The sequence below is a fragment of the Ischnura elegans genome, chromosome 2 (genome assembly GCF_921293095.1).
Source record: "Ischnura elegans chromosome 2, ioIscEleg1.1, whole genome shotgun sequence".
Taxonomy (NCBI): Eukaryota; Metazoa; Arthropoda; class Insecta; order Odonata; family Coenagrionidae; genus Ischnura; species Ischnura elegans.
The window spans coordinates 89,933,395-90,221,752 of NC_060247.1; the positions used below are offsets into that span (position 1 = coordinate 89,933,395).

Genomic DNA, 288,358 nt, shown 5'->3' on the forward strand with positions numbered 1-288,358 from the left:
TCTTGTAAACTGATGTGGCACTATGATGATAAAAGACATGTAATATTTTGAAACATTGGTTTGTTGGATAACCATTATATTAATAGTTGGTCATTTCAGCTTCTTTTCTACTTGAAGAAAATTGATTATGCTACTTGATTAATATCCCATGGATTTTGGGGAGAAAATGTTGATAGCTATGGTAACTTCTGCGGAATGTGCATATCGATTTTTCATACCAGGAAATTCTCATCGTAAACAAAGAACGCTCGCTATCCGCATTCACGATTTGTCGAAAGCAAGGGGACTCCATTACAGGAGTCTCCAGAAGGGCCAATGGGTAGCCTTTCACCTGTTGCCGTTTGGCGCGCATTTTATTCGATCGCCAACATTGGCCGTAGAGCGGCGCCACTAGGCATTGATATCTGTGTCAGAGTAATTTTCCCCATTAAGCTTAATGGAAGTGGGGCGACGCGCTCCGTCTTTAATCGGATTTTTGCAGTAATTTTTGTAGTGAGAGTCGTAGATTCAGTTTTATTCGGCTTTAGCAATGAGGCCTGACCGGCGTTGCTGTGTCCCTGGGTGGAAAGGAGGCTACTATTGCCAAAAGAGACGTAGTAAGGAGCTGGGCGTACGCAACGAAAGCCTCTTCCAAGCAAGGGTAAGTAAATCACCTATTTTTGGTAGATTTTGATGAAATTATTAAAAATTGAAACTATTATTTATTACCGGACTCAAGGTTAATTCCATGAGCCCAACAAGTGATTGTGCCGTGAAGCTTTGGATAGAAATGCAATGTAGCGGCGTGTCTTGGTCGCTGTGTGTGGATGCCGGCATGATTACAATGTTCCTTTATGAATATGCTTTCAAAGACCAGGAGAATGCAAAGAAATTGGTTTTATCTTTTAAAAAAGCTGTGATTATAGTATAATACTGCTCATTATTTGGAATTATCATGTAGAAACTCACGTGGTCTAGATTCTGGCATTCGTAATATGCTAATGGCGTCGTTGGTCGTCTTGCGTTGTGGCAGGATTACTATTAATTTGCGCGTGAGCTTTGGAGTTATGTACTTGTGTTATTTAATCGGGGCTGTTATTGGATGAATTTTTTTCAGAATGTTGCCCAAATGCAGAAATGGTGGCGGGTGATACCGCGTGAACAGGGAGTTATCAGAACGAGATGTTGGCTTTTAGGACCACTTTCCAGAGGGATCAAATGAGCGGTGTACCGACATTAAACTTTTAGACGGTTCCATCGTCAAGTGGCCGGGGTCCAGTGCGAAAAAACAGTGGTGATAAATAAAAGCAGCGCTCTCCTAAAAGTTAAGGTGAAGTCCTCGTTTGTCGCTGATTTGTGGTTTTCCGCCTATGAAGTGTGCTTAATGCAATATATACATGTAGTGTCTGTGCAATCGCAAGCTGTGCTTTGAGTCAATATATTTTTATGGGATTTTTCAGGTGTTATTCTATGGAAGAGAGATGTCTATTCCTGAACTCAAAATTCTTAACCTCGCTGTTTCTCGTCTCATTGATGATGTGAATGAGTAACAGATATGTGCTGGTCTGTCTGTTCAAGCCGTCAATGGTGAAAGGTAATCATATTACTGTATTTGTTTACTGTAGTGTAGTAATTAAGTGAGCAGTTTCAAAAATACTCTTTCACTTTTGATGAATTTAATGCTGTTGGAGTGTCCTAATTCTGGTCTACATTTGTTATGCTACACCCACTGATTCTTCTGGTGTACCATGCAGTCGACGTTGGATTTACTAATGCGGCGTCATTTGTCCTATTCCTTTCTTGCCTCTTATATCCTTTTAAATCATGTTAGTAAATGTTCATGAAGTAATGGAGCTGGTGAATAAATTAATTTCGTATTGTAATAGAAGAAATATAATCTATTGTAGATTATGTTTCTTCCCTTCTAATGTCAAATTTACTTTTACGTGGGAGGATGAAGGCAATACTCAGTAGCCTGTTGATGGGTGGGGCGAAATTACTTGATTTTGTTTGCCTTAAGTGCGTGAAATGCGATGCACATGATATGGTAATTGGCTTTATAATATTTCACGAATTTTTCCCAACATTTCCAACAAATTTCAGCAATCAATATCATGACTTAGGCCTGGTCTACATTGGGGTATAAGCTGTTAGTCATTTTTGTCTCCATTCACAGACTTAACCATAAGAGGGAAACAGTTAAAATTTGAGTGCCTGTATTATGTCTGACTCTGAATGCTTGTGTTTTCATAGTGCTTTTTTTCATGATACAGAAGTTTGCAGAGTTACTTTTTGTGAATGTAAGTATTCCACTCTATTAATGCTCTTATTATATTACTTATACTTACATACCAACTATTAGTTTCAATGCTTTTCACTTTAAGTGGCATGGTACAAGTATTTTCAGTGTTATCTACTCAGGATGATGATATTTTTTCCTTCTTATGTGTTAATTTCATTAAAATTCATTAAGTTATGAAATATTGCCCTCCCTGAAGGCTGAACATATATTCCCTTGGACGCTTATTTTTTATGCATTTCATATACTCTACGCCTTCACCTTTTTCTCAGTGTTTATTATGTAGACATAAGGCTACAGTTAACTGAAATTCTTACCACCTGCGTTCAGTTAGGTGTGGTACTGCATTGATCACATTGGTTTCCAGCATGTGCTCTTATTGGCTAACTGTATGCCATAAAGATGAACATTGTCCATCTTTTTTATGGCTGAAGTCCATCGTGGAATTCTATTTTGGCTCCTTATGGCTTATGTCCTTTGACTTATGTCTCACTGAACCAGCTCATTCACAGTGAATGCAAGTGTTGTCTGTGAAGGCCATGGTAATGTGTGTAGAAATTAGAATTTTCATGCCATCATATAATATATGATACTACATTTAAGCTATGACATGTTAGGGTTGATGATATGTGCGGATTCTTTGTTTTGGTGTTCCTAATATCTTGTCATTCATTCAGTTCCGTCTAGTATCTATTTCTTTTTATTTCAGGTTTATCTCTTTCATTTGGCACGAAGTGGAGTCATGTGGTACATCTACTACTTATTTGAAAGCATCAGCTATTGCCCCTCATAGTTGTTTCAATTGATAATGGATTATGCCGTTCCTTCTCTTTTGCATTTAAGCTATTGGATGTCAGGGTTGATGGTATGTGTGCATTCTTTGTTTTGGTGCTCTAAATATCTTGTCATTCCATCTTATATCTATTTCTCTTTATTTCAGGTGTGTTTCTTTCATTTGGTATGAAGCATATTCATGAAACGCTACTCCGAAACATTTCAAAGGACAAAGATTCACCATCTATGCTGGTGTTGTTCAGGTACGTGGAGATGTGAGGTCAAGGCAGGTTATGGTAGCAACTAAGAAATATGTTCAATGAAAAAATGAGCAGTGAAATTTTTAATAAAACCACTCTTCAAGCAAATATTGCTCTGCTAAAGCTGCCTCATCAATTGCACTTTGATTGTAAGTTGAAATTTTGTTGAGACTTATACTTTTGATTTTTAAAATTGATTATGATCAAACCAAGTCTATAGCGCTACAGTAAAACCTCTATGTAGTGAACCTCTTTACATCATAAACCTTCATACCAAGGATACACCCCCGAGACGGCCTAACTATCTCCGCAAATCATACGGAGACAACTAGAGACTATTAATGCAGCCACGATTATGTATATGGATATTAGAAAAAATAATTTGGCTTGATTCACATATTGCCTCAGGTCAAAAATTGATGTTTTATAGCACCATGTTTTTGACGAAAAATTTTCTAAATTTTAGTGAAACATAACAGTTTAGAGAGTTTTTCAATATCACTTAGCATAACTTTCAATAAGTATTTGGAATCCTCATGACTTCTACAGTAGACGTGCAAATTTTCATAAGAATTTGATGAAAAGTATGGCTGAGACAAATTATTTCCCACTGGAAGTACAAGTGCCTCTGGAGACCGCATTCATTGATAAACTGTAGTTTCACCCAGACTTCAAATGTCGTGAAAAAAAACGAGTAGACATAGGCAAGAAATATTTTACACTGTTTCATTCCTACGTGGAAGAATGAAAATTGCCAACTTTCATCAAACTGCGAGTCGGTGGTACTGGTTTTTCATTGGAGGCCATTGTTATGGTTCTTACAGACTTGGGCCATGGTTACGTAAAATGGACAATAGAGGGGAAATTTCTCACCATTGACGTGTTGAGAAAGTATTGGTTTTGCCTTTATTCATAAGTTTTCATTAGTAAGTAGAGTTTTTCAAATTTTTGAGTCTTTAATTTTCTGTTGGTGGCGGTGGTTATTGGTGCCGCTGTCCCTTCAGTCATATGTGAAAATAAAACTTTTCCTGAGCATTCAAGTGGTGATTAACACTCATATACCCTTTTGTGAAGTGGTAGCATATCAGACAGGGGCAGATCCAGGATTTTGTTCTGGGGGGCACAAGGATACCTCGTAATACAAAACGAATGTAATGATAATGGGCAACAATATTAACGCAATTAAAACTTTTGCATATTATTTAAGGGTCTGGGGGGGCACGTGCCCCCCCTGGATCCACCTATGACATCAGATTGTTACTTGATAGATTCCTGTGATAATTATGTAAAGTATGCATCTTTGGTAGTTATGTTTTCCGTGCTTTTCCTCCTTGATGGTTTTAATCATTGCTATTCAACTTTGCAACCTACCTCGTATTACCTTGAGTGAACTAACTCCTGCTTTGCATTGCTTAAAATTGCTGTTCATTATATGCATGCCCATGGTGTACACATTCTTATTTGCATTTTCAATATTACAGATCAATGTTACTAGCACCCGTTGGCATTGTGAGACTCCTGCACCTTTCTTGAGCATATCTGTGGCTGTGGTGAACTGAGCTGAATCACATCCCACCCACTTCTGGTTTGGCAAGAGGCTACACAAGCAGCAGTTGCTCTAAGATATGCTTTGATTGGCCAAACATCGTCTATAAGAAAGAACATTGACTATTTTTCTTACAACTTATGCCCATTGTGGAATAGTATTTTGGATCCCTTCTGGAATATATATCATTGTAGTTCTACCATGAAAGTGTACATTAATTACGGCTGACTTCAAAAATATGGAAATGGAAGGGCTATTGTATGAGATAATGCTGGGGCGAGAAGAACCTTGATTGTGTCCGTGGAGTCAAAATTTTTGTGCTACATTTTTGTGAACTGTCTTTTGCACCACCTTTTATTATGTCAAATAAATATTGAGCATGATCTTCTATTTGACTTTATCTTTTGCTGCTCTTCTGTATGAGTTAACTTTTTTCAGCAACTTATTGTTGTAGAAGAATTTCACTTGAAGTGAAAGAACTATGGTTCGTTTATTTAAAAATTGTTCTGATAGGTTGCACTAATCTTCCGTAATTATTTCGCATTGCCATCAACTTCCTGCTACTCACTAATACTTCCTCCTTTTATGAATCAAGTTCTAAGGGTACTGTTTTTATATTAAATGGGTATCAATGTTCTGTGAAATCATAATTCGTATCCTTCCTAATAAGTGGATTACATCAAGTAATGTGATAGCTGTCTTTATTACATACCGTCTTGGTTGTTGTGCAGTCTTGAGGTGCTAGTATTGGAATTATTGGGAGGCATCACCTCTTTGTTGAGGAGAGTTGTTCATCTATGGCCATGGATCCATTGATCACAGTATAGGATATCAAAATATGTTATATTATATATATGTTTCCAGCTTAGGAATATTATTGATGCTTACGTGGGCGTAGCCAGGACTACCTGGAGGGGCAGGGGGTGGGAGAAGGATACCTTCCTCTGGGGAAAATGATAATATTTTATGCTATTTTGGGCCTTTTAAATTATGAAATTTGTGGGTTGTCATGAAGCTGTTTTGTGAACAATGGTTAAGTAGAATAATTTTTTTTACCTCTGTATGTTTTCCTTCAAAAAATAATTTGTTTGGGCAGGATGTGACACCGTGGCTTCTCCTTAGGAAGCTGAAATGCCCATGGTATGATGTAAAAGTTCTGGGCGTGATCAAGACGGTAGGGAGATAGCCAGTGCGTTAAATGTGGATGCGTCAAAAAATTGCTAATAATAGATTCCCCCTTGCTTGTCAGCTCTGATTTTTCATTTTGGTCAATGGTAGAAGTGGTCGGATTGTTTCATTTCAGTTGATAATGGCCTCACATGCTTTACTTGCGTGGTTAACATGATTTGCTGGCTCAGTTCAGGAATGCTGCCGTGTATGTGAATGCGTCAAAAAAAATGCTAATAACAGATTCCATCTTGCTTGTCAGCTCTGATTTTTCGTTTTGATCGATGGTAGAAGTGATCGGATTGTTTCATTTCAGTTGACAATTGCCTCACATACTTTACTTGTGTGGTTAATAGTATTTACTGGCTCAGTTACGTATTGCTGCCGTGTATGTGAATGCGTAAAAAATTGCTAATAACAGATTCCCCCTTGATTGTCAGCTCTGATTTTTCGTTTTGATCGATGGTAGAAGTGATCGGATTGTTTCATTTCAGTTGACAATTGCCTCACATGCTTGTGTGGTTAATATGATTTACTGGCTCGGTTACGTATTGCTGCCGTGTATGTGAATGCGTCAAAAAATTGCTAATAACAGATTCCCCCTTGATTGTCAGCTCTGATATTTCGTTTTGGTCGATGGTAGAAGTGGTCGGATTGTTTCATTTCAGTTGGCAAATGCCTCACATGCTTTACTAGTGTGGTTAATGTGATTTACTGGCTCAGTCCCCTATTGCTGCCGTGCATTTCGTCGTGAAAGGTAGATCTTAATGCCTAGTGGCGCCGCAGGTGGCGATATTTGAAAACTGAATATAATGCGCGCGGAGCGACAACAATTCTAGCGGCGGACTTGAGAATCCTCTATTGTAATATTCGTGGTCGAAAGTTTCGAAACGCGATATTCAAAAAACTTCAGGAACAACAAAATTAGTTGAAAATGATCCTAGTTAGTGAAAAATTATGTGGTAAATCTCTGAATATGTGATATTTAGAAATTGGTTACATGAGGATTATGGACTCTTTTTTTTCCTTGAAGTATAATATGATTTATTTATGATTTTGTAAGCTCTGTGACGTTTAGAAGTAACGTCCGCTGAAGATGTACTCCCGACCCAAGCCGGGAGAAAGTGAGGAAGATCTATTGAAACTTGAGTCAGAGTACTTAGGAAAGGTGATTAATCCGAATGTGAAATCGTCTGTGGTACAAGGTAAGCAACATTTAGTTACAAATGGTAACTGCCTCTTGTATCCTAGTACCATGCTGGTATGATTATTTTGCCTCTTAAATTTTGGTAAAAAAAGCACGTACATAAGTTAAATTTCTTGGGCGTTAGATTTTTTGATTGTTGGCTTAAGTGTTTAAGTCGTAAGAGTAGCTTTAGTGGATGTTCTATTGACATCAAAGTGAAATGGCTACTAAGTAATTGTACAAGGCGTTTTTGGAATTTAGGCTCCGTTAAGAAGAAATGTTACATATTATTGAATGGAATCCTTCTCGATGGTATAGAGTTGAAGTGGATAACATTGTAAGGCAGGTAGTCTTTGTCTTGTTGGGTGCCTTGTGAGAATTGGTTAACTAGTGAGTGCATACTGAAATGTACTGAAATCTTTGTTAGACAAAATGATTTTGGTATGTTTGGAAGCGAAAGAGCAGATTTCATGCTAAATTTGGAGAGAATTTGCTGTTTTTTCGCTGTTAATAAAGAAAAATATAATTTTCGCTCACTCTCTCACTCCTTGCCTTACCGTGGATTACCGCAGATAACAAAGAGGATGACGATTTATATTTAAAAATATGTATGTGCTTTGGTTTTATCGTTGTCATGATATTTGAGGTACAAAAAGTGCTAGCATGGCTACCATTCAAGAGTTATTAATAACCATTTAATAGCAGACAATAGTGGAGGTCGTAGAGATTGGTATTCATTTATTTAAATTATTTCTAAAATTGGGGAAATTTCTGGCACCTAACCTTGAGTAAGGCGAAGGGCTGTCATTTCTGAGGGTATTCATGTGAATATTTATATGAAAACATCAGGATCTTATGGTATTCCAATATAATTTTGTTTCTTCCACATTCCCACATGCTTAAGTCCATGTTGTGGATAAAGTTAAGACAGCCAGGAACATGTGACCCCTATGTGACCAGCTCTCAGAGATCATCTTCAAGCTCCGAAATGTTTTTCACTTGAAGGCTTATACTTATTTAAGGTCATTCCATGTCAGTTCACCCAGGCATGGCACCCACCGACTCGGATTTTAATGAAATTTTTGTCACTAGCTGCTATCACCTATTTAATGACTCGTGCAAAATAGTTCCTCTCTCACTCTCATAGTTTGCAAGATATGAGGAGTCGAAGTTTGAGATGTTTGCTCAGAAGTGGCGCTAGTGGGAGTCAAATTCCAGAGTGCAGGGCACAGGGTAAAAATTCATAACTCAGAAACCACTTAATATATTTGAATGAAATTTTGACCCCTTGTCTATCCAAGTACATAGCTTCCATAGTAATGTCTTTTATTCCCTTTGCGTTGTTATGTTAGCCAAAATGATGTCAACAGTTGTTAATTAACCGATTTTTTAAGCTCAAAAACATTACTTCATATTTTCAGAATTATCACCAAAAGGCAGAGCAGTTAACTCATCCAATTTTTTTTAAATTGAAGGTTAATATGTGCTCCAATAAACTGTGAAATAAAAATGGTGGTGTTTTGACTGCCACCATGAGTATTTCAGGTTTTACTTTTTTTTCTGCCCCCGTGAGAGGGATTTTGGACACGTACTGTAAGATAATAAGTATAAGTGTATCCATATCTTCATGAGGATATATTTGAAATATTGGTCAGTAAATCTAAGACCAAACATGTAGTCTAGTGAATGTGGCTCTTGTTCATACAATTGTTTTTAATAACAATACTTGGCTTGTGGCAGCTGAGGGGAAAAGAGTCCAAATGGCTCAGAAATGTGAAATGATGCTTTTTTTCCTGGAATTTACCCATTTTTCAAGTGTTTAGTTTATGGAAAAATTGGTATCAAAATACATTTGACTCTTACTGTGCATTAGAGGATAAATGGAAATACTAATTTAAATAAAATTATTTAAATAATACACTTCAATGTGTTTAAGGCATCTCCTGAACATCTCTGGAGGCTCTGACGGGCAACTAAAAGCTTTACAGTACCACCAATTCCATCACATGGGTATTTTCGATGGCTTGTAGCAAAGAATGTCCATGATGCCATTAAGGAGAAATCCTGGTAATGCTTGCAAATATTGAGAAATTGTTTGCAGTTCTTGTACCGCCCTGCACAACCATAACTAAAGTAACTCAATTTTTTGACTAAAGTAAATTTTTCCTTAACAAAGCACAATATTATTCTTTGGGTTTCATAAACAAAAGCTACATCATGCTCCAAATCATCTGACAAGATGCATAAACTGGAAATAATAAGCTGTTTAGTCAGGTGATCTCAAGTATAAATCACAACAGGGTGTACCGTACAACTATCACTTGTCCAGTGATACCCTTGTGCCTCATCCTGGATAACATATGAGTAGTTCTCACTGAAAAAGAACAAGAGAACAGTAGAGAACAGCTGCTACATGGGGTCCAAGATTTTCTTTCATTTGCTTAAGGTAGTTTGCCTGTACCTTCGTAATAAATGAATGGGGCACCAGTTTTTCCACTCTTTCAATTAAAGTTAATCGGTACTCATCAAATGTCGCAGTGAAGTTCACCAGTTGATATCTGTCCCTGGAAACCCACTGACTGTATGAAACTTCATCTCTGGGGTCACATTGTTCAAACTTTTTCAGCAGTAAGCTTTTCAATTTTTCACGTGAAGGACTCTTAGAGCAATGTCGCAGTATACAGTCCCTATTATTTCTAGAGCACACAAAATAACCAATTAGGTCCTGGCTTGTTTCCTCTATATTACAGGCATAGGTTATTATGAACTTGAACCTTTATTGTAAAATTTTGTATGCCAATAAGCAATGAATACCAGATTTTGAATTTTTCCTATGGTTTCATTAGTAATATGTACCGATGGCCTCATTCACCGATTTTTTATCGTTATCGATTGTGGTGGAGATTAAAAATATAGAAACATGTATTTTTCTGTTTTTATATTCATCACCTACGTTTTTAGCATTTTGCGTTGAAAAATCGATGTCCTTAACCCTTTCACATTTAAGTTGATGACATAAAAAACTAATGACTCGGCAAGAGTCCTCAGCCTTTTGCTTGGGCCTTGCATGATTTGTTGTTATATACCCTATGGTGAGTGTTTATTGTATATTGTGAGTATTCCATGAATTTATGAACTAGTTAGCAAATAACATCAAACACGTATGAAAATTGAGCGATAAAGTTTTGTTTTATTTTTTTAATTACATGGAAATGGCTGAATTGGGAATATTGAAATTTTTGTTTTAATTTGTCTTTCCCTTCCATCTTCTGAATTCTTTTAATGAATTTTAGTTTTGGAGCTGAGTGTACGAACCCATTGTAATTTTAAGGCTTTCCGATTGTGAATTTTTTAAAATGGATTCATTCGTGAAATATACTAATTGTGGACAAAATTATTCCTAGATGATGCAGTAAAACTTGAGTCACAAGCACACTCTGACAACATTATTCGAGATAGAATCGATTTTGGTGAGTAAGATGAAATCATAAGAAATGCAGTTTCATAATTTCTAGAATATGGTATTAAATTATCTGTATTAGTTATTTTGGTCTTGGTACAGCATTAAAAATTCATCAAGTGTGAAATTTAACTTGAGCCTAGAATTTAATTTGTGGTGAAATAAAAAGGCTAGAGAAATTTGCTCTCAATAATACACATTTTGTATTTTCAGTTAATCATTTCAATTCAATTACAGGTGGAATATCAGATGGCATTGTTATTCAAGAAAGAACAGTGGATGATTTTGCTTGTTCAACTTTTGCACTCCCTTCTCCCAGAGTAAAAGGGTTTCCTAAGGCCTTTGTTCGTGACAAAATGGTATGTATGCACATAAAATTATAAAAATCATGCAATATATTTTCTATTTAAATCTATAACGTGGAGTATCAAAATACACTGAGTGATTAAGGTTAAAAATAACTGGTCATGGTCAAGGGCTGGTATTCTCTACAAACTCAGCAGTTTCCTTGCTCACCATTTTACTGGATATTATATTTTTTTGGCTGTTTTTCAAACTTACTGCCATAGTAAAGGAAAGTAATAAGTATTTTACCTTTGCTGCTAACTTTTCAACATTTTGACAGTATATTTGTTTATCCAATGATGGGAGAGAGGATAGTCTTCTAGTACAATGGATTTTCATGAGTATCCCGGGAAAACATAATGCTATTCCCAGGAAGCTATTGCTTTACATACATTACATATATATGTTATAAAATATCAACCAGATTACATATGAAGTTGTGCATTTTAGTTTTGCCTCCAAAGGCTTAGCAGGGAAGGGAATTGTAAATTCATTCAATGATTTTTTTGTCAGTATTGTGTCTGATTTGTCAATTGAAAATTGAATAAATGCTTCTTTCTAGATAAAATCATCTCCTGGGGGAAGAAGTATATTTGCTAAACAGCTTCATTCCAAGAGAGGAAATGCAGTTGCTGAGGGGTCATCTGTTGATAAGCCAGCTCCTCAGAAGAAGCACAAATTTGGTAATGTCTAATTGTTCACTTTCTTGGCATCTTAGGCCTCTTTCAGATGCACAAAAGTTTCACAGAGAAAAAATCATTTGCCTTGATCCTGGGTCAAAGGACAGTGGCACAATGTGCACAAGGGTCAGTCTCCAAAATTATATATCTGCTATGGGCAAAATTTAAAATAATTTCATTTTGTTTACATAAGAACAAAAATTGTGTAATTACAGTTTGTCAATCATACAATCTAATGATGTAAGTGGCAGAGCTAGATCATTAGTAATATTTACTTTGATTTTTTTATTTTTACTTTTGTCCTGTCTATGGCTAAGATATACATAAATGTCTATGGACACAGCAGAAGAGGAATATTGTGTTCATGAGGAATATAGTACTCATGAGAAAAAGTTTGTTTTATTTGTCATTGGACATTCTGTAATTAGTCATAGTGTACCATCATGTCCGTTACCATCTGTCATTTCCATGGACTGTGGAACTCACGAACATGATGTCCATGGACATGACATCCACAGTTTGATCTGAGGTTTCCGCGGCGTTTCTTCATATGAGTCTTGGCTTCCGGGCATTCCTCCGCGTTTAGATGTCCATAAGTGACGACAGTTTCTCCAGCCATCCTGCTGGCGTCTTAAGGTCAAAAGTAGCGATGCATAAAATTTGGCCGTCTTATATAGGTACCTAGTCTTATGTAGGTACTAAATTTAATGCATCGCTACCAAATTTTATGCATCGCTACTTCTGACCTGAAGACGCCAGCTGGATGACTGGAGAAACTGTCGTCACTTATGGACACCTAAACGCGGAGGAACGCCCGGAAGCCAAGACTCATATGACATCCACAGACCTGATGTCCCCAGACATGACGATTTCCTCTAAATTAGGTTATAGTTGGGATTGACTATAAGTTAGGACTTTGTCCTTACTACGTTGAGTCCTATCTTCCATCCAACCCCTGGTTATACGTTAAATATTAGCTGAGGAATGCATAGTCAAGTTACTCTTAAAATTATGTGAAGTCAAATTAGTGCAAAAGAGACATAGTAGTATGTGAGGTAGTGGGTTTTGGGAGGGCAAAGGTGCTAAGCATGTTGGTTAAGGTGGGAAGGGGTGAGGCAAGGAATATATTGGTCACCTCTCTCACTTTTGAAAATTTATTCATCAATAATATGTATTTTTGTTTGTATTTTTAGGAGAGAGGAGTACAATAAAGGAAAACAAAGGCAATGAAGATATTTTGAAAGAAATACACGAGGAAAATATTAAAAGATTGGAGTCTATGTCAGAAAATGAGATAAAGGAGCAGCAGAGAGCATTGCTGAGCCAGCTCAACCCTCAGCTCATTGCAATGCTGAAAAGTAGGCATGGCCAGCCAAGGACTTGTGTTGGGTCCACCAGTGGTTTAACAGAAATCAAGGAGGGACTGGAGGAGTGTTCTGAACAGAGAGATGACCGTATGTCAATTGATGACCCAAACATTGCAGTGAAAGGTGCTGATGAGACTCTAAAATGTAGTAGTGGAGCCATCAAGTTTGAGCATGATGGTGGTGTTGAAAGTAGCAATGACTCTAATAGGCAGTTGCCACGTGACACCTCTGAGACTGAAAATTCTTTGAACACCCCTGAATTGGACCTTCCTCGAGACCTTGAAGAAGGGATTGATAAGCATCGTTGGTTACATATGGATGTAAAAGAATCTGAAAAATTATCTTGGATTGGGGAAATACCCAAGCCTATTCCTGTTCAGCCTGGCACTGGCCATGTTGCTCGCTTTGATTTCGAAGGTTGGTCTCTTTATTTCATACTCCTTACTTTTTTGTCTTCAATATCTGATTTTATATTTTTACCTTCAAGGTAACACTTTTGATTCATTCTTGAAATAAGATCAGACACTTATAGAATGTTCTGTTTGATTTTGGATTAATTTTTTTATACACTGCTTATGGTAACATTTTTCTTATTGATTTAGTATTAAATTGGTTTATGATAAATTTACATTATGAAGTATTAATTTCCTCTCTATATGATTGTCAGCCTTCCAAAATTTAGCTCTGTAGATAATTCCAACTTTCAATCTCATCACCTATTTTTTTTAAACCCACAATATAAATGTCTTCTTTTTTTGATTTAAAACGATGTGACATAATTCAATTAACCCTGCATAGATAGAAAATGTATCAATTGTTAAGTGAATTCTTTAGCCATCATCAACTGATTGTAATTTCAGGAATCATCCTCCCATATGATGCTGATCTACCTGTGACAAAGGCACTTCATCACCATGGATCTGAACCTGGCCGTCCTGGTTACACTTTAGATGAGCTGTTACTTCTTAGTCGCAGTGCAGTGGCCCAGCAAAGAACACTTGCCCTCACTACACTTGCGGCTATTCTTAAAACGGTTTGAGAAATGACAAAAACTTTTATCTACGTATTAAGTGTTTGTTCCCATTGGTATGGATCATTAGTATTTAATGCAGCCTTTATTTTAAGGCAACTGGAAAAATATGTATGTAAGTAAAAGAAAATCTGAGAAAATCCATAATACATAATCTTTTTTCCTAAACAATCTCATGCTGCTGAACATACGTTACAAATGGTTTACCTGCTAATGGTTGTTCATCACCACGTACAATAAAATCATTATTTTTTGAGGTTTTTTGCTCCGTGAGAACACTATTAATCTCTTTTTGCATATTTGCTCTTCTTCCATCTAGTCCTGCATTTTGTGTCATAGCTATTCCTTGTTCCAATTGGGAAAACATTGGCTATGTTGAAAGATATTATTAAAAAAAGCTTAATGTATTTAGATTAGGGGTTTCAATAAATTCATGCCATATAATAGCCAGAACTACCAGTGGAAGATGTCATTAATTTGGAATTGGAGGAAAATTCTTTATAATACCCTTTCCTTGGTCCATTGTTTTACAACTTGGTTTATTTTTTTTCAGGCAAAGCAAGGGTACTATGACTCCTGTTTGGATGAACCTCTGCTCCCCCTCCTTGTTGAGAGGGATATTCTCACTCTCTTTCGTTTCTCTTTGGATGAAAATTCTCACCTTAATCTTTTGCCTGCTGCTCTCGCAATCTCACAGCTCATTGTGGATGAACCTGATGAGGTAACTTTATTTTATTATTTTAGGCTATTGACTGAATGAATCGATGAAGCTCCATTTTAGTTGTAGGATGGAGTCGGGCTATCTAGACAACTGATTTGGGGGTAATATGAATGGTGTCAGTTGCGTAGTAGTTGATGTACATTTTGAACATCCATGCATTTTGGCCTTGACGTTTGACTGTATTTATTTAGATTATTAAGTATTTGAAGCACTAAATCATCAAAATGAACTAAATCAGATGAGCTGAATCATCAAAATGAACTGAAATCCCCAACTTTATGTTTCAAGGTGGCATTTTTTTGTGATTGAGTTGCTGTATGCATTTAAATCATTGAATCTCACTAAGTTTACAAAATCTTTTTTTCTTAGGTTTGCCTTGATCTCTTGCTTGGTCTACCTCGCAGCTTAGAGCAGCCCAGCCTTGCACCTAAGTCACCTCCTAAAAGTGACGATGAGACCAAAGATAACATTTTGGCTCGAGGAGATTTGGTGAAAGGTGCCTTACAAATGGACCTCTTACCAAGAATCAGGTAATTAAGTATATTCCATAGGGGAAAAGTATCATCGTAGTTTCCTTTCATGCAGCAAAGGCAAACTTCAATGAGGGAAATTCTAACATGTCATATTGTATTCCTCTATTAAACTATACGATGTGGGGACTTAGGTGCACTCAGCTTGCCTGCAATAATTTTTTAAAAACTTAATAAAATAAATTTAAACTAAAATAAAAACTTTAATAAAATTTAAAAACTACTGCAAGTAATTTGCAGTGTTTTTAAATTTTAAACTGTTTGCAAATATGAAGTAGGCTAAATTGACTTCATCTCTTTGCATTGCTGAATAAAATTTTATAAAGTTGTGCCATGTTGTATTAAGTTTAAAAATTTTTGTGCCATAGTATTATTACTCCATTTCAAAGAAATCATAGGTACACTCTGGCCATTTTCATTTCATTGTAAAATTTCGGTAGGTATCCATAGTGTATTTTTCTATTTTTTCATATGAATGATTAATAATTTTCAGGTACATTTTGGAAGTTCTAAGGCCTCCTCCAAAAGCAGTGATCTCACTCTTGGAACTTCTTACGAGAATTGCCAGGCATTCAAAGGAAGTAGCGGAAACTGTTGCTTCATTTCCAAGACTCATGGCAACAATATTTGCTGAATTTTTGCCATCTAAATGGCATACTTCTGGTGAGTTTTTTTTGGGTTTGTAAGGTTCGTTTTCTGGTGGTTGTGAAGATGATTTGTAAATATTTTAAATTGTTGCGTAATATTTCTTGTTTGATGTGTTATTGAAATATGTAATTGGTAATGAAATTAGTTGCCACCCTATAAAAATCCACTTTACTTATTAAGAGAAATACCATAGATCTCCTGATAGAAAATAAAGACATATTGAAGAAATGGGAGGAGTATCTGGAAGAGTAATGCATGGTAATCTTGCGCCACAAATAATTGAAGAGGGAAGTGAAGATGAAAAGGATGTCATGGGAGCTTCAGTGTTATGATCTGAATTTGGCACCATAATTAAGGATCTGAATAAAGCATTTTGAATCAAAACTATTCTGCTGAGCTTATTAAAAATACTAACTCAGCTGTTCAAAACTATCTCCAACATGCATACAACAGGAAACATGCTAATTTCATCTAACCAACCTCATCAATCCTATTCCCAAAAAGGATAGAATGGAGAAGTATGAAGACTTGAGGACCATTAGCTTATTTTTTATTTATCACATCCCCCGTAAACAGCACATGACGGCCTTTTACAACGAGGTTTTCCAATATTAACAAATTACAACACAAACATCCATGCCCTGGATAAGGATCACCTACCCAGGCGGGATTCGAACCCACGACCTACGGTTTGGCAGGCGAGGACTTTACCCCACCGCCACCGAGTTCTGCTACTTGGTTTGGTTTGTAGGATGACTATCGATGGACAAACCCATAAGGTAGTTGTTAGTAGGATAGCCCAAGCAAAGAGGCAATTTCGCTCATGGCCCGGCCGTTCAGACATGGCTGATAACAGCGGCAGGAAATCAAGGTTGGAAGCTTTTGAAATGTGTGATTGAAAAACGAAGATAGTGGATAGATCATGTCAGTGAGATAAGTCTTTTGAAAACCTTGGGTAGAAGAGGAATCGGGTACCCAGGGCGGGCTCGCATAGTTTACTCTCCTAAGGGCCAGAAACCAAGTCAGAGACTTATATGCCTGTCCTATCCCAAGAGGGGAAGGACTGATGAAGGAAAAAGGATAGCAGGTATCGCCGAGATGAGAGCTCGATGATACCTCCAAGGAAGGGATAGGTATGGAAGGGAAGGATAGGGAATATCCGCGCCGCTATGGAAACAATAGAGCCCACTACTAGCAAAACCATTACTTTCTGTTTCTACAGAAAAGAAAAAATTTCCTTTGAGGAAGGAAATTTCTATGATTTTTGGTAGATAGAGAAGATGGGACAATTTAATTTGCCATATCATGAGACGCGATGGTGTGATGTAAACTATTATGGAAATACAGGTGGAAGGGAAAAAAGGTAGAAGTAGGCCGTAGGCCTACGTAGAGCAGGTGGTGAGGGGTGTAAATCAAAAAATTTGTAGGTGTTAAAAGAATAGCCAGAAGGAGCATTAAATGGAAAACAGCAACTAAGCAATCCTAGGATTGATGACTGTTGATGATGATGATGGCATACATATTTCACACACCAGGAACACAGAGGGGCTTCAGTATGCAATACCTCAAATGAGCCATTCATCTTGGGTGAACGAAGAAGTCAGCTCTGGCATAGCATGGAGCCTGAGGACATGCGATGGATTTCGATAAATCCAGAATTATCTCTTAGGTGGAAATTTCAAACCCTGACTTATCTGTAAAGCCAGAAATGTAGAAATACAAACATAATTGCATTAGAGATGCTGACTTAAAGTTTAGTAGTACAGGAACAGGCTTGTACATGGAACCCAGCCACCGGCAAAATTTCTTCACATCCCCCTTCCAGTCCTAACCACCTCCCTCCTTCCACTTCTCCCACTTGAAATAATTGAAGGCAAATATCACCAGGAATTACCATTCCCATGAAAAAGTGACCAGTGCTGATTCAGGAAACATCCGGCTAAAAATCCTAGGTCATATCGTGGCATACATGTGCTTGTTTATTATATATTCATTCAGTTTTTGAGTTCTGGTATGTGATTTTAATGTGCAAGTAATTTTATCTCTTGTACTTTCAGCTAATACTGCAAAACCAATAGACATGCCCTCTGTGTATGGAGTACCATTGGCTAAGGCTGTGAAATTGATGAGAATACTTGCGTGCAGCAGTCCCAGCTTTGCATACACTGCTGTGAGCAAATTTGGGATAATGAAGTCCTTACTGGCATATGTATCCATTGATCCAAGGTAAATTCAGAGGCATCTTATTTTCTTGCGGTTTACACCTTTTAGTTTTACTCTTCTCCATCAGTTATTGTGTTTTATGTTCTTCATAAGTGTTGAATCTCAGATTGAATGTAAATTTCATCCATGTGTCTGTGAGGAATTTTGTTTTGGTTTGATTTTTGTCACTGTGGCAGTCAGTGTTTTATAGTTATGAAAAATCCATACATTTCAACTCATAAATTGACAGTAGACTACACATTGTATGATGTTCAATAAGCTACAAATGATGGAGGACCTATAAAACTTTTTGGAAATCCATCATTACAAATAAAACTTATTGACTTTTAGGAATCCAAATTTAAATTAAGAAATGGCATGAGTCAATGGTGTAGCAAGGGGGGTAGTCGGGGAGGCTGTACACCCCCCTCCTGAAATATAAAAACACAGTTACCTTGCTTCTTAAAAGAAATTGTGAAAAATCATGAATTTTCAAAAGATTTTTTAGACAAGTAAATTCGTTTTAAACAAGTAATTTATGAGTAGGCACTTAAATAGGGGCATTGTGTCAGCCACAATATTTTTACAGAACTCCTACTTCCCCTCGATTCCCACCGTAAGTTTTTAGGTGAACCCTTTCCCTCCAAAGTTGCACTATTATTAACGATTTTACACTTTCAATGGACCACAGTCGAAGCGCTGATTTTTTAGCTACTTATGCCGGCATAACTAGTTTTGTTGACAAATTTTTTGCGGTAGTTTGTACAAACGAATTCGTTACGAAGGTAATACCCATCCCACACTTACTAACCCCACCTTCTTTGAACATTTTGCGACTGTGGAGAAGGGCATGGTCCATCTCTACCGGCAACAGGGACATGTTTCTAAATGGAGAGGGGCTGGAGAAGTATTTTTCATTATTGGGGAAAATGAAGAGGCTTAGTTGTACACACTCATTTTTGTCTACATCTCGTGTTTTGTCATTTCTTGACATACTTTTTGGTCTGTCCTAGCTCCCATGAGATTAAGTACTTGGTAGATTAGCATCTCCTTCCAATCCGTTCACCCAAAGACACGGCTGGGCTACCTGCCTCAATAATCCTGTAATTGACCATAATCATTTTAGCCAAGTTAGGGAGCACGAGTCGCATTTTGGGAAAACTAAATGAAACACCAATTTTTTAAAATGAATTATTTTATCTCCATGGAATTAAAAAATTGGCAATATTCTTAATATTTGTAAAGATTGGGCAAAAACCTGATGTCAATCTGAAATTATTAGCTTATTTTTTAGTTTTATTAAACTACTATAAACACGATTAACAAAATTAAATTCCAGAAATATGTCGTGTTTTTGGCTCATTATTTTGTAAATGTTGCGTAGATTTGTAATGTTGAAATGTTGGCATACTTTTGTGAACTCTTGAAAATGATACCTTAATATGTCAGCCTTCATTAGTTTTCGGGTTTCATTCTTGACCGTATTTAAAAATGATGCTTTATAAAGTTGATATTGGGAAAAGATTTTTTAGTTTTAGTGTTAGAAATAGATGTGCCGTAAATGGAAATAAATACATATTTGCACGGAAGGAAGAAAAAACTAATTAATGATCGAATCAAATTCTTCTTGGGTTTCTGTCCGGGTAAGGTGTTTCATCTACCTCTCTGCCGGCATTTCAATTTGAAGACTGTACCATCCTAATCGAGGCCGTTGATACCTACCGGGTAAGTGGTGCTGCATTTACAAAATTGTCTCTCTTCTTCTCTGCAGGCTTGTCAGAATCAAAATTTGTTATTTGCTTCATCTTTTCTACGCTGCTATTTATTTATATTTATGGCACGACTAATTTTTAGTTCTAAAACTTAGAAAATCTTTTTTCTGTGTAAATGATACCTTGCGTAACTTTCAATACGATGGAGAAATAACAGGAAAACTAAATGACGTTAAGATACATGTTTTGGGGTTTCATTTTTGGGAATTCACGCAAGTGAACCAATACTTCACCTAAATATGTCGAGAAATGATAACATGTATGATTTAGGAAAAAATTGAATGTAGATACATACATAATAACGTTTCTCTCTTTATTTCCTCGATAATGGAAGATGCTTCTCCTGCCTTTCTCCAGTAGGAACCTTACTCCTGTCGGCATAAAAGAAGACAGACATACTATATGAATCTGGCACCTCACACTCAGAATGAATGGCCTTGATGATGAATAAAAAGTCTTCCATTTTAGCGCCGGCAAAGATGATAGAGCATGGCTCCCGGACAGAGAGCCCGAAAAGAATTTACTTCTAATATTTTCCATTAGAAAGTCATATCCTGGGTAATTTATGATTGTAACTGAATCATAATGAAAATGACTAATCAAAAAGATCATACATTCACCTGACAATATGGAAGGAACTGCAAATATTAACCTAAGAAGGTTATTTTAGAAACGAGCTAAGACCCTTGTTTTTTTCTTGTTACTGAGCGATAGAGGGCGACATAAATGGTGGTTAGGCTAACTGCTGTTAAAATTTCCTAGGTGTTGGAAACAAACATCTATCTTATGCATATATAATAGTTGCTTTTCACTACTGGCCACAAATTTCTAAGATGAAATTCGTGTAGAAAAATTTTCGATTCGTTATTTGAATACGTTTTTTAAAATGGACGGGAATTTCATTGGCACTGAGATTTTTGATATTTAACTTTAAAGAATGGGAAGTTGAGGGTCATATGATTTTTTAGCAATATTTCACAGCATGAAATCAATAACACAAAGCATTTTTAGAAATTCTATTGTAAATAACCACCGAAAGCGTTTAAAACTGGCCACTAAAAGCAAAAAAAGAAAGGTTGGAACAAAAGCAAACATTTTTTCCGGACTTATTAAAAAGGTTCAAAATTACCAAACTTGATATTACGAAGTGCCAATTTTCTGGTCCTGTGGATTTCGTATAATCGAGAGTTAACTTTAAGCTTAGTGTGCATATTAATGTATGTATATCTATTTGGGAATTTTGGGCTTTCAGTTACTATGGTAAAATGCAAAATAGAGAGTACCTAAGCTGCAGGTCATTATTTTGATATGGTTAGTCTAACAGTGTTCAATATTTTTTGTCTTCATCAGTGAATCTTCGCTGCCGAAAGGAGAAACATTAACTATTGCCTTGGAGGGATATTACTTATGGCAAATACTTCTTCGGTATGGACTGACAGCTGATAACTTTCTGTAAGTATTTGTACTTTTGGTGTTCTTTAGAATGTGTATTTCCAATCGGGTCATCCGATGCCACTGTTTACTTGAGTCAATCCTTGGCCTCTGAGATTTTGACAAAAATTGGCAAACATATTTGCCTCCGAAAATAAAAATACTAGCTGATAAATGAAACAAGTTGAAAAAGCCGCTAAGTAAGTATCAGGTATTTTGGAAATGGTGGTTTTCACAAGCATGAAATTTTTTAGTAACATTCACAATGTTCTCATACTTACATTTCCATAACATTATGAACATTATATGCTTAAGGTCTATCTTATTCACAGCTTATGAATTTGGAAGAGATATGCACAATCAAAGCTTAAAATAAACATTTTTTGAAATTTAAACCATTTTGAGTCAATAGCATGATGTTTAAAATTAAAGACCTGTACCATGGCTGCAGAACCAATACTCACCCACCAGGTATGCAGTAATGCTGTGTAGTATTCCAAAGATTTGCAGTTAGTTGGTCAAAGGAAAATGCCAGCATGTTGTAGTCACCATGGCAAAAATATATAAATTTGGCAATCCCATTCCTCTTAGTCTCCAGATTTAGCCCCCTGCAACTACTGAAATAATACATTTTTTTGCTGGGAAAACTCACGGACTTATTAAATCACCCACATAGTAACATCACCAAATTTTCTTTAACCATACCATTGTGTAGTTTTAAAGTGAAACTGTCAAAACTAAATCCATTTTCACGGATGTCTCAGTGTTTTAACCCTAGAATGATCGGGGGTGGTCAACTGGCTGTTCGCGTTTTTCTTTCTTACACCATTTAATTATTTTCCGATCAATAATGCGGAGGTTTTTTTTACTTTTAATATTTTCGAACAAATAACCTGAAAATGAAGTTTTTTGTGGGGTAAAAAATTCATGTCCAGAGAAATGTCAGCTTTTACCTAGAATGGCCGCAAGCGGTCAATTGACCGTCCCTATGTCAGTCTCATTGTCCCGTTGCACTTGACCTCTAAAAGATGTCTTACTAAGATGCTTAAGTTTAGTCTGAGACTCAGAGGATCGATAAAATGAAATGCATAATGACACGTTCCGAAAGCGTTCTTTTCTATGTCCTTGGTATTCAAATACGGATCTCTTTCCACATTTTCGGTCACTTTATCTTAGTGCTGTCTCTTTTATTGTATCTTAGTCTACCGTGGCGTTCCTGGTTCATAGATTTTGTGGGTTTTCACCGCGTTGTTTGTCATAAGGTGACAACAATTTCACCTGGATTCCTCTAGGCATCTTCAGAAGCACCAATATTGGCATTCTTCATCTTCTTTGCACCACGTTTCTGACCCAGAAAAATCCCAGGTTTTTTTTATTTACATGCACAAAAATCAATGCTTTTCGATTTTCCAGGAAAATTGTTTCATTTTAACGCTGATGTTTGTCTCTCAAATACATGTGTGAACGCTGTGAATGTAATCAGCAAATTTGCTGATGTGCTAAAAGAGTGAAGAAATATATACCTAGAGACCTAATATGTAGTAGTTCATTTCATTGCTGTCTTTTTTATTCTTTTTTCTCTGATATATGTTTTTAACGAAGAAAGCTACAGCAAATAACGTGTTTCGAAATGCTACTTGTGTTTCAAAACGCATGACATATTATTTTTTAACTATATTTTTTAACTAGGCACATTTTTATTTTAAAATAATTTGATTTGGTGTAATTAATATTTTTTGCAAAGTTAAATTATTTCCCTAACACTACATCTAAACTTTAAAGATAATAAGAACACTTCTATACTCCTTAGGTAAAAATATGGAGGGAAAACGAATGAAAGTGCGCAAGAAAAGGGCGAACAGTCAATTGACCGCTGGCGGTCATTATAGGAATGCAGCTTACCTCGGTTATTCTAGTGTTAATTCAAGAAACAAAAGTTACAATGACAAAAAAATGTATTTCCCAAATTAGCAGTTCTTATCTATCTCCTGTGGTAGTAATCTTATCTTGAGCTTTGGTTTGGCACAATATAGTAATTGTTTTCCATTAATTACGCTATCAATAGAAACTGGCTGATCACCTATTTTTTAGGACTGCATAATGATGACTGCTGAGTTGTGTAGTAAGTTTGTTTATTAGGAATAGAATTATGTTTAAAATTATGCTTAAAATACCCTCAGTAATGAATTATATCCTTGCAGGGGATTTTCTCCTTTGCTGATGAATCAACTTCGCTACCATGAGTGTGTCTCTATGGAAATTGAAGCAGCATCCAAATGCTTTGATCATGAGTTTGCAGCTGCTTTATTGGGGCTGCTAGAGTCTTCATTGACAGTATCGGATGATGGGTAAATTTTTTTCTTTTATTTAATTTTTTACCATGGATTCTTACAAAATTGCTTACTATTTACAGAGAACATTAGAAACTACAGAAAGAATAGATCAGTACCATATATATTGACCAAAATAATCATGCTGATATTCTCCTTGTTTGCTGATGAAAACTTTGCTTTTATTTACACAGGGTTATTCTGAATCCGTCATCAAATTGCCTTCCTGTTGGAGGTCAGATCATATCTGTTATCTTGAATCCGTTGCTGTTATGTATAAGAAAGTGGTTCACTGAGATTATTAGAATGAGTGAAGTACCTAAGGTATGATAAAAAATTTTTATCTTATAAGTACCTTTTGATTTTGTTTGGAACAGTTGTTTTATGAAGTATGTATTAACAGTCTTGTTCCAAGAAGAAAATGTTTGTTGGTATAATTTTTTTTTCAGTTCTCAGCCCTCAAGTTGTTAGGAGCAGCTCTCAGTTTCTTATCAACAGCCTTCTCTAGGCTTGGTAATGGTACAAAGTCAGGATTTGTGCTGGAGTTACATGACTGTGTCAATTGTGTGCTTGAAGAGTGCATTGTCAAGTTCATGGGAAGCAAGAATTTCCAAGTGCTCTTGCAGAGATTATGGTATGATGGTGTTGCTTACTTTAAAAAAAATAATAATGTATTAATTTATAATGAGAAATATTTATTAGCAAAACATTTTTCTGAGTCATGCCATGGCCATAATTCTGATGAATGAATTTAGAAGAGAAGACTGATCATTTTAATTATTTCATACTTAGGATCATGAAACTCTGGTGATTCAGCCCTTCACTTTTTGCTCAAACCCTAATTTCTCAGAAGTTTTGCTTGTATGCTTGCTTGATGTGACATTAAGGCATTGGTGTTATGATCTTTCAAAGTATTTTGTTTTTTCTTGCTGCATAGGGTAATGGGAATCAATGTTGACTGCATAATTGGGGAAAATCCTATATTGTATAATCCTATACATAAAAAAATAAAAACATATTGTGTAATTCATGGAATAGATCAAGGTTTGGACTGTTTGGAGATTCTGATACCTTACCTTGTGAGAAAATGATTCAGGCATCTGTTTGGCGATTGTTTATTCTGAAAAATGTAAAAAAAATCTCAACTGTTAGCAATGGATACTGATTCTTAGCTCTAATACCCTTTTGACACAAGCTGGCCAATGTGACTTGGTGAGTTAAGGTGCTTGGAGACTGATTGAAGGATACCATGTTCAAATCCTGGGTGAAGTCTTCTTACTCCCCCATAATAAAATCCTTGAAGTGTAAGGTGGCTGAAGGAAATAAGCTGCCCTCCTTCTGTGAATGATGATGACAACCCTCAGCATTGAACCAGGATATTTTAATGTACACCCTGGTAATGGACCAGCTGCTTGTGAGTTCCTAGACCACCTATTCAGCCCATTTGATTGTGCATTTGAAGACACTAATCTGGCGAATGGCTCAATAAGTGTAATATTTCCAGTGTAACTGAAGGAGAAGATGAAGACTGGCTGTTAGTGAGCTCACTACAATTGCTACTGTGAATTTGTGAAACTTATGCACCCATGGATTACTCTGGGTTGAGGTCTACCCTCACCTATCCAAACCAGTTTTTTGATCGAATCACTGAGAGTGTTTAATAAGCTGATTCATTCCAGGAGTCATTCATCTTTGCGACCAACTGAGTGGACGAGAGTGGTTAGAGATCCGCCAGCACTGCCATCGGCTGGAGGGGTGAGGTGGCGTGGGGAAATTACTCCCATTTTGCGGACCACGGGGCCTCTGCCTCTGCTGCTCCCTCTGGCAAACTTTCTCTTGTCCACCTTGGCTGTTAAATCTACACCTTCATCTCAGGTATGCTTAAAAGTGTTTCCACTTGATTTCTTCTTTGAGGCTCATTAAAAATTTTTACCTAATGATGCTCACATTTTGAAAGCAGTATTGGAATCACAATATTAGAGCCATCTATTGCGTATCGCATCTATTATCTAATGTCTGGCTACATATGTACCTCCAAATAGTTTTCTGTCATGCCTTTGGTTATTTATTATCTCCCTAAGGTTTAATTCCTATGATTGCTTCTATTAGAAAATATACCTTTGTACATGAAGTCCTCAACTTAAGAACACCTGACTTACGTACTTTCCGAGATACCAGCATTCATGCCCAGTGGAAAAATTCAAGAATGCCCAAAATTTCAACTTAAACACCTTTTAGGTTGGCTGTTGCGAATGGCAGTGTGAAGTAGAGGAACTTACACTTTGGGTACAATGCGTGTGATGAATTCTTTATCTTAAAAATGTATCTGATACAGTTATCTAAAAAAATCTTACCTTGTATCCCTAAGGCCAGTGATTGTGGGTTATTCAGTATTGGAGTTATCTTTTTGATTATCCAATTCTGAATTTACCCTAAGTAATTCAGATTAATTACTTATGTTCCTTTTGGGATATGGGAAGAAATTTTTGTTTCCCCATTTTTTGCCAATGTAAATTTTGGCCAGAAGACTTTTGGGCTTTGAAAGGGGCCAGGAACCCTTACCAAACTCTGTTCAACTTGTAGCCATCTTCCCAATTGAAATGATTCTACCTTTTTGCTATTGCATTGGTTTTATAGATTAAAACATGTAATACTCCTCTGTCTCAGCCCACACTCGGATATTACCAATCATGCTGCATGTTAATTTTGTAGCAATCATGAATTCTCTTCATTTTCACGCATAAAAGTTTGATGTATGTGTCCTTAGAGTGAATTATCTTTTTCTCTTCCTACATGCAGAGTTGGATCCAGGATTTTTTCTGGGGGAGCATAAGGGTGTGACAGGTCTTCTCATATTTGAGACTAAAAACAACATTCAGCAATTACTGTAGAAAATATTCTCTTTATTTTGATATGAAAGTTATTGATGTTAAGTGAAATGATTGAGGCTCCGTATTACACAAAATGAAACGAACGTAATGATAACCATATTAAAAGTCTTGCCCATGTTTTCAGCATCTGGGGGGGCATGTGCCCCAGTGTCTCCCCCCCTCTACCCCTAAATCTGCTTATGGCTTCGCTTCATTATATATTTTCTCATATTTCTTCTTTTGAATTTGCCATAGGATGTGAGTAATTACCTATAATTTCTTTTAATATTTTCAGATTTTGTCCTGTTTCTTACAAAATACCAGTCTATTAGACTACGTAAGCAATATTGCTAAGTCTAAAGAATTGAATTGTGATTGGTTTGGACGGTTTGAAATTCATTTCATATCTTCTGTGGTCCAACTGGCTGCCAGAAAGGTGAGTTAATTTTTAGCTGAATAAAGTTATTATTGTTTGAAGGCTTGGGTTGGTTTGGTTCTTCGGATCTTTGTTCTACCGGTTCTTGCGCTTAGAATCGGAGGGCCAGAAGTCTCAGAAGGAAAATATTTGGTCATTACCATGTCTGAAAAGATTACTTGAGCATAATTTGCATTTCATAGTGGTGAAATGAAAAGAACGTGTGGAATAACGTCATGTATTATTTTAAATAGTTTTCATTGCGCACTGGAGGCATCAATGATTTTGAAATGCATAAGTTTAAATTTTCATGAAAATCAAAGGTTATAGTGGGTGTTTTCTAGTGCCAGAATTTACTTAGGTACCTTCATACATTAAAAATTTTATGTGTCCATTGATATTAGGCCCTCTGCTGAGGCAAAGGATGTGCTATATTCCCAATTATAGGTCTAGATTTCGTGATATTTTGCGATATTACATCATGAAATTTTCACATTTACACTTGTAATTATTACGAATTATTACATCGCATATTATTGCAAGAAATTGAAATCATGACAATGATATTATGTCATCTACAACAGAGATCTCAAACTATCTCAAGAATAACTACATATAGGCTTGGTTTTCGAGATTTTCACAGCTCTATCAGAAATTATAGAGGTGACAAATATGTTAAGTTGCTGAGGGATATGGTGCTTCTTCTCTTTCCAAGACATTGCTAGCATTTTTGTTTGGATCTAATAGAGAAAAAAGTGAAATAACTTGTTTCTGAATATTGCATATACTGAGGTATTTGAGATATGTACTTTCTTCTGCTCCTAGGAGTACATTAAGGATGTGGAACAAGTGAAGTATCATTCAGTTGCCCTTGCTGTGGTTCCTCTGTTATCATCCGATGATGTACTGCTTAAAGCTAGGATATTTGATGAGGTCATCTTTGAGCCGTCTTTTTTTGGGTAAGTGTGTACTATTACCAGCTATGTAGTATCTCATACGCTATGTAGCAGTGGCCAAGTCAGGAGTATGTTAAGTTGTTGAAATCCCCCTTATTGGGCCAAAATTGGTTCTCATTCCACTGTATTAATGTGTAAGTTGGGGTTTAATCAAGAAAAAGTAATCAAGGTTCTTTTTATATTTTTACTAAAAATATGTTAACATTATTAAATATTTATTTTTGTCAAATTTCCTAGTTTTTATAAATAAGCTCTCTTAACCCATTTACGGCCAACGTTGCGAAAACGCAACATTATTGAGAAATGCAAAAAAATGTTTCAATTGAATTGTATTCATGTAGAAATCGCTTTTTTCGATAAAAATAAGTTTAAACTGATTTTTAGTGTGATTAAAATGACATTTAATAAGTATTTCGATATTTATAAAAATACTCAAAATGTGTCAATTTTCGAGTCTCCTGTTAAGCAAGATAAATAATTTTTCCTAAGAGTAACTATTCCCTTAATTAAGTTTTTTATTCGTCCATGTGTACGTAGAAATTTCAATTAATAGATATTAAAGCTTATATTTCGTCAGGGAGTCAACATTAAGCGAAAATCAGATCCGGAAAATAATGTTGCGTTTTCGCAACGTTGGCCGAATCCGATATCTATAGGCAGTTATGCAACCCGCATTATCACATATTTTCGTCTCGTAGGAATATGCCGTTTTTACTGTCAGATATAATCCTACACATTTTTATGCCTCGTATTAGATAGATATCGTCATATTTGATTATTAAAATTCTTATATATTATATTTCCAATGAGATGCTGCATTATTTTACCTAAATCCAATATAAAATTGAGATGCATTACGGCTTGAAAGAAATGAGTCAAAGTGAATATTTTTACAGAAGATAACGTATTTTCCAGTTTTTAATTGACATTTTTATCACAAAAGATTGAATTACAACAAATAATGACTATTTATGAATTACATGAAAGCGTTCCGGGTGCAATGGAACACAAAACTTTGTACTTTCAATCCGAATTAATCCTTCCTTACTTCACGATTCAGCGACTATCACCGACTTCCACAACAAGATATTGGGTGAATGAAGACGATAAGGCGTAGATTGGGTTCGGAAATGATTGAACCAAGACATATTTAGATTACTAAAAAATAATCTACACTTTTCAGACAATTCCTGTCTGGACAAAAATGACAGATTTGTAAATTATGACCTCAATTTGACGACTTGAATAAAAAATTATAACAATTCGGAATATTTGCGCATAAATTTTGAAATAATGTGCAAATGGTACCTTACTTTGGTCACTACAGTGCATAAATGTTCTTTTAAAACAAGCCATTAAGATTTTGCTTTTAACTTTGGTGCTTATGTTATTCAGACGGTTTTAGGGTTCAACCAGGCGATATAAAATTGCTTCTATCGAAATTTAGGCTTGGAAGCAAGTGTTATTCTGGAATTTGTCAAGGTTATCCCTGATCCCTCGAATCATCGTATGTTTTTCGATAACTTCTTTTCATCTTGGAGACTATTTATTGTTTTGAAAGAAAAAGGATTATTTGTCACTGGAGCCATCCATGAAAATACGAGTAAATACGTATAACGGAAGAGTGTCTGATAGAATATAATAAAACCATCGACGTAAAACCGAGAGGAACATGAAAACAAACATTTGATAAAGCCGAAGGTCTTAGTGCTGTTCGATGGAATGATAAATAGATTGTCCCTGTAGACAGCAATACAAGTTTTTCGCTTCCATTTGGCACAGGGAAAAGTTTCAGCAGAAATAAGAAAATACTATTTCACATACTATTCTATGTTAATAAAAGAAAATACTATTCGTGTTATTGGGGAATATAGTAAATACATGGGAGGTGTGGACCTACTTGATAATGCAAATGCAAATTACCGCACTAGAATTCAGGGGAAAAAAGGTCCTAGCTTATCAACTAACTGGACAGCGTTTGCACTAATGCCAGTAGATTGTACAGGTTATGCAACGGAAGTAAATTTCACTGGTAGACTTCAAATCGTATCTAGCAGGGACGCATCTAGAAAGTGAAGTGAATCAGTCAATAGATGACGTACCCCTATACAATTCGCGTCCATAAACATAGAAAAAGTTAGGCCATATAATTCATTGCAGATTCGTGAAGCATGAAGGGACGAATTTGGCCATAGAGTTAAAAAAAATTCAGTAGTTGCCGAAACACTGTAAAAACCAAACCATGTATGAATGTACGAAATTTTATGTTCCATTGCACCCAAAATGCTTGAGTATTTCATAATTAGCCATTAATTGTTGTAATTCAATCTGCAATGATAAAATTAAAGTCAATGAAAAAATGTGAAATACATGCTCTTCTGAGAAAATTTTCGCTTTGACTTATTTCTTTCAAACCGTAAAGCATGTCTATTTTATAGTGGATTTAGGTCAAATAACAACAACATCTCGTTGGAAACATAATATCTAAGGAATTTATTTATCCAATATGACGATATTTGTCATATGCGTGGCATAAAAAGGATTATATCCGACAGTAAAATCAGCATATTCCTATGAGACGGCAATGTATTGTAATGCGGGTTGCATAACTGCATACAGATATCGGATTCGGCCAACGTTGCGAAAACGCAACATTTTTTTTTTACCATAAGCAAATTTTTTTGAAGGCCCATATTTTCAATTTACCTTATTTAGCATGTTACTAGGTAAAATGAAGAGAAAAAATTATATATTTTCAAGTATTTCTTTACTCGGCCGGTAATGGGTTAATTAGTACAGGTATCATCAATAATTACAAAGAACTGTGATTTCACAAACCCTAAATGCTAAAGCCCTACCCTACCAGCTCTATTCGTCGTGACTGAATGAAGTGAAATAAATATTCTTATAGATAGCTGTACTCCAGCTAATATCATTTTCTGTACTTTCATTACCATCATATATTTAGCTATACATACTTTATCTTTGATGGAAAAGATCACAAATTGTAGGTCATACAGCTGATCACTCTATCTTCACTGCTGTTTCCCTGCTGTAAGACATGTATGAGATTAGGAAGTTATCTGGAAGGATATCTTCCATATCTTTTTACCACATAAAATAAACATTATTTTCCATGTAACACAGTCATTATTTAAGTATCAGCTGGCTGTATTTGTCTTCAGCTGAGAGTTAGAGTATAATGCCAGTAGCCTCACATGTTCGGTGGTGCTGCGGCCAGCAAAAGTATCATAACGAAGTTTGGAATCTGCCATCCTTAAATTTAAAATATTCTTGTTAACATGTTTGTATAAACAATTCTCATGGTCATTACTCATTTCATTGAATTTAGTCAAATGGAATTCAATTTTGTAACAAATAATTAAAATTGTGTTGAATTATAGGAATTCTTCTCAGTTATCTGCCATGATGGACTTCTTGTCACTTGATAATTTGAACAAACCATTGCCATCAGCCACTGGGCAAGTAATAGAACAACCAAGAGTTGTTTTACTTCAGGAGGCTCTTAAAAAGTAAGTAGAGTGGGCACTGTGCCAGTTGCAGCTAAAAGCTGGATTATCCTTTTTTTATTTTATGTTCAATATTAGATGCTTTTATGTATTTAGGCATTTTTTATCTTTTTTGTATCCATGTCACTTACGAATGTGTAATCCTCGATAGGTTTTTATTGCCGGTTCTTGAAATTAAGGGTGTAATTTGGTAGTAAGTGACTGTTGCAGGTAGGAATATGTTCATGAAACATTTCATGGATAAGTTGTGTTACTTTTAGCACTTTTGGTGTGCTGGACATTCGTTATGGTACCTATATGAAGAGATGAAGAATATTTAACCAGTTGATGAAATGATGAGTCATGTCTGGTATAAAAAATGTTGGCAACTCATTAGAGCACTTGCAAGCCCAATGCAGTGAGAGGCATCAAGTTGGGGTGCAAATGTATGGACATGTTAATGGCAAGAGAGACAACTATGGTTGTTGATAGAGCTGTGATGTTCCATGCGTTCCAAAGCAAGGATGAATCCTTAAATTTCTTTCATTCTCTTTCACATCTCATTCCCTCTTACTTAAGGCCGGTTTAATGCAAGAATTATGGTTTATGAACAGTGAATGCAAAAATTAAATTAAATACTTTGCAAAAAATTAACTTAATGGCACTATGGGTAATAGGAAAAAAATTAAGCTTTAATGGTGCCATCTATGTATTTTCTGAGATTTGACTGCAAACTGCTGCTTGCTCTTTATTAAAATTGAGTTGAGTTGCTCCTTAGCTGCTTTGATACTATTTCCAGGCCGTATTCCTCCATTTCATATTTACATCCATGTTATGTTTCATGGTAGTAAGGTATTTGGAGGAGGTGACCGACAGCTGAGGTCATTTGTGAAGGAATAGGATAGAAGGAAGGGTGGAGAGAAACCTGGCATTGGCATTAGCCTAATCTTAACAGCAAAAGGTACCAAGGGGACCACGGCTTAACGTCCTATCCAACAGATGTTGTGTTACGCTTGAAATGTCCTCCACACAGCATTCAAGCAGGGATCGGGCAGTCTCTGAAAATTCTATGCCACCGCTGGGATTTGAACTGAGCCCACGGGGTTGGAAGCCTACACTTTAGCCACCACATCAACCTGATCTCCTTATTTTTCATTCTGAGATTCCGTATTATGAGTTTGTAGTTTCAAAAACAGGAATAAAAAGCATATGAAAGAAATGACTGTGACAGTGGGCTCTCAACAATATTCATGCTTATCCAAAATGTACTTAATCCTTCCTTAATTTTCCTGTTAATTTAGCCAGTTTCCATGCTATTATTTTTCTATGAACAATTATCCTAAGCGTACAGAATCTATGTAAAGTTCTCCCTAAAGTTAATTTTTTGCTAATATTTCGTGTAAACTAGCATCTAATCATGCTAATAAAAATGTTTCATGCTCTTTCCTTTTTGACTTTGTAGGCTGCCAAACATTGCTAATGTGATGTTGAAACAGTTGGCTCTCAAGGACAAGAAACATGGACCTTTGAATTTGGCCCATGAGTTTCCATCTTTTCTATTTCAGACAGCAAGTAGTGGCCACTGTTTGGGTGTCAGTTGGTTTTACAAGATACTTGCTGATATATGTGGCACCCAAAGGGAGCGAAGGTGAGAAATGCAATGAAATACCGTAAAATTCTCAGAAATGTGATTAAATGCCATAAAGAGTGTCACTGGCAGAATAAGATAGCTGTTATTCCAAAATTTTATCTTTGTGGATGAGTTAGGTGTGTAATTTCTGCTTTCATAAAATTTCCGTTGATTTCTCCATGTAATAAATGAAACGGATTACTTATTGATAAACGTTTCTGGGATTACACTGATCACTATCATATGTATTCAGAGTTTATGGATGTTAAGATATATTGCTGTATTTAGTAGTATGTATTTTATTTTTCAAAATAACTGTAGGCATTTTTGTAATTTGAATCAAATGATAATTGGAGCATAACCTGTCTTGAATTGTAAACTCATGGCAAGTATTTTGAAGAAAGTGCATGATTGCATATGATTTGGATTAGGAATCATGATTAGATATTTGTCACTGTTTGGTTATTTCTTGGATTTACCCTTTTTCATTAATTCATGCAGAATGGATGTGTCTTAAAAATATTCATTGGAAATTAGAGGTGTTATGAAATAACTTTAACTAAACCTCTCCAAATACATATTACTCTTTCACAGAAGCTATTTTAGATTCTTTTCTTTTTATTTTCCACGAGAAGTTTTGCTGTAGTCAGTAATGTTTCCATGTTCAAACTGAACCCTTCTTAACTTCTAATCCTCATTGAGGTGCCCAAATCCAAAGGGCTTCAAGTTTATATTGAAGGACATTATGCTGTATATGTGACTAAAATTTTTTTAATAACGTTTGAATTTTAGCTCGAGGATTGAGAATAGTTCACCTGAAAAAGTTGAATTAGCTGAGGCTTGTCTCCAGTGGATTCTGCTGATGGAGTTTCTGCGTCCCACTTCTACAGCTTTGGTGTCTCCAACTCTTCGTTTCAGTTATTTATCATATGTATTTTTGACAGGTTTGTAATCCTCATCCACTTATGAGATCCAACGGGTTTGGGATTGAATATTGTTGATAGTGCATAGACAACACCTACTTATCTCTTATTTGCATGCAATTTAGTAAATGGCTGTTGTGCCAAATTTATATTTTACCTATGACATATCTTGTTATCAAACTTCCTTACCCATTAAGTATTTAAATTTAAAAGTTTCAGATATTTAAAGTGAGGAATGTCATTTGGAATGGATGTTTTTTATTTGGTAAGAAACAAGTGACTCTTCAGATTGTTTTACAAAGGGCACAAAATTGAATATCTTCAAGCTGCATCTTTGTGCCTTGAGCAAAATGACTCTCTTTGCTGTTACTACTGAAATATAAATGAATTATCAAGGCATTAACTGAGGAAAAATATCAAGAAGGGCACTTGTTGGTATTGGAGCATTTGGGGTTGGTCAATAGTTGGGCCTTATCCTTTCTTCATTGCTCATAATGGTTGTGCTTTTTTTAATTGCTGGAGAAGGGCAAGGGGTGATAACCTATGTTTTCTTCCCTCTTGCTTTTGTGTTTATTTGGCATGGGTTTGCTCCTTTGATCTTAGTTTAATTAATGTGCACAGCCATGCTCTTACTTTTGGTTCATGAAGCTATTTTGGTAGGCCATGGTACATATTTTTTTTTTAATTTCCTCATTTCTTTGGCTTGCCCGGCCTCGTAGATCACCCACCTCATACTTTGGGTCTACATATTTTGGGTCTTTCATTTCTTCTAAGTTTGTTCTTTTTAATAGAATTAGAAGCCTGAATTATCTAATGTTTAGGTGCTATCGCATATAATTATAGCATGGTTTAAAAATATTAATGATTATATTGAACCAATCACTATTGTGAGAACTTGATGCGCTATTTTTGATAGTTTTCAATATTGCCTAATTAAAATTATTTAAGGATTTTGAACTTAGGCAGTGAAAAGGGGGCTCTAGATGAAAGAACTGGAAACAATTAGTGACAAATTCATCCTTATATAAATAATTTCTCGTATCCTGTTGTTTGCCAAATAATGTCCAACCACCAAATTTGTAATTCCTGCTTTCAATTACCATATTTCTCCGAATATAGTCCCCCTCTGAATATAGTCCCCTCCCCCTAATTTTGAGGCTTCAGTTTCGGGAAAAGTTTAAAAAATGTGTTCGAATATTGTCCCCCCCCTTTACTTTTACCTTGGGCATTTTTGGAAAAAAAGGGGGGACTATATTCAGACATATACGGTAATTAATAATATTTCCGGTTGCATTTTCCATGTGGGCATGAAATTTTCCATGAGGGGATGAACTGTCTTTCCTTATATATCAGCTTAATTTGATTCATTCATGTTGAGTTTTTCCTTGAACATCAAATTCTTCATTGTTTTTAGGAAATGACCTTTTCCTGGAACCACAAGTTCATGTTCACCTCAGTGTGATTCTTAGGGAGGTGCTCAAACAGGGCCATGAAGAATTTGACTTTGATGAGCGGTTTCCAGGATTGCCACCCTTTAAAGATTTGTAAGTCATACTTTATCCTGAAAGCCATGCTTTCACCCCTAGAAATAAAGCCATAAACATACAACATACATTCAAAGTATACATATATTCATTTTCCGTGCTATCATACTTCTTTGTTGCTTTCTCCATCATCCTCCACATGGCTACTACTAACCCCTTTGTTGACGTAGTTCCCTTCCATTGCTACCTTGAATACTTCCAGAAACTGCCGTTTTCCCATGCTTTCCACCTTTTGACGTCTATTCTGCCAAAGTATGCCATAAATGAATCCCTGTCCCAAAAATAGTAAAAAAATAAGAGTAGAAGTAGAGCGCATTTTTGTACTGGAAATTCACCCATGTGCAGTGTAATTTTCCTAGTCAGGACAGGTTATGGGAAGAATGAGGCACGTGCATCACTCTTGTCATCTCCTGGCTGTGGCATAAACTGAATCAATATACTATGTGTTTTAATATAATTTCATAGCTATGAAGAGGGATCATCATGAATCAGTTCGTGCATTTCAGGTTAGATTCTTTTGCAATGCAACTATTACAAAGCTGGACATAAACAGCATCAGTGACAACTTGCTGTGGCATAAGTAAACTGTGCATTGCTGGTTGTATATTAATTTATTAGTTACCTAACTTACCCATGTTTTAGAGCTAGCCATCATCTATGATCAACATTTGGCTTAAAAGGTTAGGGATAGGCAACTCTTATAGTTGAAGACCCAAATACCTTGAGCGATGAAGTATTTTTGATGTACAATGATCGCAGAAGAAATAAAAATATGTAATGAAATGTTGAAATTTTGGCAGTTATTGACACTACAGGTTTTTCTAAAATCTATGCTCAGTTTTGATGATTTTTAAAACATATTTCCTCTTACATTTATTTAAAATTATTGACAGGGTTTAAGTTCATACTATTTTTATTAACAATCATGCAGTTGGAAGCTGTCGAGCAATAATAGAATTCTTTTTTTTTTATTTTTTCATTTTGTTAACATGCATATATTCACACATTATGCAGTACATCCCTTACCCTTGTAGTGTTGTTTAGGTGCAGTTATCTTGTAATCAAGGTGTTGAAGGTATTCTTTTATTTTATAAATAGTGAAAAGTTAGTACACCAATATTAAATGTATTAAATTTTTATTTAGTTGGTTTTGTTGACAGTCTTTTATTATTACAGTTGATTATTTTCAGCATTAAAAACTTCCCATTGAATGAATGTTGCCTTATACAGTATTTTGTTTCCAATTCCCTCCAAATTTTGACAAAGCATTGTCTGTTGTTCTGGGGAAGGAAAGAATAAAAAAATTACATTTATTAAGACACTAATTCATATTCTGTTACATCTGTAGGTGCTATTTCAATAGCAATTGCCATAAAATACACCAAGATGATAAAGTTAAATTTGACTGAAGAAGTTATTAATTTTCCTTTGAAATGTATTAATCTCTCTTTGTGGCTTAAAGAGTATTCTCTCTTTGAGTGATTGTAATGAAATAAATTTTTAATTCGTTAAAAATCCAGCCATCTACAAAAATGTGTTTTTAAATAATGAATGATTAGGCGACTACTTTCGGCAAACATTACTTTAAATGACACTCAAGAGAGCTTTGGATAGTGTTACTTTTCAACTGATAATACTGAAAACACAAAGCGATGACAAACTAATAATGTTGCTACATTGATCTTTTGAAGTTTTTTAAAAGGGCTATTACCCATGGAGTACATTATAAAGTATAATGAATATTTCTTGACCTTTTTATTAATATATGTCTTGAAGTTATTGGAGATTAGAACACCAGAAACTCTTATTATCTTCACCCAACTAATATTAGAACCAGTTCCAAAAAATTAGGACCAAAAGAAATTGGTATCAGAATGAATAAATGATTTTTAAACGTGTAAAATCTAACGATGTTTTCGAATCAAAATTTAAAAAAATTTCTTGTAAAAAAACTATTCTATTCAGGTAATTAGTACCTTAATGGTGATTGACATTATTTTCTCATGTCTTTCGTGCTTAATCCTTCTCTATCAATGTATGTATGTATATCTTGCAGTATAAATTTGATATTTCTCATGCAATGTATGTAAATTACTTATAATTTTGCAAATTTTATTTTTGCATCATCAAGGCTTGAGAATTTTTGTAAAGTAGCTCGTTACTAAAAATTTTCTAGTCCTCCTCCAAACTTGAACTCAATTAGAAGTTCAACTATTGTGGAGGATTAGAACTTTTTCATGCATGAGTTAGTTTATGAAAAATCTCACGCCATTATGATGCAGAATAAAATTTTCAAAATTTTGTGGAGGAAGAGTTCTCAGGTTTCCAGCCGGGTCCAAGGGTTTTTCAAAAATTTGGCTAGAAAATTGGTTGATTTTTAAGAAATACTGATGTCCAACTCTCTCTGATGACTGAAAGGCATATCTTATAAAGTATGGTGACTGAGTACTTATCTTGTCATTTGCCATACAGGCATTAGGCGGCAGCTGTAAAATTTAAATACTGTTAAGAATAATGTGAATAATATTGTAATATCAGCGCTATCTGGTATGTGCGCATGCGCATGCTAATTGTAGATGCTCTGTGGTGTGATCCAAGTGTGCAAGAGGCAGTCACTCACTAGCCAGTGTTCAGTTATGTTGGTGAAAGATCGGAGCAATCTCTTTGTATTGAACAATAGTTCTTTAGTTAATTAAAGCGGATCTTTAGCTTAACTGCTTATGTTATTTCTCGCAAACCATACCTTTCTCAACTAATACATTCTCACTTATTTGGCTTACTGTGTGCAGACACTTCCTCTTCATTTTCATATGTTTGTGCTTGCGTAAAATTTCACGTCTTTGGCCCTTTAGTTTTTGGAATTAGTTGATTTATTTTGTGTTTCTTTTATGGTTAAGTATGATTTTTTTCTGTGTTTTCCCCCAAGATATTACAAAACTTTATTGGCAAGCAAAAATAAAGTATTTGATTTGCTAATATGTAAGCACATTTAGATTTGTGGTAGCTTTAGTAGTACATTATTCTAGAAGTTAAACTTCTACCAGTCAGTAATGTACCTTTACACTACACTAGGGAGTGCACATTAAGTGTAAAAATTCCTTTGTGGAGGAATCATTTGCCTTGATCAGGATTTGAACCAGGATATCCTAAAATTCCAAAAATCTCCAATGACAAAAAAGATGCCTTGGCAATCTAAGTGGTGGAACACGTGGTATGAATTTATGAATTCCAGGTGTGATTCCTGATTAAGGGAAATGATTTTTCCTCCATGTAATCTTTGTACATAGTACATGCTACAGGTAACCTGCAAATATGGAAGTCAAATCACAATTGTCTGATACCTTAAGGCAGGGATGGAAAATCCGCTGCCCCCAGGCCACTTGAACATTTTCGGTCAGCGAGATTATTCATACTCATAATAAATATTTATTTTACAATGACTAAAGTAATGAAAATGCATGTTTAAAAATATTTGTGCCCTTATTCATTTGTGATTTTATATTCTATGCGGGCATTTATAATTTAATATGTGGTCCGCGGGGTTATGATGCTTTCCCAAAGTGGCTCTGAAGATCATTTTGGTTGGCCACCCCTATGGTATATCGGCGAATCTTGTCATTCTGCATAGTAAAATATATTTTGGCCTTGATTTGATTTAAAAAAATACTTTTTTGTCGCAAAGGCCAATCACAACTAACATGAACTGATACATTAATTCATAAATTTCTGATTTTTTGTATTGGTCTTGAGAAAAGTATTGATAGTTAAAATATTGATTTGCAACTTGAGGCTGTGTTTATGAAAGAATACATTAAATAACTTGGGTGATGTAAATTTTAGCATTGTATGATTCTGGAAATTCTTCTGTGAGTCTAAAGAAAAGGGAAAATCTTAACCTTTTTTTTCTTCATTTATTCTTAAAGGTATGTTCAATTGCTTTTGCAATTTGATGCTGTCTCCTATGGAGATGCCTTGTTTTCCCATGTTATATTGATGCCTTTGGCCCAGAGACATAACCTGAACTATAGATTACTGGTTTGGGGTGAGAGAGCTGATGTTTTACGAGCTTGCACAACAGCTGTTTCTCAGGTAAGGTTCATATTATTACTGAAATAGCCAATCGACAATGCCCAGAGAGCATATCTGGAAAATCAGCCATTCATGATTCATATATTTTTAATTAATTACAAGTTGGGAAGTTTTAAAACTTTCAGCTGCTTTGTCGAGAAGACAGTGTGTATGTCTTGATAATTTTCATGCCATCATATTTTATCAAATATATGAATTCCTAATGTATCTATCTAATATATGTTTAGTTATTGAATGGTAGATTTGTTTTTCACAAGAGCCAAAAGGTATGTCATTTTGCCATTGTAGAAGAAAGGTTTTTCATATGTATAACATATCTATCATGTCAGAGCAACATTACAGTCCCTCATTTAAAGTGCTATCGAGAGAAATCTTTTTATTTGTTTTATAGATTAGTTTTGTAGATCCAGTGGACTTCCTCATTATTTTATTTAACTAGTGCTTGCAGGCCGATCCTTTTTTGTGTGCATTTTGTAGCTTTTGTGACTGTTTGTCATTGCTTAAACATGCATCTAAGTATTAAGAGCACATGAGAAAATATTAGCTTCATATTAGGCTTTATATAAATTTTGAAGTTAAAACCTACAAATTCACAAAAAAAGCAATGGCATTCTTCGGTACGTATGCCAGGCTAAATGGAATGGCATGAAAAGGGTTAATGACCTGGCATGATATTTTCTATTTTGAATTATCTAGAGTTTAATCATTCCTCATAATTGTCAAAAAAATCTTGCTTTGCTTTATGTAAATATTATAGCTGGCCACGTTAAAAATTTAATATCCAGCCAAACAATTATCAATACTTTCTCGTGCAGTATACCTTGTAAAAGTATCCTGAAAAAGTTTGTTTCACTGCTAATGATCTGCATAAAATATCTTTTTCCTTTCTGATGGTATGCTATTCTTAGGCTGTAGTCAGATGAAGGTAATCTAAACACCTCACATTGTCTGTCTCTTGTTGCAGTTAAAGTCAGAGAAGGAAGGTTGCAGTTTTCTTGCCCCAAGCATAATTTGGGCTAGCTCCTTAATTATGTTGCATTAGATAATCAGTATTTAATTCCTTTGAAATGTTTTATTTAATTCTTAATAATGTGTACGCATTGTTTGCAGCAGTTTTTGTAGCTGTCAGCTTTTGCATGCGAAAGCTTTGCTCATCGATATGTTCTTTTTATTTCAGCTCATGGTGCCTCTAGAAATATTTTTGGAGCCCCCAGAGAGGGATCCAGTGCTTCTTGAATTATACCTTCGAGCTCTTGCTGTCGGTAAGCTGTTCATACCATGCAAGATAATCGAGTCATTTGTTGTGAAATGTAAATCCTTTCCCCAATTCAAAAATTAATTGTTTGCAAATAGGTATAGTGAGGGATGTTCGAAGCCCTGTTCCATACAAGATTGCTGTACATCACCTTGGTACAGCCCTTCAAGGAAAGTTAGATGCAGCAGAGGTTATTCCAGAGCCCGTCATTAAGTCCCTTAGATCTAAAGTTGAAAAGCTTCCTGACAAGGTATGTGTGCATGCTACATCTCAAGTTTTTTTAGAAAGTAGTATTATTTTGTACTGTAATGTACTATGTGTGTGCATGACTTTGATGACAATTTGGTTGTCTGGAAAAAAATGAATTTTCAAGGTAAAATAATGGATTACTTTTGAAAATTTAGTAATGAAAAGGAAAGTGTTAAGTATCAGAACTGAAAACAGATGCCAAGAACTGAGCTGGTATTAGAACTGACCCATCATGTCGATAAATTAATCTTATATATGTGGCTTCAAACTGTGCAAAGTCAAAATATATTTTTTAATTTTAACAGAATTTAATTAATGAGTTTATTTTCATACTTTTTATTATTATTTTTGTTAACTTCCAAAGAGTTATGAATTTTAAGTGTGCTGTGTTCTCATGAAAGAAATTCTTATGATAATCCAATTAAATCTTGACATTTGAAGATGATGTTCCCATTTCATTAGGATTGGTTAAATTTAGCTAGTGAATCCTAAATTCATGCCTCTATGCTGGTGCAATCAAATAGAAATGAAATTGTCATTGCCACTTGTTCGATGAGATAATTTAATATCTCTTTCAAAGAGTGAATTACAAAAACAATAGCCATTTTGTCTTTCTAAAATCATTTTGCAAGGATTATATGAAAGTATTAGTTTAATGCATAATTTGCTTTTGTTTGCAAAGGCTTCTATGGTAAACCACAACATACAATGCAGTGGAAGCCTGGAAAACGTGATTGTTATAATTTGTGGTAATCATTCCTGATAATGTGGGAAGAAGTCATTGAGGTCCAAAATTGCTGCGATAAAATTATGTTAAAATCTTGCATAGGATCTTCATGACATTGTCTTTGTGTATGTAATTCTGTAACTGAGAGGAAGTAGCTACCCAGTTGGACCTTAATGACTACCCAGTGCAGAAGACAGTTGTTGCATATAAAGTTACATATTTTTGTCATTATTTTCCATTCTCATTAATGTCCATGAATGTCGTGTACCAAGCAGACAGAATATGGCTCATTTCTAAGGCTCTTTTTGTGCTCTGTGTGCCAGTGCAGTAGGAATGCTCACCTACCCCAAGTGTAAGTTAGTCCTGACAGTCCTGGTGGATTAATTTTTAGACAAGCTGCATTCAGAAACGTTGTCTTACCTCATAGGCTGTGTTTGTTTATATATATTATCATTTTGCATCACAGCAACATTAAAAAAGATGTGATTATGGAAATTTTCATGTATGTATCATATTTTGCGGATATTTTTCAGTAAAATAAATGAGTACCTCATGGTAGTTTTCCTGCAAGCACACCTGTCAAGTCTTATTTTGCGTAGGCTGTCAGAGCTTTCCATAGTGTATGTAATGACATGATTTCAAAACTTTGTTTACTACTACTCAAGGCACTAAATACTATAACTAATTCATATAGAGAATCTAAACAAAGCTTACATTAGCTAGCAGTGAGTGCTGGCAAGGATTATTCTCACCACTTAATGAGGAAGATTTGGAACAGTTTATTTCTGTGTAAAATCTGAAATACAACTTTAAAAAATGTTACTTCTGAATGAGTACCTAAGAAATGAGTGTAAAAACTTAAGCATGGAATTTTTATGCCACAAATATTTTTTTTGCAGTCATTTTATAAAATGGTGCTAATACACCATTGCATGAAAGTTGGTTTCCATGAGGTCATTTAATTAATACTTTACAAAATATGTAATGAGCCAAAGCTTACTGCAGAAACACCAGAAACCAAGACTACCTTTCTTGCCATCTTGTTTCCTTCTGTCTTGTATTACTTATTTCCCTATGCATCATCTTCCCTTTCCCTTTATCTGAGTTCTTTCCTTTATCTTCTCTCCCTCATTTCCTAAAAAATTTCCTCCATTATCCATGGTTTCTTAATCCTTTTGCAGTCTGTGTATTCAGTTTAATTCTCTGTGGTTTAGACTTTTCCCATTTTAACCCTCTCCCTCACTTCATTGACGGTCTCTATATTATCACTCTCTCCATATTGTCTACTATTCTCCAATAGCTCTCAGTTTTCCCTTCTCTTGGTCTTCGTCATAGATTCTATGTTTCTTGCTGTGTCTCATTTCCTGCTTACTGCTAATGCTTTCGTACCCTGGTGGTTACACATTCCTTATCCTAATTTCCCAATTTATTTCTGCCCTTCCATCCCCTACTGGGGCATTCAAATTCCCATCACTTAGTGATTTTTCTTAACTATCATATCCCTAGTTACAGTTAATTCTCATGAACCATGTTGCTCCTCATGTAAGGTGCGCACCTTATTTTTGGGCAATAAATATAGAAAAATAACAATTTTGAATAAAACGACCCAAAATAATGTGTATTATCAAAAAGAAAAAGAGCAGGGTTTACATTATCATAACATAACGGAACTTCTTCATTATGCTTTTTCCGAAGAATCAACAAATTGGCCACCAACCTCAGCAGCTTGCTTGTGAGCCATGCACTCAAGATAATGTGAAAAAAATAGGTGCCTCTGATGCATGAGAAAATACAGTATTACATCTTTCTCTTCATATATCCCATTTACTTCCTCCTCCCTATGGTTACTAGTGTGCATGTTCCACCATGGGATTAATGAGCCAAAGTTCAATTTCCACTACCAGAATCCTATCATGTACATATTCAATACCTCCCACTCTTTTGTCCACTTCTCTATTTAAAACAGGTGCTACCTATTGTTGACTCTCCTTCCCATCAGTTTGTGTTACTGTGCACCTATATTGCCAATTGCCCCCATTTGGCCTCTGTGGAACCTCAGCCCCAGCATAGATGTATAGTCTCCATTTCTCTTTTGGTATTCTTTTATTAAACTACTCTATCCGGGTCCTCAAATGCCACGTGCCTACATTCATCACTGCTTTCATTGTCTCCATCTTCATCTTTTCTCTTGCATGTTGCTGATAAGTACTTGCTATGTAAATTTCCATGATAGAGACCTCGCTACCTTGAATAATAACTACCCTTAAAGACTGGGACTTATTATAAGAGTTTCAAAGGCTCATCTGTTTCAGCTCCATGTTTTTAGGGAAGTTGGAGCTGCTTTTAATGTATCAGATGGACTACTTATTGCCCTATTCCTACCCTGCGTCCTATTTAGCATGGCCTTCTGAGAGTAATTGAGAATTATGCACTCCCACCTGTGCAGCTCTAGATGTAATTGGATAGAGAAAACTTCCCCACAATCATAAGGTTGTAGCTTGAGGAACAAGATTTTTAAAGTAAAACCTGTGATTTAATTTGGGTTCGTGTTTAGTTATTAAAATCACCTTGAGTTGGCCTCTAAATTTTTTTCATTTCTAAATCGAGAGAAGAAATTGAAAAAAATTGTCAGAAAATGTGAAATGAGTTGTAACATGTATTTCATCAAAAACATGTTATTTTGGGTGAAAGCACGAATTAATGAAATAAAAAATTAAACTGAAATAACTTTGTGATAAGTAAACTAAGGTTTTGTATGCTTTTACACTTTCCTGGCAAATAATATGAATGAAGTTTTCTTTGGCTTGCACTATAAATTTGCATCAGTAGCTTGGAGAGTGGGTGATGAGTCAGGACTGGAAACATTGGCTGAATTTTCATATTCTTACCTGATGGCAAGCCTGAAAAAACTCATAAAATCAAGATTCATTGGGCACCCAGATGAGTCTACCCACTTGTCATTGGGTACCAATTAAATGAAATAATTGATCAGTCTATTTGTAGACATTCTATTAATGGCTGGAGATGAATATGTAGCTTTAGAAATAAGTTATAGTTATAGGGTAAAATTCTAAAATAACTATGAATGCTTATTTTGGTCTGCCAAGAAAAATGAACTATGTTGCTATCTGGAAGTGAAGATACAGTACTATTGATATGTATTAATATAGATACTTTGATACCAGTTTGAACTCTTATTTACAGTAGTTTCAAACTATAGTATGGTCTTCAATGCTCTATTCCAGTATCGCAGTGGATATTTTCTAAAGAAAAAAAGTTCTATGGCATCAAAGCTGATGTAATTATGAGCTATATTACTTAAATGAATCCACATAAGGGTAAAAAGCACCTATTGAATTTGGATATTACAGCCTGGAGGTTAGGATAGGTATTAGCATTAGCAAAAAATGGGAGTTAAAAGCAGTTAATTCAACATAGATTTAAGGCTATATTCTTTGGGCTGATATCCTGTGAAGGCACTTCATTTACTCTTTCCTTTGCCGATATTACCGGTGCTTTATAGTTTCATGCAGTGTTGAGTGATACAAGAAGGTTCTAACTTGTCACTGTAGGAAATATCTATATCATTTATTGAATTTTTCTCAGCTTTTGATGCTTTTTCAGTAATTTTCTTGAGGGGTCTGAAAGTAAGTCATGGTTGATTAATAGTATATTGTATAGGTAAAAAAAATAATTGGGTATGAAAACTATGTGTATGGACTTGAGAGTCATATATCATGCAAATAAAAAATAAGTTTGCTGAATAAATCACATTTTCATTCTATCCTCACAAATTTTTCCAGTACATACATATTTGCTGTGGTGAATGAGAGAATCCATTGCATTCAATCACTATGATTACTCTGTACTTATTCTTAAAAAACATCTGTTGATAAATTGTTTTCATTGTTTGTTCGTCTTACAGCATCTCTCCAATTTACTGCTGAAATATTCTGGGTGGAGTGCTGCTGATTGAACTTAATAATCCAGACCTCAGGACTTGTTGCAACTTGACCGTGTAAAGTGATGATGCTTAGGTAACTTGCTGAGCTTCTTTGGGTTTCTTTGAGTCTCCCATGCTTACATATTGTGTATAGGCACCTGTGAATTGACTGTGGACAATTGTGTGTCAGGTATGTTATATTTCAATTAAATAAAGACACATTTATACAGATTGCTTTATTAGCCAGTCATTTTACACTGTTTTATTATGTACTTTCATTTTCGTGCAGCAATTATTTGATTCTTGCTAGGTAACAATTTCTTAAAGGTCATGATACCTTAAGTAGCACATTTCTTCAAAATCAGTAAAAAAACAAATGATTCCCTGAGGATCTGTTTTTATTACAGAAAAAATTAATGAACAGCAGTAAATGGTACAAGTAAACCAATATTTAATTCCTCATGAAATTGATATGTGAATGTATGATGTGAGAAAGTTTTGAAAAGCAACACTGTGACAAACTGTTGATTACTTTTCCACCTGTTCAACTTTTGCGGACATGAGCGGAATCAATACTTCATCAGAGCATTATTTTCTGTTTATGCTTTTGAATATCTTTGAAAGTTGTGAATTATTACTACAATCACTTTTGGATAGAGTTCACATGAAGTGAGAAATGAATTGGTGTCCAAAACCATACCTTAAAGAAATGGTTTGTACATGTATTTTTATATGAAAAGCTTATGCAATCCCAAGTTCACCTTCCTGTTATTAATAAATGGTCTTTGAGGGCAGGTTGGACACAATGATTTAGATTATTCTCTGAGTGTATTGTAAATATTTCTTTAGTGTAAAAGCAAATCTAATCAACATAAAGGTGTTACAAGAAGTAATCACTGTTAAGTTTCGAACTCTTGCAGTGGTGAATGGTAATGGAAGTCTTCTTCTGCAGTTTCATGAATGACTTTGGTATCCAAATGAACAGGAATCACTAATTCATTGGTAAAGGGAAATTTTATGCTTGAAAATGCCCAAGCATTTGTATAATGTATCAATGGAAACATGAAATTAAGGTACTGAATGGTATACAAAAGAATTTACTCGTAACATGCATCTCTCTGTTAATGTGTGCGCTCACTGTTTTTTAAATAACTTTTCTTCAAAATTCAAGTTCTGTATTACTTGACCAATTTTAAAGTTTATGCAGTGATGCTATCAAGCTCACTGCTTCAACCGTTAGATAGCCTCAATGTATTGACACATTGCCTCTCCTACTTGCTTTTAGTTGCTCTAAGTGTCAACATGTGTATTGGATTCATATTTCTCATACAGTGTGTGCATTATTTTCTTAATAGCAATTCAAGATTTCTTGTGAATAACTTTAATTTATCCAAGCAAAAACATGGAGTTCATTTCTAAGCAAAATTTTGAAATCCCTGACAAAAATTTGCCTTCCAAAAAATGTATGTAGAAAGCGTTGGAATAAAAAAATGTAGTATGAGTTTGCTCAGCTGGTAGATATGCCATTGCAGCTTAAGCAGATTTGAATCATGATCACTACGTATTCTCTTTCATTCAGAATATTAGGATAGCTTGGTGCCCTTAAGATTTGTACTGAAGCCAAGAAGGGATGTAATGGGAAGTTTGAAAAATTTTCTTGCAACCTTTCGGAAATCTTGTCATACTTCATTAGATGTATTTTATGTATTTCTTGTCTCATTGAAGGTCCTTATTGACCAGGGTGTCTTGGATTTTTTTCAGGATAGAACATTTAATTCATTGCAAATGGTCGTCATTTAGGGCTTGAAGTCTGTTGATTGTTGTAGGTTTCCTCTGTGGTTGTCGTGAAATAGGCATATTTGAACTGATTGTACAAAAGAGGATAGTGATGTCCCATTTATTTTTTTATTTTATTTGATTTGAAATTGTAATGATAAGTATTGATACCCGTATATTATGTGAATATTTTACAGCCCTGATTACATTTATTCTCTGATGGGTGGGATGGATTGGATCAAAGCAAATTGTGTGGGTGAATCACCATAAATCTGACAGTATAAGAGTTACTATGTTGATTTTAATGAAATAAATATGAAACGGCTAAATGCATACCTTTCAATTTGAAAAATGTATGAAAAGGAGCATTATTTTTCTTTTTTTACAATGCATAAATTCACGGAGCGTAGAAATCGTTTGTAAATATCACACATGTATCATAAGCTCAGTGTTCAAAATTTATTAAATATTGTACATATTGGAAATGCTGAATGTTACAGTTTTTTTAGCAGATCTGTCGATTTGAAAAGTCACTAAGCAATAAAATATTTTTTGCCTACGATATCATATCATTGTTTAAGTAACTTAAACTTGACTCTTGATATGTTAGGCAAAGGTAGAATCAATAGAAGAATTCATTTAAACTTAAAGTAGAGATTTGTGCTCATAAGTGTTTAATTTCAATTATGAAATGTATGTATTCTAAGCAGTCAGAAAGCCATTTTTCTTTTGAAGCAGTTTGGTCAAAATTTAACTGCAAATGTGGAAAAGTTGTTTCAGTGTAAGGAAGGGTAATCAATGATTGGCAGAGTTGAGATTTTTTTTCGCAGGTAAAAAATGTCTTGTATCCCTCTGTGTGCGATGGAATCATTACATTCTCTCGTGTTCGTATTATAGTTGATGAAGTTTGCTTGGAAAGCGGAAATCCATTGTTTAATACCCTGTAAATATGTTAGGGAGAAGTTTAGCTATCATAATTGAAGCTTGGTTACATGATATATAATCATTAAATCATTATCTGCATTATACGGAGTTAAAATAGTTTGAAGGTACTCAAACGTACATGATATGTTATATTAAAATTTCCTGAACAATCCTCAGAAAAGTAAACCCATATGATATATATAATGCTACTGAAAATGACAAGATACGGAATAAGTACAAATACTTGCTGTTGACAGACATGAGTTTTGCTGTGTTTTATCCATTGCACACAAAAGTTTCAAGCTCTCAATATTGCAGTCCGTCTTTGCATCAAAAACTGTTATGTCAGACTTTAAAGCCATACAAATGTGGAAAAAGAAGCTAAGTCCTCGAGCGATGGAGTAGATGAAGCTGTCTGCCTTAAAGTTAAGAATTTTGGTGGCAGTTATCATGAGGGGGGGGACATCAAACTGTCCTTGCAACTTGATCCAGTTGCCACCAATGGGGTGTGACCATCTCCAAAGCGGTGATGACGGCACACAGTTGGTCTTCCCCAGTGGAAAAGCAGCTTTAGACCACGCACTCTCTTCTGGGCTGAACCTTATGCCTGCAGCTGCAGATTCCTGTAGCAGTTGCCAGGTTTAGGGGTAGAAAGAGGTATAGGGTTGGAGTTCGCCACGAGCAATGTGTTTGCAGGCATGGGTGGTGATCTGTACTGAGGATCTGGAGTTCTTGCGTTGCCTTTATTAGGTATGTCGACGGCACGGGGATCCAGATGTAGATATGTTATTCTCCTTCTCTGGAGTGTTGCATTTCAGTTGTGGGAGCCTTGAAACAGAGTATCAATGACTGATTGCTTAAAAATTTTTTACACACAATCCAGTTGAATTTCCTGTAATAGGAATCAAGAAGAGAAAGTCATTTCCCTTGAGTAAACCTTTGATTTTCCCTTCATATTTTTTTATCAGCGGTGAAAAGTTCGTGTTTATCTTAAAATATTGCGTTGGATCATTTACTTCTTAGTACTGTTTTGAAAAATTTAGTATTAATGAATTGTTTAGCTCATAAGCTCTTTTTAGTTAGTAATATATAACTGCTGATTGCATAATGAGAACTGGTGGATAAATGTGAACTGTTGTATTCAATGAATGATTTCAAATATAGTGAAAAATAATTAAGAGGCTTGAATGGTTGTAAATTTTGGAAGTGTCCATAATACTCATGTATCTTTCAAGCTCTAGAAATGATTCTGATGGCCATTTTGGCAGAATTTTTTGTTCAAGGCCACTGAATTAATGGAACTGAATGGAATTCTGGCATGAAGTTCACTTAATTCAACTAATCCCATTTGCTATAAATCACTAATTATCTAAATCAAAGCTAAATAGGCTATAAAATGATATACAAGCATGGTGATAATACTAAGTTAGAATTTTGGCTAGTAGTATTGGAGCCCATCATTACCAATTTGTGTATTTTGCCCCGTAAAATACAGATTTGTGACTTAGATGGGATTAAAGTTGGCTTTCCATACGCTTGAAAGGATTGGAGCATATTGTTAAAGATTTTTCCTAATTTAATTTTTACTTGTAAATTTTTGTAAGTTTTCTGTCCCTCTAAATTACATATATGGATTTTTACCCCCTTTAATATTTTCGGGAACATTTTGGGGCATTTAGTGCTACCGCAATTGTGCATAAATATTTCGTGAAAATAATAAGTGCACCCAAACACAATAATACCCTTCAAAAAATCAATAAAAATTAGAAGGTATGGCTCTTCACTTGTGATAATGCCTTTTGATAAATCTGTTTCTAATTAGTTGCTATAAGTTTTAAATAATGACATGCAAAAGTGTCTACATGGAAATTGTGAGCTGAAAAATTAGGATATTCTATGAAAGGGGAAGTTCAAGACAAAGCATGAGGCTGTTTCACCTGTTATTCCAGGGTAGAAGAAAGTGCTAGAGTAGAAATTGGCTGACATGGAAGTGCTTGACTGTAGATATTAAAAAAAATGAAATATTGGTTATTCTATGGAATTTTTTTTATATGGGAGGATAAATTGTGCTGCAGTGATGGTTAATGCTGTTGTGATGTCTACCGTTTCTAGCATAAGAGTCCCTTCACATGAGGTCACTTAGTGGTTATTTCAAGTTTTGTTGCACACAGTGTAATGATGCTAGAACAGGGTTGCTACAGGTCAGGGAAAAGGCAGGAAAATCCATCAATGGTATCAGGGAAAATGTAGTGTTACGGGCAAGGCAAAAGAACCTCCTTGCTGTCTTACGGTTTGCTTCTTCAGAAAAATACAGGAACTTCGCCTTAGGAAATAGGTCAATTTCATTTAAGCAATTTTTATTTATTTTTTTGAAAAATTAAGGTTCTGATAATGTTGTGTGGAATAGGGTACTTTATATTTAGTCTTCAAGTATGGATGATATTTTCTAACCTCAAACAAATACATACTTGTTGAAAATTCCTCTGCTACACAATTACCTAGTTTCGCCGTTTCTCTCTGAGGAAATTAGGCCAAAATGCAAGGTAGTTGGGATAACCTGTTGGAATTTTGTTTAACGTCTTAGTCTGAATTTGTCACCACATTCTTAATTTTATTTGACTGAAATGAATTTTATGAGTAAAAGTTTTTCAATGTTAAGAAATGCATTACTTTAAATAGTGAAAATGTATTTTGAAGAGAATATAGTATTTTATGCTTTTAAAAGAATTTTGCATTTTATTAACCCTCTATCTTCATATGTATAATGTAATAATGGAAAGGGAAGTGGAAAATTGAGGGTAAATGAAGATTTTTGAGAGGGAAAGGTCCGGGAAAAGTCAGAAAATTTCTTTTGGGAAATATTGTAACAACCCTGTAGAATTAGACACAATACAGATGCCCATCTGGGCATTGCCTTTGCCACCTCTCAATTGATAATACATACTGACACTGCACTTCCCAGTTGCCTCATGTGACCTCATGTTAAGTGATAGGAGATATAAAACAAGGTAGACCCAGTACTACTTTCTAGCTACTGGCTAACCTCAAACTATTTATCTGCAACCATTGTGAAAGTACCTAGAGGCAAATGGTATTTTATTTTAGTATAGCCATGCAATAAAAATGCTTGTAAGTAAATGCTTATATTCATGATCTAATATAGAAATAGCTCATGGTAATTACATCAAAGACATGAAAGTTGTGCGGCTTGTATGTATCCAATTAAATGATTAACCTCTAATTTGTTTTAGTCCTGATGAATTTTTAAGCTGATGAATGCCGTACAATTATTTTCCCCTGGATAAGGAAAACATTCATGCATAAGAAGGCATACGAGTCCTAGCATTTATTGCAATTTAAATTAATATGATCAACTCTTACAGTAAAGTTGGTTCAAGAAATAATTTAGGCACTGAGAGTCCCTGTATGTGTTTGCAAGCAAATCATTGCAAAGGTAGTGAATTTTGTGATGAATCATTCAAAGAAATGTAAAGATAAGTCATGTGGTTTATTTGCAACAAAAACAATAAACTGCGTCTTAAGATTTTTTCAATATAGGGATTCCTTTTTATTATTATGAATTAAATTAATTAGAATGAATGCAGTCCTACCAAGTCCATAGCTTTTCTTTCTGTAAAATGTGGAAAAAATGCAAATGAGAAACTTTAAGATGATCATTGGAATTATTAAAGTTGATGCAATGTTTTTGAGCACTCTTTCCAACAAATTTCTGTGTAGGTTGTAACTTTGGCTTTGTGATGTTTGAGCAATGAGCTATCAACACAATGTATCTTACCGTATATCTCCGAATATAGTCCCCCCCCGAATATAGTCCCCCCCCCCAATTTTGAGACCTCAGTTTTGGGAAAAATTTTAAAATGTAAAGGAAGGCAATTTTTCTGTGGTTAGCAAGTTAAGATTCTAGATTCGATAAAAACTATTATTTTCTGTGAAGATTAAGAACAAATCTGTTCACATATTTTCCATCACAACAAAATAACTATACCTAAAACATGTTGTGATCCATTGCATGTATCAGTAATTTATAGTTCCTTAACCAGATGTAATGAAGAAACGAGAAATTTTTTTAAGTATCCAAGGCTATTGTATTTTTTAAACCTTCACAAATTATTAATATTTTTGATTTCCAAATGACTACAGACAATGTCAATATATAAGCTTTAACTTAAAGCCCATAAACAGTATTGCATTTGGCCCTGAAACTTCCTTAGATCCAGTGTAACACACCCATCAAGTCATCACAAATCCAAGTGACCTGAAGAATTTAGGAAATCTAAATAAAATTGTGTTAAATAAAGTATAAATATTATAAAAATATTGCTATCAAATGCCTGCTAAGCAAAACAATTAAACTACAGGACTTACAAATATCAAAGTATTAAAATTAAGAAATAAACTTTTTCCAACAAACATTAAAACTGAAAAAAATTATATCAATTTTCAATGCCTCGTCGCGAATCATTGCATAAGTTACACAAAGAGCTTCTGCTCTGCATTTGCGCACAAATTCGACGATATTTTCCTCTAATTCTTTGAATCTGCCGCATCGAGACCCCCGAAATGACTTCCGCGATGTATTAGCGCTTTGCTAGCGCTGTAAATACTATGATTTACGGCGTATTCTGCAACGGCTATTTTTAAATTGGCATCGAAACTCCGTCTTTGAAGGCCTCTTATCTGCGGCAGGATTGATCCTCATCTTTCTACTTGATCCATCACCTCACTGTTGAACGTAAAATTATTTTTAATAAAGAAAATATCGCGGAAATAATTGCGAAACGTTATGCGACGTAATTTATCGATCCTATTTACCCTGACGAATTGAAGATATTCCTCAATAAATTGATTACACTTTCGATGCTGAGTCGCTGTATTTCGATCAAATGCAGTAATGCCGGCGCTTCTGGTTTAAAGTCGTCGATTATTGCGCCTTTTCAGAAACAAATGCATCACCTATTGCGCATTCTTGTCCTGCGAAGGCCGTAAAGGCAGTGGTTGTAAACACGAACCGCACGGGCACATGGACGTATAGTAGCTACGGACGCAATAAAATGCTAAATCGTCACGAAAGGTTCACTTTATCTGTTTATTTTTCGCAATTATTTAAATCGTGTAGTTATTAAATGAGCGACGGGTACATATACTATTGATTCAATTCTAGTGTTCGATTAATGTAATGATAGTGTGTGTTTAGTTTTCATTTTAATTATTTACTGTTTTGCGTCATTAAGTGATCAGTGTCGATTGAATTATTCTAACAATACTTTTCCAAGAAAAATTAGCGGCTACCCGATGGATTCCGTGAAAACGCATATTCGATATGCTATTTGAATCGGAATAATCGTATCTGTACAACATTTGTGGTAAAAATTGTCTTAATTTCCGGTAAAACGTGGCAGTATTTACTAATATCTCCGATTATAATCCTCATAAATATACTCAAATAGAAAGACTACGAGAACATTAGCCATTATGCCGTTATTTATTACTTTATGGTCACCTTTAGTATGCTAAATTGGATTACACTCGATTATAGTCCCCCCCCTTACTTTTCCGCGGCCATTTTTGGAAAAAAAGGGGGGACTATATTCGGAGATATACGGTATTTAAGATGTGTAACTTTCAGGGAATGTGAGGAGAAATCTGCATGACTTCTGGCCGTTATTAGGGATATAATTTGAGGTGTTTCCATAGCTCCTGTACATGGGTGTGGTATTTTAACATCCTCATGTTCATAAATATAGCCAAACTTGATAAATAATCGTAAGCACTTTAAGAAGTAAATAAATCATTGAGTAATTATTATTCCAAATATTTAAATCAGCATATTGCTATTGTGTGATAAAAAATTAGCTTCAATTTATGGACAATATACCGTCTCCACAAAGTTAGATTTTGTAAATTGCTTTGAAAAAGCACTTCATTGTGTTTTTAGTTGTTGAATTAATTTCAAGTAGAATTTTATGCTGCTGTCATAAATAAATTACCTCTGTTGTTTGAAACTAGCAAAAAAGTGAATAAAAATCAGTTGTAAAATGAAAAAATACTTTTCTATAGAAAAAGTGTAGTTTGAAATTAGTGATGATAAATTTAAGTTGCTCAAGTGAAAATTTTAGATATGATTTTTTCTACAGCTAAAGGATTATTGCAATATTGCTAGTGAAGTAGAATGTTTTAAATCACCCTTGTATTTACCTCCAGAAATCTACATGTCTCTCATGAAACACTTTGAATAGATTAACATGAATATGTTTAAGACTTGTTTCAAATCTACTGTAAGCATCATGGCATTTGTAGGGTGGATTGGTTCTAAGGTGCCTAGGGATGAAGAAAATTCAGTCCTCTATGTACATTCATAAATCTTCCCCTCATTTTTCCTCAGTCTTTGCATGTGAGTTTGACCTTACTTGTGTCAAGTATTAAGGATTTTTAGGGTGAAATAATAAAAACATCATTGTACCAGAAGAAATATATTTCATTTTGGGTCATAAATAGCATATAATGTCTTCTAGTATAACACATTGTCTTAAACATTGAAAAGTCAAAGCTTTTATTGCAATATTCTTCTCTCAATCAAAAAGGGATTCCTCTGAGATTGTACCCTTAGCTCAAAGGTTGATATCACACTGCCATCTGCAGTAAGAAGTTTCTCATCTTCTTAAGACCAACACTAATTCCATGTCTGAATAATGTGTTAGTCCCCTCAATTATATCAATATGTACTCACTCAGAGTATATTTTATAAATAACAAATAAATTGGTCGTAAGTATCCAATGAGGAATTATAATTCTTAAAAATTAAGTAATGATTTTCAAGAATGGCTAAATTGTATTAAAATTTTGTACATATGTATCTAATCATTGCTCTTTACTGAGGTTATTAATTCATATAAGCATGGTTGTTAGGAATGAGGATCCAGGTTTGGTGGTTCCTTCATCTCTGCCCTTAAATTTCTGAACTATTGCTGGAGGATGAAACATAGCATATGTAATTGCTTCTTCGGTGAGATACCTCAAGTATTAGATATGATTCCTTAGATCTGTCTGACAATCATCTCTACTCAAAGTAATAATGTGTCTTCGTCAATTCACAAGATTGGCTGAGGAAATTGGAGTATTGAAACATGCTTTCTCGTGAGAAGAGGAAAGAAGCATACAGCACAATCCCCTCAGTTCACTAATTTTAGAGTCAGCTTGATCTGCATGCAGTATAGGAAAATTGGAAGGCCTTCCACCAAGGAAAAAAGATTTAAGTTTTTATTTTTTCTCACTAATCCTCCATTGACTGAATATACTGTGCATTAATGTGAAGCAGCATCTAGAATACATACATGCGAAAGAAAGTGGGTAGTAGAAGATATCTATTTATTATAGAAAATAATTAATTAGGGTATAACCACACTTGCTTTCTCAATTTTGTATCCTCTGCAAGGCTGATTTGTCAGATGAGTTCTGCAAGCGAGCTGACACTGCACATTGGTTCTTAACAGTTGGTAATCTCTCTATTAAAAGTTCTCCAGTAATTGCCCAAAAGGGGTGCAGGGCTGTGCCAAGCATGATTTTCAAATTCTTGAAGAACAAGGCATTGGGTACAAAATTCTTTGTGGTGTCTGCTCATATGCTGTTCTGGTAGAAGATATTCAGCATCATCAACAATGCCTGTTGGGAATATTTGTTTTTATTTAATTGACATATATATGATACAAATTCCATGAGTACATTCTATAAAATGGCATTAACTTACCTGAGGTTTCAACTGTCAAAATTTGAAGATAGTTCACTTACCTAGTCACTGCACCATTTGCCGGAAGAATGCATGTTTTTCTTTCTTCAAATTCATTCAATAACCCCACGCTCTTGTTCCCTCTCTCAATTTTTTATTAGCATGTATCCTTCATGCTTAGTGAGCTACATTTAAAACAAATAGCTGGCACCTTAATTTCATCAACGGCATTTTGATTTTCCTGATATATTAGCTGCTCACTGAATTCTTATACCATGTTTAGCTGTTCCAGAATTTTTCTCTTTTGTGGTTAATTACAGCTTTCAGTTGCACTTCATTTTCGGAGCTCAGATGATTTTTATGAACCTGATTCTTCAGTCAAAATTTAATGGATGAGACATCTTCAATCTTGTTGCTTGGAATCCAGCCTTAGTCTTAGTTAGGAAAATAATGTCCTGGATCTTCATAAGTGTTCAGGTGTTCACACTGAAGTTCTGGTTCTTGAGAGCTTATGACCTGCGTTTGACCAAATCGTTGGAAGATTTGAAAGGAATAGGGATCCCTTGAGAAATTTTTCATTCCTTTGGTGCTTTTTCCTTCTGTGTATGGTTTCCAACACTAGCAATGATTATGAAAGGCACTGATCCGTGAAATTCAATTTCCTTTGAAATTGCTGAAGCCTCTTGTTTTTCTTCATTTTTTTTGGTCTACTTTTGGGCTTTTAATAATTTGTTTCCCAGGTAAATTCCATTCCAAAGGCAATTTTCATTTTTTTACTATTTAATCGTGTCATTTCAGGTATTCACAGTTATTAATTTTATTACATGCTATTATCTTGCATGTTGTCAAATTTTAGTGCCTTAGTTATTTTTAACGGATGTGTAAGCATAAATAACTTAATAAATATTGCTATAAATAAATTATAAATTATTAAATGGCAATAATTACTAGAAAAGCCAAGTTAGATTCTTTTTAATTTAGTTCAATTTGCAAAGCCATGCTCCTCAGAACTGGATTGTCTATTTTTTCATGCTAGCCCTATCTATATCTAATGGTTTAATTTTTTTGAGGGTGAACGACCTCCATCCTATGATGATGGTGCATCCACCCTAAAGCTATAGTTTACTGAATATTATCAAATGTAATTTTCAAATGTCTTCCCAAAAATTTTTACCATGGACGCAACTTGTGCCATTCATGTGAGAAACCCTAAATTGCATCGATTAACTCTTTGCGTGCCATGGACGTAATATTACGTCCTTTTAATCTTTCTGAAGATTGCCATGGACGTAATGTTACGTCTTTCCATTTAATTGGCTTTGTTTGCGTGAAGCCGTAATATTTCACCCATGGCACTTTTCCAGTTTACTGCTTAGTGGTTCTGTTATTTCAAAAATCAACTGCTCAATGGAAAAAGAATTCACGTTATGTGTACTTGAGGATGAAAAGTCCTCTGTAGCTACCGGCATTCTTATCTTAGGCCACTTTGCGTGAAAATTCTTTGGAGGAAAGAATCGTTGATTGAGGTAGCAGTGACCCTTTTTGTCATTAAGGGTTTATAATGCATTGCTTGGAACAATGCTTTTTTATGATTTCCATGCTTTAAATAGTTCAAATTGAGCGTAATAAAAAAATTACTGACCATGTTACGGCGGTACATCATATGTATGTTGCAACTTTTTTCATTTTTCAAAAACAGTAGGTTTTCATCATTAAGTTATCTAATTAAAAATTGGCAATAATGTTATTCAACTCATTCATAAAGAAGAGCAAAGTCCATTTTTATTGAAATACGCATCGATATAAATATGTATACTCTTGATGCTAATGTTTTAAAAAAAAATTGCGAATTTAGCAAAAATGGCTGGATTTTTCGGTAGGGCATTGAAATTAGCGGCCGGCACTCAAAGTGTTATAGGTTAAAAATTAGAAACTATATAAGAGCAAAAATCAATTCTTTTAATCACACAAGTAAGTATTTACATAACGGGAGGGTGCTATAGGGTCATGATCACCTACTCAACCACCTCCCCTGAAATATTTTTGAATTTTCGAGAAATACTGGGTGACTGATTAAAAACGACATTAGCCAGCATATGATCATGTATGTAAAAACTAATTTGTAGTTACATTCATAATTCTACAATTTGGAGTAAGTCTCTCAAGAAATTGTTTTATGCCAATGGAGTTTGTACAATTTTGATTGAAAGGGGGTGGCTGACTTACGTTAGACTTAGCTCTCCCAAATAAATTTCTGGCTATGTGCCTCTTGATAATTGTAAATGTTGAGTTTATTTGCCGCAAATACTACTTCCCATAAGCAACTGTGGGAAGGATAATAAGATTCGTTGAAGTTGTAATGATGAGTTGACTCTATAAGTTTGAAAAAAGCATATAATATCAATTCATTGGATGTGAGAAAGAAAATTTAAGTTCATATATCTTTTGCTTGCCAAGTTTTTCCATTAGTTTTGAAAAAAATTAGAAACTATGTAAAAGCAAAAATCAATTCTTTTAATCACACAAGTAAGTATTTACCTTGTAATTACATACTTCTATTAAACCTATTTGAGGAAGCATTTATGTGTGTGATATCCCACTTGCTCCTGTTCTTTGAATTCTATATTATCATAGTATATGTTTAACCGTGGCTTTTTCCGGCCTAATATTTTCCTGTTTTGTTTGCATTGAATGAAAGAGAATACACATGCACAAGTGTCAAGAAATTCAGTTACCTACTCACCAGCCCCATTGTTGCATTTTATCATCTGAAAAAGCTACTGATAAACTTTGGTGGAAATAAAGATGAATATACACACTTCAGCATGTCTTTCATGTTGGATCATCTCAATTGATGACAATTTTTCTAGTATTCCAGGTGGCTTCTTCATACCTCGTGTCAAAGATCCATTTTTGCACATTTTATGTTTACTCTCTGTCAGTGCAGGTGGCTCTATTTGGGCCTAGGTTGTGTTGAGGGCTGTCTTGTTCCTCTCCAGGAAGACATGAACTTGACAGCATATAGATTTTTCTTCCATTCATGGCATTTAGCATTTTTCGTTTTCTCGACTGGAATTAGGGTTGATGCAACTACATGATTGTTGGCCCCCACCCTGTGGGCCTGGGTTCAAATCCTAGCAGTGCTGGAGATTTTTCTTTGATGACTTGATCCATGCTTGATTGCTTTGAGGAGGGCTCTTCAAGCACGTACAGCACTTTGACCGTCAGATGGGACATTATGCCACGGTCTCCTTGGTGACCTTCGTTAAGAGCAGCTTATATAATCCCAGGGTTTCTTGCAACTCTTCTTCCTCTGCCCTTCCTAATGGTGCATATGTTAAAGTGGTTTAAAAAAATTAGCCTGAATTTTTCTTGATGAGAACCGTTTTATCTTATATCTTATTTTTTAGACCTTGAAATGGAATAGGAGTGCTGGATTATGGTATTTGCATATTTTTCTAGTAAAATTATTTAATGGCATAATTTGATTGCCTGTATATGTGGGTAAATATGTTAATCAAGTGCGATGATTCAATGACAATCTTTTGCCTTTATGATTTCTTTCAGCTGCTGTTTAAAAAATTTGAAGACATAATTTTTTTGCCTATTTTATTTGATTTTCTTCTGGTGAAAAAGCTTCTTTTTATTGAAATTAATAGCAAAAACTAAGGCCTGATGGTAATTTGATCTAAATATAGGTTTATTGTTAAAAATCATGCATTAGAATATGGATAATCTGAAAGTATGTGATGTTTTTCTGTAGAACCTAGCTCGAATGGGGGATTTTTTTTGAGAAGAAACATGAAATCCTCATCTGTCAGTATTCTTGGTAGGAAAATAATCACCATAAAAAGATAGATTCATGGAAAGGTTCTAATTCAGCATATATCCATAAAGTGGTGTCTGTTTGAAGCAACTCTGTTGGCTATTGCAGGCTTGCATGAGTGAAAGCTGAAAGAACACAGATTTTAAGTTGAATATTTTATTTGAGGCAATCTATTTATTTATTATTTGTGAATTTGTTGTGTAGTAGAGATCTGTAGTTTGTGTAAATTTGCAATCAAAGAATACAAGAGTGCTTTGATTATCCATTGTAATGGTGGGGAAAGCTCAAAAGATTAGTCGAGAGAGACTGATACAAAATTCTTGATAGTTTTCATAGCAATATATACTTCAGTTACTATGTTATCATTTCTCCGCATCTTTTGCGCCCATTTTGTTGGTTGAAAAAGGAGTTGTTTTGAGATATAGAAAGATAGGAAAGGGAGAATATGTAGAGTAGGGTAGAACTAGGAAAGGGAGATCAGGCGATTGATTGGGTGGGCTGGCTAGGGAAGTTATAGGCAGGCGTTCAAACTAATGGATAATGGCGGCCCAATTGTATGAAATCTGAAATAATGATATTGCATCTGGATTCCTTTAATTATTTGACAATGGATTAGGTTGTATTAGATGTTATCTTAATTGATGGTTCATGAATAGAGTAAATTTTGATTATGTTGGCTTACATCTAGGTGCATTAAGTGATTTGCCTTTCCTATTTTTCAGACTTGAATTCAATAAATAGTTACTGTTGATTAAAATACATTTTCCTGTAGTACACACCTTCTAAAGGTAGGTGTCTTACCCCCCACCCCTTCCTGGCAAATGAGATACCTGTAGTTCCAACACTCCTATCCCCTAATTTTTGTGTGAAATCTATTTTGAAACTAGATTTTTGCTGCAAATCAATCTCCTATTTCTCCATTTTTGCTTTAACTTGATTTATAAAACAATTGTTTACATGTCTATGGTATACCCCATGTGGAATTTGTGATTTTTTTAGGCTAGTATAGTTATAATGGGTGCATGTCCTCGTACATTTTTAGTTATGCATATTTTCATCAAATAATTCATTTTATTACTAATTGTGTTGAAATACCAAAAAATAGATTTTGATGAAGTGAAAAACTTGTAAATTATTTACTGATAAAATATGCCTTGAAAGCATTATTTCTCTTGTTAATTCTGTTGTGGCCCATCTACCCTGTAAACATCGCATGGAAAGTTGGCATTGCATGAAGTGTTGCATATGAATAAGGGTTATAAGATTTGGTACAGTTTTGTACCTCAGTAACATTTTAATATTTGTTTGCACTTATTATTTGAATCTTTCCATTTTTTGCATTGAAGTACCCATTTTTTTCACAAGGAAAATAATTTGGAATCCTACAAAATTTTAAATTTTATTCATGACTGGTTTCATTACCATAGAAACTCTACCTATATAGACCAGGCAATGTTTTGCAGTTATGAAATCAGTATAATTAAAAACTTACATTTTTCTTGAATTCTGGTATGAACATTTAATTGAGTGTGGGTCCATCTTCTTGTATGGATTTAACAAGCTAATAAAAGTAGATTGCTCAGCGGTAATTCCAAGGGTATCCCCAAATGGATATATTGCAAGATACCAACCTGAGTAGGCCACAGTGAATGGCCCAATTTTGCGATTAAGTGTCATGTCAAGTGTCAATTCATTAATGGAATTAATTTCTGCATATATTAACCATGAATATTAGATTCTTTTTTTCTTTTCAAGTCCTCAGGTGAGTTTATTAATTCTGAAAAATGCTTGTGGTAAATCACTCAGCCACTCATATAGATATCTCAGATTGAGAAGTGCTCCATTTGGCTGCACCATATCTTTAAAATCTCTCTATGTGTTACTATGCTCTAGCATTCTAGCAAGAGAATCTCTTTTTAAAATATGGAACAGCTTTGTATTATATATAAATTCATGTCACCTACCTTAGGTAGGTATTGTATGTGACCGTTGTAGGGATGTTTTGGTTATCTCTGCAATTACACTCAAATGAATATTCAGGTAGATAGTAATAAAATTCATCAATCAAATTTGATGTGAAGCATTGGGGCACAGAACTCCAATAAACTTGCCTAGTCTATGCTTAGTCAATGTTTTACTTTCAGCATGGATGAATTCAACATTAAATAGGTAGCTACTTCATAAGTGCATGAATAATAAATAAGGCATCAGCGCTACGGTAGATGGTAGGAGTTGGCAGGTATTTGGATGAATAAATATTACTGTACATATTGATGGAGATGGCAGGATGAAATTGCTGAGTGAGTAAAGGATGCAATCAGCATTTTTATATCAATATTCCAAGTAGTATGTTACCTGAAAAAATAACTAGCCATACCAAATTTACTACATCACTTGCAATGGAATCGCTTTAAATGAACAGCTGCCTAATTAATGAAAATGTTGTGTGATATGTGCTTATAATTGTTAGGCAGCTTGGAGATTTGAAAAAAATTTCTATCTAAGCTGTCGACTTACTATCTTTGATTGTGCACCTGTGTAACTCATCCAGTAAATGGAGACAGATGGAGCCGCTTGTTTGCTGGCCCATATTGTTTCTCAACAATTTATCATTTTTATTTTCCATTTGTCTTAAGATATTTTTCCTGCTGAATTTTGCATTACTAAATAATGATGATATTAAGATGCTCAGTGTGTCCGATGCTCTCATGTAAGGGTATTCCTCATACCTAAAAAGTGTTGAGTCATTTAAATTTTCTGTCCAAAATTATTTTTCTTAACAATGCCCCTTAATTAATTACTAAGCAATGCAGTCATTGACAAAATCGAAGCTCTTTTTTTTCCTAAAATTCTAGCATGCATGTGATAGTAATATAAATATTGATGTAGCTACTTATACTGGTTACACAAGGGTTAAATAGAAAGTTATTCATTAAACTTGGCATCAGAAGGAGGACTATTTTAACTAATGTAGTCCAAATGTTCTTGCGATAATGGGAAACGCACTTGCACTTGGGGAAGTTTGCATTGAAGAATTTAATTTTAATAATTTTATTAATATCAATTGCTAGTATTAATTTCATTTAAAGGTTAGTTTTTTCAAAATCTTATTTGATTTAGTGAGTATGAATTATCAACTACAAATATAACATACCGCTGAAACTGGTTAGAGTTAATCAACTTGATAATAAGTTATAGATAGAGTCAAGCGACTAGGGAATAATTTTGGCTTTTTGTAATATGAATGATATCAAAAGAATTGAGTATTATATTAGGCAATGACTTCCCCTTAATGTGATCACTTATGAATTATTGATAACTAGACAACTGAGATAATTACTATCTCATGAATATGAGTTAGAAACTACTTATTACTTTGACTCTTAAGTTATAGATCACATCTAGAAAAAAACAGCCAAATTTCATAAATTAAAATTTATTTCAATTGAGAATATTAATGTATTTCATACAAAGTTGATAAAAACAAAATTCCATAGACAAGTCCCTAGACTCAAACAAATTACATTTTTAAAATGAGATTCAATAAAGTAGCTTCCAGGGCCCTTGCGTTGTAAAAATACCAGTTGGCTTAACAATTTGAGAAGCAGAAAAGAGGTAGCTTCGTGTGTGTAATTTAAAAATTGGTCCAATTACTGCACCTACTTTGGACGAGTTATGACTCTTTCTGGATGGTACCTATTCAAAAATTAATTTGTTTAGTATATGATCCTCTCCCACAATTACCACATTTTCATTCAAAAATCAAATGTTTTCCGTAAAAATTTACAAGTAAGCTGGATGACATATTGTAAGTAATGGGACAAGGTCATCAGAGTAATGCCATTATCAGTACATACTCCATCATTGTCACCCTTGTTTCACATTAGTACCGCCAAAGAAAGGCACTATGTACTGCCACAATAACTAAGTGTATTGTGATCTTAGATAATCTAGTTCTGAAAAGGAGGCCTTATTCCTACTCAGCAAATGAATCAGCCTCATGGGGGATGTATAGTCTTATTGATTTTGGAAGAGCAATTTTCAGTACATTTCTCCCTTTCAAGCTATTTGGAATGTATCCTGCATCTTCTGGATCTCGTTCGAACTTGTATACCTGTACGTCTCCCTGTTCACTGTGACGGCTCGCTCCCCTCGGGCCGTGCTGCAGTCAAGCTCTATGCAATGTAAACGGTTCCCCCACTCCGAGTGCTGCTGGTCATCTGCCCGGTAGACTTTTACTTGAAGGCACGTACATACGTCTCCTGCTTCCCGTACCTGAAAAAAGATCACCAAGTCACAGGAGTGCTACAATAATATGTACTTCCATGTATTGAACCTCTTTATCTCATACACCTCTTGATATAGAATCGGTGGCGGATATATGTGGGGAGCATTGGGGGTGTCCGCCCCCCTCTTGGGGCCGCCCACATTGCTGAACATTGCAGAATAACAATTGTAACTTTTTTGTATCATAAGATGGCATTGTTTTGTACATCAGTGGCACAGCGAGGTGGGGGTTTTGGGGGATAAACCCCCCCCTCTACCCCCAGAGCTCAGAGAAATTTTTAAGTTTAATTCATTTTACTTAATTGGATTGATGTTACTGAAAGAATAGTTTAAGGATTAATAAAATATCCCTCAGAAAGCAAAGCCGTAAAACTCACCATTTTGAACCATTTATCTTAAAATTCCGAAATTTATTAATCTTGCACCTACCGCTTATCTTGGTGGGTATTCCATACCCCCACACACCCCGGTATTAGTTGCACCTAAACCCCCTCTCAGTCTTAATTCCTAGCTGCGCCCCTGTTGTACATATATACTTATGTATAATCAACTTTAGTGAAACTTTCTTATACTTTGTATGTGATTATTTTTTTTATTACGATAAAAGTAAAGGGAGCTCAAGATAGCTTTGCACTGCCCCCTTGAGTTTTTTCTATAATTGCCATTGTGTAGAATTGATGGCAGAGTCTCGGCCATGCACAATCCCACATGACATCAAATATCTCTGAGACATCTCAGGGACATCTTGTGATTCATATTGATCTCATGCAACATGTAGACGTCTCAAAGACATTTCCGACCTGTAACATTTTTGCCCAAGGTGAAGGGCATACTTGCCCTTTGGGTCCAGATTGAAAAGTGGCAAAGTTGCGAGAGCATTATTGGTAAATCTGTGGTTTAACAACATTTCTAGTTGACTCATGAAGTTAACAGGAGAGAGGTATATGAGGGACTGAATTTCTTAGGCCCTAGGCTGTACCTCTTGCCATCTCATTGGCTATGGGGAAGTCACATGCTGAGAAACTTTCCCTCCGCTTACTTTCACTTGCTTAATCTCCACCCCCTCACCTGCAAAAATATTTTGAACTGACTATGGTGACCAATATACCCCTACTGTTGTCTCCATGCTTCTGGGTTTCACCGTGTGGATTTTCTTGAGCTGGTGAAACCCAGAAGCATGGAGACATCATCTAGACAACGGAAAACTATGCATCTACCCCCAGTGGTGCAGCAAGGGAGGGGTTTTGGGGGATAAAACCCCCCCTAGAGCTCAGAAAATTTTTAAGTTTAATCAATTTCACTTAATTGGATTAATATTACTGATAGAAAAGTGTAAACATTAATAAAATATCCCTCAGAATGCCGTAAAACTCACCATTTGGAACCATTTATCTGAAAATGTTTCGAGGGGAGGGCCCCCGGACCTCCCAGTGTTTTGCACCTAAAACCCCCCCTAGCCCTAATAGGGTAGTTTCCTTCATCAAAGAAAACAAAAGGCATTGATGGCGATTCGTTACCCACCATTAGTGTATTCATAATACACAAATTATTTGGTTTTTGAAATACCGGTTTAGACGAATGGCAAGGGTCAAATTTTATCCTCATTTGAAAAAGGCCAGATTGGCGCCCATGCGATTCCACTCCACGTGACGTCACAGGGACCTAGTTTCTACACGAGAGGATAGGAGTTATGCATCGTCAGAGGTTACCAATGCATGCATGAGTCACAGAGCTCAGGGAAACATGTCTTAATAATCACCTATTAAAACTGGCTGAGGTCGGAAAGTTTTCTTCGCTTGATAAGGTATTAACAAACCTTTTTTAAGCCATGCGCTACCAGACAGGAAGGTACTCAGCTACCCGTTAGCATCCTGCGTCCTATCAGCGCTCAGAGCCTCGATCAAGGTCACCTACCAGGCGGGAGGGGGAATCAGAAATGCGTCGTACGGACTTTTTCCCTTCATTCCTACTTACGCGTCGCGTTTTCGCGCGCTTGAAATTTTTCACTTTTCATTTGATCGCGAAAAATAGATATCGTCATTTAAAAATCTAAAAGCGTGAAATACGTACTCCAGGAGTAATAATCTTTCGATTTAGGCAATAAAAAAATAATAGGAAACCACCCTATTCCTAGCTGCGCCCCTGTCTACCCCTACTTCATTGTCATGTATTTCATTAGTGACATTCATACTTCTTTAAGTAAATAGGCCATGAAATTTCATATTCGGAAAATTTAAGTCATCTCAGAATTATGGCTGTTCTTTTTCTTTACATGACCTCCATACAAGTGCCTGTAAGTTTTATGATCCGCTTATGGCTAAACCATGTGCATTTTTCCAACCATGCAGGGATCACACCATGTCAGATGTCGAGTTGGAAGCATGAGCGGTGATGAATTACCATGGTCATAGCAGACTAGAAATTTGCAACATAGAAGTGGACCCAGAACTCACTCCTCTGCACTCAAAGTCAAACATTTTTCTCACTATCAATGACTATTGAAGCTCAGTGGACCACATCAGAAAGTTTTGGCTGCCTAGGAAACTCCTGATGGTGCTTTGTATAATGAGCTCAACATTTTTGTAGATTGGTATCAGCAATACAGGTGGGTAAGTATGTATGATTCCATTCATCACTGCATTAAAGGAATGGAATAGGGTACAATATGTATTGTACCCTAAAGGTTGCAATTTATAGTGCTTATAAGTAGTTAGTTTTAAGTTTTTTAAGCATTTTAGAAGAGTCATATGGTCAACATTAGAAGCCTGATTACTCGAATCTCGATATCTGGACACTCCAGGAAAAATCGACAAGCCTGACACATTTTTTCCTCACACCCAGTGGCGGCTGGTGGTAATTTATCTAGGGTGTGCATTAGAGCAGATATAGGATGATTTAATTGTATTGCGCGTGCGCATTCGCATGGTTTTGAGTCTGCTCCCATCGCCCCTTTGAACAGCACATACCCCCCCGCTTACCTCGTCCCGACAGAGCTCCCTCAAGCGATCGCACAGACCGAAAATGCGCCCGGCATGATGCCACGGGATCGCACACTTGTAGAGCAGTGAATTCGAAAAGGAGATAGCTGTAGCGTTCGGAGGCCCATGTTTCTTGCATATGCAGACTGTACTTTTATCCTTCGCGTTGCAAAGGAATAGTTTTCTTTTATAATTTATTCATCTTTGGGTTTGCACTTGCTAACATGCGTATACGCACGCGCCGCCACTGCTCACACCCAAAACGAATTTTTGAGGGGGCTCGGGCCCCCTCAGGCCCCATGGAGTCGGCGCCACTGTGAATACCCTATCATTCTAAGTTCTGGCTTTAGCTATGTGCATGATGCCCTTAGACATTGCATGTCTGACAGCATAAACCATCTTGTCTTCCAAAGCCGAAAAAACTCTCCAAGGGAAGAAGGTACTGTGGTAGTTTAAATAATATAACACCTGGGGTGAATTTGGGAGATCCGGGTTCAGATCCTGGTCTGGGCAAATAATATTTCCTCCCTGAAATTCATGCACACCGATGCTGCACAACTCCATAAAGGCACACTGCTGGCTAGTCTGGTGATATTACTTGAATAATTTTAGGAGTTCGTTTGAAAGAGCTGTACCCCCTCAAAAATTTGTGGGGGGGTCTTTTGCCTTGGCCATGTTGCCTGGCTGCCTATGTCTCTGCCTAATAACATCTGCTTTTATTCATGGGTGTATCTAATATGCTTGTATTTGATGTGAATTTTCTGTATAGTGTATATTAATCTTTATAATGCTTTAGCTTTTTTAAATATCTAACCGTTTACTGATTTTTATGACCGTAGTTATAACTTTTGTTTTTTTTATAAACCATCAGTCAGCTGTTCTTGCTAGGCCATCTTGGATAGATATGTTTAATATCATGTTAAGTAGGCATACAGGGACTTTGTGTGCAGCAATTGCCAGGAAACTTGATGTCACCTCTCCTGTTGACTTTTTCAAAGATGATTTTTTAACCCAGCCTGTGGCATTTGCCTACTTTGAGGTAATATTGGAACCGAGATAGAGGGTGGCTAGGGCTAGAAATATGGGGGGGGGGGGGTTTGTGGAAAAGGGTATGATTTTCATTAGGTCATATGCAAACACTTATTTTTGGCGAGGTAGAGGGGCGTTCACTGAAGGCGAAATCCTACAAACATGTTCGAGGGTGTAGCAACTCGCTGGGTTTAGCCCTTAGACACTACTCTAACTTGGACCAAATTAGTTTTAGGTTTTCATATCAGCAATTCACCCGGTGTTTTTGCGATATATAATTTTTTAAGAGAAAAACAAATCGTCCACAATTTCTTCAGAAATCCTGTATTACGTCGATATAGAGGCAACTTTATTCTTAAATACGACTTAACTTAGGATTTTGGCATTGGTTTCCGGTACCGAATTTTTTCGATAAGCTACAGTGATTCTATCCTTTGAATCGGACTAAAAAAATATAAGTGTACGAGAGTGCTGCGCCCGCTCTTTTCAATGCAGGTCCACAGAGGGATAGGCGCGTTTCTAATTTTAAAATGTAGAAAAAAAAGGCAGGGTCTTATGTACAAATTTAATTGGGATGTTCATGTACAAATTGAGGTCAGAGGACCTCTTTAAACACAACATTGGAAGTAATTACACTATCCTCTGTTAAACGCACTTGATGACTCATATACTTACGTATCAACAGGAGACTTGAATGTGGAATCAGCCGCATTTTGATAAAAGTTATTTAAAGAATGCGAGATATTGTTGCAAATGAACAAATGTATCAGTTTTTGCGCCGTTAACGTCAGGAATATTTACCGGTTTTTTGTCTTTTTTTGTTTTTTGTTTTTAATTTTTTTTAATTATTTAAAAACAAATTTTAGGAAACAATAGCAATATTTAGGAAGTAAGATATGCCGTCGCATGCTCTCTGATAAATTCTGTGCATTTTGGTACCTCATTTGTAGAGTTTGGTTGCGCAAAGGTTAAGAAAAAGGTACCTATACAGTAGAAATAACATAGAGGATTGGAGTGGTGAAATCGATGTATTTTCTATCGAAGGGTGAAATTGAATATTTTTTCCATTCGTCTCCAGCTTCGATTTTTTTGCGAGAACTTTGTGCTCGCTCGGGCGTTTAGAGGAGACGTCATGCGCAGGCTGTTGCTCGCACAGACTTTTGACAGAGGAAGCATTAATATTCTTGCCAAACGATCGTTTGTTTCTCAGAAAACAACCTGCTTCAAGGATTACAGAATTTCTTACCGTAGCATTTGATATGGCATAGGAGGTCAAAATAGTGCAGTATGTACTCGAGCAATCTGGTAGTTCAGTATGTTCAGTATAAGATTACAGTACTTAAGAACGGATTGCGGACTTAATAACTTAAGCGGACCCATTCCTCCCGCTCGACCGGTGACGTGTTTTGTGATGGTGACATTTTTGGTGTCGTATTACTCGTTTAAAATTCTTTCTATATGCTTGAAAATTTATGTGCTAAGGGTAGGGGGATGCAAGGGTACATAAAACCTGAACTCCTCCCATTAAGGCCCCTTGGCAGCAATTCGTTGTTGGAGGAAACCAGATTAAGACAGTAGCGGATAGAGAAAAAACTCAAAGGGAGGGCGCAAAATATTTCTTGAGCCACCTATACTTTTATCGGAATGAAAAATAAGTCGCATTCAAAGTTGGAGAAAGTTTCATTTAAGCTGATTTTACCCATATACAAGATAATTCTTTCTTATGATATAAAAAAGTTACAATTGTGGTTCTACAATGTTAGTCAATGCAGGTGGCTCCGCAAGGGGGCAGCGCGCGCCCCCTGCGCCCCCCATATGTATCCGCCACTGGATTAAGGAGCAGGCCGACCTTGGCGATTCACCCAGCTTTCGCATTTCTAGCCAGCGCACAGTAGGCCTCCAAACCCCTCAGAATTTTTTTAGTATGGAAGTTAAACAATTGCACGATGTTGTCAATAAATTATTGCAAACCTTATTTCACAGGGCGAAGAAATTTCACAAAAATTTCCCGCATTGAATTTTTTTCCCGAAATTCAGGCCGTTAAAACAAATGATACACCTTTTGTAGTAATTCAATTGCAACAAAAATTCGCAATATTATTAGATCGTCGCGGCGTTCGGATCTCTGCTTTAAGCACCTAAACAACCCCCGGAGTGAAAAAGCGTGGGGGCGGAAGCAGGCATACTTAAGGGCCTGCGAAGGGGTTTTCCCTCGAATGAATGCTATTCTGTCTTCCGACCGCTTGGAAGTCATGCAGCTGGCCTCCTTAGTTCGCTGACATTCGGTATATCTGAAGCAGTCGGAGACCTTCGGAAATATATGTGAAGAACAGAAGGAAAAATTCGGGTTATACCTTCTATCTCGCACACGCTCACCGAGGCGGCCACAGAGAGTTCGTTCTCGATATATAGAGATAATTGAGGTAAATTGCACAATTTTGTGGAAATAAACAAATTCAGGAAAATGCGAAAATTAATCGCGCAGGTCCTTTAGAGTTGAGTTCTGGATTTTTTGTGCTTATAGCACCCGTCCTAATACCATAGCAAAGAACCACTACTGAATGAAAATTTTCATTAATTAGTCAAGATTGTTTCAAGTATTCATAGATACCATTTTCATCCTATTCCTATTTCCTCCAATTTAGACGGAAAAATGAGCAAAGCGCAAGAAATAAAACGATTATGACCTCAATGAAGTGTCCCTGTGGGCAGTGGCGCAGCGAGGAGGGGGTTTTGGGGGATAAAACCCCCACAGAGCTCAGAGAAATTTTTAAGTTTAATCCATTTCACCTTATTGGATTAATATCACTCAGAGAATAGTCTAGATATTAATAAAATATCCCTCAGAAGGCCCTAAAACTCACCATTTTGAACCATTCATCTGAAAATTTTTCTAGGGGATTGTCCTCGCACCTTCCGCTTACCCTGGCGGGTATTCCACACCCTCAGACACCCCAATGTTTTACACCCGAAACCCCCCTAGCCTTAATATCTAGTTGCGCCCCTGCCTGTGGGGCTATTCCTATCACCTCGTCCGTAATGACTTCTTCCTCGGCTATAAGGGGCACTTAAAAATAATTGCTGCCCATCTTTACTCTTCCTACCAATGAGCCTGATTCTATTAAACCCAGACTTTCTGCGTCTATTGTGGCCTGCAAAAGAATGGAGGTGAGCTAAGTGTGTGAAGAGAAATCATAGCAATGAATACTCAGCTCCCTAAAATCTTCGCCTATTGTATGCCAAAGCGTGCTACTAAGGAAGCTTAGCACAGTGGGCGGAAATCGGAAAAAGCCGGACAAAATTACAAAATGGCTTTTTTTGAGTTATAAACTTGAAACTTCGCAGGTATACTCAAAAACGATTGAAATTTATTGATATGTACTTCATTTGACATAGATCCTACCCTTTACTGAGATACAGAGGCTCAAACGTGAGCAAATTTCCATAAAAACGCCCGTCTTCAATTTTCTCTGAAAATCTTCCAAAGTAAGTGAATTGTGAAGTTATGGGTGGATTCTTGCCGAATAAAAAACCACATAATCTGTTAGCATGGTGTTTTTTCTTTAATTTTCCGTAATCTTAAAGAATACAGCCCATAAAATCTTACCGTGCAGTAACAAAATGGCGGATACTGTTTTTCGACGAAGTTTTACATTTAGGTAGAGTTTCAAATAGGTTTTCGGCAAGGTCGCGCAGAGTAACTTATATGAGAGCATTGTTTGAAAATTTCTTGAGGTCTTTATTTAGTTTTCTTTGAAATAAGTTTGCGTCGCCGGAAATTACATTGATTTTTCGATCGCGCGGCAGGGTTCTTCTCCGCGCGTCGGGAGTTGGATTAGCCGCGCCGCGGTAAGGTTATTGAAGCTGTATGGGTTTTAACGCTCAACATTCACCGTTTTTATGTTTTGCTTCAAGACACCGATTCTCAAATGGTCTATGGTGAAGACAGTGGAGGTTTTTCATGCGATGTACTTGCACGTATCATCGAAGTTCATTTCGTTATCATCGGATACGCTCGAAGACTATGCTTCTATTAAAAGCGTTCAAACCTCGACAAAGTGAGTTGTTTTCCTGGGACTCATACAAAAAGACCTACCAGAAAGATACCAGCTGAGACCCTTATAACTTCTTCAATCACCGATCCCTGACCCTCAGGATTCTAATTTCGAAAACGGTCGTTTTATGACACCCTGGAGTGGAGCCCTTGGCCGTCTTAACGGAGGTATTTCCATGGGAACTTCTACATTTTTAAAAACGTGTATCATACCCTCAGTTCTACTTTGACATACAGATTACCATGTCTTTACTCGTTTACCATACGTTCCTCCCCGTGTACGCATTAGGGCATTGGATAACCATAGGTTCGACATATTTATTATTTCTAAATTTTACATAGGCTTCATCCGCCATTCCATAGAAAATGCCACCTCACATTATTACATTACTTGATATCTACAAAATAATATTGGAATTGGTAAAAAAATCATTCACTCGGTAAAAAGTATTTGCTCCATTATTTATCGCGGAGGCTGAATTTAAGACAAGGCCATGATGCTCTGAAATTTCTCAATGACTTCCTGACAAAACGCATTCTATGGCCATACCTTAAGAAATGGGTAGAGAGTTCTCGATATAATGAATGATTTTTGTGTCGATACAAAAGTTGGCTCGCTGACTCTATAACATTTCCAGAATTTGTTATGCATCACTTTCCCGATACTTCAACGACAGCCGGTTGAGTCTTGTATTTTTGTAAAAATCTATTCCTCTCAAATTGATTGACTAAATAAAATTCCCCCTGTAGCTTCATGCTACAAAATTTGTATTATATTTGCCAGGCATTCCAGGGCGGCCAAAAAAATGTCGCACCTAATTTGTTAGATCACGCAGAAGAAAATTCAAACTTTAAAAAATACTGCTACTACTGCTGAGCTTGCTCTCGCGGCATCTGTGAGTTTGAGAGAGAAGGGAGACACTGCAGCAGCTCACCTAATTGCAGAAATAACAACTGCGACCCCTACTCGGGCTAAGAGAGTTCTTTCAAAGTGGAGGACGAGTGAAAAGGTCCACCCTGAGATGACAGTGGAAGAGGCTCTGTCATTGATGATTGCCTCTGATTTGACCAAGCGTCAACATGGGTCTTTTCGTAGGACAGCTCTGAGCCATGGACACGAATTGTATCCCAGTTATGATAGAATAGCGATAGCAAAAAAGGCAGCTTATAACGAAGGAATTAAAATAACTGAGACCATATGCGAAGTAAACCTTCAAGCACCACTGAACCACACCATATTGGGAACAATAGCCTGCTTAGCCACCACTTCCACCTCTCAAGAATTAAAATGTGTGGTGAACTACAGATTAATCTCTAAGTACGGTTTTGATGGAAGTTCGGGCCACTCTCAATATAAGCAAATGTGGCAACAAGTGGATGTTTCAGATAAATTCCTAGTCATGAGTTCCCTTGTATCTCTTAGTTTGATTAAAAAGCAGCAGGTAACAAAGGCGCTACAGGTAACGACTGAAGTTTCCACTTTCTCTTGGTTAATTACATTTATCTCTAAACTTTTGATAAAGAATTTAAATTGCATCGGAGGCACTTCTCACATATAGGCTCTACAATTTTAGATGACACTATCTGGGGAAATCCACTGCCGACGTCGACACGATTTTGTCATCCCATCCGCTTTAGGTGAAAAAAAGAGACAAAAGAAGTTACAAAATCAGAAAGACATTACCTATATCGAAAGGCAGGTGGATGGTCTTAATGATTTCAACTCTGGATTTTACACGATCAAGTTCTCTTTACTACTGATCATGATCAACGGAAAAGTAATGCTTACATTGCTTACCTTATTATCCTAATTTTTTCTTAATCTTAAAACCCATTAACCTTATTATCCTACAGGGAAGTATAGTCATTTCGAAATTAAGAAAAACGATAGTTTTAAGTTTGCAACACACTGAAGGACAGCTGAATCATGGGGTTCTAAATCTGCGGTGCAATAGCGTCGAGTATGAATAACTTAGGAGATGTAAAATATCGTTCACCTGATATCTATAAATATTCTATTGGTTTGTGTACGCTGCACTGCCACATATGATTTTCTGAATGCATATTGGATATGTTTGTATCGATTGGAATTTAAACAGTGGCATTTGATAATTTAAATTTTAATTTATTTTAGTTAGGAAAGGAATGCTAAGAAAATTTTCAGCTAAATTTGATAATATAAATTAAAATAACTATTTTGAAAAAGATGTTCGGGGATTTATTCAAAAACGTACTTACAGACAAGTGGAAATTTCTACGCTCCACAAGCAAATTAAAATCACTTTCACAAATTCTGCGCACTCAAGAGAACTTAGCTTTCCTTCACCACAGTCAAAGTAGAACTGAGGGTATGATACACGTTTTTAAAAATGTAGAAGTTCCCATGGAAATACCTCCGTTAAGACGGCCAAGGGCTCCACTCCAGGGTGTCATAAAACGACCGTTTTCGAAATTAGAATCCTGAGGGTCAGGGATCGGTGATTGAAGAAGGTATAAGGGTCTCAGCTGGTATCTTTCTGGTAGGTCTTTTTGTATGAGTCCCAGGAAAACAACTCACTTTGTCGAGGTTTGAACGCTTTTAATAGAAGCATGGTCTTCGATCGTATCCAAAGATAACGAAATGAACTTCGATGAAACGTGCAAGTACATCGCATGAAAAACCTCCACTGTCTTCACCATAGACCATTTGAGAATCGGTGTCTTGAAGCAAAACATAAAAACGGTGAATGTTGAGCGTTAAAACCCATACAGCTTCAATAACCTTACCGCGGCGCGGCTAATCCAACTCCCGACGCGCGGAGAAGAACCCTGCCGCGCGATCGAAAAATCAATGTAATTTCCGGCGACGCAAACTTATTTCAAAGAAAACTGAATAAAGACCTCAAGAAATCTTCAAACAATGCTCTCATATAAGTTACTCTGCGCGACCTTGCCGAAAACCTATTTGAAACTCTACCTAAATGTAAAACTTCGTCGAAAAACAGTATCCGCCATTTTGTTACTGCACGGTAAGATTTTATGGGCTGTATTCTTTAAGATTACGGAAAATTAAAGAAAAAACACCATGCTAACAGATTATGTGGTTTTTTATTCGGCAAGAATCCACCCATAACTTCACAATTCACTTACTTTGGAAGATTTTCAGAGAAAATTGAAGACGGGCGTTTTTATGGAAATTTGCTCACGTTTGAGCCTCTGTATCTCAGTAAAGGGTAGGATCTATGTCAAATGAAGTACATATCAATAAATTTCAATCGTTTTTGAGTATACCTGCGAAGTTTCAAGTTTATAACTCAAAAAAAGCCATTTTGTAATTTTGTTCGGCTTTTTCCGATTTCCGCCCACTGTGCGACGCTTGGAAAATACAGGAGAGAGAATTACGATAATGGCCACATAATATTCTTTAGTCATACCCAGAAAATGAATCAGGAGAATCTTTCAAGCCGCGTGAAAAGGTGAGTAGTGCCGCGGAAAGTGCCATGTGCTCCCTTTGACCCGCCGAACGTGCGATGAGCCTCACACGGAAAATGTATGTGGAAGGAGTCGTGTGCGCATGGAGTCCGACTTCCACCGTACACGACTCCAACACACGCAGTGAGCGCGGGGGGGGAGTCGTGTGGGGAGGGAGTCGCGACTCACCAAATAAGACTCTCTCGCCTCACAGCTCAATCTGCTGAGTCGTACATTAGAACTGACTCACTCCCACAGTGCCCATACTACATCATAATCCAATACGTTTCCGAGATTCCAAAAATTATAACGAAGTTCAACAATTAATCAAATTAAATAGATCGGTATCCCAAATAGTAGTCCAATCAGAAGGGTTAAATCAGTTACGCCAATTGGCATAAAATTATAATTAAAACACATTTATTCGTGGATAGATAGTAAACATTGAAATTAGAATTAAGTAACTAAACAGTAAACTAAAATGGTGAGATAATAATGTGAGGTGGCATTTTATATGGAATGGCGGATGGAGCCTATGTAAAATTTAGAAATTATAAATTTGTCGAACCTATGGTTATCCACGTTATGCGTACACGGGGAGGAACGTATGGTAAACGTGTAAAGACATGGTAATCTGTATGTCAAAGTAGAACTGAGGGTATGATGCACATTTTAAAAAAGCTAGAAGTTCCCATGGAAATACCTCCGTTAAGACGGCCAAGGGCTCCACTCCAGGGTGTCATAAAACGACCGTTTTCGAAATTAGAATCCTGAGGGTCAGGGATCGGTGATTGAAGAAGTTATAAGGGTCTCAGCTGGTATCTTTCTGGTAGGTCTTTTTGTATGAGTCCCAGGAAAACAACTCACTTTGTCGAGGTTTGAACGCTTTTAATAGAAGCATAGTCTTCGAGCGTATCCGATGATAACGAAATGAACTTCGATGATACGTGCAAGTACATCGCATGAAAAACCTCCACTGTCTTCACCATAGACCATTTGAGAATCGGTGTCTTGAAGCAAAACATAAAAACGGTGAATGTTGAGCGTTAAAACCCATACAGCTTCAATAACCTTACCGCGGCGCGGCTAATCCAACTCCCGACGCGCGGAGAAGAACCCTGCCGCGCGATCGAAAAATCAATGTAATTTCCGGCGACGCAAACTTATTTCAAAGAAAACTAAATAAAGACCTCAAGAAATTTTCAAACAATGCTCTCATATAAGTTACTCTGCGCGACCTTGCCGAAAACCTATTTGAAACTCTACCTAAATGTAAAACTTCGTCGAAAAACAGTATCCGCCATTTTGTTACTGCACGGTAAGATTTTATGGGCTGTATTCTTTAAGATTACGGAAAATTAAAGAAAAAACACCATGCTAACAGATTATGTGGTTTTTTATTCGGCAAGAATCCACCCATAACTTCACAATTCACTTACTTTGGAAGATTTTCAGAGAAAATTGAAGACGGGCGTTTTTATGGAAATTTGCTCACGTTTGAGCCTCTGTATCTCAGTAAAGGGTAGGATCTATGTCAAATGAAGTACATATCAATAAATTTCAATCGTTTTTGAGTATACCTGCGAAGTTTCAAGTTTATAACTCAAAAAAAGCCATTTTGTAATTTTGTCCGGCTTTTTCCGATTTCCGCCCACTGTGCTAAGCTTCCTTAGTAGCACGCTTTGGCATACAATAGGCGAAGATTTTAGGGAGCTGAGTATTCATTGCTATGATTTCTCTTCACACACTTAGCTCACCTCCATTCTTTTGCAGGCCACAATAGACGCAGAAAGTCTGGGTTTAATAGAATCGGGCTCATTGGTAGGAAGAGTAAAGATGGGCAGCAATTATTTTTAAGTGCCCCTTATAGCCGAGGAAGAAGTCATTACGGACGAGGTGATAGGAATAGCCCCACAGGCAGGGGCGCAACTAGATATTAAGGCTAGGGGGGTTTCGGGTGTAAAACATTGGGGTGTCTGAGGGTGTGGAATACCCGCCAGGGTAAGCGGAAGGTGCGAGGACAATCCCCTAGAAAAATTTTCAGATGAATGGTTCAAAATGGTGAGTTTTAGGGCCTTCTGAGGGATATTTTATTAATATCTAGACTATTCTCTGGGTAATATTAATCCAATAAAGTGAAATGGATTAAACTTAAAAATTTCTCTGAGCTCTGTGGGGGGGTTTTATCCCCCAAAACCCCCTCCTCGCTGCGCCACTGCCCACAGGGACACTTCATTGAGGTCATAATCGTTTTATTTCTTGCGCTTTGCTCATTTTTCCGTCTAAATTGGAGGAAATAGGAATAGGATGAAAATGGTATCTATGAATACTTGAAACAATCTTGACTAATTAATGAAAATTTTCATTCAGTAGTGGTTCTTTGCTATGGTATTAGGACGGGTGCTATAAGCACAAAAAATCCAGAACTCAACTCTAAAGGACCTGCGCGATTAATTTTCGCATTTTCCTGAATTTGTTTATTTCCACAAAATTGTGCAATTTACCTCAATTATCTCTATATATCGAGAACGAACTCTCTGTGGCCGCCTCGGTGAGCGTGTGCGAGATAGAAGGTATAACCCGAATTTTTCCTTCTGTTCTTCACATATATTTCCGAAGGTTCCGAAACTAAATAAAGACCTCAAGAAATTTTCAAACAATGCTCTCATATAAGTTACTCTGCGCGACCTTGCCGAAAACCTATTTGAAACTCTACCTAAATGTAAAACTTCGTCGAAAAACAGTATCCGCCATTTTGTTACTGCACGGTAAGATTTTATGGGCTGTATTCTTTAAGATTACGGAAAATTAAAGAAAAAAACACCATGCTAACAGATTATGTGGTTTTTTATTCGGCAAGAACCCACCCATAACTTCACCATCCACTTACTTTGGAAGATTTTCAGAGAAAATTGAAGACGGGCGTTTTTATGGAAATTTGCTCACGTTTGAGCCTCTGTATCTCAGTAACGGGTAAGATCTATTTCAAATGAAGTACATATCAATAAATTTCAATCATTTTTGAGTATACCTGCGAAGTTTCAAGTTTATAACTCAAAAAAAGCCATTTTGTAATTTTGTCCGGCTTTTTCCGATTTCCGCCCACTGTGCGTAGGCTTTTGAAAAAAGGTCTAGATAATCAAGAAATATTTTTATATAGTGCTCCATGTATAATTCCATCTACTTTAGGAAGCAGCTACAATAGTCATCCTAAGTAAGAATAGAAAAAATGCATTAAACTAATTATTTCAAATCTTCATCGAATTTTTTGTTGTGAATATGATTATTTTCTAGCTCGGATAATGTAATGTTTTGAATAATGACCACCTAGCCTCTTGAATGCGTCTGCAGTTGAACGCGTTCTCTCGTAGACTCACTCTCGAATAATCCCTCTTTCGGAATTGATTGCGATTGCATTTGATCCAAAGAAGCAATATTTTCGTAGTCGGCTTGCTAGCTTTCTCAGGTTACCAGAATTTTCGTTCTCATTTTACCTTTTAGTACAGTATAAAATAAACATGGAAATTATTTGTCATTAATTTACACTTATAATGATGTACTAAGTCTGTCTATTTGCCCCAATGCATGATGAAAACTGGCAAATATATGTAGTTTTTGAAGGAGAAGGTTCCTATGCTTTCTAATTTGTTATAAATGGAATTTTCGGGATTATTATTGGGTGGTGTTACAGATGACGCTGACGTTTCTAAAAAATACTATATTTTCATTTTTAGGGCGTAATCTCATCAGTGTCAGTATTAAATATGATTATGAAAAAAATCTCTCGATACGAAACTAGAGAAACGTTATTTAAATTTAAAGTTTGAATGTGGTCATTATATAGGTATAAATACCAATTATAATATATGGAATCCAAGTCTTTAATCATGCAAAATATCTGAACTTCGGTTGAATTCACATGAAATTGTTTGGAATTATCAAGAGAATTCAATATCTCGTTGACTCAGCGAATTTTTTACGCGAATGAACATGTGGATGTTGTTTTTAACCAATTTACTCATATGAATGGATTCCCTTAATAAGTATAATTATTCAAGCGTCCTGTGTTGAATAAATGCCTTTGACCTTACATGGTGTGCATTTAATGCTACACTAATGACAACTTATGGAATATTCAGATGTACATGTATGTATATGGGAAAGCAATTTTCCAGCCTTGCATCGGACAATCATACGGTTGATTTGAAATCTGATTTTAACCAATCATATAAGTTCTCCGTAACAGATTTTACTAGGCAGAAAAATGTCTCATTCTAGGGTTACCCTCGCGATAGGAAGCTTAGCGCATGGTCTTGAGACGTATCTCTAACAGAAAAGAGACCCAGTTGGATTGAAAAGGTAAATTTCGCGAGTGCGGTAGCTGAGGTGGTCAAATAGCCGCGAACATCGTAAATCACCGGTATTGAGGCTCAATTGGTTCATGAATCATCTGTGAGAAATGTGACGTTTAAGTTATAAGGGAAACGTCGGCGGGGATGTACGATAAATCTTCAAGTAAGAGGTTGAAAGAGTGTGTACGATCTTTATGTGTACGATCTCAAAGTATCTTATCGCTTGCTTCATTCTCGAAACAAGTTTAGATGGTATCTACATGGAGAAGTTCGTCCCATAGAAGATAGATTTATGTTGGCACTTAGGACGCATTTTAATCGGGTTTCAAAAATATCCACAGCGAAGCGCGGCGATGATTGGATAAAATCCATGGGCCCCCAATATTTGCAATAGAGTATTCGCACTGGCGAGGATTAGTGTTGAAAATTTATGAATTTTCCTAATTATATGGTCTTAAATATACATTGGAATTAAGGAAATAAAACTTTGTAAGGTTCACTGATTGTTTAATTAAGGGAACGACCCGGGTTTCGTAACTTAGTTACATCGTCAGGTGTAACTAAGTTACGAAACTATAACCTGACGATGTAACTAAGTTACGAAACCCGGGTCGTGCCCTTAATTAAACAATCAGTGAACCTTACAAAGTTTTATTTCCTTAATTCCAATATGGAGAGGTTTCACAAAGTAAAGCCTGAAGTTTTTAGTTATATTTTAAGTATAAATATCGGTTAACAGCTCTAATTATAGCTTCGTGAAAATAGATCTGCCATCATTGATATGAGTGGCGACTTTCGTTCACACATTTTCATGCGAGGTGGATGGCAGAACATCCGGTGACCGAATGAAGAGTCCTCTATTGTAATATTCGTCTACTCATACAAGCTGATTTTATTCAATCTCAGAAGTTCAAATTACCCCGATAAAAAACATAAGAAAGCCTCAGCGATGCTAAGTAATTTTTCTGTGAACGACATAATAATTTTAGGTCTGCGAGAGGTTTACAACAAAAGGTCGATGGAGGAATGTGAAACATTATTATCGAAAAATAATATTAGATTCAAAATAAAACAATGTTCGATAGAAATTGCCCTTTATATGTCACCTACCAATTTTTCATATTTCCAAATATTACTACTGAAAGACGAATGCTTATATGAAATGGCAAAAACTTGTTAGAAGCAGTATAGATGCTATTAATTTCTTGTAATATACGTAGCTTGGAACGTAGGCTTTCGCAGCGAGGTGCATTGTTGTCAACGGCTTTCGGGAGCAGCTGCGTATTGCGCTTTGCCACGCGAGCTTTCGCGACCATTGCAGGTCGTATCATCAGGCGATGAATGTTGAATTCTCGTAATATAATCATTACAAATTTTCAGTTTTTTATCGAACTTACCGAGCTGCAAAATCATTTAGCATGGAAATGCGTAAAGCAAGCGAAATATTTGAATTAGCAATTAATTACTCTGCCAATGAGTAGATTTTATTGATTTAGTATATGTACAGCCAAAAATTATGCTACTTATCATCTAAAAATTTTCAGAGTATATCAAATTTAAAGTATTTGAACATGTAATAAATGTCTTTATCTCAAATATAAAAGTCTTATTAAAGGAATAATGAGGTAAAATATTTATATCTATGGTACTGGTAAGCGTTTCCAAGGGTCTGCTATTTACGTTCCGATCATCATCATAATTTCAAGATGCCAGTATTGTGCCTGAATTACTCATCGAAGTTGACTTTCATAGCTGTAATTTAAAACATTATTTCGCTTCTATTATTTATGCATTATTCAAAATGTATCAATACGCTTCATGATCGCATATATATGAAAATGAAAGAAACGATGTTGACTAATAGGAAATATTTTCATCTCCCCTTCTTAGTGAGACAATTAAGTTTAATTTTGGGTTACTATTGATCCCTCACAAGAAATAAATTGAAATAACTAGCTATAACTAAATTTTTCCCTGCGTAGTTGAATCAGTGATTATCTTTTGCCATACATGTATAGCCATCGATTACTACTACGTTTAAAGTTTTAATGCTTTTACTTTGCTAATAGATCGAATAATGATCGACCACGTCCTTAATCGATTGTCACTCTCTTTGAAGTGCATTTCAGTTACCTTTCGCACGTACGAGTCCAGCTTATCGTTTGACAATTTAAGTTGTCAAAGTCGACGTATGAACAGGCGTTATTTTTAAACAAGCAATACGCCACGAAAATAGACCGTCGTAGGGGGAATGATGCATCCTTTTAAAGGATTCAAGGTATTTTGGAGCTTAAATTTCCTCGCACGCTCTTTAACAAGAGATATCGCTTCTCGTCATTCCGAACGCATTCTTAGCTGAGAACTTGCGCAATCAAGAGGCGGAAGCGGCGCAGAAGTTCCTGCAACGTGCGGGGTATTTTCTTCCAGCGGAGGTGGAGCCCAAATCGCTAGTCATGTAAGATGGGGTCTTTGTAGGGCTTAAGCTAAGCAGAGGAAGTAAACCCAGTTGAGGATAGGCGTAGTTGGGGAGCCGGTGTTTCTGTTATTCATGAAAGCCTAAGCATTAGGCGTCTACAACAATGGCTTCTTGTGACCTCTTCGCCAGTGTATGCATATATTCGTTGTAGTCTTGTCTCTATTGGCGGGACATTCAGGAAAATTCGTTTATAAACGGTTCACATCCCCCTGTTTTCCATAATCCTCGTAAACAACTTTCCCTTCACGTGGTTTCCACCGTTGTCGGCAATCTTTTGGTTAAAAATGACTAGCGGCCGATACTTCGTGGAACTCCGTCGTGACTTAGTAAAATGCCACTCAATATATGATTTATAAAATAATTTTGCTCTGGTCAGCATTTTACACTTTACTGTAGTCCTGATAATGCTGCAGTGCTGTTAAATATGTAGACCATAATATTTTGTTAATATATATCGAGTGAAACTTTTAAAAGTTAGATTACTTTTCTCTGAATTAATTTTTTGAGACGATGAGGTATTTAAAAATCCCTCAGCTGTTACCTACGGTACCGAGAATTCCTTCAAAGGAATGCATATTATAACAATGAAGAAATCGTGGTTAATGCCTCAATTTATAAACTAAACGGAAAATATTTCTCCGGAAGTTACTTGTCTCTTTCAAACTGACAATCCGATAAATTCCGGAATAATTTATCCGAAATACTTTTCATTTTATTTAATGTACCTAAAATTTATTTATAAGTATTTTAAAAATCTTTTTAGCTTCGTTTATTTTCTTAAGCTCGTATACTTTAATTTCTACATTATCGCACTTAACGTATTCATTGGTTTTTATAGTATCATTTGTCGCCGAAATAAACTTTAGCATCGTTTATTCCAAATTAATTTGGATTGCATAGGAATTCCTCTGGCATTTTCCAATCCATTTCCATTTATATTTCGAGGGATTTGCTGGAATTAAAATTGCAATGAAAGTAATTAATAAAGCTCTTACTAATAATAAAATAGAAATAAATAATAAATTAAAGTGGCATATATTCGTGCCAAATAGATGATTTAATGTGCATCAATTAACTTATCTTGAAAATTGACGATAGTCTGATCAGAATTGCTACATGCAGAGTCATGAATTGGTACATTTCCCCTTTCATTCCGTGGTAAATGTTTCTCGCTCGCCATAGATACAAGTTGTTATGTTAATTCTTCATTAATTTTGGAGTGCACCGTTGCCCCCTTGCAAATTTTCACTTTTATGATGTTTTCTTAGATTTCAAGACCACCTACGTCATTTACCAAGAGGTTCTCCTTATCTTGGACTGTGAAAATATTTTGTCTTGCATACAAGGTTTTGGTTCAAGGAAACTCTTTCATCGAGTTATTCGATGTCGAATGAAATGAAAATCGGAATGAAGTTTGTGAGTTTACCATCGCATACAATGAGAACTCCGTGCTAAGTAAACTCCAATTTTAAGTGAGTTAAAACATCAAAACATGGTTTTAAATATCTCCTTACCAAATTCATTCTAATTGACATCTCTCTGCCTAAAAATATGGCCCTTAAATATTATATTAAAGAAATTATTTACGATATTTTTTTGTCAAACCTCGAAAGTGTGAATCAAAAATTTTTGCCGATAATAAGAATCGATGTAGAAAACGTATCACGAAAATCACGTATTTAATATTTATTGGAGTTTGCAAGTTTTTACCAATTATTGAAAATTCAAAACATAGGAATGGTGGTCGCTATGCACTATCACGGGATCAGTTGAAGATGGATTGAAGTCAGCCTAAATATAGCCGACTTGCCTGTACTTAAAAAGGGAAATTGCGCAAAATTCTTATGTTAGGAATGAGCATGTTTATTTGCAAAAACTGTTGTGTCTAATTAATATAATGTATCTTCTTAGCCAAATTATACTAGCTGAGAATACTCTCAAAGTTTCGTGATTTTTCATGTATTTAAATAGAGGGAAATGCTTTATGTCCTTCTCAATATGGCTCGATGCGTAAATTCCATTCTTTTCTTGGGGAAGGGAATCAGCATTACATTGTTTATATTACTGTGATTTTTCCGGATATTGAACATTGTCGAAAAGAGGTACCCTCTTGTATACATCCCAGGCATCCCTAAAAGTGTTGAATGGGAAGAATGTGAGGCGAGTTGATGTTCAGTTGGATGGGTGGGAGGGTGATGAACGTACCCGCATTTGTATGTGCAGGTCTTCGCGCTGCCCCTTGCCCGAAGGAGTCAGTCCTTTGGTGCTGTAGTGACCCGAATAGGCGCTGGCCGTGCCGTCCCGCGTTCGCTCCCGGGCCAGCGTATCCTGGCCTCCGATCGCCAGGCTCCTGCTCCAAAGAAAGGAAGGAAAAAAAGAAATTAAGTATGCACATACTTAGAACATTCATTACCGTGGGGTCAAGTTAGATTTGCTCTAAGAAACGTCTCTTAAGAGGGAGCATCACTATTACTCTACCAGTCGTATTTTGTAATTTTTCGTGACGTACTACTCTTTGACAACTTGCGCTACAATATCGAAATTTTCTGGGTGAATATAGTTAAAATATTTCAACTGAGACCTTTATATTCGATATAAAAAATTAACCTTCGAAAAGATGTTGTGGTAAAATTTTCATATTGAAGATATAAGCCAATATTGGTAACGATGTGAGCTTAAAATGCATCTTTAACATTTTAAGAGGATAACGTGAGTGTTAAGCTGGTAATTATTGTTGGAGTATTCTACCTATTAAGGTATGTTTCCATGGAGAACAACATCACAAAATTACCTTTCGATTGTGAGGCATACGCTCTCTTAAAAAGGATCCCCCAAGAAACTAGGAGATCGTCATTTTAATGAAATAATTAATTATAATCTTCTACTTTATAGACTAAAGATAAAATAATTCTGTGCTCTATGATGCGTTATAAGGTTGCAAGTGAAATCAGAATTTTTACTGAGGCCCTATGGGTGATCCTTGTCTAAGAATTAGGAGCATGTTGATAATATCAAGATTATTCGGTCTATTTACGCGAAAATCGAATGGAAGTTTGTTTTAGCGTAATGGTCGTGATCAAAACTGGCCTTAGCCTCGTAACCGTACTATTAAAAAAAAAGTTAATATCTAATGAATAATTCATAGCAAAAGAATAATATTTTTCAAGTTCTGAAACGATAATTTTCAGTGGAGTTGCGGTAGAAAATTCCAATTACAAATATTTGAAGGGTAATCTAATTGAGGAAGAGTTGCCTTATGTCAACTTTTGGTCGTTTAAGAAGCAATTAATTAGCATTAGAAGTCATAAGAGCGCAAAAACGCTCAAATACTTTCCAAACACTGGCATCTCATCACTGATGACGTCAGAGTTATAATATATTTCTATACTTTAGAGAGGTTGTGAAGTTTTGGCCGCGGGTGCTTTAAAAAATTCAACTTATCGCAAACTTTTCTTTAATGTATATTTCATCAAGGCTATGGTATGGTATGGAGGCTTCCGCAGTGATTATTCGGTAATTGTTTTTCATGTTAATGCCGCGTTCACTCATTTTGGTGAACGACAGTTTCGGACGTATTCCAGCTCCCGCCTTCGAGTCCAAAAAATTGCAAAAAAAATCCACCAAAATAAGTCAACGCCGCATTGGCCCGGAAAACAATTATCAACCATCAGGGCTATATTGTAAGGTACAAAGTTAATGTAAAGGGCTGTATTGTAATGTACGAAGTACTGAGGGCTATATTGTAAAGTAATATTTGTAATGTAAAATAGTTAGTGGAAATTAGAAAATAAATAAAAAACCATGCTACCGTAAATTTTTAAGTTCATTTAGTTTCAAAAGATGGTATCCAAGTTACAAAAAAGTCTACAAAATGGAAAAATAATGTTACTCTTTTGGTAAAATTAGATATTTGAATCTGAAGGTGCTTAAAAAATTTATGGTTGTATGATATTATATTAATTTTATATATTCCAATCACTGTTTTACATTACACTTGTATTTTAAATATAGCCCTGATGATGTTTGCATGATAGAACATTGGCGATGAGTTGAATGTTTTTTTAATATTACATACGACCAAATCACCATTATCTTTCAGGAGCATTAAAAAAGTGATCAATAACAACTATCTAGTATATTTCAATGCTCATTTTTAATTATTTATATAATTTTTAAATAGACATACAGGCCATTATTAAGGCAGCATCATGAACAGTGGGATCCTTGCCATAAGATTGATTCTTATTTATATTTCAATGAAAGTGGCAAATTTTGAATTCACGAAAACAAAGTCCGTATACCAGCATGAATAGTGCAATAATTGTCTGACCTCAGTATCCATGTATCTAGGAGTTTATGCAACAGTGTGGAATTTTTGTCGTGCGGGCTGGGGTCATGCAAGGCGTATAATATGGACTGGGACTCAGACTTTTTGAAAGGAAAAAATAAATTATGACAGAGATAGCGCTAGTGAGTGTAGAATTTAAGGTTTGAAGAAATAATAATTTTAAGTAAAAATAACAGCTATACATATGCTACCCTTCAAAATCAGATTTTTTATCAGTATTCGTTTTGCTACGCAAATGCAGGCATGTAACCAGACCTAACAACCTTTTAATATATCGTAATCGTATACGTAATCCTTTTGGCTTTTTCTAGAGGTGAGATTATTGTGACGTGGCTGTTATTTCATGCACATCTGTAAAGAAATTTACGCCGTAATTTTTAATGAGCATGACGTCCGAAATCCGATAATTCTTAAATTTTTGAATTTTTAAATTTTGAACTTTCATTGAAAATTTTCGTTAATCGTTTCCACCGTTCGAGAACTTCTTATTCTAACAGGAAAGATCTTCTAGTGGAATTAGGGACTTTAACCATCGACAGTAAAGTCTATTTGTTGGTCAGTTTGTGTAATACTTATTTAGAACCGTGGTCGGAATGCTTCCGGCTTCGTTTTCGGCTGTACAACTGTAACAGGTAGAGTTGCCGAGTTCGTGTATCTCTTCGAGAGGGAACACTATCGACTCAAGGTCTGGCTGCACGAAATTCCGTAGAATTCTCCAGTTTTCCGAGAATTTAAAGAATCCATTCTCTTTCTTCGATGTAGTGTTATAATTCTTCCCATTTCCGCTTCACATATAATAAGTCCCTAAATTGAAATGACAATGGGTCTCAGTAAGTGTCCCTGTGGGACTCTCCTATCGTCTTATTCCAAATAAATCCCCTTTCTATTGTAATTGCTCGCAAAAAATAATTTCTCTTTATCTTTTAAAGGCCTTCTCTCTCTCTTCAACTTAAATTAATACTTATTCGCATAAATAACTCTCTCAAGAGTATCGATTCTGGACCTGCGTATGAAAAGGGCGCTGATTGTGACTGACTCATTCCCCAATCTTTCTCCTCTCGTAGAGGCCTCTGAGTTTAACTTGGCCCAGCACGATTTCTTTCCATTTTTGTAAAGCTCTCTTTAGTTGGAATAAGGAAAAAGGGAGACTCATAAGAGGGAATAATTAATAATTTTTCCGTTCCTGAAAAAAATTAAGGAAATAGCTATGAGTAAGCATCCTGTCATTTTTAGTTTTATGTAGGGGATATAGCCATCTTCATAGTATAACCACAGGGTAAATAATCAAGGGCAATTTTCTGTCTCTACGTATGCGTTCTACTTTTGTTTTATTTACGCTGTATTTAATACGACAACGATAAGATTATTCGGGTCTCAATAAAAATATATTAAAGCATTGTAATTAATTACGAGTGATTTTTGTGTTTTAGGCTGGGCCACTCTTTAGGAAAGAGAAGCGAAGGCACATAGACCTGTGGGTTGATTGTGTCAGCCACCAGTAATGATCATCCATGGAGTCCGACGTCCTTGTTAAAGACCAATAGGTCCTCTATGAAATATCTCTAACGTCCTTGGGCTCTAGAAATGGCTAGCTCAGGTGTCTGTTCCGAGTCCTCATAATAGCCGGGCACTCGTATAATAGGAGTACCTTTACCAGTACACAGGGGGCCTGTTTTTTCCATTTTTATTCGGTACAGGATACACGCCTTAAATGAGGGCACAGAATATGACGTAATTAAAGTGAAAGAGCCGTTTTTATGATGGGTCACGTGCTTAGTGGCAGACCTCAACCGCGCAGAAGAGGTGCTGAATAACCTAATTGCTACGTGCAAAATTGGAGTGGCGTTGCTGAACCCAAGCTCCTAGTTTCGATCCACAGATTTTCATAAAAGCTAGCAATGCTATTTCAAATTTTTGAACGCCTGCTTTAGTTTACATTGGATTTGGTGTCGTTTTTACTTCATTAACCGTGGGCATTAGGAAACAGTGCCTTTAGGAAGGAGGCAGGTCTTAAGAGTCTTTGCGCCGAAGTGAAAGAAAATTTCTAGAAAATTGTGAATTAGGAGAGGTTATACATATTTTTATATAGAGGATATATATGAATTATGTTTTTTGAAATCAGATTTCCTATGTACATTTTCCATATTGAAGTCGAGAGTTTCCATACTGTCCTAATAGCAGGTACGTCCTGTTTATTTTAAAGAACTAGTTACGAGTTTGGGACGGCAGTGTTGGAGTGGTTATTGTGCTCGAATTCCAACCCTAAAGTTTCAAAATTTAATATATGATGCAATGAAACGACGTCTATTATGGCCAGTAAGTGGAAAGACGTTATTACCTTATATATGTGAATTAGCGGCTTAGGAATTCATATGCTACCTGATTCCTAAAAATTTCGGAAACTTGGCCGCGTGGGCCGGATTCGCCCTCAATATTCAACCCACTAATTTGGTGAGGTGTCGACGTGAGAAGCCGGCTTCTTCTATCCCGCCCTCTCTCAGACTTTCGGCGGCATTAAGTCCCGAAAGACGTCAAACCTCATAAGCGTTGTTTCGCATGCACTCACGCAAAGGAGAGACTTTTGCTCGAAGCGTCTATTTCCAAAACTGGGTTTGAAAAAAATGATTTCCGGGTTTACGAGGGGTGGAAAAGGTGAATGTTTGAGTTTGGCTGACGCAGGATAGGTTTATGTTCCTTATAACCTCCCATTATTCAATACATCGTTAAGATCAGTAAACTTGCATCAACTCTGAAGATTTTTAGGCCTTAAGGGTGTTTGCTCCGAAGAGGAAGAAAATTTCTGGAAGCGATCGGTTATGTCGTGTGAATGGGACTCTAGCTTAGAAGAAGCAGGGATGCGCTTATGCAGGGATACACGTTGACATTTATACTTTAGCTTTTATCCTAATTCTTAAATATAATAATCAGTTTTTGCCAATATTCTAGTAATAAGAAAAATGTTTCCTATGTTTAGTCATTTTTTGCATACGAGAATGCGTACAAATTCTTTAAATTTAAAGTGCTTTTTACAGGAAATATAGCGCAGAAAGATTAATTTATGTGGTCGTCATTCAACGAAGTTATGGTTTTAACCGTTATGTAATTGTGTAAAGGCAAGTTTAGTGAAGAGTCTGATCTGGAGTGTAGCACTTTACGTTGCGGAAGCATAGAAACTTAGAAAGGAGTAAGAGAGAAGATTGGAGGCGTTCGAGATGTGGGTGTGCAGAAGAATGGAGACTGTGAAGTGGACGGAGATGAGGAAGAACCATGAAGTGCTAAACATGGTAGTTGAGGGGAGGAAGACTTCTTAACGAGATACGAAAGAAACAAAAGGTTTTGATGTAGACAGTACTGATCTGGGGGGGAATGTTGAAAACTGTGTCGGAGGGAAGAATGTTGGATAAATGAGGGAGAGGAAGGAATAGAATAGTATCTGTAGATAGAATGAAAGGGAGTAGGTCGTATTGTGAATTTAAGAGGGAAGTCCATAAAGAGAGTGGAGACTGCCAGAATACTTTTTATGTACTCCGTGAAAACCTGCCTTAATCAGTGGAATAATTTGACAATAATAATTCAACGGAGGACAGTTGGAAGATTATATTTAGAAATTTTCATGGAAAACACGTCAACTTCTTTTCTCTCAAGAACCCGCTAAATGATCTCTGATACCCTCCGAGGGAAATTCCACATTTTCCTTCTTGTGCGGGACACTGGGCTATCCAGTAAGCTTGAAAAGGGTTGAAAGAAAATGGAAGGAATCCTCATTTGAAACCCCCCCTTCCTGCTTATATAGCAGGGAGCCACTGCGCCGAACCCTATAACCCGCCAAAATCCAGTCAAAGAAGTGACGCTTGAAGCCCTTCCAAATGAATGGGCCGCGTCGCCTCGGCTTGCATTCCCCCACGCGCTTGGGCTGATTGCTGATTAGGGAGTGTAACGAGACGGGGAGGAAGCATCTCAAACGTTTCTCTGGGTTCTTTCGATGTGAAATTTTGGGGAAATTAGGATTGAGGAGCTGATTCACGAGTGTTCCGGAGAAACGCCATTTTCGGAGCTTCTTTTCTCCATTTTTTGTTCCGCCCATCAGGAAGGATTCGAAATTCTGCGTGCGTCATTATTCATAGTTCCCGGGCTGGGAAACCTTAAAATATTTCTCCCTGGCCCCAGAAAGTCGTGGAAAAAAACCTTTGACAACTGAATGATCGTTTTCTTGTCTATTTCAGCTCGAGTGTGTATGTAAAATTTGCTTTTTGGCGAAAAATCAGTAAGTGAAAGTGAAATTACTTTGATCGGCGTCGCTTTCGTCTTGTAATAACCTTTTATTAAGTCTAATGTTATTTAGTTCTTTGGGTTAAATTTAAGCCTTGGATACTTCCCAAGCATTTTCTTTATTTAAACTGGACGTAGTCAGGTGCAAAACTGGACCCATTAGCTGTTTATAGTGTAAGCCTCAAGTACTCCCGGTGGTGTTATTTTTGATGAAGATAAACTTCCCCTTTTCCATCTCCATGTCCTTATGTCCTACAAATAGAATGGTAGTCCAATATATCTTTCCAAATCCAATTGGTGTATTGGAAGTGAAAAGTTGTTAAGATTTAGGAGCTGAACAAAAATGGATTTACTTTATTTTATCGCAGTATATAATCGGGAAATTCTAAAATTTTGGAGATATGATAGCCTCAATAAAGGGAGAGATTCCCACCCTCATTTAGTTCTTGGTAAAGATAAAAATGAAAATCAACTTGAGCTTAAAACTGAAACTTTTATTTCACCTGTCCCACTTACAATTAATATGCGTTTTGCACCTGCTTCAAATGTATTTCATTTTTCCGCTGGCAATTTACTCAAATCACCCTTCGTAAAAATCAATGCCTAACGCAATGATCACGTGAATATTTAGGGACACAATTAGTATTTTTGGACTCACCGTTAGTGGCGCATATGAAATTGCACAGGACACATTAATCGACCCCCAGAGCCATATGCTTCATGCGCAAGTGGCATCTGGGGCACAAATGGTCGTTACCCCATGAATACAAATGCTTTCGTTCACACGCTGCAATTACCGAGGGAAACGAAATAGCATTTCCATGCTATCACGTTTTGTAGTTTTCCGCCTTCCTCGCTGGCATTATTTCCATTCATATTCCAACGAGTTACGAAAGGACCGCTGCAATGTGTCACGTAATTTCGGCCAAAATCCATCGTATCATATTAATGTGCATTATTAGGTAGGTAATATTACCAGCATAAAAATTTAGTCTTCATTGTGTGAAGTAGTGTTCTTTAAAAAAATTGCCATCTTATACCTTATTCCACAATCAAGTTCAATTTTTTTTAAATATCCCAAAAGGCGTGGTTTTTCAGTATTTTGAGTCAAATAGTTTAAACATTATGGCGTTTTTGCATAGTCATTAAAATTATAGATTCATGCTATTTTAATAAATATCAATTTTGTGTGGAACCTCAAATCTCGTTTGCTTACCGAAATGTTTCTTAAACGAAATTTTGTTGTGAATCCCAAAAAATGATCAATTCACTATTGGAGGTCCTTTATAGCGCCAACTAGGAATCACTCGCACTGTTTTCAGCATTCGAGGGGAATACACTTAATTAGGTCAGGTTTATTACATTTTACATTCATCGAGAGTTCGAGATTTAGTTATTATTTTAGTGGAATTTGGTATGGTAGTGGAGCTCTGTGGCTTGTGAGTGAAGCATTTGGCTTGTGATGCCAATGTCTCGTCAAATCCTGGTCATATACTCTGCAAAAAATCCACTTAGCGCGCGCTGGATCCAGGCAAAAGAGCTTCTCTGAATGTATAAAAATTGCTTGTGTGTGGCCTAGTCAGAGGTGAGCGGTAGCCACATCTATCCGTGGAGATTTTTTGTTTTGAAACACTTAGTAAGTGATTTTAAATTAAAAATAAGGATAAATCATATGATAATAACAAGCGATAAATTATAAGCGGTAGATTCAGAATTGATCAATCAACGTACTGAAATCGGTTTTTCAAACTCAAGTTTACTGAAAAAAGGCGCAATGGTCTTATGAATATCCTTAATCTAACGTAATGATAGAAATTAATTAAACTCTGTTCTAAGTGTTACGTCTCAAAGGGATTCATCAATTTCTTTCTTTTGAATACTAAGAGTTTGTCTTCCTCAAGCAGTGAAAAATAATCTATCAATACACCAGTGATCCTAACTGATGTGGAGATCCAGGTTCGAATCCCTGTAAAATCAAGTAATTTTTTATTCTGAGCGAATTTCGATAATATTTCTTTCCAACAGCGCATCTGACAGCTTATATAAAGGCACTTGTTTCGTGAATTACTGTGGACATATTTTTATGATTCACTAGTACTGGATTTTGAAGGTAGTTCTTGAAATGCTAAGCATTCATTTTCAAATGTTAAGCATTCACTATAAACATTTTTCCGGCGAATATATATGAGCAAATTCTTGCCAAAATTCCTTACTTTTACTGAAGCTTCCATCAACATTTTATATAGGAATTAATATATCGATGGCTAAGTTCTAACTACACGTATCTCAAAAATAGCAACTTTTCAGGAAAGAAAAAGAAACGACTTATATTTTTAATTGTACACTGAAAATTAAAAACAAAAAATTCATAAAACTGAAAAGGAAGAATACATTTGCAAACAAGGTATTGTTTTTTGCTTGAATTTTATTTTTTAAATAAATTTGATTAAACGTATCTTAAACTTCGTTTGGTATCTAAACGCCGGTTTGAGAAAAATATCTTAAACTTCGTTTAAGATACTTTTCTCAAACCGGCCGGCGACGAAGTTTAAGATACTTTTCTCAAACCGGCCAAATTTAGAGATACGTGCTGTTCAAACTTAGCCATCGATGTCCAGAACTGATTTTGCGGTTGTCCAGGGAACGGTCATTAGTGAGAAGAATATTTATCAGAGAACGTGGTAAGAGATACTCTAGTAAATTTCACTTCAGCCAAATAGCTACAGCTACATCCAATTTTGTTTAATGCTGGATTATTTTATGAAATTCCATCACTGGATTTCAAAGCGGTCTCTAGAAATACTTTGCATTCAATTTGGACAAAGAGGACCTTCATTGAAGGTATACTATGAATGATAACATTTTTCCGGTGAATACTCATGAGGAAATGCTTTAAATCCATGGATGAGCTAGGGTAGCTACAACGTGGGGAAACGATACACTGGACTTGCTTAGTGCACGGAGTCAGCTCGCAATGTTGCATAACAGTTCCGTGACCAAAGACTCGAGACACATTTTCTGAGCAATAAAACATGAACTGACTTTCAATTTGTGCTTTGAGAAAGTGGGAGGCGAGCGACATCTAGACCACGTCCCTTCCGTGCATCGAGACGATTTACTCCTCATCAGGGTCTCGTCGAAAGCGCGGAAGTAGTCATCGCCGTAGAAATGGAATTGTTTTTCTAGGATTCTTCCTAAAAGTTGAGAGGGAAGGAAAAAAAATCGCACGAGCAAATACGATGAAACCTTTAAAGTTTGCCACCTTTGTAACACTTCCTCCGACTGACGCGGTTCGTCGATGAAGTCGATACGGCTCGCTACTAGGAAAGCCGCGGCAGTTACCATCGCGAAATATTAATATAGTGGATTCTCCAGTCGACCACTATACGTCCCGTCACCCACCGCAGTTTTAAATGGATTTACAAGAGTCGCCAATATTGTCACTGACGACAGAGCGATCCAAATTTCACGGAAATAAACGATAATTAGAGCCATTAACTAGCATAATTATTCATGACTAGCAGGCCACCCAGCCTTGATCGGGAAGATAACATCCGAATAAAAAAATAAATATAGAAATGGGAAACTTTGAGCTTAAAATTCATGGTCACATAGCAGGATATTTAGGTATGTACTGTGAACAGCAAGCAATGGAAAAAAACGATGTTCGTATACCGCTCACGGGATCAGCTTTTACCCTAATCCACAACATTAATTGTTGTGTGTGTCTGTACGTAAGTAGACCAAAAATGACGTGTGAACGCTTACCCCTGCAATAAGGTTTGCACCGAGAAGATTAATAATTAAGTGTAGTATCCTATGAGTTATGCTCCCCATTGAGAGTCCCAAGAGGTGTGCCTACCCGTCAGGATGTCCAACCACAGAAGTTGTGTGACGTGACGTAACAAGCGGTAATGGGAAATAGAAGCAAAGTACGCGTTACATGCAACCGGAAGGAGCACTATAACCTTTGGGAGCATGAGATGCAACTACGTACTAACTTTGGTCGCAATCTGTGCAGCCATATGGATATGTATGGCAGACAAACAGTCATCCTCTTTTATACATATAGAGATAATATGTATAGATAAATGGATTGTTCCATGCTCATCGCCGTTCTACGACCATTTTTGAAAGCCTAATTAAGTGGCAATCGATCTTCTATGGGACGGCATCCTTTTAGTAGTCACCTTGGTTCGCGCCTCTTCCGAGTATTCCACTTTGTGCGCACACATCTCGCTGTTTTTCTCAGATCTTCCCTCCCTTCATCCGCCTAGCCTTTCACAAACACGATGGCCGCCGCGCTGTTTCCTGGGTAGCGAGGGGCGTCGCTGGGCGACATCCTATTTGCACGCCGGTGTCGCTCTGACAAGAATCTGATGGCGACATGTGTCCGAGTTAAAATCCTTTAAGCGCTTGTTCCAATAGAGATTCCAGTATTGATAGCCGGGGGACGATTCAAAGCTCTTGCGTGACTGTCGGTCGTTTTGCGTACCGCCATGCGTGGAAGCGGACACTTAATAATTCTTTCATTGCATTGTTTTTATAACCCTTTCGTTTCGGTGAACTCGGTGGCGGTGTCGTGTCTGCGTCACTTTTTCCTTATCTATTCTCTCATGCAGATAAACGATAATAAATTCTTATATTTCTACGCTGCTGCTCGTAATTATTCATCACACTGATTGATGAAATGACTGAAAGATTAATCTGGTGATATTACGAGTCGTCCACGAGAACAGATCTCCCATAAGAATGGAAAATTCATTCTCAGCACTTTTTAGGTTTGTAAGTAACAGGTATATGCACATCAACGAAAGGGTTAAGAATGGTCAAGAGTAGAATTCTTTGTCCTCGTGAAGCTAATAGTCAATTAGATCATATTATTAGGTGACCAATTATGCAGGTGATGGTCAATAATCGAGGTCTTTTTCCTCGTTAAGCTAACAGTCGGTTGGGCAATATTTTTTAATACTGGTTATGAATTCACCTCTATCAAAAGGATTACAGTTAATTTGTAAGCTAAATCAGCATGAATGTTTATTGTGATTTTTTTAACCTTTCAAAAAATCGTCACCTAATCTAAAAGCTGTTTCAGTATTTCAATTTGCTAGTAAGAAGGAATAACTCTGTGGCTGATGAGATTTTATGACGCAGAAACGTATTGTATTCACTCAAGAGGATTTAAAATGGCTCTCCCCCTTGAAATGGTACTTTTGTTCATGCTTTGTTTCGTTATTTCAGACTATGAAAATTCCCGACAATGCCAATTAATACATTGCAAACGTGGTTGAAGATCTTTAGCGTAAATAGGAGAAATTGATAAGACTAAGCAGATGCGGAAATATTTATGATTATAGTTTACGACAAAACGTTACAGTACACTTAGATTAAATGTAGCATTTAGGAGCGCAGTGAGTGATTTTGGGAAATTAAGTGTCTTCTCTGAATACGAGTTGACGAGGGTGGAACGACAGCCTCGACAGGATTATGCTATCTATTTTTGTTGGCAGCTTTCAAATCTGACATAGGCCTCTGTGAATTTGAATACCCCACCTAATCGCTGTGGTAGGTTATGAAGGGGTTTTGTTCTTCCACGCAAAAGTGGGCGGAGATACGACAGAGAAGATTCCTGGAGCCTTTAATCCCAATGAGATTCTCAAGGACTTCCATCAAGAGGTATGACAGATTATGTAAGCATTTTAGGAAATGGGCTGCACATAGTGCGTTGCCTTCAAGTACAAAAGATATTGGCTCCTTGAAGCGGCAAAAAATCACCTTAAAATCGGATGTATTTTGGAATTTTCTGGAATGGGCTAATTCGCTAACTTTATTTTAGTGTGAAAAAGTTTTAATATAAAGAAACCCATGTTTTCCCGTTTTTATATCATCGCATATTTGTAGAACTATTCACGATTCGAAGAACCGAACCTTTTCGATGATAAGTTGATGACATCACGAGCTCATGCCGAGGCTAATGTATAAGGTCGAGTAGCAGCTTCTCATCTAATCCTAAACCTTGTATATGGTTATCTCGCGATTAATTGTTGCTCGCAGTCTTTTTAGCAATTACTTTCCTCAACGCAGGAACTCTTCTTCCCTCTTAACGAGTAAATGAACCAGAAATCTGATGACGCCACCGACTCACGAAAAGCGGGCGGCAAATTTAACTAAGAGAAAATGACTGGTGAATGGGTAGGATTTAATTTTTTTATCTAGACTGAATTCCCTCCCATCTACTTACCACATTCTTTCAATTATTGCGAATCCAGGTCCCAATCAACCACTTTATCCTTCAATGGGATCTTTTGAGACTGTACTTTCTTAATCCAGGATATCCCGCTTACTATGAAGGGTTACGGTAGTAGCGAAAAGTTATTTATCGCGTTGCCTCACATATGATTTTTTTTCACTTGGTTTTCACATGTTGCCTCCCCTGCTTGTCACACTTTTCGGGGCGAGTGACGTAGCAATCCCAACCGGTAGGCTTACGGGGAGCGTTTGTTGTGGGAAAACCTAAAAATGTCTTGGCCAGCCCCACTTAGGAAATCACTCCATCACATTGAGAGGCCGAGGTGAGCTTGTGTGCGGAAACAAATACTTATGAATAAGGGCTACAGCTCCGTGCTATGTCTTCTATATTTTTCCATGAGGTTTTTTTATTGCCATAAGCCACCCATTTTCTATATATTTTATTAAATGTTTATTTAATTCCGAAGAAAAGAGTAGGAAAAAAGTCATACCTAATATCGTACACAATTTTTTCAATAAAAGACCGTTCTTTCTTAAGATTTCTGCTGAAAGAAAAACATTTTCAAGGCCAAATTATAGGTCAACACCTAGGATTCTAATATTCAAATAAATCAGAAAAATTGAATTTATTATCATGTATCCAATGTGGAATGCCAAAAAATAACTCCTCTAGCCGGTAATACTAACAGTTAATCTACAGATTTGCAAATAAGGTGTGAAAGGGATTCAATCAATCTTCTAAAAATTGCAATGAAAAAACGCCTCACCTAATGAATACAAAATCTCAGAAGTGAATGCCCAAAAACACCAAATATTTTTTGAAATAGTAAAATTGAATTTATATGTATATGTTTATTTTGAAAACACTCATTAGTATGCATGATCAAAGTACACTACCAGGGTTCACCAGCGGATAACCTGGAGTTGATTAAACTTCGTTCTCCGTTTTTCCTGATATTATCAAGCGAAAAGTGTCGCATGATTCCCCATATCATGTTTCTATTTCGTCAGGGCAGTATCAAATGCTTATTTGTCTCGTTTTCTCTAGTTGATTCTCCCGAACACCTGTTTTATGGAAATGTTACCCGCGGGTGCTGGCTCCCATACGGGTATTAAGTTGCGTAGGAAGCTTATTCAACTCATTTCTATCTGTAATTCACGGAAAATTTATGCAACTTACTAAACTTAATATGGTGTCACTTCTGTGTGTGCTGTAAAATACATTTTAAGTTTCAACAGCTTGAAGGAAAGGTGAAACTCAGTGCATGAATATGCTGAGTGACGAGTAGTCGTCGATATCTTGGTTTCCTTATGGGTTTTTGTTCCATTTGTGCCAGAAGTTTTGCTTTTTAGAGATATGGGTGCAGTATTTGAAATCATCCAGTTTCAAATATATTTTGCAATATATGCCCTTATAATAGTTCTCGTGCAGTAAATAGATGTTTTCCATGTACCAAATCCACGCATAGTAGTACTGCTCTAGGATTTTCATTGTACTGTAATGTAGTCGTTATTTTGTTGAATAATACCGCGACTTTTGCCTACTGATATATTGGGACGATTTAGCAATGCATTGCAATATTAAAAAATATTTTTTTAAATGTGGTGTTGTTTTGAGATAATCAAGTTCAAAGTTTTCAGTTCTTTTTTTGTTTTAAAACTCTGATTGACAGACCACAATATATGTCAATTCGAGGCTCTATTTATTTCCTTATTTAATATTAATGATAACAATTTTTATTCATATTTTGTATTTATCCTAAGGTAGATACGCTCAAGTTTCACAAAATGTCCTTATGTTGGAGTGCTGCAAATTTTTTTACTGCCATAAAACTCTTCAAATCGGCATTTTTTTTAATTAAAAGCAACGGTAACTAATTGTGCAAAAATTGATAAGAATCGAAAAGGATCCGGTAAATATGTTACTCTGCTGCGTTGAATTGAATATCGGACACCTCCCAAAAGTAGTGAACATCCGATTGAATTTAGATTAATTTCTTAATAATATGAGAACCTTTAGCAGATTGCATATTGAATAATGATAAAATTTCAATTTTATTTTCAATTTCAATTGATTATGAAAAAAATATTTTATGGTCACGGTAACCAAGTCATCTCTGCCACTGAATATTATGCCTGAATACGTACGCTTTTAATACAGGTCAGTTATTTACCGCGCGCGTATCAATATCGTACCAGGATAGAAGGGTTTCGGTTCTCGTTTTCACAGTTAGAGCGTTTAGCCAGCTCGTCAAGTTAGGGGACAAAGACTCTGGTCGGTTTGTGATGTGTCATGCACCCGTCGGCTCGTCTGCCGCAAGAGAGGATCGCGATACGGTTGCGTGCAAGAGAAACTTAGAAGTGCACACGTTACTTGTCCTTCCGAAGAATGCACCGGCGACAGGGCAATGTCTCACAAACGGAGCACATGAGTCGGAAATGGATTACCTGCGGCGGACGTGAAATTCTTGTGTATTCGTTCGGTTCGTGCACGGCCAATTGAACTGCAATTTTCCTCTAGGAAAAGAAAGCGCGGGATTAAGAGGGGGAAATGTAATTAGTCATTCCGAAATCTCATTGGTCAGCTTTGGAAAACTGGTCGTTAGCATTTATTGGGTGCGTCAAAGTCTCATTACCAATGCTGGAGATGGCACTGCTTATCTGTATGAGATAAGATGTGAAGTAATGATACTTTGCACTTTTCCACATAAGTCTTTACTCCAAAAAGACTCCTTTGGAATAAAGATTTAGGTAGAATAGTGCAAAGTATCATTACTTTATATCTAACAGATTGTCACTATGTATCAGCCTCCATCATTAATTTCATTTATCTACCTGGATGAGATGTTTACTCATGAATTATTCTATGACTAAAGTAAACATATATGCTCATTCTATTTTTATATTGATCTTCATCACCGCGAAAACAGCACATTAAAGGAATTAGCAATAGAAGATGTAACTAATAACGACGTAAGACGATCGCTAACACCCATGCCCTGGATTGGGACAATCTACCCTGGCGGGATCGAACGCGCAACCTTCGGTTTGGCAAGTACTTCACCCCGCCGCCACCGAGGCTAGTTGGTTAATATAAAAAAGAAAGCGTAATTTTCAGTCGCATTTTTATGTTGTAATGAAGGCCGTGTTGTAAGGAAGCGAGTGGGGTAGTCTATATGCTCAAACCTCCCTTGAAACATTCGGAAGATTCCATCTTTTATGTAACCTCTACGATTAAACCACCCTGGAACGTACGTTCTCTTCAAATGAGCCCCTTTTCATCCTCTTAAGTATTTTTTCTGGCTACGGTTTTGGTTTTTATAAGCCTATGGCAAAATTAGAGTTGAGTGAGATGTGTAGAAGAACATACAAAAGAGTGATGTACGAGTATAAATTTTCATCATTTTATGAGTACTTATTATTTTCATGATATTTGTAACAAATTTATTATATTTTTAAAGTGAAACTTATGAGGGAAGCCCAGAATAAAGTTTCAGGAATTTCAGGAAAGGAGGTGACCATCTTTACTTTTACTTATTTTTTATGATCGACAATTATATTGAATGCATGTTGAGACAGTGGAAGCCGAATTCGGTCTCGCCTCCAGTATGACTACAGATCTGTTTTACGAGTGAAGATAGATCCGAAGCGAATCGTGAATGTTAGGGACAATGTAATATAGAAACCTTGATTATATGTATTTTACATTGACACATAAAAAAAGAAGCTATGGATTGTGAAAGACAGCTCTTACGTTTACACCTACATACCGTCCCGCAAGCTGCTTCAATTGGCTTGTGGCGGGGGATGTTAGCACGGTAGCCGTTTACAAAATAAGAAAGAAGGGACGCATTTGAGTCATTTTTATACTAATTGAAAGCCCTACCTAGAATTTAATTAAGTTCTTAATTGTGCGGGGAAAACGAATTATTATGTCTCTCCGTTTGGAAAAATGCCTCACTTATTCTCTCGTTCCCATCGGACCTAGAAGCACAGTGAGGTTCTGAGTTGATGTATTGTGTCCCTTAGAAAGATATTTATTTGTTCTTAAGTACTCAATAATTCTAAGTCAAGCACGTAGCCTCCAAACATTCCGCGGCTCCCAGCCTAATTCGTATGAAAGCTTCATATCACTCTCCCTTATGTAGTTTGATGGATCGCCTTGTTTTAATTTGTATCTTCTTCTATTCACGGAATATATCTTTCTGCGAAAGACATCGTGGTCGATGATAAATGGGAACGGACTCGTGGGTCCTTGAATGACGATCTGCCATTCGGGACAAAGGGTCTCTTGATGCAGACAAAGGAATAATTTAAATGTGGGCTGAATTTGCTCAATCAAAGAAAGAATCTCTGAAAGGGTGTCGTCTTTCAAGCAACAGCGAAAGGTTGGAAGAAAGGAAACCCTGCCAAGGAACATTATCTTTGCAGAATATCTGAACTGACATGGAAACTCGATGGCGGCATCTGCAAAAAAGACAAGGTTTAAATCAAACAGAATATTGAGGCACGGATGAGTAGTGAAGGTGAAGTTGACGAATGGAACTGTAAATGAAGCTATGAGTCGCGAGAAAAAAATATATTTGAGGTAAGTCTCGAGAAATGGATGGTAAAAACTAACTTGTCATACTATAGCCAATTGTAAGGTAGCTGAAAGAAAAAATGACCAAATTTAGTGAACCACGAAATCATTACAATGACTCAGGAATTCTTTTTATTGAATCGAATTTAGAAATTTGATATTGAACAAAACCGGTCTATGTTTAATTAGGTTTCCTAGAGGAGCTACCCTGATTGCCATTTATTAAGTGCCAGCTTCCTTGGTCTACTGTGGGTATGTAGCTCATCACGCATCATATCAGTCTTAATATCAGATATAGTGATTAGTATCTGTTCAGTGATATCCATCCTATTTTTTGGACTGTAATAAAATAGTTCCTTTAAACATACCTAATGAAACATAATTATCTTCTCTGCGGATTTAAAAAAAAGACTTTCGAGCGGGTTATTCCGACGAGAGTTACTGCTGTCAGTTATGGTAAGGTATTTTGAGGGGCTGACCCAAGGTGCGTATAATAGGAGGTGGTCTCAGCTGAAACTGCCGTGCGGGAGTGACGTCACGGAGTTGCTAACGTAGACGTATGCCAAGGAATAACAAGTCGGACCGGGTCGTGATATCGCCTTTCCGCATCAAATTCTTATGAGTTACATCAAAACTTTCGTTATTAGCCATCACATTACATTGTATACTCTTCCGGAATGACCCTGTTTCCTTTTCAATCACATCATAAGACTAGCAAAGTAAGCAGAATTACCGTATTTTACATCCTATAGTTTCATCCATAATATATCGTAATGTATCATGCTATTTGAAATTATAAACTCATAAGAGGAATGAAATACCGTAAAAAATAGGTAAACACGTTTATTTTATTTAAGTATTTCCAGCTTTAAAATTTAAACTGAAAACCACGACTGCAGATTCGTAGCCACTTCAAAATTGCAAATGGAATTCTATTGCTATCGAGATAAAACATTCCTATTATACGCACCTTGGGGCTGACCGACAGTTGAGGTCATTTGCGTCATGGGGGAAGGAAGGGTATGGAGAAATACGGTGTCGGCATAAGCATGCTCTTAACGAAAGGTGCCATGGAGAACACGGTTTTATGTCCTATCCAACCTACGGGGTAACAAAAGACTTGCATTTGAAGAGTCTTCCACAACACTATCATCGGGATCGGCTTGCCTCTAAAATTTCCGTCACGTACGAGATTTGAATCCGGACCCATTGGGTGTGAAGCCAGAGCTATAGCCACCTTATCTACTCAATCTCTGTCGGCAAATGTGTTTTCACCTTTATTTTTTAAGGTCATCGGTTGAAAATAGGTCTTCAAGCTATGTAACTACGTAGGCATTATCTTGGTTTAAAAGTATTTTTCCGTTAAATTTTAACGGCTAAAAAACATGTTTCGTGCTTAAATCTTTTTTTAGAGTAAAATTTAAAACCGCGTGATAAACTCAGCGGAAGTGGATAAGTGAGGGACTTGTTTTGCCTCAGGATACCGTCGGCAACGTTTGATGTGTATACTTTACACCGCGTTGTAAAGTCATGTTCCTCGCATGGTGAGATAGGGTTTAACTGTCGAAAGATGATAAAATCATAGGTCAGGTAACGTCTTTCTTTCTGTTGGAGAAAGATATTTTAAGCCGAGTGGTAGGAATGTGTTTGAACAAACTACAATGCTACTAGATGCTCGGTTTACTATTGACGAAAAAAATCAAAATATATATGTTACGCGCAGTACGCGTATTAATTGGCATTCCTCACATAATGATAATTATTTTTATCAAATATTCCTAATTGAAAAATGTGTCAAAAATTAAGTTTTTGAAATTTATGGTCTGCATTTACTACATCCCGTGGTTCCTTTTATATTCGATATTTTTCCCTCAGACCTTTTTCCGTTCATACGGAGCCTTATTTATCTCTGAGATCGGGGTTAAGCCTCTATCAAGCTTTAGATTATAGATTCATATTATTCATTTCCGTTCTTTTTTCCAATCAGCGTATCTCGGTTCTGAAGTAGGAGAGGAATTGAGACATTTGAGGTATTTAATAGGACATAGTTTCATAGTTTTCGGAGACTGCTTATATTCCTTCTTATGCATAGAGAGATACGCCCATAATTTTTTCTATTGTTGTTTATACCGCATTTTAAGCACTTTTTTGTGAATCGACGGTGAGCTGAGAGATTACATTTCAGCCCAAGATAAGGTAAATGATTAAGGTGATGAGGAAATTGGCCTTACGTGAATATGTTGAAAATTAATATCCGAATGCCAAAAAAATAGAAAATGGAACCACTGATTTACCAATTTTAATTTTATTTCTGAACCAGTTTTATTTCTGATTTTAATGATGTATGGTAGCTACTCCTTTCCTTATCTCCTCGTTCATAAATAGTACTAAGGGTGAAAATAGCAGGAATCAATCAATCAAAATATCTCAGCGAAAAGAAAATGAATGTATTAATTGCGTACGGCAAACGAATCAATGAATCATATGAAAAGAGGCTTAAGCAAAATGAATCAACGGAGAAATCACGAAAAACGGTATAGGTTAAATATTATCATGGTAAGACCAAATGCGTATTAAAAAATATTTTGAACCAATGATTTAAGTTTTAAGGTGGATTTTATTTTAAATGACATCCGAATGCCCAATTATAAAATTCGTACGTATAGCTGTCTTAAATTTTAAAAGCCTGGAATGAGAGCAGTTCCGCGGAAATATTTCACGCAACCATACTCCACGTATCCCCTACGTTGCACCTTTGTGCTATTCCTCACGGGGCTAGTAATGCAGCTAGTAAAAATTCGGTGGCGACGCGAAAATAGGATAAAAATGGCGCGTCGCACATAAATCAGTTATTTTTTTCTGCCTCACGCCCCCCCCCCCCCCCAAGGCGATATCGGAAGGGGGAAGGAGAAACGCGGCGAAAAATGTGCACGCATATTATCTTCGCGCCTCGTCCCGCGCGGCGAGGGGTGTTCGAGATCCCGCTGTGTCGTAACCGGTCGACGGAAAGTTTATATTGAGTTACCTCGGCGAGGAGTAAATGGATCAAGAGCTTTGTGGCTTTAGGGCGGCAGACCCGAACGCCTAACCTACTCCCCTCATCGGTTCCGCGCCAACCAATGAAAATCAGCGGTGAGTTTCGCCGCAGACAGCATGGGGGCCAAAGTATTCTTTTTTTTCTCGAGAAGTTCCATTTTCAACTGTTAAAGGGTTATTTTCAAAGAGCAAGCGTCTTGCATTAGTGGCTCACTTTTGGTGTATATATGAGCGACATAGAAGAGAACGGTGACCGACATTTGCCATGACTGTTCATTGAAAGAACGTATTGCTTAATAGTGATTGATTTCGGATATACGACTCTTTTTTTTTTGGGATATTTGTTATTATCTCATCTCTATGGAGGAGAGTGTGGTGGCACAGTGGGTTGAGTGTTGTGCTGCTGATCGCAGGGTCCCGGGTTCAAGTTCAGCGTGGAGCCTACCGCCCGCCCCCAAAGCCAAATTTCTTGATGTGCGAGATGGAAATGAGCATTCACTCAGGAACACTAAGTCATTTTAGACTTCGTCCTTCTTTGACCTGAGAACTTGATCATTTGCATTGTCCACTAAGGGTATTTTCCATATGAATGATGCGATTTTTTGTTCTGAGTTTTTAAAAAGTCTTGTGGAAACTGTGAGAAGAAGAAGTAACGAATAAATTGGATATATTATGAGACATGATGGTGGAATGAGGAAAATTGTTGAAGGATAGGTGGAAAGGAAGAGCAAAAAATGAAGGTCTCGAAAGAGATAAAGTGAGTGAATGATGAAGTGCATGGAAGAGAAGAATTACGATAAGTGTGAAAAGATTAGCTGATGGGAGTATTGTGTGGAGAGCTGCTTAAAACTTATCTCCTGATTCTTGATTGTTTATGACCAAGAGATTTCCTCTCACTTCTTACACTGAATCATATCCCATCACCAATTCTTAAATTTTGAATTGTGTTCCAAAATATGCAGTCATAAGCTCCAAAATAAGTTTCGGGTCAACGTAAGGTGTTTTTTTTTTACGGAAGGCGGAAAAATACGCCACTCTAGTTTTTGAAGGAAAGCCAAAGCGATGCTTTCTATACTTGAGGCTTTTATAGCATCGTTTATTTTCAAGAATTTTTCATAACGTCGCATTCTTAAAGAACGTGTTTGCTTCAAAGGCATCCAGTGTAGGGATCTGCTTCGTCGACGCAGAGAAGAAATTTTTTTACTGATTTTAATCCTCCGCCAGTTGTGTGCGTATTGTTTATCGCATGGAAGCATAATTTTATGCCGAAAAAACACTTCCTTAGTATGAATTTTTTGCTAATTCAATATTTCGAGGATTTTTTCTTTCCTTGTGGATCTCAGATTTTTCATAAGATTAACTGCAGCCTTGATGATGAATAGGTCAGTGTTTAAAACATTTTACACCTCTATTTTAAATCTATCATTTAAAAAAAATTCAATTCAACTAATGAAATAAGTTCCTTGTGTTTCGCTTTTATAATTGAGTGAATAACCCAATCTAAGTCCTACGCCATAACTCCTAGTGTTTATTATGTTTGAAATGCTTTTTTTTGTGGAACCCTTGACATCTAACGCTTAAAATTTGTCTGTTTTTCATGTACAGATTTAAACCTTAACCTTGATAATTTTTTCATTATTTCCACGAAAAAAATTGATTTGTGAAATAAGATGAGACATGATGGTCCATGATATTTACATGGGAACGTATGTCTTTTTGTCTTGCAATAGATATGAGAAATATAAATAAAATATTTAAGGCATTTACCTCCTAAGTTAATCGTGCCCTCTAATTACATTCAAAATTAAAATCAGCCATTTAACGGATGCGTTAATTTAATTATTATTACTTCGGTTAATATCATCTGGAACCCGTGCCTTACTTGCATACTTGAACACTTGCATATTAATCTTTCAATATCCACAAACTCACCAAGAAAGCAAAGGAAACCTCTGCTTTGCTTCATTCTTATCCATATGGTTCAAATCTGGGCCCCATGAGGGTAAAGAGTAGGAAGCTTTGGGGGAAGTGAATAAAAGATTTCCTAGGAGATGGAGAGGGGGAGTGTTGGGGAAGGTGGTGGAAAGGATATGCTAATTTACGAGAAGACAATGGAGTACGGATGAGTAACTTCGTTGAGCTCTAATTAGAGCGACGGAATAAGAACACAGAATGTTCTAGGACTTCTTAGTTAGAACGGACTTCTCTTAAGAAATTCTGGCCACGGTGACTTGATGTCCAGTGTTGATGCGCTATCGTGTCTCATCGTGTTTGGTAGTTGGATTTAAATTACTCTGAAATGAAGTATTTAATTCATAGGAAGACGTGATGGGATGTAGCTCTTAATTTTTTCATAAGTGATTGTGGAAACATATCGTAGTTATGTGGGCTTGCTTTTATTGGTTAGTTATTTAAAGAAGACTTAACCAATATTATAACCCAAGTCAAGAGAGTATTTCCACAAAAAAGCATTTACTTACAGCAGGAAATTTAAGCACAGGAGTGAGGAAACAATGCATTAGAAATTACATCTGGAGAATGCTCCTCCACGAAACTGAGGCATGGAAGATGCCCGCAGTAGAGAAATCAACAGTGGAGGAATTTTCAATGTGGCGTGACAAAAAGAATGATGAAAATCGTATGTAAAATATTTATGAAATATGTCAAATATGTATAAAAAATGTATCGACCGAGCGAGCATTAAAGAAGTCCTCAAAAAGTGGGAGGGATGATTTATTATACGAAAAAATTGAAAAGACGAAACAACTCTATCGGTTATATCTTGACACATAATGGCCTGATGAAGATAATCATTGAGGGATGAAAGAAGAGTGGGTCGTGAGAACTGGAAAAGAAGACCAGGGATAAAACGTAAGGAACGGGTATGAAGGATGCTAAATGAAAAACATGCTTAGTTGTGCAAAGAAAAGGAGAATTGAGTGGAGAGATCTCAGGTTTCGTGACCAGTGATCATGTATCTTTGAGCGAAAAAGAGTAGGTTGATGAGGATATATAAAGGCCTGTATTCACTGTCAAATAATATTCACAAGCCAGAAAAATTCTTTGATCAGTTACCTTATCGTTCGCCTATTAGCTCTCGCCAAGAAATCACCCCCGAGGTGACCAGTGACAAATCGTTTTGATGAATAGAGTTCTTCTCTTGTAGCTATCCCTGTGCATTGTATGTATCCCCTATCTCTTTTAGCTATGTCTATAGGCCAATACTACAGGTGGATATTTTTCCTTCATCATTTCCACAATTAAAAGCAGAATAACTTGCATCATGATTCAGGATTCCAACATGTATCCCATTGCAAAACTATTGATCTACAAATATCTAAGAGTAATTGGGGCATAGTTCAGAATGTACTCTGTTTTGTTTTTGGTAATTACCAATGTAACCTATTTGATTAAAACAAAATGAGCACATTTGTAATTGAATTATTTATTTCAGAAACCCCATAATCGATATTTTCTTATATTTTGTCTTGTTAATACATTATGAATGTTAAATACATCGTTCGGTGCAGAAAATCACAGCTGCAACTAATCCAAAGGCCTCAGACTGAGCATCAAACGTTTTGATCCATAACCCCTAAATTACAAGAGTAAGTAAAGTACTTCTTGTTTTCCTGAAAATTTAAATATTGTTAGCTATGGGGTTTCTGTAATGAACGATTCAGTTCCTTAAATAACTTAAGGAGAGGAACGAGATTTCATGACTGATATGTTGCTTTCAGTTATTTTAGACAGTTTCGTTGGCTAAAGTTTTGTCCTTACTATTGTTGCAGATCGAGAAATGCAGTTCCGTTTAAATCCAATTCCCACTATATTCCTATGGAATGTATTCAGGTAGTTTTTCTGCTACTTTTTTGCCCAAACAAGTACTAATTTTCAACAATTCATAAATGTTTTTAAATAATACTGTTTTGAGATATCAAATTATTTGATGCTAAAATCAAAGGCGAAGAAGGATTCAGTCTATTTAATGAGTAACACAAGCAATTGGAGTTTCTTTTACCGGCATTTTATTTCAGCTAACGTTTTAATCCCATAGTTCTAATATTGACCTGAATTAATCTTGATATTAGTAAAATGATGAGCCCATTTATCATTTTTATTCGGACAAAACGAACGGTTTGAAAACACAATTTGTGGAAATCATTATGGCAATAACTTGCTTACATATTGGAATTCGAAAAAAGTTTGTTTTTTTCATCATTTCGAAAATTCTTTTTTTGCTTTGATAACCCTTTTTATAAAATATAGACTGAATTATATCAGCGAAGTTATGCAGTATAGTTGCGAGGTGGCAGATCTTTTGTAAACGACTATTAGTTTCTCTATGAATCTATCTATACTCTAGATAATATGTACATTTTTCTGGGCAAAGATGCGGATCACCATTAGAGATTAGCGAAAGTTTTCCATTTTTTAAATGAAATTGCAGCACATACGGTATGGAAAGACAAAGTTTTTTTTGTTTACATTCGATGGAGTAGTTTTAGTAGAGAACATTTTAAAACATTCATGAGAATGTCATTTACTTGTTTTCTCATTGAAAGTAAAGAAAAACACAGCCCTCGCTGGGGACCATTACCCTTGCTGCCTGCTACCAGCTAATTTTTCCTCTTACGCGGAGGAAGGTTGCCCCTGGCGTCCGGAGCTCTCCGCTTTTTAATTTCTACAGGAATGCCCAGCCCCTCAAACGCATTCATTTCGGGCTGATGTGAAAAGTTCAAATTTGGCTCGTGGGCCATTTCGCCATCCTCTCCGTGGTAATTTACATAATTTTGCAGAGGCCCATGTTTAGGAAGGACTTTACATAGTGGCCTCTCAATAATTTTGCAAGCGTAGCGTCTCAATTTTTCGGCGGATCTCAACTTTTAGCAGGGCACCGTTGAAAATATTTTTCGTTCGGGAGATATTAAAGCGACTGTCGGTGTGACGCCTTCAGCAAATTTCATTTTTTTGAATGGCATTCTGAAAAAAATTAAGATGTTCTCACTGAAAAAATTACGTCAGTTATTATAGGTACTCAAATGTATCGTTTCTTCATGAAATAGTACTTTGCGGCATAATGCACTAGAGAATATGAGCATGCTTTTTTCTAAATTCAGGTATGCTGACCCCGGATTTCTCACAACCCTTACTTCCTAAAAGCGAAAATTACTTGAGCTGTCGGTCGCCTTCTCCAAATACCTTCCTACCCCAACTCGTTCTTGTTTTGGAAGTGTTGGTTTTTTGAAAAATCGCCCTCGTCCTCCTCCCTCCATCTATCCATCCGCGAGAAAAAAAATCGATAGCAATGTTGATTTAGAAACCTATCGACTCTACATCATTAATAGATAAGTGATGCTCTTCTCAAATTTTGCGTAGACATACCAGTTTTTGCTTATTTAGCAATTTTTACGTTCTTCTCTGTATTAAAATGAGTTATTGTTGGCACTAATCGATGCTGATACAAGTTTGCAAGGGGAATCGGATAAAGTAACTAAATAATTTGAAGAAATTAGTGATTTGCATGCTCTTTAATGGAAGGCATAGCCTTTACTCGAGTTTCTATCTAATTAATCCAACAAGTTAATAAGTAATTTATTCTAGGAACTAACCGTGGACTAGCGAGTGGCGTACCTTTGCGCATTACATGCTAGGGCACGTAACAGTTCCACCGAGGGAAAATCAATTTCTCGACCGAGCAAATGAAAAAATCAGAGAAAGCAACTTCTTCTGTTGCTTGCGTAGTCGTGATTGAGAGCAGCACATCCCCATTGGGTGGGAAACCCGGCATCCCCGCCCCCCGCTGGCCGCGTGAGTGGGTAATGCCGTTGGTCGGAACCCCGCTGGGAAATTAGCTGCCGTCACAGCGTTGTCGAACGCGAGGGGTTATTGAAAGGGGAGGGGAGAAGAAATGGCCCTGCGGTGCGACCTCTTCGCCCAACTGGTGACAGGAGACGGCCTCTTGGCTGTACGACAAAAAAGAAGTGCCTGACGCACTCTAGGTGTGCGGGCGCATGGACAAGATTCTCGCATTAGACATGACCCCGTCGATGGAGAGTTTCTCGCACGTGTGACCCAGTCGCCGAGATGCATTTCCGACGTCCATCCATGCCTTTTGAATTTCTTACTATGGAAAAAGAATCGCTATTGAGGCTTCATATTCACATACATCATCTCATCACCTGAGTGATATAATGCTAAACTTTTTCTCCTCATGCCTTTGTTAAAGTCGTTGTCACGCTTTTGATAACAAACATAAAAATTGCCCTTGTAAACAGAAGCTTTGATTAAGAGTCCTTTGATTGAATTTTGCTCCTTCTATATTGGCTCCGAAAAAATTGCGATTTCAATTACTTTTGCAACTATCAATATCCAACAAAAACGGTTTTACTCCCAGTTCGACTCTCTTGACGTATCGAACGGAAATGTTTTAACGGATTTTTCAAAATTATTGAATTGTTTAATAAATGGATTATTCCCATCATTTTTTGAAATAGTGAGGAAAATTATATGAGGCATCAAAAATCTAGAATTAAAACGTTAACCCCTGCTCGTTTTGCACTCTTTCAGCGATGACAGTTCTAAAGCGATTTGTAAGATCTCGCGCAGAAACGAAGGGTTCTCTTTGCATTACCTCATTGCGTCCCTTCCTCATTTATAGTGACGTAAATAACCCTTTCGGGTACTAACTGATAACTAATACAATTTTTGTTTACATTGGCTTTGTGCTTGAGCTGCGATATTTTGTGCCTTAAGCAGTAAGCACACAATTTTGCAATTGTTTTGAGCTGCATTATGGAAAGGCATTGACACTCTGCGATGCCCAATGGAGATGAGTTAGAAGTAATCGAAAGAAAACTGCTTTGTGCAAATTTGAGAGAGTAAAATAAAATGTTCGCCGGGAAAACTTTTAGTCAGCAGCACAGTGCAACCGCATTTGCGGAGGAAGTGACTCGTAGTAATATGAAGGAACACCACCAACAATACATCAGCCGCAGGCAGGTTGCTCTATCAAGCCTTTGTGTATCCCGGTTGCAATGTCATCAAAAGTATTCACCTAAAAGTCAGTCATTTTTGGATGAAAATAGCTGTACAATTTTCCTATAACGTCTTTGTTATTGTCGCTGTCAAACTGTCGAAAAGTAACGCACACATTGCGAATGTAAACAGAACCTTTGATTTCAAAGCACGGTTTTTGCTCCTTCTATGTAGTTTCGAAAAAAATTGTTACTTTAATGGTGTATGCTACTATATAAAAAAAGTTTTTACGCCAGGATTTACTCTTTGAGAGATAAAGATCCGCTGTAAAATCACTCATCGGCCAAATTTGACACATGCATAACTGGATAAACGAGAAAAATGGCAACAGTTGTGGAAGAATCCGTAATAGGGGAGAAAATAGAGGTAAGGGTAAAATGGATGGATAAGGATAAGAGAAGAGGACGTCAGGAGACCCAAGACCCTGTTGACAATTCGGACATCGTTATTGTTGCGTAGAGGGCTCAAATCATGAGGTTAAAGAAACAAGATAAGAGCACGAACATCTCATTTGCTGGATATTTATATTGTTGAGATACTGTTGGCTTCCCGTTCTGGAGTGCGGGATTCAATGACTGGCGGTTTTGTTGATTTTTTTCAGGAAGCCCTGGCAATTTTAGTTGTTATTAGCGGTCGCTAAATCAAGTTAGAAGAGAAATTAACGACTCTCTCAATTACAAACACCAAGGATTAAGTTTGCCACGAAAAGATGTTTTGATCTGGTAAAGCCAAATATATTTTCATGGCCAAATTCATCCTTACTGTGTATAATTTGGCACCCGTGCGCGTGGCTGCATCAAACTGCTGTCTTTTTACTAAGAGTGGGCTCATCCTAACATCGGGTTTCTATCCATTTCTCCTTCCTTACCCCTCCATCATGACGTTAGTGCCCATAGGTTTCGGCCGCCTTTCCCGGATACCAGTCAATAGTATGGATTGCTTGAGCTATTAAAAACTGACATCTTTCAGAAAGACACTGAGAACATCGTATTAGAACCTCACCATGTATATAGCTTCAACATAAACGATAAAACCAGAAAGATATTTTGTCGAATTCATTCAGGAATTATTTTTTCTCGAAAAAAGAGTATAAAAATCCTGGGTGGGAGTCAGTAGTGAAATATCTCCAATGCGCTACTTAATTCTTATCTTTTTTATACTAAACGGATGCTGTTTTAATACCCCCTATTCACATATTAAAGCGGCTTGCGTGGTAGTATGAAGATGTAGATAAGGAACAGAACCAGTAAAAACATTAGTGAGGGAAATTTCAGGTGGTCTGGTGTTTAGATAAAGATGACTATTCGTAGTCGTGTCGGAGAGTGTTTGAAAATTCAGTAACATACTAACACTTAATTCGATCAAATAAAATTTTGAATCATTAATAATATGAGTTCAAAAATGAAAGTTTGAATAAAAACAGCCCGTTAGATAAATTATATTTGGGAAAGAATGCAGTCTATCTTCGTGAAGATGAAAAAAATTAGGGTACAACATTGTTATCATTTCTTCGATAATGGGTGCGTAAGCAACAGCAGTAGGCCAGAGAAAAATTATGCGTGCCAGCAAGCTTTTATTGGAACTTCCACGAAAGAATAAATCACTGGTAGTCGTTTGTCGCCTTAAATTTCCCTGCGAATGCATTTTGCCGGGTTCACAAAGGCCTAGAGGGTCATGGGGCTCTCAACACATTTGCGCCAGCACCCGCAAAAAATCAAAGTCGGAAAAATGGGAGATTGGCACGTTTTTGCATCTTTTGTCAACGCAAAATATTTACGTACAGATACAATTTTTTTTAAACTGTCGTTTAAATATTTGCGTGGAAGCACTTTCTCTTATACATCAGGCAACTTGATGCAATCACATCACTGGGGAAACGTTTTATATCTATACATCCAATGCAGAAAAATTAATTGCATCAAAAAAGCGCAGAGCGTAATATGGGAATAAATATTCATGATAGATACACGATGTAATGATAGCGATTTAGAAAGGATGACCGATAAGACATGAAATATATCTGCCAAATACATAATGTTTTTAATATAAAATTTTTAATGCATAGATTATGTTATTCATTCGTCATTGTTGTTTCAGGGCAAAAGGCAATAACAACCTGATTATCAATACTTATGGTCGGTGTAAAGATAAGCTTAAGTTAAATACCTATTTACGAGAAATTTCATCTGCGAAAACATCACTACTAATTATTTTGAAAAGTCATTTTAACGCCTGAATTGAGCCCGGTTCTCCGTATGTTTACTCAAATACAAGACTAGTTTACCGTGAATAAGAGTTACTTTAGCCCTGGGGTTTTTCTTTGAACCCAAAAATACAATATTTTGAAATTTGATTTGATGCTTTCCCGGCGAATAATGTGGGTAAAATCTTCTAGGGATTTATACCCTGCTAATAGAAAAATGACAAAGAATGAACATACGGAGATAAAACGAAAGAGAAATCAGTCTACGGAGAACCGGCTTTGTTTTGGGCCGAATAATTACCTTTCAAAATAACTAGTAGTGATGTTTTCTCAGATGAAATTTCTCGTAAATATACAGGTATTTAGCTTAAGCTTCTCTTTACACCGTACATAACTATTGATAATCAGGTAGTTATTATCTTTTACCCTGAAATAATAAGGACGAATATATAACATAACCTATGAATTAAAAATTTTATAATAAAAAAAATATTTTTTTGGCAGATATATTTCATATCTTATCCATGAATTGAATTGCTTTCAGGACTTAGTCTGAACATAATTTCGTTAGTTTTTATGAAAAATCAACGTAAATAATGTGCTTTAGTGTGGCTGGGGTCACACTTGCTATAGAATGATCATAATCATTTGGCACCTGATGACTTTAACGTACGATCAATAAAATGCGGACTTGCACAATGATCAGGTTCTTCGGACGCGGCAGACGTCTCGTTATATCTTTCCCAGTTAGGGATATGTATCACTCGAAGTGATGTTTATGTTAATAGATTATCTATATTTTCATAGTGATAAATGCGATGGTGGTTGGCGTAACATGGTGAAACTCCTTCATGATGCACAAAGGTTAAGAAAAGACTTAGCTGTTTCACAAAATAAAATATATTTGCGACCGGTTTCGATACAGCGTATCATCATCTGGCCAGATGATGATACGCTGTATCGAAACCGGTCGCAAATATATTTTATTTTGTGAAACAGCTTAGTCTTTTCTTAACCTTTGTGCTTCATAGTGATAATTCAAATTGGCGTAGAAAGAGATTTATGGCGAGTCGTGCTCTATGTTGCAAATGTAACACGTGTATATTCTGACTGCGTTTAGTTGTTCTTGACAGCATTTTTAAAAATTCGGAATTGAAATATGGAGTGCTGGTCATATATTCGAGTACATGTCACTTGTTACATTGCTGCCAACCTCTTTAAGCTGAGGTTCATCAGGGAACATCATTACTAATTGTATTCAACAGGGTCATTTTCTAAAGCCTTAATATTGCGGCTCGCTCAGCAATATCATCATTTCACTGATTAAATATTTGAACGCTGATTTGGACGGAGAGGAAAAGGAACGACGAAGTGCTGGATATGGTTGGCGAGGAGAGGCAGTTTTTAGATGAGGTACGGAGGAGACAGAAGGTATGGATGGGAGGAGTACTTAGCGGGGAGGGGATGTTGAAAATGGTGTTAGAGGGTAGAATGTTAGGGAAACGAGGGAAGGGAAGGAAAAGAATAGGATTTTTTTTAGATAGAATGAAAGGGTGTAGGCCTGACAGTGAATTGAAGAAGGCACTGCTGAAAGGAAAGGGAGGCTCCCAGATCACTTCTTTTGTACTCCATGGAAACCTGCCTTTATCGGTAGAATACTACAATAATTAAAGTATATTTATAGAGTTTTTTGTAAAGTGCACCTATTAATTCTTATTCATTACGCATACTTGATTACATTAATTCAATAACGCGCACCAAATATCTACGAAAATTTAGCTAAATATAAGGATAACGCGCGTTACAGTTGAGAATGTAGGGTGTCTTTTACACAGGCGAGAGATCGACGCAACGTATTTTATTTTATTACGCCGTCGCGGCGTAACCTCGTTGGCGTTTGTTTGGATTGATTTTCCGCGTGTTTGTCGCTGGGTAAGTGTCCTCGCGAGGGAATCTCAATGGATAGACCGAGAGTGTATGACCCGTATGCATAGTTGCTGGCCGTGTGGCACAAAGAGGAGAGAGAGAGTCCGTAATTCATTTCGAGCGCAGTGGAGATTTTCTTTTTTTTTTGGAGAACAGAAAGAAACACTGCTTTTTAATTCCACTCTTTTCACGAGAGGTGGTGCATCTCTCGGTGGAGAGAGGTGAGGAGAGGCGAGGGAGATGCGCTAATGGACCCAAATTCGTGTATGCATTAAGGAGGGAGAGGGAATTACTGGCGCAGAAGCGTGTAGCACTGTTTTCTGCCGCGCTCTGAGCGGGTGAAATATGCGACGCCTTTTTCTCTCTCCCCGATGTGTGATTTTATTTTGAAAGGTGTAAAATTTTCAGAGAAAGAAAAACATTGAGGTGCAAATAAACAACAGATGTGTTGAGGGCAGTGGGCATGTTGGAAAATGTTATTGCTGCGTGCGAAATCGGATTAGCGTCGCAGAACGTGAGTTGCTATGTTTTCCATCTCCGGTGACCATGTACATTTTAGTCGTAAGAGTTGATGAGTATTAGCAATCGCTAGCCGTTTATTAATTCATAGTAAACTTTTGTTCCTATTTAATTACTACAAAAGGTGTGACATAAGTTTTAACATGCTGGGTTTCGATAAAAAATCAATGCGGGCAATGTTTTCGAAATTTGTTCAACTTTGACGCCATGTATTTTGCATAAAAGATTAGCCTGTTAAAAACAGTATGCATCAAATCATGCATTTGTAACAGCTATGCAAATTTTCAACTTTCATAATAAAAAAAAACATTTCAAAAGTTTTTTTTCCAGCTTTTTTCGATTCCAGCTCACTGCGCGTCGCCTTGTTTTTGAAAATAATCTTGTCGTGATATCACGTTGATATCTCATTGCCGAAAAATTTTTCCGGCCGCACTGCATTATCATCTTAATCTTGAGTATCTGGGGACTATTGGCGAGTCCCTCGTAGAAAAGTTGGAAGGAGATATGTATAAGCTGATTCAGTGTAAAGCCCAGGAAATCTTCCCAGCCAGTTTATTTAGGTAATTTGAACCTCTTAAAATCAATTTTTTTCTTCTTATCTTGACCTCGTTTAATTCATGGTAAAATAGTTCTCGGAGTATAGGTCAAATATATGTGATGCAAAAAAGTTTTAGCCAACGTTTCAGTTTATTATAAACTATCATCAGGGTTTAGCTTTGCACACATTTATAAAAAAAACAAATATGTATAAAGTATGTATAAATATGTGCAAAGCTAAGCCCTGATGATAGTTTAAAATAAACTGAAACGTTGGCTAAAACATTTTTGCATCACATACATTTGACCTATACTCCGAGAGCTATTTTACCATCCTCTTAAAATCGCCATTAAATGGAATTAATTGTAATCAATCTTGGACAAAGAGGGATCGAGAGATTGGATGCCCCCTCGGTAACGGCACACGAGGTTCTAATGAAAATCATCGCTGAAAGCAGGTGGATGGAATGATCAGCAGAGGTTGGCCGTGGATGAGATACATTCAGATGGTGATGAAGGATGTAAAGCAGAGGAATTAAGTAGGTGTTAAATGATTTGCCTATAGTAAGAGCCTGAGTAGAGAGCTGCGTTTGACCAATCATAGGACTGATACTGTTGATGATGACTGATGTGTGGTGCACGATCACTGAGTCATACGGTCAAAATTCACAGTTCCCTAGGACACTCCGAAGGGGTACTAAATGAAGTACCAATTATGTGCTCTTAGGGTACATGCTTGGCTTAGAGCCAGGGCTGAGAGAAAAAAGTGTATCCTCTTCGGTCCTGGTGCGTTGCATATAATACACCGAGGTTTGAATTTTTACCGCTTGGCTAGGTAAAATTTTGTTTTTTTTTTCAACTTGTTCAGTGCTTCCTGACAGATGTAAGCATCATACAGGAGCACATTAATCGCTAATGTTGTTTGTTAGCATTAAATAAACAGATAATATGAAATAAAAACCAAAAATAACGGCATATTTCCCGGGACTGAGGAGGATGTATTGAGGTAACACCAAAATCTCATACGACTGGAATATATTAATTTCCAAATTTCAGCCGGCTGCCATTTTTCTTCATTTATTTGGGAAAATTATTTTTTGGTTCAGTCATAAATGTATTAGCTGAGGATGATGGATATATTTCTTTCGCATTATTTTCACAACCAGCTGAGTTGTACCCCTTAAACTGAAGTGTTCCTTGTCATCGGGGTATGAATTTTTTTCTTCCTCTTAGCCCTTAAGAGTGCCGGGGAGCGCTATCGCGCTCATCCTATCTCTCGCGAAAGGTGCCAGGAGGGCGATAGCGCTCCTCCTGCAATGTCACTCTTAGATGCTGATAGTTCACTAATCATTCAATAGTCATTATTCATTTTATTTTAACATTTACTATTCTCTTTAAATTATAAAAATTAACTTATATTGCCAAAAATTCAAATCATCAAATAATGCATAAAAAGGTGACACCACGTATAATATAGATTTTCTAAAGTTCTGAACAACCTTTAGTTGTTTTTGAAACCTATTTTTCTCCTAACCTACTGCAAAATCAGCTAAAATGCCTCGGCACTTTTAGCATAGTACCTTGAAAATCGGTTAGCACTGAAATGGTTAATCATCATTCATCAGGATGTATTGATATCTGATTTCGATGACGAGGAAAGATTCAAATCCTGAAATGTCCATAATTATGGACAAAGTATATTCTTAACGAGCATGCGGGAAATTTAACAAGTTAATTTACTGGGAAAACAAGATATCTTACTTTAATATAGATATCGATGTTGTAATGCATCAGGATCTCAGTTGCATTTATTTTGGGAACGATTAGAATTAGTTTTTTTTGCTCAAAACGTAAAAAATAACCTTTGAAATTTTTTAACATCTAAAAAGATGTTTCTATTCTCACATTAGGAGTGTTGAGTGGTTGAATTTCTGTTGCATCCAGCACCCACTTCAGTGCTGAGAATATTTATGAACACTGAGGGAATCTCTCTTTGGGCACGTGACATCGTATTTACGTATGATATACGGCTGTAGTGTCATCTCTCGGAAAAAAAGTAATCAAGTGCGCCGCGGATGGAGACATTTTCTGCTCCAAGCTGTCAAAAAATATATTTCCTCCTCATTCTTGAAGGTGATCGCTTGATGGCTGTGGATTTTCATTACTCACTGACACGACTTAATATTATAGAATTGTAGTAAGAATTTAGTAGAGCGTGAAAAATATTTTTTTCGGTTTCCCCAAAAAAGGCGTGGATCTCATAATATGAAAGGAAGCCATTGAATTTGAGAATTTATATGATATTTGGGGAGAGATGATACATAATCGACACAGAACTTAGTAAACGGCGAAGAATTTCAATTCAGATTTCGGATGTAGTGTGACAGTTCATTTCTTGTTTGAATTCGAAATTTTGCGATGGGGAGCTTGAGGAACCTCTACGAAGAAACGTCGTGAATTCAATTTTCATAAAGACCAGGGGTAAAAACCTGTCTTGTACTCTACGGACTAAACTAAAAAAATAGGCTTTTCATGCTATAATTTCTTGTGAACAACTGGAGATAATTCACAAACTTCAATGGGATATTATAGCGCTATCTGCGTGAGCGTATAATGTAATTTACGACTATTGAACGGAATTGTTTTACTAGTATTGGAGGTAATAAGTTTACGATTGTTTACGAGTTATGATATGGTACATCAAATATAAGAGTGAATTTAATTTTAAAGTATTATGTAAATCGTATTTTAGTCAATATTTTTAATTCATAGGAACTGGAATTTTTTAAATGAGGACTGTGTAAAACTGTACAGAAATGGAGAGATGATAAGCTTAATTTTGCCTTTAATCATGGCTGGCAGTCAAATTTCGCATAGATATTGCATGGCTATCACTGTGATTACTGCTACATTAGGTCATTGGTACATTTAGCTTGTATTATAAATTTCGTAAGGAAAAAATATAAAATGTATAAAATATTATATATCACAGAGGAAATAAAACCAAAAAACCTCATCACTCTTCGTTTGGATTTATTGTCGCAGATTTTCACTACTGAAATAATTTACTTACAATGTTAAACGATATGGAATTTGATGCATGGGATCATTGATGGGCAGTGGATCGTTCTCATGTTTCAGACCGGATCAGGCTCTCCATAAAACCCGACACTGCATTGGAATACTATATTCTATCCTAAGGGCTGTTTGACACCGAGTTTTCATGCGAAGGGTTTAATAACGTTTTTAGAAGGTCTAAGCAATTACGCTTGCTGGCACATAGTTTTAATTTGGTGTCAGTGATGAGGCATAATGGTCTTTACCTCTGCAAATGTTTGGATCTGATGATATGAAGGTAAAGCAATAATATCGCAATTACTAGAACCAACGTTACTTGTTGTCAACGTCAAATAATGTAAAATAGAACCTTGTTACCTCCAGGCATACCAGCCCGACCATGATGTTCACTAAGTCCCGAAAAATCATTTTCCTGCGTGGTCCCCAGCAACCTTAATGCTATTTTAGACATCAATTTTTGCTGACGCTCCTGTTTAAATTGTTCACCTGTCTTTGGCACGCTATGACAGTTCAGTTGAGCCCACTGCAATTATGAGAGCAACCAATAATGGAATGGTTTGGTTTTTTTATTTTAAAAATTGACAAAGAATACCCATCGAGAAACACTCGAGCTAACAGTTACATCCGATTGAGGAGTCCCTCAAAGTGGTATTGGCATTGAATAATCGGGTCCGATGCATATTTATGATGGATGCCCAATTCCATGTATTCAATAATGGCGTGGCTTTTTCGCTTGCAGCTTCCCATGGTCAATAAAATATTCTGATGCATTTTTTAATAATTGCTCTGAATTTATACATCCAGATGTCGATCTTTTTTCCCTATGCTGTACCTATACTCCGTACAATGACCTGCAGTTCCTAGAACGATGTGTGAACTGCCGTCATCTGAGTTTAACCTGGACATTGCAAATTTGTCTCGAATTACGTTATCAAACAATCCGCGATAACTGAGGGAGTTGGTAGGACATTCACTGTTTCACGAATTCCTTTTTGGATGAGAGCAAGTTAGGGAAGATATGATTCACTGAATTAAGCATATTCTTAGCAAAAAGCCCTTACTAAGCTATCTTTTATAATGGTCAACAATTGATTACTTAGTTACCTATTTAAAACACATTTTTTCACTATTTATTTGAAAATGCTGTTTAATATCATTGAAATGTGCACTGCATTGTTTGATGCAAGCGCGCTAGAATTGGATGAAAATTCTGACTACAGGAACGGTTTGCGAGTTGTAAAGAGTCCTCAATTTTTTGAGACTGGCAAACGAAGCCTTTCCAAATTCTGAAAAATAAGTGTGCATAAATAGTAGCTTACAGTAGTACAATTACATCTACTTTTAGTACTAAGTACTCTAGTATGTTCAAATAATGACTTTTGAATAACGCATTGCATCGCCTCCACCGGTCATATTTAATCTTTTTCGCGCCGTAATAGATTTAACACTTACTTCCGCTATCATATTAAAAATTTCCAGTTAAGTACAGTTGGCCTCTCAAATGAAGAAATTTTATACCCTGGAAAGTACCGAGGTAAAACTTTAGTTTGAGATACAGGCAAATATAGGCGACTCTGTACGCCCTGAAAATTTCAAGGTGACATCCGAAGTTTTAAATTAGTTAAACGTCACGAAAATAGACCATTCAAGCAAGAGTGGTTCGTCCTCTTATTAATATCTCGAAGTGGTCATGGCAATTTTATTTCTCGGGACCGGAGATGGCGTTTATATGAGGCGGCCACCCATCTCCTGTCCGACTTGCTGACGCCACGCGTCATCACGAAATAGGTCTGGGACGTGAGGAAATTTTGTCCCGTGGCCCTGGAGAATTCAGCCCCAACGGATCGAGCGGTAAATATTTGCAAAGATTTCGTCCGCTCTCAGCCCCATCTGCCACTGGTCGTAAAATAAGAGCGTATCTCCCAGTATTCCCAGGAGAGTTTAATTTCCGTCAATTCACGAAACGTGTATCTCGCGCACAACTATATTACGCACAGCTGAAAGTTACACGCGTTGGAGTTCCAGCTTTCTGCTTGATCATGTCGCTGATAATGCCGCATGAAAAATTTGACACCCCATTTGACTTCAATGTAGAACTGGAAAGCATTTGACCCCTGGTCATCGAACAGCCTTTTGTTTGAGTTTAAGAGAACACATTATTTCCGCTCGACCGGGTGTATTTTGTATTTTTTTCATGACGCTCTTCCTGTTCCAAACTTAATTTATGATGATGAATTTTCAGGGCATATGGGGAATTAAATGGCAAAAGAAGGCTTAAGAAATATTACATCGAAGAAAATTATGGGGTTATATTTGAAATAACAGGTACAGAAAATTTTTGAAAAGGCGTATCCTTACAAGTTCTAGATGTAAACTAAATTGTTAACAATAAATATAACTCAGAAATCCAGTAAAGTGGTGGTGATGCGTCCTATAATTGTGACTACTTGTATTCTCGTCATCCGAAGGAGCTGTTTCCAATCCATGGAAGTCTTCAGTTTCAATTTTATTTTTTAATGAATAACATCACTGATGAATAAAATCGTCAAAGTCTGATTTTATTTTTCATATCTGAGTTCTTTCTACTATGATATCTCTAATGTCAGGTGAATAGATGTGAAAGGGAATGTGATATTTAGAGGAATATAGGAAGAGTAGGGGCTAACTTAGCGACGTCATCTGAGGTGTGTCTGATGCAGCCGTCATCTTATGCATTTTGGTATGTATAATGTTTCATCCAGTAGGAGGGCCCTGCAATTGAAATCTCTCCAAGCTTGTCACTGAAGTAGGGAGCAGGATGTACATACTTAACATATTAACATAACAAAAAACTAAATGCAATGATCTACAGTCAATTACGTATTATTTTATGTTAAGTATAATTTGAGTGTTATTGTGGAACATGCGCCCAATTTTTTTCGTTGTGTATGAGGTAATTTATTGAGAGACTCTCTATCTGAGTCATAGAAAATTTATTTCATCCTTTTAAGTTCGTATATCATCCTAAACAGTTATTTTTTATAAAAATGTATTTTTTCTATTGCGATATTCTTTCTACTCCATTTTTGTTTCGAAAATTTCTGACTTGTTAATGTGGAAGAATATAATTAATGAAATAAAAATGTTTGTTTTTTTTCAATCACGGGAAGAGTCACAATGAAGTATTCGTTTTGGTTTGTGTAGTTCCTGTAGAACATCCTTAATCGTCCAGTATAGGCACAATTGAGTTCGCCGGGTACGTACAAAAGAGGCGGGGATAATGGAGTGGAAGAGATAGCCAGCCTTATCTAAATGGGCTGCAGCTGTTCTTGCTGCGAGGCTCGCTGAGCACCACCAATAAGAGGCAAACAAGAGCGAAGCGGGCGCCGAGCTCTCGCGGCAGAGACCTTTTAATACACTCCTCTCGTGTGGACATGGCGGTGCGGGCCTCTCTATGGGGTCGATATACGCGTGAGCACACACGTCCCCCTGCTTCCAGGGCGAAAGATCAAGAGGAGGAAACGTCAGAGAAAGGGAACGTCGGGAGAAAGGGTCGAGTCGCGTTGAAGTTAAGCATCCTCCGTTTATGATCGGTATGCCGGTGGAATCACACATGAGCTGAAACTAGTGACTGATTGTCAGGGGAAATTCTCCGCGTACAACGTGAAAAACTAAAATTGAAAATAATGTAAGGAGCATGTTAAGAACTTTAAAAGTTTTTGTGGATGAGTCAAACGAGTGAAGAGTAATGGAAGATATGATGATAATATTGGGCTCGTTCACTTCACTTATATTTCCAATTACCAATTACGATAGAGGTTGGAATCAGGGACACATATAGAAAAAACTCAAGGGGAGTAGCGCAGAAAAAGCTAGCTTGATCTACCTTAACTTTTATCGTAATAAAAAATAATCAAGTAACATGCAAAGTTTAAGAAACTTCTATTTAAATTGATTATATTGATTATGCATACTGATCACTTATACGAGACAATGACATCATATGATATTAAAAAAAGTTGCAATTTTTGGTCTGGGTGTTGCTTATTTTTTATTTTTTCTCAAATTATTTATTTCTGCCTCTTAAAATATACTATGGGGTGTAGAATGGATATCCTAAAAATTACAGCCCGATTGTTTAACATTTATAGGTCGCTCAAAGAGCATAACTGTAGTAACATTTCATTTTCCCGATTTTTTGAAATAACATCATTTTCAGGGGTAACGCACAATTTTACTGTTCTTCATTCAGGGCCAAAATTCGCTCCATTTTATCGTCCGCTCAACAGTTTTCCAGGAATAAAATACTTTCCCGCGAGCTACAGTCGCGCGTCACACCCCTGTCGGCAGCTTCGGTGTGCGCGCACTCCATATGCATCCGCCATGAGTTGGGATGCATTGTTTTATATTGATGATTACGAGAGAGGTTGGAAATGAAAAGACAAGCATTTTCCCGTTTTTAGAACTGTCACCCACTTCTCGAGCCGTTGTAACTTGTATTAGGCCTTGATTTTTAGAATCTTGAGAGTTATATGGGCGAGTAACCATATGCTGGAGACAAAATTCAAGAGATGCGTGTCTGACAGTGCATAGAATTACGGGGAAATGCATGAATTACCGCCATTTGCAGGATACTGCGCTACTGTTTGGCGTGTCGGAGGAATATCAGATTAGGGTGAGATGGCTGGAACAATTTAAATATGTTGCAACTCCAGTTTCGTCCTTTTGAGTAGAACTTTGGAGGTAACTCTGGCCGTAGCGAGTGGGCGTTCATATCCCCCCAGAAATGTCTTGTTGATACATTCTCCAATGAGGCCCCTCCAGTATACCGTTTCGGTATTTTTTGCTGGCTACAGCTGTATGAAATACTTTGGAAATTGATAAAATAAAAGTGGCTGGGAATTTTCCATAAATAATGTAATAACACAGAAGGTTTTATTACGTGTTTTACTATCTTCTGGTCCAAATTATGGAAAATGTTTGGAACCGGTCGTCAGATTAATGTCTATTGTGGATAATTGCCAGTAACGTTTATTTCATCAATATGTTATAATTCTACGAGATTACCCATGGAATGACTCAATACCCAGGATAAATTCTTCTAGCGAAAAGTGGACAGCGAAAAATTTGTTAACGATTTGCATGTGAATATAATGAAATGTCTTAAAGGATGAGCTAAACTTTTTTGAGAGTGATGTCGTAGCACCTTAAGAATTGAGGACTGTGGATAAGGAATGACGATGGCTGGTGGAATACAGGGATGCTAATATTAGGGTGGACACAACAACACTGGTTACTATGGAGATGGCTGTATATTTTAAATCCAAATGCCTGAATGAAAAAGTCTCTGTTTGAAATATTTGTCAGGAGTACAGAAGTTTGAAATATTAGATTCACAATTTTAATATTTTAGGGTAAATAGTGATTCAGAAAGAATATGACAAAATATTTTTATTCCACTCTGGGATCTTTTCTTCGAGATGATTATTGATGCATATCAATTGAGTTAAATTTTTTAAGAAAAATAATCACAGATCTGTCAAGCCGGCAAATTCGAAAAAAATAACTCCACCATATAGCGGTAACAATTAATTAATAGTAATATAAAAGTAATATAGTAAAGTAATATATAGTAACAAACCATTTCATGATTTTTCATGCAATGAAAGGAGCAAAATACATACAAAATATTGAGTTTTTCGGATAGTTGGTGATAAAAATTCTTTGGTGACTGATGTCGCTGTTGAGGACCGAGAAAGGAAGAAACTGGATGATGGATAAAAGTTATGCATGAATGTGCCATGAATTAGTTCTGTGATATAAGAAGGAGTACTTCATAGAATAGGAAAGGGCAGACAGTTGAGGAGGGGACTAATGAGAAAATTAATTGAACGTGTCGTCAGGCGACAAAGTTGGGAGAATAAGTGTTGGAAGTGTCCGGGGTAAACTTGGGTAAAATCCAGCTGAGGCAGACGAAAGGCTTGTCGACGGGTGAAGAGTGGTGGGATGAAAGCGGTTGAGGATAGAGTGGGATGGGGAGCGGCAGACAAGCTGTTGCCGATAATCTTTCATTAATTAATTGCTCTCTTCCATATGACTTTTATTTTTCCACGGTGTTGTTTCTGTCAAGTTTTAGTTGTTTACTGAAATTAATCTCTCATCGCCAAAAGTCATTGTTAGGATAGTTTAATCTTTATATCTTCAGATTACATTATGGCATGACGGAATAGTTTTAAACCCTAACTGTTATTAGAGTTTTAGTTACTAACACTGGCAACTAATTTATTTGTACAAATATTGAGTACAAAATATTACATTACGCTTAGTTTTTTTAATCCAATGTCTTTAATTTTAAAACAATAACTGTTGATTTCTATTTCAATTGGCTTGTATAGTTGGCTCTGATGACGCTAATTAATGTTTTAACGATAATTAAGAAATATATATAATTTTGAAGAACACAATATTTTATGTATAGGGGACGTGTGGGCATCAAAACTGTGCAAATAATCGTGTTGGTGCAGTTAAGCCTCTGCTTATGGAAAATTTTTCGGTAAAGATGTTAACAAAGGCCATTGAACTCATGCAGTCGTGAAGTAACTCGTCGCCTGTGCTAAGGTACTATAAGACCGCTATTAAAGTTGGGAAAATTCATTAAAATGTGGACGGGAAGGTATAGGCATTAATTATCTTTTAGTATCACCTTTACATGACACAGGTTTGGAAAGGGACGTTTGTAGTACTTTCTCTGGTGGGTTCAGAATCCTTGGAGGACTTCCCCACCGGAGACAAAGCAGCCGTGAGGGTCCATAGAAGAATGTCGACTGTGCAGTGACATTTAATCGACATGGAGCAAAGGGTCACCTAATCTTGATATTTGATCATATCAGCATACCATACCACGTTCTACGGTATTTTGGCCTTTACATTATGATTTATTTGAGCAAATAGGTTTCTGAATTTTCAAACGCTAGCAAACATAACTTGCTTAGATGAATTGAATTATGCATCTCAAAAATTTCCAAAAGGACAAGGTGTCGCCGCGGCGTCCAAAACGGTACGGCGCGCCGTACCGTTTTGGACGTGTTTTACTTTCTGTAATGATGTATGTTATTCCAAGGTCAAGGGGATCGGGTTGGTGTGGTGGCTAGAGTGTTGGCTTCCCATCCCATGGGCTCGGGTTCAAATCCCAACAGTGGCTGAGAATATTCAGTGATTGCCCTATCCCTGCTTGAATGTTGTGTGGGAGACATTTCAAATGCAACACTCCATTAGTTGGATAGGACGTGAAGCAGTGGTCCCCTTGGTAACTTTTGTTAAGGGTAGGCTAATGCCGATGCCGGATTTCTCTCCACCTTTCCTTCCATCCCATTCCCTCATGTCACAAATGACCTCAGTTGTCGGTCGCCTCCTCCAAATACCACTACCACCATTGTTATGTACCTATATGAATGACTAAATTAGAGCACCTTAATGACGCATTCCCGCTAAGTTACGGTGCGGCTCGACAGCTTTTCACATATTGCAACTTAAGAGGAGGTATATTACCTTGAAATTTCTTTTCTACTGTACAATCAGGCACATCATTCTTATACATAGTCTCCGTAGCACTATTTCAATCTATTTCCGATTTAAAAATTAACAAAAGCATTTGTTACCGTATGCATTAGCTGGCGTAAACAAATTAACCGAAAATCCATCGTTAGAAATAATTATTAAGCTGGAGTAAGAATTGTGTAAAAAAATAACAAACTTAAGCATGAGTTGGTCAATTAAATCAGTTTTTACACACATGTACTCCACCATTAGGAACAAGAACAAGAGTGCAGTCACTCGTTATCTTCCTGTGACATTTTCAGCAGGGGTTCAAAGCTGGAAAATTGGACAAGTCCGATAGGGCGTTTTATGAGTGAGAGCAGAGATTACGACACAACGAAAGATAGATGGAGAGGGGCAAAAACTCGTTACGAGGATTTGCACGCGAAAGTGAAAGGCAAGACGATGAGTCTTAATCCAAGTGAATGGCTTGGCTGGGTGGGAATATTGTGAAGATCTTGTTTGGCAACAATTATGGCTCTAACAAAAATATTTCTATTTTCTCTTCTGGGAAACGCATTTATAACTTAGTCGGATTTTATATTTTATGGGACCTTGTATGATTACATGGGGAAGTTATAGAAAAAAATGAAGTGGGGCTACCTCTGACGAGTGTTAAAAAACGTATCTTTTTTCTGCACAACCAGATAAAAAATTGCTAATGCAGATATGAATATATGATGAAGTTAAGGGAATGTTGTACTAAATTTCATTTTATTTTTTGGTTTATTTCATCGAAATAAGTAGAGTATTTACTTAGATACCACACTTCAATATCGGGTTTCGCGACTTTTTCCCAGGATAGTAGTGGGTAGAATGCGGAGGGTTCTGAGTTCAAATCCTGGGTTAAGCCTTTGGGTATTACCAGCATAAGTTGAACTGGGAATGGGTACAGGAAAAGGATATGACCTTCCTACCTACGAAATGAATGTAATTCATTCGTCTACGGATAAGTCTAGGGTGAGCTATACCCTCACCTAACCAAATCAACCTTTGGGTTGAATCACTGAGTGAGTGAGCTGGTGTGAGAAAATATCTTAATTTTCGGTCAAACCCCTGTCTCACTCCTGTTGAGGAAATTGTTATATTAGGTGATGGGTAGGTAAAGCAACTAGAAATGGGATTCAAATTAACAGATCGGTTTCCATACTTGTGAGTCGACCTCAAGGGAATTACGCTTCTATCTCGTGGCGAGCGCATTAGTATAACGATGCTTAAAGGAGCGGTGAAGAGGAGGGGAGAGAATGCTGAGAAAAAAATGACTAGTTTGGGGGGTTAAAGGTGTGTCAATGGGTTGGGCGTGGTTGTGACCCAAAATTTTCTGCTTTGGGGACTGGGAAGTGTTAGAGAAGTGAATGGTGTAAAGGTATGAAGTCATTTAAAACATTCTTATCGAGCAGTTTGGTGTATGTAATAATTCCACAATTTTCAATAAAATCCAGCTAAGCCCCTCAGTCAACCACTTGCAAAACGTCCTTTAAAATCAGACTTATGATTGAAATTTAATAAATTATAGACAAAAGCTGGTTTTTTTCTTCAATGGCAAGATATTCAAAACGATATGTTGTCCTTGGCACTAAAACTTCAACGATTACTTTGAGATCTTACTTAAAATACTATATTTTAATGTGAATGTATTTATAAATTTCTAATATCCCCGTAAACAGCTCATAGAGGCCTTTACAACGGATTAACAAAGCATGACACAAACATCCATGCCCTGGATAGGGACATATACCCAGGCGGGATTCGAACCACCACCGCCACCGAGGACGGCAAAAAGCCTCTTGCCGTGCCATTGATGGCACATATGTGTTTATTTGCATGACTTATACCTGCTTACATCCGCCATTGTAGTTCATTCCACATTTTTATTCACGTTTATTCTTGTTTGGCTGTATGATGAATCTGATTAAGCTTCATACCGAGGAAGAGAATTACTTTTCACGCCCCGGCAGTTGTGTTCAAAATGTAATGATACGGTTATTAAGTTATTTAATAGAAGACTTGAACTTCAGAATATTGTGAGACGATGATGCTCCTTTAAATAAAACGATGAAAACGGTTGAGAAATGTAGAATGACGCGATATTTTATCATCAACTTGTTTTTCTGGGGTTGATCGTGTCTCTCTAGCGGACATAATAAGAGGACTCCGAGTATCATGGCTTAAAATTTGTGGTTGCTGAAAGGGTAATAGTAGAGGAAAGAATGTTAGAAAGGAATAAAACATGCTTATCTCGGGAGATGTAGATACTTCGGTTAGATCAGTCTGTGGAAACTGTCGAACTAATGATGAAATTTGTTTTCTTGACTAATCAACTTCGGCAACGAAGAACTGTATCCCGTAGGACTAACTTTTTAAATCACTTATGGTGATCGAAATTTGAAAATTTCTCAAGTAAAGTTATAATTTTGAGTAAAGTGAACACTTATAAGTATTTAAATATAACTCGTTATAATTCAGGTGCCCACCGTGGGGAGCGCGGTAGCCTATTTGCTAGACTGCTTGGCTACTGATTCTGTGTTCAAATCCCGGCTGAAACCTTCGGACACCATCAAACAAAATCTTCGAAGTGCGAGGTGGCCCAGGGAAAAGAAGTGGCCCCCTACCCTGAATTTGTGAAATTCACGTGTCAGTGACTTAGTTCGGGGGTGAGATCTTCCCTTCACCTATCCTAACAAACCTTGTGGTTGAATCATTGAGTACGTGAGGGCACAGTTACGAATATAACTTAATTACTATGGAGATTCCATGCTTAAATCTGTGAATCTACTTCTACGGTTTGATGCAATTTTATCAAAACAATTTTCAGAAGAATTAGGCGACATTGCTTAACTCTGAGAGACTGTCAATTCAGGGGATGCTTAGTAAAAATATAGGCAAGGCTTTTGGTTCAGGATGAAGAATTCATTACTTCGATATTAATCTTCTCCCCGAAAGTATGCAGCGAAATGTGGAGCAGCACTTTGCCGATAGTTAGGCTCCGTCGCTGGAAGAGGCGGTGGCGCTTCTGTCGCATCTTCTCGGTGCCGCTGCTTGCTCGCGTTTTTTCCTCGCTTAATATTGGCGCTCTTTCGGATCCGAAGCTGTCTTCTTTCATTTTGCGCCCTCTTTCTCTCTCTCGATATAAGACGTAAAAAGCGGCGAATCGAGCGGTCTTCAGCCACGGCTGATATGCACCTGAGCCCGTAATGCCCTTTCTCTCCCTACCCGTCGAATGTCGAAGGCGTGCCGAAACGGAGCGAGTTCGCTTGTGCGAAGGAAAAATATCCTAGGACCTTGTGTAATGGAGCCGGAGTGGCTGCTCCGTAGAAGGAGTAGTATAAAAGTATTTTTTTTAAATTGTAATTCAAGACATGTAATGAAAACCAGCATTTTTAGAGCACTGAAATAATGCTTACTTACTTGGATCAAACTGGAGTGGCCGCTCTGTGAAAGGAGTTGTCTAAAATTATTTTTCGATTGTAATTTAAGACCTAGAATGAAAGCCAGTATTTTTAGATGAGCATTAGAGTTATTAAATAATGCTTACTTTAATTAAGCCAGAGTGAATCCTTATGTAGACTTCCGCTGTCGGTTTTTTGTGAAGATACAGGTCTTCCAGCCCTCACTCCGCGTTGGTCCATTTCTTCGGGGGTAATGCAATTTTGCAGCGGTTACTCTCGGCTTTTCCAGATCACTGGATTAATTGGTTGCATTGTTAGATCCGAAGATATAGGCCTACGGGGATTCAAGATCGGAAGAGATGTATCTTCATAAGCCAGAGTAAATATTAACAAGAGCGAAGAGACCGCGATGAAAATAACAAAATCACAGACCATGTGATGGGATTTATTGTTTGACTGCAACGATAGTGCTCATTATCATTGGAAATTTTGTTTTTCTTAACGGTAATATGGAGAATATCAGAGTTTCAATGAAATATATTTAAAATTTCTTCATTTGCCGACTTTATACATTTTCCGCACTAGAATTGAGGAATTTCAATGTTAAACTCAGATTTTGGTTAGTGTGGGGCGCTCATATTCACATACTCGCTTTCGCTAGCTGGAGGGAGGGATGGCTCTGGCCCTGAAATCTCTGAGAAAACCCCGTGGCCTTTCCTGGTCACAGTGTTCAACCGTTCATACTTCGAGGATCGTTTTTTTCGTTTCTAATCTACTTAAATTGAATCTAAGGAATACCAAACAGTTCTTCCCTTCCAGACTTTTTGACTGTTACAAGGTGTCAACTAATGACTATCTTAATAATTTTGGTGTCATTAATAATTCAAATTCCTCATTAGCATCGATTTTTTTTTAATCCCCGAATGTTCCCAAAAAGTAGAAGAATAAAGACGGTTGGAAACACTGTAATAGATAGAAAATGTATTGTTTCGGCAATATTTCCTAGGGTTTCAGACGATTTTAGAGGGGATGGACTCTATGAGTTTTTGTCGTATCTCGTCTCGTTCCTCCAAAACATTCTTAGGAATCAGTCAGTGATCGGAAGTGGGTTTTATAGTATATTGATACTTAAATATTTAGCGTAATAAAAGCGCTTGCCAATTTCCACGCGTCTTCATTTCTACCAACCCAGGTCTCGGCCCATAATGCCATTTTTAACCCCGAAAGTTTGGATCTACTCTTTGGATCCAAAATTTCAAGGTTAAAAATTGCATTATGTGCGAAATCTGGGTCGGTAAAAATAAGGGAGTATGGAAATAGATATCAAAGATTTCCGCGGAATTATGCCGGAAACTATCTTTTATAGTGATACACCTCTAGAATAACGAATAATAAATACTGTACGGACGCATAGCTATAGAATAAGGTCGCGATGCGAAGGGAGGCCACGGAGCAGTGAAGCCGGACTGAGTGTTCTCCGTGGAAAGGTGGAGGGAGGCTTAGCGATGGAAACGACGAAAGTTTGGATCTCCTCGTCGTCCTAGGCGACGTTCGCTCGCTTTGATGGCGCTCGTCGCGAAACAAATATTTCACGGAAGATGGCGGGGTATGTGTGTGTAATCAAGGCCCCGAGGCAGGAGTGGGAGGAAGGGGGTCTATGATAAGAGCACGGAAATCCGTGGCTCGAGGGGGTGAGACCCTCTTTTCCCCACCCTCTCAATTTCCCCTTCTCACTCACTACTCAGGGGAACCGTTGTAAGCCCCGAAGCACTCCTGGTGGAAGAGAAAAAGGAAGGGGGTAATGCATTTCAAACGCGGCGGAGAGTTCAGGAGCGTTGAGTGCCTGGTGTCTGCAGCTGTGACGCCTAATATGCACCCCGGTATCCATCTCTGGCGCTGGGATTAATCTGATTCGCGTTGCAACTGGTGGTGATCAGTAACCGATAGCGAAAGAGGCGCCTTTTACACATTATTTAACAATCCATTACCATCTAAAATTCGGCGTTACTATCGGTTGTCCATTATATCCTAACAGAAAAAAACAGCCTTGATTCGTCACGTAATTAGCCATTTCCCTCAATAACTTTTCAACGATGATTTACATATCCGCATTTAATATGCTAGAAAATTCTGCGGAGAAATAGTTTTTGCTTCTTAGTTACCATTACCGTGAACAGAAAAAGCCTGACAAATTGTTTTGTTTGGACCGTCTAACTCAACGATTTGAGATATGGACGATATCTCAATTCATTGAGATCAAATCGTATGAATTATTGTATAGGCGTTTTAGTGATTTTAGTTGCCATTTTGAAGAGAATATTTGGAGGGGGAGTTATTACATAGAATTGTGGAAGGAAAGGGTTAACGAGCTAGAAGAGAAAGACGGATGATTTAGAGGAGGAGATAGAATATGCGGGGATGAAGGGAAAGGCACACGATAGAGTTATTTGTGGCCAAGGCTTCTGAAGACCTCCGCCAAACTGACTGATAATGATGACCATTACAGTGGTAATTAGTCAAAGACGATAATCTACCATTATACATTTTTCAGAGTTTTTGGAATGCCGTCATAGACTGATTTTCAATTGTTCTCTTTGTATGAAATAAATCGCTCGGTCATGAAATTGAATGAATACCTAATATTTGGCTTAAATATTTACTTTGACTGCCTTTGGTTTAGCTTAGTAAATAGCTGTAGTGTAAGGATCATTTATTACTATGTTACCTTGGCTGTGAGGGGTTACTATTGTAAATAAAATAATTGACGGTGATGAATTTCGATGCCCTCAACAGACAATGCAGTTACGTGGACCAATGTGGTATTTAACATCTGAGCATAAGTGCCACTCACCAGGATATGAATGGACCTTGAGGACAACCATTCAACTGCTGTGAGATTCTGAGCCTAAAATTCGTGGGGGGCCATTTGAGACATCGTAACGGTAAATATCCATTAATATATTAAGGCATTTTTCCCTAAATGGAATTGATGACGACATAATTTTGATGTACGTTTTATTTATACGCGATAATAGAAATTAGTATCATGATTCAGGGATAAGGTAGCCATTTAAATAAGTCTGATTAGAGTTATGAGTCATGGTAAAGAGTTGTTTAAGGTTTACGGTGCAATGAAACTTATGGAGGTAGATAATTTATGAATGTAAAGGAATATTTTGCTTGCAAAAGTCATAAATGGGCAAGTTTCATTGTTGGAAATTGGTTGTGAGGAGCTAGAGAATTATTGAAGAAGAATCATAAGTGGGAGTTATCATTAAATGGCCGCTTACTTAGTTAAGTAAAAGCTGATGCCTTCAAATTAGTAGTTACATACAAAATTAAACAGAATATTTGGGTCATAAATAGTTTTAAAAAGCAATAGCGATTGAAATCACCTGAGAGACACAATACCGATAGTGCTGGTATTTGAAATTTTACTTTCTCGCCTAGAACCAGGCTGTAGAGCACACCCACGGAACCCAGTAGGATCTGTTATCGAAGTGAAAAACGCAGTTTTCGGATTTCGGGTTTGTGACTCAAGCGCACGTTCCAGGTTGTTTGTAGAGTTTGCTCCGCACAAGGAGCAACGGCAGATTTATAGTACTACTTATCATTTTCCCCCCCTTTTATGCCTCAGTGGTAATACTTAAGGAGCAAGGTTCGCGAATGTCCCAACCAGAGCAAATAATTTTCCGTAAAGTCGTTAAAAAAATGGCGAGTCTGAGGAAAATTCAATGCTAATAGTTTTAAATGATTATTAAAAAAATGATTCGACAATAGCATTATTTTCATGTAAGTAACGTGACTTAACATAATTTTGAGATTAATTACAAAATTCATTCACAAATAACGCGAAAAAAATCGGTTATGTGTCTACATCTTATTTTTATCAACGAAGCTTATGGCAACGGATGTTATGCCAATTTTAAGTGAAATTTTTACTCTTTTGTTTATCTTCACCTCCTCGAAAACATCACATTTAAAGCCTTTATATAAGAGGATTTTTAAAAATTAATAACGAGAAATCATCGTACAACCCCGTGCCTGGGCAACCTACCCATACGGCACTCGAACCCGCGACCTTCAGTTTGGCAAGCGAAGACTTCATCGCCACCGAGGCTGAAAAATTTGCATCGTGGAAGCAATCAAAGTTGTTCATATGGCTACGAAATTATCGTCATTAGAGGCTGTTTAAAACTGCGGATGTTCAAAATAAAATTTTATGAAATTATTTCCCGGAAATCCTAGTTTAATGTGGCCGTCGAAGAAGTCGATGAAATTCAATCAGAAGAATTAATAGTAACATTTTCATGATGACGACATATACTTTGTTTACTCAAGGCATAGCCGCGGAATTGCTAGCGATATACCCTTACATAATCACCTGTAAGAGCACTTACAGAGTGAAGATTCCACAGAAGACAAATGCTTTTCCTTGACCGGATTTAATACCGGGATCTTGCGAATTCGCATATATTTTTTCTCTGACTAGTTTCTTCAAGATTCAAAACTTCTGGTCAGAGTTACAGTGTGAAATAGTCGCCATTTTAAGTGGAGGCAATCAATACTAGGTTCATCTTAACTAGTGGAGGAAAAAAGTAAATTCATCGTTGCATCGGTAAAATAATGTCCACGTCGGAGTGTGAAAGTGCAGCATTCGAATCTTGTGTCATACTCATTAGGGGAAGTCTTGCTGAGCCAGCGCCTTATCTGGTGTGACGGAGTTCCCTTCACGAAGTTTATCGGACTGCATGAAAAAAATGAATGGTTTATCTTAGCAAACAGAATATCAGCTCAGTTATCATCTTGCATCTTCTTGGTTTCCAGTTGCTTTCATAAATGTTATTTCCACTTTTCTCTAGTACAACAGTTTTATGATCTAAAGGCTTACCGCCTTTAGTGAAAGCTAATTCACTTCTCTGTTAAAAGGTATAGCCCCACCCAAGTACATTAAAAATCACCAGCATATAGTGCTTTGAAAGCGAAAATATACCAATGAGCACCTACCGATACCTGAAAAATACTATTTTTCTGTAAACGCTATCAATAAAATTATTATTCGAAATCAATCTGCTTGACAATTACTCTGCTCCTGCCCATCAAATAGGTGAATAAAAATTGAGTTTCAAATTTTTTAGTCCCCTTGCATTCAGTCTTAGCAAAATTAGAAATAAATCCTCTTCGATTAATGTTGGGAATGGTTGTATATTTTACATAATTATTTTTATAACTTTTACATCGCTATTTTTGAATTTCAAAAGAATACTTAACATTTATGACAAACTACAACATCGGTTTTACCTTAACAGAGGTAGTTGATTTTAGGTAGAAATAAATCCTATTAAAATATTATTTGAAAGGGTTTTACATTTTAAATTATTATTATTTTACTCTTTTACATTGCTACTGCTGAATTTTAATGGAATACTCAATACTTACAAAAAAAACGGGGCGAGGTAGTAGGGATTTCATTAGTAGGTGTTCAGGGAGGTATTAAATTTTAATTATAATCTCAAATTTACTTTGGAATTCTTGCTGAGCCAGTGCCTTTATTGTCTGTAGTGACTGAGGGCCCTTCACGATGTTCTCACTATGTGGAGGGTAAAGGTAAATGAATCAAAGAAAAATCACGAGGGTGGAGTGAAAAGAAACAAAATAATGCCTACGCCGGGGGAGTCACTAGTTATGAGCCTGCTTGAAGTGTAGGTGTAATGAAATGTATTGCTTTTGAGGCAGAATCTCGGGGCATTCGGTGCGTGGTTATGCGGACCCGCCGAGCGCCTATTCAGTGGGGAACATGGGGGTTGGAACGCGGATAACACCCCCTCCTGGTGGCTTCCCGGTGATAAGTGTTAAGTTGGCATCTCGAGTGATGGCGTTGCCTCAGGAACGCTTTTCGCCACCATGCATTCATTTTCCGCTCTCAGCTATCTCTGCGAGTGGCTGGAAAAAAACGGAGTGCCTAGACGTGTGTATCATGCCTTCGAACATGCTGAAAAATAGTGTCACGAAGCTGCTTACTGCTCGCTCTGATCTGGGTCCGTCGCCCTTGTTCGATAGCAACGTCGAAACGGAGTCAAGGCCTTACGTTTCTACCTATTGTGAGCCTGCGTCTGCCATCATTGGCTACAGAGCTCAACACTTATGCTCTAATGAATTCCACGCATTCATAGGTACAGACTGCAATTTTTATGATGAACTACATAATATCAAGAAACGAAGCGAGGTTTGATGTTTTTTATTTCAGCGTTTCCATAGGAACAGACTGTAATTTTTATGATGCATATACTACGTTATATCAAACAATGATGCGAGGTGTGATGTTTTTGAAGTGAAAACTTCTTATGTCGCATTGAGCACTTTTGTAGATGGGTAAAAGACATTGGACTCGCGTCACCGTCACCGCTACTATAAATATGTATAATTATTTATGTTCTGTATACAAACAGTATACTCGCTATATACACAGTACTTGTGGAGGGGTGCAAACCATTAGACTCGCATCACCGTCATCGTCACCGCTACTACATATATGTATAATTGTGTATATTCTGCATATACACAGTATACTCGCTACATACACAGTACTTGTGGAAGGGTACAAACCATTAGACTCGCATCACCGCCACCGTCACCGCTACTACATATATGTATAATTGTGTATATCCTGCATAAACACAGTATACTCGCTACATACACAGTACTTGTGGAAGGGTACAAACCGTTAGACTCGCATCACCGTCACCGCCACCAGTCCATACTCGTGCAGGAGAGTGTACTCGATGCAAGAATAGTGAAGGTTAGTACAATATAACTCAATTTCTTTAATATGTTCAATTTGAGTAGCTTATTCGAATGATGTGCCATTAAATTAATTTATAAATATGAAGTTTTTACTATTATATATGGTAGAAATATAAACATTAGAAAATGTTCCTTACATTGAAAAATGCTCCCGTTATTTCAAGTTTTCACTTCTGTCGGCACTCCCGGAGTACAGCTTTTTTATTTCAGCGTTTTCTTAGGGAGAGACTGTAATTTTTATGATGTACGTAATATGTTATATCAAGCAATGATGCGAGATGTGATTTTTTCCATTTAAGCTACAGAGAACACTCATTGTGTTTTTGTGCGGAACTTACTTCTTTTTAGTAAATGGGAAGAAGTGGTGAAGCTTTAATTTTTAATTTTGCGGAATGCTTAGGTATTTCACGCACGGCCAATATTAGAAAACTTGATACAACGATTTGAGAGTATTTTTAAATTTCGAAATGAATGACGATAGGCTTTTGTTTTCACGAGCTGTGAAATTCCTATGATTTAAAAATATACCAAAATATTATAGCAATTGTAAGTTTTTTGCGATGAATGGAGAAATAATTATTTTGTCGTAGTATAATGTTTTGTTAATAACTTTAAAAGTTTTAATTGTTAAAAAATGAATTGATGGCATTAAGAAATGAAAAATAAAAAAATATTAAAAATAGTGTTGGAGAGACACAATTAATTTCGAATTGTATTGTTTGAACTGAGGAGGAAAACTTGCACTTTTTAAAAGGAATTGCACTTATTTAAATTATTGTAAATAAGGTATAAAATGGTTTGCCATTCCTTGATCTGTAATCAACCCCTCTTGAAATATATGTGCAGCTAGATGCTAACAGAAGTATATATATTGAGGTCAGCAGTAAAAAATCTCTCCATAAGTGATTAAAATGAAATTTCCCTGAAATTTCCCGAAAACTATGGCAACTTACATTTTTCTCAGAAATTTACAAACACCACACAGATATTTTGAACAGCAACTCGTCTGCAATCATTAGGGGTTCCCGCGACCACCCTTGACTCCCTTAGCTATCGAGATGAATAAGGAAAAGAAAGTATTCAAGAAACCTCTAGGTCATAGTAGTCAGTCTAGTAATTCGAGATAAAAATTGCCTTAGCGCTGAATCGATTCCATTCCTTCATCGTTGACCTACTGTTACGTAACTAAGGAATAATTTCGAGGCATCTTTTCTTTTTTTTCAGAAAAAAATGTTACCCCATATTTTTCTGATAAGAATTTTAATAGCTGTTGCATTTTTCTGCCGTGCTCCATTTATTCAAAAAGGAATTTCAAAAATCTCATTACCGAACTCTATCTTTCGCGGTGAAACAAGAGGTAAATTGGATGCATACTTGCGTAAACAACATACGTGACGCTCATATTAAGCGCTCTTGTTTCGTATGCGTTCAATGCATTATCCATTAATTCCGAGTATTGTGAAAAAGGCATTGTACTCGGAATCATGCGATATAATACATAAACGGGTACCACTGAGAAAACTAATTGCCTCACCCGTGAGATGTTGTATTAGGTGGTACTAAATAGGCAAAATGATCTAACAAATTAAAAAAAAAGGAATTCGATTACCAAATTCCGCTTTACGTGAATCTCAGACAAATATCGTGATCACTCAATGTTTATTATTTCTTACCAACCCTCCGCATTATTGCATTGATATCGATGAAGACATTATTCATTTTTTCATAAATTCTTAATAGATTATTTGCTGGTAATTTTGAAGTTGTATGATTTAGGGGCTCTTTAAGCTTCTTTTCCAATTATTATATGGCTTATATAATTTTAAACCAAGTTAGCTTAGGGATTTTTTTCTCTTTTCCATTGCCTTATAAAATTTAATTTCCTGCTTCGATATCATATCTACCTCCTCAGAAATATTTTTGTGCAGTTTACCAACTTTAAGCCATCAATAACCCCTAACTCCTGCACTGTAATAAGAAAACGTAATTAAAACATGTATGATTTTGTAAATGGAATTTAATAATAGTTGAGGTGGAAGGAAGCCTCTCTTAAAGCTGCAGATTTACACCTTGAATACGCTTCAACTGCATGCGTCCATTTCAACTGATTTATAGTGGATGATATTTATTTTAGCCAGTGAACTACATTTTACTGACGGATTGATGAATACACCTCAATAATTTAGAGGAAAAACTTTTTATAAGCCTGTAGACTTAAGGTCCGTAGTGTTTGTATTTTTCAACGCAGTTTTTTTCTGGTCTGGTGGTGTACCGAAAAGGCAAAATTCGATCCGGTAAATTTATACTCTGAAAACGTAGTAGGAATTTCCTATAATCCTAGCAGAAGGGAGAAAAAACTTAAATTGGTACAAATCTATTACCTCAAACTGGTATATGGAAAGCAAGCAACTACATTGTGATTTCAGTTTTTACAGCTCAACGACGCACGTCACATCAAGCCTCAGCGTCACGAATGAGGCTCATAAATATGTTCTCCCAAAGTTCAATTTAAAGTTGCTCATTTAACCGTTAACTATGTGAAATCCTTCCTTTGTTTTCTCGAGTAAAATGGAATGCCATATTAATTGTACCATTATTGTTTCTTTTATCCAATTGTTTTGAATAAAATATTATCTAATTTTATAGAGTGCTGTGAGTTTTATGAACGGAAGGGGCAATGTTTCTAAAAGCTAATTTAGTTTTCCACTACAAGATATTGCCTCACAAAATGTATTCTACTATAGACTATCACCGATTCTGTAGGAGTTTGAATGCGAGCATATATTTAATCCCGTGTAAATGATAATACTTTTATGCTAGCACTGTCAATTTCATTTAGATGAAACTGCTAGAAAATTATTCCCTATCTACCTCTTAATTAGGTGTAATAAAAAGTGTTAAGTTTGAAATGTAGTATTATCTATTTGTAATATATTTCACAGTTTTTATCCTGATACACTTCTTGGTTAAATTTCTATATGTTGCTCAAAACTTTTGAAAAAAGATCTACATCGTTTTTGCCTCCAGGTAAGGTGAAAGTTTTAATGCAATCAATAAAATCTAGAAAAATGTGTACGCTGCTGGCTGGTGGTAAAACTCTTGTCCCCAAGTTTTTAAGACTGTTAACTTTATCGAAGACTCAGAATAGCGGGTGGTAGTCTCATGAATTTACTGCGTCACTTGTCGACTGCTGGTTTTTACTAGTAAACGGAAACTTCGAGGGATATCGTTCTCTAATAATCCACTGTCAGTCCATTAATGGGGAATTTGTTTTAACAATTCGTTTATAAATAGTAATAATTCTCTTTGAAGAACTTGAAACTAAAATAGAGGATTTTTCTATGCATTTAATTATTTTAAAGAGCTGCATTCATAGTTTCAATTGAAGATGACTGCTAAAAACTGTCATCAACGTAATTAGTGAGGAAATCAGATTCAAATAGGCATCATCGCTTAGGTAATGCATTTTTATTATAAATTCGTCTCTTGATCCCTTTGAGGAGAAATAGACTATTTATGAAGACATATCTACTTTCTTGTCACTCATTTTTCCATGTGTTTTCCTCTGCTCAAACCTTAAGTAATCAAAAAGACGTTATAATATGCAATTTAAATCGTCTTCGCTGTTAACTTTCTGATAAATTTTAAACTTAAAAAATAAAGTTATGCTGCTAAATTGACCTTAAATGAGTTTATGTACCTCAGATATTTAGAATTTTTCTTGAAATAGCGATGTAAGATCAAAATGCCAATGACCTTTACTGTCGGAAATAAATGAACGTTAGTAAATATAAAAAGTTTTATTTTTCATTTGAAAGTTGTTTTTTGTAAATTCGGTCGCGATAGTGAAAAGCTTCAAATGGCAATGAAAATAATATATTCATTGGTTTGTAATTATGTATCGAAGGTGGAATACTGATTTCAGTTGAGAAATAATTTGGTCTTTTCAATGAGCATTTTGGGATTCATGGATTAAATAAAACATGTGAAGTTCTCGAGTTATTGTATTTAACTACAAAGAGCCATTTTTCGCAATTTTTTTTAAATTCAGCCGTTGGGGGTAGGTGTTCCTGATGAGCTATATTCTCTCTTCCTCCGCATTGGTCTTTATACTTGTTTCATAGATCACCTACACTCAATGCCTCACTGAAAAAGACGAGGAAAAACTCCTGTCTATACTTCAGTGACCTGAAAATGTATGCTGTAATTTTGGCTTAATTGTAGTCCATTCAAATGGCTAAATACGGTGAAAACCCCGGCAACCAGTCCTATAAATAAACGATTTTAATTTCTCCCGGTGAATACTATTGATGAATTCTTCTCGGGTTCTCAGCCAGGTTAATTCTGTCGTATAAGCCGAAGTTTCGAGAGACGACTTGTCTCCCTTCTTCAAGGTCGTGTTACTCTTTGAAACCCCAATCAATTAATAATTAATGATGATAATAAAATGAGTGGCAAGAAGGTAGAAATGCCATCATAAATAGTCTATTTCTCCTCAAAGGGATCAACAGAAGTATTAGAGTAAAATGCATTACTTAAACGATGAATTTGAATCTGATTCCCTCGCTAATAACGTAGATGAGAGTGTTTAGCAGTCATCTTCAATTGAAACTATAAATTCAGCTCTTTTAAAATAATTAAATGCGAAAAAAATCCTCTATTTTAGTTTGATTGAACATTCAGCTGTAATAAGGTGTATAAAAACATAAGGGGAAAACATGAAGGATTTCAAAAGACCTACAGCCAATCGGACGACACCTGAGCCGTATCGTTGTCCTTGATAAACGGTCGTATCGGTTCAGTGTGAAATTGGACTTTCAAAGAGAAACACGGCCTTGAAGATGGGAGACAAGTCGTCTCTCGAAACGTCGGCTTAGACGACGGAATTAACCTAGCTGTGAACCCGAAATGAATTCATCAATAGTCTTGTAAATCTTTCACCCACATCTGGAGCATCCGCATTAGCCATTGCGCATTCCAATGCAGATATTGTCTAGTATCGGGTCATTGCATGTGCGGGAGATTTATGTAAAAATTGATAAAAGAGAAATTTCATGGAGTGTTCATTACTGTGAATGCAGGTGTTCATTGCCAGCCCATGAGTTTCGTAAAAAAATATTTCGCAAAGTGCATTTGCGAATCTTGTCCTGTAGGGGTATTTAATCAATGTTAATCCGTTGTACTTGGATGGAAACCTCAAAAAGAAGAGCTTCAAAGGAAAGGAAAGAATTTCGACGGAAAAATATACTGCAATTTGATTGGAAGTGGCACAACTCATGAGAAATGAGGACGTTTGGGCGGCAATGATTAATTTCGGAGAGTATCTCATCTCCAAGACAATTAAAAAGAATGAGAATGCTGGAAGAAAGCCAACTGTAATAGAAGAAATGGATCAATTATCTCTGTTCAATGGCTCTCACAGAAAGCAATTTTAGAAATCTTTGGACTTTCCGAGAGACCAAATTTGGAGCACAGTTCATGTGGTAGAATGAGGTTGGTGTTGGAACTGGCTGAATTAAATTTCTTCGAAGCAAAACTAATTATGCCTTGTGCGTTTTACTGCGATTTTGCGCTGCCATTTGGAAAAGGGAATATTTAAGCCATAATTTGAGAATGCCGTGGATGAATATGCTTTCAGTGACTATATTTGGATAAAAACTAAATTTTATTTGACATTTTTGCTCCTCTCTCAGTTATTCCTGTATTTTTTACAGTTTAGTTTAGATAATTGTGGTAGGTATGTGGGGAAAACATATCTTAAGGAAAACTTCACATCAATTCGTAGATTTAAATTTTAATTCTACGCCTTTTTCAGAGACAAAAATTGAATAGCCTAAATTTTAATTTAATCTCTAGAGCAAAATACCTTAATTTTCTTCTATAAAAAATCATCATAATGTATATTACATTTTATGCATCAATATAAGCGGAAAAGTTTTCTTTATTTGGACTTGTAGCGAATAATTTCCCAATGTTACTCCTATCTGTGAACATTGAACATTTTTGTACATATTTTATCGCGAGTGAATAATGCATTCAGTCGGGGAAATAAATATAAGATCGTATCCAGAAGCCATATAGTGGATGTACTATTAGCAGCGCTGTCTAGAAGCATTTTAATTCCTTCGGACTGAAAAGATATTAAGCTGGACATATGAGACACTATAAGGTGAATTGTTTCCGATCCACATACGTATTTCTAAAAGGGTGGAATGGCTAGAGGGGAGAAATAAAGCTGCGAGTCCGTGTAATTAAGCTTCAAACCTACAACTTTAAGCGAAGTAGATCTTACGGTTGGTGTGAGACCCTAGCAAAATGGATAGAAATTTTCCATGGAACTCGCATTTCATGACTCTTCCATTGCTTTTAATTCCTGAGATTAAGGTGAATGCGGACGAAGAGCGTGTTTTAACTGGTTTCATACCAACTGATGTCGGTTTTTCCAGTGAATTTACTTTTCCAGCCTTTAAAATTGAGAGAGAAAAACCCAGATATATGGATAAGGGTCTTTAATAGAATTAGTTTTATGTCTCGATACCATTTTATACTACCGATGTTGTTAATAATTGAGACTAAAGGAAATTCAGAAAGGAAGGCCATTTTGTAACGGGTTTTATAGGACCTAGTGCCAGATATTCCATTGAATTCACATTTCACACCTCGCCAATTATCCGTTCATGAGCGGTCGCTTTGATATGATTCTTTTTTGAATTCCTTGCATAGTTAGATTCACCATGGTATGTATATTAAGCTAAAAATACGGTTCAAAGGGAAAAAAATCGATTCGCAGCGTACAAGATTTTTGGTAAGAGCTCACAGTGAGACAAGGGAAACTTTAAACCGATAGAAGCTGCTTTTGATGCACGAGAGAGTTGCAAAAGGTGTGTCCAATGTTTTCCCTTTGAAGATCAGCAATAATTCCGGGGCTACACGGGTCACAGACGACGCCGATCATCCCCGATGATTCTGATCTTCTTTTGACTCGCGAGCGAAGGGAGTAACTGGCCTGCGACGCCAATGGCGAGCGCGGATATTTCTTGGCGTTCGAGGGGAGGAGAAGGGTCACCATTGGTAGGGCACACAGGGATTATGTGTAGAGGAAGGTAGGAGACGCAGGGTCTTGTGTGGTGGGATTGGAGCCTAAAAATTTTTGTGAAAAAAAATCTGTATGCAAGAGCCGTTCCAGATTACGTTGATCTTCCCATATCTCGAAGCGTCCCTCCATTTCACATCAAAGTGTTTCTTATTCCCCCGCGTCCATGATAAAACAAAATCAGGCAAAGATGAGATGAGAAGAGAAAGGGATCAAGGCTGAATGAAATCGGGAAAACGTGGAGTTTTATATTTCCAAATGCTTATTGGATAAAAATTACCAATGTGTTTTCTTTTAAAAAAAACCCGCACAATGAATATTAGTAGACGTTTCCCGAACATTTTAGGGATAAATTAGACAAAAAGTGAATGTATATCCAATCTTATTAGATATTACACACTTTCACGAACAATTGTTTTACACGGCCGGTATTCTTTTTCTTTCAGCCTGGTGATGACTTTTAATGTTCATTGAAATACACATTAATATTATCTCCTCATTCTCCATGGGTTAGTGACTGTATTTTGGATGAAAAAAATTCAATTTTGTTTTTCCACTGAATTTTTATTACAACACTACCATGGTTTTGACGCTTAACGTCATCTTCTGGTGAGGGGTGAAGATGACGATAACCGTCGAAACCAAGGTAGTGTTTTAATAAAAAGTCCGTAGAAAAACTAAGTTCAATTTTTTTCATCCAAAATGTTCAGCAAATTCCACAGAGTATCGCCAGAAATCACCTACTTCATTCAGTGAATACAATTGAAGTATTTTATTGGCAAGGATTTCGTTTACATGAATGCATCATTCCGAGCTACAAAATATAACATGTACCAGCATGTCGTAAAGAGGAAAGAATGATTATAATTATAGAGTACTATGGCGGCTTTATTTTTTTTTAATCCTGGAAATCAATTTTATGGGTGAGACAAGCAATGAAATATGGTTTCTCGTCACCTCTGCGTTGTCTCCATGGTCCTTGGAGATCACTTGCCTTTCTTAATAGTTTCTTGTCTGTCACATATACAGTGATACTTTTAAAGTACCGCTTTATTATTGAAATCAGTAAATCGCTACTGAGATTAAGGTAGCGTGACTCGTGAACGAAAAAACAGTGGTAACTCAGTGAAATATTTTAATTCTCCCATTTAACTCTAGTATCTTACTTTATCATGTTGCAGAGCTGTATGCGCCAAAGAACTGGATAATTAAAGGCTAAGAAGCTTTGCTTGCCCGTTTTCCTTTCTCTAAAATCCGCAATTCCTTTATCCTGCGCGAATGTGCAGATAAAATTTGTCGTTTTTATCTTTATTTGACGTCACAATAGTAAAGCTAATAACAACTCGCTGAATTTCATTAAAATATTTGTTCACAAATTTGATGGAAAACTTAGGCTACATTTATTTTAATATACCTTATCTATTTGTTCATTTATATTAAGTATTGTAATTGTAGTCAAATCGCATAAAATATCCATTCATTGCGCATGGCGTAGTTATAGTTTGAATTTTAAAGAGAAGGAAAATTACCTTTTATCTTAAATAAATTACTTCTTGTGTGAATTATTACCGATCAATATTGCCATTTTTAGTATGAATATGGACCTTTTCACCTTCATGACATCTTATTTTCAATTGGTCGACCTGCTATCTTGATAGCATATTGTTGTGAATGCGAAATGATACACTTCATTGTATTAAACATTTTTTATTGAGAGTCGCGACGGATTTTGGCCTTTTTAGGTTTTTGCATGCCAAACTTTCTTTCATTGCTGTTGTTAAGATTTCTTTTCAAATGTACTTAACCAAGATTGATTGATTTCAAAGAGAAATGATTAGTTTTACTCAGATAATGATTGATTAAGGAAACAATAGCTATTTGTATCGCTGTATTTTATGGAGTCCATCTTTTATAATCATTGATAGAATATTTTTCCTATGATTGGAGTTTTTAAATTAATTTTCAAGGTATTTTCTAAATTTCTATTGATCTACATCTTCATATGTCTTTCCAATTACCTTCACTGTTCAACAATTCCCCGATAGGATGGGCTCTCTACTCAGATCTCGTAATGGCTAACTTTTTCCCCATCGCGTATATCGGTTATTTAAATAATTGAAAAATTGTTTTATAAATTATATGAGGCTTTTATTTGATGAGCATATTCCGATTAGTAAGTATACATTTTTACCGTGTCAGCCACGGGGTTTCATCATGATGTAAAGTATGCCATCGGTTAGCTATTCTATACGGGTATAGTCCACATAAGTTCTTTTTTTTTGCTGATTTTCTCGTGTTGAAGATGAACCCGTTCTCAGCGTTTTATTTTCGCCCCTTTCCGTATGGTAGCCGAGCCAGTTAATCAGCGCCGGTGCATTGGCTGCACTCTGACCTTTTGTTTCCATTTTCATCAGCCCATCCGAAAACCTTATATCCATTCCACTTAAACGCACTCCATTCATCTTCGCCCTTCAAAGTGAATATAGCTTTGCTTTGTTTGTGATGGATGGCAAGTGCTACGCTAAAGCTAATTTAATGGATAGCATTCGGCAATTTTTGTCATGCTGAACCTTTATTAGATAGAGTTTCCAACTATATCTCTAAGAATTTGATTGAAATAACTAATTCTAATTGCTATCGAAACATCAATTAGGCATTTTTTCAGTTATGATACGCTTGAGCTAGCTGAATTATTTACTGATCTATCAGTATTCTAACTTATCAACGAAATTCTAGTGTTAAGAATTTGGATATCGTATGTTTTGAATTAAGAGATTTCTTCATGACGATTGAACGGTTAAAATAAAGAAGATCTGAAGGAAAACGTTCTCTCAGAGCGTTAACATTTACATCTCAGGATGGTTGAAATCTGTTCTGCTCTCTACCTCTCTTTTATTCTCAGTAATCTTCTACTAGCCAGCAATATGGAGACTGGTTTTCGGAGATTTGTTTTTGTTTTCATTCCACCTGACCTTTTTCGAAACTCATCAATTCCAAGGAAGAACGACAGCCCATATATTTTGCAATCTGATGGGCTTATTATTTCTGATAAAGTTCCACCTTTCGCATTTAATCCTTTGAATGAGCACCCAATTATTGTTCCTTATAGCCTCTCATGTCGTATGGTGTGGCTCATTCAATTTTCTCGTCGCTACATGATCGAATTACACATACGCAGCACCTCATCAGCACTCCGCGGCACGTCTTAACAAGTCACCCCCGTCATCCAAGACATTTGAAGCATTGTCCTAGTGTAGCATCTCAAAGGCATTCCTCTCTCTCTCACTATCTACCAATCATACGACAATATTTTTCTCATAAACCAAACATCGCGCAAAAATGTCCTTTGTAGGAATATATGTAAACTCACGTTAATTTAACTGGAAGTTAGAGGACCTTTATTCTTATCGACGCTTGCCTCGGCCTGATAAATTTTGCGAACGTGATCCTTGGCATCTCCTCCGTGTGATAGGATTTTGCTTCCAAATCTTTGGCCACTTAGGATGGCTTCCGCTTGAGTTTCCATGTGTTCATAACTAATATTGTATCTTTTATTCGTTAGTATTTACATGGAATGCGCCTACCTCAATATTCTTATTAAATACCACATTTAAGGCCTGCGTCTTTAATATGCCTGTGAAAATCTCTCTTTTATATGATAATCTACAGAGATGTCAACGACAGTCCATGTGCCTACGATACATTGATATTGTTTTGGACAAAATTGTATGACCTAGTTCCGTACTTATCTGACTTTATTATTTTTTAGGTACATACTTATATTAGGTACCGACTTTTTAATTAAGTGTGATATTCATAGGAAAGATACCAACGATTCTCGGTTTTTCGGACAGTTTGTATAGTGTGGGGAAAGGGCAAACATCCTTATGAGACCTTTCTCTCCCTCGCATCTTTTTTCCTACGTCCCTCTCATTGCATATACATTTGTTTCCTCACCTCTCGATTGCCTGATATAGACGCGGTCTCATTTACTTTAAAGATGATAGTTGAGTCGTAGAAATCTGAATGAATCAAAGACCAACTATGGTACAAAATTTTAAGACTAATTTTCATTGTCGTGATTTGAATGCTTTATTCATACCACATTATATTTCACTCCATCCTTTTTTGTTAGTCCAAATTATTTGAATTAATTACTCCTGAAGTATTTAATTACATTCGTCTGTGAATAAAATATTTTTGTGCATTAATACCGGGCCTGAAGTCAAATTTGAATTATATATTGTCATATTATTTAGAGGTTAATTAAAATGATTTCCCTATGCCTTTCTAGAGTAGTATAGTTTCAAAATGTTGCTAACCGTTATATCCAATTCAATCAAATAGACCCAATTTTCACTTCAAAAATGTTCATTACAGTAATTAGTGCCCTCTGCCAATGTGGTAATGTTTAATTGCTCACATGGAGTGGCTGTTATGTAATCAGCGGGTAATGCTTTTTTTGAAAGGTTGCCTAACTCACTCTTACCACATCAAAAGGGTCCAGTGATCATCTGATGAGTTGGTAGTAATTTAATATCCTTGAGTGTTGTCCTTCTCACTAATTTTACATTATTAGCCAGCTGTTTGATATGAGTCACAAAATTTGTCAAAAATTGAATATTTGATGAATTAAGAGAATTTATTAGAATACAAGATTTATAATTGTTATTGATTAAAGCATTATTTACTGAGTATGAGTTAAGTTTTTTATAGGTAATATAATACGCCAAAACATTTTCTACAAATGATTTAGCCACTAATTCACGTACTTAGGTAAAATGAATGGCTTTTCCCCTCCAGCTTCATTAAGCATTATTTGTGCTTCCCGGTTCAATTTTAGTCACATGCTTGTCGACCCGATCAACCGAGTTTGTTTCCTCTCCCCATCATGTGTTTGTAACTAGTGATACAGATTTCCCAGAACTGGAAATCAACTAGGAGAATTGGAGTGAGTTCTCGAGGCATCGTTCTATTCGAATTCTTTCGATACGTATGCTACAGTTGCAAATATTTGTGGCATGTACCAAATAATGAAGGTATGTGGAGATCTTGCATCATTAGTCTTGTGAAGGTGAAGCGGGATAGATGTACAGGAAACAGATACATGCATCAAGGGTGCCATTAAGGTATAATAGTATAATAAGGTATAATATATAAGGTATAATAAGGTATAATAGTATAGTAAGGTATAATTTTCCTGTGCTTTCATGGAAGATGTCACGGAATACCTCTCTCACTCATTTTCCAAGTGTCCTATGAGCACACATCAGTACAAAGAGAGGTGCTATGAAAACCAGAAACACTTTTTATACTATAGCCTATCCCAAGAAGCATATTTACTCTTTGCCATGGGGCGTCGAGAACGAGGTGAAGATATCAGTCATTTTATAGCAATTGACATAGTCCGTAAAAGAATATCGAATAAATAACGGGATGAATGTTGAACAGTGAGGGAAATTTTAGTTAATTTTTTTCGATAGTAACTGAAATTGGTTATTTCTACGAAATTTAATGACCTCCAGGTGCAAAGTTTGTCAAATAAAGAATCAGTATCATGAACATAGCTGAAAGTAATTAAATTAGCGCTGGAATGCACTTCACCATCCATTAATCATCGCAAAGAACCACGAATAATTATTTGTTTTGTAATTCACCGCGAGGGTCGCAATCTTTCCATTTAATATCCCAGAGTTACCTTCGAATGCTCGAAGTAATGTGAGGACTGTCGATCTCTCACGGTTACCAACAGCTGCTTGTATTTTAGATATCATTTCTGTTTCATTCGTTTTTACGGTTCTTAGCCTAAGATTTTCTTTACTATTCAACTTAATTCGTAATGTACGAGCACAGATTCGATACCTTGATGCATTTTTCCATCAGAGTTTATGAAATATTACTAATGAAATTAGGAATTTTAGCCCTGCCGCACTTTTTTGAGAACTTTGTTGTTTGCATTTGCAAATGAAATGTAAACTGTAGTGGAAAGTTACTTATATAACTCCGGTGCTTGATAGAACTATTAGAGAGAAATTATAGCTTAGAGGAGAGGAGTCTTACGCCTCTATACTTTATGTAAACATAAAGTGAATGGAGGTATTATATTTGTATTAAATTAAGTATATTTTGTTCAACGTATAAGGCAATTATTTAATGATAAATAAACGAATTAATTGGCGGCTATGAAAGGGTAATATTAAATCATGTTCCTCACTTCAATTTGTAAAGTGCTAACTTAATAGCCTGGCAAAGTAAAATGCGGCTTTTCACATATTCAACTTGTATCTCTCATTTAATAGGTCAATTAATTGCTTTGCATTTATTATGCGGATTGAAAGGGAAATACACATTTAAATGCGTATCCGGCTCTGAAAGGGGGTTGTAATTGGTTTGAGATAATTAAATGACATGATTTTGAGGAGAAAGTTAATCCATGGCCTAGGCAACAATTTAAGCTGGATGCTAATTACTGTTTGCGATGAGTGATTATTGATTAAGCTCTTTTTATTGCATGAGTGATGTTGGCGAAAGAGAATGATTATATCCATGTGTTTGTGGTTTTTTTTCTCAATCAAATCTGTAATTTTATACTATCATTTTTATACTGTCGAGTTAAACATATAATTCATCTTCGGAATTTGCTTTGCTTAATTAGTGAAGCCTGTAATAATCTATAAAATTTTCAAATGCCAAATTATATATTTTTGCGACACGCGGAAAATAATCACTCATCCAGTGCTTCAAACCATAGGGGTATTCGTGCAGGTAAGGGTAGAGTTTACCTCAGGCACTGGCGTGTAAAGTCCACGTATTTTGACTAGGATGACCAGTTATTTTCCGTGGCTAGGAGAATTTGATTTTAGGGTGTCCAAGGAGTTCCTGCGGGAATATGCGCGGAGAACAAATGTTTGGTGTTTTGTATTTCCAAGCGTTGATTCCTGAAGTAAATCGTTTTAGGTAAGGGAGTAATGTTGCTTATGTGCGTCCAGTGTTTCTTCAACATCAGTATGCACATCACTTACCATAAATGCATAAGTAACCATTACGGTTCCAAAAATAATATCCAAAATATCGAAAGCAATGAGAGTGTTATGAGCTAGTGACCGCCGATGAGGGAGACCTCTACTCTTGTGTTTTGTTAGACAGTCCTGCTGCATATCCCTTAGAGTACCGGGAAGCCATATCGTGCTCCTCCTGTCTCTCGCAAAAAAGTGCCAGGAGCGCGATACCGCTCCTACTGCAAGTCAATATTTATTCTTTTTAAACATCATTTATTTTATTGAAATCATTGCTTAACTCATATTTTGTAAAAATATCTTCAAATAATGTATTAAAAAGTGAAAATGAAAGTTTTGCTTGAGTTTTTTACTATTAATCTTCACTTGTATTCCAGACTTACTTTATTTCCTTTACTACTTCAAAATCAGCAAAATAGCTCAGACTAGTGAAGCTAAGTACCTATAAAATTTGTTGGTACTTTCCCACCTTGATCTTATCACAGCATTTCCTAATGGGGAAATGTTACCTGAGGTATCTCTATTCTTTTACTCCAGCTTATTTCATTTTGCTATATGTTATTTTTTTCTGTTATATGGGCACGCTGACCTGATGTTGCGAGGCATGGCCTTTTCGGCAATAGTGTCTATGTAATTTCTTGAGTGATTCGGAAATCACTTCACGTGTTGAGATTGTAGAATGATTTGTAATGACTGCAAAAAACGAACTGCCATGGTTTCGGTAATGATTACATTTATTTTCAGCTCTCATTGAAATGGTCAACCAGTATTTGGCCCCTCTTTGAGAATAAAACATGCACATTGCAAATGGTCCTCAGCATTAGTCAGCATCATAAAAGCCTGGTAAGCAAATTATTTCTAAGACATCTAGCAGCGTGATAAACATTTTTAGTGTCTTCTCAGCTTCCTATGATTTGAAAGAGCTTTTTGAAGTATTTCATATTAAGCATATTTTACCACAATCTATTTGGCGACTTCCCATAATATATCAACGCATAAAATCCAATATATTTATGAGAGCGTCTTTTTATTCTAAAAAGTTTTTCTTTCTTTCTCATAAAATGGATGATGGCTGAAAAACCGGTGACATTGATTATAAAGGAACAATTTGAACTATTGAAAATATCATAACTTAGACGTTGATGATATTAAAGAATAGCAACAAAATCAATGGAATTACTAGTGTACACGAGTGAAAATGAAATTGCAATTGCTATCTATATACGCTGCTTGATCGTGAAGTCAAGCTGTAACGTAGCATGGTGTAAACTAAGCCACGTGCTATTAATGAATGTTGTCAGTAAAAGTCTTCGGAATAAGCTTTAGAGCGCATTGGAAGCTGTGCTGTGGTATATGCATGGCAGCGTCTTCGTGAAATAATACGGTGTTTAGAGCATAGGGATTTCCTATATCCTTTTGTTTACTCTGTCCGCTCCGCATTTATGACGTAAACGTTGCATACGTTGCAGGATACAACAATGCCGCATTATGTACCCGTTGGGCACTGCCTCGGGTCGCCGTCGGGCAGCACTGTATCTTTTAGTCCGAATTTTAGTTTATTCGTTATGAGTCAGCAGTGGATAATTGGATGACTATCTGTTGTATAGTATGTTATCTTGTTTTATATTATTGTTCTTTTGTTTTATTGTAATGTACTAACCTCCCAAGAGAGGGAGTCATAGTCTTGTCGTTCATGTGATCTAAGCAAGAGATGGCTAGAGAGTAATGTATCACAAAAGTATGTGATGTATTTGTGAAATAATATCAGAAATAAAACACTATCGTTATTTTTTAGTCGATGATTTTGTCAGGGATGCATAAGTATATTGAGTAAAACTTTATGCATTTGATTTTTTTGCTTTATTCTTTTTATCTCGTTACACTACTCTCTGCGAAATTAGGTCATAAATACAGATTATAGGTAATGCCTATGGATTTATTTTTTTACCTTAACTTTAATGTGTTCTTATCGATTAAATTCCAACCTTAATTCCTTTTAGTGCCTATTACTAATTGCTCATTCGGCTTTTAACTTAAAATAAAACTGTGTATTTCATTCAAAAAGTGATTGTAATCGTGTTTCATTGTCATAAACTGAACTTGATAGTTGATTCGAAAAAATTTGTTCTGAGCTGTGTGTCTGGCTTCCTCATAGTCCACTTTATCATAATCCGTTCGTTCAGCGGTAATCTCTAGCCTTTCCCACCGTCCTTGTGGCGTGCTGTATAATATTGACCTCTCCCTGTTTCAAGATAGCCCCGAGATATCGTCTGTCCCATGTATAAAGTAATCCGCTCTGTATAATTTCCGTGAATGCTGTCCAGATATCGAATCGCAAATTGAATGCTCTGTATATATTCAACGAAAACATCAACATATGCACCGTTCTGCTAGTTGTATATGCAGGTATGCTTTGATATTCCTATGAGAAACCAATAAATTCTGTTCATTTTGTGTTCAGTTTATTATACGTGCATATTGTGTTTCCGTATTTATTTATAAGATAATTATTAAAATTAAATTTTTATTATTTATGTTGAAAACAATCAGTTGAAATAAAAATTTAAGGGAAATAATTTAGAATTACATTTGATGCAGTCGAGGTACAATTCAGCAGTCATTTTTTGGTGACTCTCAGTAATGTACATGATATTATTCTATAGATCATTACAGTGGCGTGAGGGAATGAGGGAATAGATCCCCCCAAAGTCTCAGAGATATAAAAATATCATTTAAGAGATTGCCTACTTTTGACATATAAGAACTGCATCCACTTAAACCTAATTCTTTGGTGCTGAAATAATGTAAATGTATTTCCAGGCATGCCATTTTTCAAAACTTTGGCGTTGACCTCTTCCCCCCCTGTCGTCACCATAGACCATCTCATACCCCACCAAAGAATATTCCTAGTTGCGCCACTGGATCGTTATACACTACCGATTTAGTATAACCCTGATTTAAAGGTTGAGAGATGCAATTTCATTTATGTAAGTTTTATGAAATTACTTCAGCCGTGAAAGTGACCTATTTAATAATTTTGACTTATATATTAAGTAATTTGCACTTCAGGATCACATATTAAGCATTTATGAAAGATAAAAATGTATGTGCATTTAAGCTTAGGCGATTTCATGCGTTATCTATATACATATATGCAAGAAATCATCAGAGTAACATCTCACGGAGTAACAGTGAACTCAATAGATTATTTGAAAATAATGGTGAATTCGTCATGATAAATTTAATTTCTATTTCGGCACGCAATGGTAGGATAATCTAAAATTCAATCAGTGGCAATGTTTTTCAGTGGGACAGAATTTTGCTATCGTTAACAAAATTTTACTCTCCTTCCTGATATTTTCACTCTTGCGAACGATCTGTCAGCGGCTTGTTTTTAAGTGCAAAGTACTGGTAGGTAATAAATTCAAATAAGTGTGCAGTAAACTTTAAATTCAAAAGGAAACCTTATAAATGGAAATGAGCCACAAAAATCGTGGATCAGCTTGGTATTTTATAAAATGTTTTCAAAGATGGCCAATCTTGATATGACGAGTTAAACGTCTCCACTCCCTTGCATACGAATTCGAGGGTCAGTAACGATCGATATGGTCGATATGCGTGCTGTTTCCTCTGTGTCTGTTGAATGAGACTATTTCTCTCCCATTGAAAAATATCCTTCTTCAGGGTTACGTGGATATGCCCAACTGTTTATCGAGAAACTAGACTTGAATAGGGCACATGAAGGTAGAAGAACGTGTTTGATGATACAGGGCTTGATAAATTTGGTAACGATAAAGTGAGGTCTTTCCTGGAAATTCGATTTTGTTTTGGAAAAGCTGTAACGAAGTATTGAAAAATAAACTGTATTTCCTCGATTTCTCGCAAAGTGATTACCTAGCCCCACATGTAATTTCACAAAGGACTGGAAATGTATATCTTTAAACTGTGGTGTAGTTTTACTGTACGTCCCCGTTTTTCAAATGCTTTACCTTCGTATCCTAGATTTTAATTACCGTTAACCTCACAATAGTTTTGTTGTGGGATTCGGGTAAGGCGAGTGATTTTTTCTATGTGGATTTTTCGCACAATTTGTGCATTGCGGGCGCCTCCGTTAATTATCACCGAGGTTAGTCCCAGTATACTAAAATTATTTTGGGTATGATACAGTATTGAAAACATTATTAAATTAGGGATATTTCTGATAAGTGTCTTACATAATTTTTCTAGGATACAGATTCAGATAATATTACCTTCAGTAATGTTTCATGAGAATGGAAAATATTGGAGAAAAATGACACAAGGGCTTAGATAGACTTACACCAACGACCACTCTGCTTTGGCAAAAGTTTTCGAAAAAAATACAACTTATTCACGTTAAGATTTATTATGAACAGTTATTTACATTGGGTATAAATATGATAACATTTTCGAGCCCTTAAAAATTCAGAAAACAAATTCAGAAAGAGTCTGGAAAGTATTGGAATTACAATTCATCGCAGTTGTAATTTTTTGCTACATATTTAGTAGATTTTCCGGATTTCATCTTCAGTATGTTTTCCTACACATTTACAATAAACGCTTACGAGTGCATAAACCGTCAAAAAGGTCTACGTTACTCAATATTAATATTCATATATTTTTCCATTCTAAAGCTATAGTTGGGATGTCTCGGTCCTTATGGCACTGAAACTTAAAGTGGAAACTACAAGCTGACGAAAATGAGTATGTTAATTATAGAAATATAAATCGTATTGGAAAAATTTTGTCTATCTATTAATGCATTGACTAAATGCATTCAGGATTCACTTTTAGAATATTAGTTTTCAGAATTATATGTGTTACTCTTTTAAGTGTTAGTGAAACTCTAAATGGAAATTAGATCAGCATTAAATATTGATGGAGAATTTGAAAGAAATTATTAATGATTCTGAACGAGCACTATTCAATATTTTCAAAAATAGTGAAAAAAGGGCGCTTTCGTACGACTTTAACTTCATTTCCAGCAATGCCATTGTCTAACTCACCTTTTGAATTTTTGTAAGGATGCACATTTTGCTTGCGGGTCTTCTAAAGGAATAAATATTCATTCTCAGATTACGCTTTGGTAACTGCAATTTCAACCATAATTGTTGCAATCAAAAGATCCAAGAAATTAATTTGCTGTAAAACGTAAGCAGAGGATAAGTGGTTATACATTTATTATACGTGCACCTAAAATATCTAATAAAATTGGAAATTAAAGGTCGATATCTTCGGTCCTGATTTGCGCCTCATTATTCAGACCCTGTTGGAAATGTCACGAGTTTATTTTTGGAGACGTCAGGCGTATTTTCTATCTTCATTTGGATTCAGTTTAATGTGGAAATTGAGGAAAAAAGAAGTTCTGTATTGTGTTTTTTTTTTTACGTCCGGGAATATTAATTGAATGAGCCTCAAGGCCATTCGTCGGGTTGAATCCTCAAAACTAATCAATCTTGCAATCAATCGTTTTTTGCGGCGGCTTCTTGGAAGGTTTCTTAATTTCCTTTGAATTATCGTCTTGGATGAGCGGGGATTCGCTCTCTGCTGCAGCGTGGATCTCGTCATTGGCGAGAGACAATATAATCACGCTATCTTGCGTGAGTACACACCACTCTACGCTGAAATACTGTATCGCTCCCTGCATTAAAACAAAACGAAATGACCCGATAAGTTAGCAGTTAATGTCGGTAGAAACAAAACTTATGACTATCATTTATAACTCGGATTAGTTTTCTAGTGTTTACAATTTATGTGAACCATTTCCCTGCAATTATTTGCCAGAAGATATCCCATGGAAATGCACGCGTCTGAAGTGAATAAGCTCTTTCTGATGATATACAATCCTTTATATTCAGATTATAATTATTCTTCTACTGCTTCCCTTCTTTTCTTTCTTTGCTTGTAGCGTTCCATTTTTATGCTGGTTTCTGTGCTTCAATATTTTATTTTTTATTACATTTATTGAATTTTGGAATAAGATTTTTCATTATTTTCGCACTTCTGTGAGATCATCTGTGGGCCATCTGGCCTCAGTGATCCCAGATTTAATAAAACTATTTTATGCCAATGGAGATTTTTTTAAAGCTAAGGAGGGGTGATGTTTTGTTTCCGTTGACAGACGAAGAGAATTCGGTGTCATTTCTAGAAATATCTTCTTTAATTTATTTGTCACTAACATCTACCGTACCGTACCAATCTCAGTAAGTAATGTAATTAACGTATCAAATATATCGTATAAGTTTCATATATCGAATTATATAAGTTTCATATATTTGTAATCCCCTTTAAATCTCCATTTTATAATTATCAACCTGGTTAACCCTCGGTATAAAGTGTCAAAACTCTCTCAATATCCATATCAGGTAAGGAGTCCTGTATCATAGACTTCGCGGAAATACCATTGGCTTCCCATTCCATTTGATGCACTTAAAATCGTGTAGGAAAATATTACGAGGAAAATGAAATAATATTTTACGACGAGATCTTAAGATACCCAATTTTTTAAGCATTATTTTCTTATTCCGTACGTTAAAAAACTTATTATAATAAGCCTTGTCAAGTGATAGATTTATAGGCGACGCGTTGAGGTGTGGACGCTAATTTATTGTACTGCTTATCCACACTTCTTAATACCAGGTGTATTTTTCAATTCAATCGCCGAATCATCAATAAACATCTCATTAAACATCATGAAATTTTTAACACGAGAGGCATTTTATCCTTATAGCTGTTTCTACTGCAAATTTTACGTATAAGTTAGGTAGTGGCAAAATTCCAATGGTGAGATTTGTCCAGTACGCTAATCCTAAAATGGATTCAGAGATAAGTAAGTATTAGTATTAGTATAAATAATTGGAGACGGAAGAGGTATTTTGGGCAGAGAATGATAGGAAGCGCTTAAGAGATTTTCCAAGGCATGTAACGTTTACTGCGAGTAGTGAGGAGGATGGAGACGTCGTGGAATGTGACCCCTTTCGCATTAGGTTCCGGTTGGAATATAAAAGGAAAATTCAATGAATCCCATGAATGTGCACAATTACTTTGTGTAGGTACGAAGTCGGAGTTATTATCCGTCTCTTCCCATACTACTTAAATTTTCGCTTTATCAATGGTGTCAGTAGTAGTATGAATATATGCTGTTAGTCAGGATATATAGTCATTATATCATGTATATCAGTGTATAACGATTTAATAAATGTTCTTGAAATACGTATCCAGCGATAAATTAGCAGCTGAATTAGACATATATTCGATAAGCTATTCGCAGACATGATCATGATTCTGAGAACTTTGTAGTCTTGAAGTGGCTGCCTATTGGCTCCCGAAGGAACTTGGGTATAGGGTCTATTAAGACTTGAGATATGAAGTGAAACACTTTGCACTTTCCACATAGAAATTTATTAAACTACAGTCGACACGTTTCACTGCACTGCAGCATTATCAAGACTTACCTACATGTACCTATTCTGTACACCCTCTTTCAAACTCATATTCCTGAATATCTCTGATTTATATTCAGCTTTGAAACTACTGTTCCTGTCAGAAGAACCCGGGCAGACCTAAAACTTCTCCACATACCCCAAGTACGTAATAACTAGTACCTAAATTCCTTCCCGATAATAGTATCCCAGTTTTTGAATTCATTACCCCCTCAGTAAAATTCTCCTCCACCCCGGAATCTTTTAAGAGGAAATTGTACAAGTATTGTAAACTTGAGCACTATTGTTTTGAAATGTAAGAATCTCTCTGCCGATTAATTTAATTTTTTAACATTTTTATTCAATTACTATTTTGTTTATGTTAATCTATTTCATAATTACTGTATTCTAATCAGAATGTATCTGTTCCTATATATTTTGCTGTTATGGGTTTCCCACAGCATAAAGAAAACCATTCATACATTCTTTCAGTTTCCTGTGGCCATTTGTGGTCAGGTATAGCTTATAAAATTGAGGAATTTGGTATGAAACATTTTCATTATATGACGCGATTTATTCATAATGCATTAGGCGTGTTTTGGACATGGTTTTCTTATTGAAATACATTTAAGGTATCAAAAATTCAGAGGAATTGAGTTTAGTTTAAACCGATTTAATTAGTGAGGCATGCAAAGATATTCATGAAATGAGACCCAGCAACCTATCCTTTCCCTTTTTTATTCATTGTAATGCAATCTATTTACTTGCATGTAGTTTACTGAATAATTCCCATGATTTTTATATTAAATTGCTTAAATGGTACATATTCAAACTATTTATACTATAGTATAACGCTCATGCACCATGTAATGTATTGAAAACCCGAAAAACTCCAATAATGAGTAGTTGTTTTTGAATAATTTTTCATCTTTTTGATCAAGGATAATGTGACTTTTATGGCGAAACAAACTACAAGTTTAATAATAAATATTCCATATTGACCACTTTTTCCATTTCGCAAATAATTAAAAAATGTGGCCATAAATATTTATGCTGCTGAAATACCATTTAATCTTGGGTATTTCGGAGAGATATAACACTAAAGATACAGTTAGCCATTAAGTCAAATCTATATTTAAGAAGGAATCTTCTTTATTTGCAAAAGACGTTTTACAGGAAAAAATAATTATGGAAATGTTGGTCATAGATTATATTGGTGAGTTTTACAATCACTTTTTATTCATAAGACTTATTTTCATATCATTGTAGCGATTGCGTGACCATATATCCCGGTGAATTTTTTCCTAACGACTCATATCCCTAAGCCTCACTCTAGCGAAAGCAAGTTCGGAAGGGGACGGCGCGACGTTGGGTTTTGAAAAAAGGTGAGGAAGTTTGCATTTCACTGGAAACGGATCCCATGGAAAGGATATTTTCGATTGAAAACTGAGGCGAGGGAAGAATTGAATGGGATTTCATTGGAGAGGTATGGTTGACGGAATACAGCATCATTAGAATAAGGCGAGCCAAGGTGAAGCGAGGGAGGTAGAGGGAAGATTTATGATGAATGGATTGGTGGCAAACATTATTGCGGGTACAAACCTCATGGGTGCATGTGAATTGTGCATGTCAACATTAGCGAGGTGGGAACGGATTAAATGGGAAATGACAACAACAGTTTTTAATAAGTGAGATCCACTTACGTTTCGACTTCCTTCACCTGTTAAAAGTCTGGTGTATTAGTAAGTAACATTGTTTATAGGCATTTGGTTTAGAGGAATAGAAACAACTTTTTTTACAATTTGAAGATTTTAAAAGTATTTTGACCCTGTTCTCATATTAATGCATCATGTTCGAGACCTAGTCGTCATAAATCGTAACTTTAGTTATATAATAAGGAAATAAGTCAATTATACAAGTCTTTTTTTGTTTCTGAATTGATTACGATGTAAATACCTCAAATTAGAATTATCAATAATTTTCACTAAATAATCTGAGCTTAGTTGTCATTTATAGGTATTCACTTTAACTTTAGCTAGAAGATTAATTATTTGATAGAAGATAAAAGCTGCACATCTTGATACTAGTTTGGCAAGGTCGGAATTGAGGAAGTAAGTGAAAGCTTATTTCCCCTGCTGAATTTTAATGAGGCTAATGGAGGAAACAATAAGTGAAAACATCGTAGCGGTGATGATCGAGGAAGGAAATATACATATTTCGTGGGACGTCATCAGAAGATTAGGCTGAGCGAGATGGTATGAATGCCGCATAAAATACTAATTTTTCTGCATCAATTTTTCGAGATATGCATAATTCATTCACTGAGAATGGCCGAAAGCGCCGTTATACTCTCGTGGAGAGGAGTGGAGCACTACTCTTATAAATTAACCAATGGCCGGAGTTGCATCTTTTTCACAAAGTGTTTTTTTATATTTCTAGTAGGCTGGTCAATAAAAATTTACATTAATTCCTCGAAAACATTTATACAGTTATATTGTCGTAAAATAAAATCGATAATTGTTAACTTTTTAATTGTTGCTACGCAATTTTTAAAAATAATGCATTCTCAAATCTTGAATGGTAGGTTTTTGTGTCCCAGTTAGGTTCCCCGTGCACTGGAAACTTTTACAAAGCAACTGTTTAGGTCTAAATCTACTAAATGAAACAAACGGCATTTCAAGTGAAACTCACGGTGGCAACTAAAAAGTGGCCCGTGCGCGGGGCCACAGTCAATGCCGTGTGTTTCATTGGGACTTCCTCAAATAAACTAAATTATTGCTTTATAAAAGTTGCCTGTGCGCGGGGGCACTCACTTATTCCAGCCCCGAGGATGATATACCCTGTGTAGCTGTAAAATAATTGGATAGGAATTTATTAACACATTATTGACTATTCCTTGCGAAATATAAAAGCATTCAACTATTGAACAATGTGGTCAAAAGATACTTTCATCAGTCTTTACGACGTTCATCATGATGATGATCTTGTCCTAAATTTGGTAGCTCAATGCAGCGGATACATTTTGGGTAAATTTTCTTATTGAGTTAAATAATGTGTAGATACTAGAGGGACTCTTTCACAGGACCACCATATTTCTCTCAATCGCCATATGCCTCTCTCAGGTATCTCGTTCCTTGTTAAATTTGGCTTGAAAATTATGGCACCAGTTCTTAGGGAATGACCATTTGCTTCTATCATTAGTAGTCGATGACCTAAAGAGGTTTTTGCATTCACTTGGAAACTAAGTTAATATTTTTTCGTAGAAATCTATAAACATTAAAACATTATTCTATTCTGTCACCTGTTAAATAATTTTGAATTGTTTCAGTCATATTTTGATAGAAATGAATTGAAAAGCCGCATATCTGCGTTGAAATACGTATTAATATGCCTATCTGAATCACAAAATCCGATATGGCCAGGGATACGTTGAGTGAAAAAGTTTTGCTGGTAAACCGTAAGTTGGCTGCAGGCCACGAAACTAGCTGGAAGCAATCTCGCAGGAGCAGAACTCCTACTTCGTCCGTGGTTCAGAAATTCACTTGGAAAAGCGTTCACATCCCATTTTGTTTTGGATGAGACAGAATGCTACCTACGTCCAGGTACAAACTTTGAAAAGTTGAATTATAAATGCGATACGTTCTCAGGCGGAGGAATCGTAGCTCGTATGGAGTTACTCAGACCTAGATCTAAAAGTAAACTCAGTGTATCTAAACGCTACTTAAGTGTATATATTGGTGGAGAATGTGCTGCAGCAGGCTCGGGTAAATTTCAAATCCCAGGATATAAGGAATGTTTGTGGTGCACCTGAAAGCTTACATCATTATATTAACTTTTGAATTTAATGCTCAATTGTAAATGATCTTTCATAAGGTAATCTTAAGGTGTCAATCCCTAGAAATTTGATGAAATGACAATCATGCGGTAGAAAAATGGCAGATGTCTTATCTTTCGGCAAAAATATTTTGCCCTCGTTGAAGAGGAAATTTTATTGCTTACATCTCTGCGTGCATTATCTTATCCTCTCTAGCCTTTGTGATCTTTCACATCCTTTAAGGTTGGAGTTGATGGAATAAGAGTGGAGTAAGGTTGGATCGTTCTTTGAGTCAAATATTTATGCTTTCCTATTCTATTTATTTTCTGCTTAGTAAAGGAGCCATTGAGTAAACGACAGCTTCACTTCTCTACTCGATTATTACGGAAAATATTTTCGTTTTCATTGGTTTTCAGACCCATATTGTAAATAATATGCCTCTTTATTTACAATATGGGTCTGTTTAGTGCGTCATTCTACATTGAATATTTGTATGCGTATTATTGATATATTTATGAAGAATCAGACATAAATTTTAAATTTATACGGTAACTATGCTAAAAAACAACCAAACTTAAGGATAGGCAACTATCGAGTCGTTCATCATCTGCGATTGGTCTTAAATTATCCTAATAGCCGGAAGACATTACAATGAAAAATAACTGTCATTTACTGGAATGCCTTCCAAATTGCTATAGAAAAGAATCGATTGTTAATTGCGTAGCGAATTACTTAAAGGACTTTTTCAGCCCAATACTTTTTCTAATTTCATGTCAGAGATACAATTTAAGTACAGAGAATGATCCGAGGCCTAAAATCACTCTCAAGGATTCTGAATATTTTCACAAGATCGGATATAATTTAAAAAATTTCCTAGTCTGGCACTCGTTCAATTCCAATCGCGCCCCATTTGTAGAAATAATGAAACTCATCGTGATGGGGGTATCATCGCCAGCTTTGAGATAAGACCTTTCTTACCAAAATTGAAAGACGCCTGTTGTCGATGGGAGTTTGGATTTGAAAGAGTATAAATCAATATAGTAATGATATAAATGGGTTGGAAAATTCTTATTGGTATTCATATTCCTTATATTTCACCACTACGGAAATAATTTTAATTTTTTTATGCATGACCTACTCCAGATATTGGATGAGAACAATTAGTACCAGATGCTCATTTATCTTCTTCTTACCCAGTGATTTTTTCCATACACATAGAGCCTTGTGTTCATTGTTGACAGCAGATTAAGTGGGTCGTATCTTTTAGGATATGAAGCCATTAAAATCGTATTGTTATCGAGTGAACGGAGGAAAGGCAAGATCTAAAAATTAGAGCATATTTTATAAGGAAAAATAATTAATTGGTATGAAGAGAGGTGATTATATATATGTTACAACGGTCACTATCAGATAATACGATGGAACTTTTCCAGTAAAATTATCAGGTAAATCAATTATTTTTCCTCTTGTAGGTATGCTTGGAAGTAACCTTATCAGTCAAAGATTGTTCATATAAAATTTTAACAACGGAAACTTGAAAAGTTCGTCGAAACTCGTTGTATTTTTCTGTATCGAATATCATAATGATGGATTAACTGTAGTTAAAGATGAATTGAATTTTTATGATAAATCTGATTTGAAATTGGCTTCATTATTAGGTTCAGATGCTTAGCTCCTCTCTTCATAGCAAGTAATTTAATGCGCTTCATAAATAGCTGATATTATTCAATTATGTAATTATTTTACCATTGCAATCGTTATTGTCAAATGAAGAACAAACTATGATTGTGCAACCTTCAGAATTTTTTTCAGCTGTTATTGCGTTTTCAGTGAGGAATTTTATCTACCACGGGAGGCATACCCTGACCATTTTTCGAGATGCATAAAAAAAATGTAGCCGTTATTTCTTGTATTCATCGCCTAAAGCTAAATTTCTTTATGTTGCGTCATATTTGCCTGAATTAATTCTATCCAAATGTCAATTTTTGTTTTGGCACTGAGACATAATGAATTTTTTTCTCTACGCTCAAAGGAAATCTGGTGTTTTGAGACCTTTGCGTCCTTTACAGTAAAATGTGTCAATTTAGCCGAATTCAAAGCGTTTTCATGGTGAACGAGCGTCATATTTAAGCATGAGTATGTCAGAGTAAATTACCGTCGTATGTCTATGAAGTACAGAAAGTTTAGGAAGTGACAATTATAAATTGAGAATTAAAAATTAAGGATACGAGATTTTTAAAATGCGAAGATATCATAAAATTTTGAACTGTGCGTGATTGTTTTTTGCCGATATTTGTAGATGCTAATTACTGCTGATATCACCTCTGTCTATCTTAAACACCGTTCTCTCCGAACTTGTTAATCGACCAAAACTAATGACGTCACCAACCCGCGAAAATAGGTGGAAACATTCGAGAATTTTTATTTTTCACTTTTAAAGAAGTGGATGAGGAATATTTAATTCCACCGTAACTTATATTTCCCTTATATCTACCAAATGTTTTGAATGAAATACGGTTCCCAGTAAACGATCACATTAATTAACCCTGTCAAGACAATGCAAGCAGTGTTTTGTTTTCTTTCGCCTGACGCTGCACCGCCAAGGCTTAACGGACGCATTTTTTTCTCCCCATTTCTGTTTTCTTACGATTGATTGAAACATTTAGGCTGGAAAGCCGGAAACAAATGGATTTGCCGTGTGATACAAAAAAAAAATCCAGAGCACATATCAGACGCGGAATGTCGTGAGAATCGTTTGTCTTGCAATTGTCAAGAAGAGTGTTAGTGGAGAAAAACCTGACTTCCGTGGCGAAATTAACGTGGCATTAACGGAAAACAAACGACCGAGGCGTGACGTCACAATGCAGAGACAAATGCGAGAGATCCAGTGATAGCCAAGAGTCATTTGGGATGGAGGGTTTTTTTTGTCCCAAAGGAGAGACGCAACAAGTTGAGACCGCGGTATGCAAATTAAAAAGCCAATGCATAATTCACGCGTCGTGATTGTGGCCATTAATGTACCTGGAAGCACTTGAATACGTTGACTAAAGCGTAATTAAATAAATTGAGGTATCATTTATTTTTATTTTGACTTGTAGCATGCTTATTCATGACCGTGAGGCTATAACGTTGAGAGAAGCTTAAAAATTAAGTTTGGAAACTTTCAAAATATTTTTTTTCTGAAGGTTGTTGAAGGATCAATTGAATATATCTTGTAAATTTTTTGTGAGTTCTGTGAAGGGTTGGAGAAAAGTCCTTTCAAAACCTTAAGAAGAAGATGAGACGGCTCAATTGGCCACATTTTGGGACACGGTTGTCTGATAAAAATAGTTGTTATGTGGCAGATGGATGGGAAGAGAGGCAGAAATTAGCCGGGTTTGCCTAGGATGAGGGAAATTGGAGGTGATGGAGGACGTAAAACGTAAGAATTATATAAGTGTCAAAATATAGTCTCATAAGAGACTTGAGTGGATAGCTGTGTCAAGCCAGCCTTTGGATTACTGACTGATGATGATATTTTTTTCGCTGCTCAATCCTAGACATCCCATGCAACGTAGGGTTCATTAATTGGCAAGAATATCTTTTGGGTTAAAGGGAGAATGAGAATATTTTCCTTAAATGATAAATGAAGCGATATTGACTCAAATTATCGTAATAAAGTTTTTGATATGCTTATGGCTGTTAACAACTTATTACTATCATAAGCACCCTAGTGGCAATGTGACCCAGTCACCAAATATAAATGATTATATCAATTAGTCCTCGCTGAAAGAGTGAAGGAAGAGTGTTCCGTTTGTAGATGTGTGAAATCATGGAAAACTTTCACTTCAGCCACTTGTATGCTATAATCTCATCGAGATTTTCGCCAGCTTTAGCCAAAAACCTGTAATGAATAAATTAAATGCCTTTCCCTGCATAAATCTTCCCCAAGGAACCTTTGGGAAACTATAGTTTTGGCCGCCAAAAGAAGCCGAGTCTTTCATTTTTTAGTAGATGTGTGACCTCGAGGAAAACATTTACTTCAGCCACTTGCATGCTAGAATGTAATTGAAAAATTCGCCTGCTGTGGCTAAAAACCTGTTTTAAATAAAGCAAATGCCTTTTCATGCACATATCATCCCCGAGGAACCTTTTGGAAACAACATTTTTCGCCGTTTTTCGCCGAAAAAAGCCGCCGAGTCTTTCATTTTTTCGGACCGATAATATTGGAAACCCTAATTCCTTCCTTATGCGGCAAATATCACTCGGGATTTACAAAAAGCGAGCGCACGCGGCAAAGGCTTTGCAGCGATGTTTGTTCTCCAAAGCTTATCCTCCTCTCCGCGGGACTTTCAGGCAGAGCGTAAGTGAAAAGCAATTTATTAACTGCGTTGCAAAAAAATCAAAGAAATCGATTATGCGGGAGGAGGGAGGGCGCAAGAGATGATAGAAGAAGAGGAGACGAGCGCAAGCCGAGATGTTCCTTTGTGCACGTGTGCGGTGCAAGCGTTGCTTTTTTTTCTCCTTCGGTACGACCTTTCAAGGGAGGGATGCGTTTTCAGATAGCCAGCATATTCGCCACAATGTGTTGGTGTTTGCAGTTTTCCTAATAAGTGAAAATATTCTCGCAAGTTTAGCTCAGAGGCGAGGAAATTTTGCTGAATTTTTATCCCGAAGGACATTTGATACACTATAATATTTATAAAAAAAGCTTAATATTAGTGGAATGAGGACCTTGTATTTAACTACTTCCATAAATGTCATTAGTGGCGGCGGGGTTAAGTCCTCAACTGCCAAACCGAAGGTCGCGGATTCTAGTCCCGCCTGGGTAAGTTACCCTTATCCAGGGCATGGGCGTGTGTGAATGTCCTTCAATGTTAACTGTTAAATCCCCATTGTAAAGGCCCTAAATGTGCTGTTTATGGGGCAATGGAAATAAATAAATAAATTATTGTCTTCTTAAAATTGTTAACGGTTCTAGTTTCTGATTTCAAGTCTGATGCCAAAGCTGTTGGTTTACTCATCATGATTGGCCAACAATTTTGTGATAGGTTACCGCATTTCTCCAATAAGTTCTCGTATCATGTAAAATCTGCGGGCATCACTATGAAATCACGGAATTAAGGATAGCAGGGATAAGTTATGGTGCTTAACTGTCCAGGTAATCGCCTTTAAATGCTTCTTGGGGCTTGTGATGCGATTTCTAACTTCTGCATAGTCCAAAGAAAAGAGAAAGAATAGTGAATATATTTTATTAAAGGTGAGAAACACCCCATAATTTCAATTTATTTTCAAGGGTGAATGAAACGTCATTGCCATTACCAAGCGGCCATTTGGTTTTGAACGATGCATGGGGCATAATTAAAATAGAGGCCATGGTAATTTATTGAAGTTCATTACCTCCTATTTGTTCATTGAATCTAGTTCATTTAATAAAAACCTCCTTTGAGCATAGTTCATTGTTTTTTTCCAAAACATGTTGACATAAAAAATCAACCCATGTTTGTTTCGATTTCTCTCATTGACACTAAATGTTTAAAAAGTCGTATTACTTATTAATTGTTTTACATGGCAAAAAGACATTCTTTAGATATTTTTCTCTAGTATGCAATATTTCACTCCCACCCCTATAAATGGGATACCTAGGCATGATCGAGAAAATGAAAAATTTTGTTTTTTATCTCAAACAGCCACATTTTTCTTATTTGCGTGCTATAATTTTGGAATTGCAAACAGGGTTATTTTTCCAGGGTTACCTTGCACTTTTGTATATGCACATGTGTTCATTCACGACTTTACTCAATGCACTCATTTGCATTCCAAGTTTGTGAAATTACGTTCCTCGTTTAAAAAGGGCTTAAAAGATTACACGCCCGATTGAGGAAAAAGTACAGCTTCAAGATGTGCAATTTCGTGCCCTCCGTAAGCAGGCTTTAGAATTGTTTGGAAAAGTAAAAATAAAAAACTGTTGAGGGACTGGGTGCTCAAGAAACCTCATTTCAAGAAAAATTGTGTTGGACAAAATGCAAGCGGGCGAAACCTGCCAAAAGGATTGTTCAAAAAATGCTAAACATGAAGTGGATTAGGTTTCATCCCTCTTAAGCCAAACAACCTCTACAGCCTGACACAATCAGGTTTGCGGTCTCGGCTGCGGCCGGGGTGCGCTGTGTTTTCTGCGGCCAGCCGTGGACTCGGCAGTGATTTAAAAATGAGATCCTTCCCCCCCCCACTCCTTTTTCCCCCTCCACACCCTCCGCTACCCCTCCACCCTCTCGCCTGCCTCTAGACTACAGTGCAAGCTCAATGGATTGATCCCATTAGCGCAATTTTCGCTCGCCGTCGCAATCCTACAACGGGCAACGTTCCACTTCCGGTGGGGTGACGGGCACTCCAGAAGTGTAACTCGGAGAAGGTATTAGTTTACGAAACTCCCAAGTTAGACTCCCCAGGGTGTTGGCGATCGGCAAATGCTGCACTGTTTGCGTCAGCCGTGCGGAGTCCTGCGCTGCGTAAACAGCTGCCTTGTAATCATGGGTGCAATCGCTGCCCCGTGCTTCCTTCGATCGTGGGCGGGTAGGTTGCGTTGCTTAGGCGAAATATTGGGCCTAAATACGTGATAGGATCAAGATGGGAACAATGCCCTAGTGGGTAGCGCGTTTGGCTACTAATTGAAAGTTACCGGTTGGAATTCCTTCGTAACCCCCCTCTCCAAATACAATCCTCGGAGTGACCCAGGGAAAGGAACTGACCCTTGTACCCTGAATGTGTAAACATATAAAGCCAGCGACTTTGTCGGGGTTGAGCTTTACCCTAACCTATGAAAACTAACTACGGAATACGACGGTGCCCCCAAATACAACCCTCGGATTGGCCCAGGGAAAGGAACTGCCCACCCCTTCACCTTGAATGTGTACAAATATAAAGCCGGTGACTTTTTCGAGGTTGAGCTCGTCCCTAACCTTTAAAAACTTACAACAGGGTGGTGTGGTGGCTAGAGTGAAGGTCCCTCTTTGTGGATCCGGGTTCAAATCCCGGCAGTTTTCTTGAAACTTTTCATTGACTGCCCCATACATGCTTGAGAGCCTAGTGCAGATCACTTCAACTACAGCACTCCGTCTGTCGAATGGGACGTAAGGCCGTGGTCTCATTAGCTTGTCTAATTCCTTTCTAAGCGGGCTAATTTTTCTCTGGGTCTCTGTCCACTAATACTTAGTTAACCTTCCGAATGGCGCAAATCACCTTAGCTGCCGGTCTCCTCCTTCAATAATCTATCAATATATCATGAGATAATTGTCGAGCATTATACGTTAGGGCGGATCGCAAAAATCGATTTTTTTCAAATCCATCTGGCCCAATGAAAAAAAGTTGTGGGACCGATCAAAAATAAGGCCTGAAAAATTTGAGACCTGAACGTGAACCCCTGACCCTCGCTCAAATGCAATTTAGGGGGGGAGGGCCAAAATTCGAAAAGTATAATATTTTATGGTCATTCCCTATAGATTTTGCCGAGTTACTGACCTTCTAGGACAGAAATTTCGTGCATTTTGACGTATCTGCCACCGTTTAGCCACAAAATGCCTAATTTGAGTCCGCGTCCGCGAAGAAAATATTCCAACGCCCACGCAGCGTCGCGGATACCACAGCCGCAGGCCGATCCCTTCCCCTCCACGCTCGCTTCTCCCCCTCCCACGCCTCTAACACAGCATAATTCATCCCGCGCATGCTGCTAAGAGGTCGTTTATCTTTCATAATATAAATCAGAAGATGGTAGACGGTAAAAAACGATGCGTAGTGAGACGACTTATCCCTTCTTTGGCGCCTCGTCGGCGTTAAACAAATCGATGTTACCAACTTTTAGAGAAGTGATGAAATAATTTTAGACCTGCGCGCGCAGGAAAGGAGACTACGGTCTTGAAGACGCCTCTCGAGTGGCTATGAAGGTTTGGGAACTTAGGTTATGCACTTCTATTCCGGTATTGTCCGACAGCTGTGACTAAATGGATGAATAAGGGTGAAGGCCGCCGGCGTACCCTCCCCGCTCCCCTCTCGAACGCCCCAGATGCAGCAAAATTCATACCAAGTGCGTCTTTCTTCGTTAGTCTTACTAATATCTGATTTATCAGCATCGTCCAGTGAGGAACAATCACGAAGGAATTATTCAATTACCTGCTTTCCAGTCTGTATTTCTTATGTTATTGTCATTCCTTTTCTTTTGCTGCTGTCAACAAAGTTTTGTAAATTCTTTCGCGAATCTCTCGTCCGTATGCATAATAAAAGGAATATTGAAATTTAAATTTGAACTTTCATCAATAGATTTTTAAATTCCACAGCGCTAAGCTCGGATAAAGCCGAAGGAACCGGAGTCTCTCTCCAATATATCATCAGCGGGTAGTACTTTACGTCGATATCAAAATCCAGCAATTAAAAAATATCTCGAATTGGTCGCCAAACGCATCCTTGCGGAAACGCATATTGGGTCCCTAGATTACCCTCCCAACGTTTATGTCGCTAATCCAAGTCAACATAGTGCAATTAGCAAATAGACCACTGTAAGGGATGAAATACGATTTGATGCTTTCCCGGCGAATGGTGAGGGTAAACTCTTTTTGGGGTTCAACAAAATTTATCTCTTAGGATGAGCCCCCAGTCGGAGCTTGAAATGTTGGCCATTATGGAAAAATTAACCCGGTGGGAATCCCGAGAAGAGTCTACCCACACTGCAAGGGATGTTGGAATTATGCTTATAGCAAAGGGATGATGCCTCCTTTTTGGGCGGTATTCGCTTGGTACCATCATAATCAAATCCTTTTTAATTCTGTGTATCTAATTTTCACTCGGAAAGGAATCGATAATCGCAGATTTTATAACTTTTGCTAATCCTCCGACGGGGAAGGCAAACCTCCAAAAATAGGACCCTATTTCTTCAACTAACACCACACATTCCCCTATAAACTTGTATTGATAAGTCCTCTTCCCTTTTTTCATCAGACAAAAGTATAGTCTTTCATTCCAATAAAATGAGACAGACCCTTTGGTGACACCTCTCTTTTCTTATTCACAGTAATTAGCATCTTTTTCTGCCTACGTAAGTAATTCCGGTACACTAGCTTTGATATATCTTACGAAGTTATGACTTTTGCGTCAGCTAAAGATTCGGAAACGATCATTGCTGTTGCTTGGTTCTTGCATATACCTCTATCACAGTTGGCAGACGCATTTTCCCCGAAGAAGTTCCAATTTGAGGTTATAGTCCTTAATGTTTATTTCATGAGGAAAGTAGAGATACAAATCGGCTAATTTCTCGCCATTTTAATTTTCTTCGGATGAATTGATGAAGAAAACTTTTGATACTATTTTCCCGTACAAGAATTGACGATGATGACTCAACGTTCTCCTTTGATTCCCTTTTTTCCTCAGTTGTCGAGTTTCTTTAGGGATCAATCCAGCAGCCATCATCTTTCTCTTCGTCAGATTGTCTCTCAAAATACTTCTCACTGGGGGAACCTTATGCTCTTCCATGCACTTACACGCAAAAATATCGCATAATTTAAAATGTTCCTTTAATATTGTTTGAGTCTTATACTTCAATAAAACCCTACTTTTGGCCTAATAGTAGTATTAGATTTTCCGTAAGTTTTAGTACTTCCTGTGGTACCGCTAAATCTATTTAGTCACATTCATAATGGAATAGAAGTGCATAACCTAAGTTCCCAAACCTTCATAGCCACTCGAGAGGCGTCTTCAAGACCGTAGTCTCCTTTCCTGCGCGCGCAGGTCTAAAATTATTTCATCACTTCTCTAAAAGTTGGTAACATCGATTTGTTTAACGCCGACGAGGCGCCAAAGAAGGGATAAGTCGTCTCACTACGCATCGTTTTTTACCGTCTACCATCTTCTGATTTATATTATGAAAGATAAACGACCTCTTAGCAGCATGCGCGGGATGAATTATGCTGTGTTAGAGGCGTGGGAGGGGGAGAAGCGAGCGTGGAGGGGAAGGGATCGGCCTGCGGCTGTGGTATCCGCGACGCTGCGTGGGCGTTGGAATATTTTCTTCGCGGACGCGGACTCAAATTAGGCATTTTGTGGCTAAACGGTGGCAGATACGTCAAAATGCACGAAATTTCTGTCCTAGAAGGTCAGTAACTCGGCAAAATCTATAGGGAATGACCATAAAATATTATACTTTTCGAATTTTGGCCCTCCCCCCCTAAATTGCATTTGAGCGAGGGTCAGGGGTTCACGTTCAGGTCTCAAATTTTTCAGGCCTTATTTTTGATCGGTCCCACAACTTTTTTTCATTGGGCCAGATGGATTTGAAAAAAATCGATTTTTGCGATCCGCCCTATTATACGTACCTTCTCATTTTAACATCTGCTAGCAATGCATCTACATAATTAGCATTAAGACAATTTTAATGATCCTACGCGGAGCTAATTTGCGACAAAATAAATAAGGGTGAAGATAATTAATTAGTTCCAACATTCAGCTTTAAAAAAGAGAAGAGAGAAGTGGATTATTTTTGGTCGAACGTAGTGATTAAGGAAGATTTTCCGATGCCAAGCCAGAGGAAATGGAAATAAATCAACTTAATGGTGTTAATTGACAACAGTAGGTATAGGATATTCCTCATTTAATTTATGAAATTCAATCTTAATTCTGGGGTGATTTCTGGGCGACCTCGGCATCTCTTAGCCTTGAATGTCGCCTTATGTATTTTTTTATTATACAGGGTTTGTTCTATTTGTGAGTTCCATGAAACTAATCGAAACAAAATACTGTAGAGTCCTGAATTCGCTTCATAAATTAAGGCGAGATTATTATTATCTCTATGCAACTAAGTTTAGTTCCTATGAGGTAATTTAGTTCCAAAAATGAGACAGGATCTACAAAATAAATGCTATGAGATTCATTCTTAAATGGAATATATCGTATTTTCTAATTACCTTGTCATATATTTTTATTTTTAAACGATTTTAATTCACTTCCCTACTAAGAAAATTAAGTGGCTGTTGAGCTGTAAACTGTTCACAAAAATATTTAAATCGAAAGAAACGATCTGTGAACAATAAATTGTGCCACTATTAACCAACTCTTTGGCTTAAAGTATTATGCCAACCTCTAATGTGAAGTACTCAGTGGGCAAGTTGTGAATTGATGAAGAAAAAAGGTAAGAATGGAATGACCGGTTGGTGCTGTTGCATTGTCACATTTGAGAAGTCACTTTAAAGACGGGACAACTCACGTATCGCTTTCAGAGGAGGGCTCTCTCTCACGGGGGTGGGGTGGGGAGGGCATTGGGAGCGCGGCCTAAGATCAACCAGCAGCGCTCTAAGCTCATTTGCAGCACGCAAGGGCAAGCGTTCACCTCACTCTCTTCCGATCGCGTGATGTCACCTGCGCGACGTGCTCTTTTTCCCAGCGGTCCCAAGACCACGAGTAGCATAAGTTATGCGCCAACGCGAAAGGATGAACATCAATAATATAAATTATGCTTTTGTGTCTTTTTGGAGTTTTGGCCGGGATAAAAAATTATTTTGAGAAAAGACGTTTCGGTGCATGTATCTGCCATATTCATGGCCAACATGACAGTACAAAAGCACGGAAAATATAATTTAATGGACGACAACTTTACAAATTGTCCTTTTCAGAACCATGTACCAAGAAATTCGTTAGATAGGCCAGCACTCATACATTTTCCCAGGGCAAGAATTAAATACTTTTTTCTTCGTTAGTCACCCAATCAAGTGACCAGAGTACCATAGTAGGAATCTTAATACAAAATAAGATTATAGAAACTTCACACTGCAAGGGTTTTGACTCATATTATAAAATAGAATGACGTAATAGCAATGATATAAAATGATAAAAACATCAAAATTTTATGCAACGATATTTTCCTTTATCCGGATGCTATAATCAGTAAAAAAAATTTCAAGACCAGGAAGCAATTTTCCAATTACCTCTAAGTTATTTTTTTTATCAGCTTCCCTGCTAAATTGGTGAAACAAGTCATAATATCCGGCTTGAGAAACGTTAGCTTTGCCCATAGTATGCATTTAACCCGCTTGCCTTTTTTCATTTTTTGCCCCCGTAATAATCCATTCCTATCTTAACCTTGGTGCAACAAATAAGAACCTGGTATATTCAAGAGGCATTTCATCCATTTTCTTAGAAATACATGTTTTGGCCAACTGTTTTCGATTTTCACTCTCTGGTCGTGGGCTTTTATCTCAAATAAAAATTTTGTCTACGGCCAAAAATCCAAAGAGCCTAGCATAATTCTTAATAAAAATGTGGTCGATAAGAAGATTATGGGTATCAATGGTATTGATTGAGCTGAACTTACGCCCAGCATAATGCCTAGGCTCATCAATCTTTCAGGATGGCAGACGAAGTCTCGGCACAATAGGGTATCCAAATTTGCGACGCATCCATTTTCATTAATACTGAGACATCCCACCACAAAGGACTCAGCTTCGAGAGCAGTGGAGGGAGGATAGAGATCCTGGATTCAAAGAAGGAAGCGAAAGTGACCGCAGCCTTCGCCGTGTCAGAGCACTGAAATGCACTTCCATGTCAACCTTTCGGACGTAACGACAAGGAAAATTCTTTCTTGGTAACATCTCTTTTAAGATTTTATTATGATATGAGGATACTTCTTTCTCGGAATGAAAATATTCACTACATAATGTAATGTACATATATTTTGTGATATAAATGCTAATTTTCATAGGGATATGATGAATTTGTACAGTAAAAAAGTGAGGAGTACAAGCGTCAGGAGAAGAAAATGTTCAGGGAAAAAGCATGAAAATGCAGTGATAGACTAAAATATGGATACTGAAGTCACGAGCTCAGATCACTTTTTCTGTAAAAACCATCCAATATGCTCGTCAGAACCTAGTACATGCCACCTTAGTTGTTAGTAAAAATTTATTGTTTGAGATAATGATATGGCAAATAGAGAAAGCAAACGACAGCTGTTTTACTAATAGTTGACATGTAAGGATGGGGAGAAAATCGTTGTTGACTTAAGCGTGCTCTTAATGAGAGCTAAAATATAATATAATTTACATCATTGCAGTGAGTCATTAAAATGATCCAATGAATATTGAATTCCTCAAAAGCTATCATTTGTGAGGTAAATGTAACGCGGAATGTTGTCGTAGATGGCCTAAGTAATGTAAAATTGTGTTTGTGTAATTTATTATTCTATTTTTAACAAGTTTCATGGATTATAGTGGAAGTATCAATCATTTAGGCTTTCGGTTCAGTAAGTTTTTCATCCAAAGCATGCACTTGAGGAATCAAATGGGTATCTTTCTCTTAGTCCGCATATTTCTTGGTAAATACCCAAGAAAGTGGAGTAAAAAGTCCCTGGTATAGATTTTTCAGTTTCGCAGATGAGGAAAACGTTTGATTAGAAACCAAATTTATTAATTTAATGCTATTTTAATTCTTTTTAATGCTTCTTGTAATCAGTGTCTAAAAATAATCATATAATATTTGTTAGTCGTGGATTTCATCAAATTAGTAGTTTCTTAGTTTCGATGTGGCCTCCCTGTAAATGCCCATCCTGAAATTTCCTACAGCACTTGGTATTTCCCTAGATCTTTATTTCCTACATCATTAATTTCGACAGCTTCCATAGTGTCATCGACTTACGTGATTTTTATGAGAGTGACAAATATTTATTTGAAAAACATTGAATCGCTGAATTTCATTAGTATCAAACTGGCAGCTGCGACAAGGTAAGCGGGTGTTCGATTCGAGGCAGATTCATGCGAAGCGAAAATAGCGCAAATAAAATCCGAATTCGGAGGGAGTTGATATTACATTGGGGCAGTCGGGTGATCTCCCAAGGGTCTTCCCTTCCTTCCCCTTCTTCCGATCCCACGGAATTTTGGATCACGCGGAGGAAGGGGGTTGTGTCCTCCCTTTCACTTCTCCCACTCCCTCGTATCACTCTGCCACTTCCGGCGTCTCGCTCTCGCATCCACGGCATTATGGTGAGAGCGCGCGATTAGGAATTCCGTGCGGAGGCGGAAGATGCGGAGGTAGTCCGCGCGATAACTTATGGATGACAGAGGAGAGTGGACGGAGAAGGCGTGTGCCGTCTCTTTACTCCATTCCTCTTACCCCACATCTCCTCTCCTTCCCAGATATGGAAGCTCAACTCCGACTCTGCGGCAGCATCTGAATACTCAGATTTTTTGGAAGTTCATATTATATCAGCATATTACTGCTAAATTAAGTGTGAAATATTCATTGATGCGATCATGCTCTCATCCACTTTCATTCACTTAACTCACATCTTCTCTCCTTCCCAGATGTGGAAGCTCTTCTCCGACTCTGCGAAACTATCTGAATAAATTTCGGAAATTAACATACTATGGTTAAATTAAGTGGAAATATTCATTGATGCGATCGTGTTTTCCAAGCTTTCATCGCGATGCCTGTTGAATAAGGATGACAATGTGTTCCTCCGACAAAAAAACAACGCGATGGGAGCCCAAAAAAATGCTGAATGCTCAAATATTTGGAGCTTCGTCTGTGTAATACATGCAGAGTATGACTAAATAAAGTTGAAAATATTCATTGATGTGATCACATTTTACAGACATTAATCGCATTTTTTGTTGCTTGAGGATAGCTGTGTCGTCCTCAGACAAAAATACTAGGAAAAAGCCCAAAAAAGGTGATCATATTAGCTTTTTAGTGCGGAAACTTGGCAAGAACAATAGCGTTGTACGTATGTTTCCTGAGAAGTACATTATCGTCATGTTTTTGTTTGTTACCTGCGGATAATAGTATCGTCGTCGGATAAAAAACAACAAATTATTTCACGATTTCCCTTACAATAAAAAGGGCGTGCTCTGTTCATCATTGAAAGGAGATACTTGCAAGCAATGCTGCAACTCGATGTGATAATTTTGCAGACCAGCTCGTATCCATTTTCTGTATAAACTACATTTCTGTTCCAGCTGCCATCAAGATTTTTTTCGCGCGATCGCAAACATCGTCGGAATATTTCCTTGCAGAAAATTGCAAATCATGAAATGCAGTTTCAGGAATACATAGCTCGAAAAGCCGAATATTTTGATGGAGTGTCGATAAAGTGCGATTTAAAGTCCATATTTTGAAATTTCATGAAAATTATATTTTTCGTTTTCGGTCCTCTTAGAGAACTGATGCTTTTGGTGCGGAAGAAGCAGAGCGTGTGGAAGATTGAGAAAACGAGTGCCTTCGGAAAGTGGGAAACCAAGGGCGAAATATTTGCGCGGAAATTGATTTCACTTTGGCTCCCCGGCGTGGTTCCGTGAATTTTTTAAAACGCAAGGGGATACGCTCGCCCGTTAAGGGGGCGGTAGGCGGTTGCTCAACTTCCCCGGCCCGCATCCCAATTTCCCATATCCTTAGGTCGCACGTGCGCCCACTCACGGGTCCGCTAGTCATTATATTTTCCTTCCCCATATCTATCACCATCTCTAGGGGATTCCGGCGACGCATATGCTCTCCGAGTGAAGAATAAAATAAAGGGAACTTTAAAAAATATTCCCTCTCTATTTTTGGAAGATGAGGACGTAGACGGGGAAGGTTAGTTCATAAATGATTCTGTAGCAGACATGTGTTTGTCCTGTCTAATCCTTCTTCTTCCCCTTTTCCTTTCTCCGATTTTAGCCTTCTAGATGTGCGGCTAGCAATGCTTTTGACCCATTCACCATCTATTAAGAATACAGGGATATCAGGGAGTGGGAACACGTAACGACTGTACAAATGACTCCCGTCTTTGCTATAGAACTTGGATAGTAATCACAACTCATATAATCGAATGATCGTCTTTAATTTAAACTGTAGCGTACTGGTTAATTTTTGATTCCTTTATCCGATCAATTAGACTTTGAATAGCAATAGTTTTGATAGCCAACCCGCTGTTATTTCGACATTTGATTTGCGGACAATAGTAGAGTATCCAGCTATTGAAACCGTTGTATTCCGAAGTCACATTGCGTGGATCGAAAATCCGTGAAAGCGGGATATAATTGGAAGGGTTAGTAATAATTTTAGTCCAAACTCATTGCCATGTCCGCTGCACCTTGCATTAAAAATTATTCTTGTAACTACAGGTAGATATTTTATTTTCAGTATAGTAATCGAGAAACGTAGATTAGTGCTTACTTTTGAAGTGCCTGCTTACTTAAAATAAATTTCTGCTCGTTATTAAATCATTTCTGGCTTGATTTTGACCGACCTTGGAAAGGGCTCAAGGTGTTGAAACCATGGTCGGTTGTTGAGTTTTGGAATAAAAAAAGTGTGGAAATTACCATTTGTGTTCCTTCATCATTCTGCTCGTTACTTCATTCTACTTACACGTGTGATTTTAAATTTTTATTATAATTTCATAAAATCGAATTTTTTTGGCAATTGTAATTAGTTAACAGGCCTCTTAAGGCCAAATTCATCCTAGTTCCATGTTAGAAGATTCCCTTAAGTGTTTCAATCAGGAAGTTGGTTTGGATAGGTGTAGATAAAGTGCATCCCAAAAGCAAGTCGTATGGTTACTCAAGGAATGACCGCGGACTAGCCAGCGGCTTACGTTAAAGGAGTTACCGCAGTGCGGGAATCCCGCAGAATATAAGTAATTTGCCTTGAATCGGCTACAAACTCGGAGCATGTGTCTGGCAGTCTAAATTCTTCAGAACGCCTTTTAGAAATAAGATGCATCGGTAGTTAAAGTTACACCAGGGGCGAATTCGGGGGAACCGGTTTCGAATCCCGTTCAAAGCAAATGATTTTTCCTCTTCGGTATTTTCGCGCTTAAATCGCATGAATTTGGTAATTAGGAGGGATGACTGCTTTGCCTTGGCCACCTTGTCAGAGTCCAAGATCGTCCAAAAGCTTCATTCGTGCTCAAACACAGAGCAAATCAACCACTGAGCGATCTATTAATTAGGGCACCACGTTTCCCCTGATAGGATTTCGTGGTTGGAATGGGATGCAGTGCGGCAGAAGATGATAGTAAGGCGTCCATGTGGTCGCGATTGACCTCTGTGTCTACATGTTCGCGTTTTGAGCCTGAGGACTGATTAAACTCGTTAAATGGGCATTGCGAGTATTCTAGCATAGAGTGAATAAGTTTCCTCAACCCCTCATCAGCCCATAGTCCTTTGCTTGCCTCAGTGGCTAAGGGATGAAATATTGGCGAGGTTTACCCTCGTAAATAACGAGCTGTGCTGCCCTTAATCTCTCAGTGAAAGACAATTCATTACAGGGATACAGCAATAATCCAGGATTAATGATTTATATCGCTCACATCCTCCATCCAGTAATCCCAATGCTATATATTCTCTCTTTTTGTATTTGAGCCATTAATGCCAGCTTCTAGAAATATATCTTTCACTTTCAATTATGGATGTTTTCTTACCGAATATAGTTTATCTTTCAATTTAAGGAAGCATTACAAACAAATGAAGGGATACCTTATGCCACTGATGCAATTTTAAAGTATTTATAACAGTTTTGAGTCTGAATGATAAATTTAATTATGCCTAAACTATTGTCAAGTCAAAAATGAAATATTAGTGTAAAAAGGTTTATATTTCTTGAAACAAGGATATCGCAAGATGAGATGCTGTATAGATGATGATGATGATCATATGCTCATCCAGCAAATAGTTATCGTGTATTATTCTCTGGCATCGGAGCTGACGATCTGGAACAGAGAATTTAATAGGGTATTCTAGTGAAAGATAGGGGAAAACCTTGCGACATATTTTTACGTGTCAGCATACAAAGAAAAATATTCTCTGGTTATTGAATTCACTGATTCCGTATACCGGCAAATCTTAACGGTCTTAAAACAATAGTTATAAAACCGCTATGAATAGGTGAGTGTTTTGAAATAAGTTGTCTAATGCAACGTTCTACTCTTTGATATCTATTTGTCCACTTGAAATTTGCATAGAAATGTGAAGACAATCATTTTAAGAAGCAGGAGACAATTTCAGAGCACGGAATCAAGTTTTTACATCACAACTTCGTGCGAAATGATGGCTGTAACTCAAAGCATGCTTTTATTTACTCGCCCGATTAACTGCCTAGCTAACTGTCGGCGTATTAAATCTCACCCATTGTGAATATGTAGTGGCTAGAGTGTTGGCTTCCCACCCGGCGGGCTCGGGTTCAAATCCCGGCAGTGGCAGAGAATTTTCAATGACTGCCCGATCCCTGCTTGAGTGCTGTGTGGAGGACATTTCAAGCGCAACACTCCGTCCGTCGGATGGGACGTTAAGCCGTGGTCCCCTTGGCGCCTTTCGTTAAGAGCAGGCTAATGCCGACGCCGGGTTTCTCTCCACCCTTCCTTCCATACCCTACCCTCATGGCGTAAATGACCTCAGCTGTCGGTCGCCTCCTCCAAATACCATACCATACCATTGTGAATATGAATTTCGTCTTTTGTTATTATAGATCGGCATTGTCATGAGTACTATATTTATGACTATTGATTCATTTAATAGCGTGGAAAGATGGTGATAGATAATTAATCGGCTGATTGAGTGATGAAGAAGTTTGGTGAGAGTGAGAGAATGGAAATGTCTTATGAACATCCCTTGAAGTATACATGACACTTTAATTGACCACGCAGTGAGTAATAATAATCTAAGGAAGGCCGAGGTCGGGTAAGAATGGCGAAGAATGGCCTCGTGAGATACGGTATTTACAATTTCAAATAGGTAATAAAGGAAGTGAAAGAGAAGCAATATGTAAATGTGAAAAATAGTTAAGAAGTAGGAGTAGTAATATAACTTGAATTAGGGTTTAATGTAGAACCGGATGAGATTAAGCCAGATTTCGGAGAATCAAATCTTACGTGAAATTTGATTTATCTTTTCTAGATACTGGAAATAAGAATTATAAAAATTGACGTAGTAAAATGAGTACGAAACCAATTATCGCGAAAATCCTATTATCCTACACACGCGTTCTGCTCTTATTTCTAGTTCTTTTTCAGTGCTCATCTGGTGAATGTCAGTTTTACTACCACACGGAATGAATCACCAGATGTAAAACAATAACGAGGTAAGATTGGGTAATATGGCTTGCTCAGAATGCGGCATCATGGAGCTGTGCTCCCACGGGGATGGAACGCGAATCGTGAACCGCAGTAAAACCAGGAGGGCCGCGTAAGATAAATCCCACTCCGGACAAGACCGGACTCTGATCAAGTATTGATTGAATCGCCTGCTCTCTCTCTCTCTTTCCGAAAAATAAAAATCCTGCGTCCATCGGCCGCTCGTTAATACAACTGACGGATCCAAGCTTCGTTTCCATTACCTCAAATTAAAAAATGGATGAAACGGCCGGAAAAGATTAGGTGCTTGCAAAGGTGGGTGGGGGGAAAGAGCGTGGGATGAGACTTAGCGATGTGCAGTTGCGGTCACGCGGCTGCCGGAAGCCGTTCTCCACCTCCTCTCTCCTCATTCCTCCCTAACCCCCAACCTACCCCTTTTTCACCCCTTGACTCCTAACGGGTGAATTGGGCTGGAAGGAAAGACGCCCTCACCTGAGGGAATCAAATCTCCTGGCGAGAAACCCGGTTTGCTCAATAGCCACGCGCTCCGACTTCACACCTGCGGTCATGAAGAGGTGTTTGTTTCCTTACTCGCCATTGTGACGTCCGAGTGCGCTAAGGAATTCGCTGGAGAACGGCTTAAGAAAGGAGGAAAAATTGGTTAAAGGAACAAACTTCGCGAAGTTAGCCGTGAGTCTTTGTTCACCACCATTTTGTTTTCGGAGTTGGTCTCTTTTTTAACTTCCCTGCTTAAGTTACCTCACTAAACGAGTAGTAACTGCTTATATGGGACTTAGTTTTCCATTTAACTTATTGTACGCTTTAGTTTAGTTTTGTTAAGTACATTTTGTATGTACATAGCTTCAAAAACTGGGTTTCTATCTATGAGATTAAAATGTTTAAGGAGTAATAAAGATATTATATATTCACATTTGGTAAGATTTGATTCGCTGACATCTCGCCTAAACTCATCCAATTCCATACTAAAGATTATTTCGAGTTATAGTCATCTTTTAATAGGAATCAAAATGTAGAAACGTGATTCCTTGCTCTTAAATAATCTCCTGCTTCTTAAAACGCAATCATCTGCGGTCAGCAGTCCTGAGATTGGTTCGACGAGGCTCTATCTTCCACTTCCCTATGAACTAATTTTATCTTATTTGCATTTTTCTCATCACATCCTTTTATTGCCTATTTCATGTTGCCTATTCTATACTTTACCTTTCTTCTTCATGGCTTTGTTAGATTGATCGTTGACGAATGTAGGTACTTTGTGGAAATTCATTATAATAAGATGGAAACACCCGTAGTAATTTTACGCATTTGTTTATTAATAGACGAGGGCGGAATAATGCGGGTACACGGTTATTAAAATTAATTATTGAGCTCAGTACCTCATGCTGTGATAAAAATTCTTATATTAAATTATTCTTCTTCAGGTCACTGAAGTGAATGTCTGAAGTGAAGAACTGTCGTCTACACAAATGGAAACACGCGGTGTAAATCCCGTAAACCTCTCCGCTGAATCTTCGCCACATTGCGAAAGCCAACACAAGGAATTCACTCACCTTTTCGGGATGTGATAAAAATTGTTGGTCGCGGAAAAACGAAAAATGGGTGGTGAAAGTAAACGGGCAGTGGCCATTTAAATTACATTGAGGGGAAATGCTGGAGGGAATGCTGAATAAAAGTGTTTCATTACATGAACTCAAAAAAGCTTTCTTTAGAATTTCTTTTTTAGTAACAAGTAGTCGAGTTATTCATTCACTAGTCGTTCCAATCACATTATAAAAGCTTCAAATCTGATAATGTGATAGTTTCAGATTTTCAACGGTGTGCATTTTTAAGGTGTTCGCGGAGGAAAAAAATTCAAATGCCGTAAGCCACTGGCAATGGTAATAGTCGAAATTCATTTCGTTTTAATATTTTTACTAGCTAAAACTTCCTCCCTTATTCCTTGACATCTTTGGATGCATGAGTTGTAAGTTGCGATGGTGTGTTATGGAATGACTCTAATAGTAAATTACCCATTAACTACTTTTAAGTCCTTGCGATGATCGAGAGATATATTCCTTAAGTAATCCACTCTCTTTTTATTATAGTTGTCCTTTGCTTCTACCCAATATAACCATTTTATGTTGTTTATCACCTAATAAATCATGTTATAAAACGCGAGAAGTTGAACATTATCTTTAATATGCATTGTATATCTGCATCACAGCGACTGTTTCGAATTTACGTCGCAATTATCCTCTGCACTATCCGTGGTAAGAAATTTCATTAACAACCCACTATTTCCACACCTATTAAATTTAAATTAAACCCTTAATTACATAATCATCTGAGATGGTCGGGTTGAAATATCCTCTTAATCGCGATGTAAGTGGGTCATTTATAAAATAAATGATCCATTCAACGTTTTAACTAGCTGTTGTTGGGACAAATACGGTTCCGCGACGCGTTGGGAGAAGCTAAACCCGTCCATTTTCCTCTGATGCCATCGTTAAAGTGTGTGTTTAGAGAATTTATCTGAATCCCTGTGCACCGAAGGACAAAGGGACGCCACCAACGAATGAAACTTTCTCCCATTGGGAGTGTGAGAGTTGTGCACCGTACCGTGGATACCTACAGAGAGGGGTCGGTTCATATTGTCGTCGCATAGGCGAGAGCCAGCTACAGTGGTCGGGAAATAGGCACGCTACTCTCCTGATTCGCACTCTTCCCCACCCTCTCTCTCCCCCGCGTCCCTTTCCCCCTCGGCTTTGTCTCATATGCCTGCAGCCAAATCCTTCGGCGGGACGCTAATGAGCTCGGTTCCTGGACCGAGTAAAGGACAAAATGTTTTCCTGAGAAGGGAAATTGAATTAATCATTAAGTGAGTAGGCAGTTGAACAAAAAAGAAGCATTTTTTTCAACGCTCATTTTATAATGCTTTAATAAAAGCGGTAATAATTTCATTCTCGTTGGAGCACGAGGAGGTGACCCAAAAAATGTGAGGCATATGTAATGAAATATAAGTTTATTTATTTATTTAAACGTAGAGAAGGTTTCTTATAATTATATTAGCGCAATTAAATTCTATGTATTTGTTTTTTAAATAAAATTTAACTTTATAAATTATATAACGAGAGGATTACTTATTTTGAATATTCTTGTTATCATGAAATAATATTTTCAATCTCATTGAATCATAGAGAGGTGACGGTAAAATATGAGGAAAAATTCGACAAATCATCTTCAAAGTGTCTAATTATTATATGCAAATAATTATAATATGTTGTTGTATGAATTTAATATAATGTAACTTCATATCCTCGACTTTTTGAATGAATTGAAAATCCCTTTTTGGTATTCAGGGGTTGTTCCTTTGCTGGTTTTTATCTGTCATCATAGTTTTTTTTTACCTTAGTGAAAAGAATATAAAACTGAACATATGAACAAAATATAAAATTGAGCAGTGGTCACAAAACTGAATCACAAACATATATATGGAGATTGGTAGTTTGAAAATTTCTAAAATCAACATTTCGTCGTTATCAGAGTACAAACAATTTGCCATTCGACCCAAAATTTAATAAAAGTTTTGACCAATCGATGAGATACATTTGTAAGTGCAAATAATACGCTATAACACCTCCAAAAACCATTTAACTTCATTATGAAAGATAATGATTGTATTGTCGCGGTCGGTATGAAGTTTATTACTGAAAATACTTATTGCTTTCACTTATTCAAAAGCTCTGGAAAGCCGGCGGAATTGTGCTGAGATGTTCATAATAAATTCTTAAATAGGAGTTATATCTGTTCCGAGAACCTCCGTACGTGCGAATGGGCTATACAGGAGGTGCGGCACACGTGTTAGCACAGAAGCACCCGTCACCCGGGCAAACGACGCAGCGCGGAAATTTCGCCAGGGAAAACACGTCGCGCGCGAATTTCCCATAATGCATAGGCATCCAGAAACGGCGGTAATGGAAGTTTATGGGTAGAAAATGCGCTCGATATTACACCTAAACGCAGTTGAAGTTCATGATCATAGCTTGCGTTGCGGTTACTGATAACACTGTTAGTTTCCGTGGATTTGATGCTCTGAAACTACTATACGGGCTTGTGTATCAATTCGGAGAAAGGAAGTCTACAGGAGGTCAGTGCTTATGAGTAAGAAGACCCTAAATACAATCAGGGCTGGGCAGTATTTCAAATACAAGTATTTTAAAATACGTATTTGAAATACATTTGTATTTTGTGCTTGGTATTTCAAATACACGGCCTGAATGTATCTTGTATTTTGTATTTCAAATACAAATTTTTGGTATTTTACTTTTCTAAAATACAAAATACATTTGTAAAATACTTTTGAAGTAGCTTTGTAACACTATGCATTAAAACATTTACTGAAGTGGCATTGAGACTTAGCTCATCCCTAATAATTTGCAAAAGTTGTTTAATGCCTGGTATGGGTACGTTTTAGTGGCTGATGCTGAACTATACGTAAAATTTTGCTTGCATTTTGACGACTTGGAGCGTAATAATAGCAATGTGTTAATGATGGTATGTTTCACCAGCAATTTTCATTAAAAACATTTTATTTCATCAGGCTCTAGGGTAAGCTATTCGTGGCCTAGGGGCTACGCAATGTCTAATCCAGATTCAAAATGAAGAATTTTCTCAAAATTAATGAAATTATTTAGGACATTGCGGAAACTTCTACCTTGCAAGAAAAAAATCAATCCAAGGAAAGTATATGATTTTCAACCAAGGTTAATCAAAAACTTGACATCACCACCTGATGCTGTTGAATTTTGAGACTTTTTTGTGTTGAAGAATAAATGCTCTTCAGATGTAAAAATCCTGTCTAGAAAGTTATTTAAGATTAAAATCTTGGAATGTGGTACCTCTAGCTCACAACGACAATGTACAGGGTGTTTCAAAAAGGACTTTACAACTTTGAAAATTCATATAAATTTTATTAAACAAGGTACAGAGCTGGTTTTGGTGTTATTTTAAAGGAAAAAACCAAGTTTTTTTTTACCTTAAACTAAAGATGTTCTATGTGGTTTCCATTGGTTATTCTGCAGACATCCCATCGGTAGTCGATTTCTTCCCAGACTCTCACTAGCATTTCAGGTGTAACTTGCTCAGCAGCAGCGTAAATTCTTGCTCTAAGTTCAGCTAGAGTGGCTGGCAAAGGAGGTACATACACCATATCTTTTATGAAACCCCAGAAGAAAAAATCGAGTGGTGTCAGGTCTGGGGAACGGGGGGGCCATGCAATTGGCGCATCAGGGCCAATCCATTGACCTGGGAAACGGTCATTTAGAAAATCCCGGACGTCAGTCAGATAGTGTGGTGGTGCGCCATCTCGCATAAAGAAAAAATTTCGTTCCCGGTCATCCTCATCAATCTGTGGTATTAAAAATTGTTGCAACATTTCAGTTGTAAAGTCCTTTTTGAAACATCCTGTATTACGTCTTCAATTTGTCTCCAATCAAAATATAAATTTCGGAACTCAATAAATGAAATTTCTCGGAGTGGAAATTGGAAGTTGTCAGCTATTTCAATGACAAGAACAAATCGCTGTCGAGTTTACAAAATTATCCGAATATTAAGAAAATATTCATCAGATATAATGCAAGCCTATGCTCATCTTCACCAGTGGAAAGACTATTCTCACTTGCTGGGTTTATCCATTCCCCTGTGAGGGGATCTCTATCAGACAAACTTTTTGAAAAACCTGTATTCCTCAAGGGGAATAATTCATTCATAGAGAGCAACATTTGATAATTTTTATATTGAAAAATCTCAAATGTATATGTGTATGTTATAATTTTTATGTTTATTTGTGTGTTAGAAGTTTTTAAAAGATGTCTTAGTTTCCTTACAAGTGTATTTTGTATTTTAAAAAGTATTTAAAATACTATTTTGTATTTTGTATTTCAAATACTGAAGTCCAAGGTATTTGGTATTTTGCATTTCAAATACATTTTGTGCAGTATTTTGTATTTTGTATTTCAAATACTCCTCGGCCTGTATTTTGCCCAGCCCTGAATACAATACATGGTTCGAGAGATTTTTTATTTGTATGTGAATTTTCATATTTATGAATGAAAGAATCGTCGTCATATGGCGAATATGCTGTTATCTATTTATTTGAAAATCATGAATTTAAAAAGTACTAAAACAGTACAATTTTAGGCAAGAGGAGCGATAATCTCCATTATAGGGGTAAAAATTACAGGCTGAGAATTTTTTTAGATCTGGTGTTTTTGTTAGTTTTTATTGTTTTCGTATGTTTGAATCTATTTGTTAAACATATCGAGAATTGAAGATGCCTTAAGACGGATAAAAATGCTTAAAGTAGAATGGAAAGCTTCCATATCTCGATCAAACTCTTCTTGCTGTCAAGCTTATATGATTTGTAAAATATTCATTATTTTGCATCATTTATCCAAGTCTTACTCCCATTACTTACTCAGTGGCTACGTGTTTCTACCTATAGGGTTGATTAGTATGGGTGAACTTGGAGCTATTTGCAGACGAAACCAAAGAAGGTAATTTCCTATATGAAGCATGGAGAGACCAATTCCTCTCCCTAGGTCACATGGCAGTGGTTGACAGGTCTTGATGTAAGCGCTGAGAGGCTTCACCTGGATTTGAACCCCGAATTTTTTATCAGCAGCTAAACCTCTGCCCAATAGGCCACTACACTTGCGTTTCTTTAACTCCCGGTAATTTTATCTTACTCAATGAGATAATGAGAACTGATTTGTGAATGGAAAACTTTGCTGTCTCTACTTCATTCACAAATCAGTAAGATGGATTTCTACAACGTGAAGGCCTCTACTATTCAGTGCATCAGATAATGAGAAATCAGAAAAATTGCCGATTTTAAAATGTTAATAAATTCTCCCACAGGAATTTTTTTGATACCATTTATTACGAAAATTTAAGCGCTCCAACAAGGAATCCAGCATTATTTGTTTATTTTAAATTTACCTTATTTGTTGGAATCCTCAGGACATTTTGGTTCGAAGAAGTGGGAATTTTCTAAATATAGCAGGGATTCACAAGATCCATGAGGTATTTTAGTTTTTTTTTGCGATCAACTGAAAGGGAGTGATCCAACTGGAGCGGTAAAAAAAGGTTGAGATGGTGTCGCGGATTCATCAGATACAGCGCCGTCCTTCCCCGAAGCTTTGCTGCGTGGAGGAACCCAACCTCTATCTCGCCCAGATACACATTTTTGGAAAAGGTAAAGCCATCTGGCTGCCAGCGCACAAAAAAACAACCAATGCATTCATGCGGTGTATCTTGTGCCTCATCGTTGAGCTCGTATCGTTGGTACTTGGATTCATGGGACTAATAGGAATAATTTCGATCATTTTCACTCAAGAGCTTGCGTTGAGTCTCGTGCACTTACAACGTCACTGTTCTTAACCACTTTTGACGCGATCTTCTCAGTTAAGAAAAGTAAACAGACTTGTACAGAGTTGTAATTGCTCGAACCCTTTAATTCAGCAGACAGCAGTGAAAGATCGGTCCCTCTCCCCCTAGATAACCAAAAAATGTTCCATGAATACCTAGTGATCGAAGAAATCATTGCTTCATGATTTATCTATAAGGTCCATTACGATAGCAGGATTTTTTCATATAGCATGACGAAGTGATATAGACGAATTGGCGAAATGGCTATGGCCGTCTTATCCAGCCAAAACAAAACTTTTTTTCCATGGTTTATAAGCAATCGTGGAGTATTCAGATCATTGGAAGGATCTTATTTAAGTAGGTGGTCCTTGCGAAAACAGTATTTCTACTTATCTATTTACTCACTCAGTGAAAATTAATTTCAATAAATTTCCAAAGAATTACGTCAATTGTGTTTTTAAAATTTCATTTCCTTTTTAGGAGATTTTTTGAAGAACCTTTATAAAATTGGTTTTAAAATTTTAAGCTGGAAATACGAATCATATAGCTCTGCATAGTGTTGGTACAGAACAAAAATCATTCAGAAATCATCAGAAAACAGAAAATACAAGATTTATTGTACGAGCGGGTACATTTTTGCAATTAATTGGATCGGAATCGGAAAAAGTGTAGGAAAATCACTAATATTTCCTGATAGGACGGGGTTGGAAAGATGATGCGGGTGTGTTGGCCGAAAGGTAGTTAGAGAAAATGGTTAGAAACATAGTTGATGGCTTATTTTTTGATAGCCAAGGGAGAAAAGATTGTTAAATTAGGGATGATGTGTGACCTCGCGGACGTTTTCATTGACCTCTAAACTCCCCATTGCGGTTTTTCTCGAGCCGAGCCTTTTTTTTTTAATGGCACCGAATCGGTTGCCCTCGAGCGATCGCAGATATCATGCAGGTAAAAATCATCGGTCATTGACTGGAGGGTAACATTTTCCTTGCCCGAGTATGAATGTAAATTCTCAAATTTAATGCAATGTGGGAAACAGAACAGCTTATTTTCGCGGTTGAAAGTTATCGGTGACAGATCTGAAGAGATAAAAATCGCGTTTTCGAACCACATGGTGATTTTTTTTTTGACCAAATTTATAATTAAAAAAAGCGCTTTGTGGAGGGATATTCTTATACTTACACTTCTCATGGGGATTTTAAAAATAACTACGGCGAAAGAATTCAAAATCTTTTACTAAATATTCATTTTATATGCAATTTGGTGCAATGAGCCTTAATATAACTTGTCTATCCTATCTGGATAGTGAGATATTAAGACTTAAGACTCGTAAAAATATGCAGACGACGTACAAAAAATTTTAACATTAAACGTATTTTAATAGCATATAGATATTGAAAGAAATTCAGAAAGTATTTGGAGGTTTCTTTAATAGGGAAAATCTTTTACTGTCAATTATAAAAATATTTATCGGTGCATAACAACTCTTTCTCTTAAAGCTATGTTTGAACGTTACAATATCATTTTTAATCCATTTATGACACGTGAAAGTGTTTACTTAAAGTGATACTCTACATTAAATCAGATCATTTATTTTTTTAGCTTTTTTATTTCTGACAATAATCTATTTCCAAAAATGAGGCCTTTTAAATTGATTTTTACCATTGGTATGCTAACCATAACACCAAACTTTCGTCTTCGTAGTATTCGCATAATTCGTGAATCTAGTAAGTAAATACGATAAGGTATCAAACTCAATACGTGGAATATATTTAAAAAGTCATGGTCTAATCGTAAGTTTGCCCATTGCAGGTGGGGCTTATGTTTTCATTGTTGTTTAGTTAATTAAAATGTGTATTTTTTCAGATATATAGCGACGCTTTGTATTTATATTCATAAATCCTTTGGCTAAGATAGTTCTACGAACCAACATATTTACATCCCATACATGAAATGCATTAGTAGACGTATACCGTAATCGAAATCTAAAATCAAATCCATTCATTAGTTAATTCTTTGGAAAGTCTATTTGATTGAGAAACCCTTGATTGCAATTAGTTGTATGGCATATTTTTCAACTTATTGGAGTAAAATAAAAAAAGGCTAAGCTTGGATCATAATTTAAGGATCCTCAATAGGGAAATATATGGCAATTGCTCCAGAGACTTTCACCCAAAACAAAAAAAATATGATATTTACTGAAACTTGAGAGGGTTTCCACCTAGGCAATAAAAAAATGGATCCCTTTGGCGTGCAGGATTGCTTTCGAGAAAAAAATGACATTTTCAGTCCCTCTGCGTCATTTCGTTTCCTGCCTGCAAAACCTTCCAATTAGCCATAACTTACCGCAGAAAATTTTTTCCCCGTGCACACATGTTGATACGATCCTATTCACGGAGGGTAATGCAGGCAAACTTTGAGGGAGAAAACGAGGGATTCATATTTTGAGAATGCGAGTCTCGTATTTTCTTCATCACTGCAGGTGAGCAACGTTCGGTCGCAAGAAAGGGGACCCCTTCCTCTCCTCCCCCACCCACCCACCCAGGGGTTGCATCCCCCTACCCCTCAAAACTCCGCATATGTCCGCAACGCTCTTATCTCGCAAAACCCCTTCCTTTCCCCCTCCACTTCTCCTCTATCCTACCCCTCCCCTCTCCGGCAGGTAGGCACCGCAGGTGTGGACGATTTCACGCGATCCCCTAAGTTTCCCCCCCGGCGGCAAACCCACTGTGTTGTTTTTTTTTTATCGCGGATCACGGCTCCAGGAAATTGCCTCCACGACCTTGCCATTTTCAACGGGGGATTTCAACAGTGGGATGAAAGGCTCATCGTTTATCCTAGATGCTAATGAATGCACGCGGCATATCGTCTAATTGGATATCAGAAAGCACAATGATTATCTCGATCGCATGGTACTAATCTGTGCGCCATTGAATTAATGACTTTAAGCTGAGCGGCTAAAGAGGTTTAGCCACGAATGCGCGATTACAAACAATGTGTTTTCAAGTCACACTTTTCATAAGTAAATGTTGCAATCAATCACTCAGTGGTTTAAACCGAAGGTTGGTTAGGATAGTTGAGGGTAGAGAACTCCCTCGGCTTTGCCACAGGTGAGTAAATATCGCGCATCCTTAGTATTACGAAGAATTATTGCTTTAAGAATGTATTAAATGTTTATATTCGACCTGTAGACGCCTCTAGGAAGGAAGGTGGAATGTTTTTTGAAAACCAACAACTACTTGGCAAAAAACTCGTAAGAGGAATGGAGCAAGAAATTATTTAGCCAGTGAGTGCCATTGATGATAAATAATTGGACAAATGTTTGGACAAATCAATAGAGGTCGTTTTCAACTAGCCCTTTTTTCAGCTATTAGAGCCGGCTATTGCGCAATTTAATTTTAAAATGTACTTTGGTATGAGTTACCGTGTTTATTTTTCGACCACTCATTAAGTTATGTGATGAGATTTGCGTTCATAAGTTATGTGTTAAGCTCTTTTATTATCACCTTTATGTTATCGCATTTATCGTCCATAGGACCATAAGCCTTACTACACATTCATCAAAGATACTGACAAGGATCATCTATAGAAGAATAGAACGAAAAGCAGAAGAGTACTTGGATGAGGACCAATTTGGATTCAGGAAAAACAAAGGCACAAGGGAAGCAATATTGGCCCTAAGACTGCTCATAGAAAAGAGAATGGAAAAGAACAAGCCAACATTCGTTGCGTTTGTGGACTTAGAGAAAGCATTTGATAACGTGGATTGGAGCACAATGCTTGGAATCCTAAAGGAAATTGGGGTTCTTTATAATGACAGAAGAATCATCCACAGTTTATACAAAAACCAAATAGCCGTGATAAAATCAGGGCCCAGCTGTGAAGAAGCAAGAATTAAGAAAGGAGTGCGACAAGGCTGTACATTGTCACCCGTAATTTTCAACGTTTACATTGAAAAAGCCATTAAGGAAATCAAAGAAAAGGCATTGGGAGTGAATATCCATGGAGAAAAAATAAGCATGCTAAGATTTGCCGATGACATAGCCGTTATAGCAGAAACAGAGAAGGATTTGAAAAATATTCTGGTTAATATGGGTAGGGTAATGAGTAGATATCAACTGAAAATAAGCACGAAGAAAACCAAGATCTTAGTATGCAGCAGAAGAGAAGAAGTCAAGACCAACATTAAAATAGGGAGGCAAAAACTGATAGAAGTGGATGAATTCTGTTATTTGGGAAGCAGCAGAATAGCCCAGGCGAAGAGAGCATTCCACCAAAAGAGAGACCTGTTTACAGCGGGAAACTTAAATATGGAAGTAAAGAAACAATTTATAAGAACCTACATCTGGAGTATGCTCCTATACGGAAGTGAGGCATGGACAATGACCGCAGCGGAGAAAGCAAGGATAGAGGCCTTCGAAATGTGGTACTACAGAAGAATGATGAAAATCAAATGGATCGACCGAGTTAGTAACGAGGAAGTGCTAAGAAGGGTAGGAGAGAAGAGAAGCCTCATGAAAACCTTAATAAGAAGACGGAACAACCTTATAGGCCACATCTTGAGACATGATGGCCTGATGAAGACAATCGTCGAAGGACAGGTGGAAGGCAAGAATGGAAAAGGAAGACCTCGAACAAAATATATGGAACAAGTAAAGAGAGATGTGAAAGAGAAGAAATACGTAGGAGTGAAAAGATTAGCTGATAGGAGAACTGAGTGGAGAGCTGCGTCAAACCAATCCTAGGATTGTTGACCAGTGATGATGATGATGATGATGATCGTCAATTTTTTTTTACGTATGACCTGGTTGTAGTGTGCTTGTTTTAAAGACATAGATTGCCATGAGACTCTGTATGCGGATTTTTGTTGCCCAGTTTTACCAGGAACCTTACTGCTATGATAATATTCAGACAATGTTTTGAAATGTTATAAATTATTCATTTGCATTACCAGAACTCGGCTAGGAACCTCTTCCATACAATTCCAATTTCGTGGGAATGTGAGCTGAAGAAATCACTGAATTAGCCCCCAAACTCTCAGATTTACAATTATGTGTTCGTAAATGACCTTTTTCAAGATAATGATAATAGAGCGCATATAAAACTAGTTGCGAATGTAGCTTGCATTGAAGTCTTCAGCCATCATTTATTAGTATGACTTTGTGACTTATTTTACACAATATACTTTTTCGTCTTTAGGAATATCAAAATAGCTTAAATAATTCACCCACGTGAGCGATGCCAGTGATTTCTGTCTAGTATAAATATCGGATACGCTAGTAATTGAACGGATTATGAAATGGAAGAAAAGAAAATGTTGGTGCTGCTAGTGGGATGTTTTCTTAGTAATCTTTATTGTTACGAAGGATGTTCGAGAGCTCTCCTGAAATTTATGGCTATGAATCGCGCATTACTTTTCCTTCCCTGATGGTTCACCGAGCGGAATGCAGCCCAATTTCTTTTTCAATTGATCAGGACGGAAATAATGGCACCGTAGCACGGACGAGGCTCCACTTTTCGCCCGTTAATTTTCGCTTTACTCTTTTAGCGGAAAATAATGCTCGAAAGCATTGAAGATGGGAAAATGGCCGCTCTCGGAGCGAGCAGCACGCAGAGGAGGGAGTTCGCATTGGAGCGGATAAGCGAAATAAATAAACGCGGCTTTCCAGCAGCTCTTAAAGATAGAAGAGTTTTCAGAGGAACACGTCCAACCATTTATAAGGCTTGTAAATTTAGAAGGGATAGGTCACAGCGGAGCGGGAGAACTTTTGGAGACGACAATGAAGCGAAGGAAAGGGGCTCAAGCTGGAAAACAAGACAATGTCCCATGGTAGAATGACGCGTGGGGCCTGATTTTTCCATTGTATGATGATACATAATTTAAACAGGGTTTCTTAAGTAGTGATAGTGTAAGGCTTTGGTAATCTTACAATATTTTCATTCACCCTTATCTAAAAATTCGTTTCTTCTGCCGATTTTTTCATACGTGTGTTGAATTTTAAGGTATTTCAAAATACGTATGCATCATTTCTGATGTCATTAGATAAAAAAATCGGGAAAAAATAAATTGACGAAGTACGAAAAAAGTGATAATTACACGATCTTTGTCCCCAGAGTGAAGCTGAATAGAATCGTCCCTGTTTAAATATCTGGCCGATGTGAAGGAGTCGATGCAGCATTCTGTCGTCGGGGGAGGTGCCGCACTTCATCTTCGGAGACGATGCTGCACTCCATCTCCTTCAGTTAATCGCTTTGTGTGCCCAGTAGATGGAGGGCTGCATCGCCTCCAAAACGTCGGCCAGGTATGTGAACCGTGACAGCACGACGTGGCTACACTTCGGAGACCGAGAAATTGTAGTGATGAAGTTTAACCGCGGAGACTTGCCTTTTACAATATAGTGATAGTTTCTTAAGAGAAATTATAATCTTAATAAATGTTGGATATGATAAAACCTGGTGAACGACTTTTCTTAGAAGTTAGATTGCTCGAGATGGAAGAAGTTGTATACGTTGGGAGCCAGATTACTTCGAGAAAAGGGCTTTCAATAATAATAATAAACACTTAGTAAAAAAGAGAAACAGCTCTGAATTTAGGCATTTAGTAAGTAATCTTGGATTGTTGCAGTTTTCGGCTGTGAAACTGGCTATAAAGCAAGGAGAATGGATGATACTAAATTCATATGAAAAATGCCGCGCTAGTATGCGAAATATTAAGTGCTCATATGGTATATCTACTAATGGAGTTGATCAAATATGATTAAAAAGGAAAGATCATTGATGTTCATCAATAAAAGAAGAGTCATTTATGTTCAAGAGATTTTCTTACAGATAGGGTATATTGTGAGACATGGAGAGTTCTAATCACAATCCTGGAGGGCTATGTAAACGGAAATAAGTCCACAGGAAGACTATGTATTCAGTCAATAGACTATATAATGAACGACATTAGATGAAGAAAAATATGCGTATGCATGATAAGGCATGGGCTGAATCGTGAAGATTAAGCAGTACCGATAAATCAAGCTTCTTTTAACGAATGTTTGGATTTTATCACCCGATTTATTACGAATGGTATGATATTCTCTCAGAAGAACGAAGAAGAATTGATATACCCCGAATGTTAATGAAGATGCGCGTTTGAATGCACCATTATGAGCTGAATTATAGCACACTTTAGCTCTATGATTTTTTCTTGATAAAACATTTTTAAAAGTAGTTATGTCTGTAGCTCTGTTTTCGATAATATTAATGATTTTCCGAAAAAATATGTAGCTATGAAGCTAACGATGTGAGGTGTATTTTTGTGACATTATGTTAATTAATACTTAACTGAATGCGTTCAAACATTCAGTTTTTTACTGTCAGAGTAATAGCGATTTCAGAGAACAAGGATATCTTGAGATTGGCTGGTATGACATCCCATAAGGAAACGGACTTTTTCTTGGAAATCATTGGAAACAGTTTTCTATGTAAACTTTTACAGTGTGATGCTTGAGGTTCTTTTCCCGAAAACACAATGCATCGCAAATGGATGGTACTAATGGAAAGCCAAGCTTCGAACTAAATTACCATCCATTTGCGATGCATTGTGTTTTCGGGAAAAGAACCTCAAGCATCACACTGTAAAAGTTTACATAGAAAACTGTTTCCAATGATTTCCAAGAAAAAGTCCGTTTCCTTATGGGATGTCATACCAGCCAATGTCATAGGACAAAGTGATAGGAGGAAATTATTGAAGGTTTTAATATAAATTGAAATTGTCTCCGAAACACTCAATCTATATGTTTGTTGTTTTAATCAATATACTTATTGTGAAAGCAGTAGATTTAATCGTTGTGCCTTTCAGCAAAATGATAAAGCTCCTAATCTTCAAATGAAGTTAAACAACTACATCGTTTTCTTCTTCTGGGGTCTGTGATAACAGCCTTTTTAAAGGACTCTCTTCCGTTTAGTCATGAAATGAAAATTAAACTGAGCGGTACCAAAATACGTGCGATCGCCAGAAGGTGCACGCTTGTTAATGGTGAGCCTGAATTGTAATTGAGTTGATCTAAGGGAGAGATTCGCAATTACTTACGCTATACGTACGTCACGCGACCGTGCACGTTACTCCCAAGTTCCTACGCAGTCTCTAGTTAAATGCTCGAATTCGTAGAAACGGAATGTTTTTCGAAGCAATACTTTCGGCAAAGGAAACGATTTAAAAGATCTTTTTCCTCTTTCGTAAACAGTAATTCCACCGAATTACGATTTTCTCGGAGTGTCTCTTGGGCGTTTGCTTTTTGCTCTCCTTAAAAATGTATGGGAAAGAGTGAGTTGCTCCTTCCCTACGGAAGTAGTGCCTATAATGGAGTAGGAAGAGAATTGATAAAATTATACCATTCTTCCATCCATTCCCCTTTACTTACCTGTTGTGAACCGTATATGTATATATAAGGGGTCCAATTTTTATCGATAATGTTAATGTAGGTATATATAAAAGGTGCAAGTTTATTCATTATTTTGAAATATGTATGGATCTTGAAATTAGTACGATTATAAAATAATAATTTTAATTGAATGCAAATAATTTAAACCTTTCTGCGTACAATCCACCAGATTTTTTGTTAAATATTAATTCCTTCTGGGCAGTGGTGGATTAAGTGGGGTTAAAAATTCCAGCAGTCGTGGAGGCATTTTACCCCCTGTTTTACTCCCTTCGCCCCCCTCATATATCCGCCACTGCTTTTGGAGACGCAACCAATTTTTAAGAATTTTTTGCCCTTAAATTGATATAATTCGTGGCTTGGCGGGAGGAGGGTGTATTATTACTTAAATATGAAAAATGATTTATCCGCTAGCTGAGTCTTTATTTGAAGCTGTTTTGTTAGCTGAGATTAAGTAATATATGTATATTTCAGTGATGGATGGCATTATGATCGTTCATTACAGAATTGAAGTCTAGTTTTTATTAGGAAAAAAGAGTTGAAATGACTCGTTACTCCAGGATTTAATTTAAAGCATTTCAGAAATTTACAGAGAATGAAAAATTAGATAGAAGATAGAATTGAGAAGATTATGATGATTATTGGCAGGATGAAAGATGATGACAGGGTTGCTTGATAAAACTGTTGGGAATTTTTAACATTTAGTGTGCAACTAATGGAAAGCGGTTAATAATGAGCGAGGTGGACATTTTTGCTTAAAGATAATTAGTATAGGTAAATTATTATAAGTAGACTGATTTGCGTAGTAAAAAGCAATACTTTTTAGGGAAATATTTATGACATCAGGAATCGTCTGAACATTCGCACTTCAATGGTCTTGAATTGTGCAGCGGAATGGCCTACAAGCACCTGCTTTTGGCTCTTCGTTTTTATGGCCGATTACTTTTCCTCCCGTATCCGTTCTCAAAGGATTGCTGTTTGGGCGAGACGTCCATGTTTATAAAGAGCCTAAAGGTACAAGTTAAATTGAAAATTCATCCTGCGTCAGCAAAATTACCTAAGCGATACTTTCCACGCTCTTTTTCCTGGTCAGCGCATTCATTTCAATGGCTCTTTGCAAATGAAATACTGCCGCTTAAAAAAAAACATTCTCTTTTTCGGACGCGGAATAACCACTATTGTCACCCCAGATAACTTAGTGCACAATGAAGTAAATGCCTGATTATCGAAGATTGAATTATCATCAGAAGCAAGCAAAAGTGCAGAATTCCAAGCCGGTCCGACAAATGAGAGGGGTTCGAAAATAAATTGCAACATTCCATCGATGAAACTGACAAGCAGACGAAACAAGATAAGAAAAAGCGTATTAAAATGATTAATATAGTGGTTGAACGCATGAAGCGTTGCTGCGTTCGGACCGCAAGGTGTGTGTTTTGCCGCCAAGCCGGTTGGGCGACAAGGGCCAGCGCGGAATTGGTGCTACTCGGTTTAATTTACGCTAATACTACCTGAATTCGTCTCACAATAAATCTGGATGCATTTTTTCCTCGAAATCCCTTAATACGACTGTTTGCCATTGATACAAAGTCAGGGAAATTAAAAAATGAATTGAACCTAAAAAGCAGGGTAAAGTTGGGGAAGTTGAGAATGAAAAGTCGGTATGTATCCTTCGCTGTTGTCACTGAGGGTCTCCTCGACATTAAGGGACCTGTTTTTGTCAAAATTTCCATTTACGCGCAAAAGTTATCTTGGTAAAACAGTTTTATTTTTCATGCAGTATATTAATTTAAATTTTAGCCAATTGAATATTGGAGGACCTCCAATAAAATGTTAAATATATAATGCTGGTTCTTTACCAGTCAGCATCTATGTTGTACCTACATGTAAACCGGACACGGGGCATCTTAAATTTGTGGTGATCACAGGACACAGGCGTTTATGTAAACTCTTACCTCTGCTATGTTGTGACCCAATTTTTCTCGTTTTTTTATAAACAATTTCCGTTAATTTTTTATATTTCTATTTATAATGAATAAAGAAAATTCTCATCTCAGCTTAAGGAGTTTTGTATGGGTTTTTCATGTCTAAAATACTGGTTTGCCTGTTAAAAAATTGACAACTACTTTTTTATCCCAAAAATTGATCATTATTATGAAATTTCATCTCCATCCTTTTGTCGGTGCATCATCCTCAATGCACTCCTATAAATTGCCCGATTGACGAGTTCGTCGGCACCAGGATAGCTGCCACCCAGATGGTTACCTTTTGGCTAGAGGAGCAGAAAGGAGGAAGTACGGGGAGTTTGGGAAAAGAGACGGTGGAGCAGCCATCACGCTAACGCGCCCAAACAAATATTCACAGCCGATATCTAGATTATGGAAGGCGCGCGAGTCAGGTGGTGGGTTGAGGAAGGGGCGAGGTCACGAGAACAAAACAACCGCCTATCGCCTTTTCACGTGATCTGTGGTCAGTCACCTACTTTCCGGTCAGGACATGGCTTTGTTTTTCCTCAAGTCCCTTTTTCAGCTCCAAATTTATGGTAATCGGTGTGAACAGTGTATAAAGCAGGGGTTGGAAACTCAAGGTCCCATGGGCCGATTCTACCTCTCATAAAAATTTAACTACGCAACTATAAGATATTAATTATAATAACTCAGTATAAAAAGAGAGTGCTTCAGAGAGAGTTGTATCTACTTTGGCTTTTTGGACATATGAAAATAAAGTGACGGAAAAAAATTCGCTCGAAAAGTAGTGATAGTGATTTGCCCTTTGCATCTGTGTGTATTAAACAATTAAATGCAGCCATGAATGAATCTAAATCTTTCAAGAAAAATTACCATAAAAAATGAGTTTATTTGATACTTAAACAGTTTCATTTGCTGGAAACCGGGACTGGTTTATGAAAATGCTGGCCTAATTTTTCCCTCTTCACCACACTAATATAGCTCAACAGAAATACAATAATCGTATTATCATTTTCTGTAAGAGAATAGCTTTTAAAACTAGAATTACTTTTATTTTTACCGTCATTTACCACCTCAATATTTACCATTGCATTCAATTTCTACCAGTAATTAAAATTATGAATGACATAAAATGATTCACCTCGTGAGCAGTAAACGTTAAGTCGAGAAAACATGAAAAATAAAATTTCTGGCAAACCGCAGATAAAATGTTTTCATTTTAGAGAGGGCTCTTCGTGAATACTAAATAACCAAAAATACTCCAATTAAACCTTTTAGGAAGGAAAAAGACAACGCATGCATCTTTGTGTTCGTTTGATAGTGTATTACAGACATTTCACTGAAGGTATCTGAAAATATATTCCCTTCCACAATAGTTCTCAATTGTTATTAAGCCTTGTTCGGTTTTAGGACCTATTCTATTCCGTTATTTGTGAGAATTTTCAGGCCATTACTGCCTTCTGGCATCAGTTGCTCCTTCTGGTAAGTGTGCTTGTGAATGAATAGACTTGAATATATTTTTATAGCTGTAAATCTTCCGAGAACATTTTTTTTTCAAATTTACGGGGGTACGTGGAGTGAGAGCGGCGTCGGATCATCAATGAGCATCAATTCTACGGGAGCAATCGAACCGGAGCAATAGCCGTGAATGTGCAGCATTGCTCTCAAAGGGATTGACATTGTGATCAATTCCGCCGCAGAACACGACACAAAATGGATCCAGTCGCGTGTATGATGGCCGTTTCTCCTGTTCGCCACCGTTGCGTTGGTTTGAGTGTTTTTTTTAAGCACGGCCAAGATTCATCTCATGGCTTCCAAGCGGCGCAGTCAGAAGCATATCTACTCTTTTAAGCGATTCACGAAACTGCCGTTCAAGGAAATTTGGACCCTGTAAACTCGAAGCAGCTTACCACCAGTATATCTACGGAGAAAAAATGTAACTTAAAAATAAAACAGCAACAGAAAACATACAAACATGAGCAACTCATCCGTCAACTTGTTTCACGAGGTGACTCTACCTGGACGGTTCGAGCAGTGCTCAAAAAATTGTTGCTGTAATTTATCCTTGACACTTGCTTAAAAAAGTAAGCCATTCTGCATTAATTTATACGAATCTACAGTAAGGGATAAACGAACTTCTATTTCTAGCTTTTTTCACCGACTTCGTTTATTCTTCAACGAAAGAACTAGATTCGTGCGTTCCTGTATACCAGATAAGATTGCTTTTATCAATAAATTAAGCATTGCATTCTGATATTTTACGGATATAGTAGACAAATCTAATCAGCAATTACGTGCTACCTTACTTTTTGTGGGGAGGAATCACATGAAACTTTGATGAAATACGGAAAAAAATATTTGTTGAAAAGTCTTTTTATTTCTTTGCTAGCTATGAAATGCATAACATTTCATAATACTTACATTGATCCATGTTTTCCTGCGAATATGTTGAAAACTATGAGCACCCCAGCGCTAATTTTAAGAGGAACTTTCATTCCTGGTTGACCGGTCTTTTGTTAAAAAGGTAACGTTTTGAAAACGTCTAAATATTTGATGTAGCGATGTCGCTGAAATGTTTCTGAAAGAAAAAGGCTCGGTAAGCTGAATTGAGACTAAAATTTTGCAGGTTTTTCTCTCCTTTGTCAGTGAGATAAGCAAACTTATGCTAAAACTTATAGCGATCACATAATCTGTGTATCACGAGGCATTACCAAGGGGTGAAACCGTAGTTTTAAGTGTTGACTGGATATACTTCAAAAATACCTTTTTTCTAGAATTAGAGCGCTAATTTAACAATCATGTTAACACATTATCTTTTGATACCACTACCTGTATTTGTTTTTACGAATGAGACTTTCATATAAAATTTCAATTCTTACAGAGGATTAAATCGATATTATTTTTCATCTACGGTATTTTACAATTTATTTTGGGGAGGAATTTCTAGAACGGATGGCTATCCACGCTGGTAGCTTTGAGAAAAGGTAGATTTCATGACATTGTGTGAAAAACTCGGTTATTATTGGCATTGAACTATATTGCATTTGATCATGTATTTTCATATGTGTGTAAGCATGTTATTTTTTAGGAAACGCAAGAGTTTAAACGTTTCCTCAAAATTGCGTAGCTATGTGCCTTCTGGGAATTCTTGAACCCAAAGAGAGGAGCGAAGGGTACTGAACATATTGCGGACCTGGAAGGCCGAATATAACTTAAGTACTAATCGCTGATAAGGGTAATAAAACATTTATTTTATCTTTACGTAAGGTGGATTTCCTTGAAGGTCAGGTCTTGTGAGATGAAATAGCTTGAAATCACCAAAACACGACCGTAAATGAATGCTTGACGCTTGGTTGATAAGGTCCCAATTATAGGAATTTCGCGTCGATGAAATTACAGGTGGTCTCCTAAAGGACAAATCGCCCGCGATCCAAATCGCTGCATCCGAGGTGAGAACAGTGGGGTGTGAGGCACAGCGCAGTTGAAACAGAATGGGCAACGAAACAATATCGAAGAAACAAGGCGAAGACGAGTATCGGGTGACGCCGCGTATGGGGTTGAAATCGAGAAAAGATGGACAAAACCTAAAATACTTTTTTTTTGAGCTAGGAGGTGGAACTTTTCATCAATATTCTCAAATAACTTTTCATAATTAGCCTTATTTTTTCCTTAGTTTTCGGTGCATATTACTTAGCAAACATTGTTTTACTTATAATCGTAAAGATAAAACAAACGTAGCTATTGATTCTGATCTCCTAGCTGAGTTTATAAAGCTGTTTTTACATTCTAGATCATTATATCTAATGGCATATTCATTCATTTATTCTATGTCTATCACAATTTTGACAGTGTAGTGATAATTGTAATTTTAAATAATATTTTCTGAATTAAGCTGTAATTCATACCTACTGTTGAATAGGTGTTTATTTTTAAGACTTAATTAAACTAAAATCAGTTAATTTGTATTTAAATTATACCCATCTCTTAAATAGGACACTTTTTGAGAATTCCCTCAACGCAAAACTTAAATTTGTCTCACTCATTTTAATTCTACTGTGAATTCGCTCAAAAACTGAGAGGAAAATGTCAAATCCCTTATGGGAGTTGTCGTGATAGTTCGGCTTGAATGTTTTAAAATTATTTAACTGCACGGAATGATGCTTGAGTGCCGCCTGTAAGGTTCCCTCGGTAAGAAATGAAAATAAAATGAATCCACAAGAGCCATTTAAGGCGGACAGCGTGTGGCAAGATTACTGCGAAAAATGTCTTTTTTAAAAAGAGGTTTTAGGGGTAAGGGAATAAAATTTTTAAAACTTGAAGACACCTGCCCTGGTTACGTCTCATGTAAATTTCCTGAGCTTCGGAAAGTAAAATACGAGCGATGTAGTTCGTGGAGTGAGCTCTGTGCTCATAGGGAAGTCTCAAACTGGAACGTCTCTTATTTTGAATGAGGCGGGGAAGAAGAATGCTATGATACCACATTTTTGACGAAGGTTTTTCTGCTGTTATAGTAAAACAGTGGATTGGTTTTCAACTTTCGGTCGCCTTTTCATCATGGTGAAGGAGAAATTTCTCCTGATCAGCTGTAGGCATCGGGTCAGCCTTGAATTAGCTAGCTGTACAGTATAAGGAATGTCATTGCCATCATAATGAAAACGCGGACGAAACCCGAAAATCAATACAGTGGTTTGAATGCCTCACACTTGCCTTATTTACTTGAAACATTCAAATCAGATTTAAAAGGGGTCAGTTTAGTTTAAGAAATTAGCAAACAACAAGGTAAATATGAAGCTGCCGTGATTAAATTAGGTGATTAATTTTAAAATATTAGTTGTTTGCAGCCGCAGTATCAACAAGTGTTTTTAACTTATAATGCAAGTGTGTATTTGTTCATGAGTCAACCCTAAACCTGATAACTTCCTGGTTCCGTTTGCAGCGGCGATTGGTAAGCATCTATCCTTTTGAAGTCAATGCGTATGTCAATGCAACCTTGTAATTATTGTTTTCTTCTTCTTTAAATTCTCTTTTTTCTCGTATTTTCCAAAATAAAATTGTAGAAGTATAATTAAGATTTGAGGTAATTTCCTTTCGTTTAGGATGCTGATTTGAAATCTTGTTGTATTGACTCTTATTTAGATCAGTAAAAAAGAACAATATTTCCAAAATTTTAATAAAAAATAATAAAACAAACCGTGCGATATTCCAAGTATCGTGTATCCAGGGTCATATTCAAGAGTTAAGATTGGTAGCTCAGATTCCGTGAAAAATTTGGGTTTAGAGTCGTATTTTAGAAATTATCTTCTACTGAATTCACTTGGTCCAGAATAGTTGTGGTTACTTACAGCGATAAAATTTAGAATAGAATAGATATTTATTATGCTCTGGGAAAAAACCCTTGGAGCAAAAAACACAATTTACAAAAAATGGCTCATCAAAGCAAAAGTTCATGAAAAATGTCAAGTAAAGTTGTTTGATACGCATCTATAAAAAAAAGAAATAACACGTAACAAGGATTGAAATTTGACATCATAGGCAGACGGAAATATTGGACAATAGTACATAATACATAATAAAGATACATAATAGGCTGTATTTTCGTGGGAGTTTATTTTAGCTCTCCACTGAGTAAATCCATGTACAATTTAATTTTAAAAGCATGGATGGAGCCCCTCTGTCTAAGATCCTCAGGGAGAGAATTCCAGAATTTTGATCCCGTTATCAGAAATGATTTCTGGTAGATATTAGTACGTGGAGTAGGATAACATAAATAGTCCTTTTTGCGGGAAGACATATGGGTGGTAACTGATCTGTTCATAAAGATTTCCCGGAGATAATTGGGGATTCTCTCTCTGAAAATCTTAAAAAGAAGAGCACCGAGTAGATATTTCCTTCGATTACAAAGATTTAGCCAACCAAGGCTGATTCTGTACTGTGATACATGAACATCCTTTCTTAAATTGAATACATATCTTACACATGAATTAAGTAGCCTTTGTAACTTTTTATCAAGCTCTTTAGGCATGTCATTATAAACAAGACTACAATAGTCAAAGGAAGGAAAACCAGGGTAGAAATTAACATTTTTCGGGTGGATATAGGAAGTAAGTGCTTGTGCAGTTTTAGTTGATACAGAGTGATATTGACTTTATTACAGATTTCGTTCACATGTTGGTTCCAAGACAAATTTTTTGTGAGGGTTAGTCCAAGAGTGCGAACAGAGTCGCTGAACGGTATTTGATGGTCACCAACTACAACTGGAGGAAGGTGATTATAATCTATTTTGTTTAGGATCCTTGAGCTACCAATGATTATTGCTTTCGTCTTCAAACAGTTCAGTATGAGGTGGTTTTTACCCACCCATTTTGTGATTTCTCTCACGTCATGATTCACTAGATTAATACTATCAGCTATGTTTTTATTTACGGAAAATTGAAAATTTACGGAATAATACATCTATCTTATCTTTCATTGATTCCCGCTAATAAAAAAATTGCATGAGTGTAATAAAAAATCACGTGTGGGATTATTTTTACGAGAGATATTATATTTTAAAAAGGTGAGGCGACAGCGACGGAAATATTGGAACTTTGTGTCTCAATTTGAGTCGTAACTCAACTGCAGGGTATAGCCCTAGCGAGCTTTGGTGTTGAAGTGAGATCTCGTAAAACTGACATGGCAACCAAGTTGAGTTTAAGTCAGGATCAAAGCATGATGAACGTTCTGGAATACAGCCCTGACGAAATGACAGTTTCGAGCTAAGCGTGGTCCAGGAAATCCCGCGCCTGCTACCATCTTCCAACTTACGGAGGGCCAAGTATCCAGTGATCAAAACCTAAGACTTGGGACACTTAAAATTCACGAGCTGCAGAAGAGTTTTTATTCTGCAAATTTGATGTAGCATTCATGGCATTCATTTACCAGTTTTTGCAATGATATGAAAATTGAAGGATTTTATTTATCCAACGATTCGTACAAGAAGAAAAAGGGAAATTTTTGGGGCAATATTGTTCAAATGACTATTTTACTGATGGTTCTGGCATAATTATTTTATAATGTTTATAAATATGTAAAAATATCCCCGTTACTTTGAGTGCATGCTACATAGTAATTTAAGATATTTGGAGGGCAATGATATTTATGTATATCGATATTAATGTTCACTTTGTAGCCCTGAAAATGGCTAAAATAAAAACCGAAACGTTCACAGGAGATATAATTGCTAATTGTAATTATTTAAAATAGCGATCAACCTCCTTAGAAACCAGATGATAATGCCAGAATCGTGGTCAAGATATCATCGTCAAATATTATCAGTAATATTCCAAAGGCACGTGGTGTCAGTATCGGGATCACCTTTCAATTACTGCACTGCAATGTCCATCGCTCTTGTTTGTATTTACTCTGAGGGTAAACCGGAGTGGACGTCAGTAGGCAAATATATGCATATGTGCAAGTCGCGTGCATATGCTGATCCCATGGTGGTCTTGTGCGACATATGGCCGTTTGTGATTCAATAGGTGCCCCCGTCAGTTAATGACTCGCGTGTTCAATCACAGATAACGTGACGGGTGCTTAAGTGTATGCAATGAGACGCAGAAAGTAATACCCTTTCCATTTGCATCTATACAGTCTTATGATTATTTTTACTAACATTCTCTGGTATTAAGGGTCATAATATTACAATCTGACAGGCTCATAAGCTAATGGGAAAGTAGTTTAATATACAGATATTTCCAACTTCTGTTTAAAACTGCTAGGCTAGATATTTTCCTGAAATAAAGATGGGATAACCTTACTTTTTGGGTAGCGATGAAAACTTTTATTCGAAAAAAAGCCAATAAAGGCTGATATCTGTGTGGGAGTAAAGTAAAAGAATATTTATAAAATCATGTAAAACACATTGAAGTCTATTTCTGTTGAATATAAATTTTATGTTGCAAAAACCGTCAATGGTAATGGGGCAGTATTATTCATCGTTCCTCGGGACTGAAACAGAGAGAAAACTGAGGAAACACATGAGAGGCCACGGTTTAAATGATAGAACCAGTAAAACGCAGACTGTAAAGAGAAGAATTAACTCATCCACTTAAATCGGTGTAACTGCTAAGAAGTTTCAAGCCGGATCACGACGAGTAGCCGTTGAAGGGAGTGAATGGGAATACTTTCTATAAAGAGGAGAGATTATCTGCAAGAAGCGTGGCTGGAAGTTCTCGAAGAAAAAGGGCTTTGTAGCCATTACTGAGATGAAAGCTGAAGAATGGAAAACAATGGCGTTGACAAAGGATGAAGAAAAGGAGAATATTACAATTTCATGAAGAGGGAAAAGGGAAGAGTTCTTAAAATTACTTATAAGAGGATTAGAAGTGCGAAAGAGAGGAATGGATGGTGCGGTATTTTTTTAAGAACTTATCTCTGTCAAAGGAATGGGGATGAAAAGAGGGTTATAAGTGACAAGGGTGCCATCAATAACAGAGAACGCTTAAATAGAGTGTGCTATGGGTTGAGTAGGCTAAGGATGGCCAAGAGAAACTTAGTGTGAGCAATGTTCCAAAAAAGCAATGGCAAGAAACTTTTGAGCCTTTAAAATACTCTGAAATTCCCTAGTATCATATCTATTTTTCGTTGAAAATCTTACAGGCGCGGAAGGTCATGAAAATACAGTCATATCAAGATAAAGCTTAGAATCACTCACAGTTTCTTAAATAATCATTCCAAATTTTAATTTTTAGTTGGCCTGCGATGGCTATGCTTAATTTCATGATCAGATAATTAGAGTCAGCTATTAGAAAGGGAGTATTTGGGACACATTACTTTCTTTTCATAAATTTGTCAAAGGACTTTGATAAGCTAAGGAAGTATTAGTGCGTTTCCTCATATTTCATGTGATTTTGAAATTTTTACCACTCTCCTATAGGTAATCATGCCATTTAAGTCATACTTGAGAGAAAATAAAAATTATTGTCAATAAAATGTGGTGAACATTTTTTCGAAATGCATATTATGTCAATAAAAGAGGATGTATGTTTGTCTGCGCGCTATGCATTTCCGTAAGACTGCACGGATTGCAGCCAAAGTTAGTACGTAGGTGAATCTCATGCTCCCCAAGCTCGTGGTCCTACTTGTGATTTTTTCCGACGTGTCCTTTGCGTCGTTTTCTCATTACCGTTCGTTCCGTTACGTCATGCAACTTCTGTGGTTGGGCATCCATTCGGGCAGGCACACCTCTTGCAGCGCCCAAAGGGAAATCTTCACTCAAAAGATTCTACACTTTTTCTTGCTGTTCACATGACGTTTTGGGTCTACGCACGTACCGACACATAAATACACAGGCCAACATAGAAATTATGTTTGAAAACTTTTTTTTATTTTAATAGCTGATCTTTATAGATTTTTATGTGCCGAATCCAAACCTGGCCTTAGTTTTTTTGTATCACCCATAGTTTCCAAGCAATATGTATTTAATATTTAGTCTAATACCCCTATACGGTATACAGGGAAATCTATGAAACACTGTGTTACATCATAAATTTTTTTTTATTTCCTGTTCACTACATCGTGATTAAATTGTTTGTATTTACTACAGCGTGATAATACAGGGTTCACTTGTCAACTGGAATTGGTCTACATTTTCTTTCCCTTTTTTCCTCGAAGCTTCTTGTGTAGCTTTTTCTGCGATGAATCGCTTACTGAACTTCTCGGTGAAGTACCAACAGTAATCCCCCCTTATCTTCGTTCATTAGACCTACTTTTTCAATTGTATTAAACTATAAAAAGCTGTTAAATTCTAAAAATATTGCTTGATTTCATAAATTTAACTGTAAAATGTGAATAAATGGTGGGTTATGCAACTTTAAAACCGTCATATTTGGTTTCAGCGACTTTAAAAACATAAGAATAAGGTATTTTCAGTAAAAAAGTTTTTTCATTGTTGGCCTGTGTTATCAATGTTGTGGAGCGGTGTTTTAGCTGATCTCGTGCGTGGTGTACAGAAATCGTGTTTTTCCATTGTTTGACGTTACATATGTAGGTATACCATGATCATACCTGTTTTGATCCTTTGCCTAAAAATCCTGCCATGTGAGCATGAATTCCAAGTTCCAAGTTTCCCACCTCTCTGGGTGCTAACCTTCCCGAGCAACGCCGGGTGGCCTGCTAGCATTTTGATAAAATTAAATGGAGAACTTTATGAAACGCATCAAATCTCTCCCAACTTTCGGGCAGGAGGACCAATTGCAGGGCATATTCGTCAGAAAAGCGGAGGAATGGTCACCATGAGAAGACGCTGCTCCTCGAAGTAGGCATTTCCCGCGCATGAGTTGGCATTGTTGGAAAGGTCTTACCTAGGGGATAGATACATGAAGTTGTGAATGCATGATGGGTGCATTGCACACCATTTAAGGCACACGATTTAGAGAGAAAGGCACGTGCATTATTTTCGTAAACTTTTGATAAAATCAAATGATTATTATTAGTTAAAGATTAAATGACGAACTTTATGAAAAATTCAAATCTCACCATAGTTTCGGGCATAAGACCCAAATGCAAGCGGACGGATGGTCACCATGAGAAGACATTGTGTCTGGAGTTGGGCATTTTCCGCGCTTGAGTTGAGAAGGGGGGAAGTACCTGGGGGATGGATATCTCGAGTCGTGAATGCATGATGGATGCATTGCACGTGCGAGCAACTTGGTTCTCCCATCGTCCGGAGCGAGGACGTCGCGTCACCGAAACAAACCCCCAATGCACGGCCTCCTCAAGTTCCACTCCCCCCTGCACCCCCACCCTCAACCGCACCCCTTTCTCCGTCTCGTTTTCACTCACTTCCTGCCGCACCACGGCCACTGCGCCGCGCTCCTCCCCAACAAAAGCGGGGAGAGAAGGGGGCGAGGAAACTTGCCGCAGCAGCGCATGGCTGAAATTAGTGCGTCTCCCTCAAGCTCCCCCCCTTGCGTCCCCTTCTAGGAACACGGAGACAGCTTTCGCGCGATGTGGTGCCTGGCAGACGACAATTTTTAAGCGCAGGGGAGGGGAGAGGGTGGTGTGGTGTTGGGGGGAGGTAGGCGCGGCAAGGGAACAATATAATGGGGAGCAGCAGCATTAGAATGGCGGTGGGGGCTATAAAGGCTTCCACGGAAAGAGTGGGTCAACGGTTGGTTTATTTGCAAAACGACGTCGTGGGTGAATAATGACTTGGACGAAGAATTATGGGGAATAACTTTTGAGCAGTTCAGAGGGATGGATGTCATTTTCTCCTAAATTTAGGAGAAATATGAATCTTAATTATTAAAGGGGTCACCGGGGTCCCCTTTTTGAGTAAGGCATGGACGATTTCGAGCAAAGAAATGAAAATGACGTTATTTGGAGTAAGGACTTTGTGAATTTTAAAGAGTGACATTCAATAAGATGAAATTATTTACAGTTGAGTATAAATAAATATATGTTGCTGATGACGGCAAATGAATTTACATGTAGTTGAGAGGTCAATTTAAAATACTCATTAGCTCGTGTTTATATACGCAAGAAATTTGAAATTGTATGGCTTGAGACTGAAGAATATGCAAGACAGGAAAACGGTGGATCATCATCATTAGTCAACAATCCTAAGATTGGTTTGACGCAGCTCTCAATTTCTCTCCCCTATCCGCTAATCTTTTCATAGCTACATATTTCTTCTCTTTTACATCCTTTATAACTTGTCCTATATAACTCATTCGGGGCCGTCCCTTGCCCTTTTTCCCTTCCACTTGTCCTTCAACGATTTTCTTCATCAAACGATCGTACCTCAAAATGTGGCCAACTAAGTTGTCCCTTCTTCTGTTTAATGTTTTTAGGAGGCTTCTCTTTTCACCTACTCTTCTTAGCACTTTCTCGTTACTCACACTGTCAATCCATTTTATCTTCATCATTCTTCGGTAGCACCACATTTCGAATGCTTCCACTCTTGACTTCTCTGCTGCTGTCAACGTCCAAGTCTCACTTCCATAGAGAAACATACTCCATATGTAGCACCTGATGAATTGTTTCCTTACTTCTATGCTGGTATTTTCAGCTAAGAATATTCTTCTTTAAAAAAATTAAACGGTGGATATGAGAATAAATGGGGGGACTAACGTCGATAGGCGATATTAAGAGTAAGTCACTTTAAAATATCAAGCATCTTTGCTAGTGCGGTCTGCTATAAAGTCTGCATCTGATTGGGTTTACGCTTGGTTAATTTTCAAAATGACGTCAGGAGTGAATAATGACTTGGACCAAGAATTATTGGTATTAATTTCTAAACAGCTCAACGAAATACATGCCGTATTTTCCTAAATTGAGGGGAAAATATGAGGCTTAATTATTTCAGGGGGACACCAAGACCCCTATTCAGTAGGCTAATTTAAGCTTTCGCGCCGAGAAAGGAAGAGGAAAAAGAGACTTAATTTGGGCGTCAGGACTCTAATTTCCAAGGAATGACCCTCAATAAGTTAAAATTCGTTTAAGTAGGGACGTTCAGAAAAGACCACTGCTGTAGATGGCAAATAAGTGACTGAGAATTATATTCTGTAAATTATCATTTGTTCATGTGTATATATCCATGACAACTGATTTAGTGCCAGCATGTGATAAATTTTAATAACAAAATCGAGAATATTTTATGTTTAAATGTCACACAACTGAAAATTTCAAAACTCAGCCTTGTAATTGCCGTGCCATGAAATTTAACGGAATTTCAGAAATTGTTGGTCCCTTAGCTATGATTACTCAGTAATTAGGACATTATACAAAATAGAATTTAAAAAATGAACGTCTGATGCCATGAGATCGGAAAAGAGAAAAATTAGGAAAAACATTTTATGAATTATTGGTGAAATTTTTTTCCAATCCTATGAGAGGACTGACCAAAGTAATTTCCTATCTCTAAAATACCAGCAATTGCAAGTAAGGTGATCGGATGAAGACTTCCGCAGTGATACGTAAAAGCTTGGATGAATTGCAAAATTAAATCAAGGATGAACATTTAATTGACCAAAGAATTAATGGGAAAAAATTAAAATAGTTAAATGATATTTTATCACGTTTTCCACAAAGTTAGGAAGGAGTGGTCGTAATTCCAGGGGACCTTGGGTCTCATTGTTCAGCCTCAACGTTTGAGGCAAGAAAAGACGTATTTTGCATTTAATGGTGTTCGTAAAAATAAGGTCACTACTTTGGAAAATTTCAAAGAATGCCATTAAAAGTTGAGTTCTCTTACCCTGAGTTCACAAGTTGAATAAAGCCTCAATTTCCTTATAGTAGATTAGTGTTTTCCCTTGTAGGAAATAAGATATATAACGCTTGTTATTTCTAGAGAGGTATTCAACGGATGTACATTTCGTTCAGAATCTAAGGGTTTATGTTTTACTTTATATTTGCCTTAATACTAAAATATATTGATGATTAGAAAAAATAATTGTCATGTAAATGTAATGGTGACGCTTATTCCAATTCAAGGAAGTGGTTATTTTTTACACATAGTAATTCCCTTAAATATGTGACACTGGAGTATTTCATTTGGCATGAGAATAGTCGCTGAGAAGAAAGGATACCTCAATGTGGGCACTTTCTTGATTATTTATTTAATTCAATCTTAGGTGGTAAGTGTTTTGAACGAAGAATTCTCGCAAATTATGTTAAACAATGAAATTATATGTATGTTTTTCCTCAGGATTCGGAAGATTTAGAGGTTTCAATTAAAGAGGGGCACCAGTAGTGTTGTTCTTTAATGCCTCGAAGCTTTGAAGCCTGGACATTGATGCATTTTAGACGTTACAATTCAAAATTTTCAAATAATGCTATTCAAAAAGTTGATTTCCTTCTAATAAATAAGTGTTCCACAATATTCAAATATTCCTACCTGAATACGTCTACTGGAAAGTGAACTGGTGATAACAGGTCAATGCGTGAATTGGGTGAGAAAGACGTACTTTAAATGGAAATTCATTCATGTTTTCAGTTGCCGGAGGCTTAATATAGTAGCAGTTGATTTCAAACGAATGACATGAAGATTAGATGGGCCGAATGGTGTGATTCGTGTTTCTGCACTCGTCTTCATCCATGCTCTAAAAATAGATGAATATATTACCATTATTTTAATTCGACTTTAACCGTTATTGCCAATTATGGTAATTTTTTTATATATTTTAATTTTTGAGCAGTTTTTTGACAAAGAATGAAAACTTACTATAGTAATTGGAGGGAAATATAACGTGCATCAGCTCTAATACTTTCAAATTGAGTTATAAGTAATAAAAATTGGTGAATTGTGGAGAAGAATCAACTACTGCTGTTTGATGGTTCCATTTTATCTCCATGTGATATTGTGCATTATGATCATTACCCACAGCAAAAGTATACTTAAATCCAAAAAGAGTTCCAATGGTATCAGCAACCCATACATTAACAGCTCCAGAATGATTGGCTTTCAACACAGTACAGCCCAGTGGGATGGGGACCGGAAGCTGACGTCACCATAGGGAATTTACATGTGTTGGGACTTTAACTCTGGCAAAAATTTCGAAAAATATTCTAAGTGTCGTAATTCCGTACGTTCCTAAGTTATTCTAGGGAACTTGCGACTGAAAATTTTTCTAAGTCCAGAAAATCCTAGATGGCGCTGGGCACATTAACAAATGACAACACGCTATGCGCATAGAACGAAGGAAAATAATGTATAATTATGTAAATTACTTGTCAAAAAATTATTCTTTGCTTAATGCCATCGATTTTTTTTCTCTCCACGGAGGTTTTTAGAATTGGGAAGCTTATTATCGATTTTAGAGTTTAATTCCTGTTATTTTTTACCAAAATTTATCGGAATAAATAAATTAGGTTGTAAATTAATCCGTAGGTTTCGTTTAGTTTGGAATTTGACACTGAGTTTTTCTAAAGATTGTATTTTAATTGGGAAAGTGCTCTTTAGTGTACCTTTTTATATAATCACCGTTATTTACTAATTTTGTTGCTTGTATAAGATTTCATGGTCGTATTTTTCACTATCAATGATAGTCAAATGGAAGGTTATATCTTATGATAGATAAAACATTTGATATATGTAATATCAAAAGTACCTGTTATAATTAGTTATAACCTCATATGAATATCATTTTTCTAGTTTCAAATAAGTTTTTGTGAATATTTTTAAAGGTCTATATGCTTTTAAACTACATTTATTATCTTCCTGTAAATTTCAAACCACATAGGTACTTGAAAGTAGTTAGGCAAGCTGTTTTAGAATCGCCTTTACTTCATTACATTCCTTAATTTATAGTTTAACTTCAAGTGAGAAAAACGGAGGTATTTGTGGTGACAAAAAGGCTTTAAAGAATACTATGAATGTTTTTGAACACTATGTTTTTAATTTATCAGTTATTAAGATTATATAAAAGTAGGTTTTAAGTAATCGTTGCACGCGTAACTAAAGGTAGTTTTTCACATTCATAATGAAAAATAGATGTGTTTGTTGTGGCACTAGAGCACTAAAGGATGGTATGGATTTTCTGGAGCGCTATATTTTCAAAATACCATGGACATGTTTGTGGTGGCACAAGAACACGAAAGAATACTATGAATGTTTTTGAGCGCTATGTTTTCAATTTATTAGAAATTAAAATTATTTAAAAGCTAATTGTAAGTCATCTTTGCAGGCGTAACTGCGTGGAATTTTGTGACATTTAATGAAAGATATCTTAAATTATTAAAATAATATCTCACTTTAAAATTGTAAACCGACCCGGGTATTAACCCTGTGGGGAAACCAGATGATGGAACTATGGAATATATTTATTTTTACTGGAATTTCAATTTATTTTTCATCGTGAATAAAAGTTACTTTTCAGGACAATAACTACACATTTCTAGGGTAATAGGGCGTCTACCAGAGTGGTTTACGAAAATTACGAACTTTGAATTTTTTAATGGGTAATTTACGTAAACTTTCACACTATGGTCATGAGCGTGGCTTTCTGGGCATTTGTCACTGCGGTCCGTAGTTTTCCCGCACTGAAAACCCGAGCTTCAAATTCCGGCAACTCGATTATTTTCGCGGCCGCGCGTTGTTGCGTGAAGGGGGGGGGTTTGGCTGGGGTGGTGAGCGTTGCCGAAAAGGGTCCTCACTCGCACAAAGGAGCTTACGACGTTCCCTTGAATACCAATTTGAGGTTTCCCTCCGTTCTAATCCTTTTCCGCCCTCGCTTTTATTTTTAGCCCTAAATGCATAAAATCCCATACAACCATAAGCAAAAAGATCGCAAAAGGCCCGTAAATAGCACAAACTGGTAGAATGTATCCTTTAAGAAAAAAATGGCTTTTTGTACTTCTCTCAACTTTTTTTTAACTAGCTGGACGCGTTTCAACACAACGTGATTAGCTTTAACAAGTGTCTATGCCACTATTTGGCGATATGCGTCGTGTGAGCATAATTAATTTATGGAAATCACGAATTTGGTACGCTTAATACTACATGTTCTGTGTGTCACCAACATATTCGTCGTCACTGGTGTAGAGATTGACAGAGGACGATTCCATGGCACCGGATGTGAGACCAAAGATAAAACAAAAGATCAAAATGTAACAATACATACCAAATGCTTTTTAATATTACCGGCCTCGGTGGAAGCGGGGCAGAGTCCTCGCCTGCCACAGTCTCGCCTGTCGCGGGATCGAATCCCGCCTGGATAGGTTGCCCCTATTCATGTTGTGATTGTCCGTGAACGTGTAATAGGGTGGTTTCCTATTATTTTTTTATTGCCTAAATCGAAAGATTATTACTCCTGGAGTACGTATTTCACGGTTTTAGATTTTTAAATGACGATATCTATTTTTCGCGATAAAATGAAAAGTGAAAAATTTCAAGCGCGCGAAAACGCGACGCGTAAGTAGGAATGATGGGAAAAAGTCCGTGCGACGCATTTCTGGTTCCCCCTCCCGCCTTGTGAGGTGACCTTGATCGAGGCTCTGAGCGCTGATAGGACGCAGGATGCTAGCGGGTAGCTGAGTACCTTGCTGGCTGGTAGCGCTTGGCTTAAAAAAGGTTTATTAATACCTTATCAAACGAAGAAAACTTTTCGACCTTAGCCAGTTTTTATAGGCGATTATTAAGACATGTTTCCCTGAGCTCTGTGCCTCATGCATGCATTGGTAACCTCAGACGATGTATTACTCCTATCCTCTCGTGTAGAAACTAGGTCCCTGTGACGCCACGTGGAGTGGAATCGCATGGGCGCCAATCTGGCCTTTTTCAAATGAGGATAAAATTTGACCCCTGCCATTCGTCTAAACGGGTATTTCAAAAACCAAATAATTTGTGTATTATGAATAAACTAATGGTGGGTAACGAATCGCAATCAATGCCTTTCGTTTTATTTGATGAAGGAAACTACCCTATTGTTAAGTTGTTGAAAACCCCGATATAAAAAGTCAATGTGCTATTTTCTGTGGCATGGGAATAAATAAATAAATAAAAATATAGGTATAACTAGGTTTCCACCTAGTGATGCCGTATATGGTGCATATATTACAGATTTAAAGGCGTGATGATGCGAGCGTGTAGGTTTTTCTCGGTTATGTTTGTTCATCATGAAATAAACTAAACGGGAAAGACTACAGAAATGTCCGACGTGGCATTGAAAATTATATATTCAGGTTAAGTTTTGGTTACGGTTTTTCATTGGTTTACTAGCCAATCAAGTGCTTCAATGGGAAGTTTGGTTCAGTACTTTGGTAAGAACACAGCTCACCCCCGTTTAAACCACATGCGTGAGAGGTTCACACATTCAGGGTAAGCGGGCAGTTCCTTTCGCTGTGCTACCTCGCACTTCGAGGATTTTTTTGAGGATTTGTTTTTAGGATTGAGATTTTTTTGAGGAAGGCTTCGTCCGGGACTGGAATTCTGGGATCCCGGGATCAGAAACTAAGCGCTCCGCCGAGTAGGCTTCCAACTCTCCTCCTTATATGTTTTCTAGCTGAGCAAATTATCTAAATACAGTCCATTTATTAATTTTCTTTGAGAAACACATTAGAGTAATCGACAGAGTTCAGTTTTTGGAAATGAATGGTTTTTCCTCCGGCTGAAAGGCATCATTTATCGACCCCTTTCGCATTATTTCAAAATATTTATCAGTACGCGTAATATTATCCTGTATTAAGTAATATTTTTGCAGAAGAGGACTCAATGCCTTACCTTTTTCCCGAATGCACTCATGCATAGCTCGCATCGCAATGTCGTGGGGCATGGCTTGCATATTCTCATTATCGGTCATATGTTCTTATAACTGCCTTACCCTTGTGATCGAAAGTACTTGGGGCTAAAAGTAAATTCTATGAAATTTAATGGAGCCCACGTTTTCTTATTATTATTTTCAGGACCTCCTTCTCCACTTTTTTTCTGAATAACTGTAAGGTAAATACAAACTCCACTGTAAAATATATTTCATATTATATATCTGGTACACTTGTATCTTATGACACTTATGTACACTATATGTACACTTATGAATCATCATCAAATCTTCCGTGTTTAATATACTCTTATTTTTTTCTGATCGAAATAACTATAATTTACCAAAAAGTCAATACAAAACCTCGGAGGAGATTTCAACAGGCCAGGACATGTATCCTTCGTTCCATGAGGGCAAGATATAAATGGGTAGGGAAACCTATGATCCATACGTGGAAAGCTATCAAAGCTTAATAAATAGTGGTGACTTTTACTCCCTTGCATATTGTCAGCACGTTTTCCTCAGTACTTGCAGCTCTTCAGATGAACACTTTATGTAACAATGTTAATAGCATATAGCTTTGAAAATGATATAATCAGTTGTAATTTTAGCCAACTTTTTTGCTAGGTTTACCCACTCACCTATGTTTATCAAGTTTTGTTTAGGTGTGGAAAGAAAAAGAAACGTTACTATTCCCTATACCATCCACTCCTCCCTCTATACATAATTAAATATGAATGTAATGCTGTTTTTCATTGCTGCGTACAAATAAGAGGAACTAGGAAGATTGATGCAGAATTTTTATTCTTAACAGGAAAAATTCGCGTTTCCGTTTTTTATTAGTTGTGTGTCCTGATTGTCCCGTCAGGTAAAATTGTGGCAAACCAAATAAATGGAATTAATTTAGGCGTAAATTTGAGGGACTTCATCTAATAAATACAGTAAAATAATTCCAGTTTGTAATTTATTAATTAGAAATTGGAATTATTTTCTAATCCGTGAGCTAACGGTCCAGAAGGTGATACTTCAATCTTTTTACCCTGTACTGAAGAGTTTTGGCGTTGCATAGGTATTGAGCAACGTTGGTCTTGACGTGATCAATGCGATGAGTTCTCCGTAATAGGGATAAGGAATACTACAATATTTATTCCATACACACCGGGAAATTTTACCCGTATCGCAAGGCATCATGCAATTTTACTTATGTAATGACAGTTAGATCATTGAGGCTTCAAATGTTTAGGGTACTAAATAATGCCCTGAGTTCATCTACATCTCTATACTACCCCACGAGCCTCTTGAATGGGCATGTGGCGGAAGGTGTAAGTTCTTAGTTCGCCAGTATTTTATTTATATGAATATAAAATTTAGGAGAAAAAAATTAGATGCTCGTTGTTTGTGGCTAGACTATGAGTTTAGTTTGATCTAAAATTTGTTTTAGTCACTTATACCTCGGGGGAGAAACGAATTCTTACACCTAATTCGTTCGGAAAGTTCTCATTTCTATCGCTTCTATCAATACTGACTTTGGCAAAATCTGAAATGCCGTGGAATGTATTTCGAAGAAATTATCAAGCCAATAGCACTTGTTTAGATCTGAAGAAACCGGTTTTCTGCCCTAAATCCCAGCCTCCGCTCACACCGTGATAAAAATCACGATCGAGGGGAAGCTTTGCCGCCACCTTTCTTCCGATGGATTTATTCGGGCCATATGGCCTTCCCAAATCATTCCTAGTTTATACGCCACGCCTCAAAAGATTCTTGAAATTGTTTCCCGATGTTTCTGACATATTTACGTCGTCTTCCTCGAGCAAAAAATAAATTGAAATTGGTTCTTATCTCTCTCTTAAGGTTCCACGCGTGGGTGCCGATTGGAGAGGCCGATCGAAGGACTTCGTGTTTCCAAATACTGTCCGCTAACACTTTGCCCGCTCCGCTATCGCCAGAGAAAGAGAGAATGGCTACGCCTCGGGCGAAAATCAACCCTGCTCCGCTCTAACTTGTGGCCTGGATAAAATCACTGACCGTAGAATACCACCTTGTCAAGGTGAGAAACCTGAAATTTTATATATCAAACCTGCCGCTGGTTGGGATGGCGAGGGAATGAGGAAATCAACTGAGTACTCTTCCAACATTTTTGTACAGATGTTTTCCGAATGGGCATTTTCTCCAATTTATTTTTCTATCGATTTTGATTAAGTTTAAAAATAAATAAACCCGTCTTTTTCGATCCTTTCACTCCTTCCCGAGCGATTCACCGCGAAATAATCGACGGTCTTGTTTTCCTTTCCCAACTTTTGCGTTTTTTACATTTGAAAATGGTTTAAGGACGACTGGATGAGGAAGATTTTTTTGGTAAACTATGTTTCTCTTTCATCGACCGAATTCTTGAAACGAATTACGTAATGTTTTGAATTTTTTTTTTATAACATCAACAGAAGCCGAAGAAAATAAGTAATGTTTTGAATTGGGGTAAAGGTCGGAAGAGAAGGAAATAAGTGGTGCAATAGTGATTAGTTATGGTGTTAATGAAGATTAAGCGGTTTTAGTTAAAGTTTTAGAAGTGAGGCGAAAGATATGCGTGATAAACCCAAGGTCGTATGCTTTCTGTCCTCCCCTTAGGGCCTGGTTGGAATTCTTGTCTTATCAAAGCACCAACAAAACTACTGGCGTTCCAGGTTTGACATTAATTATTATTGCGTAGTGTGAAAGTAAATCAGGGTTAAGTACTCCATCCTATGTAACTTGTGAGAATCAATTACGAATTCCAATCGCAGTGTTTGAAGCAATAATTTTGACTATATAACAGGAATTCTATAATTTCATTCAGCGACTCTTCCGAAAAATTCCTCCTAAAATGACTTAGGCCTATTTTGGTGATATGGCAGATACCAATGCAATGCCCCATTTGGTAAGAGTATATGAAATACGCATTACATTTTTTAAAAATAAAATAAGTCGAAAATTTGAGTTGAACACAGGGAAAAGGGTGTTTTTTTTATATATGTCTATGTGTTTGAACCAGAGTTTTCCTTATTCAAGATTAAATCAAACTTTAGTTTTGAATTCTAACGTGTTCCAATTCGTTTCCACAGTTAAATGTGTACTATAGACTTACGTTCTCGTGAAATCTGTGCCACATGGAAAATGACAGCACTGTGTAATAAGCAAAATAAATGTTGTTAAACATTAATGAGAGTCAATTATATGTTGATTTTATGTTAAAAGTCATTATTTAAAAGAAGTTCTTTCTGCTTTGGTGTCGAGTAATGACACAGTAATTGCGTTAAAAACGGCTAATTACCCGAACATCTTTTAAACCAATGCCTCTTTGAACTGAATCCTTTCTGGTATTACAATTTTCAGAGAGAAGTGTTAAAGCTACTATGAGCGCTCAAGGCATGAGAAGTTGCCCTAGTTGGCTTCTATTTAACCATTTTCTCAACATTTATTTGGCATTTAAAGCAAAGTGAAGCTGACGTAAAAACCTGTAAAGTCTATAATTTACGAACGAACAAACGAATACTAGCCTTAACTTCAGTACCTATGAACTGCTCGTGAACGGGAACTATGATAAGAAAAAGAAAACGGCATTTTACCTTTTATTTTTTTATAACCATCATGGAGGACAAAATTCAATCTTTAACTAATTATCGGTGCAACCTTGGTTGAAGCCTTGACATTCCCGTTCTATGTGCGATATATAACCAGTAATTCCACCGAATTGTCATCGTTAGAAACGATTTATCAGGGGATAAAACCATGCCAAAAATTTTGAAGCCCGAATTAGATTGCTCTTCAAGAAAAATTATTAGTTCTCCATAAAATACCACCCTTAATGTAAAAAATTTTTAACTCGCACTCGTGGATATAATAATCATTTCTTTGTGCAGGGGATCGGGTTGGGGTGGTGGCTTCCAACTTCGTTGTTCCGGATTCTAATCCCGGCTGGCTGTTTTATATCACAGGCTGCCTGTCCCTGCTTGAGAGTGGAGAGAACTTCAATTACAGCACTTCGTCCGTCGGATGAGATGCAAAGTCGCGATTCCATTAGCGCCTTTCGTCAAGATCAGGCCGAGGCCCACGCAGGATTTCTATCTACTCTTCCCTTCCAACCCTTCGATAATGGCGCAAATGACCTCAACTATCGGTTGCCTGCTTTAAATACCATACTATTGTGAATTTAATATTGAAAATATTAATTTTTGGCATACTAGTACCTTACTAAATAAATCTTGAACAGGAGAAAAGTAAAGTGGATGCCTTGCAAAAGCACGTGCATGTTGGAGGGAAAATCATATTTGTAATGCGAAAGTGTTTCGAGGTGTTTACAGCGAGGAGCCAAAACTTCTGCAGAGAGCAGAAATCGCTCACCGTATCGCGAAAAAGGGTCCGATCTAAGGGTTGCATTACCTTTGCAAATGTGATGGGCCCAAGCAGTGGATTCTTGATAAGGACGGCCTTGTGCATCGACCGAAAAACTGCCGAAGTTCTAAAATCGGTCACTTGGCCCGGAAGTTTTGCCGTCTCGGGCTTCTCGCGTTAGATTTCGAGCATGCGATCGAATATTTTAAGATAATTCCTTATCCCGATATCCGCTAGTCCGTGGCAAAGGTCCGAGTATAAGAAAATATAGCAATAATAAGAAAATATGAGAAAAAATCTATGATAAAATATTTCAATGCAAGTAAACTCCTCTCGAATCGCAATAATTTCGTTATTGCTAAACTCTACGTAAGGGAATAGGAGTGAAGTGCAACTCTTTTGCTCATGCCATGTCTTCTTATTTTATGAAAGTATTTTCATGTGCAGAAAAACCGAGGGTTTTGGAATAGGACTGAGCAGAATAGATGTCTTTTATTTCGCGTGATAATTTCTTTAAGAATGAAAGTGGATCATGTAATTAAGGTTAAAATCAGCTGGCATGAGGTAATATGATGTAAGCTCCACAGATATTTTCATTTACTCTGTCTGTTACGGAGTGGTAATGACAGTAATAATTTTTCTTAAATTTTCCGCAAATTCGCAAAACCTATCCATCGTGGTAGTGAAAACTTTTCTGAGATGTCTCTGGGTCAGTGTCAAGGTTTTCTCGTTAGGAATCTCTCCAGGAACTCTTTAGAATTTGACGAGCACCGTTTGGGACACGTTGTAAAAATATTTTATATATCGTAAATGATACCTCAGGATGCCAGAAAATCTGTTAGTGTAAATAGGAAGCAATATTTGAATAGAAACTCCTTCATATACATAATAATGGTGACTTACCAAAAAGGAGATATTGTCGTATGGAAGGGAGGGTGCCCATTTATTAATACCTGCCGTGGTTTTCTTAATTTTCGCAAGTGTTTTCACGCGTCAAAAACTTTCCGAGGGTTTAAGGGTGGGCGTGAAGCTTCTGGTTTGAAATTTGGTTTGTATGAAGCGTAGCGAAAAGTTATCTGATAAAAAAGAAAATAAATATCTGGAAAATATAACTGATAACTTCAGGTTTGACTCTGTGAAACCTCTCCATATTGGAAATAAACTCTACTCCACCACCTGAATCTAAATCCACCTGAATATGTAACCACGTTACGAAACCCTGTTTAAATACACAATTGAACCTTACAAAATTTTACTCTTTTATTTCCAATGCAGAAAATGTTGATCGCCTGGAATGCCATTATAAAGTTTAAATAATTCTTCGAAATATAGCTTATTAAGTTATTTTACTACCTATTTTCTGCGAAATTTAGTATTAATCCTGCAGATACTGACACTGCTGTGTACCTAATATTTAATGAGTACTTGGATGAGTTTATTAGCTATTGTGTGGAAAATATATTTTTCATATTTTTATTACATTTATTATCCATTAAGTATCGTAAAAGTCAATTCCAGATTAATGAGAAACTGTTAAATTTTTAAGCGAAAGTTTTGGCTTTTTGAAAGAGTGTAATATATCCCTACTACATTTCGATTCCCTCCGAAAACAGCGCAATGAGGATTTTACATGGAGTTTTTTAACAACTCTTAACAATAGATGTTCATATATATCCATGTCTTGGTTAGGATAAACCTAGCTAGGCGAGGCTCGAACCCGCGACCTTCGGTATGGTAGGCGAGGACTTACCTCCGCCGCGTCCGACGCCTGCGTAGACTACTGTCCCTTATTAAGGGAGTTAATAGTAGTAGACGTATTGTGCGAAAAATGCATAGAGAAAAAATCATTCACCTTGACCGGGATTCGAACCCGGATGTCCTGAATTCCGGTGGAGTGCTTTAGCCAGTTTAGTTACCAATGCGTCATTTCTCTCTGTGGAAATTTACCAACTGTACGGGACGCACAATTTGTGAATTGCGGGTGACTTCGTAAAGTTATCACCGTGACTAGTCCCGGTGTACTTAAATTAGTCGACGCGGGGAGAATTAGTGTGAGGGGATGGTTCAGTGGTGTCTCCGACGCGCCCGTCACAACTCGCCGCTGTGGCGGCGCGCACTCCCGCGGCAAAGCACCGGTCGCTCACCTGAGAATCCTCGGCGGCTTGAACGAGACGTCGACGCGATAAATGCTGTCCGTGGCCAGCTTCACCGTCTTGGACTGCTTGAACCTCCCCCGTCCGTCCATTTTGCAGTATACTGGACTCCCACTCGGCTCGCGTCGTATTGACAACGTCACTTTGAAAGTCGAGCTTTTGGGTAATGTGCCACTCCCACCACCACAAACTTCGCCGTCGGTGAGCACGACGCTGCCGGCCGCCGCGCTGATGCTCCCCCGTGGCGCGCTGCCGATGCGCCCCGCCTCGATGGACACGGTGGATCGCCGTCGCGTCGGATCCATCGCAGTCCCCCGGGGCCCACTGCCTTCCCCGCACCCAATGCCTTGCTCTCACACGCCCGGCGAAGCCACACTGACCGAGGTGGAGATGCCTACGCCCGTCCAAATAACACGACGGATAACAATTGAACTATATCAACTTGAACGAAGATTTGCGACAGAGAAAAAAATAGACTGCAAGGCGCGTCTTCGAGAAGAAAACTCCAAAGGTGGGGAAGTTCCTCCTCCAATTCTTCGGACCCGAGTAGAAGGAATGAGAGAAACAAACAATAGACTACTGCAAAGCGCGCTTCGGAAGAATACTCCTAAAAGTGTGAAGCACAAGTTGAGAAAAAGAGCGGCTCGTGGTTTTTTTTCTTTTAGTTTTTTTTTTAAAGTCCTCTTCCTCACCGTCCACCAACACCGTCTATTCTGTACAACTAAACCTTTTTGTGTGTTTTTTGTTATGTGATCGTTTCGTTGTATTTTTCGTTGAGTGACTGTCTTCCGCGTGGCCCTCTGTTCGTCGTCCTTCGTGTTCCCAGAGCGGGAGCACGAAGCAATGCCCTCTCCCGAGGGAAGGAGGGGAACTGAGTGCACAACTTTGCCGCGCGCCCGCCGAGCGCTCAGGAGGCGCCACCTCCGCCCACCTACCCCTCTTCCCCACCCCCTTTCACTCCCTCCCCTCTTCCTTCCCTTTCTCCTAGGGATCAGTGCAAAGTAGAATTACTGTCGGAGGAAATAATATATGCTCTCCAGTTTTTTATGGCGAAAACAAAAAATAAACCATGGGCTCTCACAGAAAACATAGCTCTATCACAGTTTTAATTTTTCTATTTTGCGTTAGTAAATACTGAATTTAATATTTGATGCGTAATGAGTTTAATATTTGATTAAGTAATTGTAATAATTTTCTGCGAGTTCAATGTAAAAAGTGCTTTTAAGTATATACTCCATGAAAAATCGAGTTATTGGTAACTTTCATGTCCTAATACGGTATTATATCTACCCAAGGTATTATATCTGCTTTGACCGCGAGTTATTTATTGAGTGCTAGTTCAAGCTACGTATCTTAATAATCATACTTTCTGTGTTTATTCATACATTATTTCGTATATCCATAGAAAGTTTTCTGTCACGCTCCGCTTCCTCTATAAAAATATTATTTTACGCCAAAATTATTACTTTGAAAAACTTAGGATACACCATGGATTGAACATAGATGCCCATACTAATCTAATGCTCGATAGAACTATAGCCAACGGCCTAGGTGTCCAATTGAAATTTTATGGGATTTTTTCAATGAACGGTATCAGAAAAAGTCCAAAATGTTTTTGTTAAATCGAAATTTGAAGCTTCTTAACGTAGAACGACTGGCCGTTGTATGTTAAATAAACTCTGGGCATTGCAAAGTGTCTTAATTGCAATGACCACTTTACTGCGTTCATTAGTTTGGTATCAAATTTAAAATTATCTTTCCTGATGTCTGGAGATCTGCTTCAATGAGATGCCTTCCATACCTTTTAGGCCCCTAGCAAAGAACTGAACGCCTCAGCCCTCTGAAAAATAAAAAAAAACCTTTATCTGTCCCTTTGGTAGAGTAGGGATGGCAACCATGGGGGAAGTCGATGGTGAATTAGACAATTTTTCAGCCGAAAAAGGAAAAGGAAAGGGAATGAGAGAATAGTGCATTCAATCATGCATTATCTCGCATATGCTAAACATTATTCCGTCATGCACTGCTTCTTGTTTAAAATATTATTTGGGCCAAATTTATTACTGTTGAAACTTTTTTATACACGGTGTCTTGAGTATACAACTGTGCACATAATAATTTAATGCTTGGTAATAATATATCCTACGGCCCTATGCATAGGTGTCTTATCAAAATTTATGGGGATAGTTTTAATCGATACTTCCCTGAAAAAAACCAATTTTTATGGTCTTAATCACTTTGAGCTCTAATTTGAAATTATCTGTCATGATGTATGTTAATTTTTTGCCATAGATCCCCCTGAAGATCTGTTGTACATAGAGGACTTGCTTGTCTCCTAGGCTCTTTGGAAAGATATAAACGCCTACGCCTACCGAAAAACGAAGACCTTTAACCGCCCCTCGGGATGAGTGGGGAAGGTAACCATGGAAGGAAGTTGACAATGAATTAAACTTTTATATTTCAGCCGAGGAAGAAAAAGGTAAGTGAAGGGAAGAAGAGTAATGAAAGGGGTAAGTGAAGGGAGAAGGGAAGGGAGTGTGTAGAGGAGAGGAAAATGGAGGAATAAGACAGAATATTCCTTGCACTCGTGCGAGGGTTGCCCCGAAGAAGAACTCGTTTACCCTTTCTTGGGGTAGAGGCGTCTGCCGCCAGTGTATATGGAATGGCACTGGCAGTGTTAGTTAGCACGCGCTCCCACTCAAACCCTGGCCCTCGCACTTCCAAGTTCGTTGGGCCTGAGGTTTTTCTTTCGTAACATCTCAACACTTCTATCACTCTTTTTCCTCTTAAAAATGCTCACGAGTTCTTCCACTAGTGGAAAAGTTTGGTGCTCAGATTATATGCCTAACCCAGAATACTTAGCTAGCCTTCTCAGACGTCTAATCTACGCGCAGCGACCGTGACCGCCGCTGTGAAGTCAAGGTTTTCTTTTCGAAAAAGATCTGCCTTAAAATCTAAGTAAAACAGTGATAATACCAAATGTTACTTTTACATCAAGATAGAGATTTACAGATTCAGTCTCAGCCTCTGAGAAGTTCCTAATATCAATAGCAAAGGCATGGTATATTCCTTTTATACAATGTAACAACATAATTAGTAGTTCAATAATGGGTGAAATATATCTTTGGTTTCTAATGTACTTAAGTAACATATATTTCCTTACCATTTAATAAGAAGGTTATAAAATAGTTTTATAATGTTCATATAGGAATCAAGAGGGCATATTTTCATCAATAAGGACGTTCTATACGCTGAATTCTGTCCATCATGTTGTCAGTGGCAAGCCATTTTGTACTTTCCGCATTTTGTTATTCGGTCTACCTATGTCTCAGCATTAATCCTACCTTTTTCGAGAAAATTTTATCTTGGGCATTTTATATCGTCATATCTAGTTCAGCCAAATTAAATACTTTGGGCACGTTCAAAAGTTTTACCCTCCCCCGTATGCTGTGGATCGTCAAATTCGCTAAAATTGGTATTACAAGTTGAGTATCGAACAGCAATGCATGCAAGAAATAAAATATGCATGAGTATAATATCGATTCGATAGCTTAAATAGCAACTGTAGCTTACTGGAAACGTATGATTTGAGTTTCCATGAGATTAATGTTGGAAATTCTCGCTTTTTCTGATTGCGCACTCCATATGTTTGGGAAAAAACCTTTAATGTTGGTTTTTTTTTTAATTTCCATGTATTATTCTTCTTCTTTGATTCGCTAGTTATCACCTATCCATGTATTATTTTGTTGGCTTCTCATAAACTCTGTGGCAAAATATTTAGGGGAATTCATTATATGCTCATGGAATTAATGTTTCATTATCCTACGCAGTTATTTCATCCCTTTTTTCTCCCGCTCCGTTTAAAATTATCTAAAAGTACATATTTAAATAATGGATTTTCACGTTATCCAATCCGCAGATAATCGGTTTTGTATTGCCTTTGCTAAATGAAATGGATTGGGTGCACGATTTTAATTTATTGTAATTATGATAATGATTACGTCAAATATGATTAGCTTTGACGGGGTTTGATTTCAATCCATATCTGGCTATTCGTTTGTAATTGACTTCAGTCTCACTGTCAATAAACCAGCATATGCCTTCTCTGCGTTCCCGAGGATATTAAAACATTAGTTAAAAGTGGAGGGTCTTTTTAAATTTATTTTTGCAATATGAGTGCCATAGCATCCATAATTTTGACTTATCTTTTTAGATACCTACCTCATTGTCCAGCCATGATCAGTTAATCCACGGCACCAACTTTCAAAGAAGCAGTGAGGATGCAAATACTTTGCTGTATTCCTCACCATCTTTTATTATACCAGATACCTAGTCTGTCGACGAAGAATCGATGCATCAAAGTTTATGGTTCTTGACAGCAGTTGTAACACAGTATAGATTGAGTTTTGGGAGAATTTTCTCATCGCCGCGAACTAATTGTAAATTACTCTGTGACAAAAGGAAAAAAGGCAATGTAGGTAATTGCGCGTCATGAAGAATTGATCCCCATATAAGTGGTATGAAAGATACATTTTGACATGACAGACCCTAGGGAAATCGTGTATTATCTCAGGCATCCCAGTCAGGATAAAAAAAAATCTTATCAATATTTATCAGTCAGTAAGTGAAGTGGAAGTCCCCTCGGTTGGCATTCGCGACATGTCAAACCGGCGCTCAAAAATTCAGTCACGTACCTCGCCGAGCATCTCGTACGCCGCTTCATGCCATGTGCACGGGACTGGGATCGATGCGTGGAAATCAATAGGGGGGAAGTGCAGGAGTTGAAAATGCTGTTTGAAGAAGTTTTTTTACTCCTGATTAATCCGCAATTCACTGACACAAGCAGCGAACAAAAATTGCAGAGCCATCATCGATCGCGCATTCTAAGCAATTAACATTACCTCTGCTCTTACCCGATGGTGATTAAGTAGCACAAATCCTCAACTAGTTTGGTAGTCTTGAAAACTAAAAAAATACTATCAAATCGAAGTAACCATAAATCAACCGCTTTGAATAATGATTTGCAATTTACAGAGATCATTACAGGTCGGTTAGATCAGAAAAATATTCGGCAAATATGATCTCTCGACGTTATCGATTTATGGACTGAATCAGGCAACTTGCTATTATGTGATGCAAAATTGGCACCGAGTATAATTCCCCGATGCGTTTGCAATACATGGAATCTTTTACGAGATATTGCTAAAATGTCAAAATAGAATTTTTCACTACCATCTTCAAATTTTTACGGCATTCATCCGGAAATAGGGAAGCAAAAATATATAGCATATTAGCTTTATAAAATAATTTTGGTAAGCTCTCTGTTATCAAGAATCCATTTTGCTTACATAAATTTTAAAGCTTTGATTCTCCTTCCATTTTGCCTATTATTATTGCGGTAATGCAAAGGCACATAAATGGTGGGGGTATTGCATCTTTCAGAAGGGAAGGCATTATATTAAACGTCGAGCTTAACGGTAAGCACGGCATCGAGACTGCACACATATTAAACCGTATTCTGGTCCTCTTGAATCTATTCATTCAAAAAAAACTTTTTTGATTAATGATATCATTGTATTAATTTTTTTAAACCATTGTCAGTTGTTACTGTATCTTTGCAGATAACATTTTAGTGCTGTTTTTAAATTAGATAATTTAAAAAAAAAGGTAATGACCTTTACAACATGTGTTTAAATGTGGGCCCACGTTGATGTTAAACTCTTGTTAATAATACCAAATCTTGTGAATAGCTTGCTATTGATATTTATCCATAATTAAATTTCGTACTGTGAAAACTATTCTCGATTCTTTCTTCGAAATGATTACTTCATATGAAAAGGATCGATATATATGGATACATCCCGGCCATTCTGCAACCACAGATGCTTAAAATTTGCCCTTAATTTTTATTAAAGCAAATTTCCAAAACAAATTTCTGTTTTTAAGTGCCATGAATAGTCGGTGACCTTGTTTCATTTTTAGATTTTACCAATCATACCGGAGATTGTACCTGCACAAAATATTGCTTAGGCAGTAGGTAATAGAATTTATATCGACGAATGTTAGTTCTGGTGCGTCTCCCATCGGATATAATTCGGTAAGTTTAGATTACAGGAACTGAAATTTAGATGGATGGTTCTGCCACCATTATTAAGAAACCAATTACCAGTACAGGTAGGAAGATGAATACTTCATAACCGAGGCATATGCAACCTTTCAAACGTCTGCTCCTCAGACCTTCTAACAGTTACGATAGATATAATCTAATATGTTTATCACAAATAAGAAAATGTTGTTCATAAATATAATGACCACAAATGTTGCCATTATTCATAAATCTAATGTAGTTGCTACGTAGTAGGTATTAAATAAATGGAAATGAGGCTTTTCCTGTTGGAGTTTGACGCTGAAGAAATTGTTTTTATCATGAGATATTAAATACCTTTCGTAGAAAGTCTGCCAAACGACTTTTTAACAAAGCTAGAACGACAGAACGCAATATTTTTGGAGTTTTGAAAACTCATTTTATTAAATATGTTTTTGAAACACGTGTTGTGAATTTTTACCTCTCTCTTTGATGCTAATGTTACTTTTATGAAATATTTTCAATGCTCACTCTCCAGACAATAATTTTGGTTTAAACATCGAAAGATAAAAGAAGCTATTTTGACCAAATGGATTTTATATTTAATATTGACTATTTTTCCCTCAAAATGGTTTATTTTCCGAATGTAATGATGAATGAATGAAATGTACGTATAGAAAAAAATAATGTTTAAAATTAGATGGAGTTATGAAGGATTCAATTTTTTTATTTGCTTATCTTAAACTTTAAAATTCTGTGTCAAGAGTAAGCTATGAGTAAATGAAAAAATAATTTCGTATCGTGCGTAATTAAAATGCAATGAAATTAAAATGATCTCAAAATACGAAACAAAGGAAAGTAAATAAAATTATGAAAAATATATTGATAACCAACAAATTTGTAAATAAGGTAGCTTGATAAGATCGATTTCTGGGCCTTTCTAATTAAAATAGGTATTTCTAGATTGCACAATGTTGATCTCATATCTCTGAAGTGGAATTATACAAAATCACAATGAAGGCCATTTCTAGATTACGCAATGTTGTCCTCATATCTATGAAGTGGAATAATTCAAAATCACGCTGGTGGCCATTCTGTCAAATGTACGGCAAGAGTTTTGTTGGGACATTCCCCTAATGTAAATGTAGACTTGAATGGCATTGGATTTCTACAACGGATACATTGGCTCGGTAACTGACGTAATGGGTCGTTGGATTTGTCAGAGGTGCTCCTTCTACTCTCCCTCGTGACTCCATCGTCTGGAAGAGGCAGACACTAAAGGCGGAATGACCGTCAGAGAACGTTTAACTGAAGCACCACTGACAAGGATGTAGCAAAAAAGGTTGGCACTGGAAAGTTTTACAAACAGATTCACGTGAGTAAAATGAGGAATCAAGTCAGACTAATTTCGGTGCGAAAATCACTTTGAACCGTTGAACTGCTACGAAATGCAATTTTGTCAATATAACTAACCAAAATAAACTAGTAATAGTATAAAGTATAGAATTGGCGGCTTATTTGGAGTGAAGTTATTAGGTCTAGTTGAAAAGTTATAAGTTTCATTTATAATTATAATAAGCGTTCATTCTGGTTGACAAACAAATTCTTTCAGGCTTTTATGGAATAATCATTCATCGTTCATTATATGCATATGTAAATAATTATTACAAATTCCACTCCAATAATAACTTTAGCATCGGAGCTACTTCCATTATAAATAAATAATTCTTTTTCGAGGATCACATTCCTCTTAATCTCTTTTTCATTAACTCTGAAATGAAAAGGAAGAAGGATGTTGTCTGCCCTTACTGGACTAAATCTGCGACCGACATATTCATGAAAGGATTTTAAAGAGATTTTGGAGAACTTGCTTGCCTAGAATTGATTGTTAGTTGTGCGATAGAAAATATTTTAATTTTAATTTCTTTAGTAGAGAATATGCAGAGGATAACATAAAGTACGATAATATGGTGATGTTCTGGGACCGATTACGACCGTCAATGTCACCTTAAAAAAAAGTAGCAGTACATTAGTCTAACAATACACAATTTTACCAATATTTGGCTATCATTTTCGATGATAAGGGTTACTTTATGATGATAGCAAATTATTCCCATCTGACTTTTAATTCTGTGGATTTATTTTAGTTATATTCGATCAAGTGATCGAAAACATAGCTACTCTACAATTGGAGGTGAGCTAGTCATCGAAGGAAGCTGGGTTGTTTGGAAGTAAATCATCAGGATGTTGTAAAAGCACGCTCAGAATTATATTTCAGAATTCGAAATATAATTAGTAGCTTATAATTTGCAATTGAAGATGGAATGGAACACAATTTAAGGTTTCTTATTCCGTGGTAAAGCTTAATTAGCACAATTTGTCGTACACCTTACTAAAAAAAAAAAAAAAAAAAAGTAGATGTCTTGCTTCTCAAAAACACGGGTTAATATAATTAGAACTTATGAAGAACCGAGGGGTTGGAGCAATTACGAATTCATATCTTTAAATGAAGAAAGATAAAACCTTGGATTTGACTAATGATGGAGACCAGAAATGGTTACTATGGAAACAAAAATGATTGCTCTGAAATTATTTGATCAGAGAAGAAACCTGGACTTAAGCCATGGGTTAAACTACTATTTTAGCGATAAAATTATTGGCGTATATCATTAATTAATGAATTTGAGGGCACGCTGATTATCCTTGAAAGGTAATCAATAGTTTTAGATGTTTTATTTTACAGATACTGGTACCCAAGGTACAAGAGGTGAAAGGTTAACGACTGTGGTGGTTAACGTAATTCTGATAACAATCAATTTTCGAACCCATAGATGTAACATCTGATTAGATAATTTATTTATAGAAAAAATGAAATATCCATGACAAATTCTCTGTTATAATATTATAATCATAGTTTCTTTGTCATCCTTAGCCAACTTTGGTGCAAGTAGAATGTGGGTGGACGAATTTTCTTTCATGATAGAAGCCTGAGAAAAATCTGAAGTCTTATCAAAACCGTAAAAAGACAATCGGCCATATATCGCGAAGGTCGCTTCACGATTTCTATGTCCTTGTAAAGGAAAGTGTTGTAGAAAAATCTTAATATCATCAGACCATAGAATAAGGCTTCTTACTAGGCCTAACATAAAGTCAAGCATCACGTACGATTTTGCGAAATAGGTACCCATTATGTTCAGCCAATTTAGAGGAATTTAGCGTGATTTTCAAGACCAATTGGTAATATGCTATTTTACCATCCAATGAAATCCGCTTAGAGAGAATAGCCCGGTCAAAATAGACATTGACCCTTGCATAAATTGCCAACAAGCTGAAAATTTCCAGGAGCGTTAGAGATACCACTCTATTGAAATCCTGAAAAGTCCCCATCGATCCCGTGTGTGCAAAAAAATTTATTCAAGGTCAAAGGTCACAAAAATGGGTTTTTTGGATTTTTCGGCCAAACGGTTGGTTTTACGATAAAAATTGCCCAGTTCAAAATTGTAGAGCAGTTAATTTTCTACATTGTCAGCATATTTATTTCTCTAAGATTTATCATTTCTGAGATAGAGCCATTCGAGCAATACGCGTGTTACGTGTCCAATAATGTTCAGAGAGCGCAATAATATAGTTATGCATATTACTGAGAATACAATTACGGGTAATTTCGAAAGAGAGAAATTAGAGAAAAAGTAAGGTGACAATTTTGCAGAAAATTAACTGCTCTACAATTTTAAACTGGGCAATTTTTATCGTAAAACTAGCCGTTTTGCCGAAAAATCCAAAAAAAACATTTTTGTGACCTTTGACCTTGAGTAAAAATTTTTGCACACACGGGATCGATGGGGACTTTTCAGGATTTCATTAGAGTGGTATTCCTAACGTTCCTGGAAATTTACAGCTTGTTGGCAATTTATGCAAGGGTACCCCTATTTTTTTGGGCTAATTTGACCGGGCTAGAAGGAGGTGGTTTGGGAAGAGGAAAAGGGAGTAGTTTACGAAATTGTAAGGTACTTGGAAATTGCGATAAATTTTCGATATAGGAGGAGAAGTATGAATATTTATCGGAATTATGCGAGGTTTTTTAATCATTTTAAAAATAAATATCTCCTATTTAGGGATTCCAAGTAAAAGAGGTATAATAAAATGAAGAGGTTAGCTGATACAATAATGAAGTGCGTCGAAGCCATCTCAGGCTTGTTCACCAATGGTGATTATCTAGTGGAATACGTAATGGCTCTCCCATAAGGGGAGGAAAAAGCTTCGTGAATGATTAGTGTGAGTGCTGAAGATCAAAATCGTGGTCTGCCTTCACACCCCATCCCACCCCTACATCCGCAGAAAGTCTAACGACCCGCGGGGCATAGAAACGGATTGGTCCACATTTTGAGGACAAACGACCGAGCAAAATCCACATCGCTGTCTCGTGGAGAAGCTTAGAAGCAACTCTTGCTTCGAAATTGAGGGGGAAACTACACAAGGCCATAAGACGTGGAGTATAGAAGGGGTTTGCGGACAAAGGCTATCCCCTATCCGTTCTGTAGAAGTGCGTGCGAGTAGATACCACCATATTTGCATTAACGTTGATTGGATCTATAGGGAGTGTGGTAGCCTGGTGGTTAAAGCTCTTGGCTTCTGATAGTGAGATCCCGGTTTTAAATCTCGGGTGGAGTTGTCGGACACCCTCAAGCAATAATCCTCGAAGTATGAGGTGGCCCAGGATAAGGAACTAGTCCCCTTACCAGGGCTTGCAAATAAAACGAAACGAAAATGTTTAATTTCGACCCGGAGGGAAACGAAAATACGAGGCCTAGGTTTAGTTTCGTTCTCGCACGAAATTAAAATCACCAAGGAGTTAATTTTCGATCCGGGACGAACCTTTAATCCCAGGAACGAAACTAAATTATTCGAAACTCCGCTCCTCATAGTTAATTTTCGATCCCAGAAGTTGAGTGGAGGGGGAAAAGAGGGAATAGTTTCGACCCATTACGTTTGACATATGTGTAGAGAGGTTAAAACATCGAGCATAAAAATCGAATGGCCAGTTTTTGTTCACCGTTCTCCTGTTAGTGGTAAAAATGTGAGTGCCCCATGCATGTAATGGCGGTAGGCCGAACCTCTACTTCGTTCAACCATAATTCGTACTCGGTGTGTGGGTCGAACATAGACTGTTTGAGATGAAGCATGTGGTCCCTCCGGTGCGAAATATTATCTGTGTTTTGTTTCGTCCCAGAGTTTTATAGCCATGGTTAGGGCCCGCAACCATCCCGAGATCATTATTATTTTTAGGCATACAAGATTTATAGGAATATCAGTCCAAGGAGCATGACATTTCTTAAAATATGAACAATACTAATGACAATTTTCCCCGTGACTGATGTGAAAACTGATGGAAAGTTCTTCTTCTTTTGAACTTTTTTTTTTACGACTATTGTATTCTTAGAGGTAGTTTTGATGCTAATCTACTGTAGTCGGACGCAACGGAATTTCAACTGCAAAGCGATACTTTATAGCATAATTTTTACCTTATATTTACGGTTGTGAATTCATTGGGTATGTTAATTCATTAATTAACTTAAGATATATGGTTATGAAACATAGTAGAATGTAGATGAGTTCGTTTGGACCTCAATATCGTTTTTTCTGTTTATTTATATTAAGTATCTCATTTTCTATAATACTACTATGAAGACTGATGACAGAAGAATTAGGAAAATAAGAAGCTAGGGAAAGTGTAGAAGTATGATTTTTGTACTTTTTGCGCAAAACTTGAATACTATTTCCTCTTAACCTCGACTGGATGTAACTTCTTGGCGGCACTTTCAAGAGGGAATAAGAATCGAATAGATAAAGTGGTTTGCGAACACATTTTCCCCACTTCATATGTTTATTAAACTATTAAAGCCAATCTCTTTGAATATTTCCTTGTGATTATAGTTGGAGTGAATGAATAAGAGTAGGTCATCCCAAAATGGTTGCGCCTTGAGATTATTTTTAAAATGTTTTTACATACCACCGAAAACAGCTCGTGTTGGCCTTTACATCGGTACTTTTCAACAGTTTTTAACAAATACACGTTCACGAACAATCATGCCATGGATAGTGGAAACTACCCAGGTGGGACTCTAACCTGCGACCTCTTCTTTGGCAGACGAGGACTTTACCCCGCCGCCACCGAGGCCGGCGAAATCAGCCTTGCACTCTGCTTTTTTAGGGACCAACTCTTCTCTCCCTAATTCTTCTCTTTTCCAAACGAGGTTCAAATGAACGCAATGGCGCCGTGAAAGAAGCCTCTCCTTCTCCCACGACTATATTCCCTTGAATGGTCCATGCATTGCGAACTCATCGACGAGGCTAGGCGGAAGGAAAATTTCTTTCGAACGATCTTAAAAGTAACCTACTTTTATTATTCCGAGAAGTTTCCTTCGCCAGACCTGTGTCTAAGCTCACGTACTTGCTTCTACGGAAGATCTGAGAACGCGGAGGCGCTGAATAAAACGGGCTACACAACGGGACTAGAGCTACTTGAAAGTTCGCGCAATCCGCAATTAAGGCTGGATTTAATATACCATGTGCTGATAAAGTCCGAAATATTCCGCAGGCGAGGAGAAACTACCGCCTTCCATTAGTGAAATGGATTCCCGTCAAATCGAAATAACGAACATATAGGGTTACTGATACTGCGGATAATGATTCACCTGGGGGAAGAACTTGATCATGGCGAATTCTATTACCTCCGGTGTCATTAGCCATTACGTATTTCACTTGGTCATGCGTCATTAATTGTTAAGCATGTTCTCAGGTAAGGATATCCCTTTCTGCTCTGTTCGGTCAAAGTAATCGTGCTTAACTTGCACGCAGGGCATGATCACGTAACGAGACCATAACCTGAGGCATTTACAAAGAGGGATCTTCACTTTACATCTTACTTTTTATCCGTTAGTATTTTATCAAAGACAACATAAAATCAAAGAAAATCTTTAGTTTTTTCTTATTTTTGAACCCCTTCTTCCTTTAAGGAAATGCAAAAGGTTTGATTAAAATTAAATTTCAGGACATATTGCGAGTCATCTATGCCAGAAATTGTGGCTTAAAAATCAGGAGAAAGAAAACAGCGCACTCCATTAAAATTTCAAATATTTTATACTTTGATATAAGCTTTTTAAATTTATTTATTCATTTCTCCTAATATATTTATCTGGGCAAAAGTCAGCCGAAAACGTTTTGAAAAAGCAGCCGTTGCATTAAATTTTTTTTGTGGTTATTTTACTTAGCAACCTTACCCAAAGACACATGTAAATTTTTTCTTATGAAACAGGCATGTCATTTTGTGATAAAAGTTACCAGAATCCAATTGGTTTGTTGAAATTCGACTTATTTCTATGAATAGAAACAAATCTTTTTTGTGATAAGGTTATCGGTTTTGAAAAGGACTGCATAAACGAACCAAATTAATACTTCCTTTTGATTTCAATAACCCTAAAGTCCACTCAAACCAAGTGATGTCATCCACAAGTTATAAATATACTTTAAATGCATAGTTTATAAGAAGGTGTAGGCTTAGCTCTTATCGGATTATAGAGACAATAATTGTCATATTAGGGCTTAATAAGTAAAGGAAATAAGTGGCTTACAGGGATGAGAGGGTAACAGATTTTTATTAATTTTAAGATGATCTAGGATCGTATTCACTCTATTGCTTATGGCTGGCAAGGGCTTTGCCAAGAGTTACCATGATTATTCCATTCCAAGATTTTTAGCACAGCATGAATATTAGTTATTTTTAGTATCACCCAATACTTGGAATTGCATGAACGCCAATATCCATGGGTATCGTTGAGTTTCTAAAAAGTTTTAACTTATTGTTCATACCCTTTAATTCTCAAATTTGATTCACAATTGATTGCTTTATCATCGTAGTTTAATTTAGCCATAGCATCATTCAACTCATTCTAATGGTGGTGATAGTTTTTAAGCATATAAAAGTTGTGTACTGTTAGAGAGAAACAGAAACTTGGAGGAAAACATCTTGTATGCTTTCTGTCTCCAAATATTTAACCGAAGGATAGATATCACACTGCTTTGCGGGTCTCTCTGTGGTTGATAACACGCCGGCCAGATACGATCGCGGAGTTAATGGCGAAGCGGCATGGTGTCGCGAAAGGTTGGGGAGAGATAAGGCGTGGGGAAGGAGGCAAATGGGATACGAATGAAGAGAAGGTTGGCGGTGGAGTGGATGCTTAAGAGAGTAGAGTGTGTGGCTCTGGTAGCGGAAGTGAAGGTTGCGGGAGACGGAGGAAAATATATAAAACTTCATAACTTTCCACCGTTAATCTATGTCTCAAAACTTACCTTAATTCCAAGTGTGTGTTTATGTGTGTGTTGTTAAAAAAACTATAAATTTAAATGTGATACATTTTCAAGCAAAAAATCAAAGTAGGGTTCGAGCTGCTACAGTCAACTTCAGTGCTATTTTAATTAATTAACGTGGCTCTACTTCTTTGAAAGCATTGGGTAGTTCATAAAATAGTAATCGATGTGCATGCGTGTTATTTATACCTACACTTCGTAATTTGATGCCCATTTTGTCTTCCTAACGGCGTTTATATACGAGTTAAATCTGTTTTCTTTTTTAACCTGGCCTTACTCAGGTAATATGGAGTATAGGTTTTTTGTGTAAATTTAGAGAAACATAAAGAAAAATTCTAATTTATTCTCAGTGACATATTAGATGCGTGAGAGAGTTTTATTAATTTTAAGATGATCGAGGATCGTATTCACCCTATTGCTTGTAGCTGGCAAGGGCTATTATGAAAACTGGCATATAGAATACAGCATTTTTTTCTTATTTTGAGGTAATTCTTGCTATTTATCCATCTAGACAAATATTGTCATGAGAGGATAACTGCATTGATGTATACTATAACATGAAATATGTATAATATTTGTCGTGGATAACAATTGTTTTCATAAGCCAGCTACTTCACGAAAATGATTCCAGTTTTATTTCGCAGAAAGCCTGTTTTAATTCGAGGCTCTTGGGCGAAGGCTATCAATTCTCACTGAATTGTATAGAGGGAGGAGATACGAAGGAAAGTCAGTAGGAGAGGAAGCGGAAATGAAATGAGTGGGAGGTTGAAATGGGGAAGAAAGAGGGGAAAGAATCATTGGGTGTTGGGGAGGGGAGTGTGCGACGAAGATTCGTGGGGGTGGGGGGGAATCGAGATGACTTGGTCGGCATTTCTGTCGTCAACACCTCGGTAAAGTGCGTGATTGATTTTCAGCTTGGGAAGGGAAAGTAGTTGACGCGTCCATCACCCTAGGTGGTGTGATTGACGCCTCATATTGCGGAAACGAGCGGGAAATATTATTGAAATCTGAATAAAGTATTTATTTGTGTCCTTATAATTATAAATGAGGAGGATACGTAATATTTTATGCTTGCTTTATAACATATATTTGCGAGAAAAAGGGCGCGATGAGCATTGACGGTTTTTCGGCCATGGTTCGTGTATACTCATTTATGGAAAGGCAAAGTTGCTGGAAAGGCTCCAAGAAAGTATATTATATTCTCAATGCCTATTTTCCTTGTTTCCTTAAGTTTTTTTAGTTCAGTCATGATACATTAAAAAAATTTCATTCTTTATAAATGTTAGCAGTAATTATTTATTGATAAAAAAATAAACGCTATGCCAAATACCAAATAACAGATGGGTATCGACAGAGAGAAAAATACACGGAGCGTGGACATAGCTGAATCGGAAAACCGAAAAATATTTATTATCAGTTGAAATGAAATTGTACTGAAGAAATCTGTTTGAAGTAAAGTATTTAATTTTTATGACGTGATATATATCGTCATCACTACACATTTCCTTGTTGCGATAACGTTATCGAGTTTACTTAAAATGTTCGTGTAATATACTCTATACTAGAACCTGATGGTTAATAATAGAAGGGCATCACGGCGTTATTTCTCTCTATTGTAGTATTGATTGAGGGCAAACGACGCCATATGCATGCTAAATAAATAATTTTTATCGTGATCACGATATGGTATTTGAATACGCATATTTTGTGCTTTTTAACTCCTTGAGCAATGAGAAAAGTTGGTTGGCGTGGGAGATTGAGAAATATCAAGCCAGGCGAAGATTAGAGGGAGAAGAAGCAGGTTCGGTTCAAGAAAACTCTGTGGTCGGAATATCTCCTTTTATCGCATTCCTGAAAAATGATGTTAAATATGGAATGCTGTGGGAAGAGGCGAAGCGGGAAGTATAGATCGAGGCTCGAGAAAAGGTGTCTGGTCGGATTAAATTTATGATTTTATTAAAAGAATCTTTTAATAATTTCAAAATTTCAAGAGATTCTGCACTGGGTAACTTTCATAGTCCTTAAAAGTTTGCTTATGGGGAGCTAGACTAGGGCAAAATTATAATGAAACTTTTCCACTAAACCTTTTCGCAAAGAATAGGCTAGGGTACTAAAAAATTCTGCCATAGAGGGCTGAAATTTTTTGCCGTTCCCAAAACATTGCTAGCATTCATAATTGTTATTCTGAATATATACCAGAAATTTATAATTCTCAGAAAGAAAGGTGCTGACATAAAGTCACTATTTTCTTTAAATTTATAATTGTACCCTTGCGTTTTTTGTATCTTAAGTGTTCCCCCATATATGATCCGGACACCCTTCCATAAGGAAACACCCATTCTAACCTTTCGACATTGCGTCACTCTCGCTATCATTTTAGGGTGTATTGAGTAGGCCCTTGTAATTATTTGTCCGTATGTCCGTTTCAAACTTTTTACGCAACATACAGTACAATAAGCGTATTAAAATAAAATATTGTACACATCATATGAATTATTTATTAAACGCGCAAATCGTGTCTTCTGCCTTAAGTCAATACTAAAATAGTAAGAAAGAGCATCGTGACGCCCTTCTTGCATGATTAAGTCCAGGGAATATTACACTTAGCATTTCAATTGAGCTTGTTAATGTTGGTGTAACTAAGATACGTGTAGTATTGACGCTGAATTTCTCGTCTGAAATATTAAATTTCACTTTCAATTACTGCTACAGGTAAACTGCGGCAAAGGTCTACCTATATAGCAAACCTAAATATTTTAAAATGATAGCTGAGGTTCGTAACGCGAGGCAAACTCCAAAAAAAGGCATAATACGCCTGTTAAAGGATGACTTATGGGTCCTCTTAATGATACCACGCTTCTGTTTTTCTTGAAGGGGCATATTAGTTTCGAGGATTACAATTCCCTTTTTAGGACTACTATTAAACCAATTTAATGTTAACTTATTATGGTAGTACAAAGGTAAATTTACATTAAAAATACACGATATATGCTGCATACATTTTAATACACACATTAGTAAATAAAAATAGCTTTATAGTTAAAAATCTTGTCACTATATGGGTATTCATTAACCAATTTACAATATAATGTAAATTTTAATAATGTGACAAGGTAAAATGAGCAATTACATTGCATAATATAAATCTTATTAATATTTACAATTGAAGTCCTCCTCGGCCGCTGGATCGTCAGGAGTACTTATATTGATTCTAATAACCGTATAAAAGATTTTTAACGGACAAATTACGTGCCGTGGCAAGAATTTCCCATGAATTTTACAAATTTAACTTTCTAACTTAACCCGAGATTTAGAGCCTATTTAGAGCCTCGTTACGCTCTCACAGTTCACTCTCTCCCTGGTGGGGGCGACACTGCGACTCGGGTCCGCACTAGGTCGGCGGGCGCGTCGTGTTTCTGTTTGTGCCACTCTTTTCAATCTCACCATCCCCTCTCCCTCTACAATGACTGCATTTCGCCCGCGCGGCGGGGTACGTACATCTCCCCGGTATTTTGGTCTCCGTTTGTGTGCTCCGTGAAGCACACTTGAGGTGCAGTGCATTGTCCGTCAGATGGGACGCTCTACAGCAGCCCCTGGGGGCGTGTTCCGTGGAAAGTGGACCACCTCGTTTTTCTCCTATGCTCCCCTATAGTGTTCTTTGCCCCAATGCTCTTACATTGTTCTGTGGATGACCCTAAATATGCTTCTATTGGCCCGGTCGCCTCGAGAAAGCTTCTAAAGAAATCGTTGCCATGAGAGATTCCAAGGGAAGTAGTTAGTATTTTTATTTTGCTGTTTCTAAGGAATTTAGGGAATTTAAGGCATAGAGATCTTTTCAATGAGCTTATGTATAAGATATTAGCATTTTTTATTCAGAATATGGATGAAAATCTTCAATGGAGGCAGATTATCCGTTTCCTGTAGCAGCACTACTTATTAAAACACGCAGATAGATGGAGAGACTGTTATCGTAAAATAAATATTATTATAAAATAAAGACTACACAATTTTTTCTCATCAGTATATTACCATGTTCCATTGAATTATCAATCCTTAGGAATTATTGGCCCATTATTAATTGAGATAATAACTTCAGAGGTTAACAAGTCCCTTAGCAAGTCGAAAAACCCTTGAAATGCTTCAAATGATGTTCTGTTAGTAAATACAATAATGTCGTTTTATAAAAATTGTTGCTAAATAACTAAAGCAGGGTAATTTCGAATTATACACACCGCACTTATCCCATATCTGGTATTCATAAAATTTATAATTATATTGGCATAGCATATATTATTTACGAGCATCAAAACTATTTAATTCCATCAAAATAACGGAAATTTCTTGCTGGTTATTTGAGATAGAAATTAGGTTTCCAAGATATACGAAAAAATATGATTTGACCTCCAAAATAATGTTGAGAAACTATTTGTATTGCAAAAATGAGAGCGTTACACATCTATACGTAATTTTACTTTTATTGCTGCTATCTGAACGAAGCGAAACACGATGGAACTTGGGCGAAACTCATTTAACCTTACTCCTGGTTTATTGTATTCTCCTTTTCCTTGAAATTTAATGGTTAGTTTCATAAAACTTCTCCAGCGACGTTCTTACAGTGGCTTGCATATGAGTCAGAATGCAGATTTCTGCTCAAGACTGGGTGCAATATTGGCCAAGTCGCTGGAGCGCGAGAAAATTGATTTTACAATTTTACCGCACTTGAGTCGCTAGTTGCGAATTTCAAATCAAGAGCTTCCAAGAGACTCCAAATTTGGAACCTAGATACACAGAAGTGAAGTCGATGTGAATACGCCACCTGAGGTTGTAGGCTTGTAAAATTATTTACACTGAGACGGTTTTCCATACATAATAGGAGTATAGAAGCACTGTTGATAATGAAAACTTATCTCTTATATTTTGTCATTGGCAGAAATTGCATTCAATTCAATAGAAGAAGCCTGATGAAAATAAAAATGATATATGTTAAATATTGATGTGAGTTTCAACTGATTTTTTATTTGAAAATAGTATGTCCCGCATCCAATGCAAGGAGAATATTTTTTAATAGTATTTTTAGGTGTAATAGGAATCTCTAACTATCAAATATTGCCATTCATCTTGCATTATGCTAATGGTGCTAATGAAGGATTAACTAACCATTGACTCGCCGCATGAGGATAATGTGCGGATTTCCAGGTAGGAGGTTCTCTTGTCATTCAGCTGCGTGACGACGGGTCGAAGGATGATATGCAAATTGAGATCCCCACGGGCTAATTTAGTCTCCCTGGAGGAAGGCGCTAAGCCTCAAGCGACCGCAGGGACAGGTGGCGTGTAACCTAGCCACCCTCCTCTCCCTATACCGGCACCTATTTTGTAGTAAGACCACGTCCTGCTCGACTACGTCAAACGTATTACTTTTCCATATTTTCACTTTTAGAGCGTCCCTATGTCCCCTCACCCTCACATGTTTTCACTTTTAGAGCGTCCCCTCACGTGTACATACATTTACATGCATTTAATCATGAATATAATAAGTGTAGACACCATGTGCAATCACACCACGGTTCTTAAATTAGGAAATGACGGATGGAAGGTAGGAAGCAATACTTTGATGCAATGAATTTCATTTTTCCAATCTTGTGAACCTTGTTTAAGAGTCGGTACTTTCGCCATGTTGATGAGGAGCGCGTTATAAGGGAACTTTCTTTGAAAGACGCAAAACGGGTTGTCGTTTCGGAAAAATGACCACGTAATTTCTCGGGGAAGACTCTCACTGGATTTAAAATAATGAAAAGTGAGTGAGCAGTATAAATACTTAAAATTACTTTGTACAGGACTTCTGCTTCGGGTGTTTAGTAGATCAAATGCTGAAAAATTAAATTAAAATTCAAGCAAAAGCAACTACAGTGCGTTTTGTCAGTCACCCGAGGAAATAGTTGTCTGTAAAGGAGTAATTGTAAGTAAAATTTTGGTATTTTCTTACAAATTGTAACAGAAAATCATAGCATAGGTAGCTGTTATTTTTTTTAGTAAGTCATTTTTCCTATTTTAGCACGAGATAATTGAATTTGTGGTTTCAGCTGTAATTGCTAAATTTAATAGCCAAAGATTATCCATGGTGTAAAAACTTCCAATTTTAATCCTTTCAGAACCATCATTCCCAGAAATATTTTTTAAATTCATCCTGAAGTATCCAAGCGAAAAATCACGTATTTCAATGTTGGAAAAGCCGTAGCTAGCCGTAGGCCACGAAACACCTTTTGCTTCTCTGCGTAGCTTGCTTTTCCTCTATCACTCTTATCACACAGTGCTTCAACAGGAAGGTGTATTTGGATATGTGATGGTAGGGCTCACCCCATAATGAGCCATATACATGTGAATTTCGTACATTCAGCTTCTCTCCGTCGATTACCTCGCACTTCATTACAATCAGATTCTATAACCACTAGAACTGACTTCTTCTATAAATATTAATTCATATCCTTTATACGTTGGATAAACACTTACCTTGATCATATATTTGTAATCTCTAGAATTCCCTGCCGCCATTCATAAAAGATTGTCTGTTCTTTCTCAAAGAAAAGCTTTTTAATAATTACCACAGAGAGAGCTTAATTGTAGCAAATTATATTTATTTTCATAGTGAGATATCACAAGTTTTCTGACGTTTTTTATTTGTTTTCCCTTCCTTTTGCTTGTTTCTGTATGTTCTCATTGTTTACTTAGGATAATTTTCGCTTCCATATACTTTTCGCTTTTCGTTTAAAATATAATTGCATTAGGTGTATTTCTACACCTAGTATATACCTATCAACCAGAATTTAAACCTGAGAACCCACCAGGTCGGTAGCCATATGCTGTACCTACTATACAACCATACTCTCTCCTTGACATCTCAATGGATGAGTGGATACCATTGATTCTAATACAAAAGTTCCTGTTGAAGTCGATCTGTCATATCTCTCGGCAATTGACTATGGAACATCATCGCTGCCGCACGGTGTGCGCTGCGAATGATAAGCTCCAGGATAGATGAAGTCTTGGTGACAGTAGCAAGTGGTTTCACTTCATCGAAGTACCTATCATGACTTGGATCGTATTTAAACAGATAGGCCCCTTTCTACCTATCACCATTGATGCCATTGGTCCAACCTTAATGCGAACCTCTATTATCCCATTGGTTATATTTTCATCGGAGAAGCTGATTCCAGTGATGGCCTTAGATATATTTTTTTTCTGGTTGCGAATGGGCAGCACGACTCTTGAGGATAGTACAATGAGGTCCAGATCGAGATTTTCATAACTGTTCATACAAAAGTTAAATTTTGGTAACAATATTTTTCCCTAGCAGTGCATAGAATCTTAGCGTAATCGAAGGATTCTTTAGAAGACATTCATTTTGCAAGTGCTCGAAATAAGATAAATTGCTGAGAAATCATTTAAAATGTATTGTACAATGAATAATTATTGATAATATCAACGGACATATTACGCCAATATTTTTGATCATATAATGGTAATAATAATAAATTGTTTTATTACTCCAAAAATAAAAAGCTACAGTATAAGAACTCGATTGCATATATACTGGAGTAACTTTAGGTAGGTAGCCATTGATTTATGACTGCCATCATTTACAAAAAGGTCACTAGTATATAGGAACATTGTAGAAACAGCATTTGAATTTACATTTCATATATGTACCAGCTGACCTGGCAAACGTTGTTTTGCCATTTAAATTATTTCTATTATGGTGGTCAAATAAAAAAAAACTTACTTACTGTAAGTGTATGGGGATGTGGTATATGACTGAATGAGGAACATGCTGTGAACGATGTTGACCTTTACAAAACAGTAAACTTTCATTTTTTTAATTTATTTTACTTTTATTATCTTTTATATGTATAAAGGAGGATGTCTATTTGTCAACCAAAGTTAGTTCGTAGGTGCATCTCATGCTCCAGAATCACGTAATGCTACTTTTGGTATTGCCCAACGCGTCCTTTGCATCCTTATTTCATTACCATTAGTCACGCCACGTATTGCAAATTTTGTGATTGCTAATCCTGTTGGGTAGACAAAATCCTTGACACGGTCTGGTAAGACATAACTTAAAGGATTCTACTCTCACCTACTAATACTCTTGGTGCAAAACTTTTTCTAAGGTATGCGTAAGTTCATCCCGTTCGCGATGTACATAAATTATTGTTTCCATTGTTTGCAGTTATGTATGTGTACCATCATCACCTGCTTTGTTCTTTTACCTAAAAATCATGCCATGTGACCATGAATTCCCAATTCCTAGTTTCCCACTTCTCTGGGTACTATACTTCCCGAGCAACACCGGGTGGCCTGCTAGTAATCAATAAATGTAAAATGGCATCTCTATCACAAATTATGATTATTAAAAAAAACATTATCAGCGTCTTAGTTCAGTGGAGTTTACGATATTTTTAGTAAATCTATATTTAGCCAAAACAAACAAACTGGATTGTTTTCCCACGCGTGAAAATGCCACGTATAACTGCCCGTATGAAGAACACGGTGTGCCTCAAAGCAACAAAAAAACATCGTTTGGCCATGAGACTTGTCATTGCGAATGCCAATCTAATTGGAAATTGAACCCGTTTGTATTCAATTGGCAAATATGTCGGAATAATAGGGATTCATGGTAGTAATACGTACTTACATCTCCTTTAAACATGCCATTCATAATATATGGCGATAGATAGAGATTTCAAACGACATGAACAATGCTGACGGTCGTCAAGGGAACAGTAAGCCAAAAACGCTAACATTTCAGCTTTTTTGGTGTTTTTTATCTAAATTCACCGTAAATCTCGTGGAAAACGAAATTTGATTGCAAAAATAGGAATTTGCATTTATTTTTCTTTCCAATGGTATATGTCTCAATTTAATGTGACCATTATCATTAACTTAAATATGCAAAAGGAAAAAGGTGTGCAGCCAAATAATACGAACTTTACATGTATTTCTTATGGAAATGACTCAGGGCCCAGGTGAAGAATGAAAAATGGTTTACAACATATTCTCAGTCCCACTGAGCACACACACCAAATTTCATAGGAATTGGTCCAGCCGTTACGTAGGAGTTTGGAAACAAAAAAAAGCGTGACATGAGAATTTTATATATTAGAAGATTACATGGCATTACATCCAAGGAACGTATCCTACACACTTCGTCTTGTTAAAATCCAAGACTGTATGTTTTCATGATTGAGTAATGATTTTCCGATTTCAGACATAAAGCCGGTACACAATTTTGGGCATATAAGCAAAAAACAACGTTGAGAATTTTCAGTTGTGCCCTAAAAAGAGAGGTTCGCATAATTACTGGTCTGAGGAGATAGGAAAGTAAAGAATTGATAAATGGGAGGGGGAATTGCATATGAAGTACGCAATCATAACGTCGAAACGATTTGCCTGCGATTCCCTCTCGAAAAATAGTTACGACATGGCACAAAAAAAAACGCTCCAGAGTAAGTACGAATCGACTTCGATGGAAAGGAAAGAGGGCTCCTGTGTTTATATTCCATTCGAACGTGAGTGTTGTTAAATTTTTAAGCGATTTTATTCGAAGCTATTGTCCTTAGAATCCCTGGTGCTTATACACCTAAAAGTATTCTATCGTGGAGAGGAACTCACGCGTTTAATGTGCAGGTGCGAGACATTATTTTTCTGCAGACTGTGACTTCGCATAGAATGTAGAAATGGATTTTTACTCTCGCATTCGTATTTTTACCCTGCAGTGGTATGTACTCAGAGTGATAAATACTGCGCTCCCCTCTACACCAATAGTTTATAGGACGAGGTGGTGGTTGAAAATTTGCTGAAATGAATTTTTCAACATTTTCATTTAGACATCGGATTGGAATTAAATGAAGGTGTTCTCTTATCACTATTTGACGTTATATTCCTCAACTAAGCGTCATAAGGTTATGTAAATACTGCAATAAGGACATCAGGAAGGGAATTGCGTTAGCAAAGTAGGCATTCATGAACAGGAAGGAGCTTATGAAAGGATTGCTACGTAAGAGTTAAAATAAAAGGTCAGTGGAGAGCTTGATCTGGAGTGTAGCGCTTTATGGTACGGATACGTGGACGCTGAGGAAGGAGGAGAGAAGACTGGCGGCGTTCGAGATGAGGGTGTGGAGAAGAATGGAGAAAGTGAAGTGGACGGAGACGAGGAGGAATGAGGAAATGCTGGGCATGGTGGGTAAGGAAAGGCAGCTTGTAGATGTGATACGGAGGACACTGAAGGTATTGATGGAGGGAGTACTTAGCGGGAAGAGGATGTTGAAGACGGTGTTAGAGGGTAGAAAGTTAGGTTTAAAACGAGGGAGGGGAAGGAAGAGAATAGGTTTTTTTTAGATAGAATAATACTTCTTAAGTACCCTATGGAAACCTACCTATATCAGAAAAATAGTTTAATAGTAATATTAGTCTTTAAGGATGTGGAACGCGTTGAATTATCTTCTACAACAGCATCTTTGGTATTTTTGGAGGTGCTTTCTTTTATGAAAAGACATTTATGATCAATTTATGTAACTAATTAAATACGCTTTAGCGCGGAGGACTTCCCGAAAAACTAGCTGCTACTTTTGTTTTATTCCGTAGAAAACTTCATCCTTAAATGTCGGAAATGTTACTCCATTAATTCTGAAACGATATATGATAAATCTGTAAAAGTTAATTGAAGCATCATGACTTGATGCCCAATGCTCCTCTAATTTATGTGGAGATATAAATTAGTATCTTGTAGAATCCCTTTTTCTTGTTGAAATAAGGATTAGAAGTTGAGAATATCAAAGATTGAAGCGGAGGGGCCGTGGGCTAAGCTGGAGCAAGGGGCATTGTGAATAAAGAAAGAAGGCTATCACACGCATTTCAAGAGGACAAACGTCGAGATGTGGGAAAATTGGGGGAGATGGGGAGGAATGATGTGTGTAGGGGGGGGTTGAGGCGGCAGGAGTACAAAGGGAAAGAGAAGGCTACGGGAGAGGGATGAAAGTTTGAAGAGATTTTTTTTGCGAACCCTTTCTCTCCAATTTTTTTCCATAGGGCTTTTTTTTTGCCTGGGGCCAGGGCAGATTTGACGGTTAAGAGGGTCCAAGGTCAGTTAGGATTTCCTCTCGGTGGTTCCCTTTTGGCAGAAAGGATTCCACCGCGCACGTGGCAACCCTCCATCTAGAGGTCGGCCCGCATACACCGGTTGGTTTTCAGTCGAATCGTTGTCACGCGTTTATAGGGTAAAGGATTGGGAAGGCGAGGTCGACTTTAGGCGAGCATAGAATGCTTTGCTCTAGAAGTCGAGTTTCGAATGGAAAATTCTATTTTAAGTGCATTTCATTACCGTATGTACTCGTGTAAACCGCGCCCTCATGTATTCCGCGCAACCCCATTTTTGGGCCAACTAGTGAGGGAAAAAAATATTTTCCCAGCGCTTTTTGAGTGCGGTCTAATATAGGCACTCGTAATTCGTTACTAAATCGATTAATTTACATTCCCGTGATTAATAAGGTTAAATAATGTCAGATATATAATTCCTGCCATTGTTTCCTAGTTTCAATGCTAAACTCAGAAAAAATAAACGAGCCTACGTAGCCTTTTCAAAGTGACGTATTTCTCCTTTAGATCCTATATGACCTCTCCTATGTTACTCATTCGGGGCCGTCCTTTACCCCTCTTCTCTTCCACCTGTCCCACAGCGACTGCTTTCATCAGGCCATCATGCCTCATAATGTGGCCTACTAAGTTTTCCCGTCTTCTGCTTAAGGTTTTCAGAGAATTTCTCCTTCTCTTCTTAGCACTTCCTTATTACTTACTCGGTCGATACCTTTATCTTCATCATTCTTCGGTAGCACATTTTAAACGCTTTCATTCTTCACTTCTCTGCTGCCGTCAACGTCCAAGTCTCGCTCCCACAGAGAAAAATGTTCCATTTGCAGTATCTGATGAATTGTTTCCTTTTCATATGCTTGTACTCTCAGCTGTAAGAAGATTCTTCTTTTTGTGGAGAGCTCTCTTCACCTGCGTTATTCTGCTGACTTTTTCTTTCTTCGAAAAAGGCTATTCGGGCTTCCAGCCGGGTGGTCTCCCTCCATTCTGCCGACGTTTCAGAAAACGAGTCTGGTTCCATCATCAGGGCTAATGGTGAGTGGATGAAGTTTGTCAGCTTACATACTCTTATATTATTAGTTTATATATACGCGGAAAAAACAGGGAGATCATCACTTTGACCTGAAGACGCCTGGTGGAATCCTGGCGAAACTGTCGTCACCTCTGACTACAAAACGCGGCGAAAACCCGGGAAATTGAGAGATCCACGAATTCTGAACACCACGGAAGACTACGAATCAACATTGCCTTATCTTTGTTTTCATCAATTGCTATCTCGATGCAATCATTAAAAATTTCGGGGGATAACGCATACCCTTGCCTTTTCCTAACTCCTTTTCCTATTCTTGTTTCGGTATAGTTGGGTCCAAATTTTATCACAGCTACTTGGTTTTTGTACAAATTGTGCACGATTATACGATCACTGTAGAGCACTCCCATGTTTTTCAGAATTCTGAAGTATTTAATTCCATCCCACGTTATCAAATGCTTTCTCCACAAATACCATGAGAGTAGGTTAATTTTCTCCATTATCTTCTCTATGAGCACTCTCTGAGCCAAAATTCCTTCTCTTGCACCCTGACTTTTCTTGAATTTGAATTGAATCCTAAATATTTTGAATTTAATGTCTTTTTCTTTGAATACTTGACGGTGGTAGTCGTCGACTTTTGGAGATTACTTCTAGTTCCTTAAGGTAGACTAAGGTGCGTGGTGCAGTGGTGCTGCTCTAGTCACGGCCCAAGCGTGCGACACGGGCGATCAATGACGCCCCTTCCTCCCGTGCCTTCGCCTCTCCCCTACACGCCGTCGCAGTGGACACGGCCGTGCCTCTTGACAACGTTTGCTCGGGATGTTTAGATGAGGAGGCAGCAATTGACGAAGCTTCTTCTTCTTGTGCCATCATGAGAGCAAGAATTGCAGTCTAGTGACTTTGAAGGAGCTGGTCTTCCGGGTTCCCTCGCACGTGATTAAGCCACTCATCTGTGAATGACGAGAACACATGTAATGGTCGGTCATTCTCTTAATGGAGCATGCATTTTAGAGTAATAATAAGTTGAGGATGATGTTGTTTTTAAAAATAACCGATTAATTACTAATTATGTTAATCAAATATAGCTAAACTAACAACATAAATTAATAGTTATAAACCTTAAGAGAGATGTATAACCAATATTCAAGTAAAATTATGGAATAATTATTGGTTTTATCTAAATATCAGCATTATTTATTTAACTCATAAATATTGATAAAGCAAGAATAAGTCTTTACGAACTATACGAGTTGTTCATTATAATAATAATTATTTATGACCAATCTGAATTTAAATCAATACAAATCACTAGAACCCCTCTCTTTGCTTATAAAACTCAATTTGAGTTTGTCAAAAATATGCCCAATCTCCAACTTAAATATCCACCTCGGGTTGAATTTAAGAGATTGTATATATGTCTAGATGAGTGATTTAGCATAGTATGCAACATGTAACGAAATCATTACATGAGTTCCTCCCACTCTCTCTCTCTCTCTCTGCATTTCAACCTGAGGGTTGGCTCGGGTATGTAAGTGTTGTGCTCAGCGAGAACCGTTATCGGAGTCTACGCCCCGGAAGAAGCAACAAGCACATTTATTACACTCATTAAGTGTAGACCCAGTTCATTTTCCCTAGGCCACCTCCCATTTCAAGGACTTAACTTGAGTAAGTCTGAAAGATTTTTCTATTAGCAGGTGTCCAAAAGCTTCACACGTGATATGAACCATGGACCCTTCGGCCAGTTGCTGAGCACTTTATCCAATATGCCACCATGCTCTTCGAATGAGTTCTTCTTCAAGCCAAAATTTTTCGGGAAGTTGGTTGGTCTGAAAGATATAACTAAAATAGCAACATTAGTAATTAATTTGTTATTGGCCTCAAGAGAGATGAATAAACAATATTTGCCTAAATTCCGGAATGACTGATCATTTTGTGTAAATATCAACATTATTTATATAATTCATAAATATTGATAAATAGAGAATGAGTACATTAGTGTTGGCTAATGGAACAAAGTTCCAACCCTATTTTTGGCTCACGGATTTTGAGAGTTGTGTAAAGGGAATTTCATAAACGCCACTCCTTCAGTTAAGCCATGTTCTCTGTCGCACCCACATAGGTACCCTTCATCTTTTTTGTAGCTAAAAATTAACAGTAGCTGTCGCTATTTTATTTTCGTGAGTGTATTCTGTAACGTCAAGGTTTTCGATGAACTTCCACCAGGCGAACAAAACTGAAACATTTTCGAAACATGTAAAGCAGTTTTAAAAAAATAGCGAGGGAGAGAACCTGAAAGTCTTGCTTCTTCACAGCAAATCTACTTCGCTGAAGTCTTTATCTATAAAAGGTAGAGACTTCTGAAAGAAACGATGAGGATTTCTCTGTTTACTACATTTTCTGCAACACCTCTCGGTTTGTGAGGGGTGAAAGGAGCAAGATTTGAATTGACTTGGTATTTGAGAAAGAAACGAATTGGTATTTGAGAAAGATCACGAAAAAGTTATCCCAAAGTTACGAACTTTGTGCTCATCAACACCATGTGCGTGAGCATCCACTATCCTCTAATCCTGCTCATATAGACATTATACAATAATAATCAAAATGACTGCTTAGTATCGAGTGTACTTTCTACACCACTGTTCTCTCCTGCAATCAACTCGTAATCACGTTCACAAATATCCATACCCTGGGAGCCTTATGAACTACCCAGACGGAATTCGAACCCGCGACATTTCGTTTGGCAGTGGAGGGCGTTAACCACATCATCATCAAGGATTTGGCTGCGAGTCCGTGGCAATTGAACGCGAAATGAATCCTGTAATTTGCGTGTTCGAGGGCAAAGATTACCCCCATTAGACCTCGTTCGGCCAAAAGGAAAGCGCTGTTAATTATTGTGCGTTACCTCTCTGCTGCTCCCTGGGGTATTTACTGAAAATAAGCTTGAAACCGCCTTGATTTCGGCTTGAGTAATGCCACAAAGGCCTCACTGTTTTACCTGTTGTGACTAGATGATGTTCCATATTTTCTATGCATAAAATAATTTTAAAGGGAATCTAAGCAATTTATCCATTTTCCTAAAAATATAGAGTGAAACCAATAGAAGTCAATGTGATTTAGGTTCTTTAAATTATCAAATATTTATGCATCTTCTCAATCAAAGTCAAAGGAAGGAGGAAAAATAAGTCAGTATACGCCTTCGTTAGCCGTTGGAAGTGATGGTTGGGCGGAAATAATACTATATAGGAAAAAAAGGAATCTCAGGTAGGGAAACCCTTATTCTAAAGAAACTTTCCACTCTGAAGTACGTATCGTTTACAATTTTTTTGGTATTTAATTTATAAAGTAATTCTTCACTACCAATCACTCATCTCCATCAACGTTCATTGATCCTAATATCGGTTTGACGCAACTCTTCCCTAAATTCTCCTATCAGCTAATTCTTTAACACCGACATTATGCTTCTATTTCAAATACTTCATCACGTACTTTACTAATGATAATAATTTTTATTCACGGCATATCTAGATAAGGAAGCCATGCATTACCAGAAAAATATTAATTAAATAGTAAAAAACATATGCAAAATAGCCAGTTTTTCCCGCTAAGTGTGAGAGAAAAAAACCACCTCCGGGTGCATGATCCAATATTTTTTCTATTTGACCTCATTTCCAGCATACCTGCATTGTTTTATGTGGCACCTATTACGTTTTCAAGCAATGGGTAGGCGCAGTGGTGTCCTCATTTCAGGTTGATCACCCTAGTGTGCAAGCTCTTCAGTTGCGAATAGAACCCTGACGCGTCACGTAAATAAACTCAAAAATCTGTGATCCATTCATGCATGAATTCCATTTATAAATTCCAAGAAAAGTGCCGGATGAATTTTCCGCAGTCACTCCTGAATTCAGCAAATCACGGTGAAGAAAGGAAAAGAGAAGGGTATGAACAAAAAAAAAACTAGTTCTTAAAGGAGAGCAAACGGATCTTTACAGCTCTATTTTTAAAGGCTCCTCACCCGACAGCGACAGAACGCATAGCAAATGCAGTCAAGTCCGAAGAGGGCCGCAATACGGCTGAGAAACAAAAAGAAGAAACATCTCCCATGTAGGAAGACATAACCTTTGTCTCCTCCGTCGGACAAAGCACTTTCTCTCACTACTGCACCGCGGCCGTGCAAGCGGAACGAAGGAAAAAAAGATAATAAATGTAAATAGGAAAAGTAAACGTACTTTTCCACTCCAATTCTCTCCTTCCCACTCTCTCTTCTCACAAATACATGCACGCCACGGTTCATGACGGCGATCGGAGTCACTGGCGTGTCCTGAGTGGGGATAGGAAGAAAAAAGAAACACGCCGCCCGAGTGAGGCAGTGGCGGAGTAGGTAGTCAGTCTGGGCTTCATTGCAGTGGTGCCCAGGGAGCGTGGGAAGGTGGGAGGACGCGGAAAGGGTGGTGGGGATGGGATGTGGATTGCCGGCGCACCGCGTTGGCTGCGATAGGATCGGGCGCCGCCGTGATCGAGTCACGCGTGGCATTTGCAGGGAATGTGAGGCCAGTGGGAGGTCTAAAGGCGCTTCGCTTCCATCCGAATGTTATAGTCCTCGAGAAAGCTCACGTCTGCAAATGCTCAGGAAAGAGGGGTGTAAACGGGTGGGAGAGGTAAGAGGACGCGTCCTACCGTCTCAACTTGTCGCATTTTGTCTTTTTTTCCGTAGTGTTACTCCTTTAAAACTCACAATGTCATCTTGAAAATTTCAGCGTGGATAGAGTTGCATCTTTCACTATGTCACTGTTTCTTAAATGTAAAAAATATTGCTTGTGAGAAAATTCTAATTTTTTTTTTTCAAATTTAAGAGACAGTTAAATGTTGAAAAAGGTTTACTACGTATTAGGTAAAAATTTCAAGGTGGTAGTAAAGGTAAGTTTCAAGTAAGTTTTCCGTCAGCCAAAAGACAGCTGCAGTGGAGGTATGCGTTCTCTGAAGAGCAAAAAATGAATAGGAAAGTGAGCTTATAGCAGGCAGTGTGGTTTGTACAAGCACTACTCTAATACGTCTAACTGCAATTCTGTATTCATTGGTCAATCTCGACACGCAGTAATAGCAAGAGAGATTGAAAATAAGGAGTATATGGTACTAATTGATTCCCCCTAAAATTTTGGTCAGCGCACGTTTGTCTGTATGCGTTGCTGCGGCTATAGTATCAAGGTCCTCCATAAAAAATGCAAAGAAAAACTGAACATTTAAAAGAGTTAAAAATTTCTCGTTCATGCCAAAAAAAAATCAGTCTTTAGAGAAAATCAAATGGAAGTAAATCCTTCTTTAGTGTAAATTATGAAAGCCTTACTTCCCACACAAATTTTCCCCCAGTGGATGAATTGTAAGAAAATGCTGCTTTCAAACGCACGTTTCCGCACTAAACATAATTTGTAAATGCAGAATTATGTATGAACACACATCAGCCACAGTTGTGTAGGTACACATTCATGCGCAAATTCCTGTGTGCATATAATCTAAACACGTGATTTTAGTTATTAATTTTAAAAACATTCCGATTAATCATTTTTATTCACCAAATTTATTAAATTTATTAGTCCAACACAAAACTTTATAGTATAATTAACATTTTTGTTTCATATTGGTAGTCTGTATCACTGCGGACATTCTTTGGTGATAATTGCAACATTTCATACCACCCCGCCTTTAGAATAATCACCGTTTGTTGCGCTTAATCTGCTCTCTTACTTATGGAAGTCAAAAATACACTATGCGGACGTTGCGAGGAGGTCACCAATTGACGTTTCACTCGCAAGCCGGAGTTACAGAGGCCTATGAGGCTTGATAAATGCTAATTGAACGCCACTTTTAGAGTCTATCAATGTCGACGTAATGCCTCATCGCAGTAAATCCGCAATTTGATGGGAAGCCCTCAGTAAGTCAAGTCATAAGCACGATAATTTACTTTCCCAGCTAATTCTACGCTCCCCCTTAGTGGTCACATAACAATCGACTCCTGCTTTGTTCCAATAAAGTATACGATTCTACGATATTTTTTATTTCGTAAATCTAAAATATTTTTAAAGCCATTTTCACAGGCTAATCGGCTGTATAAAATGCGCTGTTTAAAATCATTCTTAGTAGCATTGTATTTAGAATTATTTTAATGGGTGGAATAGTCTTCCTTTTTTCTCATACCGCGTAACTTCTTTCCGTTAATAGCATTTGATTTTATTTGCCCTATACACCTGTCTGTATCATTTTGTAGCAGCTTCTCTGCAAATAATAGCACACATAAAAACTAAAAACTATAATTCGCTTCAATTTTAAGGCAAGATTTATCGACGATTCCTTATTAACAGCGGAGTGATGAATTCGCTTAGATAATGTTCCGGTGTTGATATCTACTGCTTCATAGCTTACATTCAAAGTTCATTTTTGGAAATATATCCAGTGAAATCTATCATTGATGGCTAATTGAGTGTTGCTCGGAAGTTCCTCGTACACCCTACCTTAGCTGTGCGCCAAAAATATAGGAGGTGATGTGGAGCCCATTTTCTTTATTTAATTTTAGTTGGCAAAGATCTCGCGCCGGTGTTGCGTAGATGAGTGGAGCCATGGTTGAAGTGTCTAAATCAAATTACTAATGGCGCGGTCGGCTGCCTGGTACGGTCTGGGAACCGCCTATTATTCATGCTAAAGGCAGTTCGACTGTCGGGCAATTCGGAGCTGAGTGATCGGGAAATTCGGTCGACTGCTTGTTGAGGTGGTCGGCATTATCGAGTGCAGAACTTGTTAGAATGGATTGCACTCTTTGACCTTGAACCCGAAGGTTGGTTTGGTTAGTTGAGAGTAGAAAGGGTAGAAAGAGTTCACTTCGGGCTGAGCGGCAGGCATGAAAATTTAACGATTTCAGAGCAGAGGTGTGCTCCTTTTCCAGGGCTACACACCTGCGGCTAGTTCGGAGAAGGCGATAGATAGAATATATTTTTTTGTCCTTTGAATGAGTTTAACTCTATCCTCTAATATTCTATCGAAATCCCGAGTAGCTAAGCAATCTTATTTTTTTGTTATATTTTGGTTATATACAGTGCTAACTGTGAGGGTCAAATTCGTTGCCTGCTTTTCTTAAGTTCATGGGTTCAATTCTTGCGTGGGTCTTCTTCAGCTCAGATAATGATTTTTTGTTGTCTCCTGGTGGTGCAGTCCCCCTAGACGCTGAATAATAAACTCATGAATTTTCTGGCATAACCATATCTTCTCTCTAAATGTTTTGCTGCGATTTATGACCTCAGTATTGACTGTGACCAAAACATTATTTAAATCCTCGTCGAAGATAATGTCAGCTTCCAGTGGTTGAATAAAGCTTCTAAATTGCCTGGCATCAATAAATACCACTAACAACCTGTAACACTTTACCCCTTCTCTACCTCAATTCCCTGCCCGTATTAATGTATTTCTGGCTCCTAAGAAGGGAGTCCGCGAGCTGCTAGACTTTGATGGCTAGAACTTCTTTTCAAGCGATTTTTGGCAGATAGCTCCTAAAAGGAGTTAAACCTGATACTATTACAAGCGTTATAATGTAATAATTCGACCTTACTCTTCAAATCGCATTGTGTTTCAATTGCATAGAAAGGCATGTAATAAACTCTTATATATTTTCTTCGGATATTGAAAACACGAAAGTTATATTCGTGACTGCGGTCGAAAATTAACTGAATACCGACGTTCTATTCTAGAATTAAGTCCACCGAAACTAGCCACTTGCCTATTATAAAATGCTAAGAGGTTATCTGGAGGGCATTTTCATGGCGACTTTATTAAGGGCGGTCAGCTCTTAGTAGACAAGAAAGATCACTCAAGGTAGCCGCAGAGTAACCGAAGCCTGTGGCCAATTTCGAAATTCTCATCTTCAATATAATAATTGGAAATGCAATAAATATTTATTGAAAAAATACATATGAAATGTATATTGTGCAAATATTATGCAATGTGTATTAATATCCAGATAATTAATTATAATTCTTCATAATTATGACTTTGAATTTTGAAATATGAAATTTCCTCTTAAATTAGCAACATGGAAACAAATCAGCCATTTTAGGGATCACTTAATATGTATATTTCTCCATTTTTATCGCCCTCGTATGAACAGAATCCAAAAATTGCTCTTGCCTATACTTACTCCTATTGGTAGCCTGACTGGGTAAAGAGAGCTGCCCGTGACAGATATGACATTTTGGGAATTTTTCAGTCTCCTTGAATTTGTCTAAATTAAACTCTCCGGATCATTTCTTCGGAAAAATTGTATTATATTCATGCTAAGTATTCTAAACAGAAATAATTTTTAAATAATTATTTTTAATTAATTAATAAATTTTAAATAATAATAAATAATAAACAGAAATAATAAAACAGAAAAAGAAAGAATTCGTTCTGCTACCTACAAATATGAAATATCTGTTTTTTTGACCAGCGTTTTTCCATTTCCGCTCACTGTGCGGTGTTAGCTCAAAGTTGATCCCGAAGCCAGAACAGTTTTCCAAATCGGAGATAGCCGGAAGCCGGAGATCGGCAAGCAATGCGTACAACAGAAAAAGAATGGACAAAATACTATCGCGTATATTTACGTAGTATTCAAGTCGGAGTTGCCTCCACTGAGCCAAGCCAAATATAATGGCGTTCCTGTGTCAACTGTAAACGTCACGGTACCCAGACTGGAAGAGGAAAAGTTTCCACGAATCGCACGACGTTTATTGAACAAGAAGAGAGAGTTAAGGTAAGAAAAACCTCCATGTCCCATTTAACGATTCCAGCGTTTCAAAAGGTCGTGGAAACAATAAAAAAATATGGAAATCTCGTTTATCATTTCCCAGTCTAGAATGCCTCTATAGAACAGGGATCATCATTTGTGTTACATCGCGAAGAAATTCATTTTCCCTGGTTGGGTACGTTTTTGAATAAATCCTGTTTCATGATTCATTCGATATTTGATTTTGAGGAAAATGTATATTCATGAGGAGCAATATAGCATAGGTACAAGGATTTATTGATTGTACATACGATGAGATATAGCGACATATATTTTGTATACATAAGATAAAAATTACCGCAATGGTATTCCGCAAGATAGCGTCTGGTGATAGTTAATCGTGAATGGCAACAGGCGTTTGGGCTAGTAAGCGCAATATTTCAATTAATATGTTTTCTTTCTGCAACAATCTGAGTTTATTTTATCCTCTCAGAGGTTATATCATAATTTTTTTCCAAGCTTCATGCTAATCTCCTCTGTTTGTTTATCGTAGTTCAAACGATTTCATAAGGAATTATTGCTCCGTTTATGCGATAAAAACTATTACTTAATATGAATTTATCGTAAATGCTATACCTTTTGTATCAATATATATTTAACTTTTGAGTAAATTTCCAAGCAAATTTTATTTAGCACAGCCAGTTTCCGTACATAATGTGTCATTTTCAAGGGCGCAACTCCATTGTACGGATTTATACCCTTGAGTATGACATAGTAATGTACAAACCGGTTGGGTTAAAGGGACGATATGTGGAAAACTACTAAGACGTGATTACTTGCAATAACATGACGATGTTCCCCAAAGTTGATCCATCGACGAATAAATTTTCTCTATTTATCATTGCTACACAAAATTCAAGAATATTTTCATCAATGTATACCTCAAATAGAAGTGTTTAGTCCTTAAATCATGTCTATACTGCACAAAAATGCGAAATCTGGTGCTCATTACTGGTATAATATCTTTCCCTCATTAGCTTTCTGAATGTCTCTGTTTCATCTAATCTTCGAGAAATATTGATGATCTCCTATTTGATGGGCATAGGACATTTTTTAAAGGGTCCAAAGCGCCCTATTTATTGAGGCAGCTCGGCCGCAGGTGGTGTTCATGGCTCCTTGCCAGGTGATCCCTTGTCGCCGAATGGAAGCGACCGCTCGGCACTGAATATCAATCGCCTTGTTTTTGCGTGCGTGGCTCATGGAGGATTAGCGCAATGAAAAAGGATGAGTTGACGGAGGCGAGGAAAGGATCGATGGCACTAGAAAAAAATTGACGGATGGCTGCGAATTCAAAGAGGTTGCAGTGGTAATATTTTGTGGTGGGCTGAAGGAGGCTCCTCCGAGAAATACTGTGAGTTTCATGCTCGTGAATATCCATGAATATGCTCTTCTAGCTTACTTTTGGAGACTTAAGTGCGGAAAAATATGTCTTGTTGAGCTATTTTTGTAAAATGTCTTTTAAACCCGCATTTTTATATTGGCCTCAATGTTAAATCTTTTCGATACTCTTTATTACAGTATGAAAAATAATACATAAATGCATAAATAAAAAGGAGGCTCCTCCTATAAATGCAGTGAATTTCATGCTCACGAAAGTATATTACTATTCTTTTCTATCTGGATTTTGTAGGCTGGCGTTGGGAAAAATTTTCCTTATTGACCTATATTTTTGTAAAATGTGTTTTAAGCTCGCATTTTCATGTTAGCCTCAATTTTGATACTTTTTAATGCTTGAAAAATAGTAGATAAACGCCGAAATACACAGGTTGTTTGCACGAAAAATTGATGTGAGGCGCGTGATAAAATAAGAATAATGAAAAATGTTTCTCGTATTTTTTCTAATCCATAAGCTGATGGAAAATTAATGCTATATTAATAGTCATAACGCGCTATTCCAATGAATGCGGAGGTGCAGTTGAATAATACTGCTGGAGAAAGTATCGGTTGGGAAATTGACCAATCTGCATTCGCTGGAACACGTCAAAGGATGTCGTATTTAAGCGAGTAAGGGCAGATAATAGTGATCTCCTCATAGCCTCCATTTGCGACTAGGAGTGGAAGGGATAAATGTCTGATCACGTGATCTTTTCATACTCCCCATTTCTTCCTACTCCCCCTCCAAATTTCCAGTGTTCGGAAATGTAGCTTATTTTCTGATTATGATGATGCAGTTGTTTGGCTTTTATGGTAACTTTGTTTACTGAGTTTTTTATCACGAAAGATGCTTTTTCGTTAAAACAGTCACTAACAAAGAAGACAGGGTATTGGATTCTAATAATAACATATTTTTAAAGCGTTTCATTTACCTTCTAACAATTTACAGGTCTCACAATAAAAAGAAACAGATAGATATATTGCATATGTTTACGTGCTGTCCTTAGCTTCTAATTTCGGTGCAGCCACATCGAGAAAATTTTTTATATTTACTCCAAATTGTCGCAGGTGAAGAAATTTTTTAATAATGATATGGTAAGTTCAATCTTTAGTGTCAAGTAATAGTTTTTAATCGTATTGCCGGAGCAGGAGACCCTCACTGAAGCGTAGCAATTGAAATAAAGATTCGGAGGTCATTTCTGCATGAAATCAAAGTCGAGGGAATGAAAGGGAAAGGTGTGTGTGATGGAGGCCCGCACGCAGGCAGATAGACGGGCCGGGATCGCGTGATTCAGTGGCCGCTGCCTTTCACCGTCGACGACGACGATGGCGTATTGCGGAGATTGAGCCCGCAGCCGGTGAAAAATCCGCTTCTCGGAGACTTATCGCCACTTGGGAGATGAGGGATGGCCCCACATGATGGGGGCTGGGCATAAAAAAGGCGTGAGAGTGAGAGATATTTATAATGGAGAGGATACGGAATCTCGTTAACGTAAGTGAGAAAACAATTGATGCCTGCACTCTGAGGCTGCCCTAGTCTCCACAGCATATGACTGATGTTTTTATATGGTGAAGACTTGGGCGTTCATTCTGATTGTTAATAATAGTTACCATCTCAATATATCTAACTCACGTGGAGTTAGCGTATTTCACCCTGATATTCTTACGGCTACCAAATGTATAACCTCAGACACAAAAATATTAGCTATCGCTAGTGGTTGCGAACACGAGATAACACAGAAATTGGCCACCCTCACTCCGATTGTTGAATTATCTCCTTGTGGCTAGCTATCGTTAGCTTTAGCTAACTCTTAGCGATGAAAGAACAGGAAAAAATTCCCTGGTGTTCAGGCCACCCATTGAGGTGGTCGTGTCACCTACAATTTGGAGGGTGCTTTGTTTGTATGCTAATTGTACCCATAAGGCTTATGCCATAATCCACAAAGAGTCCTTCACAATAGAATATTTTCCTTGAGTGTAAGTAGTGGATTATCGTCGGAAAAGGGAGCTGTGTATGTTTTCGATTTCCAATTATGCGTATGCACCGACAGTAAAAACTCGCTGGCGGCGGCCTCGTCGTCAATTGCCTCTACGGAGAGAATCTGTTACTTACGATTAAAGAAAGAGATAAAAGAATTAATAGGTGAGTTATTCCGCCCAAATTCTACCCTATGATTGCCGGCAGGATCAATGATTTCTGACCAAATTTGGCAAAAAATCTCCGTTTAATTACAAAATTAAAACCCCAACATCTTGTTGTAATACATATCCATCACGGTTTACAAGATATTGAAATTCTTAAAACTGAAATTTCACGAAACTGTCTTCATAATAGACGTCACAATTCCGAAAATTAGGAAGGTAGATAAGCATGCTATGACTTTTTTAACGTCGTGAATTGAGAAAGATGATTAATAGATATTTTATGAAATTTAAACAACTTAATGAAGGATATTAACATTTCAAATTTAAAAATCAAATTTTGTCTACGAAGGCTTTTATTCGTTTTTCTTTGTTTTTTTATCTGTTGTAGATACAAGCGTCATCTATAAGTTATACAAATGTATTAAGGGTTACATTTCATGCTAGGAAGAAGAAAAATCGTGTAGCCGTAACGCTAGCTTCCGTTGGCGGTGGCTTCCGGTTCTCGCGCCGAAATGTCGATAGTCGGCTTTCCAAATTTCCACCACTTTCCACCTTTAACTGTATACTGACCCGTCGATTCCACTCATCCATTTCGTTCGCCAATGGCTCCAGTGAAGGGACCTACACTTAAAGAATCTAGGATTGGCGACAACATGCTTGAAAGCGGTGGCGACTATGGGCCCACCAATGGACTTGCTCATAGAACAATTGGCATATTTCACCACATTAAGACTTCTATGCCAATTTTTATTTATTTTCCTTTCAAATTTTTCCTCGAGTGTGAACAAGTTTCATTGCACTTTGAATATTTATCTTTGTTTACTTTAGCATGTAATCTGGCTACTATCATATTTCACTCTTCATTTTACAGGTAACTTTATTGACTAGCTATTATATTTTATACTTGTATCTCACTCAAAATTATAATTATACTATGAAAACAATTAACACCTAGCACCCTAAAATTAGTTGTTTTGACTTGATCACAATTAACTACAACGTATAAAGCATTCTATTCAAAATTATCAGATTGTATTAAGGTTAAAATAAAGGTATAAGTTTATGCAGGGCATATTTTGTTTGTATAGAGCAAAGGTGCTTTGGAGTGACATTGTATACGGACTCCGCGGCAAACATCCGCGATGAAGATAGAAACGATTTTGCCTTATCGTGGCTTTGAGATCCTATGCCTGAAAGAGGAAGGTAAATTGTCGAAAATATGATAGGGATTCCCGACCATTTCCATAGTGCAGAAACACAATTTGCGCCGCGCCCATCCATATCTTTATCGTGCCCCCGTTCTCCAAGCAAAAGCATCTCATTTTCTTCCTCCATTTTTCCTGCCTCGCCTCCATTTCCTTCAATGGGAACGAAAAAGGTTGCCGAAAAATCACGGAGGGAAGTGGAGATTGAGGCAAAGCACCCAATTTTGACCTCGTGCTCGAAAAAAATATAAGAACGAGGCCATGAAAATATTGGTCCAAGGACGTCAACCAACCAGTTGCCATCTCCGAAACACGGCAGTAACACCTTTTGCTAAAAAGATGAGAGGGTGGAATGGAACCGGGTAATCACGATGGGCCGTTGAGGAAATGCTTTTCTTCATCGTATTCATCGTGGGCGGAGAAAGGTAGGGGAGAGAGCAAAGTGCGACGAGGAGAATGACATCCCCGGACGGCAGTGTGCTGAAGGGGATACATATTTAATAGGATTTTTAAACTACAGAAACTTAGCGTCAAGCGCTCCGATTGGCCACTAGTTTTCCCTGATGCGGGAAACCCTGGAAAACTTATGACTACGAACGTTTTGCCTGCCGATTCTCCATGTTTAGGTCGAGAGCGCACCATTTTTAAACTACGTAAACCTTGCGCCAGACTCTCCGATTTGCCGTGAGTTTTCCCTGTTGCCGGATGGTTTGGATACATCGAGGTCTTTGGAAGGGAAAGCATTCGAAGTTATGAATTGCCAACGGTATCGGTACCAGAGCAAACTCGCGGCCAATCGGAGCGCTTTGCTTAAAGTTTCTGTAGTTTAAAAACTATACGTTTCCCATATAAAAATCGTTCGTAATCTTGATCCCTTCTGCCATTTTAAGGATCTAGCGATTTGATCGATGGATTCTTCTTCCTCATCGGAAAATCCTCTAAAATCGCTGGCACATTAATGGCTTTGCCTGGTTTCGCTAATAGTAGGGCCCTCTTCGCTTCCATAGCGTTGAGGTGTTTTTCCCCGTCCCATCCCTTCCGAACCTTTCCTCTCCCAGAGGCGTCGTCGGGCTCCTATCGCGGCGGCGCCTCTTTCCTTTTCCCTTCCTCTCCTCCCCCTCCCCGGGTGATCGGGTGTATAAGCCACTGGCTTGGTTCCCGGCCCCGGTGCGTTGTATCCTCGAAGGGTTCGCCCTGAACCCTCATACTCTTGCCATTATATGGGTTAAAATTTCGTGAAACAGTTTTTCTCCCCCATGTATATTACTTAGACATATTTAGTGGCTAATTTCATTCCAAAAAGGGAAGCGTGGTGGTTGCCTTGGGGTTGGAGCGCTTGGATGTTGGCCTCATGGTCTTTCGCTCTAATACCAGCTGAAGCGTTCGCATACTTCAAATTCAAATTCGTCGAAATCCAGGTGACACGAGGAATGGAAGGGGACCTTAAATTCGGAATGAAATAATATGACATGCCTGTGACTTAGTTTGGTGTGATCTTTACCATCAATTATTCCTTCCAATCTTCGAGTTGAAATACTGAGTGAGTGATTTTCATTTCGAAAATTCAAGCGAAAAATTATTTTCTTCAGTGAGAGTGTTGCTTACCGTGTGATAACACTCTGGGTATTTTTTAATGGAATAATTATTTTATTATAGTTAAGTTTTCTTGAAGTTGTATTTATTTTCTATATATCATGTGTTACTGGTAAGAATCCTTAATATTAGGCATTGAGTTCCGTCAAATAAATTATTCTGAAGGTAAACTAGCTCCGTGTTCAAATATTCGGTCGGGGGTGATCCTGTGGAGTACATCGGTCAAATGTGATACAGTTTTTCTGATGTAATTTTGAAAAGATAATTAGATAGAGGAATTGGGTAGAAAACAGCGCTAAGGCAATCTTCAAATCGCCGATTAATGATTGTGGAGGCATAGGCCGAATTTCCCCAAATAATTATGTTCTGAGAGTGGTTTGTGATAACTTTAAATATTTTATAAAAGATCTATTCGTTGCCTTGTATTTACGTTGTTTCCTGAAATAACATCTTTACTATTATATCATATATCCCAGAGAGAGAGAAAAAAGGTGTAACAATTGATCTGTGCCCAGGGAGGCTGACTACAACGCTACGCCACGGAGGGCGCGGGAAGAAAGAGATCTTGAGAGTGGCCAATGGAAGTAGGGTTGTGAGGAGCTGGCGTATATCTGGGCTGGGATGATTGCATCGCTTGCGCCCGTCTCCATTTCCTGTGGCTCTATCGGCAGAAAGGCTTCAGAAATGCTCTGGGCGAGAGGGAAACGAGATTCTTCGGCAGAGGGGGTAGGAGAAGGAAGGGAGATTGGGACAGTGCGGGATTCCTTGAGAATGGAAGAAGAGAAAAGGAGGATAGGGGGCGGAATTATTTGGGGTCAGTCCACTTACGAGGCCTCCTTAACCTACGAAGCGTGCACTTGACGCTAATCGGAGTTAAACTGAACTTGGCGTAATTTGGCTTGTCGTGAACAGTCCTAATGGGATCGTTGACTCATACTCGAAAATCGCTATTTATTGAAAAATCGATGAATGAAAGAAAAAGATTTGTCACGGCGAATAAACAATCTAATTCGTTTAGCCATTTTCTTGTAGGTGTGTAATAAGGAAACGTGAAAGTTGTCGCTTGTTTTCCGTGAGTTGGTGACGTTATTAGAGACATGGCTCATTTACTAGTAAGGGAGAAACTTGAAATGTGGGATGGGGTCGCGCACAAGGGTGTAAATTTCAAAATCTATATTTGTATCCATTGGCACTAATTATAATGCATACAAAAGAGATAATACGATTTCATTCGTTCAACGAGGTCCGATCCTTGGCCAAAAAAATAGCTCACTAGTCGAAGAGAAACGGAGTAGTGGTGAGCCGGTCGGCAAGAGTCATTGACATCATTAACTTATCTTTGAAAGGGTTAAGCCCGTAGATCTGTCGCCAAAAATAGCTCGAGAAGTAAGCAAATGATCGAAAAACGGAAAAATCTGGGTTCCTTTATTTTTCAAACTCTATCGCATCGACAGCAATAAAAAATAGTGGACGAGTGCATCAGCCTGCTCTAAACGAAAGGCACAAAGAAGGCCAATTCTTAAACACGACGCACGGAATGATGAACTCAAGTACTCTCTACATAGCACACAAATAGGAATGAGGTAATCTCTAAAAATCTCCACCACCTGCGGAATTTGAGCCCGGGCCAATGGGGTGAGAGTCCAACCGCATCAATCTAATCCTCACCGATGCTGGTATTATATCTTTCTAATGATGTGTAATTTTTCCAGCATCAAAACATTGTATCCAGAGATGAATTCCTAGCGGCACAGCGCATTACCCGTAACTATGTGAACGTATAATAAAATGATATATACCATATGGCATGTTGATAAAAACGAAGTTAAAAAACCCCAGAGGTGGATCGCGGGTTTCATATGCATGTAGAGGGTATACAATCAGTTGTTGTGGGCTAGTACCGCAAGGCATTGCGACAAGATTGCCCCAATGCAATTGCCCACCTGCCAGCTACAAGAACTGAAATAATTCTATGTTTACAAGACATGGCATATTATTGAGAAAAAATCTATTTTATTGGACTTAATTACATGGCAACGCATTATCATCAACTGTACTAAGAAATAAACATCTACTTATAGATAGATGATGCCTAGTGTAATGGAAGTCATGTGAAAAATGATTGAGAAATTGCCCAATCGCCCAAATATATGACTCAATGAAAACTCTTTTATGTAGTTACTTTATTACTTGTGAGTTAAATGGGTTGGTAGTCAATAGATCCTAGGGAGAAAAATTTAACGTAAAAATAAAGTTAATGGAATTTTTTCTGTTAGTTTACATTTAAGGTATGGCTGTGTATACCTGTTCATTCCGGGTCTCAAATTTGGTAGGGTAATTTGGGCTCAAACTTTCATATTCTTAGCCGACACACCGGAAGCCAAAAGGTGGGTCTTGTCCGCGATGACGCCTCTCACCTTCCATCGTGATATTTTCGTGTCGCGCCGTTTATGATCCCGTGGTGCGCGTTTGATGAATAATGAGCACGAAACTTCATTCCACCGACACCGTTTTTAGAAAAAGAGGAGACTCGTTAAATATTGCCCTTAACCTCGAAGGAGTATATTTTGGTCAGACAGTGTTAATGGTCTTCTCATTTCCCGGGTTGGCCGTGACTGGGAGCATGCATCTAAAAATTCACGCTGTAAGCCCTAATTCCTTTTATAACATTATCCCATAATGAGAATGCCCGAATCACATGTAGACTACCTGTGCATATCGTCGATGGTATTTTATCTAAACCCAAGGCAATTTCAGGTTCTCCAGTATCTCCGTGTAGTTTTTCTAGACCGAATTTTTAGCCAATACGTATTTTTTAGGATATAAAATGACCCCATACTTTGTAATGTATTCTCCCACCTTAGTAGCAAATATCCATAGTAATACTTATCAATGGATATAAGACCGATTAAATCATGTAAGTTATAGTTTTATTATCAATAACAAGGAGGAAACAGAAGATCAAACAGGAAGGAAGAAAGTGATATTTAAAAGAAAATAACTGCCAGAAAACAACACCTAAGTTTCATTATCATAAAATCTGCACATAACGGGGCCAGTTAAAAAGTGACCATGGTAAAAGTTGTTAAATACCCGAAAAATGAAAATTCTCTTCATAATTTACACAACGCAGAGTGGCGAGGCAGTATAGGCAAAAAGGTTTTTTTTTGTTTTACCTATTCGAATCCTAGTACATAGTGAGTTAGAGAACAAATATCAAATAAAACATTCTATTTAAATAAAGATGAATTGGTTTCAAGGAAAAATAGCCTTATAAATGTATTACATAGAGCATATTCCAAAAATGCTGTTTCCACGTGGACTCATGCGTTTCATCGTACCAATATCCTCCACATATCACCTTGTAACATCTTTGACATCTTTGCATAATTCTCCGTTCTTAGGAATGCGGAAACAACGGAGTTATGAACCGCGAACCGCAGGTAATGCTAGTGGTGAGACTGCATCTGCGTTCCCATGTGTCGTCATGCCAGGTATCTCTCAACGGATGAGCCGCTGACACGTGACGGCGGGGAGCAAGGCGAACAGCCACAGAGCGTTCCTTCGCGGACGGCAACGCGAAATTCCAGAACTGCGTTTAGTGAAATAGCACTGTGCACTGCTATCCTTGGTGGAGATATTGACAAAGACGTGAATATATTGTGGCATTTATTTAAGTTTTGAAAAATGCTGTTTCTTGGAACGTTTGCGTAGTAACATAGAAAAATATCAACATCGATACCGGCACTGTACAAAACTAAAACTGTTGAGCTAAACAAGATTTTTGTTTAAATATATCGTGTAAATATTCAGTTAAAAATTAGACCGTTGAACCAACAGTCTTCTTTTATCATAAAAAATATTGCTCATTGAAATAATATTTGCTGGATTATAGGGGTGGCCAAAAAAATCATTTTCTCGCATCCCGCACGATTTGTGAATGTAAGATATTTATGACATTTCATAATAAATTAACGACTTGCTTGTTACCTCAAGTGACTTGTGAGCTGCTACTCGACCTGATTCATATTTACAGAGGACTTTATTACCTCCGGTAAACAATGTCACAGCACATGCAGATCTACCATACGCAGTAGCTAAGAGAGAAGAAGGCGGATAAAGAGAGATACAAAGAGTTTGGGAACTAAGAAATTTAATCCACTTTCGCTTGTATGTGGTAAAAATATTTTCAATAGTATTGGGTTGACTTCAAGGTGAGTGAAGTGAAGTTTGTCTCATATTCAGTTGAAATTTATTGGTTGGTTGGATGACTTTCTTTGATATCTTTCGCTTGCGCTACCATGTTTTTGTTTACATCGTACCTTAAGAAGTAGTGCGCTTTGTCCATAAACTCTGATATTCAATTGAATAAATTTGTCCTTGACTGCATACTCATTTCTACCAGAAATATTCTCTAAATCGTATAATACTAACCTAACTATAATAATGACCTTCTGGGTTCCAACTGGGTCTCTTACTTGCCTCACGCACACGGTTTTAATAAAATAATGAATTGCACCTTCAAAAAAAACACTTATTTTTGGGTTTTTACGTTGGGTATCCAATACCGTGTCTTTTAATTATAACAAAATTGAATTACTTTATAATGAGTACGTAGTAATGCAGGATCTTATAATGGTATAATTGCAGCCTACAATTTCTTCTGTGTTTATTTTTGCCCTTATGCTACTCTACCTGCCACGATTTCTTAGATCTCATTTTCTTGCTTATTTCTACCTACTACTTGTTCATTATTACTGTAACTGTAGCTTATGCTGAATTATTTTCTCTGTAGGCATTGAGTGCAAACTTATTTTCTTTTGTCTTACCAAATGCTGTCTCCACGTCCACTTAGGCAGTATAAAATAGTTTGGTCACGTCTTGATCATATCGGGGATGGGTATATTATTTCTCTCTCGCTTCCCTTGTCACAATAAATCCGAACTGGTTTTCTGTGGGGATTTATTCGGCTGTCTTTTTAACTCCACTGCCCTTTTTTTAAAATAAACTTATTGTACATCGTGTAAAGATAAATGTAACTTTATCAATGTAGTGAAAATTGAATAATAGTTTCGCCGGCGAATCGGCTGACCGCACCACGACAGTTAAGAACGAATACGGTCGCTTGGTAAACAATAATCGGGGAAATGGAAATAAAGGATACGGATGAGGATTGGGAGGAGAACTAGCAATCAGAGGAGATATTATTCTTGAGAGGGGGGCGTGATCCGACAAAATACGGCGAAATCGACCGGGTGTTTTTGGGCGGAGAAATGAAGCAAACTGTTGGGACGGGAGAGGTTGGGGAAAGATAAGGGTGGAAATGTTCTCGATACCATGCTATTTGTCACAGAACACGTTGCGTGGGACTAATATACTATTCAACGAAAATACTTGGGTTTACTTCACGTACCAAAGCAGTATTGAATGATCAAAATGAATTCAAGCAATATCGGCAGTGGAGAAAAATCTTGTTTTTTCCCTGGAATATTATGCAGGTGGACTATTGTCTGGTATTTCACCTAATGACCTGCTCAATTTCTCGTAACGTTTCTACCACCGCCATTTTTTTCCCGATTGATATATTCCAAGAACTTTTGCAGGAACTTAATCTGTAATATTTTCTAAGGAAACTCGAAAGTGCCTTTCCTTAGAGCTATTTCATACTGACAAGAAAGCTTTTCGTCATGGAAGTGCAGGAAAGAAAAAGTGCCATTTAAGTATTTTTTCCAGGGGCCGTTTTTAACCTTGGGGTCAGGAGAGCAAGGGCATAAGGAGGTGTTCGAAAGATTCAAATCGTGCGAGCTTGCGTGGCCCTGAAGAATAGAGGGGAAGAGGAGAGGTCATTGGGAGCCGTTAAAACACAGCAAAATGATAGACTGCAGTGATCGCATGGAACAGCACGAAAATTGCTCACCCTGGTGGTAGGATACCAGAATTAGAGGAGTACTGTACCGCTGTTGAAGCATGTTTTCCAAACCCATTAGCGCATCGGCTTAGGTCAAATTAATTTAGTGCAGATCTCGGATTTGATTCCTATTTGACTCACGCAATATGCTCCCGTCTTCTCACCGTAAACTTTATTTTCGTGTTGATTCTGTGTGATGCGATTTGTTTGGTCTTCGAAATGACATTTTCGATTCTTGCCCTGCATTATTAATCGACTAAATCGTATCATCGTAATCGACAGCATATCGTAAGATATCAACATCAGTTTACTTAGGAATTTTTTGGATGGAAAGATAAGCTTGCTGCTGCTTGTAAAATAACCACTAGAATTGGATATATTTGCGAAATATTAATTACTCTCCCTAAGACCTTCGCACGAATACTATAAATAATGTTTAATCGGTCTATAGATGTGGTGTCACCCACCGCAAACTTAAATGAATTTATAAAAGTCATCACTTGCGTTGTTAACGGTATAGAGATCCTACTTTCACGGGAAACAGCTGAGCTTGATAACTTGAGCTGTTAACCGAGTCTTTGTGATATTATTTGTCAACTGCATACCTTCTTAACGCTTTTCCTCGTGGCTAAAAATACTTCATTATAACTTTAAAGAATTAATTAATCGCTGTGAATGCATCACCGCGCTGTGGACATTTTTGAAACATCGATTTAAGTGCGCCATGAGTGTTAATATTAATCAAGTTTCTACTGGACGGACCGGTGCTTCCTATGAGGTCTTATTGTATTTTTAATCGTCAGGAACATAGCATATCGCTTGTGTACCGACATTCACAGCCAGTTAACGAATATTTTTTGACGAACAGTTAAGCTTTTGTGCGTCCCAGTGGTCACCGGTATCGGATTTACTAGCGCTGGATTAATTACTCCTGGCAAGCATTACCCGGTGTGACTAGATTTCCAAGTTCACTCATGCCATAATTGTTGAATAAGATGTAAAGTACTGCCATCTATGGATAAAAAGTTTTTAAAACAGTAGATCATATTACTATGATCTGATGCAAATTGTAGATCCACGGACTTGAATATTAAGGCTACTCCTGTTGGCCAATTCTGAGATGGAGTATTTGAGAAAATTTAATTGCTAGTACTATATTACAAGTAGATATGTTGTAAGTATTATTGATATACTTAATGCCTTGATCAAATAGTAAGTTTTTAATCTTGTGGTTTTCGCTATGAACCCGCCAACGACAATTTTTAATGAGTTGCAGAATAGAGGTACTTGGGAAAAAAGGCCTCTGTGGTCGTTATTTCACGCAATACATGTGTAGAATATAGAGGATGGGAGAAGAATTTGGGTTGTTTCGGTGGATGCTGCGATGGTACCTCACTCTGTATGTTTTGGTCCAACAGTGGTGGAGAATTATTAAGGCTATTTTACACGGAGCACGTAATTGCGCAGGTTAGAGCGTTATTAATTTCTCATTATGGCTTGAAATTGCGGGAGTGCACGAACGAAATTAAATCATGGGCTATTCTGAATCTCATGACCATGCATTCTCGCATGTGTTCTAGCTATTCACCAATTTACACGACGCAATTTTGACTGCGCCTTTGTACACACGTCAGCTTGTGCGATTACGTTCCCTATGTATAACGTCCTTTCGTAACTGGCCATTACCTGCTCCGATATTTTGTGCTGGTAACTGTAAGTACAGCACTGCGTTCGTTAGGTGAGACGGTAAGCCGTGGTTTTATTTGCGCTTTACGTAAAAAGCAGTCTAATGCCGACGCCACTTTTTTCCTCTCTATCCAAACTTTGCCTTCCATATGGCGAAAAAAATCGTTACCACCTCCAAATACCAATAAAATGAGAATTATGGACTGTATCTTCATGGCATCGGCTGAAAAAACAACATTATTTTGACTTACATAATGAAAAAATAAAAATCAGCTTTGGATCTCTTTTTTAATTGCCATGTAATAGATGCTAAGTTGATATGCCTACAGTTTCTACTTCGAGGAACCATGTGAGCAAATTAGACATATCAGAATACATAAGGGTGTCCTGAGATGAATGCTTGTAGCTTAGGCAAAGTCTATGTGATACAAGTTTCACAAAAATAGTGAGCTTCCGTGGGAAAGTTGACGAAAGTAGTCCCGGGCTTAACTTTCGAGGAAATCATAGGAAGCGGGCATGAGGGGAAGAATTCATTTCATGCTTGGTGTAGTGAAGGTTAAGGTGCATGACAGGACGATAGATAAAGCTGTGTTTGAGAGCACACTCTTCTGGTGGTGATAGACTTTTTTTTAGCTTCTTTTCAGAATCTAGCTATCACGTCTCCTCTCGTAAGAGTTCATATCAATCTATCTGTTAACGTTTCCATATTTAGTTTGAATAGTGTCCTAATATCCTTGAAAATTTTCCATCTGCGCCATGGAGTTATAGAATTGGCATATGAGGGCATTATTTACCCAGAAAATGATAGGGATAAAAATAACTTAAATTATCCCCTTATAAATGAATAAATGTATGCGATTTTTAATGAATACTCAGGAGACTCATATTTGTACCTCCAGACCTGATGAAATGTATCGCCAATGTACGTTATTTCATGATATATGATATGATATATTATATGATTTATGATGAGTGTTCGTTATTTAATCTAATACAGCCCTTAACGCGAGTATTTTTGGCAGACTCTAGGGAGAATTTTTTACACCCGTTATTCTCACCATAGAAATCCATGTGTTCTCCGTATTAAAATACGTACAACATCTGAACCGCCTGTTGTTGAGGACACGACTTGCCTCGAGTTTATGGTATCCAGTTTACGGCACCCCATAAATATTCCCTCTCGGTGGATATTCCATTTGGGTTAACCCTTTGATTCTTTCCTCAGTAATCTCCAACAGCCTCGATGCCGTAACATGTAGCAGTATTAAATCTGCTTTTTGATGGGAAAGGATTCGCTAAATTTTATGTCAACCACTTGCTGTAGGACGTACGCAGTAAAAATCAAACAACTTTTCTTGTTATTACTTGCGTTTGTTATGGTCAGTAAAAGGAAGCTGAATTTGATGAGGGACACTACGAGATTTGGGAGAAAAAGGGCTACATTACAAACTTTTATAGAAATAAAATCTTTTCATCTATTCGTGTGAAAAAATACACTGAAGGTTAAATACTTGTTTCTTCGAAATAAAACGCTAGCAAAAACTTCAAACCTTTGCATGCTTGCCTGAAATCTGGGAAATGCTCTAATTAATCAGTCTTCGTTCGCCACTTAATAGGAAGTATGCAGTAAGATCTCTGAACTAAACCATTTAGTTCGTTCTAAAGAAAACGCTATTCCCTGGTGAATTAAATCAAGACTATTTAACTGAAAATTCAGTTAAAATATAAAATAAATGTTTTTATGCTTATTGTGCTTATTGGTCCGAATATAATTTTATTTATTCCCCCCAAATCATATTAATTAGCAGGGAAAAAATCCGCCGAGGTACAAACGCATATTTAAGTCAAATGATATACTCATTCATCACGTTCCGCTGACTATTTAGAAATAAATATTCATTAATATAGTTGTGATTACGGAGAGGTATTGCCAAGTTGCAGGTTTAATAATGAATACAATGACGTTAATAATTAATTAACAGCATTGGCTCCTATTCAATGCCATATCCAATAGCTATTAATCACCACGTTGCGATATATAATGCTTGTCTCTTGCGGTGCCCATGAATATTTTATTTAAGTTATTATCACGCCCGAAATCGATGTATTTTTGTTCATTAATAGTATTTATCACCAAATATTACTGACTGAGGATAGAGAATGATATTAATTAGATAAGTGGAATTAAGTATGAAATCTTACCAAAACATGATGTTACAAGCTAGATGATCAGATAACGCAAAATTGCTTCGTGTTCGAGTCAACTTTATGAAACCGTTCTATTCTTATGACCAAATGTTAAACATTGCATTACAGTGTTTAATGTATGAAATAGATTTTTATTAATTATATTCCGTTGATTTGAAGTATGATAGATATGAGTATTTTAAATTGCTCTTTCATTGTATCATCATGGCAACATTAAAGTCAATAATTTAGTTCGATTCATATAATGAAGCTTAAATGATTTAAAAATGTGTCAATTATTGTGGGCATTTCAATTTAGATCATTGCCAATTCATTTCTCTATGAAAAAGCATTCGAGCCAACACTATGCGTAAAATATCCGAGTCTTTGCTCCCATGCCAAGTTGTTGAGAGGTCCATGTCAATTTTTAATTTTGCGCGATTATTCGCTTGTATTTTGTGATATTAGAGGTGGTATTTACGCTATGGGCAACAAATATTGTTTGTGAAGCTGCGCCGCGAAGTTACTTCTGAATTGCATAATTTAATTACAATTAAAACGCGACAAGCAGCCCGGTAAACTGTTGCCTACATGGATTTATGCACAGTCGTATTCTAGGTTTCAGAGTATATTCACGTTCTGAAACTAGCCTAGTCTCCGAGGAAGACGCTAGTTTATCGTAGATAATTTCTACTTTTGGTAAGCGTTATATGTATTGTAGGGCCATGTATTTGGCCTTACCTTAAGTACAGGAATTCCAATATCGTGCAATGCAGAGCCAGCCCTACGTAATCGCTACTATTCAAGCTGGTTAGTTTCTTCTCATAATTGTTGAGGTCCCGGTTTCATTCATGCTTCCAACGGTAACTTTAATAATCGCGGTTGAACAAATAAGTGCACAAGTGCGTTTTAATATTATTCTACAAGTGCGGTTCGAGCCAAGAAGCGGAGAAGTACTCGTGCGTGGGTCGAAAAATCAGATTCACTCTTTGCACCGTTTGCATTGTGATCGTTAGTGGTTTCGATTAATGTGCCCATTTTATTTTTGGTAAAACAAAGCTTTCGATCGAAACATAATAGTCTATCAAAACAAATATTTTTCTGGTCTAAGTGTCGTATAATTAGCCATGGATGGTTTTAGGCAAGGGTACTACATATACTAGGTCCTGTAGAAGCTTGATTTATATTGTCGTGTAAGGCACATCGTAATCGATTTAAAAAAATTCAGCGTGGCGATGAGTACAGAGAGATCCATTTATTTTAAATTTTTGCAATGGAGTATTTGCACGAGGAATAGCATTGAAAATGTATAGCTTCGATAAATTACGAGTATAATATACGGTTAGTAGCCCCTATTGTGACTTATTACTCCGTGAAATTATTGTTTTGGTACACAATGTTGTAATGCATATAATAAACGCATAGCTATTTTTTATAGCTAAACTTTCATCATCAGCGATGCGAGTGGTGACTATTTAATTCTATTGAAATGCACAGTGAGTGACAAACAAGCTATTGGATGTGAGGAGAATCCTAGAACTCGTTCTTTTAGGTTTCATCTTAGCATTCCTGTGCTCGCCAAAATCCTCATGATTGTGTGTGGCGAAGTATGTTGTGATTCGTGCTTAAGGCAAATATCGCGATTACGCTGCTGTGGGAGATGTTGCGTTACGTGCAAGCATGTGCCCCTTAACTCATCGTAAGAGTCGTGTACACATTTTACTCACTTTCGCTTCGCTGGCAAGTTCACACACCACGCATACGGCTGTCATCAGTCGTTCTATTTGGAGGTCTGTCTCAGTTTCAACAGGAATATCTTATTCACCCCTATAACCGGCAGCCTCGTCCATCACTAGGCATACATCTCTACCGCAACCGCTCTCAGACCATCTCGCATATTTCTCTTCCGATGTACATGCAAAGGATGCCGACGCCTGGCATGTTATGAAGAAACCCCTCACACTCGCTATATATAATACTCGCCGCCCACGGCTCCTCATTTTCGCGTCACAACATTCTTTCTCCCCATCATCACTCCTTTCTTCTCGAAAGGGTTGAATCATCGTCTACTGCTCGATAAACACCGCCCCACACGTCTCCTCACCACCACCTCTTTCTCATCTGCGGGAACGTCTTTCTCATTCCTTTCAGCGGTCATTGTGAAGGCCACAGAGCACGGATATTGTGCATTTGAATATTACTGTGGGGAGAACCACTCTTTGCAAGATCAGGCCCTGCAATTTAACATCACCAGGCTATCAAATACGTCGCCCCAACTATCTGGGGACGATTCAATGCGTCAATGCGTCAATCTCAGGATGATGATAAGTTAAGCTGTGTCACATTGCGCTAAAAACGGGTAGCTCCGCTGCGGGGTCCTTCAAAGTTTCCTTCAAAGTTCCACCGAAGGTCGTGAGTTTGTACCATATGTCCCCATGGAGAGGAATTTCTCTTCATGGGCATGTGTCCATTTTTAATTCAACCCTCGGGTAAAAGACTTAATGCAAGGCGTTATATAGGTAGCTAAAATATCCAATAAATACGATTTTCATTTCACGTTTTCAACAATTAGTTCGTCGTCTAGCGCCATCTTTTCCCCTAAAAATTTTAACCTAAGTTTTAATTGCCATGTATATAACCAATCTTTGATTGCACAGTAGTTTGTTGAGTGGCCCGGAAATGTGTAGGTCGGTATGATTCCAGGTGCAGATATATTTTTCAAATGATATTAATGTGTAGTAAACCACTTTGAATTTGTCGGCCGTAATGGGAGGAAATTCCGTGACTATACTTGTATATTTGTGCCTTATCTGTTGCCTCAACGTTGGAAAAGGTTTTCGCGGGAAAATTATATTGTCAAGTGACTGGGAAAAGGTGAGCCATAAAAGTGATTTATACGGGCAACTGAGAGAACTGTACGTTAGAAAATTGTGATTTATGGAAAGACCGAGAAAGGGAGATTAAATTGGGCCTATAGGATGTAGTTTTGGAAGGAAAAGCGTTTGAGTCGTTATAGGAATAAAAGAAAATTGTATTTGTTATTGTAAAAAATATATTTAATACATAGTGTTTAGAGGAAGGCCTTAGAGTATGAGACGAAAGAGATGAAATTTTCGTAACCATGACCTCAGCTTCTATTTAAAAAAAAATGTAATTCGGCGAATAACACCTGAAACTGCACTTTTTGAGTGGAAAGACGACTTTAAAGTCATATTTGCAAATATAAAAGAGGATGACTGTTTGTATGCCCGCTATGTATTTCTACACGGCTGCACGGATTGCTACCAAAGTCGGTACTTAGGTACATCTTATAATCGCCAAGCCCGTAGTGGTACTTCTGGTTGTGTCCGACGAGTCCTTTGCGTCGTTATATCATTGCTGTTTGTTACGTCACGTCATACAACTTCAAGTTTGATCTAAGGTCTCCGCGGCATTTCTCCATATGAGTAACGGATGAGACTTCAGACCTGCAGATGCCAATAGCATGGCTGGAAAAACTGTCGTCACCTATGGACAACACAACGCGGAGGAACGCCCGAAAGCCGTGACTCGTATCATGCAACTTCAGTTGTTGGACATCCTGCCGGGCTTACTCACCTCTTGACACGATCGAAGGGAAAATGTGACTCAGATTCTTCACTTAACAATTGATCCTCTTCGTGCAAGCCTTTTTGCTGATGCATTCGTTCACACAACGTTTTTGGTCTTTGCATTTTCAGACACAGTTATGGAGCGGGGTATGAGCAGATCCCGTGCGCGGTATACGGTAATAGTTTTTTCCATTTCTTGTTACGTTTCTTGTTTCTTTTCCGTTGCATGTGTATACCATCATCATACCTGCTTTTTTCCTTTACCTAGAAATCCTACCACGTGACCATGAATTCCAAGTTACGAGTTTCCCACTTCTCTGGGTACTATCCCTCCCGAGTAAAGCCAGCTAGCCAGCTAGTCATATTTTTGAAGTCGCTCCAAGCCCTCACTTTAGATACAAGCTTCATTCATAGTAAACCTACCTATGGATCACGGGAAGATAGCTTGCGTGAAGAATGTTAAGAATTATGGGTGACAGGACTGATGTATTGTGAAATAACGAGATAGAAAATAGGTACGAGTAATGAAAATCAGGTACTGATGATAATTGCAAGCCAATAGAAGCACGTTTAGTAGAGTTTGTGAAATTAAAATTAAGCTTACAGTACGATATTTTTGGGTACCACTTAAAATTCTGTACCACGAGATATCTCCGGGAAAAGTTGACTTCATCGGGGTCGCATTTTCTTTCTCGATTTTTTGCAAGGGAGAAGAATAGTGATTCAACTCTACAGAAATATTGATCATTATCATCACTCTTTGGCTCTAGTAAAAGTATTAGTACGTGCTTCTACCGGTATGAATCCTTTAACCATATTAGCAAGTTCAAAACTTCCGTCGACGTGTGAATAGTATAACTTTCTCCAATTGTCCGTTCGAACATGAATGTTTAATCACTCTTCTTCAACTACAAATAATCACTGTAAACCGATATTTTTCATTCACTACTGCCTTAGGTGCGGTCACCAATCTCTAGAAAATGGAATAATACGAGTCGCTACGAATGGAGTTATTCGAAATGGAAGAAAGCATCTTCGCAGGTGAGGCACCTAAAAAAGCTTTGAATTTTCTTTCGAGCAGAGGACTTATGGCTCGATGATTATGAGATTAGAATTGATGAGAATGAGGATGACATTATGAGTTATGATTCAGTTACGTTGAGGATTCGCCAGAGGAAATAATTAAGAGGTAGAAAGGAATTAAAGAGGAAAATAAACTGTAAAAGGCTGCTCAAGATTGCGGGTTAAATTCAGGCACACGCCCTAAGGCGTTATTCAAGGGGCATTGTCTGAGATAGCTATACTTGAGGCCATGCCGTGACGTCATTACATAGAGGAGTATCGCTGGAGGCTCCAGATGCAGCAATCCAGTTACACTTCCTCGCACTTAAGTAAAGGATTCACGCAAAGAGCTACGGGCGTTTTCCCTAGGGCCATCTCGTAGGTACGTGTTGCACTTATTCTGTATCTGAGTTATACACCTGCAAGGTATTTTTTTGCTGAGCTCGCTTCCTGGGCAGCGGAAAGCTACTAGCTAGGAGAGCTAAAACTATCATAATGTCTGGTTAGCGTTAATTGTAAATCGATACAGACGTTAACTTAAATTGAAAATATTTATAAACCTGCGCTAAAGTTGTTAGAATAATGGTCAGTTAAACTAGTGCCATTATTTTAAAAAAATCGTCAACGTCAACGGATATTGCGGAGTCAGTCCTAAGTGAATTTTTCGGTGAATTTTTAATTAAGTTAACTGGCGTCGATTGGGATTTAATAATGGTGAGAAAAGTAAAATGAGGGTATTTAGGAGAGGTGGAACATAATGTATATTTAAGAACAAATGTAGGATTGTTTGAGTGCATAAAATTTAATTTTCGTTTCCTTTAATTTTTCCATTTATAAGTTACGGTGATAAGTATTCTGTCACTGCTAAACTTTCATAATATGAGAAAGAAAAGATGAGGGTGAGGAAAGGTCCACCTCAACGTCAGAGACTACATGTGGATAGCCTTTCAGTGGGGCTCATAATTACAAATGGCGATGTCTGGGGTAAAATTGAAAACAAAAAATCATGTTAAAAAACTAGAATTATCTTGATGGAAGTTAACTGTTGCTGATCACCAATGAACTTGCATACATTTGAGAGTGACATAAATCAGAGTTTTTGGTGGTATTCTTGCTAAGAAAATTGTGTCTCAGTTCATTTATTTATTTCGAATGGAAATAAGTACATAAACATTTACAATCGAAGACGAATGCCTTTTTATACTTCTATTTCTTCGTAGTTATAAGACATACATAGACTAGATATATGTACATAGACGCAGTTATAAAACTTGTGTATGTCATGATGAAGTTGAATAATTAATACCCGTAATTGATTCATGCTAATCGGTAAATGGTGTATAATACAATAATGAATTAGTGGAATCAGAACGGCTTGGCGACATAAAGTAATTACGGAAATACAAAGATTATCATAGAATTTGGTTGGTATTTGAATAATTACAATGGTTCATTTGCGCAGTTGATGATATAATTCAAGTATAAAGGAAGTATGGTGATGATAATAAGAGTAACAATAATAATAATAATAATGATGTTATTATTGATTAATATATCTAAATTATTATTACTGTTGTTATCACAGAACTTGAATTATGCCCATTGTAATTTTTATTCCAACTTTTACTACCGGTTTTTTCTTCATTTCATTTAAATGTGACCTTTAAACTGACAAACCCTTTCTTCTGAGTGACTGGGATGTTAGTGAATGGCAAGGTAATATATAATTTATTCAAATGAACGCAATAAAAAGTGTTCTGAAACGAAGAGTTTTCAGGAGTGGGTTCTGGAACAGATAAAGAAAGGGAGAATTAAGACATGGATACATGCTAAGCATCTTTATAGGCTCTCCTCTTCAGTCATTCCTTCCCATTCTCCGATCTGTTACCGAGTGAATTAAGGTCGAGGGGAACTTGGAGATGTATTTCATTCTTTGGCCTCTCCTCCCGGTTTTTTTTTGCGTCGCAGTCGATGGAAATATTTTTGGACAGTTGGAGTCACGGAGGGGTTGGTTTCGTTTTATTACCTATTTCTCAGTATTGATTTTTATTTGCCACCTTTTGATCGGCCCCCGATCATATTGTGGCTTCCAAAACGGTGGTAAGGGTGAGGCTAAGCCGGGCGATGTTGATTCCAAATGGTAGACAAGAGCAATTTAGAAGGTATCCGTATGGCCAAGAGTAAGCACAGGCTATCCGCCTTGAAGTAGACCGCACATTTACTCTGCTCCTTTTGAACACTCTCCAGAGTATGAAAGTTTCGCCTCAGATGCATAAATGTCTAAATTTAGGATTAGGACACTTTTCAATATCGTCTGTACTCTCTCAAAATTTCAAGATTATAGAATTTATTTTAACGAAGCAGTAAGTCACAAAAATGGATATTAATACCGGTTGACAAGGAGTGATGTATCCTATTAAGCATTTTAATTCTGATGGGAGCATTACCTACGGGCACTCATATATATATATATATATATATATCATAAAAACCCTAGGATGGGCAGTATCAGAACACACAATAAAAAATAGAAACTCACTAGATAACTAAATTTTCGGTGGTATTACCACCTTCCTCGGAGTTAGGTAATATATATATGTACAAACAGGGCTAATGTGACATATACTTCGGAGGTTACGTTATTCAATAATGTGAAGCATTATAATAATTGTAAGTCTAAGTAAATGATTATCTCTAATTTTCAACCGCAGCTGAAATTCTGTTTAGAATAATTCCATACGTCCCCATGTAAAGTATTAATATAATCACTTATAAAGGGCGTGAGAACGGAGATTTCCGTATATGCGATGAAATTCTTCAATTTAGGTTGCTATGGTGTCGATTGCCGTGGCGAAGACAACAGTTTCGATGGCACTACTGATAGCGTCTTCAGGTCGAAGATGGCGGTTAACTATTTTCGCCCTCATTATCCGGGACTCCGTCAGTTCTTGCAACTGCTCTCCCATTGGTCCACTTGAGTAATCTCCTCCAATCGTCGTCTAGATGGTATGTATTTCTCGATTGAAATTGTTTGGTCCTGTATAATGAGGGCGAAAATTGTGAGCCGGCATCTTCGACCGGAGGACGCTAGCAGCAGTTCCAGTGAAACTGTTCTTCTCGCCACAGCAACCGACGCGGTGGTAACCAAAAATGAATAATTTTACTGATTAAATCTGCTAATGTCAACAGATTTACAATAAAATAGTAAGATTGATTTTTCCCAACAAGTCATATTTTTTATCCAAAAATTTTTATTGAAATTTAGCAAAATAAACGTAAACATTTTTAGCGTAAAGGTCATCCTAGAAACATATGACTCTGGCTAAGAGGGCAATAAGATACTATTACGACGATTATTGTTTGTAGAGGCTTTAAAATTAATAATTAGTGCTACTAAAGAAATGAATACACGAATTAAGTTATGTTGGGTAAAGAATATGGAGTTATTAATGAAATCTCAAGCCGAAAAATAACATGCTGAAATAATATAAATAGCACTTCCATGACAAGCGTGGGATAAATGTCAAGGGTCAATGGAATGTCGATGATTTCCATTTTGATATATTTTTGATGCTATAAGGGATACATAGAAGCCTTCAGGAAACACCGAAAGGGATAAACAGTAGGATGTTGAACAGGGGATGATTTAATGTTAAATATTATTTATTTAAATATAATAATTCACTCATTCGCACGGCACATCAAGTGCAAACATACAAATAAATTCACGGGTAAGGAAAGGTAAAGAAAGGGATAGGAACATATAATAAATAAAGGACGAGGGCACGGTGCTGTGGTAGAAATTGTATACTTAATAAAAATGGTAAAAAAGGTGTGCCTTTTTTTCATCAACATTTTGCTTATGAATGCAACTTGGAGATTTTTCAAACAGCTACTCACATTTCGATGCAGAGGGGTAGTGTTTGGCGTGATGGTGATTCTTTTCAGTGAAAAGATAACAGCTTAGTATAATCCACATATTATATAAATGTGACCGACCGCGGTTTCGACGCATGTAATCATTTTCACTAACCATGAATATCCGTTGTATTAAATCTGGGTTTTCTCAGTGTTTCCTGCTCAGATTTTATTAAAATTCCTGTGTATTAACACTTTTCTAATATATTTACTCAAATAGCTTCTAAAATTTCGCTGCTGCTTCCTTTAATACTGGTATAATTATCAAATACAAAAATTAAAAGACGGTCTAGGGAGAAATATTTAAATATTAAGTTTGTTACTTTATGATGTAAAATTATTGTCATGGACTCGATGATTTCTGATGGATTGGTTTACGAGGAAGTTTATGGAAGCCTAGATAAAAGATACTAAATAGGTGCGTGCGAAAAAATTATAGGAAATGTATGGGTTTGGCATTATTTCTTTTGCCTTTACGCACCTCAATCGCACTCACATATTTGTGAAGTAGGTAAGATTTTCAAGGTTATGTAAAACTTAAGTCAGAAAATCTCCTATTTGATACTCGATTTTTGTCTCCATAGTTCGTGATAAACTGAATACATAGTGCCACAGCATAGGCGTAACGTGCTTGACAATAGCACGTCACGACTATGTTATGATATATCAATTAATACTTGATCAGCGTCTTGGGGCGTAAGTCTTGATGAATTGTAAATGAAATTTTTGGCCAACGTTTCGGTATATATTTTATACCTTCATCAGGGTTTGGAATGAAAATGAGTACATAATTTTGATAAATAAACAAATTAAAAAGTTATAACAATTTTATTAGCAATAAAATAAAAATATAATGCTGTTAATAAATCAAAGTTATATATTCATTTTCATCCAAGCATTGATTAAGGTGAGTATATTTATACCGAATATACCGAAAGTATATAAAGGAAGTATAAATTTACCGAAAAGTTAGCAAAAAATTGCATTTAAAATTCATCAAGGCCTAAACTTCAAGACACTAATTAAATATTTAATAATGAGGTAAATGAATCTCAATTCATAACATTATTTCATCATTCGAAACAAGCGAAACAAAAAAAACTGGATCAATACAAAGAATTGATGTAATGGTAATGTCATGAAAGTGTTATAAACTTCATTTATTCATCGAATTACAAACACAAATACGGCGTTCGTCGCACTTTAAATCATATTAAATTAAATTAGCTGAAAAGGCTTGGATCGGGTCAGACTGAATTTGTGCAAGTTATGGCTGTGTAGACTAAAAATATTCACTGATCAAATGTTATGCTATTCCAGTATGGCTAGTTTTACAGTTCTACGGTATCTTCCCATATAGTTGTTTTGTTACTTTTTTATAGAGGTAACTATAGCGTAGCAAACCGTTTTCATTCTGAATGAAATTCCTAAAATATTTTTATTTGAAAAATACGAGTGTCCCCATTTCAGATGCTTACAATTTAGGAAGACTGATAAAATTCTTTCGGTTCTCGGTTCGACGTCCGACACGAACAACGTCATCAGGAAGAATTCTGCACTGAAGGCTATTTACACTGAAGACCGGATTAGTGTGTTGGCTTCCCACCCGGTGAGCTCGGGTTCAAATTCCGGAGGTGGCAGGGAATTTTCTGAGACTTCCCGATCCCTTCCTGAATGTTGTGTGGAGGGCATTTAAAGCACGGCACTCCTTCCGTCGGATGTGACGTAAAACCGTGATTCCCTAGGCGCCTTTCAAGAGCCGCCTGATGCCGACACCGGGTTTCTCTCCACCCTTCCTTCCATAACCTTCCCTCATGGCGCAAATGACCTCAGTCGTCGGTCGCCTCCTCCAAATACCGTACCACAATGCTTATTCATGCCAACAGCGGGCCCGTGCTGTATCCGATGCATCTGATTGGCCGTACTGCGACCAGTATCTGAAATTGGTGGAGACCTCCAGAGAATTTTATTCACTCCGTGCATCGGAAAGGGAACAGATCTTATTTTAGGAAGAGGTTTTTTTCCCTTGCACAGTAAAAACCCCAGTTTTATTTTCTCCCGCTTTAAACCGCCCGATATTATATTTACTTGGACCAATGTGGTGGAAGTAAAAGACCATAGGGTGGGGAGTTTAAAGTGGATGGAAATAAAATTGGAGTGTTTATACTGTGTGGAGCAAAACAAAATAAAAGCAGCGTGCGGTTTCGGGACAGTAAGTGGATTGCGAGTGTGAAGGGAGCGCGGGCCGCGTCAGCCTCTGCTAATGTCTCAGGGCAATGGTTCAAGGGATTGCGGCCGCTGCTATTTCCCTCTCCCCAGCCCCTAAGTAGGGTGCGGAAGGGGATGGAGAGAAAGGGATAAATTGGGAAGAGACGAGAAATGGTTTGAGGGTAAGGAGAGGGGTAGCTAGTTAGCAGAGTGGGCGGAAATTGGGAAAAGAGGGGTCGGACTGAAGGGGAAAGGGGGTTATTAGGGAGTAATGGGGAGAGGAGAAGGGGCGGTAAAGAGTGTGGCAGGAGCTGTTAGGAAGGGGTAGAGGATTCTGGGTGGAAACAGAACGGGAAATGTTTTTAAAGAGGTTCCGCCACGGACGTGTGAATCGACACTAATTATAAAATTCGAAGATTCAAGCGTGATAGGGTGGAATTTTTCCATATTTTTAATAATTTTTCCATCTTAGCATTTAATTAATCTTTCCATTTCCTTTTTAACGACATCATCTTGATTTTAGGTGTAATTACATCATCTCTTGAGAAGATCATATAATAACATAAAAACAGAGAGATGATGAAGCAACATCGAATCCTAGGCCGAAATAAATTTTATAATCCTGGAAAATCGAAAGTGTTTACTTCAATATCAGCACCAATAATTAATTCTCATATTTTAAAACACCGTTTAAAAAATTAAAATTCCACGAATGGCGCATAATAATTATGAAAAAGAAAATTAAGAAGTGTATTGTGTATTATTCATCCATCATTTACCTCCATGTCTTCTT

General features: G+C 37.1%; 2 protein-coding genes and 2 long non-coding RNA genes across 8 annotated transcripts in view; 2 read left to right on the forward strand and 2 right to left on the reverse strand.

Annotated features, from left to right (window-relative positions):
- LOC124154154 overlaps positions 1-186 on the reverse strand; it is a 9,058-nt gene extending 8,872 nt beyond the window's left edge. For both annotated transcript variants that reach the window (XR_006863847.1, XR_006863848.1), the window contains exon 1: positions 1-186. This exon is cut by the window's left edge and continues 33 nt beyond it. This is a non-coding gene — a long non-coding RNA (uncharacterized LOC124154154).
- An 86-nt stretch (positions 187-272) lies between these two features.
- LOC124154153 lies at positions 273-5,248 on the forward strand. Its single transcript, XR_006863846.1, has 6 exons — positions 273-640; positions 1,097-1,309; positions 1,440-1,573; positions 2,988-3,143; positions 3,219-3,315; positions 4,794-5,248. It is a non-coding gene; the product is annotated as an uncharacterized LOC124154153 (long non-coding RNA).
- A 1,652-nt stretch (positions 5,249-6,900) lies between these two features.
- Positions 6,901-46,068, forward strand: LOC124154155 (RNA polymerase II-associated protein 1). Its single transcript, XM_046527692.1, has 26 exons — positions 6,901-6,987; positions 7,089-7,230; positions 10,616-10,681; positions 10,909-11,030; positions 11,579-11,699; positions 12,890-13,480; positions 13,924-14,096; positions 14,647-14,814; positions 15,184-15,344; positions 15,838-16,007; positions 18,050-18,218; positions 21,317-21,418; positions 23,599-23,745; positions 23,922-24,051; positions 24,177-24,361; positions 25,407-25,602; positions 26,893-27,033; positions 27,838-27,971; positions 31,373-31,501; positions 32,940-33,125; positions 33,900-34,051; positions 35,445-35,574; positions 39,498-39,663; positions 40,841-40,925; positions 41,017-41,168; positions 45,820-46,068. Exons 2-26 carry the CDS (start codon positions 7,122-7,124, stop codon positions 45,868-45,870), a joined length of 3,936 nt encoding a protein of 1,311 aa, XP_046383648.1. The 5' UTR covers positions 6,901-6,987; positions 7,089-7,121; the 3' UTR covers positions 45,871-46,068.
- On the reverse strand, positions 36,535-226,135 carry LOC124154156 (CB1 cannabinoid receptor-interacting protein 1-like). 4 transcript variants are annotated; one of them, XM_046527695.1, is made up of 4 exons: positions 225,260-226,135; positions 84,939-85,083; positions 64,222-64,382; positions 36,535-36,854 (listed from the first exon to the last, which is right to left on the reverse strand). In XM_046527695.1, exons 1-4 carry the CDS (start codon positions 225,571-225,573, stop codon positions 36,797-36,799), a joined length of 678 nt encoding a protein of 225 aa, XP_046383651.1. In that variant the 5' UTR covers positions 225,574-226,135; the 3' UTR covers positions 36,535-36,796. The 4 variants fall into 4 exon arrangements, with proteins under 4 accessions (XP_046383651.1, XP_046383650.1, XP_046383649.1 ...); XM_046527694.1 differs by lacking the exon at positions 36,535-36,854 and adding an exon at positions 46,059-49,365; XM_046527693.1 differs by lacking the exon at positions 36,535-36,854 and adding an exon at positions 46,059-49,429.
- Positions 226,136-288,358: the final 62,223 nt, after the last annotated feature.

Coding starts and splice junctions, on each gene's coding strand:
- LOC124154155 (XM_046527692.1), top strand. CDS start 7,122: ATGTACTCCCGACCCAAGCCGGGAGAAAGTGAGGAAGATCTATTGAAA. Junction 7,231..10,615: donor GAAATCGTCTGTGGTACAAG/GTAAGCAACATT, acceptor AATTATTCCTAG/ATGATGCAGTAAAACTTGAG. Junction 13,481..13,923: donor TGCTCGCTTTGATTTCGAAG/GTTGGTCTCTTT, acceptor TTGTAATTTCAG/GAATCATCCTCCCATATGAT.
- LOC124154156 (XM_046527693.1), bottom strand. CDS start 225,573: ATGGATCCGACGCGACGGCGATCCACCGTGTCCATCGAGGCGGGGCGC. Junction 64,383..84,938: donor ACCTGCACATACAAATGCGG/GTACGTTCATCA, acceptor ATCTTTTTTCAG/GTACGGGAAGCAGGAGACGT. Junction 49,430..64,221: donor GTGAACAGGGAGACGTACAG/GTATACAAGTTC, acceptor TTCCTATTACAG/GAAATTCAACTGGATTGTGT.